The 283,091-nt window shown below is 49.3% G+C and overlaps 10 protein-coding genes across 15 annotated transcripts; 4 read left to right on the top strand and 6 right to left on the bottom strand.

The window, feature by feature from the left end:
- Positions 1 to 10,770: 10,770 nt before the first annotated feature.
- Positions 10,771 to 14,203, bottom strand: KAZALD1 (Kazal type serine peptidase inhibitor domain 1; the record flags this gene model as incomplete). Its single annotated transcript, XM_080621718.1, has 4 exons — positions 10,771 to 10,856; positions 11,058 to 11,205; positions 12,345 to 12,505; positions 13,702 to 14,203. The coding sequence occupies 4 exons, from the start codon at positions 14,201 to 14,203 to the stop codon at positions 10,771 to 10,773; spliced, it is 897 nt and encodes a 298-aa protein (XP_080477844.1).
- An 8,160-nt stretch (positions 14,204 to 22,363) lies between these two features.
- SFXN3 (sideroflexin 3) lies at positions 22,364 to 25,682 on the bottom strand (the record flags this gene model as incomplete). Its single annotated transcript, XM_080621649.1, has 10 exons — positions 22,364 to 22,460; positions 22,766 to 22,813; positions 23,130 to 23,179; positions 23,305 to 23,354; positions 23,457 to 23,584; positions 23,992 to 24,077; positions 24,530 to 24,605; positions 24,860 to 24,958; positions 25,096 to 25,266; positions 25,519 to 25,682. The coding sequence occupies 10 exons, from the start codon at positions 25,680 to 25,682 to the stop codon at positions 22,364 to 22,366; spliced, it is 969 nt and encodes a 322-aa protein (XP_080477775.1).
- A 2,024-nt stretch (positions 25,683 to 27,706) lies between these two features.
- PDZD7 (PDZ domain containing 7) lies at positions 27,707 to 34,224 on the top strand (the record flags this gene model as incomplete). Its single annotated transcript, XM_080621568.1, has 16 exons — positions 27,707 to 27,899; positions 28,064 to 28,204; positions 28,589 to 28,763; positions 29,083 to 29,259; positions 29,477 to 29,624; positions 29,859 to 29,919; positions 30,357 to 30,782; positions 31,201 to 31,404; positions 31,599 to 31,640; positions 31,814 to 31,971; positions 32,148 to 32,239; positions 32,382 to 32,473; positions 32,566 to 32,637; positions 33,127 to 33,615; positions 33,851 to 33,951; positions 34,075 to 34,224. The coding sequence occupies 16 exons, from the start codon at positions 27,707 to 27,709 to the stop codon at positions 34,222 to 34,224; spliced, it is 2,721 nt and encodes a 906-aa protein (XP_080477694.1).
- Positions 34,225 to 35,383: 1,159 nt separating this feature from the next.
- On the bottom strand, positions 35,384 to 40,928 carry LZTS2 (leucine zipper tumor suppressor 2; the record flags this gene model as incomplete). The annotated part of the gene is made up of 6 exons (XM_080621477.1): positions 40,910 to 40,928; positions 39,155 to 39,223; positions 37,711 to 38,178; positions 36,905 to 37,420; positions 36,150 to 36,419; positions 35,384 to 36,064 (listed from the first exon to the last, which is right to left on the bottom strand). The coding sequence occupies exons 3-6, from the start codon at positions 38,137 to 38,139 to the stop codon at positions 35,384 to 35,386; spliced, it is 1,896 nt and encodes a 631-aa protein (XP_080477603.1). The 5' UTR covers positions 38,140 to 38,178; positions 39,155 to 39,223; positions 40,910 to 40,928.
- On the bottom strand, positions 40,778 to 46,799 carry TWNK (twinkle mtDNA helicase; the record flags this gene model as incomplete). The annotated part of the gene is made up of 7 exons (XM_080621137.1): positions 40,778 to 41,116; positions 41,200 to 41,383; positions 42,864 to 43,129; positions 43,738 to 43,879; positions 44,146 to 44,253; positions 44,826 to 45,066; positions 45,548 to 46,799. 7 exons carry the CDS (start codon positions 46,797 to 46,799, stop codon positions 40,778 to 40,780), a joined length of 2,532 nt encoding a protein of 843 aa, XP_080477263.1.
- Positions 46,800 to 46,995: 196 nt separating this feature from the next.
- Positions 46,996 to 48,861, top strand: MRPL43 (mitochondrial ribosomal protein L43). 2 transcript variants are annotated; one of them, XM_080622203.1, is made up of 3 exons: positions 46,996 to 47,152; positions 47,882 to 47,988; positions 48,632 to 48,861. In XM_080622203.1, the coding sequence occupies exons 1-3, from the start codon at positions 47,022 to 47,024 to the stop codon at positions 48,844 to 48,846; spliced, it is 453 nt and encodes a 150-aa protein (XP_080478329.1). In that variant the 5' UTR covers positions 46,996 to 47,021; the 3' UTR covers positions 48,847 to 48,861. The 2 variants fall into 2 exon arrangements, with proteins under 2 accessions (XP_080478329.1, XP_080478330.1); XM_080622204.1 differs by having other exon boundaries at positions 47,844 to 47,988; positions 48,539 to 48,675.
- Positions 48,862 to 50,261: 1,400 nt separating this feature from the next.
- SEMA4G (semaphorin 4G) lies at positions 50,262 to 111,672 on the bottom strand. The gene is made up of 35 exons (XM_080622202.1): positions 111,425 to 111,672; positions 106,817 to 106,860; positions 105,708 to 106,360; positions 104,540 to 104,639; positions 102,630 to 103,379; positions 102,250 to 102,527; positions 99,040 to 99,122; positions 97,879 to 97,995; positions 97,449 to 97,616; positions 95,860 to 95,962; positions 94,169 to 94,244; positions 92,471 to 92,612; positions 91,904 to 92,012; positions 90,601 to 90,777; positions 89,928 to 90,025; positions 89,066 to 89,150; positions 88,458 to 88,580; positions 87,497 to 87,574; positions 85,696 to 85,782; positions 84,315 to 84,383; positions 57,692 to 57,820; positions 57,017 to 57,257; positions 55,877 to 56,025; positions 55,327 to 55,389; positions 55,152 to 55,250; positions 53,888 to 53,981; positions 53,540 to 53,653; positions 53,180 to 53,346; positions 52,885 to 53,054; positions 52,582 to 52,726; positions 52,282 to 52,504; positions 52,082 to 52,197; positions 51,630 to 51,781; positions 51,375 to 51,436; positions 50,262 to 51,292 (listed from the first exon to the last, which is right to left on the bottom strand). The coding sequence occupies exons 1-35, from the start codon at positions 111,517 to 111,519 to the stop codon at positions 50,430 to 50,432; spliced, it is 6,222 nt and encodes a 2,073-aa protein (XP_080478328.1). The 5' UTR covers positions 111,520 to 111,672; the 3' UTR covers positions 50,262 to 50,429.
- A 44,958-nt stretch (positions 111,673 to 156,630) lies between these two features.
- MFSD13A (major facilitator superfamily domain containing 13A) lies at positions 156,631 to 170,358 on the top strand. 2 transcript variants are annotated; one of them, XM_080620763.1, is made up of 9 exons: positions 156,631 to 156,659; positions 162,704 to 162,972; positions 163,431 to 163,510; positions 164,391 to 164,840; positions 165,718 to 165,835; positions 166,756 to 166,852; positions 167,576 to 167,747; positions 168,286 to 168,479; positions 168,667 to 170,358. In XM_080620763.1, the coding sequence occupies exons 2-9, from the start codon at positions 162,808 to 162,810 to the stop codon at positions 168,912 to 168,914; spliced, it is 1,524 nt and encodes a 507-aa protein (XP_080476889.1). In that variant the 5' UTR covers positions 156,631 to 156,659; positions 162,704 to 162,807; the 3' UTR covers positions 168,915 to 170,358. The 2 variants fall into 2 exon arrangements, with proteins under 2 accessions (XP_080476889.1, XP_080476890.1); XM_080620764.1 differs by having other exon boundaries at positions 156,635 to 156,666.
- Positions 168,939 to 185,051, bottom strand: ACTR1A (actin related protein 1A). 2 transcript variants are annotated; one of them, XM_080620767.1, is made up of 11 exons: positions 184,065 to 184,156; positions 179,324 to 179,388; positions 178,393 to 178,468; positions 177,530 to 177,655; positions 176,643 to 176,767; positions 176,115 to 176,331; positions 175,431 to 175,523; positions 174,563 to 174,737; positions 173,682 to 173,743; positions 173,272 to 173,312; positions 168,939 to 172,918 (listed from the first exon to the last, which is right to left on the bottom strand). In XM_080620767.1, the coding sequence occupies exons 3-11, from the start codon at positions 178,438 to 178,440 to the stop codon at positions 172,816 to 172,818; spliced, it is 990 nt and encodes a 329-aa protein (XP_080476893.1). In that variant the 5' UTR covers positions 178,441 to 178,468; positions 179,324 to 179,388; positions 184,065 to 184,156; the 3' UTR covers positions 168,939 to 172,815. The 2 variants fall into 2 exon arrangements, with proteins under 2 accessions (XP_080476893.1, XP_080476892.1); XM_080620766.1 differs by lacking the exon at positions 184,065 to 184,156 and adding an exon at positions 184,910 to 185,051 and having other exon boundaries at positions 172,778 to 172,918.
- A 2,090-nt stretch (positions 185,052 to 187,141) lies between these two features.
- SUFU (SUFU negative regulator of hedgehog signaling) lies at positions 187,142 to 282,784 on the top strand. 3 transcript variants are annotated; one of them, XR_013957198.1, is made up of 13 exons: positions 187,142 to 187,490; positions 192,827 to 192,961; positions 213,682 to 213,818; positions 236,358 to 236,500; positions 239,022 to 239,107; positions 241,170 to 241,242; positions 245,513 to 245,669; positions 247,207 to 247,318; positions 257,928 to 258,062; positions 259,559 to 259,697; positions 270,704 to 270,914; positions 272,656 to 272,724; positions 275,855 to 275,910. XR_013957198.1 is itself a non-coding variant. In XM_080620931.1 (12 exons), the coding sequence occupies exons 1-12, from the start codon at positions 187,315 to 187,317 to the stop codon at positions 275,942 to 275,944; spliced, it is 1,449 nt and encodes a 482-aa protein (XP_080477057.1). In that variant the 5' UTR covers positions 187,142 to 187,314; the 3' UTR covers positions 275,945 to 282,784. The 3 variants fall into 3 exon arrangements, 2 of the variants coding, with proteins under 2 accessions (XP_080477057.1, XP_080477056.1); XM_080620931.1 differs by lacking the exon at positions 270,704 to 270,914 and having other exon boundaries at positions 245,516 to 245,669; positions 275,855 to 282,784; XM_080620930.1 differs by lacking the exon at positions 270,704 to 270,914 and having other exon boundaries at positions 275,855 to 282,784.
- The last annotated feature ends 307 nt before the right edge of the window (positions 282,785 to 283,091 follow it).

Genomic DNA, 283,091 nt, shown 5'->3' with positions numbered 1-283,091 from the left:
AGATATGCAGAAACCTTTCCCCAAACATCAGGGAGAGCATGAGAAGGAGCACGTGGTCAAATGTCTAATGCTCCATGGAGCTCCCATCATTGCAAGCACAAACGTGTATTTGAGCATCTCTCCCTTGAGATTTCATGTAGGAAAATCTGGGATCAGCATCCCAGCTCTGCACCATCACAGGTCTCTGAAGTCCCGTTCCATAAAGCAGCCTCTGGCTGGAACAGCTCTGAATTCTTTTGGGTGGAAGAAGGTTTGGAGGCACTGTTACAAAAAGTTCCCAGCAGACAGACAGCTCTGAGAATCCCTTCTCCATGTGCAGTGACAAGTGACATGTCCTTCACTTTCCTCTCTGGACAGTGGCTTTTGTACAGCATAGTCATTGCCATCAAAACCTTGCTTCCACTGCTGGAGGTGGAAGAGATGACCACAACCTTTCACTCCAGTTCCCAGGACACATCCCTTTCTCCAGAGAGGCTTTCAGATTTGCTGGCCTGTTTTGACCTCCCAGTGACCAGACCTAATGCCCAGGAGGCACCCAGCCCCCTGTCCCCAGCAGGGACAGGACCCAGCTGCCTTCAAAGTAACTTCTCTCCATATTCCAGCCAGATGGAGAAAATCAGTTCCTATGCAGCAGAGAGGAGCGCATTGGGTTCTCCCAGGGAAAACCAGCTGCTTTGCCTCCCAGGCAGTTTTTTAGTAGTTAAGGGATGCTGTGACAGGGGAGCACGTGTCCTGCTGTTGCTGGTTTTCCCCACTGCCCCCCCATAGGAATTCCCCAGGGGCCGGGAGCAGAGGCCGGCTTCTTCCGCCCCAGGAGGGTTTGGAGGGGTTCATCAGGAAGATGGATTCATGCCCCTTCCCCTTGTGCTCCCTGCGATCTGGTTTAGCTCTCACCCGTGTGGAGGGGCTTCCCAAGCAGTGCTCAGCGTCTGGCTTTGGTGGGGGCTGACGGCTGGGAACCACAGTCTTGGGAGTTGTGCTGGCTCCTTGGGGCAGAGCAGCACCTGGGTCTCCATCTCCTGCCTTCTTGCTCACAAGCACAGACACCATGGCCAGCTCAGAGGGTAGAGCTGCACCCAGGCAGGGAAATTACCCACATTCGTATTCCTAAAAGGGTCTGGATTTTTATCCCGTGCCATGAACTGAGGGATGAGAAATGCCAGGATTGGCAGTTTTCTTCCCCAGGGAATGGCTGTCACGATGACCCCAATGGGAAGGTCTGCCTTGAGCCATTCACAAATGGTGCCTTTCTTTTCCAGGCTTTCCTGCTGTTTCAGCCTTGTTTGATGCCATTTAACTGCAGTTGCTGAAGGAAACATCACTTTAAATTAAACCAAAGGGGAGCACTTCAGCTGGACAACTTTGAAGTAGGAGGTTTTGATAAAAGCCTGTATTTCCTCCCCCTCTTCATCTTTTTTTCTTGCCCATCTCCAAATGGTGAGCTTTAGCATGGCTGCTCCCGTGCAGCCAAGGGAAAGGCTGTGACTCCCCCAAGGGGCATCTCCTCTCACTCAGCCAAACAGCCTCTCCTCCAGGGCAATGGGCTTGGTACCAGCATCTGAACCCAAGTTCAGTCTTTGAACGTAATCGGGCAGATTTAAAGCAAAGGCACCAGAAGGCCCTTTATCCCTCCATGTGCACCCTGAAAAGGCCAGCTCTCCTCTACTGGGATGGTGCAGAGCTCAGAAGGTACTTCCAAGGACTTAAGTTCCTAGAGGAGAGGAGCAGCACAATTATCCTAACCCACTGCCAGCCTACCCTGTGGCTTACACGCTGAGGCCGCCCCATTGCAATCAGGGTAGGATAACCTCTTCAGAGCCAGAAGTGTTCTGCCTCATTTATACCATGGGAATAAATGAGAAGATACTTTAAAGCTGCCATTTAGTTACCCCCTGCCTTCCAGACAGCTCCCATGACCCCAGGAGGCTTCTACTTCCCCAGCTGCTTTTCCAGGCCCTTTCAAACCCTAGTGCTCAGCCCGAGGCAGGCTGGGTCATCAGTGCACTGTGCTGGCCAGGGCTCTCTCAACTCTCTGACAAGCTCCCAGTGCTGTTCTTGAATGGAGGCTCATCTTCCACCTCCTCCTCCTCAGCCTTCCCAGAGGGCGGCAGGAGCACCCGAGATGCAGGCAGCACATGTGCCTGCCTGGGAGGATGTATAGGGAAAGCTGAAGAGCTCAGAGCGTGTCCCTCCCTGTGCGACAGCTAAACGAGCCGAGACAATTAAATGTGCCATTTGATGGCTGCCTGGAAGAGCCGGAGCCTCTCTCTCTTTTAATAAAAGGCCTCTTTCCCGAAGTCGCTCAGGCTGTGGTGAGGGCTGCAGCTTGTGAAGTGCAAGTGCCCTTCACATTTAATTAAACAGCCCATCCCAGCCTGCCTCATGTCGGCAGAGCTCACCACGCTGCCGGAGATGCCCTGGCACCTTGCTCACACTGCAGCCCTCACTGGGTGAAACACCCCTTTCTAGACTGCTTGGAAGCCCCCTTCCATCTGCACCCTCAGCACAGGCAGAGCCAAGCCCATGGACTCCACAGTGCCACCCCAAACCAGGCTGCCATGCCTTCAGATATCACTGCCCAGAGGATACTGGTATCAGTGTCATTGATATCAGTTGTAGTATCAGTGCTCAGAGGATACCTTGCAGAGCTGCCATCCCCTGCAATGTGAGCCCTGCTCCCCAGAGGAGCTGAGACCCAGCAGCTCATTACATGCATACTGCAGAAAAGAGGTTCCTCTGGAGGTTACCAGGGTATGAGACAGCCAGGGACGGGGGACCCCCTCACTCGGTCCAGCCCCATAGTGGACCATACCACCCCTCCACATCTGATCTGCAGCTACAGAGGCCACCCCCCAGCCAGGACACCACGGCCATGGCCTCCCTGAGCCCTGTGCACAGCCATCGCCAGCTTCCGCCTATCACAGCTCTGGTCCTTGTCAGGCTGAGGAGGGGAAATGCCCCGCTCTTGCCCAGGGCAGATAAGGGAGATGGATAAGGGTGGTGGCAGAGGGGAGGCCAGCAGTTGGCTGGCTTTTTGGAGAGCACTTGCTTTGCTGAGACCTGCAGATTAACCCTTCCTTTCCCAAGGCCAAGGCAAGCTGACAGTGGGAGAGACCCGGAGCTTGGGATGACTCCTGAGGACACCATCCTAATGTGCTTGGTGGTTTTGACCCTCTCCCCATTGTTTAAAGTGAGCTCTGTTAAACTGGAATCAACAGCACTTCTCTCTGGTTCGTCCATCCTTGGGCAGGACAGGCAGCATCCTCCTTCCCAAAGTGCCTGTGAGGGAGCTGCCACTTGGATCTTGCAGCAGAAGCAACTCAGTGCTGATGGTTTGCTATCTACAGACATAGGGGCTTCAATCCACTGGCTATAGCTGTACCTGCAGGACACACCAGACCAGGGGTCTCAAGTGATCCCCCTTCCTAGCCAAGATGCAACAATAGGGTTGGGGTTTTCCTGTTTTTATCTCCCTACCTGAGCTCTCCTGGCAGGGAAGGTCTGGCTTTAGCAGATGTCCTGGAGAGATGCTGAACTGCTGCCCCAGCCCTGCACTATATACAGCAACATGCAGCTGTGAAGTGGGAATGGTGGATGGGAATGGGAGACATGAGTCTCCCACTGCTTCTGTCTCTCATCTCAGCCGAACTGGAAGAGAGAGGTTATTAAAGGTTATCAGTCTGTGCTTTGGATGTGAACATCCAGCTGGGTGAATTTTTGGGGTTCTCACTAGCAGCATAAAAATGCTCTTCCAAAACCGCTAAGCTCAGGCAGCTGGGGAAGCTGCTGATGGGTTCGAGCACTCCCCAGCCCACTGGGGCTCAGGGGCTGCTCCGCAGAGACCCCATCACTCACACTTTCAGGCCTGCCAAGCCAAAGGCACAGTAATTGCAAGCCAGATACCCCCCCACTTCCGAAACTCTGCGCTCCGGCAGGGACCAGGCACAGGGGCTCCCATTTCCGGCTGCCTCCGGCTGTTACAGAGAGAGAAGTGACAGAGAGCAGCCCTGGGGCAGAAAGGGCTGCGAGGAGAGACAACAACCAGTGCTCCGATAAGGCAGGTCCCTGCTGAGCACCTCCTTGCTTCCGAGATAACACACCCCAGGCGTTCTCTGGAGGGTACCTGTGCTCTCTACAGGTTGTGCCCTGGCACAGGTTATTTGCCTGCTCCAGCTCATCCACCTCTCCCCATGCGGTCAGACCCCAGTCCCACACTTCAGTCCCATGCAGAAGGGAAAGCCCAGCCCAAAGGGAGCAGTGCTGGGCATGAGGAGCAGACCCAGGACATCAGATGCACACAAGACCCGAGGTTCACCAGGACTGTGTCCACACCATCCCTATATACCATCAGGGTCAGGTCTTTTCCTCCAGCAGACCATCGGTGAGGGTCAAAAAGCCACCTGCACTGCAAGTGCATTCTGCAAGTGCACATTTACACACTGCAAGTGCAACTCCATTCCATGTGGAGAGCTGTGGGGGCCCCGCAGCCCTTCTTGGGCTGGTGCCTAATGCATCATGATGGCCCAGCACAGGGATCATCACCTCAAGGGGACAGGCAAGATATCATGCCTCTTCACTGGGTCCAGGTCCAACATCTCACTCACAGCCTCGGTAGTGGACACACATAAAGTCACATTTGCAGCCCTTGGGATTTTAAAGGCAGAGCTAGCGGAGCTTTCAGCAAACACAGCTGAGAAAAAGAGCAGTATCAGGTTAGAGCATTTCACAGACTCCACCACGCACCAGTGCTGGCAGAAGCCAGAGCGTGTTACCCCAGCATCAATCCCAGCATGAACCCTCTGCTGTCAACACCAGCTAAAGAGACCACAAAAGGTGCCCCACACACAGCCCTGCCAGCACTTCAGCCAGGCTGGAGGACCCCAGAGAGCTGCCTGTGTGGCTTTATCTGGCTGGAAAGCCCTCCTTAAGATAGGAGGCTGCTCACTGCTGAAAGGACCTGCAGGTGCCTTGGTGCCCCTGGCTCAGCCCCAAGCTGTCATTTGGCTGGACTGGGACAAAGCCCGTATCTCCCACAGTCTTGGTGCAGAAGGCACTCTCTGATGTCTGATATAATATGAGCAAAGCTTGCATGCGGGGAACTGCCTCTCCTTGAGGCCGCTTCTCCAAGCCAGAGCACAGGGCAGTCATACAAACCCAGTTTCCATTGGGAACCCACATGGGCAGTCCCTGCACCACTTCTCACCTCCCTTACAGCTGCTGTGCAGGTCTCTGCAGGAGTAGGTAGTGGGGTTTGCCAGGACCCATCCCAAACAGAAACGGTGCTGCTAGGATGCAAGACCGAGGAAAGGAGGTCAAAAAGCCACATCCCTGGTGAAAACTTCAGCATTCAAGTACCCAGGGAAGCCTGCAGCAGGGACAGTGGGAAAGCAGTGCCCAGCTCCGCCTAGGTGATGAATGTGAGATGCTGCACCTCCTTCTCCCCTCATCTCTGCACAGAGGTGCCTCCAGAGGTAGCTGGACCAGCTACCTCACAACCAGCTCCATCCCTCAGCTGAGCCACCTCCCTGCATCCTGCTTTTCACCAGGCATTAGGCAGAGCCATGTCTTGAAGCACAGCCATGCATCCCAGTGAGCAGCATGCATGCTTGCTTCAGCACCAGTCACCAGCTCCGGTCCCCCATACCTTACAGCACCTCACCTTGCACAGCCACAGTATCCACAAGAGACTCAGCTGCCCTGTCTGCCTGCTTTTAGAGACAGCCCAGGGGCAGCAAGGGTGGAGCAGGGCAGGGCTTCCCAGATGGAGCTGAGTTAGGATGTGGGTGAGAGAATGTCCTGGGGAAGAAGGACTAAGATAAAGGCTTTAACCTGCCCTTGAAAGCACGCTATGATACTAGAGCTGAGCTCTGTCAAAGCTGCCCTGGGTGGCTGGGCAGCTGTAGGACATGTAGCAAGCAGGGTGCAGGCAGCATTTCATGCCTTACCCCTGTCCATGTGATAATCCCCATTTCCCCTGATCTAGATCACATCTCCATGCCTTGCCTGAGGTCCCTGTGGCCCTAGCTTGGGGGGCAGATGGCAGAACAAACCCAGCTCTGTGTGTCCCTTCAGCAAGCTCAGCCAGCCTCCCCCTCCACAGCTAGCACCCCGCCACTTGCTGTGACTGATACAGAGAACCTGGTGCTTTTATTAAACTGTTTGCTTCCTGTTTTAAGCTTAATAATAAATTGCATGTCACATTATGGCTGTGTTTATTAAAACCCATTGGCGTGGGCTCTGCTCTGCAACAGCATTTGAATTATTGAAAGCAACCCCCCATGGAGACCTATTTGCTGCAAATGCAGGAGGATTTATTTTCATTTTGTTTATCAGATGGCATAAGTGCTGGGTGGAGGAAGGGAAGCAGTCTTGTTTCTTTTATTTTCTCCCTGAGCCGGCACAGCAGGATGAAGATGTGCCATGCAAAGGAAAATATCCCCCAAGCTCAGGATGGGATCAGGTTGGGGGCAAGGTCCTGGGTGCAGCTGACTGCTCTGCCCTGCTTGTGTCTCTGGCTCTGGTTGAATTCCCAATGCCCGGTTGTTCTGTGCCTCAGTTTACCTGTTAGGAGAGTGAGGTTAATGCAAATTTCCATCCAGGTGTGACCAGCATTCATCTCAGGCTGGCCCAGACCCCTGCCAGAAGCCATCAGACTCCCATGGTAGATACCGACAGCACCAGCAGTGTGGCCACTAGGGGTTCTGACTCTTTTGCAACCTCGGTTTAAAGCACACTCCCGAAGGACAGCAGCTGAACATCTCCAAGCTCTGCCCCATCCTAGTTTGCCACAGCCACCCAAAGCTGGTGTCAAGAGGATGCTCTGGCTCCTGTGATCATTCCGAGGGACAGTTTAGCATCCATGTCCCTCGCAACGGCATCGCCCTTTCCAGCAAGGCAGAGCTGTTGCTAGGGGCACGGGAGGGCAGGGAGCAGGCGGGATGAATCTGGGGCAATCGGGGTGCTCCAGGGGTGCCCAGGGCCCCATGTAGCCAACACGGTGGCGGGGCTCGGCGTGGCCGGTGGTCTTGCCAGGAGATGGCACTGTTTAGCGGCTAATCACGCAGGTGGCCCAAATCTGGACTCGGGGGATGGACGCGCAGATGTGGTCCGTGAGCAGGAAAGGACTGGGGACATCGCGGTTTTGCTGCTGGGTCGTATTTACCTGCCAGACCTGGTGGGTTTTCCCTGCAGACCATAAAACCCTGTGGCTTGGCGGCTGCTCGGGGTGCTGGCTGCTCTGGGCAGCACCGGGGGCTGCAAGTATGAGGGGGGCACTGGGGGTGCCAAGTCAGCTATTCAGGGGAGCAGGGCACCTTGGTGTCATTGTTGGGTCAGCCGCTGACCAACTCGGTGGCCTCCTGGCTCACAGTGGTTCCTGGAGTGGTCTGGGGACCAGGATGGTGCAGTCACCATGGGCTTTGGCCACCCCCTTGCGTACTTACAGCTCTGGGTGCTATGGGAGGAATTCAGGTAATACAGCCTTCCTCCGCCCCCCCCGTCCCCAAAACAGCTGCTTTCTGCCCCAAATCTGCTGGTGGGGTCTTGGATCTTCCCATTGCACTTCAGTGATGGGGCACCATCCTGGTGATTGTCCCGCCAGCACCTGAAAGATCCTGCAGGCACCCTAATGGAGCCAAAACCCAGGTTAAAACCCCACCAGACCCCAGTCCCCAGGCGTACACACACAGGGCTGGCACTGCCCTGCCACCATGAGGAGCTTGATGGTGGCAACATCCCCACTTTGTCCCCAGCCTCGTAGTGACCTTTGGTGCTTGGGGAGGTACCTGCACCCTCTTCTCCCCCAGCAGCTGGGGGTGCCGTGGCTGGTGTGTGCCCGTGGCTGGTGATAACATTGATGCTGCACAGTCCAGCTGCCCCCATCCTTGATGTCAACCCAGTATCTGGGCTGAGGGGCTGCTCTGAGCACAGGCAGCTGGGTTGACAGGGTCTGTTTGGCCCCCTCCACCAGCAGAAAGCAACCACCCCAAAGACTGGCTGGCAGAGGGACTTGGTGCTGTATGTCATCAGGGCACTCTGTCCCCACACTGACACCAGGTTTGGCTGGGTCTCGGGAACTTCCATGTGCCTGGAGCTGAGAAGAGCATCTGCAAAGCCTGGGGGGTGCTTTCCTCAGGGCTGGGGCTGTGGGAAGCATCAGAGCAGCCAGCAGCAGAGCTGACCAAACGTTTTTAGAGCCAACAAATAACCTCAATTAAGCTCTGTGGCAGTGACCGATTCCAGCTGTGCAGCAATATTGGCTCCTTTAATTTTTAAGTGGCTGGAAATGGCAAGACTGGGAGCTGGGGTGGAGGAACACCAGCCCCCACCATGACCCTGGGGCCCTTATTCTGCCCCTTGTTTTGGGGGGAGTAAAGTCCCAATACTGGCCAATCTGCAAGCCTGCAACTCAGACAGACCCCTGGTGCACCAGGATCTGAGAAAAGTGGGTGACATAACCCCCAGATTGTTTTGGCCAAAGGCTCTTGCTCAAGCTCCCCACTCTCTCAACAGCCATGTCCCCCCTGCCCTCTCTACAGGGCAGGAGCCAACAGCATCCCCTGCCAGGTACCTGTGGGGTAGCACAGGGACTGTGTGTGGAGCTTAGAGGAGGAGAGGACTGAGACCAAAATGCAGATGCCCACACGTGCCCAGGCAAGGCATCATGTTGCAGAGCACACGAAGAGCCAGGTTTGGGGGTGCAACCCCCCGCAGCCAGCCCAGAACTGCACCCACATCCGTCACAACCTGGCTTCGTGCCGATGCAAGCAGGGTGAGCCTGGCTCTGAGGATGGTTGGCATGGCAGCCCTGGCCGGGGGCCAGCCCTGGGCACCAGCAGGGAGCCCAGCGAAGCTCCCGGACACTCTCAGGTTTCCCCATGGCAGCCTCCTCGTGGCCCAGTTCCACCAGCCCGTTTGTATGCGAAACAGGGAGGGGAATCGGGATGGGTGAAAATGCTCTGGCTCTTCCAAAAGCAGGTTTTGAGCCCCAAAAAAGCACAATAAAAGCCAACAGCACTTTACTGTCGCTGGTCGCTCCTGAACACCCTCTGACATAGCAGCCCAGGAGGATGCTATTACACTGTTAGATGGAAAAAGAAACTGAGGCACTGGTGGCTTGTGCGTTTCCACAGTCAAGAGTGGGTTTGCTCACAAAGAGAACAGGCAGGCAGGGCAGCAGTGCTGCCGGCTGTGCCCCATCAAGCTGCAACACAGGGGCCTGGGCTGGCCCAGCCTCACCGACTGCAGGAATTCTGCTCTGCTGCCAGCTCCAGACAAATCCCTTTTATTTGCTTGTTCAGGTTTTGATGCTGTAATTGCATCGTCTGAGCCAGCTCTCCAGAGAAACAGGAAGAGAAGAAAAGACAAGGGAAGAACAGCCCGGCCCCTGACCTGCCAGCCTCATTGCATCCCGCCTGCTCCTGCCTTGGGGCTGGCCAGCTCCTTCCTCTCAGGGTCTGGCTCCTTGCCACATCTCTGGACCTCCCTGGAGCTGGGACCAGGAGCAGTTTAGTCCACAGGGAAGTTTTGAGTCCCAGAAGTCTTGTAAACACTGCTGGTTTGGGGGGGCAAAGCTCCCCTTGAGTGTGAGCTCAGCCTCAGGATGCGCACGGGAAGGGGACCTGACAGCCCTCTCCAGCATGGAGCATCTCTGGGCTTCCTTCCCACAATGAAAGTTTATTCTAAATCACCAGGCCAGGCACAGAGCTGCTCTGCCCCATCCATACTGTGGCCACCTGGATGGAGGCCTGGTGTCATGGGACACAGGACTCCAAGATGAAGATGGACCAAAGTGGGATGGGATCCAAACTGATGGAGGTGTAATGAGCCAGCTTGATGCATCCCCATGGCACAGGGGATGGATTGCTGGGGATACCCATGTGGGGCAAAAGGGGCAGGACCCACACTGGGACCAGCTGTGAGCATGGGGAAGGGCAGGAGGGCTCCTCAACCCAAGCACCCCCACAACGGACAAGGTAGCATCCACAGTGTTTGCATCATGCCTCAGCTCCAGAATAATCTTTGGGAATGCAGGGGACAGTCAGCTGGTCTGTGCCGGCTTTGACTTACATGTGTATTTAACTAACGTTAACTGAAATAGCAAAATGGAGAGCTATGTGGAAGAGAAAGAACAAAGTTGAAAAAGGCCTGTGTGTTTCTGACCACATGGGCAGCTGGGCTGGAGAAAAGACAGCACTGAAAACCACAAGTGTCTGGTTTCCTCAAATCACTATTTTTTCGGCTAAAAACAAAACAGAAGAGGAGGATGTTTTGGCAGCAGGTTCCCTGGTCCAGGGGAGAAGCCTGGCTGTCCCTGTGCTTGGGGGACATGGGGCTGAAGCACTGGGTGTCCCAGCCAGGTCCCATCCCTCCGCTCTGGTTTCCCCAAAATGCTCCACACAGGGCAGAAATGCCTTGCCCTGGCTTCCCTCTCCCATGGGGGGTGCCTCCACCCCCAGCACCATGTCCTCATCGCACACAGCATGGCTGTCCCCACAGCATCCCACCTGCCACCCTGTCCCCGCTCAGTGCTGGAGGACAGACCCACTACTGGTCCCAGCCCTGCGCCACCAACCAGCCAGTGTCCCCTCCCTGAGCACCCCAGCAAAGGGATGTGTCACCCTGTCCCCACCCTAGCAAAAGATGCTGCTGTGCCAGGACTGTTCAGAGAAGGAGTTTTGGGCTAGATGTGCTTGCTCTGGAGATGTCCCTGACCCTGGGAATGGCCACTGTGGGCAAGGTGATCTCTGCAGCCAGACATCCACCTCCAGACTAGTAATAGTCCTCCTCACTCTCTCCATAATCCTCTGGTGTTGTGTGAGGCTTCGGCAGGGAAAAGCCTGTCAGGTTGAGCTGGTCTGAAACGACAACATGGGACAATGTGACATTGACCCCTGCAGTGCCCATCCCCATTCCCACCAGAACCAAACCCAAACCATGCACAGAAGCCTGCATGCACAGCCCTGTGCTCCAGCAGCTCCCATCACACCAGTGCACCCTGCCCAAACATCCTCTCTCCCATCCCTGTGAGAGCACGGAGACAGGGACATGGTACTCACCCGGCGTGAGGACAGTCAGGCTGGCTAACGCCATCGCCTCCCCGACCCTGTTTCTGGCGAAGCAGCGGTAGGTGCCTTCGTCTGTCTCCCGCACTCCCTGGATCTGGAGCCAGCCTGTCACTTCGTATTTCTGGGGGCCGCCTCTGAACTGCAAAAGAGGGGATTTTGGTCAGTGCTGGTGCCAGGAAAACCCTACATGGGGCTGGGATGGGTGGGAAGGGGGAAGCAAACAAGGGGAAACTCCTAGCCCCACCTCCCGAAGTTCCACTTCAGGGGCAAGCACAGATTCCCTAGATGCAGGTCCCCCCTTTTCTTACTACCCAGGAGAGGTACAGGTAATGGGCATCTTCTTGCCCCCAGGAGGGCCTAGGACCCTGATTTGAGGAGGATTCTGCAGACATGACTGGACTCTCAACTGTCTCCCTGTGGTCCTCAAACAGCAGGAGGATGTCAGCATTGATGCCTGCAGGGTGGCAGAAGTGAGGGGGCATCTGTGCCATGGGCAAAGATAGCTGGAGATGGATCAGAGGAGCCCCAGGTCCCCTGTTCTGGCAGGCAGTGTGGTCCCAGGATTGCTCTGGCACCAACCATGCTATTTTCCATGTCCCCAGCAAGAAATAACCTTCTCCTGACCCAGCTGCTGCTGTGTTTGCAAGCTGCTATTATGCTGCGGTGGCCAGGGGTGGAGGACAGCTGCGTCTCCTCCAGCCATAGAGGGCTGTCCTGCTTGGGGTCCTTGATCAGACCCTGTGACAGTATGAAGGGCAGAAAGATGGAAGGGGACCAGCACATCACCAGCAACAGTGCCAGGTCCCACCTGCTCCCCTGGCTCCCCACATCCATCCCACCACAGTTTCCTCCTCAGTGATGCCTGGCTGCCATGCATGGCCCCTGTGCCTCTGCCCACACCCTCTAATAGCTGGGTACACCAGCTGGACACTATATTTGGATGCTGACCCCCGGTGAGTGGAGCCAGCAGGCAGAGCAAACTGAAGGCAGGGAGGTGGGAAACTGCCTGCCACAAGACTCTGCAGGTCCTAAGAATTACTTGTAAGTTCAAAAACTACTAGAGAAAATTGCAGACAAGAGCTATGCTGATGGCTCCTGTCACCCAGACACTCAGCCAGCCCCTATGGTGTGCAGGCTGCAATCAACCCTTCTCATGCCCAGGCAGTCAGGCTTGGTCGCCCTCAGAGTATGACCACCCTCAGGTCTGCTTGCCCACAAGCTCTGGCAAGGACTGGGTCACCCAGGGACCATGTCTAACACCCTGGGCACACCACTCACCTGGACAGAGATGTGGGGGTCATCTCCAGGCAGCAGCATCTCCGTGCCGTCCTTCCTCCACTCAATGGATGCCATGGGGTAGGCAAAGACCTCACAGCCAAAGATGACATCCTGCCCGGTGATGTTCCACGTGTCATATGGAGGAGAGGTGATCTGTGGTTCTGGGGAGCAGGGACAGGAGAGCAGGGTGGGATCAGAAGAGGTTCCATGGGCTCTCCTGGCCTGGTCCCCTCTGAGGTGGCAGAATTTGGCTCATTCAGAGATGCTGGGACCTTTCCCATGCCCCTCTCTTCTCCCACCCATGGCAGACCCTCACCCTGGGGCTAGGACATGGTCTCTCCTCCAGCCAGGACCGGTGACTCCCTCCCCAGCCCCTCCAGTCCATAGGGGTTACCAACTCTCCTGGCTTCACTTTCCCTGCCTGTGCAGTGACACTCAGAGCTACACAGTAACACTACAAAGCAAAGCTCTCCTGCACATTCAGAGCATGCTCTTGCTGGAGGGAAAAGGCAGAGAAATACACATGATGAGAATGGATGAAGTGGATGACCTTCCAAGCCAGACAAGGTCTCTGTTCTGGCACAGGGCTCGTGCCACTGATCAAGGGAGCCAGCAGGTCCCCGGCTACTGCAGGGAGCTGATACATCCAGGTCCCACATCCCTTTCCTGGAGGGATGGAGTGAGGACTGCGCTTCCTACCCACACCTCTCCAGGATCTGGCCCAAACCACGAGCTGGAGGTTAAGAGAAGGCCTCCACCTCCAAATACACCCAGGGCAAAGCCTCAAGGATGTGATGATCTACAGAACATAAAGTCAACCTTGATATCCCTCAGGTTCAGGTGACAGCCTTGGGTGACGTGCTGGCCTGGGCAGGCTGGGGCATGGCCTCCCCACCACTGCCTGCCCAGCCAGTTGGGTTTCAGATGGCAGATGTAAATCACATAGAGAAGTCAAACCGACCCAGGTTTCCATTTGCAGGAAGCAGCGCATTTCTTGGGAGCACCAGGCCAGCGTGAACCCAGCACTACAGCCAAGAATTTGCTAACAGTTCCCTGGAACTTCCCCATATGCTCCACCAGGATCTGCTGCTTCCCATAAACCCCACTCCCACTTGGCAAGGCTCCTCCCAGACTTCTCCAGGAGCTGGATCTGCAGGGGCTGCCCCAGAGTAGCAGCGTGGGGGAACAGGGTGAGGGATCTGCCACTGTAAGGAGCAGCCCCCAGTGCTAACGTGTCCCTGTGGACACTGTGGGGTTGCTGCCAGATTAAATACTTAAACCAGACCCCCTTGCTTGTCCCTTCCCAAGAAGCACAGCCTCCTTCCTGCTGCTCACACAGCTGCTCCTGGGGCTCTACCTGACTCGCAGGGACCCTCATGGGCCACAGTGAGGTTGGCATCAGGGTGTGCTCGGGTGACCTCCAGGAACCTGCAGATCTGGGCGTAGGTTTTGCCATCGGAGCCACAGAGAGCCATGTGGGAGAGGCAGGCGCACTGGGGCTCAGGCACTTCTCCATGCCGCAGGTCCCCGGCATCCAGTCGGCACTCCAGATGCTCCCCGCACTTGCCGTAGAAGTGGTTGGTGTTGTCCAGGTCACAGATCTGTCCCTCCAGGTTGGCGCACTCCCAGCAGCAGTCGCAGGCATCTCGCACTGTGCCAGCCAGGCACCCGCGCGGTGCCGGGCACTCCTCCGGCTGGCACTCGGCGCAGCCCTCCCCTTCCTCCAGCAGCCGCTGCCAGCCCCGCTGGAGGTAGTCAGAGGTGCTGGGAAAAGCCTGGCCCAGCTGGAGCAAAGCCCAGTGCAAGGAGAGCAAGGAAAGCATGAGGCAAGAGGATATCAGGATCTTAGCTTCAGACATCCTCGCAGCAGCTGCTCTACCCCAGTCCCACTGTCACTTGGACAGGGATCTCCAGCACCGCTCTGGCTTCCCTGGCTAGATCCGAGGAGCCATCATGGCCTGTGAGGAGAGAGGATGGGTGTTACCAGTGCAGGGCACATCTCCCACCCCTCCGGCTCCTGTCTGGCTTGGTTGGTCCCGCCCCCTCTCACCCCCAGTCCTGCAGCCAGATCCTTGCCATGTTGGGGATCCCCAGCCAGCTCCTGCCCCAAGACACCAAGTGTGCTCTGGTGGGACAGGGCAGCTGATCCCAGACCTGCTGGTTGGTTAGAGCCCACCGTGGCCTGGGGGACCACAGGGCTGGCAGGGGGGCAAAGAGGCTGCTCTACATTGTCATGGCTCAACCGGTTTGTACCATGCTTGTCGTCCCCTCTCAGGAAGCTGCTCTCAACCCAGGTGCCCCTTTCCTCTCCCCATCACTTTGCAAGAGTCACGAGCCCTTTTTTCCTCCCTCTTCATCCAAACAAGCGCAGTGGAGTGGCTCATCCTGCAGACAAGAGGCGCTTTCCACGCTGAAAGCAGCCAGCCGAGACGAGCTGAGCCAGTAGGATGCTCCTGCTCTCTCCTGGCTTTTGTCCTTCTCTCCTCCCTGTGCCATAACCCCTCTTTCAAGACACCACCCAGATAAGAAGGGAAAAAAACCACCCCCATGAGGAAGCTCTGTGATCCCTTCAGTTGACACACAGGCAACAGAGGCTGAGCACAGGGAAACTCAGCACTCAAGTGGGCAATCAGTAGACTGGCAGCAGGCCCACTGTTGTCAGGCTGTACCAGCACAGCAGGGTCCCTGTTCCCAGATGCCAAGCCTGCATTACCCCCAATCCTAGGTTTGGGAGGCTGATCTACCTCAGGCTTTCTCTGCTGGGAGGGACACACGGGGGCCCACAGCCTGTCTCCAGAGGGGGTGACAATGAACCAAACCCCTTTGTGAACCCCCTGGCCTCCGGTTACACCCTGGCTGCCTTCCCTGAGGTGAACTGAAATTATGGGCCGCTGCCTCAGGGCCACCCAGCACGAGTGAGAGGGGCTGGGGAGGGGACCCAGGCTGCCCCCTCCCCTCCTGCTGGGAAAAACACCCAAGAGCACCCCACAGCCCCTCCCAGTCTGTGGGACTAACGCAGCTCAGAGCTGGGGTGAGCGCTGGGGACGGCCAGGTCAGCGGGTTATACACACCCGCACCTCCTGATAACAAACTGCGAAGCTTTGACCCGTTTACCGGAGGCCACCAAACCCCAGGGCTGGAAAGGGCGCGGGGTGCCGGAGACCCCACCGCGGGCTGTGCGGAGCAAGGCTCCAGCCCCCGATGGATGCGGGGGAACGCAGGGTGAGTGCAAAGTTGTTCTGTGGCTCTCCGAGTCCGGGTGCAGGCGCTGGGGATCCTGGCTGAGCCCTGGGGAGGGGTCCCCCGGGAGCCACCCCGCCGTAAGCCGCCACTTACCGGAGGTGCGGTGCCGGGGAGTGGCGGTTTCGGGGTGCGCAGCGGCGGTGGCAGCGGGGCTGCTGGTTCCCGTCCCTACGGCACCCGCCGTGATGTCAGCGAAACGTGAATCCCCCCGCCCCTCCCCTCCTCGGGCCCGCGGCCCAGCCCTGGACCGGGACCCGGGCTGGCCGGCACCCCTTCCCTGCCGGGGCTCTGCCACTCCGGCCTCCTGACACCGCGGTTGCCCCAAGCCGTGTGTCGGTCGGGACCTGGGCTAATGCTCAGCTCCATCCATGGGCAGGAGGGGACCAGACTGAGGGGCAGAGACCAGCTTTGCAGGGGTCCGTGGGGTCAAGTGAATGGAAGGGAAAAAGCCAGGGATAAGCGCGACTGGGGAAGTGGGCAAAAACACCTCTCAGCCTGTTTGGCTGGGAATTTCGACGGGTAACAGTCTGAAACACTGAGCTGCTGCTGGAATTAAACAACGGGATAATCCCTGTGAGGTGCCAGTGCTCATCCCACACCTGGAGCCAGCTACAAAGGGGGTATTAAGTGCTAGAAATGGCATTACCTTGGCTGGAGCAGAGCCGTTGGGAGTGGTGGTGGGCCTGCTTCAGTCCAGAGTAGTGGAAAACCTGCTTGCGCAGGGCTGGGGCTCCAGCCTCCCTGGAGCCTCACTGCTCCCTGCCTCAGTTTCCCTGGCTCCAAGAAGCAGGGCACTGGGTGTGCATTTGCATCTTGCTCCTGATGCTGTGCTGGTGGGGATCCCACAGCCCTTTCCCCTCCTCCAGGCAAGGAATTTTTGGGATTTGCTTCCCTGGTGAAGCCCAGGCAAAGCCAAGCCATTGCAGGACCCTTCAGAGGATCTGGTTTCCTTCAGTGCACTGCAAAAGTCTGCTTTTGCTTTCCAGCACCCTCCTGCAAGTTCATTCTGGACTCCAGGGCTTTTGCGTGTTCACGTTGTAAATCCAGCCGTGGTTCGGAAAATGCTCCAGGATTTGGCCTCCCTAAACCAGCCTTTGCTGGCCAAACCCCCCCTCCAGCCATCACTGCAGAGGGGGGTTTCCTGCTGGCTCTGCCTTCAGCCTTGCATCCAGCTCCCCCTCTATGGCCCCCAGCCCCTTGGCTCAGGGCTGCCTCCCTCCTCTGCTCCCCTCACCCAGCCCATTGAGTGCGGTCCCAGTGTGCCGCAGGTTTTTGGGCCCCACATCCATGAGCAGCTGGGAGTGCAACTGCTTTGGGAACAGGAATAAGTCAGGAGGGGCTGAGGTTTTTCTACATGCATCCCCAGAGTTGCATCAAAGCCTGAGCAGAAAGAGCACAAGCTATAAGTGACCCAGCCAGGGGTGCCCTGCTTCCTCACCTTGGGACAAAGTGTTGCCTGCATGTTCGGGCAACCCTGCACCAAGCACACCCTCACCTGCCACTGCCCCACACAACGGGCAATGCAGTGAAGCAAGCCTGGCCCTAGATGCCACCTTCAGCCCACACATCTCCTGGCTGGCACATAAATAGAGCCAGCACTTAAATCCCAGGCACTGCTGAAAAGTGGGGCCAGTGATGGTCCCTTGTTATTTGCTTCTCTTGACAGGGGGAATAAATAGGGACAGGCCCTGATGCTGCTGTCTTCCACATACACGAGGACCCAGATCTGACTCCTTCTCCCATGCACCATGGCCCAAACACCTGGTATGTCCCCATGGGGTTACGGTGGGCTCTGGGTGGCTGGATTCATCCAAGCATTGCTGCAGCATCTGCCACTTGCAAGGTAGGGAGAAGCCACATCTCCAGATGGCCAGAGGTGAAATCCAGCCACAGATCTGATCAGAGAAAGCTCCAGCCATGGTGCAGCACAACTCAGCACCTGGAAGCCATGGGCAGGTCAGCTTAAAAAGACGGAGCTCAAACCTGGCACGTAATTAAACTTCTTGCTTAATTAGACTGTTGAATGTGCTAATAAATAGCAGCAGCTATGGCTCAAGGGTGGAAGATCTAACCTTAACAGGCAGCTGTGCTTAATCACACCTTGATTCAATCAGTGTGACCCACCAGCTGCACCCATGGCTTGCAGCTCCAGTTGCTGGGAACAGATTTAGGGGGAAAAGGGTGGTCGCAGCCCTGCATGGCCTGACACTGGAGTAAATCACTTCCTTTCCCTGCCTGTGCTGACCAGTTTTCCTCTTTTCTCTTTTTTTTTTGCCCTGAGCTCAGTGAAGCTCCTGAAATTTGGCTTTAAAGGGTCAGCAAACCCCAAACACCAAATCCCCCTCTTCTCTCTCCCTGGTGGGCTGTTCTCCATCACCATTTCCCCCATTCCATGCTGATCCCATTGAAGCCAGAAGTCTGTGGATGCTCTGGGTAAACCCACAGTCGTGGCATCCCTCCAGAGCTCTGTCATCAGAATGTGTTCCTGATGGCAGAGCCTAACAGCTGGGTTGGGGTGCCCCCCTACTCCTGGCCCCACTAACCCCACTCTGGGCCCCGGGCTGATCTCCTGGATCACCCCAGGGGGAAGTGGGGTTTATGGCAGATGAGGTGAAGTGAAAAACCCACCCTGGAAAAAAGGTCTGTGCCAAGTGACTTAATGCACTTCGTATCAGGGAGGGCTGGCTGGGACAGGAAGGCAGGTTATGTCATAGCAGAAGCAAATGTCACTGGGAGATGCTGGTGCAGGGGTGCTGCGATCACACTGCCTGGGGCTGTGGGAGTCTCATTCTGGTAATAAACTAAGTCACCTTCCTTTCACCTCAAACACACTGCTGCTCCTCTCTCTTGCTGTTTGGAGCAGCCTCACACAGCTGGGATCCATGAGCCCACCCCAAGCCTGTGCAGCTCTTGAGGGGATCTCAGCCACATCCCGGGAGTCTGCTGAGGGGACAAGGTCCCTCCCAGCTTCGTGCCAGGCGGGACCCGCACTGGGAAACAGCCAGGCTCAGGTTTCTCCAAGCTTTTCCAGAGCAAATTCCTCCCAAGAACAAAGCCGTCAGCAAATTCTTAGGGAAACGGTTGCAGCTGCATGCAGGAGGGATGGGGGGCTCTCAGCCAGCCTCGAGGAGCAGTGGGTGGGTGGCAAAGGATTCTCAGTCCCCAGACTGCCATGGTATTCCCAATCACAGCCTGCTGGGCCCCTTCTCCCGCAGGAGCCGTGGTCTGGCAGGACTGGATGCTTCCCTTCTCCTTCCCTGCTGGGATTTTTCCAGCAGCCTCATCCAAGAGCAGCTCGTATAACCTGGGACCGGGAACCAAACAGGCAGCAGGGGCTGCATTCCCAGGGATGCTCCCTCTCTGCCGGGCCCCCGGCTGACATGGCTATGTTAACTCTGACACATCGGTTCCCACCGTCCTGCGACATGCCGGGCTCCCCTCGCATCCTTGACCCACAGCAAACGGGAGCACCCCCTGAACGTCCCTGCCTGCCCCCCGCACCGCCTGCGGGGCTGACCCTGCAGAGAGGAGAGGGCAGGCGGCGCGGGCAGGATGCGCAGGCATGCGGTGCAGGCAGCAGGCTGCGGGGTCTCTGCTGCCACCTCCAGGGCACTGCTGGCCTCGTCGCTGTCCTCTTGCCGTGACACTGACCCTGGAGCCATGCGCGGCCACCTCAGCCCCCCTTCGTTGTATCTCCCCGCACCCTAAAACAATCCCGCCTCCCCCAATGAACCCATCTTGGGAGCCCCCACCGCAATGTAGTGTCCTGAAGGGATTAGAGGCGCTCTGCTCAGCCTGCCCTTGGTGCATAGGATGCATAGCCCCCCAGGTGGGGTATTTGCTCCAGAGAGTGATGTTTGCTCGATGATACACTGTCCCCTTCGCCACATCCCTTTTCCCATCATCCTCTAGCGTCAGCGGGGCTGGGACACAGCCAGGGAAGGTGACTCACGGCCAGTGCCCCGGCACCGGCTGCCACCGAGGATGGGAGCTGGGGAGGGAGAGCCTGCCTACCTCCCCCGCAAGAGGCTACCCATTTCCAGGCGTCATTAAAGAGCAATTAGCTGGAAATTAAGCTGAGAACAAGTATTGATTAGCTCATTAAGGCTGGGGGAGCCGGCTGTGGCGGGAGGAATTGCTGCCGCTCGCCCTCATTATGGGCAAGGTTAAAGCTTGCGGTCAGGCAGCTCATTAAAAATGCCAGTACCAATCGATGTCCCCAGCACTGCCCAGCACCTCTGGGGACACCCAGCTGCTGCCTTCTGGGGACTGGCCCACGACCTCTGGGATGTGCCAGCTCAGGAAGGGACTGAACATCCATGCTAATGCTGCATCCTGGGCTCCCCCACAGAGGCAGCCATTATTGCCTTTGGGCTTGTCAGCCCCCCAACACTCACTGGCCAGGGGGTCATCTTTCTCTCCCCACCAGAGCTGATTTTGTCAGGTCTCAGCAGTGCCAGATTGCATGGGCTGGGGACAGACCAAATGAGATCCCAGGGATGGGATGAAGCAGCTAGGGACATGGGGACAGGCAAAAGACACCCAGTGGCTCTGTGTGGCTGAATGCTGCCATGCCATCCTGCTGCACACCCCAGTCCCACAATAGTGGGAGCTATTGGGGTGAGCCCAGGCTCTGCCACCCTGAGCCTCTGCATCTCCAGTCCCCTGTCCCCTCCAGAGTCCTTCTCATCCCCATCTCTGCCTCGACCAGGGCCAGCTCCCAGCCAATGCACGTATGGAGGATGTCCCTGCACAGGCTGGTGGTGTGGGGGGAGGCAGGTGTCATCATTATTTTTGTTTTCTCTGCACTGCCCTGGAAATATATTGTATTCTCAGCTAATCCCGTTCAATTACACCACAATAAAACACATAATAAAAACGTAATTCATTTTTCCTGAGCGCTCCATCTCCCTGTGTCTTGGCAAGCTATTAAAAATTTGTCTTCATTTTTCTGGCAAGAGCCTTGTACCTTTTCATCTTTAATTTATGAGAGCAGAATAGCTACTGACAAGCCCTTATTGCATGGCGAGGGGCTGCATTATTTATAAGCCGCCAATGGCTGGCTCAGGGGAGATATTTGCAATATGCTGGGGCTGGCAGGAGGAGGGGGACAGATCCCTGATGTGCTTGTCCCAGTCCTCTCCCTCACCCTGGGTGGGTGCTGGGTGCAGATGTTCTGCTGGGGGAGCACTCACAGCTCCTGCCCATCAGGAAGCTGCTGCACATGGTGGCTCTGGGTTGCTGGTCCCTTATGTCACCCAGCTGCTGCATCTGCCCATCTTGGGCTTTGCAGCAACTCTTCCTCCTCCATCCTTTGGTACAGGGTTCATTGGAGCATGGTTGCCTCCATCCCTCCTCTCCCTGCGTGGACATCCATCGCTCCTGACTACCCTGACCAGGATAGTCAGGACCTGGAAAGCCTGACTCAGGTTTGCCAGGGTGCCACAACAGCAGCAATGTGCTGACAGCCATGCATAGAAAGCTGGATAAAAATAGCCCTGCTGGAGAGACAGGCACAGGCCCGAGGCCAGGGTTGAAGCTGAGTGTTCTGTGATCAGGCTGAAAGAAGGGGCAGGAGCATGGGCAGAGCCAGGGGGATGCTCCGGACTCTCCAAATCAGCAGCATGCAGGGCAGCAGCTTAGCGGAGCCCTCTGCATGGCAGCGAGGTACAAAGCTGACTGTGCTAAAAAAAGCCTTCCTGACAGCTGGATAAGCTTAAGCACACGCCAAGCCTGCCCAAGCCGCTGCAAAAGCAGCGGGGTGGAAAACAGGGAGCAGAGCCCAGCCCCAGGGAGAACAAGGGCACCCTGGGCAGCCCTCCTTCCCTTCCCTCCCACTCCCATCCTCATCCAAACAGCAGCCCCTTTCCACCATATACAAACTGGCAAGCACCATGCTTCTCTTTGCGTTTAGTTTTGTATGAACAACCTGCCTTTATTATTCGGTACATATAGGTATATGATATGTATATAAAAAATAACTAGAGGAAACCACAGTTCACTTAAAGCTATGTGAGAAGGTCCACCTGAAAGCAAAGCACTCCAGGAAGGGGTAGAGCAACCCCCCCAGGGGAGCCCAGCCCTGAACAGAGATGGCATTAAAATGAGAATAAAAAGGGGGACTTTCTGCTGGGATTAAAATGTGCCATTTGTTCCGGGGATGGAAGGAGCAGAAATCCAGATTAAATCCCTGGAGCAGCCAGAAGAGAGCAGAGGGTGAGCTGAGAGCACGAACCAGGGAAGGGAGAGCCCCCCCCGCCCTCGGTTTGAGCCACTGCGTGCACTTGAAATCACTCACCCATGGCTATTCTGGGAATGGGGAGCTTTCCTCCCCAAACACTGCTCTGCCATCCCCAGGCACCACTGCTGAAACGCTGGGCAACGTGGGGTGCCTGCAGAAGGGTTCAATCCCCTATGGCTGTAACTGTCTGCTGCCTCCTAAAGCTGGGGAGCACCTTTTTCTTCCCCACTCCACGTCCCTGCTTACACGGTGCAGCTGCCTATGTTCCCCCATGCACCACACACAGCTATGGGCACACACAGGGTGAGCATGGGAGAAGCACGACGACCAGGAGGTCTCCAAAGCAGCGCTAAGCCTGGGTGTGGGAATGGGGTTCGGTCCAGCACTGTGGGCATCCCAGGAAGCAGGGACCTATGGATACGCAACGGACAAGGGAAAGCAGCTTTGGCCCCAAAGGGATCTGAAGGGTGAAGCTCAGCAATGAGCTGGCCTGGCAGCTCCATGGCACGCATCTTGGGCACCCTGGGACCCCGGTTCAGAGCCCTTTGTTGAAATAGACGGTCTCCAGCTGTGGGTCTTTCTCTCGTATCCGAGCTTGGACTTCAGGCTCCAGGCGACTCACCGGCATCGAGCTGCCGAGAAGACATGGATACAGAGGATTGAGGGGGGATACCCACCAGTGGCCTCAAATTGGGGAACTGCAGCACCCCATGGGGACATTCCCATGGCCCAGCACAGATCTTTGGGTCTGCACCACTGTGTGTGCACAGAGTTTCATTCACAGACATGTGTGCACACAGTTTCAAGCCTCTGACTGCTCAAAGGAGCAAAAACATCTCTTGGGAGTCAGAGAGCACGAGGAGATCACACACCACCTGCCTGCACCCCATGCCCTGCCCCGTGGGAGGCACACACATAGGCAAGGTGCTGACCTTACCTTTTCTGAGGGAAGAGTGCGCAGCACAGCGGGGTCGCGAACACCAAGCTGCAAGAGAAACACACCGAGAAAAGGTGGGCTGTATAAATCACCTGCAAAGCTTGTCCCCATCAGCATGGGAGAACAGCAATGCTGAGCAGAAGCCCATGGCAGGCTTGAGACACACTGAGATGGAATAAAACAGCTCTCAGCCCCAGGACCTCATATCCCATCCCATCTGCCTCGGAAGGCACCACCTTGGCATCTCCCCAAGGAGCTTTGTGGTGGCTCTCACCTCCCCTGCCAAGCAGAGCCCCAGCAGCACTGCCCCCAAAACCATGCTCAGTCTATGGGCAGCAATGCCCATCAGCAGAGGATGACTTACCAGAATCCCACCAGGCCAACCTGCAGCGGAGCGTTCAGGTATGGGTACCGCTGCCGGGGACAGGGAGAGGCTGTGTCAGTGGGGTGGACAGGGTGCCAGCCCCAAGGGTGCCAGCACTGCCACAAGTGAGGGGGTTACCCCCTACCCATCCTCCTGTCCCAGGACCACCAGGTACCTTCAGGAAAGCTCTCTTCTCCAGCACGTTCATGACCACTGGGGGGATGGCTGAGGCAGAGAGGAAGAAGATGAGTGCCAGTGCTCAAAGCCTTCCCATGCTGTCCGGGACTGGCTGCAGCTTCGAGACACAGGTAGAGAGGGGGCACTCACCCATGGCCGGGGCTGCCATGCCGATCCGGGACACCACCACCTGGAAAATGGCCTTCTGGGCTGCAGCCGTGGACTCGCCCAGGCGGTTCCCGTTCTCATCCGTGACTGGGATCCCCAGCTTGAGCTCCCTGCAGGGACAGTGGGAGCGAGTGGAGCCCAGGGCACATGGATGGGGGATCAAGGGACAGGGCAGGGATACAGCACATCTCCAACGAGAGGCTGACATCCTCCTGTATTCCCCATTCACTGCCTGCATAGTAAGTTGGGAGGGCCTCAGCTGATCCCACATTCACACTTGAGGGGTCCTCAACAGGGCTGGATGGGGATGGGGAGTTCACAGCCAGCTCAGCCAATAACCCCTTGTGATGCAACTGAGTGCTTCCACCCTCAAACCCCAAGGTGAGGGATGCCAGCAGGGCCAGGAAGGAAGATGGGGTGTCCCTGCAAGCCCAGGGCACTCCTTCCCACATCCTCCACCAGTGCCTGGTGAATCCCAATGTGAGCCCAAGCACCCCAGCCCAGCCCAGGGGCTCACCTCTGCCTCATCAGTGGGATGTTGATGCAGTTGGCAGCAGCCACAGCTGCAAAAGGCACGTACCGGCCGATGATGGCTGGCAAGTGCTGGGGGGGGCAAGCAGGGAGCATGTCACACAGAGGGTCTGAGGGCAGAGCTGGCTGTCCCCAGGTTTGCCACCATCCCCCTGCAAGACCCTGGGGTGTCCCAGCCCTAGTGGAGAAAACTGTTCCCTCCTCCCCTGCAAGTCCCAGATGGTGAAAGCTGCACGGCTCAGGGGGTCCAGGGTGTCCCATGTCCCCTCCCAGCCCTGGAGGGAAGCCAAGGAATGAAAGAAGCCTGGAGAGACCCAGCTGAGGATGAAGAGGGGTTGGAGGGACAGACCACCTCCAGAGCCATGGCTGGGGAGAGGGGCTGCCTTGTGTGGATGCCCCCAGGAAACCCCTTTCCTCCATATTCTCCCCTGCCCCAGGTGAATCCCTGCTCAGCTGAGAGCTCAGGGAGACACCACAGGAAAGGTCGCAGTGCCCCAGCCAGCTATTGCCAAGGGCCACCTTACCTTGGTGAGAGATTTGAGTCCCAGCGCTGTGACAACTGCCCCCGTGGTCGCACTAACATAGGCTGTCCCCAGCTGGCTGTAAAAGCAGGAGGTGACACTGATAAGCCAGAGTGCCCACATCCCACCTATACTCCCCACACACAGAGGAAGGGACAGCATGCCCTTCAACAGCATCAGTACATCACTAACACTGGCCGCCTCAGTGCTGTCTGTCTCTGGCTGTGCCAGGTCCCCATCATCCCATCTCACAACTCCCCACCATTCAAGAAGCTATTCAAGAAGCTATGCTATTTTGGGGTGCCCTGAGGCACTGCTCAGAGAGATGCTTACCTGGGGGTGATGGGTGCATCCCCGCTGCGGTTGGTGTAATTGACAACAGCGTTGAAGGACTGGTTGACCCACTGCCAGAACAGCACGGCCGGCGTGGTCCTACCAGAGAGAGGAGAGTGCTTTTGGCACTGGAGGATGCCACCCATACTCCTACAGAATGGATGTGCTGTGGGGTACGGGATGTGTGTCCCCATTTCACCCCAGGGCCAGAGGTGGGGGGAACCCCTCCACCCTACCTGTAGAAGGTCAACATGCAGCCAGTAATGGTCATGTTCATGGGGACCTGGGCAGACATGCGTCCCACGAGGAGCATCTTCTCGCCCGTGTCCGGGTGGAAAGCTGAGTCGTAGATGTACTTTGCCTTCCAAAGCTGGTCCTCTGTTAGTCCTGGGGGTATCCTGCCCGCCCTGCCAGGTAAGGGTAGCACCTGTTGGGAGACCCTTTGCCAGCACCCATGTCCTGCCTGCCCTCCCACTGCATGTGGGGCAGCTGGGAGATGCCTTAGGGACCAGTCAGTCAACCTGGGGGGCTGGCTTTGGACAGGGCGGGCCAGCACCACTCCCATTCCCACCCCGAGGAATGGCCGCGGGGCTGTATTCTGTCAGGGAGCCTGGGAGTGGTGTGGGGGGTAAGTGTGGGTCGTAGCCCCCATTTGGTACCTGTAGTCCTCCACCACCCGGCGGGCCTCCTCCAGCACGGCCCCCGAGAGCAGCAGGTTTCGGGGGTCAGTCACCATGAAGAAGTGCTTGGCCCGGCCCTGGAAGGTGCTCTGGTCCCAGCGGGGCTCACGGATGTTGATGGTGGCAGGCAGGGATGGTGGCATCTTCTGGGGTGGGAGGGGCAGCGCTTATGTGGGACGTGGTGCCCATGTGTGTCCCCCCAGTGCATTCCTACCGGAGCTCCGCCAGCCCGCGGGGACACGGGGCAGGGAATGGAGATCCCCTTTGCAGCGGAGCTCAGTGGGAACCGCCCGCAGCACCCGGAGCAGCTCGTTGGTGCGGTGACCCCATCATGCACCACCCTCACCCCGCAACCCGCCAGTGGGGAACCCCACCAGCTCCGCGCACACCACCCAGCCCGGGACTCCCCTGCTCCACCAGGGCCCCCCGGGTAGGGGAGTGGGACCCGCCGCTGCCAGTCGCGGGGGCGCTCTGAAGGGCTCGAGAAGGAGAAATACCCCCGGAAGGCACCGGAACACCGCTCGGCGCCATTTCGACACCCTTCCCCGCAAGAGGGGGGGCTCTGCTCCCACCCCCTGGCTGAGCATCCCTCCCTTCACGCGTACCCCCCTACCACAGACCGACCCGGGCCAGGCAACCCCCCCAACCACTCACGGCTTTCCGGGAGGCGCCCGACGTGCCCGCGCCGCCGCCGCCCCGCTCCCGCCCGGAGCGCTGACGTTCGCACCAGTCACGGGATGGGGAGGGCGGCCCCGCGGCGGGGATCGGCGGGGGTTACACTGGACCGGGGCAGCTGCGGGGGTGGGGGGACCGGTACGTGCCCGGGCACACGCGGCATCTGCCCCCCCGCAACTCCCCAGTGGCGATGTACCCCGGGGGGGGGTGCCGTGGGGCGGGACATGCCGCGGTAGGTTGGAGGGGGGGCTTCCCCCTCCCCGTTCCCCGCCTCCCCTCCTCCTGCCACAGCGCATCACCTGAAACCGCCGCGGTGTCGGGTTCGTGCTGGCGGCGCCCAGCCCGGGTGGGGGGTCACGGGCAGCCCAGGGTGGGGACGATGCGCCCCGGGGAGGGGGACACGGGGGGACACCGGCTCGAGTCGCCGGGGTGAGCAGGAGGGGCGACCCGTTGTGTATGTGTGTCCCCTCCCCGGCCGTGCCTCAGTTTCCTCCGTGTGCCTCGGGATGCAGAGGGGTCTCGGGGGGACACCGCCTCCTGCGCCCCACAGCAGCATCGCGGGTGATGCACCCCCGGACCTCCCCACGTCGTCCCCGCTGGGGGAGACACGCACGGGGCTCCCCCGCCCCGTTGCGAGGCCAGCCCCGCCGCCCTTGATTGACAGCTCCCGCTCCCGATGGCCGCACCGGTCCCACAGGGACAGCCAATCCCCGCGGGCGGGGGGCGGGGGGCGGGAGGCGGTGCTGTCCCCCCCCCGTCCTCTCCGTCCCCCCCGCTGTCAGGTGTCTCTTTCACCGGTGGCACCATGGGGACAGGTGAGGAGGGCACGGGGCGGGGGGACGGGCGGCCGTGGCGGGGTCCTCAGCGCCCCTCCGGGGAGGGTCAGTGCCGGATGGTGCTGGGGAAGGGGGACAGCGGCGGGGTCTCCTTCTGGGGCTGGCAGGTGGCGGGGACACTGACGTATCCTCCTGGCCGGGCCATCACTTATTTATTGAGGTCAGGCTGGGGCGAGCAGGAGAAGGAGCCGGGAGGACGGTGAAGGGGCCGTGGTGGAGTTTCATCCATCCCACGCCTGGAAAATCCGCGCGGGAACAGCATCCCCTTCCCCGCGGCAGCTCCAGGCTGCGGTTCCCCCTCCCCTGCTCCTGCTGCAGTCTCTCCGCAGGGAGGGCCGGTTCTTGCCCGATCGATGGCGGTACCCAGGAGCACTGCAGCAGGGTCCTAGGGCGGGAGCGAACAAGGCTGGAGAGGGGGTCACGAAGCTCCTTGTCTCCCCAGGCTGTGCCGCTGCTCCCGGGACCGGTCCTGCCAGCTCCGGGCACCCACGGCAGCCGTCCCCGCCATCGCGCTGCTAGGAGGGAGCAGTCCCGAGCCCGGGCATGTGCTGCTGGAATATGCCATGTTCCTCCCCGGCCGGCGGGCAGCCCCAGCCCCGTGAGGACACAGCCAGTCCCGAGCCGGACACAGGAACACCGGGGTGCCCAGCGCCGCCATGGCCCAGGGCTGGGATGCGGAACTGTCGGGGATGACGGCAGGCAGCCGGTCATGGAGCTCCAGCAGCGAGGCCAGCCTGGCGCCCCACTGCCTCCTCAGCAAGCAGAGCCGCCTGCTCAATGGGACCAGCCGGGGCAGCCGCACCGCCTCCCCCATGGGCCGTGTCATCCTCATCAACACCCCCATCGAAGGTGAGGGGGGTGTCCCAGCCCTCTGCCCACTGTATGGCCAGAGGGCCTGAACACCTGGGGTTCCTGGGTCTGTGGGCAGGGAGAGGTGACCTGGAACTGAGGACATCCCCAGCAAGAGAAACCCCCTCCTGCTGCTGCTTGGGTGACACATCCTGTCCCCACAGCCAGCAGCAACGAAAGCAACATCATCAATGCCATCACGGTGGAGAAGAGTGCGGACGGCAAGCTCGGCTTCAGCGTCCGGGGTGGCTCCGAGCACGGGCTGGGCATCTTTGTCAGCAAAGTGGAGGAGGGCAGCGCTGCTGGTAAGCAGGACAGGGTGAGGGGCACCAGTGGGGACAGGCATGTGCCAGCAAGACCCATCTAGGGAGCTCCCAGGGACATGGTGCCACAGTGGTGATGCTACCCTTCACAGTGACAAGCAACTGTTTGCCCCTGCTGCCCCTGTCCATGGGATTTTCAGGCTTCCCATGAGAGCATCCCTGTGCTGATGGCTTTGAGCTCCATCCCCAAGCCACAGCAAGGTGATAGCCCCCCATGCCTACCATGGCCTCAGTGCAATTGACAGGCATCCCCAACTCTGTTTTCTTGGAGTCCAGATCAGGTTGAGGACACATTTAGGGAAAGGACACCAAACAGGGGCATCAGTGTGGGGTCAAGTGCCCAGCTGAGCTGTGTGCCCCTCACAGAGCAGGCTGGGCTGTGCGTTGGTGACAAGATCACAGAGGTGAACAGCGTGAGCCTGGAGAACATCACCATGAGCAGCGCCGTCAAGGTCCTTACTGGCAACAACCGCCTCCGTATGGTGGTCCGGCGGATGGGCCGTGTGCCGGGCATCAAGTTCTCCAAAGAGAAGACGGCATGGTGAGCAGGGCATCTCCCATGCTAGCAATCCAAAGCCCAGCCCCATGGAGGGCATCGTGGGGAGGCTTGGTGAGGAATGAGCTGGGGGACCCTCGTGGTGGGAGGGCATTGAGGGTGTCTGACAAAGGTGGAGACAGCCCAGGGTGATGGACAGGATGGGATAGAAAGGTCTGGAGCAGGCAGGGTAGGTGCAAGCCCCATCCTCAACATCCCCCATTCCCATCACTCTCCTCCACTGGGTGACACCAATGAACCCATCTTGCTGGAGGACAAAAGCCTGGCCCCTGAGCTCCCCCACAACACTGTGCCCATGCTCCAGGGTGGACGTGGTGAACAGGCGCCTGGTAGTGGAGAAAAGTGGCTCAACTCCATCGGAGAGCGGCTCTGAGGACGGGCTGCGACGCATCGTCCACCTCTACACCACCTCCGATGACTACTGCCTGGGCTTCAACATCCGTGGTGGCAGGGAGTTCGGCCTCGGCATCTACATCTCTAAGTATGGCCACCCTGGAGGGCACAAGGGGGATGTGGTGCTCTGTTCCCCACTGTACTCATGCTGGGGCTCTGCCCCTCTCCCTGGCTACCATACCCATCCTCACAAGACTGTGGGTATCACCTCCATGGGTGTTGGAGCACGGAGCCTGGAGGTGTGGGACAGGAGCAGGGCTCCGGTGAGGGCTTGGCCCCATCCTGTCCCCCCTTCACTGCCCTAGGGTGGACCCTGGGGGGCTTGCAGAGCAGAATGGCATTCGGGTGGGAGACCAAGTCCTTGCAGCCAATGGAGTCAAGTTTGAAGACATAAGCCATAGCAAGGCAGTGGAGGTGCTCAAGGGGCAGACCCACATCATGCTAACCATCAAGGTACCTGTGCCTGGCCCCATGGGACCCCTGGGTGAGGTGGGGGGGTTGGTGTGTCCCCATGCTGGCACTGCCCCAGCTCGGCCAGGCGCCTGTGGGGCTGGTGTGGCTGCCAGCTGGTTGGGTTTCAGGTGGGTAGGGAGGCAGGGGGATGCATTATTCATGGCTGGCACCGGATCGGGTTTGCCCGGGATGGCTGGTGTGTGCTGACCCCTCGTACTCTCCCCCTGTGCTTAGGAGACAGGCCGATTCCCTGCCTACAAGGAGTTGGTGGCCGAGTACTGCTGGCTCAGTCGCTGTAAGGGCAATGCTGTGCGGGTATTGGCAGGGGTACCGGGCTGGGAGCCCCATACAAGTGGCATCTGGCCACCATGGGGAGGGAAAAGGTCCATATGCCATGGGGTCCCACAGCCTTGGATGAAGCTCCCTGTGGTACGGTTAGCATCCCACACTCCTCATGGGCTTGCAGGGGCCCTGTCCCCTGTCCATGTGGACAGCCATAGGCAGCAACCCCGTGGTCCTGGTGATCTTTCAGGGTCCTATATGTTCCCTATGCCTGAAGCCTGCTGGTTCCCATAACTCTGTGGGATTCCACATGTCCATTGTAGGGGTCACAGGACCAGCAGCCTTGCAGTTCCTGTGGCCCTACAGGTCCCCACATACCCACTGTCCTGGGATGCAGAGCTCCCTGTGACCCACAGCATGTCACCCCATGTCCCCGCTGTGCCTTCGCAGTGACCAACGGGCAGCTGCAGCAGCTCTCTCAGACTTCAGAGACCAGCTCCTCCATCTCCTCCTACTCCTCGGGGCCAGCGCCAGGAGTGGTGAACGGGCTGGGGACAGCCACCCCAGGGTCCCCTGCCCGCACTGTGGACGTGGCCATCTCCACGGAGGACGGCCCGCGGCGGAGCTGGGTGCGGGACCGTGCCGAGCAGGCCATGCAGACCGAGCCGGCTGCCGAGGCGCTGCCAGAGATGCGGCGCACGGTGCGGCCCCCTGAGCTGCTGCGGGACACGGCCATCCGGGGCCAGGGTGCCCGCGAGCCCCCCGGCACCCATCCACGACGGGCTTTTGCCCACTCGCCCAAGACAGCGCTGCTGCTGGCACTGAGCCGGCCCCGGCAGCCCATCACACGCTCACAGAGCGATCTCACCGTCGCTGGTAGGCGCCAGGGCATGGCCCTATCTATGAGTCTTGCCCCTAGCTGGGGTCCCCCTCCAACCCTGCACCCACAGCCCTGGGAGTCCCACAGCTCAGACCCTGTCCCTGCTCGAGCATCCTACAGCCCCTGACACAGCGACATCTGGTTCCTGCTCCTGGGTACTCAATAGCTACCCCAGCCCATATTGATCTCTGGCCACCAGCCCTGGCCATCCTATAGTCCTGAGTAGCCCCATCGCTGCCCCTGGGGCTTGGCAGTCCAGCCCCATAGCCCCTGAAGACCGCCTGCACCCCACAGCAGGACTCTTTTTCCAGTCAGTGCCCCCAGTAGCCCCTCCAAACATCCCCCCCCGAAGTTCCCATTAGGGGTGGCATCTCCTGGCCTCCCTGTTCCAGCCCTCTTCGTCTCTGTTCCCAGAGGAGAAGCGGAAAAAGGAGAAGCCGGAGGGACAAGGGGCCCGGGCAGGGGCCCCGGGGCTGCACCGCTCCAAAACCCTCGTCAACCTCTTCTTCAAGGGGGGGCGTGCCACCAGCCAGAGCTGGGCTCCCCCCAGCCAGGAGCCTCCTGCCTCTGAACGCAGGGCACGCGCCAAGTCCCCAGGGCGCTCCGACGGGGACAGAGGTACCAGACTGGGGGACAGGATGGAAAGGGACCCAACCTTGGACTGGTTCCCCCGTCTGTGGGCACTACGGCCTTACTGTGGCATCCCTGGCACGGAGCGGGGCACAGGGAGGGTGTGTCCATCCATGCAGCTTTGGCAATGGGCAGCGATGCTGCTCCCTCCAGGCACTCACCCCTCTCCGTCTCCCTTGCAGTAGGCGCTGTGCAGAAGTTTGTCATCCGGAGCCTGAAGCGGGGTAACGGGGTGCCTGTGTGCCCAGGGGGTGCTGCGGGGCAGGCTCTGCATGTGCCTGACCCTGTGCTGCATGTGCCTGACTGGTGTGGAGCAAGCCATTGGGGTGGGGGGCTTTGTGGGGTGACCAGGGTGGTCCCTGCCCCGCTGGCCATCCCTCTTTGCTGTGCCCCGTAGAGAAAAGCCGGCGTGCCAGCATCCTAGGCCCCACAGGCATTGCTGCCCTGCAGCCCAACGGCAGTGACCCCGAGGCACGACTCACACACATCCAGGACACTGCTGCACGCCTCCTGAGCCCTGACGAGGTGACGGCCGTGCTCCGCCACTGCTCCAGGGTATGGCACTGTGGGCAGTGTGTGAGCAGGGCAGTGCCAGCATCCCAGGATCATCCCCAGGCAGCTCCTGCATCCTGGGGGCATTGCCATTAGCACTATGTGCCCATGTTAAGCTCTGGGAGGTAAACTGAGGCATGGAGGGCACCTGTCTGCTGACACCCCTCCTGCACCCACAGTACCTGCATGAGGGCAGCGTGGAGGATTTGGTGCGGCCACTGCTGGCTATCCTGGATCGGCCTGAGAAGGTCCTGCTGCTGCGGGATGTGAGGTGGGTGTGCAGGGGGTGTATCCTGGGGTACCCCAGTGCTTCCAGCTGGGTGGACTGACCCAGAGCTTCACATACACTCCAGCCCTGATCGCACCCCATCCAAGAGGTTCCCACAACCTGTCCCCCCTCTTTACCCCGGCAGGAGTGTGGTGGCTCCCACAGACCTGGGCCGGTTTGACAGCATGGTGATGCCCCTGGAGCTGGAAGCCTTCGATGCCCTGAAAAGCCGCTCAGGTACAGCCCAGTCCCCAAGGGACCTTGGCTGGGGTCAGCAGTGACGGGTGGGTACCGCTGGGGGGGTGACCAGTGTCTCTCCTTGAGTGCAGTGCGCTCGCCTGCCTTGCGCCCAGCTCACCACGATGTCCCTCCCAGGAGACACCTCATTACACCAGTGCCTGGTGAGTGCCACCCCATGGGGTCTGCCTGTCCTGTGGTGGGGTTTGCAGGCTGGAGGGGGTACAGGGGCAGTCTGGGGGGAGAGAAAGGGAGCTGGGATGCTTGAGTGCAGGGGGTCACAGGGGAGAGGGCATTTGGTGTCCCTGGATGCTGGGAGGTCCCAGAGCAGCAGGATCTCTGGTTCCTGGGTACCGGGAGGAAGGAGACACAGTCCCTGGAGAGAGATGGGGTGCCCGGGGGCTCCCAGGTGTCAGAGGTCCTAGGGAGGGGAGGTGGGGTGTCTGAATGTCCCTGGAGGAGGAAGATCTGGGGCCCTTTACACCAAGGAGGTCCATAGGTGGCAGAGGTCCCAGGGCTTTGGGGTTCCCAGGGGATGGCAGGGGTCCCAGGAAGTTGGTTTATGGGGTTCAGGGGGGATCTGTGGGTGGCAGAGGTCCCAGAAAGCTGGTCTATGGGGTCTGGGGGACACGTCTGAGCTCCTCTCGTTGCAGACTATCGTGGAGGGTTTCTACTGAAGCCAGCGGGGGCCCCAGATCTGGAGGGAGCCGAGGGGCTACAGGCGAGCCCAGGCCGGCCACGGGCCTCTGCCAGCCCCCGCCGGCTTCACCCATGCACCTACACCCCACTCCCTGATGTGCCAGTGGATGCCTACGCCAGCACCAGCCGCCCCCCGGCCCCCGCCACCCCCCGGCCCCCCAACTGGCTGCTGGCAGAGGCACCCCCGGGCGAGGGACACAGGCATGCACGCAGCTCCCGGCACAAGGAGCCCCCCGGGATGGTGCCTGATGGGGGGCCCGAGGTGCTGGGGAAGGCTCGGAGAGCACGGCCCCCCCTTGCACCTCTCTTTGGGGGGCCAGGGGGGGAAGTGGGAGCTGGGGCAGCCACCAATGGCCCTGGGGATGCTGGCAGAGAGGAAGAGGAGGAAGAGGAGGAGTATCGGCTGCTTACAGCCACTCTTTCCAAGCTGAAGCACTCGCTGGGTAGGTGGCACACGGGTAGGAGCCTAGGGGTGGGACTCTCCTCCTGGTACCAGCATCATTGGGTTGCGGGGCACCCCATTTAGTGGGCAAAGCCCCAAGCCCTCCTCCAAAATAGAAGGTGAGAAGAGGAGGTGCCTCTGCCCCAGCCCTTCATTTGTGCCCAAGGGAGGGTGTCCCATGCCCATGTCCCATGTCACAGCCTACCTGGTGTGAGGGCCTCCTGGCTCCTTTGCAGGGATCAGCATCTCTGGAGGCATCGAGTCACGGGCACAGCCAGTAGTGAAGATTGAGAAGATATTCCCTGGGGGAGCTGCCTTCCTCAGTGGCATCCTCAAGGTATGGGGGAGACTTCAAAGCACCCAAACACCCTCATCCCATGGTGCTGCTGGGTGTTGGCAGTGCCTTGGCACTCCAAAAGCAGCTGCACTTCACTCCACTGCCTTTCCTTATGGGGTCCAGGCTGGTCAGGAGCTGGTGTCAGTGGATGGACAGAGCCTGCAGAACGTCACCCACCAGCGAGCTGTGGACATCATCCGCCAGGCCTACCGCAACAAGGCCAAGGAGCCCATGGAGCTGGTGGTGCGGGTGCCCGGAGGTGCCCTGGAGTGATGCTGTACATATCTCTCTCTTCAAGAAACCATCCTGGGCTCCAGAGGAGCTGGATGGATCATTTCTGCACTGAGCTGGGGCTAGTCTCAGTGCAGCCAGAGCGTGCAGGAGCCAGACCTGCCCCACAGGCACGGAGAAGCTGCTCGCAGCAGGACCTGAGGTGGGGCACAACTGGTGACATGGAAGGATGACAGACAGTCCCTGACCCTGCTCTGGACACACAGACACAGCCCTGGAAAAAACACAGCCAGGGGCTTGTTTTTAATCAGCGTTTCTGGGTGGTACATGGGTGAGCCGGGCTCTGGGAACAGCACACCACTGAAATAAAGTACAAACCCCTCCCCTTGGAGCCGGGGGTGACCAAGCCAGAGCTGGGCACAGCCAGGCTTTTCCTTTGGTTTGACCCTGCTGGGTGCCCAGCTGGGACCCCCACCGCTGCCCACCCTGGCACTGTGCCCCTCTCCCCGGCAGGCTGGGCATCACAGGGGCATGGGCCCAGCTTATTCTGGGGGGAGGAGGAACAGGGGATGCTGGGGGTGAGTGTATGGGAAAGGCACTGAGGGCAAGGTTCCCTGTGGCAGGGGTGAAGGGGGCACAGACAGGTGGGGTGTGAGCTAGGAGAGGGTGATATGTTTTGGTAGGGCCTATAAAAATAGAGTTATTTAAAATGGCACAGAAATGAATCCCCTGACACACACACACGCACACGGGAGGTGAGGGGCAGGCTGGCATGGGCAGGGATGGGGCACACACCATCTTCTCTGGAAGTGGCTGGGTGGCAGTGCCAGTAGGGATAAGAGGGAGGGGACAAGTCAGCCCTCCTTCTGCCCAAGGTGACCCTGGCTGAAGCCAGCGCTGCTAATCCCTGCGCACTAAGAGGATCAGAAGGAACCAGCCCCGGATGGCCCCAGTGCCAGGACTTGGCACCCACCTGGTCCCACATCTCATGGGCACCCCCTCAATGCAGTGGGTGTCAACCCACACTCACCCCAACACCTCCATGTGGGAAGGGGGCAGCTCCTTCAGTCCCCTCTGCCCCCTCCCAGTACCAGCAGTCTCTGCAGAGCCAGAGGGAGAGCAGGGATCACCCAAGCTCCCAAAATCCCAGGAGCTGGAGCCCCCTCACCCCTCCAAGCACGGGGTGAGGGGAGGCAGTGTCTCAAATCTCAGTGGCCGTGATCTCCTCAAAGGGTGGGTCAGGGCCAGGGGGGTCACAGTGCTCAGGCAGGGGTTCCTCACCCTGGAGCCGGAGATGCTGGAGCCGCTGCTCCAGCCGCCGGTTGCGGCGGTACATTTGGATGTAGCTGTACTGCAGCTGCTTCTGGTAGCGAATAACCCGCTCCTTCTCACCCTGCCATGTGCCGCGCTCCTGCTCGAAGGCATCCCGCTGCTCCTGCCCGCGCCTCCGCTCCAGGGCCACCTCTGCACGCAGCCGCTCCAGCTGCTGCCGCAGCCCCACGCTGCCCCAGGGCTCCTCACCAGGCTGGGGACACCCCTCACCGGGTGGTGGGCACCCCTCGCTGGGTGGAGGGCACCTCGCGCGGGCAGTTTCCCGCAGCCCCGCCAGCTCCTGCTCCAGACGCCCGGCTTTGGCGCGGAAGAGGTCGGCCTCGCTCTTGCGGCGCTGCAGTTCGTTAGCGCAGACCTCCAGCTCCAGCGCCTTGAGGCGGGCGGCCTCCTGCAGCCCCTGCGCCCGCTGCTCACCCGTCTGCAGCTGTGCCCGCGCCTCCCGCAGCTGCGCCCGCAGCCCCAGCAGCTCCGTGCCACGCTGCGCCAGCTCTGCCTGTGCCTCCTTCAGCTGCTGCTTCAGCAGGGAGATCTCACCTGACTTCTGGCACACCTGCAGGGGGACAATGGGGCTCAGGTGCTGGCCAGGACCCCCAAGTCTGCACCCCTGACTCACCCTGCACTGTCAGACAGCTCACCTCCCACTTGGTCTCCTCCAGCCGGGGTGCCAGCTCGGTGCGCTCACGCTGGAAGGAGGCACAGCGGCGCTCCAGCAGCTCCCGCTCCTGCAGCAGCTGGGCAAAGTCCTCCTGCAGCTGCTTCTTCTCCTGCTGCAGCTGCAGCACCTGGAGCTGCAGGACCTGCTGTCCCCGCTGCGCTGCCTGGGCTGCCTGCCGCGCCTGGGCCGCACAGCGCTGCCGGAGACCCTCCAGCTCCTGCTCAGAGCGCCGCTGCTTCTCCTCGTACACCTGGGGGGGGACACGGGGGACACACACACACAGACACGTTCACCTTCTGCCTGCTGCAGGATGGGCACCCCCACAGTGCATGCCTCCAAATGGAGGAGGGGTACAGGAAGAGTGCAATGTGGTGCTGCCCTCCACTTTGGGCTCTCCCACATCCCTCTGCATGCTGGCTCCCCCATGTCAGCACCCCTAGAATCTATAGGGCTCCTCCAGCTCCACCAAAAGCACAAAGAAGTTGCAGGTCTCAGGCACATTGAAAAAAAGGGCACCCCAAGATGAGGTGTCCCAGTCTGTACAACTGGTCCCCAACAACCCAGGGACTACATAAGACTACCCACCGTTAGGGAAAAGCCACTGACACACAGAAAAAAGCATCCTCATATAAGTGTCTGGAGAGGGTTCCCAAAGGGCGTCCCTGCCTTCCAACCAGGGGGGATGTCTACCCAAGGGAGGGGAACAGGGAGAACGGGGGGACACCAGAGGCATACCTGGCAGATGGCCAACTCATTCTCATCCAGGCTGTCACGCAGGAGCTGCAGCTCAGCCTCCCTCTCCCGCAGCTTGTCCTCCAGCTCCCGCACCAGCATGGCCTCCTCGCCGGGCAGGGGAGAGCGCCCACAGGAGCCGCTCTCGGAGGAGGGCCGGCCCCGGCCACTCAATGAGCCCGTGCTCTTGCTGGAGGATGAGCGCCCGCTGTCCGAGTTGGAGGGGCGGCAGCCCCCCGGTGGGTCGGGGGGACCATGGGGGGTGGCCGGCAAGGCACCCACCTCGGGGTGCTGGCTGCAGCCTGTGCTGTAGGTGGGCAGGCTGGAGAGGGAGTTGCGCCCCGAGTCCGAGAGGGTGCTGGCGCGGCAGCTTAGGGAGCCGGGCTTTTCGGCACCCAGCAAGTGCGTGAGGCTCACCTGGCTCTCCGAGAGCCCAGGGCGCACCACTGTCTGGGCGCTCCGGAGCTTGGGCACCACCGGCTTGAAGGCCATAGGGCGGATCAGGGTCTTCTCCACGTTCTGCCAAGGAAGAGGGGAAGAGTTGGGGGGGAGGGCTGGGGAGGACCCATCATTCTCCCAAGGGGGTGCCGCAATGCCTTCCCACCCCAGACAAGGGCCAGCTGCTGTCTGCTCCATGCTTCCTTCACGGGGTACCCAAGTGGGCTCCTACTCACACAACCCTTACATGAAAGAAGGAACATCATGGGCATGGGGACCATCACCTGCCCAGGGACAGCCTCAGTGTGGCACAGGGAGCAAAGCCAAGCCCCAGCGCACACTCACCCACCCCGCTGCTCCCCCCTCCCTACCTCCTCCAGCTTGCCAGAGACAGGGACAAGCTTGGGGGGTGGCCCCCGCAGGTGACAACTTGGGGCTTGGTCATCGCGGGGCTCATCCGAATCACTGCAGGGGCTGGTGGGAGATGGCACGTCGAGCCAGTCACCGCAGAAGCCTCCATTGGCATAGGCATGGGTGACACCAGGCATGGCTGGGTGGGACTCCTCGGGAGATGGGGGGTCCCGCTGGGTGGCCCGGAGCAGCCCCTCTGGCTTGCGGAAGGAGGCAGTGGGGGGGTCCCCGTCGCAGGGCTGGCTGGCGTGGTCGTGGCGGGGCCGGCCGGGCAGGAGGCTGCTGACACTGCCCATGGTGGCAGGGGGTGAATGGGCAGCAGCACGGAGCTGTGCAGCCCCCTCAGCGATGGCCTCGAGGGGCACCGGCAGCGTCTGCACGATGGCCATGACGGGGGGAGCCCCGGCAGGCAGGGGCACACGGGCAGCCTGCAGGCAAGGAACAGAGGGCATCAGAGCTGTGGGCACCGCTGGACATGCCCCACTGGCTACCACTGTCCCCAGTCCCATGGCTGCAGGCTGACCCAAGGAGGGGCTGGCAGAAGAAGATGCCAAACGAACCAGAATAAAACGAGGATTAGCCAGGAGGGTGGCAGCAGCACCCCCTAAACTGGGCTCAGTACCCCAGAGGAGCATCCTGGGGCTGGGGGGTGCTGGTGGCACCGTGGCATGTGGTCCTGCCTCCGCCATGCCCTGGCATGACCCTGCTGCAGGAAGTGTGCCAGAGCTGGAGGCAAACCCCAAGAGGCCCACGGAGAGCCAGCTCCTGGGCAGCCTGCCCGCCTGCCCCACAGCACTGCCTGCCTCACAGCACCCGCCAGCACAGCCCCCACAGAGAGTGGGGGGCAGCCACACACACTGGGGACAGCCACTTCCCTGCCCCACAGCCCCCACCTCTCTTCCAGTGACCCCACTGCAGGTGACCCCCACACCCAACCATCCACAGCAGAGTGCAGAAGGGCACTTAAGGGGCAGCTGTCAGGCTGGTGGGTGCTTCAGGATGTGACACAAGGCTTTACCAGTCCCAATGCACAGGTGTCTCCTGTTCCCACTCCACACACTCCCCTCCAGCTGGGGGGGGGGGGGCTCTGCCAGCACCCCCATACCCCAACCCAGGCCATACGCCTGCGTGACGGGCACCAGCCGATGGGCCGGATCCATCCCCTGCTGCCTCATCGCATCTCGCACACGGCTGCGGCTGGCATGGGGTGCAGGCGGGGGGGGCACTGCCCACAGAGCTGTCACCTGAAATCAATCTGCCTGCCAGTGCCCGGGGTGGAGACGACCACAGGAGAGACGTCGGCAAGCCAGAGCCCCCCCCCGGCACCAGCACCCCAACCAGAGCAGCATGCCCATGACACTCCAGGGTGGGAAGATGGGTGACCCCCACCCCGGCTCGGCTCACCTCGCCAGCCGCTGCCCATCCGTCCGGTCCACTCGGGCCCCCACACCACGAACACAGCTCTACCGCCCACTGGAGCGGGAAGGAGAAAGAGGAGGGGATCAGGGTGCTGAAAGGCAGCGGGGGTCCCTGAGCCCCACGCAGCCCCCCAATCGGCAGGAACAGAGGGAGCAGTGCCAGCGTGGCACGGAGGGTGGCAGGGGAGCCTGGCAGTGGGTGCGCTGCTCCAAGCACCCAGGGATTGCTGTGGCCACCCTGGGAGGGGCGGTGGGGACAACAGCCCCCAGCATGGACCTGCCACTGCCGGAGGGGCAGGAGCAGGGATCACGGACACGGAACCCCCAAAAGGACATCTCGGGGCGCCGGAGCCGCAGCCAGCGATGTGCGCAGCACCGCATCCCAGCGGAACTGCCCCGGGACATGCAGGTCAGGGAACCCCTAGGGAGAGCCGGGTCCCCGTATGGACACGCGGGGGGGACACCGCCACCGCCGGGGCCCCGCGCTGGGCGGCGGAGGGAAGGGATCCCGTTTTCTCCTTCCCGCAAGCCCCCCCGGCCCGCAGACAGGGTCCCAGCGCCGCCCGAGAGGGAGGGGGCAAGGGGCCTGGAGGGGGGGGGCAGCTCAGCCGGCAGCGCCTGCAAAACATCCCTCCAGCTACCCAGTAAAACCAGCCAGCAACTGGGGCGGCGTCACAGCCAGCTGCTCCGGCCGGAGCGCCGCGGAGCCGCATCCCACCGTTCCGACCCCGGAACGGCAAGGCGAGACTCGGCCCATGTTCGGCCAGACCCGCACCCTGAGCTGATGGGTGTTCCGGGGGCTCCCGTGCCTCGGTGGCACCTCAGGACGCCCCCAGGGTAGGAAGGCTCGGCCTCTTATCCCTCCCCACACGCACCCGGTACCTGTGGGGTGGACACCCTCCCTATGCTTAGCTGTGCACCCCCACCATCCCGAGGCACCCTGGGTGGTGCTGGCCCCCTTGACCGCCCCATGCCCCCCCCTTGCACTCCCACCCACCCCACACTGCCCCTCATAGCCCCACAACACCCAGCCTGCCCCATAGTGCTTTCACCCTGCCCGGCTCCACAGCACCTATAAGTGCCCCATGACATCCCAGGGCCCCACTGCCCCACAGCTCTCCACAAGTGTCCTACAACATGCCTAAAGTTCACCATGACGTCCCCAAAGTGCCCTACGGAGCCCAGGGGCCTCTACAGCCCCACAATACCACGAAGTACCCCACAACACCCCCAAAGCACCTCACAGACAGCCTAGGTTTCTGCTGCCCCACAGCTCCCTCAAAATCCCCCTAAAACATCTTCAAAGTGTCCCGCAGAGCCCCAGGGCCTCTGTTGCCCCACAGCTCCCTTAAAGTGCCCTTAAAGCACCCCCAAAGTGTTCCAAAACACCCTCAAATTGCCCCACGGCACCCCTGGGCCTGCACTGCCCCGCAGCTTCCCGAGTGTTCCTAAAGCACCCCAAAAGTGCCCCACGACCCCCTAAACTGCCCCATAGAGCCCTGAGCCTCTGCATCCCCAGAGCACCCCCAAAATACCCCTGAAACACCCCAAAGCGCCCCACAGCCGCCGCTGCCCCCAGGACCCCCTTCAAAGCGGCCCCCCCAAGCCCTCAACCCCCGGCAGCTCCTCCAGAGCGCCCCCCAACCCTCTCCTCCGAGGTGTCCCCCGGCACCCCCGCGCTCCGGCCGCCCCTCGCAGCCCCCCGAGACCTCCCCGGCCCAGCCGCTGTTCCCGCACTCACCGCGGCCCCGCTGCCGCCCTCCCGCGCCGCGCCGCGCCCCGCCACCCCGCCCCCGCCACAAGCCCCGCCCCTAGGCGTGACCCCGCCCCCGTCGGGGCCCGCCCCTCCCGCGAAGCCACGCCCCCTCGCAGGAAGGGGAGGAGGCGGGGGGTGGTGTTGGCACGCATGGGTCCCCCCCAGCCCCATCCATTCCGGGTGATTCCTGACCTGGGAGACACACACACACACACACACACACACACACACACACGGGGCTTGCCCCCTTTTTTTACACCAGCCGAGCCCCCCACCTCGGGGGTCTCCACCAGCCCCAAACCTGCGGGATGAAGGTTGCGCCCGATACGGCCCCCCCAGGTTACTCCGGGAGCCCAGCACCCTGCCAAGGTGCAGGAAGGTTCTGCCTCGCCTGACACCCCCCTCATCCCTCCCCGGTGAGATGTGTTACTGCCACCCCTCGGCATTCCGAACCCCAGACTGGTGGGAAAGGGAGACAAAACAACCCATCAGCCCACCTGCAGCCCGGGGAGCTGCGGCTACCCCCCCCGGCACCTCCGCCGGGTCTGCGATCACACAGAGTCCCCCCCCAGGCTCAGCTCCATCACCCCCTCTCAACTCCAGGGAGGGATGGGTGTGAGACGGAGGTCCCAGGGTTTCCCGCTGCCCCAATTCCACCCCACAGCTCCATAACAGTAAAACTCGGGGGAAATGCGGATCAGGGAGCCAGAGGGGACTGAGGGGGTATAGAACATCCAGCCCCGGGGGCCTGGCTCCCACTGCCACCCCCCCTTACCTCTGCTTCCCTGGTATCCTCCTCTGCCATCACCCTCAGCCTGCCCTGGGGGAATGGGGGGGCTCACGCCTGCACCCACAGCACCCACGGGTGCTCTTGGGAGAGCCGGTGCACCCCGGAAACCCGGGGCTGGGTGTGTACCTCCCGCACACCCCGTACCCTCATTATGGCTCAGGTTAAAACTATGCTCAGTGCGCAGGTTGGCAATAACTGTGTGCCAGGGCAGGGGCAGGATGCTCTGCACAGCGGGACAGCCTCTGCGGTGCCCTCCCAGGATCCCCCAGTCACAGGGACAGTGGCACAGAAACAGCAATCACCTTTATGCTTTATTAAAACTAGAAAGGGAAAGAACTGAAAGGGATTAGACCACGATCTGGCCGTGGACTTGTCCTACCACAGGTAGGTCACAGTATCTGCTGCACAGAGCCTGAGGGCATGGGGATGGCCACCCCCTAGCCCAGCAGAGCAAGGCAGGGCTGCTCCCCCTGAAGTTTTACTGCTGGTGATGTCCCTGGAGAACAGAGCTGGTGGAGGCTCTGAGCAAAGGGGGCTGGGCTGTCGGCAGAGCTCTCAGCAGTCAGGAGTGATACCCTGGGGGTCCAGCTCCCACCATGGCCCATGGAGAGCAACAGCCATTCACAACCTCGCACACTTCCATCTATCACCTTCCTCTCGCTGTCTCCAACCCAGCCAGGATCCATCCCATTGACCCCTATCTGTGACAGGGGATTCAGCCATGTGTCCATCTGCAGGCCCCCTGCACCGTCCCCCCCAATCAGTGACAGTCCATGATTTCAGCTCCATTACAGCCACAATTTAACGACCTGTCCCAGGTCTGGAGATCCCCCCTCCACACTGCCTGCGCTGCCTCCACTCCCCACCATGCTCCCAACACTCAGCACCAGTACAGCACTGCCAGCATTTGCCAAAGCACCCTTGCCTGACTGCTCTTCTCTGGGATGAGCCCAACCTTCCTTTCTTGGTGGCCCCACATCTCATGGACACCATGGTGGTGGCCAACAGGCTTGCTCTTGCAGGAGAAAGGGCCACAGCAGTGTGTGGCTGCTGCTCCCTTGGGAGGGGGGCTGGTGTACCCCAGCCCCATGCTCCTAGCACCAGTCCTCATTCTTCTGACAGGCTGAGGAAGAGACCTGATGGGCTCACGGCTTCTTAGAGGCTCCTGAGCTTCCCTCTGGAGCTTTCTTGCTTGAAGGCTCCTTCGCAGCTAAAGGCGCCTTCTCCTCCTTCATCTTCTTCAGCTTGGCCTTGCTTTTGCTGGAGAAGGTGAGCGAGGTCTTGCTGAACTCCAGGGGGAAGACACCCACATCCCCATCGAAGCGGTTCTTGGACACCTGCAGGTAGCGCTTCCCTGGCCCCGACACCAGCTTACGGTCCTGCAGGATGAGGACGTTGTCGGCCTCCTGGCTGGCCTGCGGGAAGGAAAACATCTCCAGGAGGATGCTGGGGATGCAGCCAGAGTCAGGGGCTCCTTCGAGCCCTGGTATGGAGCATCCTAGGCCATGGCAACTCCAGCACTTCCCTAACACCAACCCCTTGTCTCCCCCAGGGACACCTCAGTGACCTGCTGTGCAGACAGGCTTGAGGAGCACAAGGGAGCACTGTGCACATTCACAGAGCACCTCCTGCCCACAGCTGCAGGGTCACTCAGCATCCCAGCAGAGACTGGGACACTTAAGAGCTCATTCCTCCACCCTCCCTGGCTCCTTCTTTAATTACCTCCTCCTACATCCCACTCATATTCAATGAGCATTAATTAACTGCACATAAAGCCCCATCAGCACTTTAACTGGCAAAGGATTTGCTCTCTGCCTGCATCTCCCTGGCCAAATTGGGACTCCACACATCTGCAGCAAGTGACAGGAATCCTGGGGACATCCTGCCCCTCACAGCACTCTGGTTCCCCAGTGATGACCCATGGTGCTGGTGGGAGCAGGGGACAGCTGCCCAATGCATCCCAGCCCCACCTGGGAACACACTGTGCCTGAGGGACAGGAAAGGCCACTCCAGCCCAGCTCACCTTGGCAGAGCCGAAGATGGAAGCTGTCTGCAGCTCCTTCTCATCATCCTCCTTGCGGGGATGGATGACCAGTGTGATGTGACAGGTATTGTCCGTGGCAAACTTGCGGAAGGCACCAACGATGTAGTCCTGTGCGGCGAGCCTGCCATGGCAGTGAGAATGGGGTCAGGGGCTCACTCTCCATGAGGCTCTTGGGCCCATGTGGGAAAAGGGATGGGACATGACCGGGATCGTGGGTAAGTGGCTCATGCTTTCCCCACCTCCTCCTCCTCAGGGCAGTGATTGCCCTTCAAGGACACTGGGCTGCCAGACAGGACTAAAGGGGACAGCCCTGTTGTGGCACACAGCAGGGCCAGCTCCAGCAATGACAGTGGCAGAGGAAGGAGGGGCAGCTTGGAGAAAGGCTACCTGTCCACAGAGAGGTGCTCATATCCCATCATGAACTGGAGGTTGTCGACGACCACGTGGGTGATGTCGTACATGTAGACAGCGTGTTGCATGGTGTCTATCACAGCCCTGGGTAGGGGCAGACTGGGATCAGCCCCGGCAATGAGTGGAGGCAGGCATGGGGATGTGGAGGGGCTGAGCTGGCTCCAGGCACATCCCACCTCCACATTTTCTCCGGCACAGGACAGGCACAAGCCTCATCCCCATCCCTCACCCCACAGGTGAGGGCAGCAGGATCAGGAGAACCCGGACCCTACCCACCACCCTGTGATCCCCCCAGCCCACAGGGGATGTGTGCAGGTGCCACAGCACCTGGTGAATAAAAGCAGCCAGAGGTGCCTGTCTTGCTCCTCAGCAAACAGCAGTGCTGCCAGTGAGCAGGGTGTGTGGGGGACACATCCTGTCACGGGCAGAGGCTGGTTTTACAGCAGCCATCCAGCACAGGAACACGTCCTTTCCCTCCACCCCCACCCCAGAAGAAGGCTGTGAGAGTCCCCACATGCCAGCCCTGGGACTTGAACAGCCACAACATGCCTCCTGCCAGCCCCAAACCTGCAGAGGAAGAGCCCCAACTCCTCAGGGCCCCACAGCACATGCTGTGAGGGATAACTGATACTGGGGATGAAGGTGTGGGAACATACTTGATGTTCTGTTGGCCATGGAAAGTCATGAAGTAGAGTGGGAGGTCCTCAAAGCGATCGGCCCACTCATCATACAGCTCCAGCTTGTCATCCAGGCGCTGGGTGGCAAACTGTGTCAGCATGATCTTGGCCAGGCGGACATTGTTGATCTCAAAGCTGCCCCACAGCGTGCACACCCCCTGCATGCACAGGTCCAGCGCATACTCACTGATAAAGGTTGTCTTCCCACTGCCCGTCGGGCCTGGTGCAAGGACAATGACAGGAGAAATTAGATAGGGGAAATTATCTGACCCATCCTGAATACATTGGGGGGCTGTTCAGAGGTGGAAGTGCCGGGGAGTGGGATAAGAGCAGCCCACCCACAGCACTCCCACCATATACAAGCAGCATCTCCTGCTGGGCTGCATCTTTGGACACACACACATTGCCTTCAGCAGCCAGCAGGTCCCTGTGGAGTGTGGGGAAGGGCTGGCATAGGGAGGGCTCAGAGAAGAGGTGGCAGGTGGAAGCAGGGGTGAGGGACACCCCAGAATTTCCTGTGCTGCCCCAGGCAGGGAGCCCATCACCACACTGGTGCATCAAGCCCCACTGCACCCAGAACAGACTCAGCCGAAGCCAACACAAGCAGAAAGGGACCTGAAAGATTTGCAAGGCATCACCCCCAAGGGTGAAGCACCAAAGAACCTTCTGCTCTCCCCATCCACCAGCAGTCTGCTCATCACCTGTGAAGACAGTGAGCTCCCCTCTGCGGTGCCCTTTGAGGAGCTTGTTGAGCTCGGGGAAACGCACCCACTTGACACCAGCCACCTGCTCGCTGTTGACCAGCTCCCCAAACACCTCCTCACGCAGCTGCCGGAAGGACACGATGGATTTGTGGCTGGCAGGCAGGGCAGCACGCAGGATCTTGGTGAGGTTCAGGCCCTGGTTCAGAGCCTCCAAGGGCCGGGGCTGCAGGTTGCCGGGGCGCACCAGGGAGCAGCGCTTGAGGCTCAGCTTGCGGGCAAAGAGCTTGGCGGCTTCCCAGGAGCGCAGGTCCTCACCCAGCCACAGTGTGATGCGCTTGAACTGCTCCAGGTAGGGGAGGAGGGCGGGGGGCAGGGAGGTGGACCCTCGTGGCAGGGCCAGGCTGGCCACCCCTGTGGCTTGGTGCAGGGCCAGGGCATCCAGCTCCCACCCCGTTAACACCAGCTCTGTGTCTCGGCGGCCGATCAAGGGCAGACCAAAGAGATTGCAATAGGAATCGAAGCGGGGTAAAGTCTCTTCCACGTAAACTATCGTATCCCCCTTCTTCTCCATCCTCAGAAGCTTCAGGCCCTTTAGGGTGGCATCACGGGGACTAAACCAGGGGAAGACAAGGGACTTGGCAGTCCTCAGATAACGCACCCCAAAGCGTTTCAGGGTGGCATCCGTCACCCGGTTGATACCAAACATGGCCTTGGTCTCCTTGGTCTCATCATTATCCAACAGATCACAGAGCGGCAGCGCCCGCTCCCAGATGCAGCGGGCATCCTCACGAGCCCGCCGCATGTCCTCCTCTGCCTCCTCCGAGCTGTCGGGGGGAGCGCCGCGGTGCTGCAGCTCCACGTTGGCCTGGAAGTCCTGCCAGGTGCCCTCGGCCAGGGTGGCCGTGCACAGGAAGCTGCCCGTGGTTTTGTCAATGAAAAGCGTGTAAGGGGCGCTGGCGGCCGTTGGCTGCTCCTCCCGGCCGGCGGTGAAGAGGCTGGGGGTGTGCAGGCAGCTGTACCCGTCGTGGAAGGGGATGCCCTGGGCGCGCAGGTACTGCCGGATCTCGGTGATGGTGACGGAGGGCACGGGCGCCTCGGGGGAAGGCAGCACGTCCTTCTTGTAGCGCCGCTGGGTGAGGCGGCCCGGTACGCCGGGGCTCAGGGAGGCTCCTTTGCTCCTCGCCCCGCAGCACAGCAGCGGCAGGAGGCGGCCGGCGGCTCTGCAGGGCCGCAGGGGCACCACCGCCATCCTGCCAGTCCCGGGCAGCTGCCGATCCGCATCGGCCGCTGCCCCCCGGTCCTCTCCCGGTTTCCCCCGGTCCCGGCGCCGCTCAAGCCTCCCCCCCCACGTGGAGCTCCGCGGTCGCCGCCATCGCCCGCGCCCGCCGCGCTCAGCGCGTCACTTCCAGCAGAGCCGGATGCGGATGTCCTGTGCTCCCGGCGCGGTTCCGGTTCCCGGGGAACAGGCGCCATGACGAGCCGCGGGTCGCCCAGCCGGTTCCTCACGTCCGTCCTGCACAACGGCGTGGGCCGCTACGTGCGGCAGCTCCAGCGCCTCCAGCTCCTCTTCAGCCCCACCGCGGCCGATGCCCGCGGCGCCAGGTACCGCCCCGGGGGCACCGCAGCGCTGCCTCTGAGCGCCGGGGGTGGGGGGGAGGGTAGTGAGGAGGAGAGGAAGAGGAAGAGGGAGCCTCGGTGACCCCTGATCTCTGACCTGGTGGGGAGGGGGTGGTGCCAGCCTGTATGGGTGTGTGTAATGCAGAACTAATGATGGTAATAACAATGATAAGGGAAATAACAAGGGAAGAGAATACAACCGCTCACGACCGATACCCAAAGCCCGACCCCAGCAGCGAGCTAGCCCTTCCGGGTAACTGCCCCCAGTTTATATACTGGGCATGACGTGGTGTGGTATGGAGTAATGTACCACAACTGTCCTTTTGCCTAGTTTGGGTCAGGTGTCCTGTCTCTGCTTCCTCCTGGCCTCCTGTGCCCCTCCTCCCTGGGAGAGCATGAGACTAAAAGTCCTTGGTAGGAATAAACATTACTTAGCAACAGCAAAAAACCATCGGTATTATCAGCACTGTTCTCAGCCTCAAGCCAAACCACAGCACTACACGAGCTACTAAGAAGGAGAAAACCACTGAAAACCACTACAGCTGAACCCAGGGCAATGGGGAAGAGGGAGGGTGCTGCTGAGCTCTGACTCCCAGAGGTGGGCGGCACTGCTGACCCTCAGCACACAGGCAGGCTGGTGGTGATCTCTGCCCTTCACCATGGGTGGCGGCTGCAGTGACCTCAGACCACGCCAGACCCCCTCTGACCCCCCAGGCAGTTCGTGGAGGAGGTGGCACTGGACTTCGCTCGGCAGCACCCTGATGTCGTCCTCTACGTCAGGCCCTGCTCCAACCCGACCCCGGTGCTGGTGGCTGAGTACTGTGAGTGCAGTTGGAAATAAGGGGATGTGGGGCAGGATGATGGGGTCCCTCCCGCCCTGGTGCTCCCCCACCTCTGCCCTGCTGCGGACAGCACTGGGGATGGCTGCTCTGAGGGGCAGGGGAACAGCAGCTGTCCCCCAAGGGGAGTGTTGGGGAGGAAGGAGGGGAATGTGCCTTGGCCTGTTCCAGTGGAGGACCACAAGGATGCTCAGAGGTCTGGAGCATCTCTCTTATGAGGAGAGACTGCAGGAGCTGGGCCTCTTCAGTCTAGAGAAGAGAAGGCTGAGAGGGGATCTCATCAATGCGTATAAATATCTCAAGGCAGGTGCCAAGAGGATAGTGCCAGACTCTTTTCAGTGGTGCCCAGTGACAGGACGAGGAGCTATTGCCATAAACTAGAACACAAGAAGTTTCACCTCAACATGAGGAAGAACTTCTTTACGTTGAGAGTGGCAGAGCACTGAACAGGCTGCCCAGGGTGTTGTAGAGTCTCCCCTTTCTGGAGCCATTCAAAACCTGCCTGGATGTGTTCCTGTGTAACCTGCTCCAGGTGGTCCTGCTGTCGCAGGGGTTTGGACTGGATGATCTCCAGAGGTCCTTTCCAACTCTAATGATTCTGTGCTCCCTCCCTGCTCTGCCGCAGTGAATGGGACAGTGCGGGAGGAGCTCATCACCAGCAAGACAAGCGAGGAGATCCTGCAGCTGGCCACCAAGCTGGCCGGCCAGTCCGGCCTGGACATCATCCGCATCCGCAAGCCCTTCCACACTGACAACCCTAGCATCCAGGGCCAGTGGCATCCCCTCACCAACAAACCCTCCATCCTTACTGTGCGGGGCCCACGGCTCCAGGCCCAATAAAGCCTCAGCCCCATACCCTATGCCTCTGCATCCACCTTTCCTGCCCACAGAGAAAACATCACTTCCAGACAGAGCCGTGTTTATTGCCAGGGGGCACATGGGGCTCTGCATGAGGGGTGCCAGACACGGAGGGTGATGCCTCTCCTTGCAGAGGGTGGGTGCTTGAGGGTGGCTTGGTCCCACCTTGCAGCAAAACCAAGGGTTGGGGCAGGATGGGGGAATGCAGGCGTTTGGCTCTTGCCTTTTCCCACTGCACCTCACCCTGCTGGGGCAGGCGGGCCTGGGCTCCAGCCTGCTGGGGACACCAAGGGCTGCCACCGTGTTCCTGCCCCCTGCTGGGCTGAGCTCCAGGTGATGTCCTGACCCTGGAAGTGCCAGCAAGGAACACAGAAGGGAGGTCATGCACCTCAACAAGTCTCCCCCTTCCCAGCTTCTCCAATGGCACAGATCTGCCCCCACAACGGGACATGCTTTTGTCACTCCAGTTCCTCAGGTGCCCCCAGGAGGTGGCAGGAGAGAGGTAGGTGGGGGGATTTAGGGACAGTGGCTGCCTCTTGAAAGTGCCATGAAGGGCAGGAGGCCCCAGTGGGAGACAGGCCTTGTCCAGGACTCCTTGCTCTGTGAGAATGTTTCTCTTCCCACGTCCCATGGTGGACGGGGCTGTGCCTGAACCCCCGTTCTCCAGCAGCACCACGCGGGAGGGCAGAAACATGGCGCCGCAGGGGCACTGCAGACGCTGTGGGGAATGTTGGTGCTGCACTAAGTCCCCTGCCACACCGCAGGGCGCAGCTGTGGCTGCCAGTCCTGCTGCCAGCGTGTCCTGCTGCTGCATCCTGCTCTTCCTCTGCAGCGCCCTGGGGAGAGAGGGCAGAGCACTGTCAGGGTCAGAGGTCCCAGAGGTGCCACCTCCCCCAGTCACCCAGCCCTGTGTTTTACCTGTATCCTCCTCACAGCAGGCACACATCGCTCCACCAGCTGCTCCAGGACATTCTGGACATCAGCTCCTCACCCAGCTCCAACACTCACTGAACTGTCCTCTTCCTGGAGCCATCCCTGGGGGCAGATGTGGGAGAGCGGGCAGGGGCTGGCAGCCACCAAGGCCACCACCAACAGTGTGACTTGTGTCCACAGCCCCTCTCCTGTGAGCAGAAAGCTGAGGAGCCCCCAGCCCCGCTCCCTGCTCCTCACCCACCTCTCATCAGCCAAGGGACACCCAGCAGGGCAGGCCAAGTCCATGCGTCCACAACAGCATCTCTGCCTCACACCTGGACAGACGGACAGACAGAAACTCTCCCTCCCCCCAGGGTCCGCCTTCAGCCAGGTGCCAGCTCCTGCCTCCAGCTTGTGGCCACCGTCAGTGGGTTTTTATATATAAATAGAGCTCCAAATTTAAATAGATTCTTTTTTTTCTGTATAGCGAGTCTCAAAAGTCAGAGAAAAGCCAAAGGAATGGCCGAGCCCAGGCCTGGCCCGGCTGTGCCATCCAGGAGGTAGTTTTGCCTGAGTCTTGTAACACTGCTGGCAGGGGGTGGGAGAAGGGGCTGGAGGGGAAGAGGGTCCTGCTGGCAGGACCCCCCCAGCCCCTACACGGAGCTCTCGTCCAGCTTCTCCACCAGCTGCGTGTGTTTCCGCTTCTCCAGGATCTTGCTGAGCTCCTCGGTGAAGGATGCGCTGTAGAGCGGCGAGACCAGCGGCTCCTCCTGCTGCTGCAGCAGCATGTAGCTGTTGCCATTCATCTTGCGGAGCACGTTGGGCAGAGTCCCCATGCCGTTGGTGAGCTCGGCCGGCAGTGGCGGCGGCAGCGGGGGCACGGCAGCCGGCAGCTCCTTCACCGGGGATGTAGCAGCCGTGGGTGCCTCACCAGGGATGATCCGCAGGCAGCCATCGGGGTAGGCGAGCTCTTCCTCCTCCTCCTCCTCTTCCCGGTGGCCCTTGCGCAGGCAGTTGGCCGAGACGGTCTGCAGCTCCACAGTGGCTGGCCGCGGATCCCCCAGCACATACTTGCCTTTGCGCTTCTCCAGGCAGGACACATAGAGGAGGACGGTGCTGAGCACGGTGCACAGCACCACCAAGGCGACGATGGCAGAGACATAAGCCACCTTCATGTCGCTGGCTGCCTGGCTGATAGCATGAGGCCGTGAGGCAGCCGTGGGGCTGCGGGGCAGCTCGGGCAGCACGGTGAGGCTGTAGGCAGCCAGCAGCGTCCGGAGGCCCCGCTCCTCGCCGTAGCAGCGGTACTCGCCATTGTGCTGGGGCAGTGTGTCTGTCACCAGCAGCCCGTCCACCCCAATGCGCAGCCGGTCCTGCCCCGTGTCCAGCGCCTCGCTGCCGTTCAGCAGCCAGACAGCTCGTGCCAGGTTGGAGCGCTGGTCGCAGGGCAACAGCACATCGTCCCCCTGCAGAACCGTCCGGTTCTTCCACAGCAGAGAGCCTGTGGGGACAAGCACTGCCTTGCACCATTCCCAGTCACCCTAAGGGATGCCGGACACCAGCATCCCCTGTAGTCCTAAGGGGCTGTACAGACTCACCCCGCCCAGAGCTGCTCCGGCATCCCTCGTTGCCACTCTGAATGTCCTGCACCAGCCCTGCCCTGCAAGACACTGGGGCTTCAGCCATACAGCCCTGACTGAGCCCACCCTTATGGGGTCACAGCCACCTGGGGGATGCCAGACCCTTGAGGTAGCATTGGGGTGACTGTGCCATGGGGTGATGTGCAACAGCATGGGATGGGGCAGGTGGAAGGCTCATGGGGACCTCACTGGGGATGGGCAATCTATCCCTACCTGTCTGTGGTGGCAGTGGCGCGGCAGGACCTGCCATCCCAGGCGCAGTAGGGGTCCCGGGCGAGGATGCAGTCGTAGCAGGTGGTGTACCTACTGCAGGAGGCCAGGGGCACCTGCAGGATCCCAGTGGCTCCCCCCACGTACAGGCTCCTCTGGAGGAAAAGGACTGGCTCAGCACTGACATGGCATGGTGCAACTGGGCTATGGGGTGCTCCATGCTGCCCAGAGATCCAGCTCTCCCTCAGTGCGGTGCATGGGGAAGGGACCCCAGCTCCAGCCAGTGTTGAATGGCTGCAGCTGGAGGCCAGACTGCTCCCTTTCCTTAGGCTCTGGCATGTATCCCGAGCTGGGGTGACCCAGGAGTCATGTCCCCCCCATTCCACAAACAGCCCAAAGGCTGCAGCACAAACATGCCCCATGTGTGGTGTTCCCCCACTTCTTCCACCCCTCACCTGGGCATGGGAGATCACCAGGCTCTCCACAGGCTGCGGGTCCCTAAACACCTGCACCTCCTCCACAATGTGGATGCCAGAGCTCACCACCACAGCCTTGTGGATCCAGCCATCCCCTGGAGAGCAGAGCAGGGGGTCAGGAAGGAGTGTGGGGTGTGCTCCCTGCCTGCAGAGACCCGACGAACTCATCCCGTGCTCACCCGTCCCCATGAAGAGCACATCGTAGGAGCGGCCGTCAAGGGCCTGCACCCTGTCCACGGCCAGCCGGCTGTACACCACGCTCTTCTTCACCAGCAGCGGCTCCCCGCCAGCCGGCTTCACCTCCTCAAACATGAGCGGGTGCAGCTTCACAAAGTCCAGGACACTGTTGGGCAGGTCCTGCGAGGAGTTGTAGCCCTTCCTGCGGGAGCGGTCCGTGATGCACTGCCCAGGGGAGATCGGGGTCAGGAGGGGATGCAGCTGCCCCGTGTCCCCCCATCTCCACACCCGCAAGCACTCACAGAGCCAGGTCGGGGCTCAGGCACTGCACCGTCGTAGCGGGACCACTTGCGAGCCGAGTCCTGGTACTCCATGTAGGGGCCCTCGAAGGCACGCTGCACTGCTGAGATGCTGTAGCGGCACACGGCTGAAGCCTCCATGGTCCTCCTGGGGGATAAAAGCCCACCTGAGCTCAGGCAGACATAAGGGCGCTCCCCACCACTGCACCCCCAGGTGCTCAGCACCTCCCTGCGTGTCCCCTTGAGCATCTCTGGTCTCCCCCCATGACTTTTAACTCCAGCCATTTTGGCTGCTGCCCTGCTCACCACTGTGCTGAAAGCGTGAAGGCAGCATAGAAAACGGTGCTGGCCCAGCTGCCTCCATCCAGGCTGCAGACGCTGCGCAGCACCTCGTAGTAGGGGATGTAGCAGACCAGGCGTGCCTTCATGAAGGATGTCCACTTGCGCTGCAGGATCTTCTTCCCCCCCACGTCGCTCTGGGAGGGTGCAGGGAGCATTTCTGCACAGGCTGGTGGGGGGTGCATGTCCCTCTGCCCATGCCTCACTTCCCCCCAAGCCTCTGTCCCAGTGCTTGGCTCCCCATGGCTGGGGGCATGCCTACCTTGCAGACACGGGCCACCCGGGCTACTCGGGCCACCTGGCTCTTGTCGAAGAAGGATGTGGTCTCCTCACCTGCCCACTCCGTGAAGAAGTAGTAGATTTTGTCATCGTCACCCACAGGGCTGTCCTTGCTCTCCCGGACCAGCACTGAGGCCACGAACTCAGCATCTGGAGAACACAGAGTGAGAGGTGGAGGCTGAGGACCCACTATGGGATGGAGGATTGCTCCCTGCCTCAGTCTCTTTATGGCAAAGCATACAGGACCCCAGGGGTACCCCAACTCCTGGTCCATGCTCCCCAAGGCACTGCACAGCATCCCACAGTCCATGACACTGGCCCCAGGGGACAGTAGTGGTCTCACCATTCAGCCAGTGCAGTGGGGACTCCTCTGTCTTCAGTGGCCGCTGGTGCAGGTTCCTCCGAATATCAGGGAGGCTCCGAAACTCGTAGCGTGTGGCCGTGTACAATCCACCATCTGGGCAGGGCAGGCACCATCAGCATGGTGCTGCTCCCCAGGGATAGCCCCAAAAGCCACCAGCATCCCCATGCCCCAAGTGGAAAAGGAGGAGGAAAACCAAGACCTGGCTTGCTAAGGCCCCTGCATACAGAGCCCACCCAACTGGGGACCCCCCATGGGGGCACTGGGGATTGGGCCAGGGTCGGTGGCATCCCACATGTCCCCATCAGCCCCGGCAAAGGTGCCGCTTACCCACGATGAGGCCAGTGTAGCCACGAGCAGGGTCGTATGGGCACTTCTCCTTGCCCTCCTCAAAGTGTGATGGCAATGTAAATCTGTTGGCATCCTTGAGGGGGACAGGGGACTGGGTTACACAGGAGGCGACAGACCTTCCTCGCCTGCCAGCCCCAAGCTCTCTGCTGCTAGTGGGGACAAAGTCATGCCCATGTCCTTGTATAGGCAAGACAAACCCTCCCTGCACCCTCTAGCTGGTTGGAAACCACATGGACAGCCAGAGCCCACAGCCAAGCGCAGGGCAGAGGGCTCAAAAGGAGCCCCAGCACCCCACTTTAGCATCGTGTGGGCACCAGGCAGGATCCGGCCAGCACAACCCACGTTCCCAGCCTATGCCTGGCCAGCAGACGCTGTCCAGCCAGGCTGGATCCCCCGGGGGATGTCCCTGTCACGGCAGGAGTTATTTTCTTTGGGGTTTGTAGTTCAAAGCACGTCAAATAATGACCGGGCCCTTCCAGCTCAGCGGCTGCTCCGCCTGACTCCCAGGGCGTGCAACAGCCAAACCGGACCGGCAACACGGTTGTGGGAATGGGCACGGCTCCACCGGGATTCCCTGGCCATGCTGTGGACATGGTCCTAGGAGGCCCCTTTGGTCAGGGAGGGAGGTGGGCAAAGGGCGGCCAAGTCAGCGAGGAGCCATCACACAGGGGTGAAAGTCCCACTGCCGGGAACGTGGCTGCCCCTGGCCTCTGATGTGAGTCACGGCCACCCAGGGACCCGTGTCCTGGCCTGGGAATCCCTAAGGATGGGCTGCTGAGTCAGCCCTGCCACGGTCACCCCTCCTGCTATCCCTGCTATCGTTACCCTTCCAGGCATGCTTGCCACTGGCCACCAGCCAGACTGCAGCCTCTGATTTGGGAAGGGACCCTGCAACAGCAGGGGCTGGGGACCAGCTCCAGTGCTGGCACATCACAGCCCACTGGTCTCGCTGGGCCCACATGCACCCCCCCGTTACCGATCCACCCCCAGCCATCTTGCTATGGGGTCTGAGTCCAACCCCAGTGCTGGGGGGGGAACACGACTTTGGATGTCTGCATCACAGTGCTGCATCCCCAAATCTACCCACCCCAGCCTGGGGGTCACTCACCTCTCCCCTGAGCTGGCAGGACAGGGGCAGAAAGGGAGTTAGGCTGTAGGGGGAGATGGTGGGAGAGTGCAGGGGCTGCACCACACCGGGGTGACATGGTGGCAGGGGACAGCCGTAGGGCTGAGCAGTACTCACGATGGCAGCGCAGAGCGGGTGGAAGGCGTAGGTCCCACAGGCATAGAGGTGGGTGCTGTTCAGCCTCTGCAGAAACCGCACGTGGTTGAAGCACTCGGTCTGCAGAGGGGGAGGGCAGGCGTTACAGTCTGGGGAGGCAGCAGCAGCCCCCCCAGCACCCACCCACCAGCTCTACCTTGTTGTTTTTGCCCTTCTGCAGGCAGTCCATCTGCTTCTCTGGGGAGGCTTCCCACTGGATCTGCAATGGAAAGAGGAACTTCCCCCATCACCACATGGTTCTGCCATCACTGCAGGCTCCAGCCTCTGCCAGAGCCTTCAGAGATACTAAAATCCTCCACACGAGATGGCATCCCTGCCCGCATCTCCCGCCCAGGGACAGAGTGGCTCCAGACCCTAACCCACATCATGCGCCTGGAGGAATTTGGGGTATCCTTCCCAGTGGGAGCAAAGGTGTAATGCTTCCCCCCCCCCCTTCTTCCTGACAGGGTGTCCCTGAAGCAGGCAGCTCTGAGCTTGGGGGTACCTCCCACCACTGTCCCCACACTGCCTGGCTAAGGAGAAGGTCCAGATGTCCACAGGGGACCTGGGGACAGCACCTCCAGGCAAGACTTGAGGTGGTGAGAGGGAGGATGAGCAGGGACAGGGTGGCCACAATTCGGGCAGGGAGCTGGCAGAGTGAGACAGGAGAGGACAAGAAGCTAACGGCGAGTAGGGGCCAGGCTCACCGTGCGGTGGGAGCCGTCGGCCACGTCGCTGGAGTTGAGGGCGAAGATGGCTCCCCTGGCCCCCACGTATAGGATGCCGTGGTCATCCTCCAGCAGCAGGGTGCTGTAGTTGAGGGTGCGCGCTCTGAAGCGCCGGACGCCCAACAGCTCTGCAAAGGGAACAGGGGGCTGAGGGGGGACCCTGTGGCAGGCACGGTGTGAGCCACCAGGAAAAGACAGAGAATGGAGCTGGAAGCGGGTGGAAAAGCACCACCCGAGGTTATTGGGCTGATGGTGCTGGGTGCCAGTGGTCCAGCATGGGCCTGCCACACTGTTGGGAGAGCAGTCGGAGGAAGCGAAACCACACCAGCAGTGACCCCAGCTCTGAACCAAACCTAGCCAGCTCAAAAGGATGCACAAAACCTGAACCAAAACTGCTGTGCAAGGGGAGAGCTTCTGCAGCCAGGCTGGATGCTCCCTGCCCACTGAGCCAGAGAAACCATTCAATCTGGGCTGTTGAGAAGTGCCCTGGCCAGAGGAACCCCAAGCCAGGAGGCTCAGACCCTCCTGCCACAGGAGGGGAAAGTCCCATGGGGCTTGGGACCCTGGAGGCAGCTGGGGAGAGAATGGCCTGTAAAAGGAGGCACTGCCTGAAAGGATGAAAGGGCACCCCAGTTGCAAATGAACCACTGTCAACTGCTGAGCTGCGCTTCACTAAAGAGGTCAGTGAAGTCATGTGGCTGCCCAGGGCACAATGACACTATGGGGCTGGCTGAGGCTGGAGGCCAACAGCCTAGTGGCAATTAGAGAAAACCATGGAAGAAAGCTCCCTGCTGACTATTTGGGTGTGATGCCCAGCTCAGGACACTTCAAGGGCAGCTGGGCAAAGCCAGGTTCTGGCCAAGGCTGGATCCCCGCACATCCTTATCCTCCTGAACTGGCTATTGGGGAGATGCCTTGCATCTCCACTGCTCCATCCCTCAGGGCACATCAACTCCAGGCACCCAGCAACAGAAAGCCATGTGGGCTCTGATTGCTGGAGCCCAGGGGACACCCTGTAGCCACCCACCATGCCAAGCTTCCCACTCCAGGGGCCAGAGAAGTCTGAATGCAGTCACAGTGCCAGCAAGATCTGCACCACCAACACTCACACCCCCTTACCCTCAAAGGTGACTGTTGTCCTGGGGGTGGCATCCAGGTCGGTGGCAGAGCGCCGTGACGGGTAGCCTATCACTGCCGTCACCGCCATGAAGAGAGCGGTCAGGAGATGGGCTGTGCCTCTGCTCATCTTCCCGCTGCTCCGCTGAGGGCAGCTGCCCATCACGTGGCTGCTGGGAAGGAACAGCCAATCCTCAGGACACGTTCCCCAGCTCCTTGGGATGGGGATGGCCGCCAAAGCCTCCTGAAACACAGAGCACCAGGTCAGACGCTCCTGCTGCCCCCAGCACCTCACCAGCAATGGGCTTGGGAAGGAGCTGGCTGCACACACGCATGGATGCTTGACTGGGCACGGCCTCAGCCCAGGGACAGCTTCAGGGAAAAGCAAACCCTTGTTTGCCAAAGGGGAAACTGAGGCACGGTGCAAGGCATCGAGCCTGCAGCCAGCACAGGGCAGGGAGCAGAGTCTGAGCAGAGCCCCTGGCTCAGTGTCCACTCCATGGCAGCCACTTCTTGAGTGCTTGACTGAGTTGCTTGAAGGTTCATTTTCCTTCAAGTTTGCTCCAGGCTCTTCCCTCCTTCCCTCCCAGCCATCCTCCCCCTGACTGAAGGATATGCTTCGGCACAGACAGCTGATCCCCCACTGCATTTTCACACCCAAAAAGCAGGCACACTCACCCCCAAAAGCAGAGAGCAGGACTCAGGGCTGAATCCCTCTGAAGGTCTCTTGGCACACTGAGGTACCCCAAGCACTGCTCCTGGCTGCAGCAGGAGGGCTCCTGGGGAGCCCAAAGGCTCTGCTCCTCCCTGGAAGCACAGCTGATGGTAAGCGGGAGAATAAGCAGGGATAGGATGGCCACAATTCGTGGCTCCTGACATGAAAGATACTTGTCCCCCCAGTTTTGCCCCTCCTGAAACGAGATTCCTGACGACAGAAGCAGGGGGAAGGATGCTACAGGCATGCAGCGACGCAAGGTGAAGGAACACCCATACAGGAACCACTTGGCATCTTCATCAAGTCCTTCCAGGTGAGAACAGTTTTTTCTCCCCAGTGTTTATCCATGAGATTTCCGTTCCTCTTTCATCCCAAGCTGCCTTGAAGCTCAGCATCTACCTCAGCTCTCACTTCCATGCGTTCAGTCCCTCCCAAATAACCCTCTGCCTCTCCTGGCTGCATTGAGCAAAGCCACTGGTACATTTTACAGGCACTAAGGAGGAAGAAGATGCCTGACTATCTAGAGCAGGACAGCTCTCCATAAGCAACCAACACCTATACGTTTGCTTAGTTGTTGAGGGCTTTTTACCTATATAAAGCAAATACCTGGCGCTGTAGAGAAGCTGTCCAAACATGCTTGCTGCAGTTTCCCTGAAGCAAATACCTCACCGGGTCTCAGGCAGAGGGGAGATAAAACCAAAGTGAAACGGAAGTGAAAAGGGCTTTGGGGCTCAAAAGGAGAAGCGAGGAGCTGGATGTGGGATCCAGCTGCAGTCCTGGATCCTGTGTTAAATCGTTGTTTCCTCTGGGAGAGTTCAGACACAGATCTCACATCTGTATTGGCTGCTGCCCTGGAGCATCCCAGGAATGGGGCAGAGGCGAGATGACCTCCCTCCTGCTCCCTCCTGCTTCCTGCACCCCAGACACCAGCCCAACACAAAGCATCCATAGAGCACCCAACCCTGGGTGCAGCAGGGTGCTGCCCACAGAGCTGAGCTCCCTGGCAAACAGAGGACGATGATCCAGAGCATCATCCCACCAAGTAACTCCTGTTCCCAGGATAAGCCCTGTCCAGACCAAGGGTTTGCTAGTGAACGATGGGCCTGGCAAGATGATGCAAGATGAGTGAATGGGGACGGAGGTCAAAGAGAAAGTAGTTGCTGTGGTGTCACCATGAGCTAAACCCACCAAGCTATTAGGGCAAAGCAAGTGGTGGAGTAACATGTGGAGCACTAAAGCACCCAAAAGCACTCCAGACAGCCCCATGCTGACACCTCTCCATACTGCCAGTGGGATCAGGGCCACTCTGCCGCAGGGACCTTCCCCAGGCCTCTGTGTGGGGACATGAGCCAGAATCATGTACAAGCCACAAAAGCTGCCATACACCTTTGCTGGGAAAGCAGAGGGGAGGAGAAACCTCCTTACAACAAGGCAAACAACGATCTCTAATAAATGAGTAACAGCCCTGCGAGCTGCCTGCACGCTGCCATGCATCCTCGCCTTATCTCCCCTGAACAAGCACTGAACTTTGCCTGCTGCTTGGCTCCAGACGCGACAGGGATTGGAGGTGGGAGCATGGCCGGGCAGGGAGGCAGGGATGGTGCTTATCACAGGGCAAGCACCACGATGCCAGCCAGCCCTGGCTAACATTTAACCACAGTCAGCACGGAGCCAGCATGAGGGGGGGGAATAAAAATAGTGAATTAAGGTGTGGGGCTGTGCAGGGTTCCCAGGCAGGCAGGGGCCGCGGGGAGCAGCCTCCCCTGCTGCCAGGGCTGGGATTTCTTCCCCTTTTAATAGGGGAGAAGCTACACTAATTTCCAAAGTCTCCTTTGCTTGAGATCAGATGTAACTTTGTCCTACAGGACGTTTAATCAGTTAGCTGTAAGAGCCAGTTAATCTTTTACTTGAAGGGAAGGGCTGCTCTGAGCTTCTCTGCTTGTATTTTTTTATACCTAGGATGGGGGAGAAAGAGCAAGGAGGAACTGAAACCATCCTTGCCACCGCTCAGATCGTCACGCCAGGCTGCTGCTGCACCAAACACCCCCAAACCCATCATTCCCCCTTGGAAGGGTGCAAGTTGAAAGCGAGGGCCAGGGAGGGAGGTAGAGGACGTCTCAGTCCATGGGACCCACTGGTAGGGCTGGGGTCAGCTGGATTGCTCAAGCCCAGCACTCCCATGGGAAACAGGAAAAAGCCAGGAGGAGAAAACACCACAGAGAGTTTTCCCTGTGCAAGGAACACAAACAGGTGGAAAAAAGAGGCTGAAAAGCAGTAGCAGCTCCAATGGAATCCAAGGTTTAAGAGAAAAAACACCCAGGAAAAACCCATCCCACCCCCCGGAGCAAGCTCCCGAGCCCCTTAGCACCTCACCTACTTCCCAGCACAGGGAGGGCCAACATGGGACCTGCAATCCAGCCCCAAATCCTGCCCTGGCCGGCAACACTGAAGGAGAAGGATGGTGGAGGCAGGATCCGGCTGCGGGGCTGACGGCCACCGCGAGGAACCAACCACTCTGATCTCAACGTGCAACATCCATGGAGGCCAAAGGCCCACTCCTACCGCCGGCGATCGGTGCTCCTGCGGGATGCAGCCACAGCTCCCAGCGCTGTCTCCCGCCGGCGGAACGGGTTTGCTGGCCTCCGCGGAGCACGAGGAAAGCAGCGCGGCAGCAGAGGCATGCAGGCGTGCGTGAGCGTGCAGGGGAGCGAGCGAGCGAGCCCCGGTCAGGTCTGACTGGGTTTACTGGGTCACGGCGGAAGCTCTGTGAGCATGACTGTGCCGGCCCCAGCCTCCCACCAGCAGCCAGGCGGCACGGCACGGCACGGCACAGCACACCCAACCGAGCCGGCCCAGGCGGCACCTCCTTAAAATCCCCGCGACCAGCGTCTCTGGAGGCGCAAAAGGCTTTTGATGAGTGAACTTCCCGGCGGCAGGTCCCGGCAACCTGGATCCGGCCAAAGCTGCCGCACCCCTCAGCAGCCGCTGCGCCGGGAGCTTCTGCTGAGCATGGTGGCCCCTTCCTGCTGCCCCACGGTCCTCAAAGCCACAAGGCAGGAAAACCTGGGAGCCAGAGCCACTGCATGCTGCAGTGCAGGGAAGCTGTGCTGTCAGTGGGGCTGGCAAACATGGAGGGACCTCAGCCAGGATCTTACAGGCCTCCCATGGCTGTTTCCTTGGCAGCACAGCCAAAAATGATGCTGGTTGTTTAATTTAAAGGAGAAAAAATGGAAATGCTGGGTGGGAGCTGCCCTTCTCTGGCTCACCCCCAGCATCCACCCTGCATGGCAGAACAGAGATTTGCAGAGCAGGATGGGACGTTTCCCCATCCTGCTACTTCATGGCCAGCTTGTGGTTGCTCCACCAAGCTCTAGTAAAGCCCAAGAAGGCTCCTGGACCCTTCTCCCCTCCTCATAGGTTGCCCCCCTCGGCATCATGCACCCCTACCAGCAAGCACTGCTGGCTTCCCAGTGGGGGAAGGATTTCCAGTGGATCTCCCCTGCGTTACGGGGCTGCAAAACAGCCTCAACAGAACTCCTGGCAGGACTGCACCAGGAGACACAGTTTACACTTATCACAACAGCCCAACCCAAGCACTCCAAATCCTGTGCAGCCAATTCAGCTTTACCCATCAGGACCAAGCCTGGCAGGTGACCTGCCCCAGTCCCTTCGGCTCCCCCACCATGTTCCCACTGGCCCAGCACCATTTTACACCTCCAGGGACCTGTGTGAGTTGCCTTGGGTTCAGCTGAACTCGTTCCTGGTGCAGGGAGAGGGGGAAAGGTGCCTGCCCTGGGGGATGAGGTGGGGAGAGCTCCCAGCTCCCAGGCGTGGGAATGAGCCAAGGAATTACAGGAAATGAGATATCCAGCGAGAGGCGAGCCTGGCCCCTGCATGGCTGCGAGCACAGTGTGCTTCAGGCTCCCCTTCCCAGGAGCCAACAGACCTTGAGTGGGAAATCCTGCGAGATGTGGGAAGAAGTGCCGGGATGGAGGTTGCCAGGCAACTTTAATTCAGTCCTTGATGAACTTCCAGCACTTTGCTTTTGCCGCAGAGCCCAACCAGCAAATGATAAAACATCAGGTCCCCCTGGAGCTCATGGTGTCCATCCACCCATCCATCCATGACTCTATCTATCCCAAGGGCTTGCTCATGGCCACAGGCCCAGGTTGCCTGCAAGGCAATGGGTGCCTCCCCTTTGCCCCCCAGCAGCATCCCCAGAGGCCAGCCCAGGACAAGCCGCCATTCCCAGCAGAGGTTTGCAGGCAGGATCTGACCCATGGGACTGGGCTGGCGCTGCCACATGGATATTTCCCAACCAGCCGGGACTTTTGTCAACAACAGCAAGAAAAAAACCCAAACTTGCTGGAAGCCCTCCGGGCAGAGGGGACCCGCGCTGGGCTTGGGGGCCGGGGAGGGAAGAAGCACAGTGACCTCCTGGGAGCCCCTCACCGAGTTTATTTTAGTTGCTCTTTTTAAACAAAACCATGCTTGACCCTGGGGCACTTCAGCAGACACGCACAAGAGCTTCAGCGATTCGGGAAGCAGATATAGCCCTCTTTTACCCAAATTTGGGATTCAAGCACAAAGGAGGAGAGGGGGAGCAGCAACATTGCCTCCTCCCAAGGAGCATCCTGCCCTGTTCCTGCCGCAAAGCCCCTGCTCGCAGCACAGCCACTGTGGAGCCAGGCAGGCCATGGGAATGGGCTCTTATTCTCCCCGGCATGACACAGCCCCATCCACCATCAGCAGAGCCCTGCACATCCAGCACAAGAGAGCACCCAGCCCTAATCCCACAAAGGTCATGGCGGGGAGGAGATGCATGATGGAGCAAAGTGATGGATGGCAGAGCAACAGGAGCCAGTTATGGATGTATGCTGATTTAAGGGGCACCAGTGCTGTCAGGAGCCAGACATCTAAACATCCCGAAAATAAAAAAAAAAAAAGCAATGAAACTAACAACAGCTCAATTTCCGATAGATTCACCCTGCTGGCCCCCACTGCCATGCCTTTATCTCCATCTCCCAACAGCATCCCTGGGGAATGCCACCTGCCCAGCAAGAGGCAGGGACCAGCCAGGGTGTCCCCCTGCATAGCCGCAGGGATTGGGGTGTTTTAGCCTCTCCCCAGCTTCCTGTTTTCACTGATCTTACAAGAACTCGTTCCTCTGCTCCATCTGGTCAGGTCTGATGTGGAGCAGGAGGTTCAAAGGGGCTATCAGGCAGCAATGGAGCTCACTGCCAAGTCCCAGTGAGAGCTCTGCTGCCATTCCCATCCAAACCCACCCGAAAAACCCCAATTGGGAAAATAAGGAAAGCTGCTCTGGCCTGTGCCATGGGCAGCCATCACCTGCCTGCAGCCAACTGTCAGGCACAAGGATGGCTCTGCTCCAGCAGCCCCCGGCATGCCACAAGCAGACGGCGAGAGCATGGTGCCAAGGATGGCAGGACAGAGCACTCCTCTGCTCCCCATGTGTATGGAAAACCCACCACCGCCAGCTGATGAATGAAACAGTTCCTCGTCTGGCTCCATAGCCCCAAAAGCCTTGCTCAGAGCTGGCCCCAGGAGGGAAGAGTGCAAGGAGGGGAGGCTGAAGGTGTCCCATGATAGGACCAAGAGCTCTAAGGGATGTGTCAGACAGCCCAGACCTGGCACCCACAGGCAACACAGCAAATCTCCCCTCGCAGAACTAATTCCCTATGTGCCAGGAGCCATTTGGCTTTTCCCTCCCATGCAGCACATCTACCCCTGCAGAAACCCCACCAGAGCAGCCCCAGGCTGACCCTGCAGCCTGGGAGCACTGGAGAGCCCAGCCAGGAGCCACACAGGAACCGGGAAGTGGAACTAGATGATGCTGAGACTCTGACCTGACTCTGACTTCACCTATCACCAGCCCCAGGCCACTGGAGAGGCAGCGCGCAGCCACCAAGCCCCAGGATGCGGGGTGCAGACCCCAGGGCTCCCACCTCCTCAATTGCATGGAAGAAGCATGCTTGGTGCTAGCAACATCATCCCCAAACCGCAACCTTTTCCATCCCTTCCATTTGCGGCATGCCAAGCTTTGCTGCTTGCCTACAGCCCCTTGGTGGCTGGATGGATAGATAGAGAGCTGGACAGACTGCCCTCCACATCACAACAAATTTTCCCAGCCAAGGGGGTGTTCACATCCAAGTAGCTCAGTGCTGGATGGGCTCTGCAATTCAGCCTTCAAAGGCTTTGTGGCTGAAGCACATTGTCTTCTCAGCAGAAGCAGGAAAATAATTGTAGAATTAAATTCCCAGGAACAATTAGAAGGAAAATGAGAAAAAAAAAAAATCCCAACCCTACATGTAAAGGGATACTTCAGAGCCAGCAGATTTTGAGACTTTTTGATGCATTTGAATCCATTTGCTCGTCCTCGTGGTTGCACCGTGTTTCATTTCACTGGGCTCATACAATGCAAGACAAGGCATTAACTCGGGTGTTTGTTCAGAGCCGGTTTGTCTTCCACTTCTTTTTCCAAAGCCAGGTTTGAGTTTCAAAGACGTTTCCTGGCAATGCCTGGAGTTCCCACCATCGCCATGGCGCGGGACTTCCCCAAGGGGAAACTGAGGCTCAGAAACCATGCAAGACCTCCTCTTGGAAGCAGGGGCAAGAGCTGCAGCACAACCCAGCTTGCCTGGTGCGAACGTGGGGCTTCCTGCCGCAAGCCTGTCCCTCTGCCTTTTATTTATTCCAAAGATAAACTGTTTTCTTTTGCAAAGTCCAGCAAACCCAGATGACGGGAGCAGCTTTTATGGCTTCCAGCTTTAACAACCTCCTGTTTCCTTTGCTTTCCCTCTGACAAAGCTTCAAATTTGGGGTCAAACCCGATTTCATGTTCAACTTCGCGTTCAAACCTGCACAGCGCCAGGAGCAGCACCTGGCTTTTCCCACAGTCGTTTGCATACCACCAGCTTTGCTGCCCCAAAATCAGCTCCCTGCCTTATTTGCATGGGCTGGGCTTTGCAACAGGCAAACGAGAGTCCTCCGTCAGGTAACGGGAGGTGGGGTTGTTGCTCCGGGGAGCTTTTAAGCAACAAGAAAAGCAGAACCCAGAGCGCATCCTGAATGGCCAAGCTGCCTCCTGGCCCCTGGTCAGTAACAGTGCCTGGAATCCTCATCTTCCTTCGTCTCCAAACAGTGGAGCTTGTGCCCCAGGAGGAAGGAGGGGTGGGTTTAGTGATGACCTTGGTACAGCAAAGCCCTCGTGCTTGTAAATCACCAGGAGCTGGGCAAGGAGGGACACGACAGCGTTTCCTCCTGAAGCGCCAGAGGGGCAGGGAGCTCTCACCTTTGATCGAGAACAGTCACCAGCTCAGCAGCCAACCACTGCCTTTCACAGGGGAACATCAGAAACTGTGGGGGCAACATTCCCTCACTCCCTGAGAGCCAGTGGATCCCCGGGACCGGTTTCCCCCCACCAAACCACCCATCACATGAGCCGCTTCCCAACAAGTCCCATCAAGATGCCAAGTGGAGCCAGCAGGCAAGCATAGGGAGGGAAATTCCCCGCACACAGCCAGGCGAGGCTGGCACCACGTCTCCATTGCACCCACTGCTGCCCAATGCACAGGGTGCCCGCAGACCCCCCTCGCCAGCCCTGCTGAGCACACCTGGATGCTTTATCCCAGCACACAACCTGCCAGATTTGCTGAATAACCCTCCCGGCTCTAGCAAACCCACTGCATTCCTGGCGGGGAAAGTGGTGAAAGGTTCAAATGGATGTTGGAAAGGGCAGGGGGGAGAAACAAGCCTATGACACAAAGCCCTCATCTGCAGGAACCGAAAGGGTTGTTGGGGTTTTGGTTTTTCTTTCCCCTCCGGTTGCAACACAAAAACAAAGCCAAGATAGGGATCTCAGCGTGCTGGGGGGGCAGCTCCCTGCCCTTGTCCCTCCAGGCAGAGTGAGCCTGGCCAAACCCAGATGAAGCAGAGACGTGTCCTGCAGGACACGCACACAGCATCACCACAGCTGTTCCACATGGGTTTGGGGTTCAGATCGGGGGTCTCAGCCTGTGCCCACCACAGAGGGAGGCAAAGCAGCCGGAGCCCGCAGTGGTAGGCCAGCTAGCACAAAAATGCCATCGCTGTTATTAATAATTTCCCTGCCTCTGGGGGAATCTGCACTCATCCATTTTGGGCAGTCTCTTTGTCTTTGGAGACTGCTTTTCTTGGCACCTGAAGAGCCCTTTCGTGGTTCTCCCCCACACATCATGCTCTTGGTTTTAAAGGCCAGGCACAAGGCACTGGCTCACCTGGGCACTGATGGGGAGGGCAGAGACCCCCGAATCTCAGTGCTGCCTGGCTGCACACAGGTCCCTTCTACCCTTGGATCAGGAGGGAGGTGCAGCTCGACCCCAGATGCAGACAAGCCCCCAGCACAAGCCGGTTCCCTCTGCCCAGGGGCATCCAGAGCTCCCACAACAACGCATCCCAAGGAGATGAGCCCCAAAGAGCCAGGGCTCAGACAAGCCACATCCCACGTGCCCCTGCCTCCCGAGAGGATGGGGGCAGGCAGGGATTCCATTGCACCACCTGCATCGGTTTAGTGTCTCGTCCCAGCCAGCTGAAACACCAGCTGAAACCCAGGTAACACTCAGCCTCCCCATATACCACCAGAAGCCTTCATCCCCACAGCCCCCAGAGCTCCCCCATCCACAGGGGAAGGGAGGGGCTGAATGTAAAACGCCCCCCCCCCCCCCCCCCAAGAAGCTGCTGCCCTGTCTGGCTGCAGTTCCCACCATCATCTTCTCACATACCCTCTGCATGTCCCCACGTCACTCCTGCCCAGCTTCCCCAGCCCCACCTCACCACACACCCCAAAGAAAAGCGACCTGCACTGCCTTCAGATCCTGCATATCCCAACCTCCTCTCCTGCATGTCACCCCAAATCCATGTCTGGATCACACCTCCCCTGGTCTCCTCTCCATCCTGTCCCCACGACCCTGCCCCCGTTTCCCCAAGGCACCATTCCCTGTATTTCCATCCCAGCAGTTCAGACCCCTGCTCCTCCTCCGGTGGACCCTGCCCGTGCACCCACCACCTCAGATCCTGCCTGGGGACCCAGCACTCCAAGCCCCTCCTGCAGACTCAGACCTAAACTCAGACTAAGCACCTCAGGCCCTACCACGGGACTCAACACCCAATCCAGCACCCCAGACACTGCCTTGGGGACTCGGCATCCAGACCCAGCACCCCCAATCCTGCCTGTGGACACAGACTGAGGCCCACCACCCCCGACCCTGCCTCCGAATTCAGCATTCAGACTCAGCATCCAGCACCCGGATCCCGCAAACACATCCAGCTTTCAGGATCCTGCGAGCAGACGCAGCCCCAGCCCTGCCGGACCCGCACCCCGGACCCGGCCGGCGGCTGTCCCCACTCTCGTGTCCCCGGCACTTGCCTGATGCGATGCGGCTCTGCTCTGCTCGGCGGCGCAGCAGGTGCGGGCGGCGCGGCTCGGCTCGGCGCAGACCCGGCGCTCGCAGCCCTGCCGTGCGTGGCCCTGCCGCACCGAACCGTACCGAGCCGCGCCGCCCGCACCGCGCGGCCCCGCATCGCACCGCCCCCTGGCGGCCGCCGCCGTGCGCGGAGGCGGAGGCCGAGGCCGCGGTGCCCGGTCCCGGCCTGGAGCCCGTTGGCCGCCCGCAGTGGAGCCCGCGGAGGGCGGGAGGCGGGGCTGCCCCTGCAGCACGTAGGGGGGCAGGAGGCAGCATTCCCCTGTGCAGAGCTGCGGAGGGTAGAGATGCTGCAGAGCGAAGCCCAGGGACACTCAGCCTGTGCTGAGAGACCCCATGTATCACCCCATGTTTGGGTTATACAGCCCCAAAATGACCTCTGGTAGAGTAGCCTGTGTTCAAGCCCTTTGCAAGGCCAGGGAGGTGAAATGCTGCTAACTTGGGCTTGTAACGATAAAAAAGCGTCACCGAGCTCAATAGGCATCATCCAGCTCTGCCAGCGCAGCACACGCGGTGCCACCACACCACAGCAGGTGCCGCAGTGCCCACCAAGGCTCCTCGCTCCCCATACCCACCCTGGCTCCTTACATCCCACACTGCACACCTGAGCTGGGCACAGTGCCCCATCTTCTCCCTCTGTTAGCACGTGCCTCCCCACTGAGCCTGCCTTCACTCGTGGTGGAAGCTTGTTTGGAAACACAACAGGTAGTGGTTTCTCTAGGACCCTGTGTGTGGAGCCTTTTTGTCCTGGGTGGCTTCTGCGGCTCCTCCCCACAGGCAGCAGCTGCCAGGTTCAGGCCTGTGTTTGCTTTCCTTTCGCAAGCTTCCAGCTCCTGGCCAACCCTCCCTACTCACCCGTCACGGCACAGGCCTCCCAGAGCAAAACCCCGAGTGCTGTGTGTAATCAGCAGGTTGGATCTAGGGCATCTGGAAATCAGCTGGAGCGGGAGGTGGGGAGATGCTGTACCTGCACATGCCGGATTACAGCTCCTGAAGCTGGGTGCTGCCAGCCCGTGGTTACAAATCCCTGTGGTGCCCAGCACCAGCAGCCTCAATGTCTCATCCCCTCCACTCCACACCAACCTCCATGAGGGGTGAGGCCTTCAGGAAGGGGACAAGGGACACTCTGACCCCACACCCTGCAGACTTGGAGCCAAACCCACGGCAGGCCTTAGTGTTGAGCAGGTTGTTGCTGCACATCACCTGGGGATGAAGGTCAGCCGCGGCTGAGCTCTCATCACCACCTGGACCTTTTAGGGTCAAGGGTGGCAGGGACAGGGTGCTCCCATGGGGAGCTTAGCTAATATGACAACCTTAAGGCCTCTGCCAGGTTCCTGCCTCCTAAAAACACCATGGATGGGAGGGAGAGCAGCAGAAGCCTGAATCCCCCCAGCCCTCATGCACTGATGAGTCTCAGCTAAGGAGGGACCCATCTGAGTGCCCCTGTGGACGGGATGGCTCCTGTCACCCTCGCACACACCAAGCAGCCACCATCCGCTTGCATGAGGTGCTGGGACCCACTCTCTATGCCCACTCTCAGGGGACCCCAGCAGGGACACTACCCACCTCCTCCAGCGCTCCCTGTCCTCCTGCCCTCTCGTCCTGTATGCTCCAGTGCCTGATTACCATTTCCTCTTGTCCTTGAGCAAAGCCGCAGTGCCTCCTCCACGCCTCGCCGCGCCTCTCCACCCACCCTGCGGAAGTGGGATGCCCACACACCGGGAGCCAAGCAGCAGGAGGGTAGGCAGAGCAGCAGGCACTGCCTGCGAGGCAGGGATGCTTTTGGCCAGCCTGTCTTGCCCGGGAATGGGGGGTTCAGGTGCTGGGAGGTGGATATTCCCCCTCATCCACTCCAAACCCCATCCCCTGCCTTGCTGGAGGGGTTGGTTATGAGAAGAACTGGTCCATGAGCACTGGGGAAGGGGGTGTGAGGCTGAGACAGCACTGCCCAAGGCTCCCTCCCTCCATCTCCAGGGCTCTGGGTATGTCCAGTCCTGCAGCAACACTCCCTGCCCGCGCAGGCAGCACGGGCAGGCGTCCTCCCATGTGGCTGCTGGCCCAACCAGCACACAGTGGAGCTGCGTTAGCTCCTGGCCTCGCGGTGGGGTAATTAGTGCATGAGCAACGAGCGAGCAGAGCCTGGCACGGCGTAGTTACAGGCCTGAGCTTGCGAGGCTTTAATTAATGAACACGAGTCATCAGCAGCTGGAAGCAGATCTGTGCTCAGAGCCTTCACCTGCTCTGCTGCCCCTGTGAGATTAAACTGGAGGAATTTAGGGCCCCACAAGGTTGAAGGCCAGGGCCTTGCTGTTATTTGCGCTGCTTCCCCAACACCCAGAGTGGGATGCAGGCAGCAGCAGGCAGAACCAGACCTGTCCTGCTCCTGCATCCATCTGCCCCACAGAGTGGTGCTATGGAATGGGGAGGTCTGGCTTGTGCTCCAGCCTCAGTCCAGAGCCTGCAAGGTGTTGGAAGGGGAATTTCCCACTGGAGCAGCCCTGCAGCCCCCATCCCAGACCAGGCCGCAGCCTCAGGAAACCACCCTTCCCTAAGAAGATTTTATCCCTAATGCTCTTTCCCCATTAATCCAAACAGCCTTTAGGAAAGAGAAATGCTTTAGTGCCCTGATCACCAGCCCAGGGGCTAGTTACTCTTTAATTTCTCCTTGTCACTTAAACACGGTGCCACAGGGAGAGAGGACTGGGCAGAGCTTGTCCCATGTCACAGCAGGGCCAGCTGCCCTTTGCCTGTGCTGGCAGCTGCCCATCGCAGCACAGCCCCACCACTCGGCACACGGCAAAGCCAGGCAGATGCCATGCTCAGCCGGCATGTTCGGGTTCACCCCTCTCTGCCAGATACCCGTACCCATGGCAATGGGTAGAAATGCCCACAGCCAGCCCCTTTCACCCCTCCGACACCCAAGAAGTCATGGCGAAGCTGGCATGTTTCACTTGGCACCGCAACACCGTCCCAGCCGGCACACCAGATGATGTGAGGAATTATAACAGGGCCACAGCACCGTGAAATATTGATGGGATTAGCACGGATCAGCTCTCCCAGCACATGTGCTGCGCTCGCCCTGGGCCCGTGAGCTCAAGACCTGCGTGCGCTCATGTTGCAGCTCAGTGCCTGGGGCAGCAGTGCTGCTGGATGCTCCCTGACAGAGACACGTCTCCAGCCACCACCACCCTGCTGCCTTCCGGAGGGACATGTGGGACCTTATTGCAGCACAAGACATGCATCAAGTTGCTTAATGCATGGCACGGCTCTGCTGGATGAAGAGTTGTCTGGTTTGGTTGTAGCTCTGCACTCACTGCAACCCTGCGCCCCAAGGCACGCCCACCCTGCAGCCCTGAAACATGCCAGCCCCCAGGCTCCATCTCCTCCAACCCCATCTCAGGTTCATCCTGCATGGAGCATAGGGGATGCCCCATGCACACGTGTATCCTGGATCACTGGCAGAAGACCCTCACCCTCCTGACCATTGTGTGTCCCTGCTCCCACTGTGAGAACAAGGTTTGGCCAGGAAAAGGGTTTCATTATGGATCACAGCAACATAAATACAACTTAGCAGGACCAAATATCAGCCAGCATTAAATTGGAAATACGCTGGGAGGGGTGCATACCATGGCAGCAGCATGTCACAAAGCACCATTTTAGGATTGCACTGCTGACGGTGTGTTGGTGACTGTAACACCCATGGGGCTGACCAGGATCTGAAGCCTTTGGTAGGAAACTGCTTCCTGGAGCAGCTCTGGCTCCTCCTCAACAGTGCCTGCAGCCTGCCTTTCCATTGCCCACAGCAAGAGCAGTGAGATAAAACCCCAGCATGTGGGATTTGATTTGCCAGCCTCTGCACTCTGAGGGGCAGCGGCAGTGACTGTTTCAAGCTGCTCTGCAGACTGGCCACCTTGGAGTTACAAAATCACAGCACTCCAGCAGCTGGGGATTTATGAAACCCACAGAGGAGTTGTGAAACACATGCTGAAGCTGTGCCAGCCCACACCATGCCAAGGGGCATGTTATAATATCAGAACCACCAGTGGAAAAATGGGTACCTTTCCCTTTTGACATGAGAAAGCAACAACAAGCAAACCAGCCTTTCCCTGGGCACCTCAATCCCTCAGTTATGTTAGAGACCGGCATTGTTGGTTCGCCTGCCTCCATGGAAGAAAAACCCAATGGGAAGCACACCAGTCCCACACCATGGGGTTGGTTTCACTGCTCCAGCATTCATGTGGTCCTCTCTGCCCATCCTAGGACCAGCAGCGCTGCATGAAGCAGAGGAGCAGAAAAGTACCCAGTGGTGATGCCTGGAGCCTGGCAATGGCACTCACAGCTTCCCGGCAGCTAAGCGCATGCTTTCCAGGCTTGGCTTTGTTTCTTGAGAGCGTCATGGACTCATCAAATCAAGCATGATGCTCTGCAGATTAGCCCCAGGAAAAAACATCTTCCAGTGGGCACAGAGCATGAAAGGCTTGGGAGCCTCTTCCCTTGGAGTCACTGAGCAAGCTTTCCAAACCACTGTTTCTTCGGGCTGGGAGCCAGAAGGGAAAATTACAATTGCAGAAAAATTTGTCTGAGAAAGTTGTAAAGAGCTGGAAAAAGGCAGGGGCAGGCCAGAAGGCAGCTGAACAGCCAACCCATGCTGCAGCCACTCTACCCCGGGGGTTGGTTTTGGGTAGGGACAGAATTTTACCCCCCGCTCAGTACAGCAGCGGAGTTGCTGCCCTGACTTCCCACAAGATCAGATGCTGGTTGCTCCCCTCTAAGTGTTTGGCAGTGGAAATTGGGGTGTTTTGCCCAGGGCCATTTGTCGATGAAGGCTGCCAGCCCCAGCCGCAGAGCCGAGCGTGGTGCCAGGGTGGATTTTCTCAGGGGAGAAGCTGCTGAGTCAGAGCAGCCTCCGATGTGTTCCCACAAGCCTGGCTGCGAGATGTATGGGAGTTCATGGAGGATAGGAGCTCAATCGAGGAGCCGCCGGGGTTCGGGCTGCTCATCTGCAAACCGATCTGAGCCAGTGGAAAGCATCGCCCTGGCTCGGGATCTGTCAGCACTGCACCTGCGGGGAAGGGTTTGTAGACTGCAGGAGGGCAGGCTCCTGGCCTGCCTTTCAACCAGGCAGGGCTGCTTCAGGATGCTCCTGCAGCAGGGGGGGGCAAACACCAGCAGGCATTGGGAATCCTATGGGAGAGGCAAGAGTGACGTTTCCAGGCTTAACGCAAGGTCTCATCCTGGCTCTGGGGCAGAAGCAGGACCAAGGTGGCTGCAAGCAGGGAAAGGGCAGACTCACAGAATCATAGGAGACCAGGTTGGAAGGGACCTTAAGGATCATGTGGCCTGACAAAGCAAAGCATGACCTAGACTAGATGTACCAACACGCTGTCCAGACGAATCTTAACAATGTTCAGCATTGGGGAATCCACCGCTTCCCTGGGGAGATCATTCCAGTGGCTGATTGCTCTCATTGTGAGAATTTTTCTCTTGTGTCCAGCTGGAATGTCCCTGGGAATAACTCGTGCCCATTACCTTTTGTCTTTTCCATGTGACATCTTGTGAAAAGGGAATCCCCATCTTCTTCATAATCACTCTTTAAATACTGGAACATGGTGATGAGGTCTCCCCTGAGCCTTCTTTTCTCTAGGCTGAACAAGCCCAGCTCTCTCAGCCTTTCCTTCTCTGGCCAGGTCCCTGCCACACACTGCAGAGAGCAGCTACACACATCCCTGGGGTTGCACAGGGGCTGAGGCAACACCAGTGGCTTTTAAGGGCTTCTCTTTTGTGTGACCTAACCTGCACACCCCAGAGCTAAAGCCAGGAGGTGCAACAGCCCCCAGCATCCACCCCCTGAGCCAAGCCTCCAGCCAGGATCCACATCCCCATGGCTTCACCTTCACCATCTGAGCCCTGAATGCTCAAGTGACCTCTCCCAGCCCTGCCTGCTCCAGCCCAAAGCTGGGCTGACCCATGGGCAGCTTGCCTCTGCTTCCCAGGCTCCGAACCCCGATGCTGCCACCGAAGAAGGAACAACCAGAGCAGCGCAGTAAATAACGCCCCGCACACAGGCAGAGCACTGGCAGAGCAGAGCCAGGCGCATCCATCACTCTCACAGTTTTTCTTCAGCTCTGACACTTTGATAGGGACGAGGGGGTGGGGGAAGGAAAGGAGCTTCCAAAATTTATGAGCTTGGATTTAAAAATACATCTCCTGGAAGCGCTGCAAAACCCGGAGATGGTGAAGGCGAATGGCTTAAAAGCTGCCTTCGGGAATGAATGTGAAAGCTGTGCCTGCCTCGGGAAGAGGGATCTGGGAGACCTGCGTGGATAATGGCGCAAACCGTGTCCCCACTGGGATCATTTGGCGAGCCACAGCTCTCCGTGCCGTGCATTACAAGTGAAATGAAAGGCAGAGGTAACAAATGACAGGTTAAAATCCCTCCAGCCCTAAGGTAATGTCAACCTTAGTGCACATAGGATTTGGACTGGCACCTTCAATCTCCCAGAGTTTCTCCTCTGCATCCATGACCTCCCAGTGCTCCACACATAAGCAGCCTCTCAGCTCCATTTAGAAACAGATCCCCTTATCCAAAGAAAAGAGCTCGTAGCTGTGAATTTAGCTGAGAACATCTCTACCACAGGGAATCACACATCAAATAATAAAGCCAAATGAGTGTCAGGAAGAATAACCATGATATCAGAGTCCTGGGTCTTTACAGATGGACTGTCCCCCAGCAGGGTACCGCAGAATGAACAGCTGAAAAATGTTACCCGGTCATTAAAAACAGCTAAAAGTAATTTAGAATGAGTGACAATGATGCCCAAAGCAAATTATTTGTCTGCTGAGATAAAAGGAGCTATTCCGAGCTTGCCTTTTGTTGTAGTTTTCTTTTAAAGTCAGAAAGGACTGAAAAACGCTGAGCCAACAGCCTGGCTGGCAGAGCCCTGGTTCTGCTGCAGCAGCATGGTGCAGGGAGCATCCCTGCGAGCTGATCCCTTCTGCCATCATGCTCCAACCTTCCCTGAAAGGATGCTCGGAATGGACTGGGAAGACGGTCCCCAGGGCCACCGCCACGTCTCTGCTGAGTTACAGTGCCATTTAGGATCATGGTTTTGCCATGGAAACATCTCCCTCCTAACAACAGATCTATCAGCACGTGTCCTAAAAGCAGCCTGGCATTCATTACATGGTAATTTTTGCTTCCCTGTGACAGAGGCCAGACTCTGATCCTTTCCATGCTTTAATTAAAAAAACCCAAACCCAAACTTCTGGGTTAACCCATCAAAAGCATGACACAAGGGTCCTCAAAAATCCCCTCTGAAGCAGACTTTTGGTGGGCTCTTTAGATACACGAAGCATTTCAAATGCCCAGTGTTAAATATTTCAGGTGAAACATAACTCTGCTAAGTGCAGCCAACCTCGCTTTGAAGCTCTAAGTCAGTGCAATTTCTCCGCAGCTTTCGGGAATGGATTTGCTTCTTGCTGGTGCCTTCTCCCTGTACAGTTCAACCGAGTTAATGTATTCCAAAACTGGATTTTATTTTTTCTCCCCCTACATAATCAGATTTTGGGAAGCTGCAGTGCGATGCCTTACAAGCAGTTTCTGTCCTTAGGTGCTTTCTGAGCAGGCTGCATCCATCACGACCTGGTGCTTTAGCACACCGCTGTACAAATGGTACCTTCGAGAGTCAGCTGAATTCCTCTGATTCATGTTCCTGCATATCCATACAGGTAATTTACCTTTATTAAAAATAAAACAGAAGATGGAGCTATTAAGAAGGACAGTGTCAAGGCCAGCAGAGCGAGTGCTGGAGGGCCAGGTTAATGAGCTGCCCTGCTGCCCAAGCACCCAGGCTGGCTGGAGCCAGGAGCTGCTGTCCCAGCAGGGCTGACTCAGTCCTTCATCAGGCAGGAACAACATCCCACATCCTTCTTTTGGGTAGTTCCTGCTCCCAGGGGTCTGTGGTTAAACCTACTCGCTCCAGCCTCCTCCACCAGTGTTTTCCCTGGGGGTTCCTGTGTGCATTCGGCTTGGTCCAACCCCAGTACCCAGCCCCAGCTGCATCCCTGTGCTTCAGGGAGAAGGTGAACCAGGAATATAGACAGATCAATCTGCCCTCACATCTCACACTGGATAAACCCATTGGTTCCTCCTCTGCCTGCATCAGCAACATCACTGAGCTGCTCCCTGGCAAGGACACTTCCAAGGTGAGGGAGCGGAGATTTGTAAGACGTCATGATAGTTTATTCTTGTCATTTCTGACCCTCAGGGTAAGAAGAACATCAGAGCACTGCAGGCACGAAACAACAAGCTTTGTAGGTCATATCAGTGTGTAAAGTACCATTAGGAACAACAGCACGAAGCATGAATAATACCTCCTTTATTCCACTGTATACCTCAACGCCCTTTAAATAAATGCAAATGGTTATTTATGGACAGGGTTTGTATGAGACACCTGCTCAGGAACACGAGGCTAAAATGGAGCTGGAGCAGTAAGTTTGCTCTCTTGCCTATGTACAAGTCAGAGCAACCACAGCACTGACTGATAGGCTTAGTGATAGGCCAAGGGATCCCAGGCAAAAGAATCATAGAATGGTTTGGGTTGTAAAGGACCTTAAAGCTCATCCAGTTCCAACTCCCTGCCATGGCCAGGGATACCTTCCACTAGACCAGGTTTCTCACAGCCCCATCCAATATAGCCTAAAGAGCAGGGACACCACTGTAAATCTCCCTCAGACAGATTTGTGCTCTATCCATTAAACCAGAGTTGCAGAGCACATGTCCTTCCATGCCACCCACCTCTCTGCGAAGGACAGCAGGGCAAGAAAAGCTTTGAAGGACCCGGAGGCTGGAAAGGGACCTTCAAGAACCAATCCCATCATTTCTGAAAAGCCTTGAACAGTCAACCTCGAGGGCCTTCCCTAAATCCTTTCAGCAAATAATGACCTCGATTGCCAAGAGGGATCTGCTAATGCAAAGGCAGGGGGAGATGTGCAGTGAGTCATCCTCTCCAAGCATGTTGAACTCCGTTTTAGCAGTGGCAGGAGCCATGCTCCCAGCTGGAGCAGGGTGAGGTTGCCCCCAAGAGGCAAATCTGACAAACTAGAGAGGGAAAATGCTGAATTCTGCTCTGAAGGGACCGCATAGGACGGGTTTTTATTTTTAAGTCTCCTCATATACTCTTATTTTTAGTTCTCCCTAGTTTAAAACATCTATGGATGGGGTGCGAGCAGAGAGTAAGAGCTTTGGTGTGTGGTTGAGTGTTCCTGTGTTCTGCCGGAGCTCCTGAACAACACGACTTGTTTTCCTAGTCTCACTTGCAGCGTCATTAGAAAGATCAAAAAGAAGTCACTGGGCTTTCTTCAGCCACATGAGACATTTCATAGAATCACAGAATGGTTTGGGTTGGAAGGGACCTTAAGGATCATCCAGTTCCAGCCTCCTGCCATGGGCAGGGACATCTCCCACTAGACCAGGTTGCTCAGATTGATGACTTGATGCCATACACCTCACTAGGCTCCTTCAGAACAAGGGCTGGCAGCACCTTCAACAGCATCTCCTGTCTCAGGAGTGGAAGGAGAGACGCAATCACGGACACAACAGACAGTTTGGAAACCGATTGATGACAGGCCATGAAACCCCTCAGCCATTCACATCCAGCACAGAGGCAGCACACACACTGAACCAAAATCCTAGCATCTTGCCAGGGGAACAGGAGCAGGATGGACACCAGGGCTACCTCCCCAGCACACGCTCCACGGATCAGCAGCATGAAGCTTTCGCAGCCACGGATGGTTTCACAGACCCTGATGGATTTTTCTGCTGCAAAATGCTCTTTGAACCTCTAAGCTTTTAGCATCCACAACATCCCGAGGCAAGCAGATCCCCAGCTCCTGTCTCCTTTTGTTTGCTTTGAGCCTTCCTGCTAATAAAAGAACTAGAGAGTCTGAAGCAGAATTAGACAGCATCATTGAATAACTTCTCTCTATTTACCTCTTTTTAGGCCATTTGATTGTCAAGCTCATCATCTTCCTTTCCAACACTACAACTATTTCCGAGCTGGAGAGACGCAGCCGGCTTAGGGCCACTGCAATTTATTCCTGTCCTGTACACACACATGCAGATTCCCTCCCAAAGGGCTAAACCTGTGAAGTAACCTGAAATTTCACATGCCTGGAGCTGCTTTTCAAGAGGACAGAGTTAAAACACCCAGCTGAGATGTACCCAGGGTACTCACTGCTCCTACGCCAGGCTCCTTGTGGGTCTCCCTGCCCCGTTCAGCCGGAGAACATCCCTGCGTCCCCAGCGCCGAGCCCTTGCTGCAGCACCCCGGCTCCCTGTCAGCTCCAAACTGGAGGCGTCATCTCCAAAATGACTGTTGCGTTGGCTCCTGCCAGACTCTTAATTATGAGGAAGGCTGACACAGATTCTCAGCAAACGGCGTTCGCATACTGCAGGGGAAAACAGAATGAGGGCAAGAGGAAAAATTGGCTAATAAGAGAAAATCAACTGGAGGGAAGAAGCCACGTTGTGCTGTGCAAACCTGACACAGCGACAATGCTGGAGCCCAAAATACTGGGAAAAAATAGGTTAGTGCACAGGGGAAGCAGGCAGTGCTCCACAAATGTGGAGGAGAGATGATGTGCAGCACAGCATCTCGGCACCCTCACCTGGAGGTCTCTCTCCCCAGCTTGGGTCAGGGCAAAGGGGACAGGTTCAGATTCAGAACCATTCTATGGTTCTGATTCCAGCACACAGACCAATGTGTCTGAGAGCCCAAATGGTGCTGTCTGAAGAGCCCACAGACACCTTGCATGATTTACGCTGCCTTTATAAAAGCCTGAAGTGTGAATAAAGTATGAAACTTTACGCCCAGCCATCCTCTCCCCGCAGCTGAGCCTGGCAGCTTTAAGCTATTATTATTCCAGCTGCAGCCTGGTGGTCAGCCTGGAAAGGAAGGGGACTCCCTGCTCCTGCCTGTGCTGTGACAGCCAGGGCTTTCACCTGCAAACAGGCTTTAGGAGAAGAGAGCCTCAGACCCAGAGGTAAAGCCATGGAGCCCGCAAGCCCAGTTCACAGCACTCACTGCCCTAGTGAAGGACGCGCCTGGTAGCACAAACGCAGCAAAAAATAATCTATTTACCCTTTCTGCCTTGCTCTGCGAGAGGGAAGGAGCATCACTCGCCTGGCTTCAGGGAGCTGCAGCAGTGAGTGCAAACCCAAAGCGAACGCTGGGAGAAGGGGCAGGAGCCCTCCCCTACACACCACACAGGCCAAACCTGCCTTGAAAAGCTTCGGGTCTCCCCTCAGGCTGATGGCAAAGACGCCTTGATGACAACAAGGGGAACAATCCTGGAGTTTCCATCTCCTCCCCTGTGACCTCCCTACAGAAACAGGGAGACAACCTGAAGGAGATGAAACATCAGCAGCAACTCACCACACAACAACAGGGGAGGCATTCAGAGAAGTTCAACATATCTGAATGCCACTTGAAAGTCACCTGAAAATACATCTTAACCAGCAGCCTCAAGTATGGGGATCAGCTTTCAGCATCCACACGGAAATATCAAGACAGGAAGATGTGAGTGTTTTTCTTCCCTCACCACTCAGCCCTACTTCAGATACCAGATAAAATATTCCCTTTCAAATTCCTTACTGCAAAGGCAAGGAAGCGCTTGCTGAAAAAGCAGCAGCCAGGCAAAACTAAAAGCACCTCCGCAAGGAGAAGCCCTCTGAGGAATTTACTTTCTCCAGGATCCTCCCCATCAGCAGCCCACACCACCTTCCCGGCACTGAAAGCCCTTTTCAACACTAGATAAGAAGGGGCCCCACCAGTAAAGCTGGAAAACATCCACAAGGCAGAACATCAAGATATTTCACAGCCCGAGGGGAAGATGCGAAAATGGCAATTTGAACATCATTACGAACATTCTGATAACTTAAACCACAAGGAATGAGCTAAATCCATTAATGATTGTCTGCCCTCTCCGGGCAGCTCCTTCGGAAGATCCCACAGCAGCTGCCTTGGCTCCCGTGAGCTCACTGAGCCTCTTCTTTGCCCCACATCAGCCAGTCCTGGGAGCCTTTTCTCTTCATCAGGATGCAGAAACAAGCACTAATATGTCAGTGCCAACAGCTGCCCCTCTGGCACAGTGGGCTGTTTCCTATGGGGGAACTCTGACAAGAAGTTGTTCAAGAGCTCATAAGACCAAGGACTGAGCCCTCGGAATTAGGAGGCTCATCTCCAGCAGCACCCTTTCTCATTTGCAGTGGAACACAAAGTCACACAATCAGTAGAAGAAAACCAGAGATACAAACCCAAGCCAGGGATGTTATGCTATACATAGGGTTCTCCTGGGAAAGAAAACCAAACACACAAGACCACCATTAATAACTGTGGCTTGAAGTACTCCTGCTACTGACAAGGTCAGCAGAATCCTCTTTGTATCCCAACCACCCAGAAGTGCTTGCTTGAATCCCCCCCAGACATAGTACTCCTGCTGTCCTCCCTTGGGACAGGCCAGCTCCCAGGCCCAGAGCCAGCTGCCAGACAATGCTACCCAGGCACAGGCACCTTTGATGCAGACAGACCTGCCTTGCCTGCACTCAGGACATTAACACTGCAGTACCCATGCCTCATCATTAAAAGAGGCATTTTTCCACATTGAAATGCTACCTCTAAAATCCCATCACACAGCAATCTCACCAGCTGGTCCCCCAGCAATAATGGTGCGGTTCACCTACTTGTTCCAGTCATCTGCTTTTCCCAACGATATTCTCAACTAAATTATCAACTCTGGGGACTTCAGAGAGTTCCTGCAGCCACTGCATCAATGGAGCGTACCCGTCCTACTGACCTTCAGCCAGACCTACCTGCAAGTCATTAATCACTTCTGAAATCCCCATCCATTACCAAGTTTCACAACAGGAACAGTGAGAATACGAGAAGTGCAAACAGTTTTACTGGCAGGTTTCTTCAATTTAAAGCCAGAAGTTGTTGAGTGCATTTGGGGTTTTTTAAGCCATGCAGAACCTTGCAAGGACAACGGCGGGGGGGGAAAAAGGCAAAAGAGCCACAAATGTACATTTTATAGTCAGCCTTTAATTTTTTGCCTGTGATGACTGCAATAAAGTGCACCTAATTTCACATGAAATGAGATAACATGGCTCTTAATACAGCCAACATAACATCAAAAGATAAACCTCAGTGCAAAATGCTTATCTGAAGACAACCAAAGCAGTTAAGACATTTACTGTGCAAACAGCCTCTTCAAACACATGTAACTTCTGGCTGGGGGCCAGTAAATGAGTCGGCAAAACACAACGGGCAGCCGGTTTGCCATTTCGCTTCCTGATGTCCTGAAGCAGGTCTCAGCTCAGCAGTCCCTTGTAAAGGCTCTGCAGCAATGCTTTGGGATCATCTCTGCAAGGCTACCATGAGCTCCAATTTAACCCATGTCTAGACTTAAACAACTGGGGAATTACTACAGCTACAAAACAGATGGAGGAGAAGTCCCGACAAAGCAGGAGGGGCAGACAGGGAAAATATCAGAATGTATACACAGGCATTAAGCATGAAAACACAGGACTGGCTGAGCCAAGAACGATTTCAAGACTTTCTCCATTTATAGTAAGCTAATCAGCTGTGAACTTAAGAATTACAACGTGTGCCGTAAGACCAAAATAGGCCCTGCAGCCACTTCTTGTGAAACAGAGCTGAGGCGTGCCCATTGTATCCAGGGACACATAACTAGAAAAGCATGTCTGGTTCTTTATGTTATTGTGTTAAATAAAAGTAAATATCAAAGTGGTTAATTTATCTGGAAAAAGACCTCAGCAGTTTCAATGTGCTTTGAACTGCAATACAAAAGCTGTTAATCTAAACCCCTCCCCTTTCCTTCTCCAAAATATACAAGACAGCAACGTCAACTTTACAGGGTAAGAAAATATATACACACTACATACAGTAAACTTACTCTGCAATTTATACAACATTAGTGAGAAAAACAATATAAACATTAAGAAAATTACATACAATATATTAAACAGAGTAAGCAATTGCTATCAGAGGGAAGGCTGACACACTTATCAAAGACAGGCAGAGCAAAGGATGATGTTGCTATTCCTATACAACACCGAGTAATTCTGTTTAGCCTAAAGCAGTTCTACTGCCAAACAAAGACACCCTTTGAGGTAGATTCTTCCAATTCTTAAATAACATGTTGAGATTTAAAAAAAGGGATTTTCTTCCTCTCCACTCCCTCCCAACAATGCCACGATCGTAACTTCTGTTTGAACAAAGCTAAGCTGATTATCCTGTGAAGGGCACACAGAAGCTGCAGTCTTAGGCTAACTCTCTAACACTTGAAATGAAAGACAAAACATTTAGCATGAATTCGCAACTAAAACACCTTCCCGCAAGATGTGTTTCCATTCTATAGCAGTTCCTTTACAGGTAATATACATACTTAAATGTGAAGGTTGGTGGTGTTTTGGGGAGTTTTTTAGCCTTATTATACATTCTAATTTTGGAAAGTTGTAGGGGATTTATGATACAAGACAGAACAATCTACAAAACTTAAAAGGAAACAGTATTATAAAATGCACATGTTGATATTGTTAAAAATCTCACTTGAGGGAATCTCAGTTGGTGCTTCTACCCAATACCTTAACTTTGTCTTCATACATACTCAGATCCTACAAACCACAGCCTAAGATTTAAGCGATGGCATTTGCACAGAGAGCACAAAAGGAGATCCCCACCTGACTACTTCACAAACAGCTCTTGGAGCTCTGTGCACACACTGTGTGTGCAGCAGGACTTCACACAAAGGAATTCAGACCTCCTGTGGCTTGCACAGTTTTCACATAGGTGGACCAAATGCTCATCTCCCCAAATCTCCACCAAGCTGAGACTGTAGGATTAGTATGTTCTCCATTTAGGACAGTGCTGAACCCAGATAAAAATATGCGTGTTTGTATGTAAGAAACAAACATACTCTTTTATAAAGAGCAGTACTATACTACTGGTGTAATAAGATCTCACCTATAACTTGGTCTTACAGAAACACTTCCCTTGCAGTCACATTCACTGCATAAATAAATTAATACCTGAAGATGAGAAAGTTAAATTAATGCATCACTAACATAACAAATTCCATTTTGTTATTTGATAAAACACAACCACAGAGCAAAGAAGCATCCACTTAACCTGTTTGGGCATAACCACTCTTAAGGTCTGCTTCCACCGTCAAGTGAATACAAGAGCAGTCACTTGTTCACATGCAACTGCTGTATTTTGTAGTTTTTTAGAAGCACTGAAGGCTCATACCAATTCCGCTTTGCAGATTAACATGTGCAGGCCAGGCTGTTTATCCAGCCCAGTTCTGAACCACTTCCTCACCTGCTCACAACAGGGGAGGTCTAACACTGTTTCTGAACTCGCATTCCATGTCATGGGGCAATTCTTTCCCAGCCATCTTAAACAGATGTTTGATGGTGTGTGCTGGCAAGAAAACTAAGTCATACAGCTTCCAATATGTCTTGTGATTGACAACAGAAATGAGAAAATTTTCCTCAGCTTTAAATAGGATAAAATATATCTGGCTAATTCAGACAGGGCTACAGAAAGAGCTGGTTGGGTTTGTTGTTTGGGGTTGGGTGGGGGGTTTTATCTATAAAAAACAAACAAACAAAACCAAAACCAACCCCAAAAAACCCAACAAATAACTAATTTTTAATTTCAGTTTACCCACTTCAATTTTTCAGAAATAGTGTATTTGTAGGAAAAGCAACGTTAATCAAATCAGATCCTTTTGTTTCTAATATTTGCCTGCATCAAGCTCACGTTCCAACTCAGGTGACTGATTTCTTCTGTTCTGATCAAGGTGAAGCTCCATTCATTCTGTATCTTCCTTGTTTTAAGAGTTTTTCTGTTATTTTTCCCTGAACTAGGCAAGATTTCATGAATCTGGCTCCCAGAAATCATGCAGTTTTCCCTAAAGAGCAAAAGCAAAATAGTAAACAAGTCAAAAAACCAATGACAGTAGTGTAAAGTAGGCAAGTGTTTAGCCAGAGATCACCACGATATGTTGCAAGTGCCTAGAATTTTATTCAGAAATACTTGCCAGTTTTCACATATGTGAATCAACCCCACGTATCTCTGAAAGAGCTGCATCGTTATCAACTTACATCAGTTAGTAAGCTGCAAGTTGCTTCTGCAGCCATGTGTTACTAATTTCCTTCCCCCTCTAGAACAAGAAATGTCACACACACAACTACGTCATCTCTATTGCACATTGCTGGTAGTCACTAATAGTTTTTACAGACAAATGGTCAATGACACAATTTTTAACTGAAATCAATACTAAGTATATATGTATAATTTTACTTTTATGTAAGTGCATCACTACGTTACTATAAAGTTAATGTTTTTCCAAGACAGGACTCAATCAAATGGCCTGATCACATTAGAAAAGAAATCTTACAACCCTAGAGTGGAAGAAACAGCTCTGAACTCTGGGTATCAGTAGAAATTATCCACCTATTCCACCAAAGACAGCTAGGCATCATGAAGGCAAATATTCATGAGAGACTAATCAGCACATGTGCTTTCATAGAGCACAAAAGGCTTTTCCTAGTCACTATATAAAATTCAACACATTTGAAGGGGAAGGAGTTATCAAGGGCTGTTAAACATATGATAGAGCCCTGGACTCAAGTAGCCTCCAAGTCACATGCTGCCAGACCACAGCAGGAAGTGCACCATTGCATTCCTGCCTCAATGTCCTTCTCAAAGTGTCTGCTAATAACTATAATCAGACACAGGCCCTGTGACTTGACTCAGTACTAACATTTTAGTGTATTATACAAGCCCTTTACAAAAGTAGCACTTTTAAGGATAAAGATGAAATCTTGCTTTTATTGAAGCCAACAAAGTAATAATTTAAATTAAACTCTATTCTAATACATTTAATTGCATGCCACAGCCATGCCATTTATGAAGAAAAAAAATACTCTTTAAAAGAATACGCTGTTTTCAAATGCTAAAATCATGAGTTAAATGCACCCTGCAATATGAAAAAAGAGAAGAAAGTTTCATTACAGTACCTGAGTAGGCCGAGTGGTTTGTATCACATCTTGCCATTTGCCATATATCCTGGCAACCAAGTCTTTCACCTGCAAGTTCAGACAGATTAGTTTAGCCACTTATGCTAAAAAAGCCAAAATCATACCCCCATCTCACCCCAAACCCCAGAGAAACCCAACACCCGAGGTCTACTGGGACCAATTTTATAGTCAGCCCAAAGTATCACCACCTCAACTCCAACCAGACCCCTGTAATTTGGGACTCTTAATTCAAAGTAATGTACTCCACACAAACACATTACAGGCACATGACTCCCCATGTTAAGTGTTTGGAACCAGCATGCAAGCCTCTGGCTTCCAAACACCCACCTCATCCTTCGGGTGAGTTCACTTTGTTACACAAGTCTGACTGTATCTAGAAAAGGTGCCTGCAACTGCAATCACAAAAGCAATTCAAGCGCTGCCTGCTTCCAAAATTAACTCCTTATACATAAAACTGTGCTTTTTCACAACCAATCACAAACAGGTGTTTAATCCAAGCCATTCAGAACTGAGATTTGCTTCATATGCTGTGTTAAAACCCATCACGGTGGAGTCCTCTAGAAGTTACTGTATGATTACACAAATGAAGTGATGGGAAAAAACAGAGGAAGATTTTCCCTTCTCGGTGCAAGGGCAATAAAAACTAAAGTGAATGTGACCCCAGACACAAAAATCAAGGCAAGAACATTTAACTTGGTAAAAGGATCCATGCTCTACTCATCTGGCTGAATAAAACAGAACAATCTTGAGAGATAAGGATGCACACAACTGCAAATGTTTGATTTAAAGCTGAAGAAGCCAAGGCTTTCCAAAGCTGAGGCTGGTCACTTATCACTGCTCTGATCTGGCCTGCCACAACAGCACGCAAAGCATGAAAGTCATAAAATTACAATTTCATCAGTAAATCCCACACCACAAAGCAAATGAAAGTCAATTATCCAAGCTTGATGCTACATCACATACACCTTTGGCTTACATCCACAACAGTTTTACCTAATTTGAAAATAAACCAGAGACACATGCAAGACAGGCTAGTATTCCGGTCTTCCGTATCCTGCCCTGTAGCCTCTGCTCTTAGGAGCCAGCTACCAATGACTGCCAGGAAAAGAAACAGAGCAGCTCTGCAGGTCTAAAAGTTGAGATGCCTGGTTAAAAGGAACACAAGCTAACGTTTTGCAGTTGTTAATAGTCCTGTTGTTAGCAAAAAGAGCATTTTCAGTGAATGAAAATGGGCATATATTTATGTACATGCAAAGACAGGATGCAGACAAGAGAAAACAGGGCTGAGATAAGGGAACACCACACATTAAGAACACTAGAAAGCATCCCAAAACACCCCCTCCCAACTTTCTTGTCTTACCTTAGTTCGATAAAACAGCCTTGCATCTTCCCTAATATCACATTTTATGTGCTTATCTAAGGCACCACAAAGCTTCAGTAAGTGTTGCTAAATAAAGACAAAAAGTATACAGCTCTTTAAATCCTTCATGTCAAAACTAAAAGCTTCCTTCAGACATTATTGCAATTTAAAAACAATACGCATCAATTTGATTTTTTCCTCAGAAATATACAGTAAGGAAGGAAGAAAAGAATGAAAGGAAACAAGACCATAAGATCCTCTATCAGTTGCTGGCATGGCCCTGGTACAGCAGATCTAAGAGCTTTAAAAGAGTTTAAAAGTGTAAAATTTGTGATGTCTAGCCCTGCTAAAGCTCCTACCAGCTAATTTGTAAGTCCTGTCTGATCCCAAGGCAGCAAGTGCAGTGCCATTTATCAGCAAAAAAAGTTCAGAAGTTGCAATAGCTGAAAAATAACCTTTCCAGTAATGACTCCGGTCATTTTCTTTTGTAGGAATTAGCTAAGCAGGTAAAACATGCCATGGTTTCTGCACTGATCTTTGATTTATCTCAGAAATTCTGATTACTTGATAAAGCAGCTTTGTAACTTCATAATCTCTTGCTAATGGGCTCCCAAGATCTTTCCCATTCTGTGAATTCCTTTATAAAATTCCTGTTTCCAATCTCTCACTGAAGAGCTGCTAATAGGCTCTGCTCAGCAGGTGAGACATCCCGAAACTCTAAATACAAACATTTGCCGGTGTCTCAAGACCATGAAAATTTACCTCATCCCACTGGAAGAGGACCAGAAATGAAAGAGTTACATTGATTTTACACAAAGCCCAGCCTGCACAGTATTCAGCCATACCCCTCTTGCCACCTGATGGTGAACAGGTCAGTGAATAATACTCTTTCCTCATTAAGAAATACAGAAACATTAAAAATTATATTAAAAAAGATCAAGTTCTCCACAATCTTCAGGAAGGCAATGTAAAAAAACCAACCAAACAAAAAACCCCAAACAAAGAAACCAACCCAACCCCAAATCTCAAAACACCATTACAATATAATTCTTTTCTTTACCAAATTGTTTCAGATTACACTCTGTGATTATCTTTTTGCTTTGAGCAGTAAATTGAGACACTTAAGCCCCAAAAGTTAACCAAACATTACTGCTTTACCTCTCTCAAACAGTTCATTTGACAGATTTCTTAAAAGCCAACAGTGATTCCATGGGACAGAGGAGGTATATAGACACCCTGCAGCAAGCAACTAGAGCAAGTGATCACAGAAATCTGAACAGGATTACTGTAAGTCTAAGCAGAAGGTATCACTTAACAGACACCTATATGGCATCACATGGCACAGAGGAACTATCACCACAGAGAACAGAAGAGATACAGTCCTAGTTTTCACTTGCTGCATGGCTGCACTCCAACATGAAAACCATGAGGTGTTTGAACATATTTTACTGGATACTTTCAAAGGGGTTTTCTTTCAGACTGAAATATTTCAACCGTACTGCAAGAGTTCACAGGATCATTGGGTTTCTTAGAATTTCCGTTGAGTTAAATTTCCGGTTACTTTCTGAGAAAGATTAACAAAATAATCATCTGCTGATCCACAGCTTTATGTTTTGAGGTTGCTCCATGTGCATAAAAGCAGAAGAGGTTTATTTCTCTGCAAAAAGCGCAGAGAAAGCTCTTCCGCATTTACTTTGCCCCAGAACAAGTTTCCCCCAGTGATATCTTCCACTGGTGATCTATCAGATGACAGCTACTGATAAAAACCTGAAGATTTTTAGGAGTTACTTAAGTTACTTACCCTTTGATTAGAATTTACACGATCAAAGATACTAGCTTCACTGACTAGATGAAGGAGGATGTAGATTAGGTAGTATGCCTGGAGAGAAATCAAAAGAACTTAAGCAGTCAAAACACAGTCATAACTCTTCACATCCAGATCCAGCACAATTTTTGCTTTTTGGAGTAATTCCTCCAATAGCCATATCAATGGACAAGTATGTCTACACATTTGCTTATCTAATTTGAAATAGTACATTCATGTATCAAAAACATTTTTAACCACTATTACACTGGTTTAAGTTACTTAAGTAACTTACAAAATTTTCTGTAGTTTTAATTACCAAAAATTAAATTCAGCCATTGGCTTTATTTTCCCACCATCTACATCTAGATCTAAATACTTGCTAAGAGATTCCATGATAGACAGAAATAACCAAACCAATATTCAATTTCTGGATGGATGGAAATACTGAATCTGAGGAGATTTAACTCAATTTTCTGATAGTTTCTCCATAACTGTTTATGAGAATAGATTCACAAAAGATTCATAAATCTCTTTCAGAAGTCTGCAGATGAAGGTCTGGTTCAGCATCAAACAGTTCCCACTGATTACATGAGAAGGGAGAAAGAACAGTCCTCTGATTACAGAAGACGGACTCAAGACATCCATGTGACTGAGCCATTCAGAAAATCTGACCATTTCCCTGTTTGTTAAACAGCCTAATACAGCTTCCTCCATCACATACTACTTTCCTTCCTCCATGACTGATCAAAATAGAATATAAATTTTAATTATGCAGATGAATGCAGCAACAAAATAGTGTATGTACAGTTCCATGTACGGAACTGTCCTCAGTTAACAGAAATTAAAAGAAGCATTCTCAAAATTGTAGAAGATGCAATTATATAATAATACTAATTAAATATTTATATAAAAATATATAAAAGACAAATGCAAAACCCCACTATCAGCTCTGTACCTCCTGTTCTAGTTCTGCATGACAGTGGTCTCCATCAGCATCCTGCTGCTCCAGTCTTTCCCTCATCGTCTTTAGTAGATTAGAAGGTCTCATGTACACAAGAAACTGATGCAGAAGAGACATCTACAGACACAAATGTTAACAAATTGCACTAGTTTACTGGCAGTTGGTTTGGAAACCAAATGCTACTACTATATATTTGTCCCCCAAGAACAGGACATAAAAGGGATTTTTAATTAAAATGGAAGTTTTCATGCTTTGGGTAATTTTTGACTATTCACAGAAAAAATGTTTGTATGTTGCCTCAATAAAAGATCAACACTACAGAAACAAAGAGCGACTCTACATGAACACAAAAGGAAGACTGAAAGTGTAGACCTCTTTCCAACATCCAAAATGAGTGTTTAGGCACATGAACAATACTGAACCTTCAAATGCAGAACATGCGGGTTACACACAGGTGCAAATATACTTCTAATACTAAACTAGAAATTAGTAATGGCAACTTTGCAAGGTTCTTGAAAATAGGCTTACAGTATTAAAACATAAACCAGTAATATTCATGTTTTCTAAACTTTCAACTTAGACACACCACATACATGCAGTACCTGCTTGTCACTGTCCTCAGGTATTTCTACATCCTTTTTGAGCAGCTTTGAAATTATCACCAGGCTAAGACGTCTTCTTAATTCCCTGAAACACAATTCAAAGACCTTTCTTTCTCAGAGAATTTCTTAAATTCAAACTGTTTCTACAAAGTATATGAGGCTATAGATGGTTTCCCTAGACATAAACTAACCTACAACTATTAAATTGGATTTTCTGAATATAAGTGCTATTAGACTAGTAAAGAGGCTAGTGAAATATTAAGTACCCTTATCTCACTGCAGCTTTTCTTCTGCACAAATAAACACTACAAGATGCTTGCATCCAAGCCTAAAACCGAGGGCGAAATTCATTCTCCTTGCTCAGATACATTATAATGTATTCATTTCAAAGACACAGAACTCATAACAGATTGACACTTAGAATTCAGATATGAATCACTCCTGAAACAATTTAATTTTTGATCATTCAGGTGAGAATTAGAGTAGGTGATGGATGTCAGAACCTGAAGTTAAGTCTATCTTTGCTGTAAGGCACCAGGAAGTTTGCAGCCCAGAAAACTACATATAAAATGTAAAAGAACTTCCACAGCAGAGGTGATCAAAAAGCTATATACACACACACACACTACTGACTGCATATACCTCTGTAACATAGGAGAAAACCCATGTACATTTTTTAAAGCAGCATGTAATACCTATTGCATTTACCAGACTTTGAACTTATACAGATAAATCAGCTGTTAACAATACTACATATAATGTATATATACTACATATAATGTTACATATAATGTTACATATAATGTAACTAATACTACATATTAGTACAACATAACTACATATGCTGTTACAGTGTCATTACCGTCCACGTGTTACCCAGCTAGGCACCAGTTGAACCAGCCACAGGAGATTATGGCGATGATTGGAGAGTTCACTCAGAGCCACGCAGAGCTCAGGCATCTTTAAAAGAACAACAAAAATCCCCATACTGAAGAATGGATATGGTGGGCACTTGTTTTATTTGTAAAGAAGCACTCATCTACTCCCTAGAAACATATGCAGCATGAATGTTAAAAGGAATTGATCTAACAAGAGATGATGTGCATAAAGATATTTCTGCATTGCACCTATAGTTAAGTCTGCTAAACACTATTTTGAAAAAGGTTAGTTGAGATCAGCTTTTCATTATGTTTTGTTAGCTTAATGCAATCATTTCGTCATTCTTTCAGAGAGCCATTTTAAGCATAATCTTATATTTGCTAAAATAGCAGGAAGTTCAATACAAACAGTCCCCTTGCAGAAGAGGACAGGCAATGTCAGGCAACAAACCCAATTCAGTATACCCTCCTTCCTCCTAAACCTCACACAAATCCAAAGCTCCCAATTTGTTCATCTTAGATTTTCAAGCAGCATTCTTTTGATATGTCAAAAAAAAAAAAAAAAAAAAAAAAAAAGAAAACTTCAAAGCAGAAGTTTCTTGAAAATTAAACTGCAGTTTCATAAACCTAGTAGAAGAAAATTATTTAGGAAGTTACCTTTGTATCCCAGTCTTCTATTCTTATCAGAAGCTTTAGGAAAAGGCACTGAAAATCTATCAAAGGAATATGCTTTAACTGTTTCTCCAAGCTTATTTTAAATAGCAATAGAAGCAGCAGCATTATTTCTTGATCAGTATATCCACCTTGAATTACTGTTGTACAGAAACCTAGAAACTTTAGAAGAAAAAAAGCATTAAAATCTGAAATCAGTTTAGTTTATTTTAAAGTACAAAGACTACTTAAGTCTTCCACCCTCACATTAAAGTGTACCTCAAATTGCAACACTTGTGTACTAACATCTCCCCATCTCCCAGTAACTGCGCTCTGTGGTATTTTTTTATACCTGCTGGAGGCTCACGTTTTGAACAATGTCAATATTTCCTGGATATTAAAGGGATAGGAATGATTTTTCTCCACTGCAGGTAGTTCTTGTCTAACTGAATGAAAGACTGACATATTAGTATATTGCATATACTAAATATGCAATACTGAAAACATATATAAAGAGATTTTCCCCCACCCAAGTATTATCACATGGGTTACTTACAATCTGGGACATGTGCATAAATGAGAATAAAAATTACTCAAGAATGTGTATACTGTCTCTAGTAAGAGATGCTTCAAGTGCCTCCCCATGAACTAAGTGATTTTATGGTTAAAAATTTCCAGAAAAAATTATTTTAGGATGGTTCAAATACTTCCACAAGGAACTGGAATCAGTTACTAAGGCAGTATTTTTACCATACAACCTTTAATCAGAGAACTAGCCTGTGAAGTGTGACCAGCACTCATTCAGCCTATGGTTCCACAGGACTTAATGCATGGATCCAAGAGCTCACTTCCACAGAAGAGCGAGTCACAGTCCCACTTGCCCTGCAGGAGCTCCCACTTCATTCACACTGTCCTGCACATGGATTGATCACATATCTCCATGAGCTGCACTAACACAACGAGGTTGAATAAATAGCACAAACATCAACTCCCCTTCCCATTTTCACTGAAACACAGAAATGCACTTTTACATGAGGGAGCAAAGACTTCTGATAAAGGTGCCACAGCTGGAAAAGGGAGGCAGCAGAACTGGGCAGTTGTGAGTGAAGCCAAGGAAGTCAGGAAGCTCTGAAGTCTGCAACAAGCCTGCAATAATCTCTGCTGAACGTGAAGCTGAAACCCCAGGATAGCATCTACTCACCAAACATGCCCAGAACTAGATTAAGACATCAGGGGTTTTGCTAAAAAAACAAAGCAAAGCCATCCCCCAAAAGCCAAACCCCTTCCACATTAACTGGAGCTTTCTCACCTTAATCACATTGATTAAATTGTTCTCTGGTAGACTGGAAAAGGCTGGACTGGCAGAGGTTAGCTCTCCTCCTGGCTTGTGTCTACTCATTGTTTCTTGCACCTGACTTCTAAGAAAAGAGACACTAACTGAGCAGTAAAACAACAATTTAGAAGTCCACAAAGGCTTATCTGCATCAAACTGAAGGGAAAAAAAACAACCCCTACATGTTTCAAAATGCCTTCAAATCAAACCACTCCCAAGTTACAGAGCACACACATCTATCCCAGCTTGTAACCAATTAATTGTAATTCTGCTCAGCTATTTAGCAACAATTCTTGTAAACCTCCATTAGAAAGATGCAGGACAAAGGACAATGCTGTGGGGTTTGCTGAATCCTTACCTAGAAGGCACTGTTTGAAGTTCTGGCTTATTTACTCTTAATAAAACCTGAGCTGAGAATTTAAAGAAGAGTATGGCTTGGTGGAAGGGAGGGGAAATAAAGAAGAACCTTCTAATTCTACATTCCAAGCACAAGGCTTGCTTTCACAGGATCCAAGCAATAAATATCAAAAGGAAGATACTTACAAAATATCATACTCGTTAAAGTTGGGCTGAAGCTGCTGCAACGGAAAGAGAGATCTAAACGCAACACCCATATTGACAAAAACAGCTGACACATCGGCTAGTGAAGGAATCCATGGTTTAGACTGTTCATCACTGATGGAAGCTACAAGCAAAAGACATGGAATGGATTAGTTTTGAATTTAGCTCTTAGCATAAGTTCCTCTTAAGGGAAACAAATAAGCTCAGCAGACTACATCAATTCTACCAGCTCTCATCTCAGAGGAGCTGGTACACTGAACAATATGTTTATTTTCAGTATGATAGGGGGGAAAAAAAAAAGAGTAGTCTAACGCAGTATTTTACGCTGGAGAAACATCTTGCCTACGGAGCAAGCAAATGAGTTTAAAGTTCCACCCATTTTCCATCACAGCTCCCTCATCACGAACAGCAGAATAAGCAAGGCGGCAATATTTAGTTTTAAGGAAATATATAAATTACCGTTCTGTGTAGGTACAGGTAAGATAGTGTTATCACAGTGGGACTGGAAATGGAGCTCAATCAGGTTTGAAAACAGGCAAGTTTTCTAGAACAGAAGTGCTCTATAAGGATTCTCTATAGGACACTAAACTAGCAAGTAACAGCAAACTAGATGCAGTGTCTTCCAAACAATTACAGAATTATTGGATCATTTTTGTGTCTTAGAGATGAGTTTGTAAGAAAACAACAAATATAAAGGAACATAACACACAAGACACTGCAGGTTCATATCTCAATGCTTAATTTAGTAAAAACAGCAACAATGAAGATGCTTCCTCAGTTAAGCACTGGAACAGAATGTCTCAGAAAGGTTAAAAGATTACACAGATGACAATTTGCCCTAAGCCTCTGAATGCGCATACATCAGTTTGAACTGTTCATTCAGAACCAAGCTTAATGCCAGTAAAGCACAAAATAAAGGAAGCTACATTTCCTCCTCTAGCAGCTCACGGTCTGATTTCAAGCAAAATTCAAAATATGGGGTGCAATTTGGACAGACCTGAGCAAGTATTTCAAGAGAACCCATTACTTTACTAATGTTAACTGGCAGGCTTAAATGAACTGGTGACTTTTGATGGATCTGAATAAAGTGAAGACATAAGGAACATATAAAAGAACTTGTATTGAGAAGTATTTAAGAGTACAGATGAAGGAAAGCAAAATGCACGAGACATGAGCAGCAGTGTGGGCTGAAGCTGATCCTTGAAAGTGTTTTTTTGCAGGCGTATGATTCTTTTCACTTTTGCCATTTATCTGGGCAGTAAACTATGCAGTGCTGTATACGGGGCTTGACTATGTGAAAAATACCCTGTAGTCCTTAAACTATGAAATTAAGGTCTGGATTTTCCAAAGTAAAACATGGAAAGGGGAGTAAACTCCTGAGCAGACTGGGCTCATTTTCAAGTCACCTTTATTTGTGAAATAACAGAAGTGAGTTTAAAAGGCTCTGTACCAGATGCACTGCTTTGCAAATACATGCCAGCACCACATCCTGTGGTACCAGCTTGTGCACACTCTGTGAAAACCAACTTCTAGCATTTGTGCATAACATACAGAAGAGCCTAAATTCATGCCAGAATCACAGAGACAGAGCCTTTTACTTCCTCCCCAATACCCTTCTATACTTAACAGAAGGGAAATGCCTTCATTCCAGTGGTCAGTTTCAATTCTTCAAGCACTCACCATTTTTTAGTGTTATCTCCATCAATCTGTCTAAAATCTGGGTGGAAACACAATAGTCAGGATGAACAGACATCACCTGTGGAGAGAAAAAAATGCTGCATGTCAAACATCAAGCTGCACGATGGCATCAGTTTTTGCCTTTAAATAAATCAAAAGAAAGCCAAAAACAAACAAAAAGGAAAAAAACCCATCCACAAACCAAACAACTATTCGGTGAAATAAGAGACAGTAACAGAAGGGAGGAAAGAAAACCCGAACAAAACAACAAACCCCCACCCCAAAAAGAGCCCCAACAACCAAAACCCCAACCCATAGTGCAAAGATGCTCTGAATACATTAAAACTGAATATTTGCAGTATGGGAATGCTGTAACTCCAGGTTGAGCCTGTTGTTTCATAAGAAGGTACTAAGAGTTACGAGAATGGAAAGTACCATATGTCCCTTTGCAACCCATTTGCATTCGTGATCTAACTGAACTCCTCAATCAAACTTGGGGGCAATGGAGTGAACTATAACCTTTTCCAGTCACGAGCAAGTTGAACAACACTAAACCCAAACAATGAATTCTCAGTTTTTCATAGAACTCTTAACTACAAAAACATGGCTATGAAGCAGAGCTCAAGTTTCCTGAAACACTTCACTAGCCCAGCAAAACACTCTTCTTTATCTCCCCCAAGTGCTGGATAGTTTCCTGCTCTGTAAGTGAGTTGAATTGGTTCACACTTCCTCCTCATGAGAGGAACACCAGGGCTCACAGAAGGAGTGGAAGGCAACCTTTCACTGGCTGGAGGGAAGTACACAGAGGAGCAAAGCATTTCCCTTTTGGCAAAAGCAGAAAGCCAGTCAGACCCAGGCTGCAGTTTCACAAGTGGTTCAGCTTTATTTTTTGTTTCAGGCACAGTAAGAATGTGGTAAATAATCATAGAATGGTTTGGGTTGGAAAGGACCTTAAGATCATTTAGTTCCAACGCCCTGCAATGAGCAGGGACACCTCACATTAGACTACATCACCCAAGACTCTGTCCAACCTGGCCTTGAACACATAATAATAGAATGCAGATTGGAGAGGGGCATTTTTGTGAGTAATAGAACAACGTAAATTCCTAAGGATTTAGACACCTAGAAAGACATCTAGAAAGCAGACAGACACATTTCCTTTGGCAACAGCTCCAGTCTTTCTCCTAAGCTACCTTTTCCAAATGAAAATTACCTGATAATGCAGTTACCTTTGATGATTTAGAAGGCGAGAGATGTAGAAATGGTACTTCTGCATTTTTGTATACTGCAGTATGTACCTTCTGGCTTTGGTTTTTTTTTTTTAAGGATGGAAGGAAGCAAGATTAACATTTGCTTATGATTTGTCCCACCCTATTAAATCCTGAAGTCCCTTCTCACCCAGCACGTACTATGCCCTTTTTAAATGCAGTAACACATATGAAGATGGACTGGGATGTGCAGCTTTGCAGTCACTTGGAAGCATGGAGAAAAAAACATCCCTAGCATTTTACCCCTACTGACAAAGTATTTCAGACTGGAGAACAAATCAGAAAGAAAAAACTTCTTTATATAAAAGAGTTGTTAATATAATGCAACAAATTCACTAACTTGTTCTGATTATTCCTGCTACTACTGCTTCCAGGAAGAATATTATACCTGAACAGAGTATAACTGCACAAACAGTATAGTCTTACCTGGAAAAGCCACTTCAGAATTGGTATGGGACACAAGATACAACTGTAAGCAGAACTTAGAAAACCATTAATAGCTAAAGAAAGTTGCTGTGTTACACTGGAACTGTAAGACAAAGATGGGAGTGGGGAAAGAGAAGAAAAAAATCAGTTAGTGGTTGACTCAGCATTTCCCCACCCCTCAGATCATCAACAGCAAGCAAGGATCTTTAGAGATTTTTAACTTCAATGACCTTTACCAACACTTTTAGAAGAAAAGAGAAAAAAAAACCTCTGCTTGAAGCTTTTAAAATAACTTTTCAAATAAAAAGTCTGAAGGCAAACTAAAGCAAAACAATCCAAACTGACTGTGCAAGTCTGTGAGGTGCAAAAAGTAGCTGTCGGAAGAACAGAAAATACATCACTTTTATTACTGAATTATTTTAGCTTTAGCCTTCTTTAGAGAGTCAGATATGCCATAAGCAGCTGAATTACTGATATCCAGGTTCCCACATACCCTTTAGTTTCCTCTGTTCTCAGTATCTACTAAACCAGGTAGCTCTGTTGATAGATTTGTGTCCTAATTTCCCCCATCTCCTTGACCTGTCTGTCTGAGCAAGTGGCTAGGAAGACATCCATGTGCCAACTGGGCAGAATGCAAAAGCAATTAAACCATAATTGCCTTCTGCAAGGGATTATTCTTTTAGTTCTCATTTCTCCAGTCACAAGATGCTTTTGAAGCTTACACCTTTGTGATCTTCAAAACATGTTAATAAAGAAGCCTGAAGCCAAAGGAGTATATCACCAACATCATTTTCTCAAGAGATCAGAAGCCATCCTCTTCCTCTTCACACCCACAGTAGCACATACATATGTACGTAAAATCTTTTAAGAGTAAATGAATTCTCTCTGTTCCACTGATGCAAGTTTGGAATAAAATGCCAAGCAAAATAACTGGATTTTTTTTCAGGATTTACACTTGTGGCATTAGGCAAGAATTTGTCCAGCTACTTGGAGCCTGACAGCCTTGTAAACACGGAATACAAATCCCTATGAGTTATAGAACAGTTGTTTCTATACACACAGATACACTGCTAGCTCAGTGACTAAATCTAACAGATGTCAGGAACCATGACCTCCTGCAGCCCTCATAAGGTGGTGGAGGACGCCTGAAGTCCTAAGCCCATTCAGAAGAAAAACATCTGAGTTTTTCAGTAGACATAATGCAACATTAGTAGGTCACAAATCAGTTTACCACCGTCTTGCAACAGCTAAGCTTTTGTGCATTTAACATTTCACTTCGACAAACTCGTCAGGTTATCAATGACAGCCCAACACAGTAGAAATATAGAAGAGGGGAGAACACCTTTTTTTCTTATGTCTCACTTAAGATGTTTCTCAAGAATTCCAGAGGAGGAAAGAAGGAAGCTTCAAGTAACAATTCACTGTTCTGCAAAGCCAACCTGGAAAGGAGACTTCCAGGAAAAGGGAGTCAATCCTACCTACTTAATAAGACAGAGCTTATTTGCTTTCAGAGATAATATTTTATCTTAAAAGCTGCTAACACTGAAAAAAACATGCAAGGAAACACAACAGAGTGAAGATATTCTTACTTAAGAAGTAGCTTTTCTATAGGATTTTGAGGGATGAAGTGAAAATTCCTGAAGTCCAGGTCATGATGACTGAAGATCTTCCCAGAGGTTGATAAATCAAATATATCTTCTCCAGGGTGGTAGTCAGGTATGGCATGAGTTACTACTGAAAACCTCTTTATGAATGCCCTGTAAAATTCAAAATTGCTTTTATGAATTTAAACATCCAGAGGCTATTTGCAAGTTGAGACAGTTATTTTCAGATGATGAACACATCGGCCTTATGTGAAAGCTGAATTGTTAAGACAGCACTGTCCAAGAAAACCCACCCAACCCCAGAAGACAATAAAAACGGTTCACATTAAACATATTAAGAACTGATGGAGGGAATTAGACAAAAAGGCTAGAAAAGTGAAGGACTAGATTTAATTGGTTTAGGAGCTGGAAGGACCTGTGTTCTTCTGAGAGATCTTCATCTCCAGTGGCATTCTCCTCATCTTCTCCATCTGAAGAATCAGCTTCCTTTCCTTGTATGTCTTCCTGCAACTGCTTTTCTAGTTCATCTATCCTGAAATAACAGTAGCAGCAGAACTTATCATCATCATTTAGTATTTACAACAGAAATCAACAAAATTGAAGCTCTGAATGTGAATCCAGGAGCCAGTAGCCCATTAGATATGGCAAAAGCATGTGAGACATTGTATCTGTATAAAAGCTAAGTATCTTGCTATTCCAAGATACATACTGGATGTTTCCCAAACCCTAACAAATTTCCAACAGCACAATTAATCACTAGTTTGTCAAAGACAAACACACTCAACCAACTTCTGATAGAATTTGCTGTAATTGCACAAAACTTTCAAACTTCTCAGTTGTTTGTTTTGGTTTTTTTTAATTTTGGGGGGTTATTTTGTTTGGGTTTTGTTGTGGGTTTTTTGTTTGTTTTTTTTTTTTTTTTTTTTTCCCCAACATCATACTAGTATTTTATTTGTTAAATAGTATCAGTTATAGTAGTATTCGCTACACCATAGTCAGTCAGCCCATAGTTATTAGGCTCAGATTCTTTAATGAAAACAGTTAATCACACACATATATACTCACCACCACCTGCCATTAGTGGTATTAGGCACATTACACATTACACTTTCTACCCAAAAGATCTCTTGCAGGAACACTCATTAGGTCCGTTCACCGAACTGCATAGCTACTCAAGATACCAAGAGTCAATACAACTTTGGAAAATACAACTAAATTACAAATGCCTTTGAAGAAATTAGTACAGTCAGTCTACATAAAATCCTTCTATTTCATGCCTTTGCAGCAGCTGCTAGCTGGCTCAGTGACCTACAATGAAGGCATCAGTAAATTTAGTCTGGCTCTTGAGGGGTAGGCAGATGTATAACAAATCACTCGTTATTGCTTGGAAGGAGCATGTCATTCAGCTTTTACAGTTAAGCCATACTTGTAGGTCCCATCAGACTTATACTGGTGGTATCAGCAGGCAAAGCTTAGCTTGCTGCTACAAAAACCCCATCAGTTTTGGGGAGGTAAGGTAATTCTGAGCTTCTACAACTCTGGCCCAAATTTTTCAAAGCAGCTTTAAGAAACAAACCTTTTTGATTCTTCTTTCTCCTTCAAGAGGTATTCTAGGCTGTTCACATATGACACTTGGCTAACAACAGGAGGCTGAGACAACTGTAAATGAGATAAAGAAATTTAGAAAGTACCGCAAGGTATCAATTCGTTCTGTGTTAGACAATAAACATGATCAAACCAGAAATCTCCAATTTTAATGACATCTTACTTGAAGATAAAAACTCAAAGAAGTTTTTCAGGAGATCCTGAAAACAGCAGAATTAACAAGTTAGGTTTCTCGGTCCCTTGACTATTATCAAGTCTCTCTCAGTGATTAAACTGTGTTTCACAATGTAACAGAAAAGCAAGCCTCTGCCTCTCTTCTTGTGGCTGACCTTCAGCTAACCTTTACAAAGAATACCAGCATCAGAAACCTTTCACCTCACTGCTTTATTATTACAATTCATCAAGACGCTGAGAATCCCCATTCTTGTGAATGAGACAAAAAACTCCAAAAATGATTCAGTACCTTTGTTACTTTCAGAAGTCCCTAGAGAGCAAAGCACCAGTGTTGGCTAAATCATCTCCAAAAATCATCAGACAAAACAAAGCTTCCTAAACCCTAATACAAACCCAAAGCAAGCAGCTAGTAAATAGAATTAAAAAACAAAACAACACACAAAGAAAGTCTTAACCACTAACAAAATTAGTATGGTTTTCAGTAGCCAGTGTTTTATTCAGTAGCAGACAATACAGACTTTAAGTCTTTTATGGCCATGATTTGGTTCTTTGGACAACCCTTCTGACAACACCTTCTTAAATTGGCAGCCTTTTATCAGGGACAAAGCTTCTTCCTATGGGCTCATTCATTTTAGGAGAACACAATTCAATAACAGCATTCCCTCTCAGTTGGGGATTTTCTATTACTCGAAGGCAACAAAAGCTAGTTGTCACCTGCTAATAAAAAAAAGCCACTTAATACAGCACCTACTTTGGTATTTGAAAATAGCTTTCATACATAACAAGCAGCATGTCTTTGTGTGGGAAATCTTGTGGGAAAGCTAAAGTCACAGTATCACAGTATCACAGTATGTGAGAGATTGGAAGGGACCTCAAAAGATCATCTAGTCCAATCCCCCTGCCGGACCAGGACCTCTAACCTTACTTTCTATCTGGTTAATACGTCTAAAATGACTGGTGAACAACTGAGAAATCAAGATTTTATGCCAATGTGCACATGTGCCCCTTTTTACAAGGCAAGGGAAGAATGCTAGTATATGCCAAAGCCATGGTCATGGAAATTTTGGGACAGTTCTTAACTGTGCTGTCTTACTTGGCCATTAATTATGCAGAAACAGGATACGCCAACTGCTGTGGTCACATATATGCTTCACAAACATTTGACTAGTCTACATCTGTTTATCAGTCTTATCAACCAACATGTCCACATAATTAATGGTTATGATGGAATACGCATGTAGCCACAGAATTCTATGACATGCTTGCTTAATGAATTATAAGGCCAGTTAAAATAATTATAGCTGTTCAACATCTGCCTACAGGAACAGTAACTAGTAAACAATGATATAATCATAGAATAGTTAGGGTTGGAAAGGACCTTAAGATCATCTAGCTCCAATCCCTCTGCCATGGGCAAGGGCACCTCCCACTGGACCAGATTGCTCAAGGCTCTGTCCAACCTAGCCTTGAACACTGCTGTGGATGGGGCAGCCACAACTTCTTTGGGAAGCCACAGGTTCCTCAGGCAGCCTGTTCCGATGCCTCACCACTATCACAGTAAAGAATTTCTTTCTTATATCCAATCTAAATCTCTCTCCATGTTTAAATTTTAAATAAACCACTTCAGAATTTTAAAAACAGGAGAGGAAGACAATATTTATACAGATATTCTGCTGTTTGTTTTCTACTCTAGAAAATAGTGGTTGGCTGACCCCAGCCAGTAGCTCAGCACCACACAGCTTGTTCCTTTCCTCACCCAGTGGTGCAGGAGAATGAGTAAGAGCAAAAGCAAGAAAACTCCTGGGTTGGGATAAAGTTTAATAAGCGAAGAGAAAGAGGATAAGCAGGGAAAGGAAAACAAAGCAAAGGCAATCACTCAGCACCTCCCACAAGCAGAAGGATGCCCAGCTCTGAGTAATGGCTATGTGCCAGACCAGCTCTTCCTGGTTTGTTTTTATTGCTAAGCATGACACTGTGGGGCATGGAATACATACATCCCTTTGCTCAGCTCTCTGGGCTCTGTCCCCTCCCAGCTCTTCGACCACTCCAGCCTACTCACTGCAGACGCAGAGTGGGAAAAAGAGAAAGCCTTTATGCTGCTCAAGTACTGCTCCACAGCAGTCAGAACACTGGTTTCTCATCAACACCATTTTTGTCCAAAACACACAGCACCATACAGCTGTTCTGAACAAAATTAACTCCAACCCTGCCATATTCAGTACTAAATCTTTTATTTAAACACAGCCATTCCCACCTGTACCAACTTTGTCAGGAATGCCACACAAAGTCCTACTGCAGTACCTTCCTAATTAAAACATTATTTTACAGTAAAACTCCAAAACCACTATTTGACAAGGTGTTACTGAATAAATAGGCTAAGTCTTAAAAACACAGATCAATTCATCAGCATAATATCCTGTAAGCTGCGAATCACTGGTCCTTGTGAGCAGAAGTCATTCGGCTTTTTGAAATACTAAAATACTTCCAATACCCATGAAATTCAACCTCGAAGAAAACATCACACTTGCAGATCAACAACTTGTACATAGAGCTCTGACAATCACAGACTGTGTCAAGGATATAGGACTGGAGTCTAGCACACAGGTCTCTCAATATTTAAATCAATTTCCTCTAGTTAACCTCAACTCAAAAATCCACACATCTTCTAAATGTAGCCTCCTGCCTTTTTCTTTAGAGAGAAAAAAGCAAAAACAGAACTCCTAAAAACCACTGGAAGGCATATAGGTAATGTAACCTGGCTGCACAAACCATCTTTCAGCCATTCCAAGGACATACATAGTAACAAGTTCTCCCTTTCTCTGACTACATTGCACTGCACCATAGGACCCTTCAGCTGAGTAACCAGTTTTACAGGCAAGTAACTCCAATTTTCCATGCATTATGAATAAAGGAGAAAAAAAAACCCCAATCACTAAAAAATACAACAGAACAAATCTGATGCAATGCTTTCTTGGGGATTTGTTTGGGGTTTTTTTTAGCCACTTACATGAAGCTTCAGTAATGGACTTGTATTGACCGGAGAAAAACTGTCAGAACATTCTTCCAGGTTACCTGCCTGTGGCTTGGAACTTGAAAAGAGGATTTCTTGCAGTGGCACAAGTACTTCATCATCATCGTCATCTAGATTGAGTTCCAAACTGTCATCTTCACTGTCAAAGCTGCTTTTTGATTTTCCATTCAGCTTGGACTGGGACGTACAGGTGCTTTCAACTTTTAAATCCCTTGAGGGTTGTGAAGACCTACAGCCACTGTCCATGCGCCCTTCTTTAAAAGACAATGAATGGGGAACACTTTTACCAGTACCTTTGGAGAGTGTCAGTTTCCCAGATCCTTCCACTGAATCAGAAGGACTTTCGGAAGTCTCACCTTTTGTTTGTGAAAACTTGTTGCTGCACTGAATACTGTAAGCACATCTTTCTGTTCTTTTCCCATCTTGCTCTTTCTTAGCATCCAATACCTGAGATAAGCCAGTGTTCTGGGGATGAGATTTCACCCCTTTTGTATGTGTTAAGTGATGGAGAGAAGGCAACACAGCACTTTTTTCCTGAGAAAAAGGAGGGGACTTTTCCAAGAAAAAGCATGAGTTAGCCACCTGTAATTGATTCTCTTTGGTATCCACAACTGAAATGTGGTTATTCTTACCAGGACTGTGTGCAGAATACGAAGACGACAAACCAACAGAGGAGCAGTTATTTTTCTCATTTTCATGGCTTGAGTTGAGGTATTCCTCTGGGAGAGGAGAATCATGTCTAGGTAGAGCAGCAGCTTCCATCAGTTGCAGAACACCACCACAAGTAGACTTTAAAAGGATATTTTTTACAAAGTGAGACTTCCTATTTTTGCATTTTGCAGGTGATCTACTAAAAGCAGGCTCATTCAAACTTGATACTTCAGATCGATTTGAACTGTCTGCATCCACACTCATGGCAGCACGTTTTCTTTTCCCAGGAAAGTCTATTTGTTTTGATCGCCCAGAAGACGTCTTAGTTCTAAGGCAGCATGAAGGAACAGACTGGGTCTTCTGCACACCAGCAGCCATCTCAGATGTTCTCAGTGTATTTGAAGAAGATGCCTCATGTTTGTAAACCCGCTTTGGCTTTGGTTGAGATGCGTCATCTAAAAAGTGTTTTAAGAAGGTAAATCACTGTTGTCACGTTTAAAAAATAATTAAAACCTCCAAAACAACATCTTACCCTTAAAAAAATAACTGGTTTTAAATCAACTATGACTGAATTTTTTTATCAGAAACAATACTTCCATTCTGCTTGAACACAGTGGACCACAATTAAGATTTAGCTGATACTGTACTGTTACATTATTGTACGTTATTATTACGTTATTGTAACTAACTTGGAAAAGAAATTAAATCCTTTTATTTTAAAGCAGCTGAGTAGCCACCGTACGACACTTTTCCTATATACTAGAATCAGTCAAGTCTTTGTAAACAGACAATAGCCTCGTTGAGGTATGCGACTGGAAGAAAATGTCTGTAATTATGTATTATGTTTATAAGGAATGAACAGTACAAAAAGTATTTTGGGATAATTTTAACAGCAGTCATAAAAAAGGCATTCAGAAAACAAAGAAATCTGTTTTGAGGCTATTGTTCTATGGCACCAGAGCCCACCACCTTCATCATGTCTTAAGCTGGCATTAGCCCCTGGCCACTTCATGCCAAGCTACTTCACGGAGCTGATGTGGCTTAGAACTTCCCAACTCAATTTTCAGCCAGATCACCTCCTCCCACTGCTGGCAAAGTCCCAGTGGCAGTATAGGTGGAAACTGAAGCAGAGCAGCATCGCTCCCCTCCACCTTTTTAAAATCCTCCTGCTGACCAAGCCCAAGTTTCTGTTCATGTGAGCTTTTTATATTCAGTTGTACCTACTGTAGAATAAAATTACATGGTTAAAAAACAGACAACAAGCAACAAGAATATCAGCTAAATTTTAGTGCTTGGTTCAACAAGAATGTTCCTCCTGGATTAAGCTGAAATTTGTTAACCACTACAGGTAATATGGACTTTCCAAAATGCAAAAGAAACTATAAGAATAGTCAGGTACTAAGCACTTAAGACAAAGAAATATCATGACTTCTAATTAAGTTAGAAATAATCTGTTTTCACTAAAACCCCAAGTTAACACCTTTTCAGACTTGCCATGTATTGGAAATAATCTTGACAATACAACAGCATTTTATTAATTTTTTTAAGAGAGAGAAAACAGAAAAACATAACTCCAAGAAAAAATGCCAATAAACACAGACACTAAGTGATGAACCTGATTGTTTCATTAAGTCCATATTATCAACACTGCTTCTACCTGAGGCAATCTTCCTTGAACCAGAATGTGGTATTTTTCTTAAAGGAAATCCATTTCCCTAAAAATAAAGATGGAGAAAATAAAAAAGTTAACTGCGTACTTTTTAAAACCAGAATGTTGACATCTTGAGCCAAGTGTTAAATCTAGCACAGCCTTAGTTTCACACACTCCCAGAAACATGGCAATGTACTTCATTTCAAAACTTAAAACACAGTCAAATATCAACACAACGACTCTCCACAACTCAAATTTTGTATCTTTTCCTTCAGATTGGCCTATGGTTCTATGCCTCTCCACTTTTAGGGCCATCAGCAAGCCTGGGTTATATGGCAACATACCCTACTTGGCTTTCCTCTAACAAGTCATTAGGAACTTGAAAACCAAACCGACAGAAAGCACAGACAAGCAAATACAGAGGAAGGGGTGCTAAGGAGAAAATGAAACACAAACTAAATCTTTCTTTCTGTTCCATTCATATTGCATTATAGAATCATAGATGATAGAATCACTGAATAGTTTGGGTTGGAAAGGATCATCTAGTTCCAACCCCCTGCCACAGCCAGGGACAGCTCACACTAGACTATGTCGCCCAAGGATCTGTTCAACCTGGCCTTGAACACTGCCAGGGATGGAGCATTCACCATTTCTTTGGGCAGCCTGTTCCTTATATCTAACCTGAGCTTCCTCTGTTTAAGTTTAAATCCATTACCCCTTGTCCTATCACTACAGTCCCTGATGAAGAGTCCCTCTCCAGCATCCTTGTAGGCCCCCTTCAGATACTGGAAGGCAGCTATGAGGTCTCCAAATGTGTTTTCTACACAACACTGTTAGAAAACATAAGGTTGTAAGACATTTAAGATAAAGACATTTTTTCTACAAAATACAATTTAAAGTTTCAATTTCCATGCTCACATCTAATCCAGAATATCTCCCCTGCTTTTAAACCAGGATTTCTCATTTATTGTAAAATAGTTAAGAACCAGCTTACCCAAGCATGACCTAAAGTTCACAAAGGAACAGAGAAGAGCATAAACTTTTTCACAGCTGAAAAAGGCAGTACTAGGAACCCTATCCTGATAAGATAAAAATCACTGATTTCCACTTTTAATGACCCTTTTAAACACACCTGATGTGATACGCTTGTTCCTGAGAATGACTTCCTTTCTATGCAGAGAGCTCCCAGTGACATAGTGAATTCAGAGTCAGTTGGTGCGCAGGGCAGTTTCCTGGGAAGCCCTGGGGCTTGGCGCAGAGCTCTGTTGTTCACAGTGCCATTGTTTCTATCACAGGCTTGAGTATCAGCTTCTGGTGATGAAACCCGTTTGTCAGAGTCTGAACTTGTGTCTTCTAGATCCATACAGTCAGTTTTCTGTTCCCAACAATTTCCACAAGACAATGGTGCTCTTGTTACTCCTAGACGCTTTTCATTTCTTCCCTGATCTGACTTGACAGTTTTATCCTTTTTTACCAAGAAATGGCTGTTTTGAGACCCTGGATTAACAAGGAGTTTTTTAATCACTACTTTTGGGTACAACGAACCCAGTGCCTTGCATGCTCTGCCATTCTCTAAAACGTTTGCACTGTCTTTTTTCTCTTCAATTCTTCTCCGAAAGGCATCTAACACAGGACTTGTGTTTCGTGTTCGGTCTGGCATCTTTTTTCTTCTGACCTTCTTTGGAGAAGACACTTTCTTTTCAAAACGCTCAGCACACAAAGCTGCATCTTTTACATTTCCACTGTCCGGTGAGCACAATACAGTTCTGTCTTTATGGCCAAGGTCTAAGAGAGAAAAGGCAAGACAAATTATTCACAATCACAATACTGGGGGGGAGGAAGTCTTACTGGACTGTATTACTTGCTATTTTATCTCTCTCACACATGCAATTCAAAATTAATTTACTTAATCATTTAGTTTTGCTAGTGCCATGAAATTTATTTCATATCAAAGAACTGCATGATCTATGTCACATCTTCAGTTGTTAGAAACAGTCTAGCTCAAGCCTGAGACAGTAACTTGAATAATTACATCATTAAATAAATTCATTTTATTAGGAAATAAATTGGTTTAAAATACATTATTAGAAAAAAATTCAACGTGCACACATTGACATACCTGGTAAGCTATACTCCTTACATTGCTGCTCCAATTTGGAATGAGATTAAACTATACTTCTGCACACTTAGATAACCAAACCTCACACAATAGCCTCTGTTTTAAAAAAAAAACATACTTACCTTGGTTTAAAACTGGTTTGAAGAACTCTGTAATGGTCTGGTTTCTGAAGAGAAAACATAACTTTATCATTTTAAAAGAACAAAATCTAAACACCCTTACAGTGAATACTGACAAAATTAAAACGCTGTAATTTATTTCTACAGATCTGGTTTTAATGCCAGCAGCTCCTGCTCTGGATAGATCACAGAAAGCATCAGCATCCTCATCACCTTCTAGCTGCCTTCTGCTTGGCTAATGAAGCCAACCTGTCAGTTTCCTCATTCAAACAGTTTCCTTTATCATCCTAGTAAGTCATAACCACCCCTCCAGCTTAAATTAAGCTTTCTTTAATGGGACTGACCTCCTTTATATCCAGTATGTCAGATGAAACCTCAACAGTCACTTGTGTGATGTTTTAACAGCCTCCCCATCTCCACTGTCAACACTTCAAGCTGCTAACTCCTACTGGTTGGTTCTCAAGGTGTAATAGCGGTAAGCAGCCTTATCAATACCATCAGTGACCAAACCCTCTTTAACGCATTATTAGTTGTCATCAAGTCTAACCACATAGTTCTACCTGCAAGCTATACCTTGTTGTCCAAAAGCCTTTGTGGCTTTTTTCCACACATCTGGTGCCAGGCTGGGATAGAAATCCCTACCTGCAGTATTACCAGACTCCTCAGCAAGAACTTGTACCAGCACTGCCCCTTAACAAAGTAGATGTTAGCAACCTCCCTCTCAGCACACACATTAAGGGCACCTTCTGACTTCCAACAGAAACAACAGTCTATAACCATCTTACTTTTACACATACACAACACAAGTAATAGCTTTAAATTAGAGGTATTTTCTCTGGCAAGAGGTAAGTGGGATGTGAGAACATGAGGGCATTTCTCTGTGAGAGAATGCACTTCTAAAAATGGGCATTGTATGTTACTGGGAAACCTGACCATTAAAATCCAGCACAAACTCTGCAGTTGCTAACTTTATCTTCTCCCATATAGCAAGGAAGTTTATTAACGACTGCAAGGTTATACTTAAGACTGTTCTGGAAGTGTCTTTTCAAGTTAAAGATATGATAAATCAAGAACAATACAGATTTAAGACCTTTTTTCCATCTTTTGTAATATTTCTGTGTCTTCCAAAACAAAGCTCTATCGCTACTGTGTAACAGTGACTACAAAAGCAAAACTTATTTATGCCAGATTCTAAACACCCCTAAGTGACTGCTTTCACAGAACCAATAACCATTTTTGATGTTCAGACCAGAAGAACCCACTGCTCAACTGTTCAAACTAAACTTGGATTTCATTTTCAATCTTTCCCTAAGCTTGTTACTTTCACTTTCACATTTCCTAACATGGCTTCTGCATTTTTAGCACCTGCACAAAAACAAAAAGCTGTTCATGATGCATTGATACTTCTTTAATCAGGCTACTGGCAAGCAGTGATCTTGAGAATACTGTAACTCAATGAAAAAAACATCTGTACTTGGAACGTGTATCTCTTCGTCTTACCAAAGAGAACAGAAAAACCACTTGTCTCCAATCTGCCCCAGCTTAATCTGATGCCTGTTCTTCCCATATGCTGAAGCACCAGGGTCCCCAAATTTCAGTTCAACAGAAGAATCAAAAGGCTGAATTGCAGGTTTATTCGCTATTATTGCTGTTGCTGACTGATTAGTCTCCCTGTCACTGACCACCTCCCACTCTGACATCCTGACCTCACCTTCTCACAGCAAGGCTCTCTCAGTCTTGCATTCCTCAAGACACTCCTCCAATGCTTGCTTGTGACTGCTCTCACACCTATAAAACCATGCCATGCCACAGCTTTCCACATTGCACATGTTTCCAAAACTCTTCCATTTTCCTAATTAAGCAACTGTACTTCTCCGTTCTAGGTTAAAGCCCCATCTGCAATACCAAACACTACTGGCAGTCCAAATCTCATCTTCAGTTACCTCTCAGATTCCTCTCTGAAGAAGAGGAATCTTCTTCTTCTTTTGGTTTCTCTTGAAGAAAAACCAAAACCAAAGCTTTCAGCTACCTTCTTCCTTCTTTGGACAGCCACTGATTTTGAAGGACTGCTTATGTCCCTCCCACATCCACTACCTCATTGTTGTCTGGCATTCTAATGCAAGAGCTTTCTAACAAAATTAACATTTGTTCCATAATTATACAAAGCCTTATATAACGTAACCGAGAGGATGGAGGCACTGATACTAAAAGAAAAGGGGTTTTTTTTTGTACCCTCCCTGGGATAGGTTAAACTTGACTGAAGAGTGATTTGTCATAGATTATTTGTTTTAAAGTGCTTATCTATTGACATTTTATATTTTGCGTTTGTAATTCTGCTTCTGGGAAGTGCGAGGGATAGGAACTACCCAGCTAAAGCAAAATAATAATTTCTTGAGTGCTGTACTGAATCTCAGACAAGGAAGTGGACTAGAAAAATCAAACAAAGAAAAAAGCAAGCAAGCATGTAATACAATACAAGAAGGAACATGAGAGTAATGGGCTTTCCAACCTGTTCTTCGTATATATGACAGTACAAACAGAACTGTGATTTTCACATGAACAGGACCATAACTGTTCACAAACTATTCATGAAAGAATTTCCACTCTTGTTTTAACAAAAGGTCAAATTATCAGCCCTAAAAGAATGAAGAACTGCTGAAGCAACAACAATTACCAGGTTTCACTCTTTTTAATCAGACATGAAAGTTACAGTTGTTTCATATATCTCTGTCAACAACTACATAGCTCTGGTTAGCACTTTTCAGCAAAATAAATAAATTCAGCCAAAGATATTCATCCCCACTAAAACCTGACCCACTGTTTTTTTGTGAAATCTCATTTTCAGTGAGACACCAGGGAAACACTGAAAAAACACAGAGAAGCAAAGGCAAAACCCATAAATATGATCTCACTTGAGTTAAAAAAAAAAAAAAAAAGCTACCCAGCTGGGAGATGGCAGGATCCTTCCAGGTCTTTCAAAATTGAGGGCACAACCTGCATGAAAGAGGGAGGGAAGAAATTTTTCCACTTGTGTAAAAAGAGAAACCCCTGAGTATAAAAATCATAGAATGGTTAGACTTGAAAAGGACCTTAAGATCATCAAGTTCCAACCCCCCTGCCATGGGTAGGGGCACATCGCACTAAACCATGTCACCCATGGCTCTGTCCAACCTGGCATGGCACACTGCCAGGGATGGAGCATTCACAGCTTCCTTGGGCAACCCATTCCAGTGCTTCACCACTCTCACAGTAAAGAACTTCCTTGTATCTAACCTGAACTTGCCCTGCTTTAGTTTGAACCCATCACCCCTTGTCCTATTGCTACAGTCCCTAATGAAGAGTCCCTCTCCAGCATCCTTGTGTACTCTAATAGTAATTAGTATTTACAGCCATATCAGTGATTTTATCTGCTTGGATAAAACCTGGACTTCTAAAATATGTGCTAGAAACACTAGAAATAGCTCAGAGAAAGCAAAGCCAAGCAACATAGAAATGAACTACTAAATGTTGCTACATCTTTGATGAAATGGAGCATCTTGAAAAGCATCACAGAATTAAAAACCAACCAACCAAAATAACCAAACAAAAACAACAAAACAACTCAGAACAGAAAGTCACACACAAAACCGCAGTCTTTCAGACCACAAGTGTCTTTTAGACAATCACAGCAAAACCAAAGAGTAGTTCCACTTCCTTGGGCAAGAAGCAACACAGAAGAGGAGCTGAACTTCCACCTTCTCCCTTTCCTTCAAATGTCAGTGATAACAAAAAAGAGCATCAGATGAAATGAATAAAACACTGCTAACGGCATAAGAAAATTATGACATTGCCTTCCACTGACTTCACTGGCAACCTTGTCCTCTACCATTGTTATCAGTACAGTTCACAGCTGGAACCAGCTTGAAATCTGAATCAGTGACAACTTAAGTTCCCTCTTTAAAGCAGAACTGCTGAAGCTTGCTGAGCTCCACAGGCAGACTGCTAACAAACACTGACAAGATAGGAGGATGTATAGTACACGTATTTTGAACCATGTGCTGAAGATGTCTGTCAGTACTCAGCCAGAGAGGGATTTTTTTCAGTTTCTTTGCATGCTGCAGGTTGCCTGGCTATCAGACCCCTTTCACCTTGGCCAGCAAACTACCACCACCACCACCTAAAAACAAGTACAAGCGCCTCAGGGCTGAACTGCCAGCGGCACACTAACGAATGACGAGGGCACCAGCCAACCCCCGCGGCTGGCACACCACCGTGCTCCCTGACAGTCTTACACCCCACCTGCCAGGCTTGGCTGTGACTGGAAGGCCGAAACAGAGAACAGCGCCGGGGGCTCCTTCACCGCCCACCACCCGCTGCCCTTCCCTGGGCCCCAACCACGACACCCCCCCGACTCCGCGGTGCACGCCGGGAGCCCCCCGGGAGGGGCGCCCCCTGCTGGAGGAGCGGTGCACGCCGGGAGCTCCCCTCGCGCCCCGGCCGGCGCGGTGCACGCCGGGAGCCCAGCGGCACCCCGCTGGGCGGGCACGTTACCTATCTGCGGCCGCGGTACCTGACGGTGGCCGCCACCGCCTCCAGCCGCCCGCCCGCCCCTCAGCCGCTCCCCGCCGCTACCTTAATTCTTGAGACGTCTCTCTGGCCGCGGCCTCTGGCGTAAAATGGCGTCGGGACTTGATGACGGGCACGCCCACACCGAGCGGCCAGGTCATGGCGCGGGTCGCCCAGCTGGCCCCGCGGAGCGGAATGGAACGCCGGGACCGACGGCTTCCAGCACCATAGCAAAGCCCGGCGGCCGAAGTGACCCTCACCTCCAGGGGCTGCGGCGGGAGGCGGCCGCTATGGCCGTTTTTTGCGGTGGCTTTTTTTCCTCCCCCGAGCTCCGTCGCTGATTGGCTGAAAGGCTGAAGGAGTCGAGCCTCCCATTGGTTCTTTGGCCGCCGGGGGCGGGACGGGTAGACGGGGCGCGGCCGTGATTGGTCTCGAGGAGAGCGGGAGGTGGGAGCGTCCTTCCGCAGCCGGTAGAGCAACGGTTGTTTGGCGCCTTGGTCTTGTGCCGCTCGCCCCCTCCCACCCCATTCGCGCTCTCTGATTGGTGAGTACTGGGCGGGCCCCACCCCGCGCCCGGCCGTGAGGCACCGCCTGGCTCTCTTACGGGCGCGGCTGAGCTGTTTCACTGGGGTCAACGGCCCGTTCGCGCCCCGGGCGGTCTCGCGTCAGGGAAGGCATTCCTCCACGAGCAGAGATGTCCTGTGAGGAGAGTGGCGAGGGACAGGCAGCGGACTTCAGGCTGTGGAGCTTGTGGTACATGTGTGAGAAAATCCAGAGCGTGCATCCATCACCATGGCCGCTTGATAAAGTTGCAGCTTTGCAAAGTTAAGGAAGGAGTACCTTGTCTGAGATCAGCCACATTGCCACCAAAACAGCATGCAGACCTGTGCCTTCCCACTCAGTCTGCTGCACAAACTGTGTACCTTAGGTTAACCCCCCCACAAAACACATCTTTTGTGCAATTGCTCTGTGTGCTCCACTGTTGTGCCTCAAACATTGTGTTCCAGGGTGAAAAACTTGGACTAGACAACCTGAAGAACCAGATCTGCAAGTTTAGAGCACCCCAGTACTGCTGCCTGCATACTTGAGTAATTAGTGCATACTTGAGTAATTAGTCTCTCTAAAACTTAGTGGTATCAGAATGTCTCCACAGTAGCTGCTTTAACAGTTAAAAGCAGACTCTACACAAATACAAACTACATCCTGCCCTTGGTCTGCAGAAATAAGAGATAACACAACAGTGCTCTGAAAGTTACCTGGGACAGCTTATGCTGCAATAGGTTTTGTTGGGGTTTGGCAAGGATTTTGTTTGAGGTTTTGCTTAGGACTTTGCCTAAGACCAAGGCCACTCTTCTGATGTTTTTCCTGGACCCAGAAACACCAGGAGGCAATGCACTCAAATGGAAAGGAGTCATCCATCTGGTGTCTCTCTCTGTGCCATACTGGTGGTAAGCTGGCCTAGGGAAAGTCTGCAAAGCGGAAGTGACAGCAATACAAAACTGAAAGCACAAGTGAAAATAGGAAAGTGCTATTTTAGCACATGAAGTGCCCAAGTCTGATGTACTGTGCACTGCAAACCACCTCCTTTCATCCTGCCCGATTCCTCAGTCTGTTTTTCAAAAGCTGTCATCTGTGTAGTTTGTGATATCTTAAACCCAACCTCAAGAGTAAAACATCGCCTGCCATCACATCATGTACCTTGCGCCTTTCTTGCTTTAACCCATCTTACACACATTCTGTCCTCAGCTGCAAGCTCTCTGCCCCAGGGACAATCTCTGACCCTTAGGTTTGTAAGAAACCTGCCAGGAGAGGATCTCACTGCTTGACAACACACTTCAAAACGCACCATCCACCAAGCATAAACATGGATAGCAGTTGTGTAACTTCCTTGAACAACAATGAAGAACAGTTGGACTTGCTGACATACAGATTTGCTTGAAAAGACACTAGTGTGCAGTTGAATTACTGTAAGTGTTAAAGCAAAGTTTCATGCCCAGGGTCAGCCAGGAATTCCAGACATTGTTATGTCACATTGAAGGAGCACATGAAATGTAAGTAATAGAAACACGTGCTGTACCTTTCAGTTAAGGCTTTAACACTTCAATTACAATAGACCTAGAGGCATTTTTACAGTTACGTGACCTGGAGATGTAAACAGGTACAAAGGACAACAAAAGAGTCAGATACAGAATGCATTGGTAAGTTTGCAGGAAATGCAGACCCCAAGCAGCTTCAACAGAAACTCTAATTCCAGCACTGTTGATGGCAAGATGAAGTAGTTGGAGCAGACAGCAAGAGTACAAAAAGCAGTAATTACCTAAGTAATAATTTGGTTGTAATAACCTGCTTATTGTAAGTGACTGAAATACATCACTGCAGAAGGTAAGGTATTGTGGCACTGAGGTCTGTGGGGGAAGTAAGAAAAAGGTGCAACAACTGTAATGGTATCATCTTGTTTGTGGTTTGATTTCTCCCACCCCTCCACCCCCCAGCAGGATTGTTGTGTGCACATATTACTGTTTAAACTAACGCATGCCCTACAGCAGGCCCTAATTACAAATAAATAGGCAACAGGAATCATTAGGCACAGAAGTATAAGTATCAGTAAGTAATCATATCTCTCAAACTACTTTTTGAACTGATTTTAATTAGAACAACTCCTATCACCACAGATACCAATTATGCCCAAGAAAGAGGAAATCTTACTTTCCCTGGCAATTTGGAAGCACTCCACTGCTTATTATCCCCTTCGTTGAAATGAAGCCAAAGTTAGAAGACACTTACCTCATGCTTTGCTTCAAAGAGGTTGGAAAATCATTTGCCTCCTGCTCAGTCATATGCTATTGATTTTGTCGTACCAGTCTTTCCCATTGCGCAGTCTGAACTCCCACAAATAACCGGAAACTTTGAAAAAAATACAAATCTGGGAAACTGGCTATGGTTTTCCAAGTAGATCTGGAATTATGCTTGGGATTTTATGCAAGTCATTCTTCGCTATTTATTTCATGTCTTCGTTAATTGCCTCCCAAAATGACTCATGCTTTCACTTTCAAGCAAAAGCAGGAAGCATCCCAGATTGCGGAGGTTTTAAGCAGTATCCACTGGGAAATGCGTTGCCCACAGCGCAGCTACAGCATGATGAAGAGCTGTCATTTGGCCATAGCCCATCTGAAACTTATCAGTCACCACCATGTGATCTTTATTATAATATTTAATGTAAATGTTCAAAATAGAGTTAAAAGCCCCAAATCTGAAAGGACATACAGGCTTTCGTCAAAGAAAGAAAGGAAGCAAAATCAAAGCACCATTTTCTAAGAAATTGTCTTTAGGCTTTTGAAAGCACAGATGGACTTCAGGATTGTCCAGTTTTCATTTAAATACATCACAACTTTCAGCTTTTCTTCTAGAAGACCACTATCACAGCAGAATTACTGTACTTTAGAAGCAAAGGATTTCTGAAGTCTTGAAATGGCAGCTGAAATCATACTGGAAAAAAACCCCAACAAACAAAAAACCCAACACATCAGTGAATGGTTCCTGAACCATTTTGATTTGCTTTCAATTTCGGGAGCCAGAGAGATAGTAAATACCTCAGATTTGATTGTAGGAGAGGAAGAAGGTTGTTCCTTCCCCCTGTAGATCCCTCACCCAAGGGGTTCTGTGGAGATAAATACCTGCTCTTCTGGCAGAAATGGCCTTTTTAGACACACACTCCAGCTTCCAACCCTCCCAGCAACACAACCACACCAGTCTTTTCTGCACTGGTGCAAAGGAACAACCAGAGTGGCTGTGCACGACTGATGCATAAAACACCAGCAGATCAGTCATAGAGAAGTACGCTTAGGTATACGGGACATCAGACACTCACAGCTATGGGATCACCCTCAGCTGTCAGAAGAGGCTATAACCTGTGTTCAACCATTAACTCAAACTTCCTCTTCAAACAAGTTGTGATAAGAATACAGTTTTCCATTTAGTGATTTGTAGCCCTGGCCTAAACAAAGGAGTCACACAGCATATGACACATAGGACATTGCACATGGATGGCCATCATAAGCCATGAACCTCCATCCACCTTATAACGTGACAGTTGCTAAGCTCCAGATCAAACACCTTGACCACATTTTTTTAAGTTCTAGGGACCTCCTATCTCATAACGTCTGTTCATTTCCACCTTATTTTAATATGCCTGACCTTACCAAAGGCACAGCAAAGTGTAAGCCATTCAAAATCATTGACCTTGTGCTACCTGAAGGGAATCAGAGTGAAAAGAGAAGATAGTTTTTTGAAGTGGCAGAGGACTGTGAAACTCCCCTAGAACCTTAAGTACAAGAACAGAAGCAAACACACGTAAATGAGGCTGCAAAAGGAAGATTTGTCTAAGGAATCACAGGAAGTGACAGGTAAGGGCAAAGACAGGTATTATAAGTTTTCTCCCCTTGGAGTTTAAGTGTTGTAAATTGCCCTTTCCCTGATACAGGATCAAGTTTGTGGAGAAACACATCAGCCAGTATTTATTTAGCATTCATTTTATTAAGCTGTTTTAGTAGACTTATTAATAGCAGATCACTCTCCAGACAGTAAATTTAATTATTCTTCATGATTCACACCCATCATTACCCAGAAGGGAAGGAGAAGCTGACCAGAAAGGTTTTCTCAGATACAGAGGCTCATACTGAATGAGCCAGGGTCAATGCTCGGAAAGTCCATCTGTTTCTGCAGATGCACATGTAATCCTGTAATCATTGTCAGCATCTAACCATCACCATCTTCTTGGATGTGCCCCAGTTACAAAACCATTGTTGATGGCATGTGTGCTGGTGGCCTTGTAGAAATTCATCTGACTCTGTCCTAGGATCATCAGTTCCTGTGGATTCAGCAGGATCTCCGAGCTCTGGAGCTTACCACTTATGCACATTGGGACACTTTTTTGGGACACTTTTGCACACTACCTCTCAGCATGTATTTTTCCTCTTTCCAGCTTCTTGCTTTCTGATAACTATTTCTCCATCCATATGCATCTAGATGTACCTGTAGAGCCTGTTTCAATTCACAAGGGGGGTTTGAGACACAAATGCTCCAGGTACACTGTAGGCTGTTCCTCCCATGCACAGCACAGGCAGCTTTCTCCCACCAACTGCTGTGAACACAGATGGCCACAATTTGCAGCACAGATTCCCAAATCCATCTCCAAACCTAGATCTTCCAGAACACTGCTTACCTACAAAGCTCAGCAGGCCACCACTCTGCCCATGCATGTCTTATTTCAGTAGCAGGAATCACTATGTGCTATGCTGGCAATAAAATAATACACGCTGTAAGGAACCTCAACTCCTCAGCACCCAAATGATTCTCATCCATCATTTTGTTTTATAGACATCTAAACAATTCCTTCCACATTGCATGGTGCATTTTCCTGCTTGTGATCATCTACTACCAAACATTTTTCCACCAATTATTTTCATTACACATGCTTTAATCATGCTTTCAAGCTATACCTAATGCTTAGCTACTAACAGTTCATGCTGTATATCCCGGGCACTATCATACGCTACTACAGGTATTGTACAGGTGTACAACATGTTGTACAGGTGATGTTTGATGGCTAAGGATACCTGCATGATAGTCTTACCTAGGTGTTTATTAATCATGCTTTCAAGCTTCACCTTATTTCAGCTAAACAGCTATAATGAGTTTTTCTGTCCTTCACAGCATTGCTTTGCTTTACCCATGCAATAGCAGAGAGAGGGAAGCGCAGGAAGCAAAGACTGGCTTTGTCTCAGAATCCATTTATATATCATTTTATGTGACAGATAAAAGGAAAGCTAGGAAGTAACAGAAAACAGATGACATGTGAATGTGTATATGGCAAGGAACGGATAGAGACAGGAAGCATTTGAAAGTTTTTCCATTGGTTTTCCTGGGAGAACATAGATACTGCAAAAAGTTGTGGAGCTGGTGGAAGGGATAAAACCCACAGATGTGGAAGTGTTCTGATATAGGCAGCCATTACTTTTTGCACTGCAAATGTAAAGGGGACTACACTGGGTGCTACACAGTTTGTTTTTTAAGTAGAAAACCACTCATTCATGAAAACAGAATAAGAATGTTTTCTTTAGACTTAGGCTGGCTTCCTCTGACTGAGCTGTATACCTAAGCATATAGCTAGAAGCACTATTACAGCTCACACAAGCATGTCTGAGCTAAGCCTGTGTAAACTCATCAAGTTGATGTACTACTTTTCCACGCACCTCCACACCCAGCTTCCTTGCTCTGCTTGCCTCCACTGCTCTTTGTTTCCTTCACTACCAATTTGCTGTGTGGTTTCAGCACAGCCACAAATTACAGTACAGTTCAGATACAGACAATCCCTGGCATTCCCAGTTTCCTTTTCTTCCATCTTTCTGGAGAACCTCCCACCTTCCTACTAATTCCCAGGTGTTATCAGATCAGATGCTCAGCAAAATCCCTACTGAGCATTCCAGGAACTAATTTACACCTCGTTTACGAAGCAGACGCTGATATCTTGTCATGCAGCTCACGGAGGAGTAGACTGCATTTTCATTTAGGTGAACATCTGGAGAGAACATTTATGGTACCTGTTTCAACTGCAATTATAGTTTCATCAGTGGAGGGGTTTCGCATCTCAAGACTGGGAAGTATCTGCTCTTTTTTCAAAGCCTGTTTCACGCAGGGAATTGGCATGCCTAGCCCGGAGCTCAACTAACACACTAGCTCCCTCTTTTGACTGGACAAAAAGCTGGCAGCATTGAACTGATGTGTCAAGGGGACATGTGTAGAAGGTATCATCTGTCAGGGCTTTGTGTACCACAATATTTCTACTAAATTATACACATTCAATAATCACTACATAGTTTGCTCGCACCTTTAACACACACTCATAATTATCCTGACATAAATACCCATTCCTACAATCATTTTCAAAGAAAACTTTGAATCAATGTAGGTCAGTTAAGTTTCCCTTATTCTACTTCTTCTATACTCTACCGTTTCATTATTCAAGCCTTTCAGAATTGTGAGTGCCAAGACTCTCAAACTGCATAGACAAGAGCCATATAACCACACACACAGAATTCCTCTGTCACCACCACTAGAAGTAGCCTGGTTTACATCTTAAGCAAATTAAAAATGGAAATGGCCTTCACCTGTGGCTTCTTCAGCAGACATCTATCATGTTAACATTCACCAAAGCAGATTCCTGTCCTTGCTGATCCCTTTCTGTGGAGGCTGTCTCTTGGAGAAGAGCAGTGCTATAGTCTTGTAAACATCCTGTTAATCACTGATTGTTTCTGCAAAGATTAATCACACAAAGTCAAACAAAACTAAATAACATTGAGGGGCAGTCCTCAACTGCCAGCAGTCAAAGGAAAGATGTTTTCTTCAGCAGCTTATCAATGTTTCTCTGGCTTTTTTTCCACAACATGAACACATAGTTTTCAGTATAACATGCATAGAAATTTCAGTTGGTAAGTCCAGTTAGCTAATCAAGTTGCCAGACCGCTCTGCCCTTCGTCCACTCAATGTTATGCTGTGACCAAACTCTTAAAAAAGTCTTTTCCAAAGGCTGAGGGAATCCCTGCATCAGCCTCAAATATTATTTTTCTCTTGCAATCAGAGATCAGATGAAGCTGGGGGTTGTTCAGCCTTCAAAGTAATTAATTGGGAAATGCCTGCTGGGACAGGACAACTGAGAGCCACAGCCTCCATCAAAAGTAAGCAGAGACAGGACATTTGATGTCTGGCCAAAATGAGCAAACACTGTTATATTTCAAAATCAAGGCATGCACTCAGTCAGTGAAACCCCTTAAACTGACTTGCTGCTATTTTTATCGAAGTTCCATGTCTGTGAGTGAACAAATGGAAGGCCAGTATATCAAAAGTGGCAAGTACTAGCAAATCTCTTTTAAAGGAATTTTTCTTTAGTAACCAGCAGTGTCTGCAGAACCAAGCATTTGACCTAGAAGAAGAGTACTGCACAGTTGTCACTTCAGTGAGGAAAAAGCCTTGTGGATGGCATCATCATGGCTTCGTACGAGAGGGACAGGCTTTGGGAAAGCAGGAAAGAGTTAGATGTCAACAGAAAAAGAGGTTAGGCCAACAAGCTGGGCTCTGAGATCTATGCAGGTATCAAGCCTTGGTTTGGTTTTTATTTCTGTTGCTATCACAAATAGGGCTAGGATACCAGCTGGTTTTCAGAAAACAGACATAATTACCCTAGTAGAACAATTAGTTAGGGACACTTAAACTGGAAAAGCCAACACTTGCTTAGCGTTTAGAGGTTGCATTTCTGTTAATTCAGAGTCTGTCAGTGTTCCGAGCCTGAGCAAGCTTTGTGGACAGCCTGTGAAGGGACTGCTTCCTCCTACACCAGTTCTAAGAGTCATTTCTCACCTACAAAATGCTACATCACAGTCCACCACGTTCAGCTACCTCTTCCAAAGAAGGCTGACATTCAGATAGAAATGCAGAGATTCTTAGCAGAAATACTAATGCCGATATGAAGGAAAGCACCAGCAAAAGTTGTTAATCAAGCAAGGGCTGGAAGGGTGTCTTGTACTGACAACCAAGAACATGATTAACAGCGATCAAACTGAAACACTGATGGATGAGATGTTTACATCATGAAGCCTGTGCTCTGATATAGCCACAGCAGAAAAAACTTATCAAGAGACCTGTGCTCCAATAACAGAAAGATGGTGACAAGGTTGTGTCACTGCTTTCTGCTGTCCTAACAGGAAGGCAAACTCACCATAAGGATACTCAAAATGAGACAGAGACGATGGGCAGCTGTCTTGTCTAAGGCTTATGGAGAAAGCAGCAAGATTCTTAAGGGGAAAAAATTCACAGTAATAACTTTCTGGCTTCTTAAGGAAGTATAAGACCTTCACAAATTGGTTCAAACTACCTCAAAAAGTAGATCTAGCATGATCAAGAGGAACGTAAAAGGTGGAGCAAGGATTTGAGAGCCAACATCTCATCCTTTGTGTGTCACACAAGTGACTCTTGTAAGCTTTGACATATGTCTTGGAGCCCATGAGTGTGTGGGTGTGAAAATGTGAATTAAATGTGTGTCAATGAGTGAGTGAAATAAGTTTTCTTTAAACCAAACTTCCCATTTCATACAGATTCCCACTAAATCTCATTACATTAATTTTTTTACAGGCATAGGGCAGTGAGTGCAGCTTATGTCTCATCTTCCTGGAGTACGTTTTTCTACACCCCCCTAGTCTAGCACTCCAGCAAGCTCCTGCACACTCGCCTGTATCAGATAGCTGACTCATAAGCCTTTTCTTGGATCTGAAGCCAAATCCCCGCTAGAAACGCACAAAACTGGGCAGCACACAGGGTTGGCTAGAGCAATTTCCACCTAAAAAAGATCAGTTATTGCTACAGCACACCACTAATTGCTCTCCTCTGAATTCCCTCAAGTGATTCACAGCTTTCCTGAAGAGCAAAGTGCAAACCTGTGCGCAATACTCCCACATTGACCCCATGTATCTATCCCCACACCTGGAGGATAAACTGCCCCTCATACAGGAGGGGGGAATTCCCACCCCACATCCCTCTCTTCCCTCCCTCCCTCCAGTAGTGGTTTGCTATAACCTGCAGATCACTTCTGGCAGAGCTGTTGCTGAATAGTAGTTCTCTAACTGACAGTCTGGCAGCTCATTCCTTTAACTCACTGTAATTCTCTGTACCATTCCTTATTCCATTCCCGAGACTTTCTCAAGATTACTTTTAACTCCAGCCCTGTTCTCCAGTGCTCACCATCCCTCCCAAATTCACAGTAGTTTAACAAACATACTTCACAAAGTATACCTTTTATACCATTAAATAGACTGAATGAAAACACTGAATCCCCTCAGACGTTGGACAGGGTCCTGTAAAACTTAGCCAATAAAGCCTTCTTTCCTTGCAACAAGCCCTTAGAAACCCACCTGAGTACAAGTAAGCACAGTATTGATACTGATGGCCAGGGACTGGTGAAATTTATGCAAAACCCCTCATGTCAGTTTTGCAGACCACATGTCAAGGCAGACAGGTACCTAAACGTACATGGTACAGGCTCAGATAGGCAAATATACCTTGTCAGATTCTGTTTTGCAGGGCTACATTGGTAGGGATTTCTCAGCTGGGTAGTTTGTGGTTTCAGGTATACTTGTGCTCATTGGAGGCACCCATTATAGCAATTATACATAAATATACTCCTAGTATACTGTCCTGGGTTCAGCAGCAGTCATTTTTTCTCCTTCTTAGTAGCTGGTGCAGCGCTGTGTTTTTGACTTTCGGCCTGGGAACAGAGCTGATAACAGTGATGTTTAGACTGATCAAGGACTTTGTGAGCCTCATGCTCTGCCAGGGAGGAGGAGAAGCTGGGAGGAAGCAGAGACAGGACACCTGACCCAAACTAGCCAAAGAGGTATTCCATACCACAGCACGTCATGCCCAGGATGTAGAACTGGGGGCCCGGAAGGGCTGGATGGTGGCAGGGTGGGGGTGAGGTACTGGTTGGTGAGCGGTTGTATTCTCTTGCTTGTTTTTTCCTTTATCATTATTATTATTGGTGGTAGCAGTAGTGATTTGTGTTATACCTTAGTTATTAAACTGTTCTTATCTCAACCCGTGGGAGCTGCATTCTTTTGATTCTCCTCCCCGTCCCTCCAGAAGCGGAGGGAAGAAAGGTGGGGGGGGGGAAAGTGGACTTCGCGGTTCTGATTTACGGCCTGGGCTTAAACCACGACAGGGTAATCAGGCACCTAAATGCAACACATCATTCAAAAAAATCAACCTGCTTTTCTCAAGTCTTAGGTACCTTTCAGACATAGTGGAAACCTGAGTTACATTAGGAAGCCAAACAGTGAAGAATAGGTGCACACTTAAATCTTGAGATGCTTAGAGGCAGGACTTGGAATAAACATGGAGGCAGCTGCCTCCATCCAGACACCTTGCAAACAGAATATAGGCCCAGAACTGCTTTTAGAAATTTACAATTCTGCACTCCTAGAAATTTAGTATTCTGTAGGTGATAAAAAAATACCCTAAAGCTCTGATACAAGCCAAGTATGCCCTGAGCAGCTGAAGTAATGAAGCCTCACTTCCTTTATGATTGTAATTATTGTCTTTAACTCCTTCATAACTTCTTTATCTCTTCTGTTTCACTCTCCCATTGGGCAGGATGCAGCCAAATGCATGCTGATGAGCAAGTGCAGACATGGTTGCAGCTGAATATACATACAGCCTTAAGGGAAGTGGAGCACTGTGACAGGAGTACTTAGACTGATAAATCATACCAATTTTAAGCTTTAAAATAACTTCATTACATTAGCATTCATTGAGGACAATCTTCATGCGAATAATTCTCATAATATTGAACATCATCACTACATATTAGTTCTTAAACATAGAATGGATTGTAAGGGACATTTGAAGATCATCTTGTCCAAACCCCCTTGATGATCCATGTGAGTATCATGTATTCAAATCAGCCAGCTCTTTATTCTGAATCAGCTGTGAGCATTCAGTACACTGTACAGTCAGTACTGGCAAATAGGACCTGTGATGGTCCAAGGCATATATGTTTTTAGGCCCCAGAGCTTTTCCACAAGGACAGTCAAAACTGAAGCAGGCTCTTCTTTCATCCACAGCCCAAACTGGAGATCTCATCCTGCTAAGCCTGTTGAAGTTCTCACTAGTGGCCAGCCCTTGGTGTCTGTCTCTGAAGAGAGTGCTGCAAGGCTCCTAGGGAAGGAAGGTTACTTTCCCAGACTCTGGCACATGCTTTTATCACATCCCTACCTGCGTTTGTTCCCTCTCCCTTTGCTAAGCAGCTTCTTCCTTCCCTGAGGCAAAAACAGTCTTTTCCCAGCTCTCAAGGCTACACTTTTTCAGTCATAAGTTGTTTATGATTCTGTCTTCTCTGCTTTCAACCCATGACTGTATTTTCAAAGCCTTTGCTACTATCTCACACTTTAACTGGGAATCATAACAAACGACACCTGGTCCCAGGTGCTCCACACAGTCAGTTCTCATAGCAAGCTGATAACTAGCCTGACAAGCCAGGACCAAGGCATTGTACCATTTTCTCTCTGGGTTGAAAACAAACCAATATTGAAGTTTTAGTATGTTTCTCTTAAGGGTGCAGCAAGCATCCACATTGGCTGCAGCAGCAGCAGTTGGGTAGCTCGCTGCAGTTCTGCCTCCTGGCACTCTAGGACCTAGATAGGGAAGAATTGTCAATGGTCTTGCAAGAAGCCATTTCTCCACAAGGATCTTCCAGTATATTGTCAGGAAATTAAAAAAAAAAATTAAATAAATCAATTCTTGGATTATTCCTTACCTGCTTCTTTTTACTGTTCAATTCCTACAGTCAGTATCTCCAGCTTGGCTAAAGAGAAGAGATACCTGATGAGGCGATGTGTCACCTCCCCACCATGCTCTACTTCATGTTTTCATCACAACAGGCTCCCTCCACTACGGCATCCTGCTTCCAGTCACACCTGGTTCTACCTGGTTTCAGAGTTACACTGGGAACCCACCCTGGGACACCCACAGGTATTTTCCTCAGTAGCTTATCTGCCACTTAACAATGAGCTGTTGTCTCTGGCATCTACATATACAGTCAGTGCTGACCCACAGTCAAACCCTGAGCTAAGACAAACTGATATGGTTTCAAAATAAACCTTGGGAAATAGGAGTGACCTTCTAAACCCCCCACTGACATTTTAAACCAATATTTCAAGCTGCAAGGTTAGTATTTTCAACAGTCTAGCTGAGTTTGGTTATCTGGATCTCCTCTCTTGTAATAATTAGCATTTTAATAATCTTGTTTATATAGGATTCAGAAGCACTTTAAAGCGTTTGTTTTGCTACAATAGTCTTGAAAAAAAATGTACTTTTTTTAATATACAAAACATGATACAGGATGAACTCACCTAGAAAACATTTCTTATATTGAAACTAGGAGATGGGGAGTCATACAAAGCATGAAACATTTACAGCTTCATTAAATCGGATACAGTAATGTAAGAAATGGTTATAACTTAGTATGTATTCAGCTGGTCCAAAGAAATTCTCTTTAATTCCTTCTTAGGGAAGAGTTTAACTTGTAAGGATAAGACTCTAATCAATCCAATCATTTTCATCCATGTTCCTTATCAGCCACAACTGTGCAAGACAGTTCATTGCTCTCTGCCCTCTGCTAAAGGCTGCCACTACCCCAGCTCTCCTATAAGCTCACCTTCACCCATTTCCATCAAAGCAGCTTTTCCTGGCTTTTTAATAAGCCTTTTTGCTAACCCAGATTGTTTTGACTAAAATGAGTGTGTGTGTGTAGAAACAAAGACCTTCCTGTATTTTCCCACCAATAGTTCAAGCCCATCTGTGCTTTAATTTAACAGAGTTCCTGTAAGTTAATTTACCTTTGCCTCAGTTGGGTTGGTCTTGGCAGAAATATTTATCTCAGACAGTTTCTCCCCATCAGCCAAGCCCTTCAAGAGGGACAGGGTGTACATTTGCACTATGCACTTGCTCTTCCTATATTTCTGCCCTCAGAGCAAGCAGCTGTGGACTTTTAAAGGCAAGGAAGCAAAACCATTTTCTTGTCAGGCAAGGAAGGCATTTTTCACTCTCACACACTCAAGAAGGCTTGATTGCTTCATTTTTATTGATAACTTGTTATTGCTTCGTATGTAGCGCTAGACAAGACTGGTTGTGTTAGACACTGCAGCCTTCTTGCTTTTCTTTTGAGGACTGGAAAAGCATCCCTCAGCAGAAGGCTTCGATGGCAGCTTGATCCCTAATAAGGGACTCTGCTGCAACATCATCCCACCTGGAACACTTCCAGCCTTCTCCTCACCATAGCACCAGACATCCATACAGCCCTATGGTGAGCAGACTGCAAACTGATAGTAACCCAGGGGCAATAGGAAGAAAGTTTATATATTTCAACAGAACCAGCTCCCTGCCCCGCTGCATTACAGCAATACAAATTGAAGAGATTTAATTACCATACCAGGTATGGTATGGTAAGCATGTAACTTATGAAAGCAGGTAACCTATGAAAGCAGGTACTGTTCTAGAGGGCATTTTGATTTACTCGCAATATCTATAACAGGAACTAATGTTTAGGATCAGAAACCAGACAGACTGAAATGAGTAATAAACAGGAAAAGAGTGCCAGTGGTTAACTAGTAGAACAAATTATCAGGGGAAATGTTGAGTTTTCTCATTTCCTGATGTCTTCAGATCTGTCTTTTTGGAAAAAAAAATACGTACTTTAGTTTACCATAAATCAGTGGGGTAATGTCAAGAGAAACATGAAGAAATTGCAGGGCCTGTGAAAGATGGGAGGTCAGTCTATGGGGTCTAGTGGTCTCTGCCTGTTCTGCAGAGTTGAACTCCAGAGGGAGAAATAAAGAGTGTCTTTCGCATCCACATGCACACACATCCTGTGCCCACAGAGCAGAGTATCCACAGGCAGCTGGTATTTAGTCCCACATGGGATGCTACACTGCTGACCCCCTCATCCACACACAACAGTCTGCTGCATGTTCAAAGCCACATGCCAGCTCGTTTCACATCCAATTCCCAGCCCTTCTGCTTTTCTCATTCCAGGATAAGAAATAAATCCAGGTTCTTCTCCCTCCTGCTCTGCATGAGCAATCATCCTGGAGAAGACAGATCCCGAGTGTCCTACATATCCCATTATCCCTTTTACAATTGTAAGAGTTTTCTGTAGTTTGACAGTCAGATTAGACAAGGAATCTGCAAACACTTGTCACTTTCTGGAGTCTCAGTTAAACCACCACACAAAACCAAGAATGTTTCCGTTAGCAGAAAAATACTAACTTCACCTCTTAGTTCTTACTAATACCAGTAAGAAGCTCTTACAAAGCAAATCCTCTCTACCAGTTTTTCCCCCACTCTTCTCTGATCACTCAGCTGGTGGCACAAGGTAACCAGCAGGCAGCAGGAACAGGCAATTTGGGAAAAGCCAGAACAGCTTTTTGACAAAAGTGGTTTTTTTCTGAACACCATCATGCCTAACATACATATTCCTTTACAGGCCCACACAGCAACCTTCCCAGAAGTACCTTTGGGTACCCTATTCCAGCCATTAAGCCTCAGTCATACACTCCTCATTACTACTGTTCACAGCCTCTTTTGGATCTCAGTGATCTTCCAAGCTGTCTTACCAGAATATTCATCACAGATGTTGTTAGAACTCCATCCACATCAATTATTGCTCACAAATTTAGGCAGTAAAACCAAGCTTTTACCTAGCAACATCAAATGCTTTCTGTATGAAAGAATAGTCACATTTCATACTGTTCTCATTTCTATTGTATCAGCTAGCCCGTTTCCCAAGCAGTTTAGCTTTGGGAGTGTAAAGAGATTCCTTTCTGCCCACCAGCAACTGAAGCTATCACACCTGCAGTGACCCACCAACATTTGTGTGGGGCTCAGAATCTTCTCTTGCACTTTCAACCATCACTCCACTTTTCATGAAGTCCATAAAGGATGGGTTTATTTTCATCAGAAGATGGATACAAGTTAAACACTGTTCAGAGGAAACAATTAAGCTCAGAAGAGCCTTTGCAAACATAGCAACACACAGCATTTATTTTCATGTGAGAAGAAAGTGATGGTAGTTGTAAGGAATCAATGTACAATCAAAGTGGTTTCTAAAGTGACAGGCCTGCTTTTCCCATGTACCATTTACTGAAGCATAGATCACTGATGGCAAGCCCTTAATCTGGACTGAAACTGAAAGCTTCAAGCTTTTCAAAGAGGCAATAAATATGATTATCAAGGCTGATATGATATCATGCAAGCCTGATTCAGGATTCCTTGTGCACTCATCAATGAGTCTATGCTGACAGTACAATGAAATTGAAAATATTCATTTATTGAAGGAACATAAGCACTCACTAGCGCTGCTAAAACCGTAGGGTTTAACTCACAGAAGTATTGATGCATCCTCCCAACGACATCATAAGCCTAGCACAGGCAGGTTGATTTTTACCTAATCTCCCAAGTAACTGTTGGCTTTTTCTTCCCTCACCTTTATGCTCTATCAGCACCCTGAGCACTATCTGCAGACATTCCCTCATCCCCAGCTATTCCTGCAGTTCTTTCCCCACACTCCATTTGTATCAAGCTTCTGGGGACAAAACCATTGATTTCCCTTCTTATTCCCCTTGGCCAACCAGGTAATTACAAGGTAGGACAAGGCAGGACTCAAAGCCTGATGAGCTCATATGGAGACCATCTCTGACAAATGCCTTCCTTCCATGCTGCTGACACCTTTGAGGACAGTTTTACTTCATCCTGCCCCTCCAGGGTACAAACATGTGCAGAGTACATCAGTTCACGCTGTCACTGCTGTATACTTGAGGGTAGCCCATGTCTCTCATAAGGGACTGGAAGATTTATCCATGTGCTATGTGAAAGAAGCCAGCCACACTCCCAAAGCAGCGTTTGTAGAGAGGGGTCTGGTCAGAAAGGCAGTGCTGTTCTCCCTGCGTTTGGTGCCTCCAGCAGGTCTCACAAGTGCTTTACAGCACAGACCTCAGCTCCAAAATGAGCCAGTTCACGACGGCAAGGCAAACGGAAGCAAGAAGAGCAGAGTAAGTCTGCTGCTGTTATTGCCATATGATACAGTACCCTATCCAGGAGAACTCAATGGGAAGCCCTTGAACAGCCCTAATTAAAGGAGAAAGGCTGTGGGATGCTTTCAGTACTTATCACATAGCTGAGGGCAAGAGCAGGCACCAAGGTGAGCATTTTCACCCTCTGCTCTCAGCAGTGCAGACCCAGAGACAGTGTGCACCCAGCTTACAGCAAAGATCTCTCATACCTTGAGGTGCAATAATGAAAACACCTGGATTGCCATGGTCTGCTCCTGAGCAGGGATGGCACTTGACAGGGGCACAAGTCTCCACTGAAGATGGCACAAGGCTGTGTGGTCTTAAAGCTTGCCAGTGTGGTCTTTCATATAGGATCTGAGATGGCTTCTCACAGGCTGCTCAAACTGCAGCCAAGCTTCCATCTTGCATAGAAGACACTCAGGATGCCAGGGCAGGTTCACATACAAGAGCGTGGGCACGCTGAAAGGTTTTTGAGAGCAAAACACGGAACTGCATCTAGGTGGGAGCTCCTGGAAGGTCTCAGCATAGCAAACAACATGAGAGCTTGCATGTGGGATATAGGGGGCTACAGCTGCCCTCAAAGCAGTAGGGACTTCTTGCAGGGGAACAGAAAGCCCAAAAAACAGGTAAAAAAATAAAGCAGTGCACATAAGTGGTCAACATTGCTCCAAAATTACTTAAGATGGGTGTCTTAAAAGTAAGCATGCCTTTGTTTTCCACCTTTTCTGTGCTGCCAGATTCCCTAGAAATCCATGTTATAAGGGAACCCAATGGATGAATTGGACCTGAGGCAGGATCAGCTATCCCCAGCCACTGCTTACCTATGATGAGGAGGCCACTGCTTCTGCTAGGGACACAGCTTTCCTGGGAGCAAGTGCTTTGCTGGAACTGCTTCTAAGGGAGCTGGGCAAGCTCAGCACACACACCTCAACATCAAGCCCACGCATAACTTGCTTCTTTCCACCTTGTAAGTTTGCCTAGGCAGCAGAGCCTAGAAATGAAGAGAAACCCCTACCTTGGTCATGTAGCGGGCAATTGCTATTTCCAGGCTATTCGCTACTCCGTCAGGTGACCGAGCGATGAAGTTCATCATCGTCTCTGAATCAGGCTCCTGACAGCAACAGTGTGAGTGTGCAGCCCTCTAGTGCCCACTCCCAGCCATGTTTCGGCATGACCACGTTACTAACATCAACGTCCACCTTCCTGCAGAGCTACCTCAGCTTTCTGCCATGAGAAGGACTCCTGACGGGCAGCAGGCCACTGGCTTTGTACCCTGAGGGACATAGCGCCTTTTGTGTTCATTCTAGCCATGTGGCTTTCAGCTGCACCCTTCATGTGCAGGATCAGTCCAAGAGCTCTCTTCTGCACTGTCTGCTGTTCCAGCTCCATCCATTCACAAACCTTCCCTCAGCATGCAGGGCTGATACACCTGCATTTGTACTGCAGGATAACATCCCCATAGACCCACAACTTTTTCTGATTCTTCTAACTCTGCCATGAGCTTGCTCATGTCCCCTTTGCCTGGGGCATCAACCCTGGCTTAGGATGTAGAGAAGCCCACGCTTCCTCATGATCTCTGCCCCAGCTTTGCTGCTGTTGCACTTCAACACTATGCGTGATCCAGTTGCTCCTCACCTCTCTGGCAGTAACCCCAAAGAGGCCCAAAGTTGGGTTAGCAGTGAGGATGGCACCCAGGCTGCAGCCCCTCTGCCAGGTCAACCCTTTGCCACTCACCAGGCAGTCATTCCTTCTGCCCAGGCTCCCAAATAGCTTTTAGGGGTCTTCTTCCCTCATATCCCCAACTTACCTGCACCCTCTGCTCCTGGCAACTTGCTGAAGACCCCAAAGCACACCTCTAGGAGACAGACAGCTTACCCCAAAGCACACCTCTAGGAGACAGACAGCTTACCCCAGAGCCACACCAGGGATACAGCAGCAAGCTGCCAGATTTGACCTTTATTTGCTGACCACAGGTGCCTGCAGTCTGCACTTCCCATCTCCCATTGCTGGAGCCTAACGAGGCCCAGACCCCATACAAAACATTCTCCAGGTGCTAAATGAGTTCAGCATCGCCTTCCCCTTCTGCTGCAGCCCTGGGGGCACAGCACACAGGTCTCAGCACTGGGCAGCTTGATTTAAGGCTACATCTGTAAAGAGAGTGGTTGCTCTGGCTGCTGCAGCTCTTTGCAGGTGCAAAAGCCTTTCCTCATCTGATATTTACTGCAGATGGAAGTAATCTTTTCTCATGTGAGGGCTCAGTTTAGCTGCCTGAGCATCTGCCTAGATCCAGAGTGCACCTGAGACAGCCCAGAAGGCTGGCAGAGATGTCAGAGGGCCCTAGAAGACCGGTGCCCTTCTGAAGACCAGGTGGAGTGCCCCAGGCTGTTTCCAAGGGCTCTGCACCCCTGTGCTGTGGCAGCTGTAGCAGTTGGTCCTTGCTATAGCAAACTCATATCCTACTCCCATTTCTAGAGAACAGTGCTTCTGCCCAAGCGTCACCTCTTCCCTGCCACCAGGATATCTGTCTGGCAAAACACACTTTGTGAGTCCCCCTGGGCTGGCTGTGGGGAGCAGAGCGCTGCTGCTGCCAGCTGTGGTGGGTTTAACCACCCATATGTACTGGGTTGATGTAGAAATGGGTGCCCTGTCCCAGGATGCAGATCCCTGCATGCAGAGCCAGCCCTTGCACCCATCCCCAAGGCATCAGGGCTCCTGAGCCAGGTCTGCTCCCAGTCAGGTGCTCTCTTGGCATCTTTCCCTTGCCAGGAAAGCTTAAAAAGGCCCACGTTCGGTGTGTTTTCCTTCCCCACACAGATGATTCACTGCACTTTCCTGTGTAAACAGTGGGTGGATCCCAGCTGGATTTCCGAGAGCAACAGAGCACCAATTCCCGGCTTGGGGAGCCATGGCTCTGGGCCTCCTTTTCCACATCCTCCCAACCTGTTCTGCAGCAAGGCACAAGTGCAGGAGCAAGCCTGTGATCCACACACACCTGCACGATCCTTATGGGGTGCAGAGAAAGCCTGAGCATGCCCTGAGCCCAGTCTCTGGATGCGGGCGAGCTGCTGTGCATTGTGCACCCCTCACTGCCATGCACTCTTCGCTGCCCACTCAGTCTCTGCAGGCCCTTTCTCCCACAGCACAAGAGCATTCCCCTGAGAAGGAGCCTGGCATCACAGCTCCTCATCACATGCACCTCACGCTGTCTGTGAATAGCTTGATGCCAGCTAAGAGCTGACCTGGCTCTCGCCTCCCACTGTGCCCTAGTTACAGGATGAGGGCACCGTTTGCAAAGAGAAGGGCTGGCTGAGCCCAACATCCCTGTATTTTTTCCAAGGGACTAATTGCAAGGCTAGCTGAATGGAATTACTTGGAGTTGAGCTGACATTTCCCTTGGTGTTCCTCATCAGGCATTTTGGGCATGGAGCAGTGTGGGAACCAGCATGATGACTGCCCTACACCAGGCTAAAGCTTCCCATCTTGTGTAACATGGTCCCTAATCCAAAATCCCTCAGTAAGGTTCCATCTCCTCCCAGATGAGGCCTGGGGCAGGCAGGGACTGGGGTCACCCACCCAATGTTGAAGTGTGGAGGCAGTCGGGGGTGTCCCCTGTACCCCCATGTCCCAGCTTCAGCCCTGGGTGATGCTGGGGGTCAGTGGGAGCCCCAGGCAATCCAGGATTTTATCCACTAGAAAGAGGATCAGCAGGTTGGATGCCATAGAGATGGTGCACAGAGCTCTGTGTAGCAGGTCTCAGATCTGGACATGGGCACTGATCTCATCCTGAGATGCCTGAGCCCAACCCTGACCCAGGACCCATTCCAAGACCCATCCTGCTCCAGCTATGCCAAGCACCTAACCCTGGCAAGGCTCTTTTCAAGCAGGAACATGGCTTTCCCATTGGAGGATTTAATCCCTGGGGAAATGTCAGCCCTGGGCACAGAGCTAGGGAGAAGCCCCCCAGGGCATTTCTGAGGGAGAATATACCCCAAGCCTGTAGATACGCTTTTGCAGTGCTTTCATTCCTGGAAAAGCTGTTTCCACCCTGATGGCTCCAGCTCCAGCCCTCATGCCTTTCCTGCAACCCCTGTGCCATCCCTGCTGAAAACGAGCTTTTTTGGCATCTGCAGATGCTGGGGCAGTGTTTAAGGTTCTCCAAGCCCTGTATCCTCCTCATAAACTGCCCCTCTGCTAGCCTAAATCTCTGGAGCAGCATCCACTTGGGCTAGGACCATCACCCCAAATCCTGCCTGTTTGCTAATACACAGCTTGAAGGGGGGAACCACCCCCAAAAGCTTGCCCGCTTCTGGGAGATGCTGGAAGGCAGTGCTTCGCTTCGCTGCTTCTGGTAAGAGCTCAGCTTCCCCGCAGCCACGCTTGCCTTCGCTCTCACTTCTGCTTCATCAGCTCCGCTTTCCCCACTGGGAAGCCTTCCGATGGAAACCAGCTGATGCTGCCCAGCCGCTGGCCAAGGGGAGGCTCCGAAGTGGGGGAAAGGATGCGGCCCTTCCTGTAAGCCGCCCGTGGCGCCCCGTGCCGAGGTAGCAGGAGGGGGGCTCGGCTGGAACTTGCTCAGATGCGAATGCCTTCGGAGGAGTGACTCAGCCCTGCGGTTTTCCTCCCTTCCTCACCAGCAGATTTGGCTCCCAAAGAGCTCCATGGCTGCTGGCAGCAGGGCGAGGGGGCACCCCTGCCTCCCTGTGCCCCCCTCTCCTCAGCCCTCCTCCATCCCACAGGCTCCTTCAGCCCCAACCGTTTTGCTCCCTCTGCAAAGCTATGTGGGGATGGGGAAAGCTGCCAGTATCCATGGACCAGGGCTGGAGGGGAAACAGGAACCTTGAGGGGAAAAACAACCCAAGAAACTCCCTTCCCCCCCCTCACCAGACATGCTTCCTCTGGGGCTGCCAGCTCAAAGGGGACTGGCTTGTGCTGCTGGAACATGTTTAGTGGGGAGCTGCGTGGGGTATGTGCTGCCTTCAGCATCTCTTTGGTGGCAGGAGTTGCTCCAGAGGGGTAAATGCCATGTGGTGGTTGAACTCCAATGCACGTCCCTCCTTCATTTCCACTTCTCCCTGTCCTGGTGACTTACAAAGTCTTGCCCGGTTTCTATCCATGTGAGCAGAGGGCAGAAGGTCTCAAAGGATGTGAAAATATGGCACAGGAAAACAACAGCCAGGCAGATGGAGAGGATGCCTGAGCTCACACAGACACAGGCTGAGCAAAACCCTGGCTGTGCTCAGAAAGCTCTGCAGCGGAGAAAGGCAGAGCCAAGTCCCTGTGGCAGGAAGATACCTGCTGCTGGCCATGCCTTTGCAGAGGGAGGGCTATTGTGACACTCGCTGATTGGTGTAACCATGGTTGAGCTCCTCTGGCAGCCAAGCAGCCCGTCCTACCACCCTGGCCCTGAGGCCACTGGTGTGGCCCCTTGAACTCAGATGAGCCAAAGCTACTCAGCAATGTCAGGGAGGGCATCTCTGGGCTCGTGCTGTCCTGGTTTCACAGTGGGAAAAGCACCTGCTGAGCCCAAACTGCCCCAAACACTCCCATCTTTCATCCCAAGGGCAAAGCTGAAAGATGTGGTTTCCTCCACGTATTACATTTCTCAGCAGAGGAACAGGGGCTTAGTGGAGAGGGAAAAGGAAAGAGGTACAGGAGCCAGACACTGAATCATACAAAGCCCAACGTTTGAAGGGATAGGTCTGGAGATGGGCTGAGCCTCAGCTAAAGCTGAAGTGTGGGATTTGCTCTGTATTAGACACCTGAGGACAACCTTCACTTGAGGAGGGGCTGTTGGTGCTGGCTGGGCACAGGCCTGGATCTGGGCTCCCTTTTGTGCTTCTCTAGTGTCTACTGAAGGGCTGAGCATCCGCCAGCCACAGCCTCCCTGCTGTGCACATCCCAGAGCAGCCCCCTGGGATTCCATCTCAATCAGTGCTGGAGCTGAGGAAGCCCTCAGCCCCTTCCAGCCCCAGAGGCCACTGGGACAGTCCCGCACTGGTCCCTGTTCCAGGGGCAGCTCCATCAGCTTCCATCCAAAACCCCACAGCACTGAGGGGCTCAAGCACTTGGGAAGTACACGTCAGCCCTTCCCTAAGGCCCCTGGCTGCTTCCAGCAGTAACACTGCACAGTGGTTTAATTGCTGGCTATTTTCTGATCCCTAAATGCACCTTGGTCCTGCGGGCTGGCTTTGTCCACAGCTGCAGGAGCCTGAAGATACAGCAGGGGAATCGCGCTGCCATCTCCTCCTGAGCTGGACGTGGATTGTCTTCCCTGGAGTGAAGCCCCAGCGCTGTCGTGGGCTGTCCCCTCACCTCCCCTCCCACAGGACTCCCGAGGGACCCACGCTCCCGGACCAGCGAGGCTGCAGGAAACTCCCGTTTCCCCCTGATAAAGGCCAAGCCACCGCGCTTCCGCCGGGAGCTGGGCCAGGCCTGGCTGCTCCTCGGACAAGGGGAAAACGGGGCAAAACTGGAGAAACAGGGACTAGGGATGGTGTCGAGTCTCAGCTCAATGTCACAGGGAAGGAATGGGTCCTGCTGCAGGGTTGAGGCCCTAGGTCACCTGCTCACCCACCTCTGCCCAGGAGACCCACAAAAACTGGAGTCTGAGTGGGCACCTCAACTGCAAGCACACTGCTCCTCCTCTTCCTCCCGTTTCTCTTCCTCTCTCAACCTGCATTGTGGGAGCTGGCAAAGCTGTGCACTCCCTTCCTCCCACCTGTGCAGAGTTAGGGATGCCCTGCTTGCCTTCATCATAGCCCATCCCCTTGGCAGCAGGCCTGCAGTTGTTTCTCTGTTTGCCCCACTTGTGCCTCTCTCATGCCTGTTTCACCCCCTGTTCCCCAGTGGTTTTCCAGCTCTGGAATGCACCAGACCCTTCCCAGCAGGCAGAGGTATATGGAACCCAGCCAGCCCGGACGTGTGTGTGGATGGGGAACCCACATGCCAATGGGAATGCTGGGAAGCAGTGGGGGTGCCAGAGTGGTACTGGGAAGGTAAATATCCTTCTGGAGGCAAGCCTAATCCTGGGGAAGGCATCAGGAGCAGCAGTGAGGGATGTCTGAGGTTGCTAATGTGCATCCAACCCCATCAAGGATGAGTAATGCAGCAGCAATGGGGACCTCAGGTACTGCCGTGACATTGCAGTGCTGCTCTGGGAAGGGCTGGGGCAGCAGCTAGCGAGGAAGGAGTGAGGAAGGAGCATGGAGACACCTGGGACCAGAAGTGATGGCTGATGGCTGTGGGGAGGGTGCTGTGTCACGCCCGGCTGGGACCAGGGCAGCCCTGCCTTGAGAAACAGGAGGTATTTCAGCTCACTGATTCACATGTCAAAGTCCCATCCAACCCCGCCGTGAAGGAGATGCGGAGCAGAGTGCAGCAGCCATGCAGAGCTGGGGCGCACAGCCAAGCACACGCCTGGCCACCCAAAAACACACCTGAGCCGCTGAATTGGGGATGCCCAGCTGGTCTGAGGGGCTGGCAGGGATAAATCTGTGGCTCCAGCTCAGCACCTCTGCGGAGCAGCCTTCCAGGTGCTTCCTGCCCCAGAAATTCATGTCAGTCCCCCACAAAGCCACTCTATGAATGTCACCTAAACCCGTGGGGGGCAGCTGTTGAGCCCAGCAGCGCTGGTGCAGGCAGACAGGGGTGCCAAGGCATCTCGCCATCCCTATTAATTCATTTGCCAATTCATCGATTGATCTGTGTAGGAGGAGCCGTGGTGCTTGCCTGCCATCAGCTCAGTGCTGCAGCCTGTGCCAGGGCCCCAGACTCTGGTTTCCAAACCACCGTGGAGGGGAACCCCAGGGACCTGATGTCATTTCTGAGCAAAAACAATGGTTGGGCATTCTCCGTGTCTCTTTGGGGAAAGGACGGGAAGAGGATGCTGGTGAATGGGACCTTGGGGAAAAGGAGTCCCTCTTGGACACATGCGCTCACCCCAGCTGGCAAGTGGGTTACCTGCCTGGCCATGATGTCCCAGGGCAACCAGCCCCTTGGCACACTGCTGGGTTGAACACTGGCTGGCATGCTGCCTGGGCCAATAGTGCCTGCTGCCGGCAGGGCTCTGCAGGCTGAGGACAGACAGCACTCATCACACGTGTCAATGATCCGGAGATCACCCCAGCCCTGGCAGTGGCACCACATGCAGAAGGACTACATTAAAGGAGGAGGTGGATGAGCTTTGGCAGGGTGAGGCCAGGATGTGTCTGAGTCCCGAGGGGAGGATTTTCACTCCCAGAGCAGGAGGCTGAGCCACCCTTGGGCTTGTGCCAAGGAGGCAGCATTCAGCACCCCCTCCGCTCAGCTCAGGAGGGGCACTGGGTGCTGAGCAGCCCAGCACGAGCACGGGGTGCTCCAGGCCGTGCCACAGCTTCCTGGGAAAGCAGCTCCCTCTCCAGCATCCACCCCTTCCCGGGAAGCAGAGGCTGCTGGGGGCCGCAGCCCTGGCACGGGGATGCCGGTTGCTCCCTCCCACAGCTTCCCCTTTTCTCAGAAAGCCTGGAAACCAAAGGTGAAAGAAGTGGGTGGAAACTCCGCACGCTGCCGTCCAGGAAGAGCAGTGAGTAAGTCAGCTGCGATATTTAACAGTGCCTCCGGCCCCGCTGCTCGCACTCGCCCCGATGGAGCCGGAGCTGACGGGTGAGTGCCGGGGTCACTCTGCTGCCATGAGGGGTCTGCGCCGGGGGGGGGGACCGGTGCGGTTGCATTGTGATTGCTTTGCTGCTGGTGTCCCCAGGGAGCCACAGCCCCGGCGCTGCCGAGGGCAGCTCTTCCCGCATCGAGCAGCGGGACCACAGCTCCTGGCTGTGGGAAGAGGAGACGATGTGCCAGACCCCACGCGTGGGGCACGGGCATCTTCACTTCTACCCCTGGCTTTTGTGGTTATCTGCAAAGCTGGACCCGTTCTGCTGATACGTTAAAGGGCAGGGGACGGGAGGCATGGGATTATTCCTGCAACCTTCCTTCCCGGGAAGGCAAAGTGAAACCCTCCGCATTAACAGCCCAGCCACCATGCCAGTGTGGCGCCGGTGCCTGGGCAGCACCCACTCAACTCCACTGCTTGGCCCTGGGCATGTCCTGGCTAATCAGTAACTCCTGGGCGCTGCTGCCTTTTAAAGCAGTGAATGGTTAACCACTGAGTGGTGGTGGGACCGGGGGGGTCCTGGCAAGGAAACCACATCACTTCCCGGAGCAGCCACTCCTGCTTCATCTCCCCAGGGAGCAAGGGAGAGGGGAGCACTACTGCCTGCCCTGCCGGCCCCATGGGAGGGAGTGAAGGAGAAAGCTAGAAAGTACTAAATGGGACCTCAGATGTGCTGCTGTCCGGATGGTGGGGTTGCCTACGCGTGAACATCTGCTTTCCCACGTCCTCCCGTCACCTGCAGTCTGGCTTGCCATGGGGCAGTGCATTGGTGTGGCCATCTGATGTGCTTCCAGGGCAGGGCCAGGCTGCTCTGCTGGGCTATTTTGTCTTTGCTGATAGTATTTCCCCTACTTGTGGAGAAGGGCAACGGGGGTTTTGCAGGGATGACAATGTACCTCATCACACAGCCTCTTGGAGAGGGGGTTGTTAGATATGGGGCTAGAGGAGTGCCTCCCTAGGGTGGCACCTCCCTGGGGTGGCTCCTGCAGCAGCAAAATGTGCCTGTGAGTGCTGTCTGGGTTCCCTTCTGCTCACTGCTGGCCATTTCAATTCACTGTTGCCATGGGGCCTCGGAGCCTCCTGCCCCAGGAGCAGTGGCTGTGAGGGGCTGCAGGTTACACAATGCGGCACAGAAAACCCCTCAGCAGCAGCAGCAGCGGCAGCATCCTGCTGGTACCTGCTTGCCTGGGGTGCCTCTTGACTCACCAGCATTTTTGGGCTGAGGTCAAGAGCCCTAAGGAGCTCCCAACTTTTTGGCTCCTGTGCCCATCTTTTTCCTGGTACCTGCTCCTGGGCATGTGTGTCAGCTCCAACAAGCCAGCACCTGGCTGCTGGGGTCAGCACCAGGATCTTAAATCCAGACCTGTCCCAGTGGCAAGACCAGCCTAGTACAGGCAGCCACAGAAAGGGATGTGTACCAGAACCAGCGTGGGCACCTCGCATGCTCCAAGCAAGGCAGAGAGGAGGGTATCAGCAGTGCAGGGTGCTAAGGGGAGGCTACGAAACCCCCACCTGCACAGCAGCAGTTGGGCTGATGCAATCCTCCCCGGCGCTGCGCTGGGGCAGCAGGCTCGCCCCATGGTCAACCCATCTATGAGCGCTGCATCCCGACACCTCCTCAGACAACAGGGGGTTGAGCCAGGTCTGAGCATCTCCCCACCAACAAAACAGCCAGCACCCAGATGGGTTCCATCTCCATTCACCCTGGTGTTACCCAGCACCCTGCTCCAGTGCAGAACAGGGCTAGGGATACCCCCAGAGACACAGGGACAAATCCAGCGCCGGCCCTTCCTGGCTGCAGGAACGTGGGGGAAAGCTGGAGATGGGAACACCAAAGAGAGAAGGCAGAGCTCAGAAGCGTGCCTGGCACACGCAATGCATAGGAACATACACGAGCATCCCAAAGCCACTGGAAGCAGAAGGTTTGGTAGAGCTGTCCCTTTCCCACTGAGTAGCAGCAGGACCCCAGCACCCCTGGATGGGGGTGGCAGCCTCCTGCACCCCATGGCTGCCTGTGGTGCTGTGCCCTAGGGACATCCCACATTGCTCCCCATGCCTGGGGCCCCTTGGTCATGGGGGTGCTGTGGATGCTATGTGGTAGGGACATCGCTTATAAGAACAGCCAGGAGTGAAAGGAAAGAGCTGGAGCTTGTCTGAATTTGCGTTTCAACCCCTTCTTTCCCAGCTTGGTCCCTGTGGGCTTCCCATTGCACCCGGGTCAAGCAGTCTTTTGGCAATGGGGTGCCCCAGCACCCACAGGCAGGATGCCAACAGCAGCTGCTGGAGCTGTCCCTGCCCTGTCTTGAGGAGGGCAGGGGCACTGAGCATGGTGGGACACAATGCAAGGCAGCCACTGAGCTGTCCCACAGTGCCCCAGTATCCACATCATCTCCCTGGGGCCACAGAGGAAAGGGATGACTCCTGAAACACCACCAGGAGGGCTTCTCAGGGTTGCCCCCCATCCTGATCCTGCTCACCCACCTGTCTGCTTGAAACCCTTCCCCTTTATTTGCAAATCAGCCTATGGAGGAAGATGGGGAGGAAGGCTTTTCCCTCCCCTTCACCTTTTGGCTCCTGGAAGCTAAGGGCTGAAGGCACGTGGCTGGCACTTTGAACAGCAGCAATCCTTCAACCCTTTAGTGGTAAATGACTCAGAGAGGAGTTTTACAGCTTAAAACTTGAAGCACAAAGACTTCCCATGTGTTTAAACACATAACAACTGCAGGGCGACCACCCCATGGCCAAGGAGCAGCCCAAAGCATCCCATTCCCTACCACCCATCACAGGCTGTTCCCAACCATCTGTAGCACCTCCGGCAGGCTCCTGCCCTGCTTCCTTGCACTGGTGCCTGCCTGCAGAGCAGGGTGGAAGGGGGAGCTCAGAGCTATTGAAACCCCTCTGCCACACCACTGAGAAACAGCACAGTGCACAGCTAGCCCCTGAGCTGCCTCTCTGACCCCAACCACCGGCTTGCAGGGTGGGGGGACCCTGGTGTCAGGCTCTGCTTCAGCCCATCTCCCTTCACTGCTGCTGCATGTGGTCCCCAGGGTGTGCTGGGACCTGCAACCTGGGACCCCCCAGCTTCTGCAATGGGGTTTGGCTCCCTGGGACATTTGTCGGGATGGTGAGTTCACGCTGCCCCGGCTGAACTCGGATTCCCTGCAGACGGATTAAAATAGAGCCCCAGGCCAGCAGTTGAGCAATCCTGGAGCAAGCTCCTCACACCGACTGTTGCTCGGTGCTTCCCCCATCGCAATTTCTGCCTGTGCTCCAGTGTGTCATTTCCCGTCTCTTCTGCTGATCCATGACACCCAAGGGCTCCCCTCCTGCACTGCCAGCGTGAAGGCAAAGGGCTGTAACCCTCTCCCAGCAGTTACTCCTGCCCAAGGCATCCTGAGCCACTGCAGTCACAACTGTGGTCAAACCATTGCCAAGCCAAAAAAAAGCCTCTCCCTGCCTTCCAGCTATCAGCTCCATCCCTGGGGGAATGGCTTTAAGCTGATGGAAGGGAGATTCGGATTAGACACTGGGAAAAAATTCCTCACTGTGAGGGTGCTGAGGCGCTGGCACTGCATGCCTGGAGAAGCTGTGGCTGCCCCATCCCTGGCAGTGTTCAAGGCCAAGCTGGACGGGGCTTGAAGCAGCCTTGTTCAGTTGAAGGTGTCCCTGCCCGTGGCAGGGGGCTGGAACTGGATGAGCTTTAATGTCCCTTCCAGTCCAAACCAGTCTGGGATTCTATGGAAATGAACATCTGCTGAGGATTGAGGCCGCTCAAATCTGCCACAGCACCTCTGTGGCTGCTCATGGGGGTTCCTGTGCGTCCCCTGAGTCAGCCCCTCCATGCACGTGAGCATTGCAGCCCAAACCAGTGTGTGGGGGCAGCAGCCAGCAAAGGGCACATGCATAGTTGTGGGGTACACCAGCATGTCCCAGACTGAGACTGATCCCTCCCTGGATCCATTCCCTGAGCTGCCTGGAAAAGGCCTTTCACTGCTTCATTTTAAGCAGCAGAATTAGCCTCTGTCCTTTCCCAGACCCACACAGAGAGGCTCCAGTGCACCTGGTACCATGGGCTGCACAAACCACTTCCATCCATCAGCTGCTACCTCCCAGTTCAAGGGGCTCCTAGGAGCGTTGGTTTCAGCATGAATGGAGTAGAGGGACAGCGCCTGGAAGCACTGGGATGCTCCCACAGGGCTGAGCATCCCCCCCCGTACAGCTGCACCCCTGTCTCAGATACACACGTGGAGGAAGAGGAGTTTAGGCTGAGGAACATTTTACTGCAGTGCACAGAGCAAATCTGTAGATGGGATTCCCAATGCCTCAATGAATACCAGCCCAAACTGAAAGAAATGGTATTTCTCTTCCAGCTCCAGCAGGTTTACAGAGCTCAGGGCTGACCTGAAGCTTTGCAGCAGCTCCCAGTGATAGGATGCTACGTGGAAGCAGTGGAAAAACTAGCAGCCAACTTGAGCAAAGTTTCCAAGGAAAGCCGTGGCTGCGTGAGCCGCTCCTGGAGCGGAGTAAGAGGTGCCAGAGCCCTCTCCTTGCAGCGCCTCCCAGCTGTAAAAGCCTGCGTCAGCACAACGCCTGCACCCTGTCACAGACATGATGAGCTCTTCGCTACTTTTTCCCCCCTGACAGATGGAGAACGCAGCCGGCCGGGGCCAGGGGAAGCTGACTCGCACTGGCTGCTTGGCTCTGAGAACTGAATTCCATAGGCGTTAAACCTTCCCAAAATGCCCTATGGATTCAGTTCTGCAGCTGGGCAGCAAATGAGCCTCAATCCTCCAGGAAGAGAATGGGACTGAGAGTTGCTCCTGCAATGAATGTACCTTGCTCCTGCACAGAGACCAGAGTATGGATGGAGGTGAGTTATGGCCACCATGGGAAAACCATTCAAGGCAGTGGCAGTTTGTATCAGGCTTTCTCTCAACCCCAACTACAAAATGCTTTCTTCCATCTGGAAGTGAAATGGCACTTGAGAAAAAAAATGTGTTGCTACCTCCTGATGTACTGCATGCGATTGTAAGCCTCTGCTAAAAATACACATGGTCAGAGCAACAGCCTGGGTGTGCCCAGCCGTCTCCTGTTCGGAGTTCGGGCAGCAAAACCAAACAAAGCTATGGAGAAGATAAACAGGACAGGATGGGTAAAGCTAAGGGTTGTGCCTGCTCTCTACCCACAGGCTCCAGAGACGTCCAGTGTAACACAGTGCAAAGCTGCACAGGAATTTATTGGCTGGAGGAGTGGCTTTTAGGCTAGAGTATGCAGGTCCTGGTAAGTTACATAGCACCTGCTCATCACCATAGGGTAGATCCCATGCTCCCCCTCACCTCACTTGGAAGAGCTGGTTTGCATCTGCTCCAGGATCCCAGCTAAAGCAGCCCTTCCCAACACCCTTCTCATAGCAGGCAGCATCCAGCTCTGACAGCCCAAGCTGTGCCCTGAACCAGATATAGAGATATATAGGGGAAAAGCTGCTTCCAGCACCCCAGCAGAGCACTGCACTGCCTGCACGAGGATCTGATGCACAAACTACTAATGCAACACTACTGCCTGTAGGAGCAGTTGCTGCTGCTAGAAGGACAGAGGGTGCAACACCCTGCAATGCTATGCTGCAGCAATACAGCTGCAGACCAGGATAGAGGACATCTAACTGCACATCTCCACCTCAGCAAGATGCTCTGCTTTGCCAAAGGAGATAAAGAGACAGGAATTGCTGCTTTTTTCCCTCTGCTGGATAACTAAAGGTGTAGCTGATCAGCCACTAGTCATTAGTGGAGGCCTTTTCCGGCCCATTCAAGTCTTGCAGCCACTCTTGCAACATAGCTAAACAGCTTTGGTTTGGTCTGAGGTTTCTGCAGCAGTTTTTCTGGTTCAGCCCTCTTGCAGATTTATCTGGCAGCAGAATTAACCCATTTCCAAGAAGCTGATGGGGGAAGGGGAAATTCAGATAGTTAATGAGACAAATTGTTGCATTAATTTTTAGAAAATCCACTTGCTTTGACTTTATAGCAACTCAGGCCCTCCAAGAGCTAAGTTCACCCTCACAGGCTCTCTCCTTTGCTTTGCAGACCAGGAGCACACAGTTCCATCCTGCATTATTAGGCCCTTCTCCCATATGGCATGTCAGGGGGAGGTTACAAGGGGACAGAGCAGACCCCCTATTTCTCCTGTACACTCTAGAAAGTCCCTACTGGTCCCCAAAGATGAAACTGTCAGGCAACAACTGAGGCAAGGCAGGGTACTGCCAAGCAAAGCAAGCAAAATAACCCATCATAGCTGAGTAAGAGCCATGTCAGATCCATCCCTAACTCTGTGAAAGGGTGTCAGACCAATTTACAGGTTGTTCACAGGAGAGATCGCTGTCAGGCAGCTAAAAACCAGGAATATAAACATCTGCTTTTGAGATTTTTATTACTTATAATCATTTAAAAGGTACAGAAGTTTACAAGTCAGACCCAGCCCCTCACAGCCCTCCAGGTTTCAAGCACAACTCTGAAGTCCACGCTTCCAAGAGACCAAGCTGTGGAAGTGCTGTGGTTCACAACTCCAGTAATCTCACTGGAGAGCCAGCACCTCTAACCAGAGCTGAGTGAGACCCAGAAGAGGGTCTCAGCAGTGACTTCAACAAGGACATGTGGCCAGGAGAACCAAGCACCAGGTTACCAAATGCAAGAGGATGGGAACACCAGGATCTTCCGCCAGCATGTAAGGAAATGCTGCATACAGGCATTACACAGTGATTAAGTACAATGGAATGGTCATAAACATCAGTGACAAGACATGCAAATATTTGCTCTTTACAGTGTTCAAGAACCCCTTTTTCCTCTGAGACCTGCACTGCCCCCAGCCTGGAAGAAATCCCACTTGATCTTATTGAGTGCCAGGAAAGGAGCCAGCTTCCAGCACATTCCCTTGCATGGGGTAGGAAGAGGCTAAAGTTTTCTAATGAAGGGCTGCTGCCTGGAGATCCCCCCACCAGACTGTGACCACACAACCAACCAGTGGAAATCAAACACTCATTTCAAAGCCAGAACCAAAGAGCTGATCTGACAGACAAGTGCCACGTGGTTTCTTCACAGGGCAGGCACTGTGCAAACAGGGTAAAGTTGCCATAAGCTTGTGAAGGATGGGGAGCAGTTAAAAGCCAACAGGGGTGGTGGCATTCATTGCTTGTGCTACTTGCCAGCTGCACCAAGAACAGCTGCCAACTGGTTTCCACAAGGGCTCTGAAGCATTGGGTGTTGGACTACATCAATGTCTCAGTTTCTTCTTCTTCTTACTGTTCCGATCCTCACTGCTGTCATCTGCCTCACTGGCACTGGGGGTCACAGCCTGCTGGATAACTTTCTTTTCCACTGCATATTCCTGCTCTCCTACCTTGGGGTCCCCCTTCACCAAGAACTCCCCTTTCCTGTAGGTTATGGAGACACTGGTACGTGGGTAGGTGCCATAAACCCTCCGGAGATCATCCTTCACAAATGCTGGGAGATCTTTCCTTGGTCCAAACACCTTTCCAAGCTTCCCCCATTGAAGTTCTCCTCTCATTGTGAAGCCTTCTGGCCACATGTCACGATACTGATCTGACCTCTGGTAGGCAGCATAGGGATTGTAGTTTGCATAGGGATGGTAGAGAGGGATAGGGACCACAGGAGGGAAGTGCCAGGTGTAGTATGGATAGAAGTAGGGACGGGAGGCACCATAGAGATGGTGATACTCCACCTGACCTCCCTCATAGTCAGGGTGGCTGTTCCGGTCCACCACAAAGGTGATGGGTCGGCTGTAGAAGTTGTGCATGTGGATGGGAGGGAACATCACAGGGCTGGTCATGTCTTCTGCTCTCCCAGTCCGCAGTGGTGGGTAGGCATAGGCAGAAGGTGGGGTCATGGCTGGGTAATACTCCCGTGGCACAAAGCCAGACTGGTACATGGTACAGGAGCTGGGGTTTTACACAGGGGATGTTTCTTCAGAACAGTTGCTGAGTCTCAAAAGCTGTGAGGGGAAGAGAAACAATTTACATTGGTTATATACACTCCAGAACCAGGCTGAATAAGGAGATACGCTTAGCTGCACTGTAAGGATAACAACTAATAAAAAGATGCTCCCTGCATCTGCAGCTTGCAGGGCAGTAACATGTCAAGAACAAGCAGAGCCTTATTGCCAGTGACTGCCTGATAGCTGCTCAGCAGGACTCCTCATTTAACCCACCCAGATCTCACAGTTAAAAGAATGGGAACCAGCTGGCATAGAAACCACTGTGGGCAGAAGAGATGGCCTCACATCCATCCTTGTGACACATCTGCACTGCTGGAAAGACAGCAAGACAGGCTGCAAGAAGCTGGAGACCCTTGAGCAGGCATACAAATGGGGAGGGCAAGCACCAGGGAAAGATGCTTTCTTTGTTTTTCAGCTAAGAGGAAAGAGGACGCAGCCCAGCCCTGCTGCAATAACTTCATGTCCTTGCCCAGACAGCGAGATCTTCAATTAAAAAAAAGCAAGCTTCAACTGTCCTTGACTCTCTCCCCATCCTCCCAAAGCACTTCTACTACGATCAGCAAACAAGAGCTGTGCCTACTTTGTTTCTAGAGCAAAATCCAGCTGCATCTACATTTCCTCTGACGAAGTTCCCACATAAAAGCATCTCACTGCAGTCCCACTACTTACCATTCACATTTAAGTGTGCATTTACCTTGAGAAACTCTGACCCACAGCTGAATTTGTTCCTGGCCTGCCCTCACAAGACAATCCAAGCATCCTCCAGGGCATTAAGCAATGTCCTCCCATGACTCATTATCCTCTCCCCAAGGGCAGGAAGGAAAGCTGTACATAGCATTGGGTTTTCTAAAGAAACTTTGCTACCAGAGGCAGGAAAAGTCCATGCACAGAACTAAACCAGCAAGTTTTTGTCCCCATTATCCCTCAAACCCCCAGTTTAGATCCTTTAGGCTCTTTTTGCTTCAACCTTAACTGCAGACTTGCCTCTCACAAGTGTTGAGCAAGATGGTGAAACTCATCCCTCAGCTCTGTGCTTTGCCCCAGCCTAACAGGAAATTTGGCAGTCCCCTAATAACCTGCCTGCCACAAGCAACGCTGGGTACTACACAGTGGAGGTTGTTCCTGTCCCTTGAAGTTCATAATCTACACTAGCTCAAGCCTGCTTTTGCCATGGGTACAGAGCTCCAAGTCTATCCTGCACAAGGAAACAGCACTAGAGTGTTTAGACAAGACCAGGCAGTACCCTTAAACCAGACTTGTAGCCTAGGAGCCAAGGCCTATCATAACCATCACCTCCTCAAACAGGAGGAAAGGATAAATTTACAACCTACTTCATTTAGAGTGACTACAAAAAAATAGAGGCTGAAATGGCTTCCAGGCAGATCAAGCAAACATGAATAGGTTTGACTGAGGTCTCCCCAGCTCACTAGCAGGTTGGGAAGGAGGAGAGCAGGCACTGTGATATTTCCTGCATTTAACCCAGCTTACAACAGAGCATAGCAAAGGCACTCACCAGGCAAGGACAGGGCTGGGCTCTTCTCTATGCTTGATGGCCCCTAAACATCTCTTCTCAAATTTGCCTGACTGCTCAGAAAAGGTTTAGAGCTGAGCCTCCTGCAGCTCCACTGCACCCTGTTTGAGCACACCTCATTATACCTTTATTGAGAGGACACCATTAGCTAGCTCCCTAACATCTTGCCTGCCTAACTTGCTCAGAGCCACCACAGAAATCCAGGGGGCTATTGTATGTCAGTGGCAGCATGAGGTGGGTAAATGGAATAAAACGATCTTTTCTTAAAAACCAGTCTCAGTGCCTCTTTTAATCCAGTTCAGCCCTGCATCCCTACTGAGAGCCACAGGATCACTTCCATGGACCCTTGTGTTTCAAAGCAAGTGGTCTGTACAGAGCACATAGCTATTGCAGCCATTGAGGGGAAACAACGCAAGCCCAACTTGCCCCTCCTGCTTCATGCCTGTTTAGAACAGCCTTGGAGAAGCTGTTATCTCATTTAGTCGATCACCAGCTCTTGCTCCAAAGCTACAGATGGTCCATCTGCCATCTGCTGTTGCACCCTGCATCAGTGCTCACAGGTCTCCCCTGCAGTTGCAGAAGGGTGACAGGCCATCTCAATCACTCAGGTTCCAGCACCAGGGCAGCCCAAGCACTACTATTAATTGCTTTGATTTTGCACTGGGAAAAGATAAGGGGAACAAGCTGATGGCTCAGCCAGGCAGGATGGCCCACAAGAGGAAGCAAACTGAAGAGGTAAGAGGAGGAATGAGATGAGGATTAGCCAGGGCTGGGAGTGCTCCAGGGCAGCAGTCACATGCCTGACCACAGAAGTGCAGACATGTCCCTGGAAGCAGATCACCCCAGAGGAGAGTGTTGACAGCAGACATAGTGTAGACAGCACTTCACAGCCCCAGAGGGAGAGTGCAAACTCATCAGGGCAAGCCTTGGCTCTGTGCTGGGGCTCTGGCTGCCTGATGCTGCCCAGTCCCTGCTGCTCCCCAGCACTGAGCTCTCCCCTGTGCCCAAGCACCAGAGGTCTCAGGATTGCCCCAAGAGAGGCTTACCTTCACAAGCACAAGGGGACAAATCCCAGCTCCTGGCTTGCAGGGCACAGCACTGCTCTGAAGCATTAGGTGTGTTACAACAAGGTTTCGGTATGCAGGAGGCACAAGGCTCCTGCCCTGCCCCTCCAGAGCTGCAGCCTAGTGCGCTCAGAGGCTGACGACATTGTTTACCCCACCATTACACCAGTGCCTATCATTCATAATTAACCTTCAGGCTTGCTTCAGCTCCCAAGGCAGGTTTTGGGAGACCACAGGTGGAGCAAAGCCCTGCTAGAGAATGCAGGGTTGAACTGCAGTATGACAAATACATGCATACAGGGGTAGAGGGTTTTGAGAGCACCAGTACCAGCTTGCCTGGTCCTGTCAAATGCTCACTGGGAAGTGAGAGCAGGAAGTGCTTCAGGGAAAACAGGGTTTGCCAGGAAGGTGATCTTCTGTAGGGCCATCTGATGGTACCAAAAGCCCCAGAAAGCAAAACAAGCCCCAGACACTAACATTACCTGGTGGTACCCCTTAAGGAAAGGGCTCAAATCCCAGTCTCTCCTCCCTCTTTACCTGCTCCTGTTTCTCCAGTGCCAGCAGCCAGAGGCTGCCCTGGCTCTGGAAGCAAGCATCCAACAGCCTCAATCCCCCCAGCTCTTCAGGAGTAACTGTAGGGCCAGAGAGGAGATCCTGGCTGACTTGTCTTTGCAGGCTACCATCCGCTTTCTACCCTTGCTCCAATTTCAAGCTCTGCTATGCCTTCTGAAGCATCACCATATCCACTGCCTGGCACCTGAGCAGGAAAGGGCAGAACAGTCCTTAAAGCTTTAGCTCTGCTAAATGCCTCCCTGGTCCCAGAGCCACAGCCAGCCATCACTATACACCAGCTCCTTGGTGGCACAGACTGAAAGGGTGGCTGGGCAGGCAGCACACTGTGCCTGGGAACCAAGCCTCACCAGCCTGGGCACTGGAGCTGTGGTTGCCAGCAGGGAGTAACAACAGACCAACCCAATAAGAGACAAGGCAGCCTCTGCCTTCAAGCCTTTCCAGCAGTTTTAACCTTGCTGGAAAAGGGCTCAATCCCACTTGGCCGGAGCTGAATGAGAAGCCAAGCACTAAATAGAGGAGAGAAAACTCACAAGAGGGTCACAGCCAGCTGAAATGAAATCCTCATCTCTGCTTGGTGAGAACATGATACTTCAGACTCTTCCCAGGCTTGCCAGAGCAATTCCCTCACCCATGCCCAGCCATCTGGCAGGGCCTCTCCCTCCTCACACATCTTGGTGCAGGTCAAAGAGGTTGACACCACAGCTCCCAAAATACTTGATCTGCCCAGAAAAGTGTGCTTCAGAGCCAGCTGACCCAGACAGAGTTGCTATGGAGCAGTCAAGCAATGTTTGCAATACAAAACCAGCCAGTACACTTGATAGCTCAAGTAGAGAGAGGATTTTGTTTCACAACTCAATTACACAGTTACTACAGGTGATGAATCCACCACTAGTTAATGCGTAATACTGTTATGGCTTTTCTAGTATCTAAAGCAGCAGAAATTACTTGGTAGCATTAGAAAAACATGGTTGTTCTGGACATGTCTCAGGGCAGTAAAGCTCTACTGTCACCCAAGCTAGCCTCAAATCCAGGGAGCTTTCTGCTTACCTGGTCATGAAGCACAAAGCCTGCTGTGAGCTACAGAAAACAGGAAAGTGTAAATACTTGAGTACATGTCAGACTGCACATTCTCTGGGAGAGAGATTAAAGTGATCCTGACTACAGGACAGTACACACCAACATACACAGTGTGCCACAGTATCCAAGTGTGAAACTTCATACAAGTATCTCATGTCTGGAGACATTGTTCACCAAGGCCAACAGTTCAGAAGTGTCACCAAGTCTTCTGTCCACCTGAAGCAGCAACCCAAGTTAGCTGTGTCCTCAGGTCAGGCTGGCAGCTTGGAAGGGTTTGGATGCTTCCTTGGGAAGCTTACTGAAAGCCAACACAACTGTGGGGCCACAGGAGAGGACATGCCCACTTATTTCACTCAAAGAATCAACCAAGACTATTCTTGCCTCATGCCATTGCCCTGTGATCAGCTGCTAAACAGGGAGATCCCATTAAATCACCTCTTCCTCTACACTGTTCCAGCACCGAAACTTTCAGACTCTTCTTTCTAGCTTTCCTTCTGCCCTGCTCTCCCCATCCCACAAAAACCACAGATCTGTTGCCATTGCTCTGTAGCAACTCCCAAGGGTACAGGGACAAGTACTGAAAAAGCAACATTTCCCCTAACCAAGGGGATGGAGAAATGATGAATTATTTCCAGTTAATCTCCCCATTTTGAGCAGACTCTGCATAACTGTTGCCATCTGACAAAGTCCTCCCGTGGAAAAAACAAAGCTTCCAGGACTGCTTTGGAAGGGAGAGGGTAAAACTGAACATACTCATCGAGCTAAGGTTTGTCTTCCACAGCTCCAATGCCAGAGTCAGACACACTCATCCAGCATCCAAGTAGCTGGAGATAGCACATGGCAGCAGATCACAAGGAGGTTTCCCATTTTTCCTTATCACTTCCATTCCCACTATTCCCAACATAAAGTCAGGCTCTGTTTGAGGTCTTCAAGAAAAAGTCACCCAGGAGAAGATTCCCAAGTACTTCTTGGAGAGGTGGGAGAATGGCACAGAAAGCCATGCAGTACAATACAATCGCTTCAATCCTCCCCAGCCAGTAAAGATCCTTAGGACAGAGGCACTGGCTGCCTTCCTAAAAGGGATGCTTTCCCTCAGCCAGACATGCCTGGCAGCAACACAGGAATTCAAGGAAAGTGCAATAGCTGGGTCATTTCAGGACTTTATCTTTACATATGGGAGCAGCTTCCCACACCAGTGCCACTTAATCACAAGAGCATTTTGGATCCCTCAAGGTAAAGCAGCACCACAGGTTTTTGCTGCTATCTCCAAGAGAAAAGCAAACCCACAATGTCCCAGCAAAGCACTCCAAAGAGTTAAATACTTCCACAAGAGATTACTACATCATACCTAGTACAACAGGGTGTCACAAGGCAGTAGCCAATTACGGACAGTAGCAACCAAGGCTGTAGAGAACAGGTCTTGACTTATTAAAGTCTGCCACAAACCAAGGGGAGGGTTGACCTCTTGGAAGAAACAAGGTCTCGTAGCATCAAGAAAGGGAGAGAGATGCCGCATGGTGGCCTGAGATGAAGTTTCTGCCCCACTCCTGCTCACACACTGCACCCCTGCAGCCTCTCCAGTGGCCCAGAGCACAGCCTGGACCAGCACAGCAGCCTGCCAGCTTCCACACTGGGATAGCACAGCAGGAGAGCAGGAGGAACAATCTGCTTCACATTTAAACCTCAAGTGCTGCCACGGTCACAGGTTTCTGTGTACAATTCATGTCACAGTGCACATAGCAATAACCTGCTTCCTGCAGGCAGAGCTGGCACTGCATACCAGGAGCTGGTTACGCACCAGTGTCTCCTTACACTGATCCTGTTAGATATTTGTAGATGGAAAGTTTGGCAAGGCAGGAGAACACAGCCTCTGCTTCTCAGAAAAAGGGGTGAGGCTATTTGCCATCCCTTGTACTGTCTAGTGGTAACATGTAAAGGAAGATAACTAATACTGAAAGCAGCTTGAAAACACCCCACAAGAAAGAAAAGGGCTTTGCAGACAAGGGCAGGAACTTCAAATGAAAGCAATGACTTCACAAAGAGCAGCAAAGCTGCAAGGTGGAAAGGTTTTGAGAGAGATTAAAAGCAGAGATTACTAGAAACAGGAGAAGCCCACCAATCCACCCAGGTTTGTGTTTTTACTAAAAGGGAAAATACAAAAGCTATTTTGGTGGGATCAAAGCAGCAGATGGAGATGGCTGTGGGGCCTCCCACTTGTCCCCAGGGTGAGAAGCTGGACAAGAACAGCAGCTGAGGGGTGACACCTCACCTTGGCAGCAAGACAAACAGCCCAGGTTTCCAGAGCAGACCAATTCCTTCACCCATTCATCTCTGAAGCTAGCAGAAGATTAAGCTTTGAGCACAGCTGAGGAGCCAGGAACAGCCCAAGCTGCAGGGCACCAGTATGCAGGCTTTGTAGAGTGCAAAAATAATGCTGGTCTACAAGACTTTTCAGTCAGGAAGCAGCATGTTTGCTCTTCTGAGTGGTACAACTGGCACAGAAAGCAGCCTGCAAGCAGCCTCATCCCCTCCGCACACCATTCACACAGTCTGAGGAATTCCCTAGCAACACTGGGGATCTGACCCTACCTCCCCCCACACCACAGGGGGGACCTTTTCATCAGGAACTACTTGAGTGTCCAGATTCTTACAGCTGCCCAAATCAACTGGAAAGATACCATGAGCACAGCTGTTACCAGAGCTCTTTTTGGGATGGACAGCCTAGAAGACCACAGACACACCAACTCCCTCTCCAAGAGGTGGGCTCAGGACTACTCCCAGCTCTTGTACTATGAACACCCCTTCAGCTCAGCCAAGAGGAAGGATTTAACTTCTTCAGCCAGAAGACTCCAGTCCTCACCCTGCTTTTACTAGTGCACCACAAAGAAAAGAGCTCCAACTGGCACTGTAAACTGCAGAAATAGCAGTTAATGCTTATTACAGTCAGTCACCCCTTATATAGGCACTTTGAAGAGGGAGTGGATCTGTTTCAGCTATTCAAAGCAGCATTCCCAGAAAGCACTGAAATCTGGTTTGGGTCTGGCATCTTTTTCTGAGGTCTGTGAAAAGCCCAGACTCTGTATGAGGTCAAAACACAAGGAAAAGCCCTAGTCATCACAGAGCAAGTCTTCACTTGACTATCTAAAAACCACCCCCTGCATAACTCTGCTCAAATAGCAGTCAAAACGCAACTCAGTGGTGACAGAGAGGTTTGGAGCAGCCACTCCTCTCACTGCAGCTGCTGAATAACACAGTAGGTCTGAAACAGCTGCACTGCCAAGAATAAGACATGGTGAGTGTTACCACAGGGTGACTGCATCAGCAGGCAGGGCACTGGAAACCACCCTGCCTGACATCATCACCCCTTCAGCCTCTCCCTGGGCACAGATGGCTGCTGCACCAAGGTCTAGATTTTGGACACACTCCAAGCTTTCTCCTTTCTTGACTTGTTCTGCTTTCAGCACAGCCCAACTTCTGTGTCATTATAGCTCCCACCACCAGTCTCATCTTCCTAGTAACCACTGCAGGCACCCTTTGCATCAGAGGTCTTCCTCACCCAAGGTTTGAATCTCAGTGCCCTGTGTCTCAGGATCCAAAAAGGCATCACCTTTTTCCTCATCTAAACCCCTTTCCAGACACAGCTCTGTATCAGATACTACTCTCTTTAACTGAGCATATTTTAATCTGTACTTTATAGCATTCAGTCCCAGTAATCCCTTCCATGTTGAAACACAGCCTGCACAGAGACCCACTCTCTCACTCCCATATCCATCATCCCCATTCACACAGTCTCTTCTTCAAAGAGATCTCAGTATCAATTAACCCAAATCAGGAGCTCCTGGATCCCAACTAGCAGTTCTGCCCAGCTCATCCCCTTCAGATGGCAGTCAGGGGACTAACTTCTACAAGACACTCACACAATTACATCAGCCAAGCAATCAACAACTTCATTAACACACCACTAGTACCTCATGGTTATTTACATCACTTTGCATACAACTACCAAGCTACTAATCAACTCCTACAAAACACACAAGTGCTATTGAGTTACAGGAATGCCACCCTTCCCTCCCACACCACTTATTACCTAAGTGCAAGTCTGCCCCTCTTTGCTCTGCCCTCCCACAGCAAATCTTTGCAACAGACCTGATGGAGAGTCCAGTAGCTTATCCAAGGAGCATCACTCCAGCATCCCAATCTTCAGACTTCACTACCATGCACAGATGTTTGTGCTCCCGCAGTCAGCTGTTCCCACCTTCAATTTTTTCATCCCAGGTTCCACCTTTTTGCCATGTTCTTGCCTCCCTTCCACTAGTCTCCTCCTAAATTGGCAATCCACCCCAATTACTCTTTCCCTATTGGTCTTAGTTTTGCTACATCTGTAACAGAGTCTGGCATTTCTGATATTGTTACCTAGGCAGTCTCAGCCTTACATAGTATTACCGATACAGTGCAGGTGGCCTTGCAAGGTTCTACCCTGCAAGAGTTGGTTCAGTCTCCCCCATGATCTCTAGTTCCTCCTGTTTACATATTTACTTTACACACTCCAAGACAAGCCATTCTACTTTGGCTTTGATTCCTCTGCCTAGCTCCAGTTACCTACAGGTGCTGTCTTATCTCACACAGAGACAGTTTCAACAGCAGAGCAGTATGTTTTACACAGTTTTTGTGCTATCACAGCATCCCATTCCCTCAGCTGCTAGATTACAGGGCTTTGCCCTTGAAGTGCTCTTGGTGTCCTAAAAAGGCCTTAACTGCTTACACAGCCTGGCTCTCCACAGTGGGTTTCCTCTGTGAACAGACCAGCATCCAGTGCCACAAACCATTTGCTTCTTAACTACTTGCCTTTCAAATACACTTGAACCCACATTCCTGTGCATCCAGCATTGAGAATGTGTGTTTAGAAGTGAGAAAGGCATAGCTTTTTATGCAGTTGTACTACATCTTCCCATGGGATCAACACCCCAAACAGTAGGATAGGGCAGGAAACAGATTATCCAGATTTTAGGGTTGTGTTACATATCATCCCTTCAGTGTATAAAAATGCCTTCTTTTACAACAGCAATACACCCTATTTCTAGCTCAAGTTCAAGCTAGTATTACCCATGAGAATACTGCTCTTACTGCATCCCCCAAGGCAAACAGCTGCAGCATCTGCTGATCTACAACTCTAATACATTTGTTTTGTTAAAAAAATATCCAACTACCTTCTGTTATGGTCTTCAGACAATACAGAACATAGCTCGCAAGTAACATCATTGATTTTTTAATGGGAATCAAAAGGCAATCTTCTGCTTCCAAAGCAGCAATCACTCAGAGAAGCCCTTCTATGTCATCTTTTCAAAACTAAAGTGTTTAAAGCCTACCACCAGCCAACAATAACAATTTACATTAGTATCTTTCTAGATAAGTTACAGGCTAGAGCACTGGCATGAATCAATGCTCAGCCAAGTTATGCTACTCTACTTGCATCTACTAGTTACAACAGCAGATGTGCTGGGGTGAAAGGCATCACCTCCAGAGGGATTTAAGCACTTCTGTTTACAAAAACCCAAGTAAAGTGTAGAATACATCAGTTGCACACTGCTACTACTGCAGACATTTAAGCTAGCACTAGTCCTGTTTTGGCATTTTAACTGGTAAAACATTGCAACATAGGCCAGTCTTTAATCATAAGCACAGAAAACAGAGAGAGGCATGTATTTGGTGTGTGTGTACTCACATCCTGAGAAAAACCAACCAAGATGATGCCTTCACTTAACTGAGGAGCAAAAAACAGCAGCACACAGAAGGCAGCTTGCTTTCTACAGTCTCCTTTCACTGACATACCTTAATAACACATACAGAGCTAGGAGATGCACCAAGATACCACATCACACCTTGCAGAAGTTTTCCTGTAGTAACCAGGGTTGCAATACTTGCCTAAACATGCCCTTGTACCTAAAGAAAGCAACACAAAGCTCATTCCTTCTGCAATTACATTATGTGCTCAGATAAGGAGCTTTAACCCTAGCTGCCTGTAAAGGACTAGTAAAACTAACACAAGGTACATGTTTCAGCTAGCTAGATACCTTAGGGAATAAACAAAACAAAGCCCTTGAACAGAAAAGCTCAGGCATAACAAGCATAAGAGAATACAGATAAAGGAACAACTGAAGTCAGCACATGAAGCCAGACTGGAAAAAGCTCAAAAACACTCACCAAAACTTCAGGTTCTTTCCCAAAGCAGTAAAACACCATCAGCAACAAAGCTGCAAATATTGAAGTTGCAGTCTGAATAGCATAGAAAAGAGCCCACCACTAAACACTGCAGTGATGAGCCCTCCTTCTTCTCTGTTTTACCCCCACACTCTTTGCTCATGCTCAACTACAAGCCCCTATACTGGAGGTGTTTGTACTCACTGCTCATTCAGTAGGTTGTAATTAAGCAAGAAGCCATACAAATGGCTCCCATCAGCACTATTGTAAGCACCTGTGCTGTCGTGGGCACTCTCAGTACAAATCCCCATACAGGTTTGAAAAGGGGGACTGGGGCTGCAGGGTCAGTGCATCACCACCCAGCACAACTGCTGCATGGAGCACACTCCCTGAGGATGCTTAATGCCATGCTCTGCTGCAGGTGATCTCAGTAGCTAAATACCTACAAATCACTCCTTAATCACAAACCCTGTTGACTGCAGTTATTTGCTTGGCTTCTATTTATAAAAATTACCTGTTCAGGAAGCCAACGGTGAGTCTAATACATACAATCATTAGGAAGCAGTAGGATGCAATGATACCTTTCTGAATACAGCAGTTGGCTTTTGCATTCATTTTCTCTGGTGAAGTATGTGAATAGTTGGGTGGGAGCAGGTGTTGCAGTGTGAGTATGCGGTGATGTGGATGCTGAAAGCAGCAACAACCACGTCGATGAGGCCCTTAGTGACATGGTTTAGTGGTGATCTTGGCAGTCCTGGGGTAATGGTTGAACTTGATACCCTTAGAGATCTTTTCCAACCCAGCTGATTTTGTAATTCTATGATTCTAACAGGAGTTGCTTGAACAAAAGGTCCAAAGAGAGATCTTTAAGTAATAAAGGATAACTACAGTCTCTGTGTTCTGAACAACATGGGATGTAATATGAGTCTTTGGAGAAAAGAATAAGTATCTGGTAGCTAAGGCCAGAGACAAGTATTTGATGATTACGGGAAGGCCCCCAGCCGCCGAGCATCCACGTTCATTGTTTTGTCCCCACTCTTGAGGCTGTCTGGGAGCAGTACGAGGTGTTCCAGATGGAAACACACGAGTTCCACCGCCTCCACCAGCAGGCACCGTGAGCTTCCCAGGTGGTGGAAGGCTCCGGGGCACCCCGGGGACGAGGCCTGGGGCCACGTTGCCTTCGCCTCCCCATTGGCACCGGTGGCCGCGGCCTGGCCGAGAAGCCGGGTCCCCGGGTCCGGCACCGTTTCCATGACGACCGCGCCCCGCCGGCAGGATGGGTCATAGAGTAGCCGGCCTGCTCCGGCTAGGCAGACCCCACGGAGCGCTCGCTCGCTGAGGGTGGGGCTAATGCAAATGAGGTAGCCACTTCCCCGCGCCGTGCCCTCACACAAGATGGCGGCCAGTAGCGGGCGGCTTCATTTGCCAGGACACAAGATGGCGCCGGGCCGAGGCCTTTCCGGGGGTGGGGTGCCGTGCCGCGCATGCGCGGATGTGTTGCCTGTCGGCAAAACGGCGGGGGCAGCGCCGGTAGCGGACGCAGGTAGGAGGTGCGGATGCGGTGCCCCCTCCTTGCTCCAGTGTCGCCCTGTCGGAGCGGGGTGGGGGACATCTCCCTTAATGCAGTAGGGCAGTCCGGCTGGGGTGGGGATTTCCTCTCTGTAGTGAGGCTGCCTGTGTGGGGTGAGGGGTTCCCCCCGTCACTGCATTGGTAGAGCCTTGGTGTGTACATCCCCCCGTTAGTCTGGACGGTACCATGTGGGCCAGGGGTGTCTTCTCGCTCCCAGCTGTCAGTGCCTGTGTGCAGCGCCCTCAGGCGTTCTGTCCCCGCTGTGGAGCCGGCCGGGGTCTGGCTCCCCCGTGGCCTCTCCTCGCAGAGTCCCTTCAAGAAGTGTCTCTGCCTCACTGTATCTGTCCCTGCCATCACAACCCCACACGGGCCCTCCGCCGCCATGGAGCATAAGCGGGAGCCCACCAACAACAGTGGCTGTGCCCTGCTAGACCTCCCCTCAGCATGGGGACCCTGCGGATGGGGTGCTGCGGTGCCACCACTGCTTGGGCTTATCCTCTCAGTTGCCAAAGAAATGGCATCCCTATCTGTATGGCATTGCCTGGCTCCCTGTATTCCTTTCCTGCTCATGGGATGTCAGCTCCTTTAGGTGGGGACCTGTTGCTGTGGGTTTTCGGCCTAAATGCCACGGAGATGTCTGGTGGCCTCTGCAGCTGGGCTTTCCTCAGCTCTTTGATTAGTGGCATGTGGCCTTGTGGCTGCAGCTGAGGCACTGGAGGAGACTGTGGCTTTGGAAGGTTTGCAGAAGTGACTGGTTTCCCTGATGAGGTGATGGAGATGCGTAATAGAAACTCCTGGTTGCTGCACTTGGGCACAGTGGTAAAAAGTTCTTGTCACCTGGTGCTTCCTATTGAGTCTTAAGAACAGGTAGTATCTGTGCAGTAATCCTGTCTTCCAGCTTCTGTGATTCCAGTCTTGGAGGTTGATTTCAATCAGGGTTTCATATTTACTTCCAAATTCATAATTTGAGGCTGGAGTTACCTGGCATTGATTCCTGTACCCGTTCTGTGAAGTCTGCTACAGGATTAGAGCTTGTAATGACAGTAATATCATGGGGAAACAGTTTTTAATACATCCAACACACTTTCCTTACACTGTAAAACAATGAATTGTTCAAAAAAGGGATGCAATATGTTGCTAAGTTAAATGCCGGACCAAGTTCCAGGACTAGGAGATCTACACATTTACCTCTATTAATGAACGTTATAATCTCATTAGGGAATGAGATCAGATTTAATGAGATTGCTCTGCTGGAACACAGCTTGCACAAACTACCAGCTGGCTTAAGATGTTAAGTGTCATTTGTGTGGCAGGTCAGTTTACGTGTATGAGCTCTGCAGGAGTGGTGGAAGAACCTGATGGAAACACATGATTGCCTGGAACAAGAAGGGTGTTACCAAACCTCTCACGATACGGAGGCATCTGTGATTGTTGAATTGGTAAACAGTACTGGGAAACACCCTCATGGCCTCTTCAAAGTGGTCTGTTTCCTTGTCTCATCCTGGTGGTATCAGGTTTTCAAAGGCTTCATAGCCTTGTGTTTCAGATACCAGTCTGCTGTTGGGGAGTTTGTTAATGTTTCATGTGGGACGTGTGTTTGGTGTTCCCTCAAGGGTCTCTAGTGGATTATTTGAGGAAATGTGATGTTAGGTTTTCAGAAGTAGTACATGGAGAAACTGGGAGTCTTGGAAATATATTTGTCTCTAAGAGGGTGCACAGGATCAAAGTTTGGGCAGAGGAGCTTAAATTTTGTGCAGTATGTGTTTAGGTAGAAGCTTTCCTGGGAAAGGAATAGGATTTTGAGACATTGGTTTTGGTCCAAATGGAGGGACCATTTGAAGGAACCAATGTGGGAATGAAACTTTCAGTTTCATTACGAAATAGCTCTGTGGAGGGATGTGCCTTCTTACTGAAAGCCATCCTGCCAGAGTCTAAGTAGCTCTGTGGGGTGAGGTGTCTGTGCTTTGGAGGTACCATGTGCAGGCTGGGAAGGAGTGTGCTGAACCCTGTCTGTGCTAACAAAACTTGTCACTGCTGGATAAGCCTGACCAGATGAAGACATTTTTGACTGTTTCCTCTGGCTGAAAATGTCACTGACACAATCTGGGAGGAATTGATGTGCCCAGCATCAGGCACTGTGCTGGAACAGGTCACAGTACCAGCTCTTCCATGGGTGCAGCTCCAGCCCAGCTTGCCTGTGCATGGGGCTGAAGTGTCAGCACCTCAGTCGTGTCAGGCCATGCTGACTGTCTGGAAATAGTGTCACTTCTTGGGTTGCTTATCCAGCTGGTGGATTTATTGTGTTGCAGATGCAGAGACACAGAGCTGGTATATTTATCTGGCTCTCTGCTTCAGCTAGTGAGCCACACAAAATCCAGAATATGCAGCTGAGGCAGTGTACTGACGGCTGGAGCAAGCACAGACGTATCATGAAGTATTACTTGGGATATTCCAGCCTGCATTACCCACATAGTGGGGAATGAATGGGAGGGTCATCCTGTTACTGCGGTCAGGTTTGCAGATGACTATATCAGGTTCCTGAGTGGCAACTTCAGCATATAGGAGTCACCTGGCCCTGCTTAAAACAGGCTTGGGCCAAGATTCACATACAAAGCTCTGCTGCTAACTCAGTACAGCTGACTTCAGCTGTGGAAGGCTGGAGCTCAGCCTTGTTTCAAGGCCAAAGGGTTGCCGAATTGCCATGGGATGCAATGACTTGTGAATCCAGCTGTGAGCTGGCGAGGAAGTTAAAGCAGATGTTCGAGCCCCAAACGGTGGTGTGTTTCCAGCCACCATATGCCAGCACTCAAACAAACCGGCTCTTTCCTGGTAGCTCGTATTCAAACATCCTTCTCAAAAAGATAACATCTGCAAACGTCACTGGCAGGAGCCAGATGTCAGATGTGGAGGTGGAATGTTCTCAAATAAAGGCTGGTTGCTTTCTAATTTACAAGCTTGCTGCTTTATGACTGTGCCTTAGAAGTTCAGTGTGAATGAATGATAGCTATTCCCTCCTGCCGCTCCTTTGCCCATTACTACTTAAAAGCCTAATGTTGAAAAGTTCTGACATACTCCATGAGTAATTCTCCGTCCAAAGGAAAAGGTTATGAAAATACCAGTGTGGCAAGCTTAAATAACACAGTGCCTTGGATGTAGAAGAAAAATCATACTTTTTACAGACAACTATAATTTGTTTCGTTTCGTCTGCACATTTGCAGATGAGGAGGGGGGGGAAATATATATAAAATGACTTAACAGCTATCCCAGCAAAGTGAAATCACTTACAAATGTCAGCTGGCTGGAGGGGTTGCACATCTGTGAGGGAGTGACGAGGGAGAAGAAGGAGAGGAAGTGCAACTTCACATTCTTTAAACATTCGAAATGAGGTGTTTCTGTAAAGTTCAGCAGCTGTGGTTTGTGCAACATGTGCTTAGTGAAGCATCATTTGGGTGGGTACAGTGTGAAGTGCAGCCCTAAGGACCAAGCCTTAAGCAGGCTTTGCTTCCAAACAGGATTTGGGGAGCGGAGTCAGGTTAAGAATTGGCCTTGTGGATCAGACCATTGGTCTATCTCACCCCATGTTCTGCCCCACGATGACAGCAGGAGATGCTGTTTATTAGGAGAGCATGTGAGCTTGGCCATTGCCTGTGACCTTTCCACTTGTCTGCCCCTAGTTTGTGTAGCCCTCGGATTCAGGATGCTGGAGGAGCTTTCCCTGCCTGTTCCCTTTAGTAGCTGTCAGTGTACAGCTGTTTTCCATTAAAATGTCCAATCCTTTGAACTTGCTTTGGCAGCAAATGTCAGATGTTTGCTACCTGCCAGGTAAAGAAGTATTTTTGTGTGCTTTAAACTGATTTTCTGTTGGTTACAATGTGTGCTCCTAGTTCTTGTGTCCTGGCATGCAGCGCTTCCACCTTCACCATATCCACTGCACATGGGACATAAACCTTGGTCATGTCCCCTTTCAGCCTTTCCTGTCCACCTGAAGAGTCCCAGCTGCTTAGTCTTTCCTCAGCAGGTAGCTGCCTCAGTCCCTTAATCACTTCAGTTGCTCTTCTTTGTTCTCCCTCATCTGTATGCTCAGGAAATTTGTATTGAGGTTGGATATACACGGCAAGGTTTGGATACACTGCAGTTTCATATTGTGCAGATTGATGCTGTCTGCTTGTTCTCCATCCCATTCCTGATTTGCCCAGCACTGGTGGCTTCATCTGCCATTGAGCCAGTTGTCTGCAGAAGGTCCTTGGTGAGAGACAGAGGACTCATCGATGGGTCAGTTGGCTTTGCTCTCCCTTCTTTATCTTTACACATCACAGATTCTTGATTCCTGTGCAATTCATGACCATATAAAATGCAATTTCCCCTTGAGGCTTGTATGTCTTTAATTACACGTATAAAAGTTCATTGTCTGGCTGAATTCCCCTCCAAGCAGTGTCTTCCTTTTATCTGGCCGTGGGTTTTGGCATGGCGGGGATGCAGAACGGTGGCTTAGCTCCACGAGGGCTTTGCAGTTGGATCCAGTTGAGGTCTAGTGCTTTGGCTGTGAGTGGAGTCGATGTACAGTTTCAATCTAGTGACGCAATTGATTGGAACAAATGTTGTTCCTAATCCTTCTGAGCTAGTTATGAGGAATTCCTTGGGCTAGGCAGAGCAGATGGTTATTTTTGCTTTTCTGATCTTGCCTAGAAGTGGTCAGACTCATGGCTTCTGGGAAGTGCTGAATGGGACTGGTGTTTCATCAGGTTTCATACCCAGCTGCTTATCCTTCCCCTCGATCTTCTCCTTGGACTTGATGCAGCTGATGTTGCAAGCCCAAGAAGGCTGACTTGGTGCAGAGTTTCCCATTCTTGAAGTGCTCATTCTTATCCTGTGTGGTGAAGTCCCCATAATGTATCTGAGTTGGGTGAATGCAGACCCTGGAGGGCTGAAATAGGAGTAACTTCCAGCCCTTTACCTTGCTTTTGACAGTGTTAAGATAGCGACCTTGTTGTCACCTGTCGTGCGTATGCTGTGAACAGGGCTCCTTATGATGGCACCGGCTGGAGAAGGCGACTTACACTGATTTAAGAACCCTTAACACCTCACCAGATACACTAGTGCCTCTGGAGAGGTGCCTGTGTTCTGCCTTTGGTCTGCAGCAACTTGAGTGTGAGAGGGGGCTCAGTCTGAAAAGCGTGGGAGTACATGGTAGAAGAACGATGGAGCCATCTCCTGGCTCTGAGCTCCAGTCACTGCCAGCCTGAGGAGTCCCCTTATACCTCAGCCCTCTGTGAACATACAGGGACTTGTGCTTTTCCACTTGTTTTATTTCCATATATATTTCTGTCCAGCCAAAGCATCTTTATTTCAAACACTTATCCTAAAATTCATGCTACTCTAAGATGAGCTGGACAGCTGCTAAACAACTTCTGGTTGCCTTTATCGCATGATGGTAGCATGTCTGCTGCATGCCATCATGTTCTGGTTGTGTCTCTTCATGTCACAAAGCAGCAACACCGCTTGCCATAAATATCTCCTGTCTGAGCCAGCCCATTTGCAGTCAGCTGTGACTGCCTGGGGAAAGCAGCATGTGCGTGAGGTTATGTCATAGCTGTTGGCATTTTTATGTGGCTAAAAATGTACACTGGTACCTAAAACTGTCAGTGACGAGGTGTGTTTTCTGAAGGCTGCTTTGTTGTTTGCAGCTCTGGAGCTTGATTCCTCCTGTGAAGAGCTGGAAAGAGCTAGCTGGCTACTTGTGAGATGAGGAAGAACATCACAGGGTAAAGGACAGGGCAGCCTGGTCGTGAGGAGACACTTGTACCTCTGGGAGCCCACAGCCTGGCCTCTGCTTAGTGAAACAGCTTTAGTGCAGCAGACAGCTTTTAGTTTCTTAAATCTCGTCCAATCCACTTTTGAACAGCTCCTCAAAGCAATATGAATTCTGATCTCTGCAGACAAAGACTGACCAATTAATTTGATTCAACTGCTAATTCATTTAAAGAAATTGAACCTGGTTTAATTTTATTTTCCTGTAGGAAAAACAATGGATTGGCCCCAACAAAGATGTCGCAAGTGCTGGGATAAGACATCCCATCTGAAATGGAGGTGATCCAGGGAGCTGAATGCTGACTGCACCGACATGGGGTTGCGACTCGTGGCTTGTATTTTCCATTTGCCCACTGCAGTGATCTACGGGTCCCTGTCGCTGTTTGTTTCCATTTTGCACAATGTGTTCCTCCTGTACTACGTGGACACTTTTGTCTCTGTTTACAAGATTGATAAACTGTCCTTTTGGATTGGAGAGGTTAGTGTTTTCCACAGGCTTCTGCCTTCTTAAGTAAGAAATTGTGAAACCAAACCTGCTTCTCACTTAGAAGTGTGAACAGCATTAGCGGCAATAACAGTGTTCCCCTTTGGAGAGGGAGCAAGGAAGCCTTCCAAGTGCTTAGACTCTTCAGGGTTTCCCAGTCATATAAAGATAGGACAGGCTGGGATAGAAAACCCAGAGACTTTGTTCTTAAGACTGCCTTTCCTCTGGGGACATTGGGGTGTTTCGCAAGCAGTGAAAACCACTGGCCCTGCTGTGTTAAATGTGGCAGTTGCCCCAGACAGCAGAATCATCCTGTGGCGTGAGGCAGACAAGGTGTGCTGGGATGGTTCTTGCTGGTTTTTCACTGTGCCAGCTCAACCCTGCTTGCTTCAGTAACAGAACTGACAGGAGCTGTCCTGTGCTTTGTTTCACTGTCCTGTTTTCTTTCCTAGACAGTGTTTCTGATCTGGAACAGCCTTAATGACCCTCTGTTCGGCTGGCTGAGCGACCGAGTGTTCCTTAGCACACAGCAGTAAGTTAACTCCCTCTTCCAGCAGAGGCTGGGGAGTTGTTTAGTCTTTGAGGGAGATGATGTGAAATTGGAAGCTTTAAAATGATGGTGTGGGAATAGTTTCTAAGGCATGGAGCTCTTAAATACCTCCTTTTCCTGGCATCTCTGATGTTCAGTACTCTTTGCATGTTATTTCAGGACCTGGCTGTCACACACTTATGTGGTAAATGTGACCCTAACCCTTAACAATCATATGAGTGGTACAGAGCTTAAAATATGGGTGTCTGAAATATCAAGCCCCTGCTTTATAAGCAAACCTCTTAGTGGGGTGTTGAGGAGTGTCTGTAGATGGTTTGGGAGACACAGGGTGAAAGGACACTTATTTCCACCTGGAATGCCTGAGGCTAGTTATTCCCAGACTCCCTGTATCATGGATCACTGTTGGCCATTAGCATTTCTCATGTATTTGCAGCAAGCTTTTAATGATAATCATGGTGTAGCTTCCTGGAAATAGTGAAAACTTCAAGTGCTCATTGAAATTATTTACATGGTGCAAAGCACAGGAAGTGCAGCACTATCAGGGATCAAAAACATCCCTTCATGCTTTTTGACTTTCTTAAACCCATATTTTCAGTGTGTTCATGTTAGCTGAGAAGGTATCTGATGTGGGTGTTTGTTATATAAGCAAACGCTTATGCCACTTATACCACTCCCTCAGAGAGGAAGAATCTGTGGCCAGGTTGGATGAGGCCTTGGGTGACATGGTTTAGTGTGGGGTGTCCCTGCCCATGGCATCGGGGTTGGAACTAGATGATCTCAAGGTCCTTTCCAACCCTAACTATTCTATGATTCTATGCAGGGTTTTGTCCAGGTGTCTAAAGTTTTTTGTCTTCTGTTGCAGGTCAGGAGCAGAGATTTCCTCCCCCGAAGTAGTTCTGAAGAGACTCAAAGCACTAAGCCACAATGGCCCCCTCTTTGCCATCTCTTTCCTGGCTTTCTGGGTTGCCTGGGCTCATCCTGGTTTGCAGTTCCTTCTTTGCCTTTGCATGTATGACAGCTTCCTCACCATGGTCGACCTCCATCACAATGCCTTGCTTGCAGACCTGGCTGTTTCAGCAAAAGACAGGACAAGCCTCAACTTCTACTGCTCCCTCTTTAGTGCCATAGGCTCCCTCTCTGTCTTCACGTCCTATGCAGTGTGGAACAAAGAGGACTTCTTTTCCTTTCGCATATTTTGCGTCCTGCTGGCCCTCTGCTCCATCGTTGGCTTCACCCTGTCCACGCAGTTGCTCCGCCAGCGCTTTGAGTCTGGTGGGAAAGCAAAATGGAACCAGGAATCAACCCTAAAAGAGTAAGTGTCACCAGTTCTGCAGCAGGGACCAAGGCCTGGCATAGATCTGTAGAGTTGTTATGCAGTACAGCAAACTAAATCTGTGGGAAGATCCATGACGAGGCAAACTTCTGTTAATCCTCTGTGGTTCTTGTCTGTTGATACGGTTTTCAGAATCACCTCTGTCACACTGACTCCTAAGTAGGACAAAACTATCCCATGACACCCCTGGCCCAAAGTGGAGTCAGAGCCCTGACCTGCCATATGGCCATCCAGTGTTTGGAATATGAAATGAGCACCCAGTGAGGCCTGTGAGTGGCAAAATATCAGAAGCAGCTTATCATGACAGCATTGCTGCTTGAACATGAGGCCACCTGGATGCCCATTCCCTCTGGAGTGGAATAAGCAAATGTCTCTTACCCTTTTGCTCACTTTAGCTACCTGATAGTGGCTGGGCTGTTGGAAGGCCACGATGCAGCTGGTTTGCCATGTTCAGCTCTCTTGCTTTTCTTTGGGCTGCCTCAGTTGTCATCTCCTGTTATGAGCTGCCAGCATTATGCTGCAGTAACACAGCAGATCTTGATGAGATGTGCCAGGTGAACTAACCACAGGGATCTGGCATATATGTAGTGGAATGGCTAATAAAAGGAGGATGCTTCTATAGACAGATACCTGAATTTTGAGTTTGGAAGACAAATGCTGAGAGACCTGTTGCCTGTAGCTCTTGCTAGCAATAAGCAAACTTTAGTGTAGACTCTGCTGTTTCGATCTGGCTCAGGGAGAGGGATGTTTGGGATGGGAGCTGAGAGACAGCTCTGCATTTACAAAGGGAGAGCTTGTGGACTCTCCCCTGTTTGGTGCGAGGGATTTATGATTGCTTTTTTTCCTCTCCCTCTAGGCTGTACATTGAGAAACCATCCGTCCCTCTGGAGAAGAGGATCACCCTGGCAGAGTATCTGCAGCAGCTCTCCCGGCATCGCAACTTCCTCTGGTTTGTCGGCATGAACCTCATCCAGGTGGGCGCAGCAGTGATGTGTGTGATTCAGAGGCTGAGTGTTGCCTCTGCCTGTTTGAGGTGGTGATTCAGCCGTGTATGAGTTCCCCCAGAGGGGTTTCCAGTGCCCACTTGCTCTTGGAGCCTCCTGCACATGCCAGCTTATTCACCAGCTGGTAGCCACTCTCCCTGTTATGACCCAAGGATACTTCCTGAGCAAGCTGTGGGGTGCTGCTTCCTCTCTCTGCAGCATAAGCTGGATTTCAGGGGCTGGCTGAGCTCACCACAGCCCATCTGGGGTGCAGAAGCACAACGCCTGGCTCGTGGTGGGGATGAGTTCAGGAGTGCAGTTTGCTGGCGTGGCTGTCAGCAGTCTCCTTCTCCTTTCCCGAGGCTCCCATCACTGTTCTCACTGTCCAGCTGGATCCACCCCCCAGCTGGCTTTTGCCATTTCTGTTCTTCATCCTCTCACTGATTACTACCAAATGCCGGCAGCCTGCCCAGCTTTGTGCTGCACTCACAGCTCCCTGTCTCCCTGGGGATCCCTCACTTCCCCTCAGGCAGGCTTTTGATGCTGGTCTGTATCTTTGCATTCAACTCTGTTCCTGACAGCTGCCTCCTCTCTCCTGCTGTGCCACTGTCTTCCCCAAACCCTTGTGGTCACCACTGCTGCCTCCTTGCCCTGCCTTCCCCAGCAGCTGGGAAGCAACGCTGATCAAACAGTGGGCATGGCTGGTGGTGCTGCAGCTTTGCAGTCTCAGCTTTGCAGTCTCAGCCTGCAGTCACAGCCAAGCTTTTGCTCTGCTGAAGTACTACAGGCCCACCGTGCATGGTCTCTTGGCACAGGGCTCCCAGGATAACAGAGCCCAGAAGGCTGTTAGCTTTTTCTGCTCTCTAACTGCTGCTCCTGCTAACCAGCTCATCTGCATGCTGCCTTCACAGGTTTTTCACTGCCACTTTAACAGCAACTTCTTCCCTCTGTTCCTGGAGCACCTGCTGTCAGACCAGATCTCTGTCTCTACGGGATCCTTCCTGCTTGGTGAGTCTCAGGTGGGACTGGAGGGAGCAGCCAGGTTAGGACTTGGCTCGAGTCTGGGTTTGCTCTTCCCAAACTCACATGAAGTTCTCTGGGCTGTAAGACTCACACATGCACATGTCCCACATGCTTCCCTCAGACCTCTGAGTTGTCCTTCATGATCACAGAAGTAACCTGGAGCCTTTTCTAGTGATGAGGAGCCCAGCGTGCTGGACTCTGACCTAAACTCCACAAAGGAGGTGTTCTGAGCATTAGTGGCTGCAGAGGGTGTCCCAGGGATGCAGCAGGGAACACAGCCCTAGATCTAATCCCTTTAGCTCTGTGGCCTGGACCATTTCCAGGCTGCCACAGATACGTGGGCATTGGTCCTAGAGTTACCAGGGGTACCATGGGAGGGTTCTGTGTGAGTCAGGACTGGTCACAGTGTCCTGTGCCTCTCATTTCTGCTCCCAGCCCCTGTGTGACACTGGGCAAGTCTTCTCTTCCTTCTTGCCCAGGCAGTTACTGGAAGAAGGCTTCCCTCTGTAGGAAGTGTTATGTGTGTTGTGCCACAGAGCCACTGTGTAAATCTGCTGCAGCCTTCTGTATATGCCTGGGGGTTATTGTGTACCATGTGTCCTACAACACTGCTGCTGACAGCAGCCCTGTTCTCTTCCAGTATCGGTCCTGGGGGCATGGTAAATACTGAAACTCCCTCAAGCTATTTGTGCCTCTGTCTCTGCTCAGGTGTTTCCTACATTGCCCCCCACCTCAACAACCTCTACTTCCTGTCCCTCTGCCGCCGCTATGGGGTTTACGCTGTGGTGCGAGGACTCTTCTTCCTGAAGCTGGCTCTCAGCATTGTCATGCTCCTGGCGGGACCAGATCAGGTGTATCTGCTCTGCATCTTCATTGCCAGGTAGGCAGCACTCCCTTCCCCTGCCCTCTGCCACCTGGGGAGGAAAATGACTTGTCCCTGTCTTGGGGAGAGGAGTGGGAGGCAGGGAACTGTAGCCAGGGTCACACAGAAGCCACGTGGCTCCCAGTTCTGACAGCACCCAAGTGTGGGATGGGTCACTGCAGAGCCCTCTTGCTGTGTCTGCAGCAGGGTGGGGGAGGACAGAGACCCAGCAGGGGTGGGGGCAGCGTGCAGCAGCCTTTCCCAGCTGCTGAGCTGAGCTCCTCTCCTCTGCAGCCTCCCTGCAATGATAGCCCTGAGCTTGTCCCCAGCGTGTCCCATTCCCGGGCCTGTCTGTGTGACAGGTCAGGACTGATCCAGAGCATCGCTGCAGGGTACACAAGGCTTATTATTAGCAGTGTTCCCCTCCTCTAACCAGGGCTTCTGAAATTCTTAAGCGTGGGGGAACCTTTCTCATTCTCTTTCTGTTTCCTCTGATCTCACCTGCTCCCATAATTCCTTGGTGTCCCTGTTCAGTGCTTTGTCTGTTGTTCTGCAGCAACCGGGTGTTCACAGAAGGGACCTGTAAGTTGCTCAACCTGGTGGTCACCGACTTGGTGGATGAAGATCTAGTCCTGAACCGCAGGAAGCAGGCAGCCTCAGCACTGCTCTTTGGGATGGTGGCTCTGGTCACCAAGCCCGGCCAGACCTTTGCCCCTCTGATTGGCACCTGGCTGCTCTCCACATACACAGGTAAGGGTGCTCCCAGAGAAGGCAGTGGGGCAGAAAAGGGCAGACCTGTGAGTTCAGTGTCCTCCATTATGTCCTGTGTGGGTGCAGAGGGCTGTGTCTGGTCTCTGCATCTCCAAGGCCAGTCACTTGGGGTGACAAAGGTCCATCCCCACCCATCCCAGTCTCACAAACTCTACTCTGACACCAGGTTATGACATCTTCCAGCGCAACCCCTTGAGTAACGTGGTGAGTGCCCAGCCGAAGCTGGAGTCTCCTGCATTCCTGGAGCCAACGCTTCGCCAGGGCTGCTTTTACCTCCTTGTCTTCGTACCCATCACATGTGCACTGCTGCAGCTCCTCAGCTGGTCTCAGTTCAGCTTACATGGGAAGCGCCTGCAGATGGTGAAGGCTCAGCGCCAGAACCTGACTCAAGCACCAGAGGTCAAAACGATCTAGGGGTGCCTAAGCCTGCAGGATGTGCCTGGATGCAGGCTGGTGGGCTGAGACTGCCCAATGTTTACAGCTCCACTGTGAAATGCTGTAATGCCAATCTTTCTCCATTCCAAGAGGTGGCCACTGGGGAAGGCAGAGAAGTTCAGCATGAGGGGCCTGGGGTAAATCACTTGGCCACAGTAGCAAGAGCATTTTATCCTGACCTGTCGTAGGAAGCTGGAGGTGCTGGGTTGCAGCGTGTGCTAGAGACAGACAGAATCACAGGGAACCACAGCCTCTGGCAGAGCAAGAGAACTGCGCAGGGAGTCCTCCCTTGCTAGAGCCCTGCAACTTTGCAGAGTGGAGCAGGAGGCTCCTGAGGGACCAAGCGACTGAGGGGGTGACAGCAGGAGCAGGGATGAGAGGACCCTGAAGGCCTTTCCCAGTAGATGCTACAACCTCTCCCACATACAGTGCTGCAGTTCTTGGACCAAATCCACTAAGGTATTTCTTGTTCCCAGAACAATATCCTGCACAGCCAGGGGCTGCCGGCTGCGCTTGTTTTATGCTGAGTTGCCTCCTGCAAGTAGCCTTGCAGAGGGAGTTGTTGCAGGCTGGGAAAGGCACTGGGCTTGGAGCCTTGAGCTGTAACATGGCATTTGGCGTCCTGCCGCCTGTGTTTATCCCTCCTCTCCCCTTTGCAGCCCTGTCTTAGCACAGTGTCACACAGCTGAGAGCCTGCTCCCACTCTGGCAGGGGCTGTGGGGCTGAGGTCACAGAACCAGCCCCTAATAAAGCCATGGAAGTGCCTCCCTGCCCAGGGCCCTCCCAGGTGACAGTGAGGCAGGCTGGCACCTTCCTCTCTTGCAGGGGGAGAGCACAGCCTGGAGGAGACACCAGGACTTGCTTTTGTGCCTTTGATTCCTCTTTGGAGCCTTTCTGAGAACACTGGCCTGGCACAGGGCTGGGATTCTACCCCTGTGGGGAGAGACAAGACATCTCAGATGGTCTCCACTTGAAATGGTGCCCCAAAGTGTGACCAGATCGGTGGCTGCCAGGCCATGCACCCGAGGGGAGCAGGTGGTTTTGGCTGGGGGAAGATAGTCACCAAAGGGATCCCTGAGGTCAGGGAGTGTCTCTCCAGTCTCTGCATTGCATTTGGGGGTGGGCAGAAGTGATGTGCCAAAGCAGAGCTCTGCCCTGTGTGCACCTGCAGCAGGAGGGGCGTGCAGGCAGTGTCTGAAAGTGTATGCATAGGGATGTGCTGGTTAGTGCCAGGTTCCCTCTGGGGTCACCCACAAACCTGCCATCCTGCCTCAGGATATGGCTGCCTTCTGTCTTGGACCAAGATGTTCCTACTGTGAGGCTTCTGTAGCTCTTGGTGTTCCAATCATTAAGTTATGTGCAGCTTACCACAAGGTTTGGGAATGATTCTTCATCTCAGAAATTAAAGATAATCTTTTCTGTACTGCTTGGTGGTTTTTTCCCAGCAGGTGGATGGCACCTGGCTAGGGTTGTGTGGGAGAAGAGGGGCATGACTGCACCAGGCCTTGACCTCTCCACAGTGAAAAACTGAGGTCTTGGGGATAATGGCTGCTGGGGAGTAGAGCAGCTTTGGACATCACCAGTGCACACCACAGCTGAAGCCCAGGCCCCTCCTCCCTGCAGCCCAAAAGCCAGGCCAGGAATGTGATTCCAGACAAGAAATGGTGTCTTCTGGCTGAGATCAGCCAGCAGCAAACCTGCAGTGAAGAGAAGAACACAGGTTACCTCCTTAACACTGCACATGTAGGAAGATGAGGCCAGGAGGCTTGAGGGTTGTATATGAACAACTTTATTTAAGTATGCTGGGCACCACCAGGCAACATGGTTTGGACAGTGTGCGAGGGAACAGTCAGGCAGATCAAACAAATGCTGCATCAGAGACAGCACCTTTCTGTCTGGTCACTGCAGGTTACAAAGTGGAGCACTGCTGCTTCTGCAAGGGCAGCAGTGGGGCAGGGAGCAGGAGGAGATCACTGGCACTGCCTGGGACGTGCTGACGGAACTGAGAGGGGGGATGCTGCTTCTCCACATGCTGCAGTAAATCAGCGAGAGGAACTGGTTTTCCAGCAGAAGGCTGAGCACTGATGGTTCTTTTCTACCTGATGGGTTCTTGCTTAAAACAGTCTGCTCTGAGGGGTAAGTGAACAAGCAGCTTGGCCTCAGCTGGGAGGAGACTGCCACTCCTGCCTGCCTACAGCCTCTGGAGCCCAGTGGTGGGCCCTGGGACTGTGGTGCCCACAGGGGGAACATGCTGCTGCTCCCATTCACCTGGGCTGGAACAAGGCACCCGCTTTCCAACTCCTCTGCAGCAGCCCTCCAGCTCCTACCCCAGCTCTGCGCTTGAGAGCGAGTGACCCCAAGGTGATGCATGGCAATGAATAGGATGGAGGGGAACAGGGAGGAACCGCCACTGAGCAACTCCAGCTCCACTGCTACTGCCATGTACTGCAGAAAACAGAAACAAAAGAGCACCAAATAATGCAGAAGACAAACCTGAAGGGGAAGCAGTGGCACACCCCAACGCAAGCAGGTCCATAGCCCTGCCCTTGCCTGTAGAGCAGTAGAAGCAAAGCAGCTACCAGCTGAGCAAAGGCACACAGCCAGCATGACAAGGTCCTGCTCACAAACCTGCTGCTCGCACCAATGTCCTGGTAGGGTTTATTGTCCTCTCCTTCAGTGCACTCATAGAGAACAGCGGTTACCGGGTGGCATCACAGGGCTGGCTGCTGCGCTAAGCAAGTGTGCTGTACACAATGTTAACATCGAGCAAGGGACAGCTGGCATCAGGTGTTCAAAGAAGACCCAGAGCGTAATTCCCAGGTGCTGTGGTCAGTTATTTGAGATATCCTCAGACATTTCAATAAATAAAACAATTTTTACATTACAATGCACCTTTCCAATTATTGTTTTTGCCCCAGAATGGATGAAGTACACAGGAGTTATGCCTGGCTGTGAATACATGCTCCCTTTTGCCCTGACGTGGCAGGAAGGAGGGAAACAGCCTCGACTTTTACAAAGAACACAAGAACTCAGTACTGTAAATCTTGGCAGGTTGAGGGGGAACACACAAGTGCCTTCACCCCCATTCTGGGGGACTTGCTTCCAGAGAAGTAAAGGTACTTAAAACAAGGTACGAGAGAATAACCGTCTAGTACAATGACAGCTGATTAGGTTTGCTTTGTTCTACTCCATGCAATACAAACTAAGTCCTATCACCAACTTCTCCAGCTGCGGTGCAGACCCACGCATCAGGCTAAGAAGTTATACAGGCATACATGCACTCACACACCCAAAACAGTGGGGGCAAATGGGTTTAACTGTTGAGAATGTGCTTTCTCTTAATAAAAAAAATAATATATATATATTAAAACCAACTTCGAAAACCTACTGATGGTGAAGCCGCTGCTGAAGAAGGAAGTAGCTATGGGGCCTTGGTTGTGTTTCCAGACAATCCAGGCATTGCAGTCGGGCTGACTAAAGCAGTGGTTGGCTCCCTTCTGGCTTGCCAGGCAGTTTCTATAAGCTGTTCCCTTTGTTTTTGCTTGCTTCTTTGTTTGTTTTACAGTGACAAATGTGATTGCGATACAGAAATTAAGGGACTGAAATGAAAAAGGAATGGGCCATTCTGGAGACATTTGGATTGGTATTTTCCCCTTTCCAATAATAAAAAAAACCAACAACAAAACCAACAAAAGTAAAATAAAAAAATAAGAAGTTAGTAGTACTAATACAACCCTCCTGCTGCTGTTGTCTTTGCTCAGTGACATCGGGGCATGCTGGCGCACACACACACACAGGCAGCTCTCAGACACTCGGACTCAGAAAAGCGAGTTTAGAACTGAAGTGAGTCTTCGGAGGAGACTGAGGACAGGTCCCAGGGCTAGAAGGTTTTTCGGTGGATGGCACGAGCTCCGTCTTCTTCATATTCTTTTTTCGAAACCCACATTTTCTTAAAGGTGTCCAGTGAGGCCAGGATAGAGCCACTGGGGAGAGACAGTATGGGTTAAAAGACAATGTTGGCAGCACTCTCGTCGTATCTGAGCAGAGATGAGCTCTTTCTCTTGCACGATGCTTCCCCACATCAGAAAGTTGCTAAGGGTCCCAGTTATCTACAGCTGAAACACGCTCTGGACAGTCACTACCTCTCCTGTTGGCCTCAGATGTGCCAGCACTACAGCCTGGCAGCAGCTCCCCCTCCCAAACAACCTGCTGGTTGCTGACCATCGTACAGCTGAACAACAAACCCTCCTGACACAGAAGGAACAATGATGCAAGTGTGTCAGGCTGCACCTCCCTAGCCCCCATCCCACAGCAAGATGTGTCATGTACTACGTACCCAATCCATGTCGAATACAATCTCTCCTGAGGAGCTGATATCTGAGAGAAAGAGAGAATCAGTCAACACCTTCCCAAGCTCCAGACTGCTCCTCCTGGCATGCTGCCCCCATTCCACTATGGCTAACAGCTGACAAACACAGGTATGATCTCTCCCACCAGCGGGACACCTAACAACACCCCTTAAAACAGCCACTGTGGTCCAGAATCCCGGACAGGGGCCACACTGTCAGAGGAGCCACCTTCTCAGTGGTGAAAACAGTTTTTCATCACAACAGCAAATATTGCTGGGCTGTCTCAGGAAAGTCATTTTTGGTTTGAAGCAAATGGCAGCTGCCCTCTCAGCACAGCTCTTTAAAGGCAACAGAACACTACATGCAGGAAGTGTAAACACAAAGAGATTGCTCCTACCCTTATTTTGACGTCCTTCGGAGCTAGTTTCTTCACTTCACTCAACAGCCTGTCACCAAAGCCTGCACAAGACAAAGTGTGTAGTGTTAGCCCCTCGGCCAAATCCCAGGTTTCATCTGCTAACAATGTGGACATGTCCTATGCAGTCCTACTCAAATTGTCCACTCCAGATCTCACAGACAGACCAGTTTGGAAAGGCACAGAACACAGCCAGCAACATAACGTGATCTGGTCTCATTCAGACCCATTTCAAACACAGCACACTGGGTTCTATCCCTCAGCAGCAGCTTGTGACGAGCAAATAGGATTTTCAGCCAGGACCTCCTTGCTCCCTGTGCGTTCCTCATGTGTTCAGCCCATGTGTACAGGGGAGCAGGGTTTAAATGGGAAGACCAGGAGTTCTGGCAGGGGACATCTTTAAGTCAATGGGGACTACCTGAGCACCAAGGGGAGGGATAGAAAGCTTTCTGCACACATGTAGCTGGCACACATGTATGCAGCACCAGGACTGTTGGACTCTTGCAAACGCAAAAGACCTAATGGAACCTCAGGAGATTCAAGGGCCTTTTAGGTACCTGGTCTCAAATATCCTGAACTACAGCAGCAGGAAAAGAAATACTTAGTGCTGACTCAGGAGGAAAACAGTAAAAGCTCTGCAAGCCCAGGAGGTGACATGCAAGGGCAGTGGTGTGCTGCATACCCAGAAGGGTATGATTAGGGCTCATAAAGTTAGACAGTAACCCCCCTGAGAGAGGAGAGTTCCCACAGCCCTCACCCCCCAGGGCAAGTTGGATGATCTAGGTTATCTCTGCAGTTTCACATGAGAAGGAAGCAAGAGATCAGTTATGTCACAGCCCACTGAAAGAGAAGAGAACAGGAACCTTTGAAGAGTGTGGAGCCTCCAGACAGCACGATGTTGGAGAACAGCGTTCGCCTCAGGTCCATGTCTGATTTCTGAATGGCAAAAACAAGCACCTCATGGAGTCCTTCACATTCCTCCCCTATTAGGTCTGGCCGGAACAGGAGCTCTGGGGCTCGAAAACGGGCAGCGCCGATCTGCAAGCAGAGAAGTTAACGCAGAGGGGAAGAGACAGCAGTGAGGCTCTGTGCATCATCTACAGTTTGGGCCTGCCTTTCTGAAGTGACACTTGAGAGCAATGAAGCATCCTGGGCACTGACGCTGCATCACTAGTTCCCAAGTGAACACCAGTCTGGTCTACTTCTAGAAAGAGCACTATTTCCATTTTGCAGATCAAAGAGATGAAGAAACTTGCTCAGCTCCATATAGCAGGTCACTGGCAGAAAAGGGAGTGGATGCACCTCTGGTGCTGGAGGTAAGACCTGTATTTCCTCTCCTTCAACCATTCTATAGTGGGCTCGGTCTTTAAGGAATATTCCTAACTCACTCTTCAAAGGAATTGTTTGTGCTCCTCTAGGCAAGATGAAAGCCACATACTCACACTCCATACCCAATCTGCATAAAGATTTGCTAGATCAGAGCCTGCCCTCAGTCCCCATGGCTGCACTGCATCCTTACCCAGGACTTCCAGTAGGAGTTGTGAAGTTTCTAACAATGTTTGCTTCCCCTAGGAATTCTAGTGCCCAGTCAATAGCCTGGGATGGGTTCTGGTCTTTTAAAACTATCCCCTCCCACCTAACACTGCATTAAGTTTCCCATCACTAGGCAGAAGGCTATTCTGGAAACCCTGCGCTTCACATTATGATCCTCTGAGGGTAATCCTTACAAACCTCAATAGTGCTTCCATCTGGCAGGTAGTACTGAGCCTTCTCAGTCTCCAGAGTCTCATCCTTCTGGGGGTTTATTGACAGGTAGCAGGCACGCTGGAGAGGAAACAGAGTCACAGAGGAGGAGATGAGAAGGGTAAACCCAAATGCCTCTGATTAAATACTTTTCTCACTAACAATCAAAATCTGTATATCCCTTTGGGGAGACCAATGTCAACAATATTTTGTGCTGGGGAAAAGACCTTTTGGGCTCACATCAGGTAAAATACCTGTAATATCCCACTTGTGATCCCTACCTGCCATGGGTTTTACAGACCCTTGCCCCGAAGGGTAAAAAAACACTAGTCAAAGGTATCATCAGCCCCTGAGAAACTGCAGCACACATAAATGCAAAACAGATTCTGAATCACCAGCCTGTCTCAATCTCCATGTTAACAGCCCCTCAATAGTGATTAGATGCAACCTTGACTGTAAGTCTCCAGAATACAGCATAACTGATGTTGCAAGGGACCTCTGGAGGTCATCTTGTCCACCAGCCCTTGTTCAAGCAGTGTCTCCCTCTGACAGACAAAGGAATGAGGTGTGGAGCTAGGTAGGCTGGCACTTCCAAACAGACTTCCCCAAGTCACGACTGCCCTTGGGCAGAAGTCCCTTCTTGGATAAAGCCAGAAACAGACAGTGCATCACCTCCTTGATGGTCTTGACAATCTCAAACTCAGAGGTTGTGTGGAAGTCGTAGCCCTCCTTCCGGAGATAGAGACGCAGGAAGCGGGAGACATCACGGCCAGCGATGTCAATCCGCATGATGGAGTGAGGCATGGCAAAGCCTTCATAGATGGGAACCGCATGGGTAACACCATCCCCAGAGTCCAGCACCACTCCTGTAGTCCTCCCAGTGGCGTAGCTAGCAAAGGGGCAAACAATCAAGTCAGAACAAGCAATTCAGAGTGACCCCAAGCATGCAGCACATCCAGGCTCAGCGAGCAGAGGTTTCACATGAACAAGGGCTAACCTCTTCCTCCCCAAAATAGTTCTCATCATAGTTCAGCAAATTCCTGTAAACTCTTTATTACAGAAACTAAAAGATTCAGTTCTCGCCTGACAAGGGGCTAAGTCAGCCATCGGTGTGGTCTTCCACAGGTGGGGCTTTTTTGTTTAAAAGTAGATTTCATGGCAACATTTCACAAGCACAGATCAAAGACAAGAAACACTTACAGGCTAAGCACAGCTTGCATGGAGATGAATAGTGCCGGCACATTGAAGGTCTCAAAAAACACCTCAGCAGCACGCTCTCTGTTCTTGCGCGGGTTTAGGGGTGCTTCTGTCAGCAGCACAGGATGCTGGTAAAGAAAAGACGGAGCTGTGCTGCAGTAACCAGGAGCATGTGTTCCTGAAAATTTCTGCTTATTTGTTCACTTGTGCAAGAGAACAGGTAGAAAGGAGTAACTTCAGCTACTGGGCTGTATTAGTCTGTGAATAACCTCTATTAAGCTGGAAGACCAGCAGGGTTCTGGTCTAGATATGAAGAAGTGTTAAGAAATCTACTCTGTGAGCAACCCTGCTCCATGAAGGATGAACAAGATGACTGACAGTGCCAGAAGTCAGCCAAGTTAGCCAAAATATACACACTCTTCTAAGGGTGAAGGCATACGGTCTTACCACGAGCAGGCAGAAATATTCCTGCTCCACTTATACAACCTATCGCTCTCAGTCATTTAATAGTTTTTTGGTCAGCTCTTTCCAGACCACAGGATTGTGGTTTTCTCCATCCTCACTTCAAATGTCACAGCTGAGTGGATATGCCTGATGTGCAGGCAGAACAGGAAAAGTTAGAAGCACTTGGCCTAAAGCAGAATCATAAGAGAGAGCGTGAATAACAAATGCTGAAAGTCAGATTTTCCATCATGCCAGAACATTAGATCTGGGGAGGAATTCTGCTTGGATACTTCTTGTACAGGATCTCCTGAGAGGTGAAAGAATGCAGTTTAACAGACACATTTAGAAAGAAGAGAAAAGTCCCATATCTTTCCTGGAGTTCCAAGGGTCCTGGTGTTACACACACACTGAACGACATCCGTGCCATTCATAATGAGGTATCTTACCTCCTCTGAGAATGTCTGAAGCTGGTCTTTTGAATACACATACTGCCAAATGCGCTCCATGTCATTCCAGTCCTTCACTATGCCATGCTCCATAGGGTAACGGATCGAGAGGAGACCTCTGTGCTCCTGAGCAAACACAAGAGTGATTGTTTGAGTCTTGACAGGTATGCACATTTCTGATCACTATGACTAACTCACTTTTTATTCCACTAAAAGACAACTTATCTCTAGCATATAGGGCAAAACTCAAACATCGATCACAAACTTCTCTCCCAAAGCAGCATTCACAAGATTAAACAAGGCCTTTTTATACCAAGTCTGGCATCTGTAAAGCACATTCCATTTTAACACTTTTCAAGCTAACATACAGACACCTATCAAATGGTATTTTTGTTCTACCAGCTCAGTTATGATATAAAACATAACAGGGTGGTATTGGGGAATGCAGTTTGGAGGGCTCACAAGAAATGTAAGACCATATGACTTCGATGCTGACAAAGAAGGACTACAGAAAGCAAGCTTCTTGCCCACGTCAGGGAAATAAAAGGCAACCAAATAGGGTCCATTTCTAAAGTTCCCCATCAAAAAGATGGGGATGTAACCATACAGACCTAGAAGTAGCCTAGGGAAAAAGAAGAGAGAGAAGGACTTGGGAGAAAGGTCTGTGATCAGCAGGTTGGCATGAGAATTTCATGGAGCCTTCCACTCCATCTTGGACATACTTAAAAGTGACAATCCATTCTGTTCTTCAGATCTACACATGATACCAAGGAACCACAGCCCTTTCAAGCACAACTGCTACAGCCCCTCCTTACTACAGCATACTGGGATGTATGGAGAAATGCAGTATATAAGTTTCTTACCTCTGCTTTTGGACCAATGAAAATGTCCCCTTCTAAAGCACCAGCCATAACACGAACATGCTTTGGTCTGCCCACACTGGAACAGAGGCAAGAGTATAAACACTTCTACAGAGTGAGCTCAGATGCACCCAAGGATTAACTACTTTGTGTTCCTCTGTCCTAATCAGTACTTTTAAAGCAATAGGTGAGTGCAGAGGCACTGGAGGGTGCAGACAGACCCAGGTTTACTCTGTGCTAATCTAAGAATCAGAGGTGAAGGGAACAGATTGTAGACAGTTCTGAATTGGCAGAACACACTGCTGAGTCTGCTCACACTCTCCCTGGTGATTCAGGACTTCTTTATTCAGCAGTGCCTGTGGTGAGCATGGCTACACTGAGCAATGGTCTGAACCCATAGATCCACATGGTGTTGCCCAGCCCAGGTAGGCTTCTCAGATAAGACCCTCATAGTCCCATACCCACCTCATTGTACAGAACACAATTATACTCATTAAAAACCCACTCCAGTGACTATCAGTGTTCCTGATCCAGCAGTCCTCCTTCTATTAAAACTCTCAGAAAACTTCCAAGTGTGGCAGGAATCAAGGCATCAGATCACACACCAGAGATGTACAGAGGTCTTCATACCTCTTGTCCCAACTTCATCTTTTTGACGGTTCTTTTCCTCATGTCTCAAGTCTAAAAAAAATCCTACAGCTCTGGTTGGGTGTTGAGCCTGACAAAGTGGTAAGTCATCTTTTATGGTGTGTTCCCCCTGGAAAAATCTCAAAGTGCTTAGTAGCAGAGTAGCATTTCCCTGATGCTTCTGTGCAGCAGGCAGAAATAGAATAATTCATTTCTCCAGTGACAAAATTGGACCATTCTTCCCCTCTATGTATCAGACAATTGGTACAAGGCACTAAGAAACTAACAAGACCAGCAGAATACTTACTAGTTTGGAAAGCAGTATTTCGGTATTTGATCGCCTGCAAAACCTGCTTTAATCACACCCGAACCCTGTGGGAGCAACAGATAAGTAAGTTTGTCATTCATTCAGTCATCTTCACAAGTTTTAAAGGAGCAGCAAAGTACATAATCACTGACAGACCTTCTCATTTTTACTAGGAATAAAGCTCCCCACGCACTGATTCTCCAGGCAGGACTGGGCATGGGAAGGTGCCGGCATGGCCACAAAAGGGAAGTAACTGGCACCTTCCCTGGCAGTGACACATCACACATGGGCAAACACCCAGGAGCATCCTGGTCCTGCTTTAGGTCCTGCACACCTAAATGCTGCTCTGTACAAAGTGTTTTTCTACCCAGTGCCGTTGCTAGGGAGGCAAGAGGCTAACCCTGCTAAAAGAGGGAGGATGAAGGCTGTAGGCCTCTCAGAAGAAGATTAGAAAGGATGGAGGGAGGGCGGATAAAGTCAGAGGAGGGGTAGGAAAGGACTGTGTGAAACAGTTTGGAGTTGAGACTAGGGAAAAGAAGATCAGGTGGTTGATAAACTAGCTAACACTAAGGAGGCAGGTCACAGAAATGTGGTCAGAAAAGACACTGGAAACAAACCCACACTGGGATGTGGGAAGAACAAAGGTGCCAGTCAGGCTCCTAGAGGAAAGGCTGGAGGCAGGAAGAGCGGCTGACAGGATAGGGCTTATTTAGAAGGGACAAGGAAGAAGAGATTGAGTATGGCAGTCAGAACGGCACCGATCCAAAAAGCCTTCTGCAACACTGAAAAGAGCAAACACAGAGTGGACAAAACCAGCCACAGGGAGGCCCTGGCAGGGAGTCAGTGCCAGGCATCTGGCCCTGCAGCTCCCATCCCATCAGTGTCATCCGGAAGCATCCTGGGAACTCCATCATCAACTTGGATCTGTGCTGACTCCTTCCCCTCCTCCATTTCCTCTCCCTGTATAAGAAATGACATCTTGAAACAATGAGCAGCTTGCAGGAATACCCAAGTTTGCCAAGGAATGGATTTTCATAGCATCTCCTTGCATAAGCCACACTGGTAATCCTAGATTAGTATGGGAGCAAACTCTCTGCAGAAAGAGGAGCAGTTCCACTTTATCACATACTGGGAGCAAAGCATGGGAGCCTGCATTGAAACCCATGACCTGTGAAGTGACTGTTCACTCTCAAGGGCTCTACAGCAGAAATGCTCTGGTTTTGAGGCCAAAAAGATGTTCTGGCTGCCCCAGAGCATTTCAAAATTAGTAACAATGCAGCTCCTCCATTGCTTTCTTCTTCCCACCACTTCTGCATAGGCCAGCATCACAGCTTTCTCTTGGAGGCTGAAGCAAATGAGTTGCTTGGGCTGCCAGAGGTTACCAGCCAGAGCAGGCTCAGCAGAAAGGAATGAAGGGCAGCCCCAGCCTCTCCAGTTCACAGCCCAGTGCCTTATTCCCAAGCTATATTGCCCAGGGAGGCTGTGAATGCTCCATCCCTGGCGGTGTACAAGGCCAGGTTGGACGAAGCCTTGGGTGGCATGGTTTAGGGTGAGGTGTCCCTGCCCATGGCAGGGGGGTTGGAACTAGATGATCTTAAGATCCTTTCCAACCCTAACTATTCTGTGATTCTATTTTATCAGCAATTTCAAACAGGGTGCCAGGCTTTGCACAAAGGATTGTGGTCTGTTACCAGGGCACTCCTGCCTTAAACCTGCCAGTATCAGATTTGCAAGGATGCATCCATAGGAGATGAGATCAGGAACATCCTGCAAACCAAACCTAGCTAGTTATAAAACATACAAAAGGTAGATTTCTTGAATCCTTGTCTCCTGACCAACACCTGCAGCCAGGCTGGCTCAAGGAACACACCCAAGCTGGCACCTGGGCAGGACTATTACCTCTAGGCAAGGACTTCAGTTTCATCTCGAGGTCTGCACTGTGACAAAGTGGGCTGTGAAGTGTTTAAAAGACTTCCCTTAAGACAGACTCTTCTGGCTACTCACTTCAAAGCAAAGCAAAGAACAAATCCACTATTTTTATTTTCCTTATAAACAACTCTATACCTGGGAAATAATACCATCCTTTGTCAAGTCTTGTAGAAAAAAAGTTGAATCAAAAGCAGTACCATAACCACATCAGAATATTGTGCTTATTGACTATTTTATTCAAGATAATGACTGCTCCTGCTGCCAGCACAGTCTGCTGCTGAGAAATGGTTTCAGGAGAACAGTGATGCTCCTGTTTTAACGCAGAGACTGAAACTTCCTTATACCAGGCTGAAAATCACCCACTGTGTCCTGGTGAGATTCCCAGCAAGTTCTGCATTTTAAGGTTTACATATCGAAGTTCAAAGTTAACCAAATATGTGGGTAGTTCAGAACTTCTAGCTGGAGTCAAAGAGGAATGACTGTTTTGAATGTGCTGTAGGATGAGACTTCAACAGAGCTGTGCTTCCAAGTGCCTGGGAACACACCAAGCACAGCTGTTTGCTATCTCCGCAATACAAAGACCTGACAGCACTTTCTGACCTATTCCATTTTTCTTGAAAACATTTTACTTCTTTGAAGCTATGTGTGCACTGCGTAAATCTGTTTATTATAGACCACTCAGATTCCTGTGCAATGAAAGAAAAAGGTTTAAATTTCTAAGTAACCCTGGCTCATTCAGGTGGTTTAAAGTAAAAACTTGGAGATTTTAATCTTTGTTTCAAATAAGCAAAAAACCCATGCATCCTCTCTTCTGCTACAACCTCTGATTTACTAAAACCTTTTAAAAACCATAAAGAATAACATCCTTCCACCAATAACCATCCTGGCTTGGCTTTCATTCCATTCTGTTTGGAATAGAAGAAAGAAAAACTACATGTCAAATGTAAAGGTCAAGGAAGATAATCTCATGAAAAAGTCCCCCGAGTACCTTGAAGTAACTGTACATGCCTCTTCCACTAGCTCTGTGGCTAGTCACTTATTGACTCATTCATCTTGGTGCATTTAGGACCCAAATATAAATGGAAACCACCAAGAGTCAATCTGCTTTGTAGCACTTGTTATGGAGACTGTATGTTTCATACTGTTGTAAAACTGTTTTATTAGATACATATTTTATAAGATCAAGAACAAACTAAAGACAACAGCCCTTACTGACAGCTCAGCTGTTTAAAATGCCACCACATAGACTACAAAGCCAGATTTTATCCTCTTTTATGTGAACAGAGACAACTCCATGGAAGTCAAGGAATTTGGACTTGCTTAGGACACAGCTGAACCATACTGACTACTTATATGTGCATTATGTTCATCACGGCTCCCAGACCATTTATTTCAGAAAATGCTTGATGCAGTGCAAGACGGGAACACAACTCTTAGAAATTACTTATTAGACAATGAAGAGTATTGAGGTTGTGCTGAGGCACAGCTCCAACCTCTCACTGTATGTTACAGAACTCTCCCTGCTGAAAACATGCAGCTGAGCATACTGTTTGGTAAGAAGAAAAAACCCTTCTTGTTGAGTTTTTAGCTTTATACTTTAACATCCTTTTGGAACACACTGAGATGCTAGAGCAGGGCTCAGACTGGGGGATTCTGGTTCATCCACCAGCTCAGTATCTCAATTCCCCCTTCACAACCTCTCATACATGAGATGGGAAAACATTCAGCCCTGTGAAAGTGCCTGCAACTCTCTGAGGTAAAGCAGCAATGAGGCAGCAGGAACAGCGGTACCTGCTCTGTGCAGCTCCACTTCCCACTCTGCCTGAACTCCGGAGAGTACCAAAAATGCAGCGTCACCACAAGGCTCCTAGCTGACAGCCTGCCAGTACCCAAGGCAGATGTCAAAACAACTGCTTCATTCTGCTTCTTGTACAGGGAGGGGAAGGGGGGAAACTCATTTATCAGACAGGCAAGAAGAATTAGCTTTCATAAGACAAGCTGATAAAATGAGAGAAGAAACAGAGTCAGTTGCTGGCACAAGAGCCTTTCTTCAGGTTTGAAGCAGGGGTGCAACTGCTGTGCTAAATAACAGAAGGACATGCTAAAATTGGATATAGGCTGCTATAATATGAATGCAGCACAACAAACTTATCCTTACAGTACCAGGGTGCCTGGAAGTAACTTTAATGGTTAGCTAATCACTTGACATCGCAGCAGGGTCATTCCAGCACTATTCCAGTCATCTCTAGAAGCAATCAACTTATTCTTTAACATCTCCAATGAAGAAGATAACATGTTTATCTACATGTGGTCAATTCTACTGCTTAATCTCCTTCTCCATTAGATATTTTCTTTCAATGTCTAACTAAATCTCTCTGCTGTAGTTCCAGGGGAGAAAAACAAAACCAAAACTGTGTCAGAGAACTCAAACATGTAGAGAAGCAACTGAGATCAATAACAAAGAAGGGGTCAGAAAAAATAATTGGCTCAATCTGAGAAGACCTAGAATTATTCAGCCTATGGGGAATAAAGGGAATAGGTTGAGAAGTGCTAGGCTAGCAAGTCCACATCTTGTATGGCAAAAAGATTCAGCAGAAATTAAGATTACAGACAAAGAAGTGAGCACAGCACTGACTCTTCGAGACAACAAAATCTTGAATCACTGGCAGCAGAAGTCAGAAGGGAGGAGCATCAATCTGTGACTCACTATATGGAGGGAGGGTCCAAGATATGCCCTCCCACCCCTTCCTGGATGGTCCTTTCTCGAGACCCCAGCATGGATGTAGCTACTCAGAACTGGACCCAGAAGTACCTCACCAAGACATGCAATAACTCTTGTTCCTCTCCAGCCGAGCCATTACCCACACAAGTGGAAGGTTTGCTTTGAGCTCATGAGAAGCATTATCAGTTCGGAGCAGCCATTTGCAACGCCACACCCCACTGTCAGATTACAGCTGATGCAACCCATGCTGGGAGCAACTCCTTCTGGAGCTCTGCTCCTGCAGGATTCGGGGCGGGATCCACGCCATGGGTGCCAGCACTCTCTTGCTGTGACCAACGCCGGGGGGAAATGGCTCGTGCTGGGGTCACTGGGCCGTGACGGGGCGCTGGCTGCAGGGCATCGCCTCCAGCCCGGTCCCTCAGGGAGGAAGCGGGCAGCGCGGCCTAAACCGAGCCCACCAGCCCCCATTGTCCCCCGCCACAAGGCGGGGCCGCCCGGCCGGGATGCAGCCGCGCCTGACGGGCAGCCCGGGCTGCCAATGAGCACAGGTACCGGGCAGGTAACACCGGGCTGCCCCCCCCGCTGACTGACAGCGCCACAGCCAATTGGGCCGCCGCGCCCCGCCAACACACACCTCGGCGGGGGCTGCTCCCCAACGGCGAGGGGCAGCGGCCCTCCAGTGGGTGACAGACACGCACCTCAGCCAATCGCTGTGCGCCGAGCCCCGGCGCCCCGCCCCGGCGGCGACCTGCGAGAACGCAGCGTACGGCGCTGTACAAGGGCCTGAGGCGGCGGCCAGGCCGGCGGGAGGGGGGGGGGGGGGTAATGATGGTGGCGGCGGGCGGGGCGCGGCCATCCCCCATGACAAAGGGATTGCGCCCCGTGGGCCCTTCCCGCCCTCCCCGCTCCCGGGGCGCCTGGCCGCCCGCACTCACGTTGTCTATCACGACGGGCTGGTTCGCTATCACGTCGTAGGATTCCATGGCGAGGACCCGCCGCAGCCACCCGTCAGGGAGCAACAGCCCAGCCCTCGGCGGCGCACGCGCGGAACGGCGACGCGAGGCCGCCTGGGCGATGTATTCCTGCTGCGGCGGTGCCGCTGGGAAGTGTAGTCCGGGACCCGCGCGGCGCCCGACGGGAAGGAGCGGGAATGCCGGGAGGTGTAGTGCGGGACGACGGGGAGAGGAATGGGGTTTTCGGCGTGAGGCCCGAGCGCTGTGTGCAGGGGGAGCCGTGCACCTCTACCAAATCCTGCTGCGTTCCAGATGCATGATTTACAGCTTAATGGATTGGGATTTCCCCTAGTTTTTGTAATGGGAATTGAGAGAAACCGATCCCATCACCTTCCGTAGAGGGATCCTATTGCTAATGGGAGCACTTTGCTGTCCCATCATTTCATGGGGTTATCTCTACAAACTGCTAGTCATGACACATCTGTTCCCCCCGAGCATCTCCTGGTTTCTCTGTCCTTTCTGAGGCATGGCAACCAGAAACGAAGCAACAGCACACCACCACACACAAGAGGCATTGTGGTACCAAATAACGCGTTACCTGTTGGTTTCCATTTGCTATACGTAAAAGCAGCAACGGGAAGCTGTCTGGGTGACTTGCCCAGAGAAGCTGTGGCTGCCCCATCCCTGGCAGTGTTCAAGGCCAGGTTGGACGGGGCTTGGAGCAACCTAGTCTAGTGGAAGATGTCCCTGCCTGTGGCAGGGGGTTGGAACTCCATGAGCTTTAATGTCCCTTCCAACCCAAACCTATGTTCTAAAAGCACTTTGAATAATCAGTGACTGACAAAGGCACTCAAATGACATATTCACTCAAAACTCTGAACAAGACACTGGGTCTTGAAGCCAGTTGAAGTGAATGTCAGCACTGTAAGTGCATGTGGAAGCCGATCCAGAACCCATCTCTCTCTTCCTGTATCTTTCCTATGGACACCGAGGCTTTTCTTCTATAGTTTCTGCTTTAGCCCAAGCAGACAATCTCATCTCAGGTATTTGTCTTTGTGATTCCCACATAGTGTAAAAGGCTTTTTATAGATAGCCAGGATGGAGGGGTTTAAATTAGTTCAAGACTAGCATTGTATCACCTCAGTAAATGCCAGGAGAAATTCATTATGTACTTATTAAGCCCACACAGCATTTCACACATAATTCTGTTTTACTTACTTTCTCAGTTGACCGTAATTGACTTCTCAGGCAGATGTCACAAAAAGTAGTATCACAGTAATGGGATAAGTGAAATACTGTTCACTGTGGGAAGCAGTGATTCACAAGGATATCAGCTGCTTACCTCCTTTCTTAGCAGGCAGTCATTTGTCTGCTTGCCACCTTCTTGACTGTATGCGATCCCCTAAAAGGTACATTGTGAATATTAGAATAAACTCTCAGCTATTTAAATGAGAAATGCAACAAAGCAGGAGCACTCTTCCTATCATCTCAGCACTCCGTGGCTCATTTTTCTCTATGCTGATTAAAAAGCAGGGTGCTGCTCTAGCAAAGATGTGGACTACTGAGCACATGTTGGCTCACACATACATACAAGGCTTTGCAGGACCACAGACGTAGCTGCAACTCAGGCATGCGCCAGATCTTCAGTGCTAGTACACCAGACAAGATCCTTGATCAGACAGCCCTTGACAGCTGCCTCCGAGGTACCTGCAGATGCAGAAGGGTACACGGAGAGAAAAAGGCACTGTGAGGACTGGAGGTGTAACGGTAGCCGTAACAAAAGCTGTAAGAGGAGCAGTAAATAAGACTATTAGCTGGCCACGTCTTGGAGCTCAGCCCTGGTCCCATACCCCACAGAGAGCAGTGCCAAGCTTCATGCCAGCTCTGTCCCGGGCCATGCTGCAGAGAGAGATGGAGTCCAGCAGAAGCAGCTCCTGAACCGCTGCAATTCACACCCTCACTTTGTCAGGTAATACTGGCGCAGGCTGCACGCCGAGGACCCGGTGGCTGCAGCCGAGGGACTGCCCTGATGAAACCCGGGCCGAGACAGGGCCGGGACCCCTCGCTCCGCTCCACGCGGTGTACACGGCCGCCGCTAGAGGGCGCGCTGGCGGCGTGGCGTGGAGGGAGGGGGAAGAGGCGCGGCCGACCTCCGCGCCGAGCTCCGCCATTGGTGGAGCCGCCCAGTCACTCACCGTCGCCCGGGCAGGGGGTCCCGCCCCCTCCTCCCGCAGCGTCGCGCCGTGCAGCTCCGCTTGGGCCGGGCCGGGTGTGAGTCGAGCTGGGAGCGGAGCGGGTTTGAGCTGAGCTGAGCAGAGCCGAGTTGAACCGAGCAGAGCCGAGCAGGCCGTGACCAGCCGCTGCCGCCGCTGCGCCGTCCCCGGGACATGGAGGGCGTGCGGCCTGGCGGGGGTCCCCCCGCGGGCGGCCCGGGTTCAGGCTCGGGGTCCGGTTCCTTCCCGTCGCTGTTCCCGCCGGGGCTGCACGGTATCTACGGCGAGTGCCGCCGCCTTTACCCCGACCAGCCCAACCCGCTCCAGGTCACCGCCATCCTCAAGTACTGGTGAGGCGGCCGGAGCTGCGGCCTGGAGGGGGCCAGGGGCCTTGTCTGGGGCTGTGGGGGGAAACAGGGGGGCTTGAGGCCTTGTATGGGTCTCTGGGGAGCGGTGGGCCCGGGGTTCTTGTGGGAAGCAGTGAGGCTGAGTCCTTGTGTGGGGTTGGAGAGGGTTTGGGGGAGCGAAGGAGGAGAAGGAGATCGGCAGAGGTATGGGGGGAACCGTGGGGCTAGGGACGCTGCATGCGGTGGAGGGGGGTGAGGCGGAGGGCCTGGGGAGGGTTGCAGCAAGGGGAGAGAGACTAGAGGTTATGTGATGAGTACTGGGTGTGATGCAGGAGGTTTGGAGCTGTGCAATGGATCTGGGAGAGGAGGCACTGGGGATACAGTTGGCTGCCTGGGAGGTGTATTTGAGGGGGCATCCTGGGGAGGATGCATTGGCAGTAGGAGGAAGGGTCTAGGGAAGGGTGCACTGAAGACAGCAGGATGCGTTGGGCTTTTTGGGATGATTTGTAGTTTTGCTGAGAGATGGCTGATGAGGGCCTTGGCTGGGGCAGGTCATGGGAAAAGGGAGTGTGTGTTACTCTAGTGGAAGGGTTCCCACAGAGAGCATGGGGCTGGAGTTTATCCGCCGGACAGGAGATATGAGTTCTGTCTTCTGGCCCCGTGCTTGGAGTTCGAGTATGGCCAGTGCTGACCAGAAGTGAACATGTGTTCCAGTCTCAAAGCCAGATGCGTGCTGTGCATGTACCCATAAAACCCATGGGGCAGAGCCAGCTTCTCTTGCCCTTGCGCAGCCATGTGTTATCGCAGACTGTGAATCTGCTGCTCACCATCTCTGCTGACACAGTGTCTGACACCAGTAACAGCAGTTGTTTATGTGGGAGAGTGGCATGAAGTACTTGGATGTTTAGCTATCGAGATAAGTGTCTGGCGTCTAGTCCTGTGCAAAGAGGAGTTTCTTTTGCTTTCTGCCATTGCCGTGCTGCCCAGCTGCCTCTTCTGGGCCTGAGGAACATGATCAGATCACCCGTGAGTGTTTGCTGTGCCTGACATTGGCCAGTCCCTACTCCAGCAGTTTGAAAAAGTTTAGTAAATGCTCGCTTCTTTATTTACAGTTCACTTCAACCTGTATGTCTCTATCTGAGCAACAGCAGAATAACATCAAACAATAGAATAAGTCAAGCTAGTGCTGTTGTCTTCCAAAGAAGTGTGTTTTATGTGATTCTGGCAAGAAATATGTCTGTTAGCCCTTACTACTTACGTTTTTTTTGGACTTTAACAGTGGGATGAGATAAGATGTTGTAAATCTGAGACCTCAAAATATGGCTCTGTGGGTCAGTACTGCAGTACTTTGGTGGTGGGGATCCTATTGCTCTGGTTTTGCACCTGTTTCTAATCCTAGATATTCAAGCTTGATGAGTTTCCATTTCTAGATTGGGAAGTCACCTCTTCTTTTCTGTCAACTGCTTGGAATAATACTGACTAGATTGATGTGAGGTTTGTGTGGCATGGAAGGAGATTTAGGTCTTTAACAAAGAATGCCAGAGACCTTGGTTTGGGAAGAAACCTTGCTGCTTGTTTGCTTAAGAGGTTGATTAGGGCTTCATTGCACTTAGATCTCAAACACTAACAAAACTGCTGTTGGCAGTGATGGGCAGCTGCAAGGAAGAAGCAGTGTGGAGGCTGTTTATCCTGGCATTTTCCACTTAGCAGTTCTTCCGACTGGCAGCTCAGCTGGCAGCTAGAGCTGAGAGCTTCACTTGTAGAAGTCAGAGGTGAGCTTCTTCCTGCTGTACTGTGCAGGAAATTCTTGTGAGAGGTGGAGCATTACATGGACACTGCAGGTACTCTCTCCCCCTTTGTTAGGTGAAAACTTGGAGCTTGGTTTTGTTAAGTGTGGTGAAAAGGCTTCTGCCACCGCTTGCTCTCTGTGAGCCTGTTTTCCTCTGCCTGGGCTGCTGGCTATTAGTTGGTTTAGGTTAGAAGAGGAAATTGCTGAGCAAAATTCTCTGCCTTAGAAGAAATATTGTAACACTAATCAGCTTTTAATTATACGTATCAGTTTCGCTATAGTTAACAGCAGTTCTTTTTGTTCAGGGAGCTGAAGTTCTATTCTTCAGCTTGCACAGCAGAGCAAATCCTCACTTCGTAACAGTGGAGGATCTGCAGAAGCACATACCTGTTAAATGAAGGGGTTTAGCTGTGTTGGTTATTTCATGGAACTACTCTTTTTCTAAATGCTATTTGCATATCTTGGGAGAGAGTTTGTGATTGCAATCAGAACTTCTTGGAAGAGTTCCTGGCTGCATTTCTAAAGGTCGTGCACAGAGGAGGAGTTCCTCTCTGTTGATATCCAATACCTACTTTTATTTTTAAAACATGGTTGAGTATCTCTAAGTGAAATACTTTGATGTGTAGCATTGCTGGTGAAAAACCCCAAATCTGTACTTTGCTTTGTGATAGGTTTTCAGATAGGCAGAATTTGGGCTGGACTGTTGTTTTTTCATCAGCTGTCCTGTATTTAGGCCATGTACTCAAAAGCCAGTGCATTGACCTGTGGTCTGCAGCCACTTGGGGGTCACAGACTACTTCTGAAGGGTTGTCAAAAGGTAGCTTTGAAAAGCAGTCCTGTTGTCAACTGCTGGGAAGCAACTACAAACAATCCACCAAGGACTTTCCAGGGTGAATGGATTGGGAATTTTCCATTTTTTTGCCCATTGTGGAGCTGTTTCCTCTTTGCTCACTTCGGGTTTCTCCTTCCACCAAAACTTCGGAGTGCTCTTCACAAGAGTCAAAAGAAGACTCTTGGTGCAGATGCAAATACCAGTTTCCCCTGAGGCTGCTCTTCTTGCTCCTGAATGAGCTCCGTGAATAGAAGTGTAACAAATTTGTACTGTACCTCTGGCTTTGAAGTTGGGTTCTTCCTAATAAAATCCTCCAACGCTTCCAGCTCTTTGTGTGAGCGCATGTACTGATATGTAGATTGTGATACAAGGTCGAACCCTACAACAGTGGCTGTGGGTGGGAGGATGTACCGCAGAGGCATTAGCGCTGCTCTACTAGTTAGCTTAGCTAACTAACCTGCCACTGGGACAGGGTAAAGATACCAGTCCCTCTCCTGAAAAAGGGCAGTATAAGGGTTTGTCTTGTGTGTTGTCAGTATCCAAGCACCTGCGTCAGCAGTGTTCCAGTGTGAATTGTTTGATATCTAAGATATTATTAAACCCAGTTTGGAAGCAGGTTTAATGTGCGTAGGAGATGCTTGTTGCTCAGCACATGGAGGTGTTTTCATTGCAAATCCTACCCATCTGCTCTGACCACTTGCTAATCCTTCACATTGATGTGCTAGTCAGTGTACTAACCTTCCTTGTTCTTGAGTCTTCCCAGTCAGATAAGAATTGTGTGTGGCTGCTACTTTTCACTGCCACTCCTTGGGGGTAAGTGACTATCCTGGCTGGAGTTGCTGGGGTATTGGCTGGAATTCCCCTTGGCTGCTTCTATCATGGATCAGGGAGTTACTCCCATGGGGAGCCTGAATGCTGGCCAGGGTGTTGGTGCCACGTTCTGAATGTAGCCACCTGAATGGGTATCTGTGGCAGAGATCTCAGCCTCCAGTGTGACGTGATGCCAGAGGAGGACATGCTTTTTTCCTTAGTGTTTAAAGCTGTTGCTAGACTTTCAGAACAGGTTTTCCCAGGCTGCCATTGAGGATCGAACTCTGCTGCATCCCAGAGTCTAATTCCCTATGCTTGCTCACTGGTTTGCCTTTTACACCATAAAGATACTACTTGTCATGTGAGAAGGTTGCACAGTCTGACTTAACCCTTGCCAATGGACCTCTGTGCCGTTACTGGGGATGGGATGCTCACTGACTCTGGGCTGCATCCTTGACTGACCCACTGGGAAGCTGGAGCTGGCCTGAAGCCACCCTGGTGACCTTATGTGACTTCACAGAAGCTGTCCTGGAGGAAGTCACTCATGTTAGAAAATGCTGCTCTGCTTTTCTTTTTTCCCTGCAGCAGTAGGAGGGAGGCAGCACAGCACAGTTATGGAAAAAACCCACAAACCTTTTGATACAAGCTGATGCATTACTTTGTACAGGATTGATAAAGTTGGGCAGCAGAAGGTGGGCAGAGAATATCTAATAGTTTACCACTGTCACAAGAAATCCATGTAGAGTATGTAGGCACTTTCTGGAAGCAACAGGAAGGTTGTTCTCATGGCCCTTCCTGGCACCATCTTCCCAGCAGGCGATAAACTCAGCGTGTTTCCTTGTGCGTTAACTTTCCCCAGAGCTCGCCCTGGAAAGCATCTTCTTGCAGGTGCTCTACAACGTCAGCTTAAGCTGGTGCTGGCTGGCCTCTTGCTGGACCATTGAGCAAGGGCTTGTAGTAGGTGTTCTATGATTGACAGGGCGAACAGTGAGCAAAACAGTCAAGCATGTCCCATCCTTTGGTGGGGAGTTGACACACCATTGCATTGGTAGATGTGAAGAGGAGCATGTTGTGCTCTCTGCTAGCACACCAGCCTTGTTTCCTTGTCATGGGAAGGGTGGCTGCAGGTGATTGCTGCTTAACTCAGTCTAGCTGTGTTATGTTGACTTTTAAGTAATGTTTTTCTAAGGAACCTATTGTAATGTTGAAGCAGAGGGTGCAGTGATGCTTTTTACTTGTTCTTGATTAATGCAGCTAGTGTGTTTTACAAGTTCTGGTACTAATTTTTCTGAATCAGTGTTTTTCTCCTCCACTTTTCACTGTCATGTCTGTGTTCAGAAGTATGGATTACTCTTCTCAAAACCTAGATATTTCAAATTCTGCTTTGAAGAATAACATCACTGTTGGGTTTTTTTATTTGAGGTATGTGTCTCTGGACTGAATTAGGAGCTTGCAATGCAGATACAGCTATTGCTCTTTTACTAGTATAATTTTCCAATTTTCTTTGTGTTTTGCAGAAGCTTTAATATGATTTTCCAGAGGTTTTTATGCTTTAACATTAAAAACATTGTAGTATGTTGCACACATGCGCTTTGCCTTCCTGTGCTTGAAGCTTTCTGAACTTAACCCAACTTTTCTCCTCAATTTTGTTGTTTTAGAGGTAACTTGAACATACTAATTTCATTTTTGTCACTAGCTATGCTTTAAAGCGGGTCTTTGTACAGCCCTTTGTAGCACCTGTGGAGACTTCCCATTTGTCTTGAATTAACTTAAAGAATCATAGGATCAGCTAGATTGGAAAAGACCTTTAAAATCATCAAGTCCAACCATTACCACAGGACTGCGAGGGCCACCACTAAACCATGTCACGGAGGGCCTCACTTAAAAGTCTTTCTGCTCTTAATGCAGGCTGGGAGGACCTGACCCTCTGGACTATGTTAGCATGTACAGAAACCTGGGAAACCCAGCGCTGAATGTTCCTGAGCACTGGCACTACGTCAGCTTCGGGTTAAGTGACTTGTATGGAGACAACAGAGTACATGAGTAAGTGTCATTTAAGTTCTGTTACTGTGTGTCGTTTTTTGTGTTGCATTTTGGGGGGGATATAGATAAAACCCTGTCCTGCTGTTCACATTATTTGAACAGCTGGGTTTCTGCTTGAGAATATCCTTGCCCTGGTCTTGTAAAGGGTGATGTATGCCCTCTCTTGGATGCAGAAGAATTACTGTGCTCCCTTCTGCAGGCTTTGAATGCAGTGTATTTCCTTGTCAGTGTTAAGCTGAGTGTGTGTGTTTGTTTTTAAATTTCCTTTAGCTGGTTGGGATTTTTTTTTTAACTGACTGTCTTCTGTTTTTCACTCCTGGTAGTCTGCTATGGTCATATGCTTAAATCCTGACCCCTCCCTGTGCATGTTAAATGCCTTCCTCTGGAAAACTGCTGTAAGGGCATTTTTCCTCTTGCTGGCACAGCAGTGTTACTGTCCCTGGACTACCACCCCAGTGGCTGCTGTGTAAAGTGCCAATTTGTGTTCAGAAGCATAAAATTCTGATTGTTTGGCTGTCTTTTCTCCAGTAATTAAATTATTTTCTTAGCTTGTTGATGTGGATGGTCTTTAGCAGGCGCTTACCAGGCAAGCAGCATGATCTAACCTTATTCTTGTTTTTCTTTTACTGACCTTGCTCTTTAACTGCAGTTAAAGTGAGTAGCAATGGCCAAGCTGTCATGATCTTGGGGCTGTGAACATGGCCTTTTAAACCAGCCAGAAATGGCAGAAGGTTTCTGCTGTTACTGCTTAGTGAAACTGTCTTTATGCTGTTTCATAGCTGCAGAGAAAATGTGCTCGATGAATGGTGCAGCAAAGGTCCTAGTTTGTTCACCCACACTTTGCTGCTTTTGTTTGTCTTGGTTAAAATTCAGCCACCACTGGTTTTCACCTAGGTGCTTCTCTTGCAACAGCAGCAGTCAGGGAGTTTCTTTAACCTTCCCCATGTTCTCAAGGCAGTTTGTTTTGTTTTTTCTCCTCATGTTTGTGGTTACAGAACTGTTTTTCAGAAGCAAGTCTTTTAAAACTGACTTTATACAGGACCCTAGTGACACAGAGATCTAGCTGGAGCATGTAACCAACACATCTGCTAACAACAAACCCCAGTCAGTAGTTCCTGGGGCAGTGGTAAGGTAGGGCAAGTGAAAGAAATGAAGTTAAATATTCCTTCCCTTGCTTCCACAAAAGACCCTACCATGGACATTTGTTCTCAGATTGTGGTATTTCAACTTTTCAACTAAAAATCTGGGGTTGCCAATACTAGGTGACCTGTGTTTGCCCACTTGTTTTAATGTGACTTTGGACGGAGTAAGTTCTGTGCTGTCTTCTCTTTGGTGACTTGGCAGGCCGAGCTTTTCCCATGATGAGACTCTTCTCTTTGCTTAGACTCTTTCCCGATGTTTTTTTTTGGTGAGAGCAGGGACTGGATATGAATGTTTCAGCTGAAGACATGAAGGGTGACGTGTGTTTATGACTGAAGAAGCAAAATATGTAAGGACACAGCCTCCTTAGCCCTGGTACATGCTTTGGCTTCTCACTTTCAAAACCTGTCTGCTAAATAAAAACCTGTTATTCTTCTGTAGTGAAAGCTTGGGGGTGGAGGAGTGAAAGTATCACTCAGGTGGAATGTCACAACTTTAAATAACTTCCTGTCATGAGAACTCCTAATTCTTCATATTGGCATATGGTTTGGTGTGGAAATTTGGATTGAGATAGTGGAACATGCGCATGCCTTTTGCTGGTTGCAGAGCACAGGAATTAACCCCACCAACTCAGACACAGGCTGCAGGTGATTTCCAAGGACTGCTGAGTGAAGCAGGAGCAAAGTCTGCACCATGCTCTGGGAGGTCTGCAGTCCCTGAATGCCCTGCGTGTACATGAGCCTGGGAGGAGGCTTAGAGAGAGAGCTGATGTGCCTTGGCTGGACATTGTAAGCAGATAGTGAACCCACACTGCTGTGCTACTTTGTGGATGTTGGCTGCAGACCTCTTGAGCACAGGCCTGCTTGATCCATCAAAGTGATCTCTATGCCCTGAGTACCTATGTATGTTTCCCTTCTCTCTGTAGCTGGAACTGTGTCCCCGGCTCCACAGTGGGGTGTCCCTATGTCACTCACCCTGAGGTGTTCAGCTGTCTGCAGTCTGTCACCTTTATTTTGGCCTCAGTCTTGGAGCTACAAAACTTAATATTACATGTGCTGTCAAGAAAGCTGACTCTGTCTTTACGGTAAAAAGTCTTAATACACGATTATGCATGTGGTAAAGCTGTCAAAACCTACACATCCCTTAAACACAGAACCTGAAGTTATCACCTGGTAGGTGAGCACTGTAGACAGGCAGAGAGAAGATTTTTCAAAGGAGCTGAGAACTCACCAGCAATTCTTGCACTGAACAGCAGCTGCTGTTTGCTAACTACTCTTGAAACACCACTGCCATGTGAACTGCACATCACCAGACCAGCACTGGCTGCACACTGCAGGAACATAGTGGTTTTCCTATGTGTTGAAAGACTCATGTTCTGCAGCACGGAATTTAATAAAGCCTTTGTTTAAGAAAATGGGTATCGGTCTCTGTTGCCTAAAGGACTTCGTGATTCTTCTGTCCCAGGTAAAGCATGCTGTGGGATGGTTGGCAGGAGCACAGGGTGACAGGGGAGTTGCTTAAATCTTTGGAAGATTTCTTTTGAAGCTGGTGTGGCACTGAACTCTGCCCAACTGCCCCTAGCCTCTGAACACAGAAGTTAATTTGTGGTTTTTTGGTTTCCCAGCTCTCTCTGCAAAGAGTAAAGAGCTGGATCTGGTTGTGACGGTCAGCAAGGTTCCTACAACAGGGATATGCTTCTGTGACCTTGCTTTAGAAAGGTAAAGGTAGTACATTGCCAAAGGACTTTTTAATTTCCCAGCTTGACTTTGGTTAATTTGTTGGGGACCTTTTCCAGTAACAGTATGATCTAGACCAATTACAATGCAGTATTAAATGAAAAGTACTTTTTGATTCTTTTTTGAGCAAACTAACACTGAATTGGAGGCCCCTGTATTTTTATTTATAATGGAATAGCAAACAGATGTAGCAAGTAACGTGAAAATGTTGCCTTTAATTTATATTTTTTAATAAGAACCTGAAAAGTCTGAAGCGGGGCTCTCCCTGTGCCTCCTTGTTGACAGATTTATTTTCAGTTAAAGCAGCACTATTTCCTGCTCTGCTTAAATATCAGCCATGCTCTGCTTACAGAACTGCTCTGGCTTTAAGAGTCCACAGAATAAGATGGAAGAAATCTAAGAATTTCAAATGGGGGAAACCTTTTTCATTTAAAACCACTCAGTGTTTCATGGTATAATGGCAACCATGACACCAGCTGTGCTGGGCTGATGGCGCTAAACATCCTGATCCATGACGTCATGACAGTGTTAGGGAACCACAGGCCTTTCAGTGGGATTTCATGCCAAGCTGCTTGCATGGAAATAAGTCTCTCCAGTTGAGTATGTTGCACAACTTCAGTGGCAGCAGAAATCCTTCTGAGGCATTTCTGCAAGCTATGCTCCATTTTTAACTTCTTCTGTCTCCTTTAAAATCAAAATCAATGTGTAACTCTTGAATCTGTTCAGCACGGTTGGAGTAGAACAATTTGTTTTCACTGTTCTTGCTTTCTGAAGAGATTCTGCGCTGCAGTGGTGAGTGCATGTGTAGCATGTGAGCACGCTGGCTGGTGTGGTTGGTGCAGATGTAGGAGAGGAGACAGGTCCTACACCTTTCTTCAGCCCTTGTTGGCAGCTACTGCCCCACAGCAATGTCAGCAGCAAGGAACATGTCCCATGTGTCTGCACAGAGCACGGTGCCTCAACTGGCAATCGCAGATCCATGCTCCAGTGCCACACCATTGGGAGGACTAAGGCACAGGCACCTGATCCTTCCTGCAGTTTCCAGGCATGATGGTGACTTCTGTCTACATGCAGAATGGGTGCCTGAGGAATGCAGCATCAGCAAGCGTAGGCTGAACTCTGATTCCATCAGTGGTGATGCCAGCTTCAGCTATTGCAGTGCCACAGTGTGCTGCAACCCTGGATTTTGCTGGCTCAGGTCTTTGTAGGGCTGTCCAAGGAGCAAGGAAGTGGTATGTGTTTTCATCAGACTGACTTCAATCATTTGCTGTAAGGCCAAGGCTGAATTCCAATCAACTGTTCCTGTAATTTGAGTGCTCACTCTTTCTGTTAACAGTTTTAAAAGTGTGTGGAAATGAGAACCACAATGTGATAAAGTTCCTGAAAACCTTGATGGTCTTATTTATATTCAAATTGCAAGGTTGTAATTCACAGCCACAATAGAAAGCAAAGCTTAAATTATGGCTAGGTTGAGAGATAAGATTTGTATTTGTGGCCTTCCCACATCCTGAGAAGAAACGTGCCAACTGTGTTTTGATGTTTAGCTTTTCATGCAAATTCCAATAATTGGGTTCCCTGATCTACACAAACTTCATATTGACAAGAGGGGTGGGTTTTGTTTTTCCTTTTTTACCCTGGCAGCTAGCCAGGAGCTGGAGGAGCAGCATCTCATTTGCATAAACCCAAAGAGATTACAGCTGCCTTCATCTCTAATACAGATGCAGGGTACCACCCGCGGAGACAACAGGTTCCAACTTGCAGTGGTTCTTTTGATTTGCGCTACTTTCCATTGGGATCAGGAGGGAGCGGTGCATGCCGGGATAATGTGTTGTCTCTGTGGGTGGTGCTTCCCTATTAAAGGTGAGGGTAAACATGAGCTTTTCAAGATCTCCAGTCCAGCTTGTGTTCTGCTTGCTTGTATAGATCCTCTGAATGACCTTAACTTGTAAAAGGGCAAGGATGCTTGTTAGAGCTGGGAGGAAGAAAAAGGAGCGCAGAACTGGATCAGGTAACAAATGCAAGGCTTGCAGAGGGGTGGATGTTTTCTGGAAGGCTTTTTCCGAGTATGAAAAGAGTTTGAAAAGGGTATTTAGAAAATAGCCTGAAAGTTGGAACGAGTGCTCTCTTTTAAGTGCGTGCTGGCTTCTTTGAGTGTGCATGAATGTAGGACGGTGTGGTGCTGACAGCTGTCACTTCAGTGGCCTCTTAGTTCTGTAGCCTTTCATAAATTTAAAAGCTCACTGCCCTGAGCATGCCAGCCTTTAGCCTTAAATTTGGTATTTAATGGGTCCCTAAGTGCTTTATAAACCAGATGCCTAAAGCACCATTGAAATATTACGCCAAACTCCAAAGTGACAGTGAACACTTCTCAAATGGTGGAGACGCATTCTGCCCCTCTTTGTTTTCACAAAAATGCTATAAAATAAGGGGCCCTTGGGAAGAACCCTTTGATTAGAAAGGGGTGGTGGTGGTTGTGGATCTGTATTTCAGGTAAGATTTTGTAGAGTTCAGCATATCTGCACTGGAGAGAAGAAACATCAAATCAATTTAGCCTGCGAGTTGAGCCTGCAAGGAAAATTATTTAAGCCCCAAGCTTTTCTTCCACCTTTCGTGGTGCCCAGTTTCTTTCAAGTGTGGTGTAGAAGCATACTTTCACACAGAGGAGCCTGAGGACTTTCTTAAAAAATGGCACAGATGTGTAAACTCTTCCTTCTTCATCCTAATCTAATTTCACTAAGTTGTTAGCTCTGAAGTTAAAGGACACCTGCCATGTCAGGGCTGGCTGAGTGGTAGCTACTTCATGGAATAGGGAAGTGAGGTTGAGTTTTGAGGGCATATGCTAAAGCTGAGGATCAGGAAATAGTGGTTCTGCTCCTGGGTCAGACTTCTGTGAAGTGTGACTGTGTTGGGTTGGTTGTGGGGAACAGCCATGAAATTCTGTCATTTACAGTTACTCTTCTGTGACTGTAAAATGTAAGGAGATTCTTCCAGGTCTCCGTAACTTCCTCCTTTGTGTTACTATTGCTTCACCTGTGGGAACTGAACTTTAGACAGTGCACTGAAGAAAAGCTTCTGTATGCGGTGGCTGGAGATGGAGAACCTGCCTCAGCTAAGGAAATGACATGGAAGAGAACATCGATAAGTATCAGTTTAGGAAAGAGTGTACAAGAGCTGGGACTTGGAGGAGAGGAGCCCAAGGTGAGCACCATACTCTGGACTTCCTTTTTCTTCCTAGGTCTTTTGTTTGTCTGTCAAAGAATGACCCCAGATTTAATGCTTATTTTTCCAGTTGGCAGAGGGGAGAGGAAGGTTCATGGCAGAGTGGTAAGGGAGAGGCCATGGAATTAGGGAGTTCCGTCACAGAAAAGGTATTTCCTTTTAATGATAGCTTATTTGAGAATCCATCAGAGTTGAAATGAGTAATTTAGCTGTGGGGAAGCAATAAGATCTGTTTTTTAATGGATTTGTGTTGTGGTAGGGTGGGTTTTGTGTCTATAAAGACATGAGTTAGACTGAGCTTTTCCCAAAATCAGGGGAAACAGATCTTACCTGTGTGGGTTCTTTGGTGTTTAGAAATACAATTGTGCTTCTACTGACACTTGCTTACTGGAGTGCCTGTAGATTCTTCTGTTCTGTCTTGCTGTTTGTTTCTGCCTTCATAGAAATGTGGTATTTAGGGAAAAACTCTTCCTTTGAAGGACTTGATTGAATTTGACCAATGAGTTAGAACACTGGGGGGACATTTTAAAGAAGCACATGCAGAAGTGTTCATCTAAGGTTCATTTCCCTCTTTCCCAGGCAAAAAAACCCAGTTAAGCCAAGTGTCATGCCTATTTATGTGCCCTGTTGAGATAAGTGTCTCTCCAAGGACCAAGGCAATGTACCAGGACTGACGAAGGTTTGTGTTTCTCTGCTGGAGGCAGACCTCCCTTGAAGCTATGGTCACCACGGGGAAATCTTTTTTCCCTCCTCCCAGGCAGACTGCACTTGCTTCCAAATGTCATTTGTTGGAGGTAGTTAGCACCGTTAATAATATGAAAGATGTAGGCCACCTACAGAGAGAAGTCCGCTTTGTGCTGTGGTCTGTCTGTGTCTGTATGTGGAAGCTGTGGGACAAGAGTACACTTGAACTGTGCTAGATTTGGATCTTTTGTTTTGAAGCATTGAAGGAAATTCATGTAACGCTACAGCACAGTAGTTGAATTTACAAGAAGGACTGTTTTCAATCAAAAAAAAGGGGAAAAGATTTGAAGTAGGTTTATAGGTGAGTGTTACTGAAGGCAAACCTCGCTTCCCGCTCAGTAGCAGGGTCTGCATGTGCATCTCGATAAGATGAGCCTCATGCTGCCATGCAGGGGAAAGAGCAAAGTGTTCAAACTGTGAACTCGTCAAACTCATGATTTCTTTTTGTCAGCAGAACTTCGACAGTTACGATCTTGGCATACGGGAGTGGAGCTGGCCCACAACTGGGCTTCCTTACTCTCATCTCCCAGCTGGGTTAGCGCTGTATGACATGGGAGAGCTCGCAGGCTCTGCTGTCCCAGTGAGTTCAGCCTGCCAGGAAGAGGAGCAACTGGGGCTCAGAGCTGAGTCTTCCAGTGAAAGATTGCTTTATGTGATAAAGGTCTATTTAGGATGTTCTAAAAAGCAAGAATTAAAAGATAGTGAGCTCTCTTTTTTTCGGTGGGCCATGAAGGTAAAAGCATTTTTTGAGCTGTGTGGCCATTCCAGCTGTGAGATCAAAGAGGAGTTGACTTTTTTTATCCCTTTGCTGCCTGGAATAATGATACTAACAAAATGAATGTTTGAAGAGATGAATGCCCTTATTATACTTAATCCCCTTTTTCTCTTCAACACAGATTTAGCATTGGGAACATGCCTTCTTGACTAGGACTAGAATAAGTCTGTGTTTCTTGATGGAGCAGTGGTTACAATTGGTAACCACAAATCGCCACTGGAGACAAAATTACCAATTTCATTTGAAATTTTGAGCTATTGGGATTTCTGTCTCCTAAGCTGGAAACTCCACCGCGATTACCTAACTTGGCTGCCTCTCTACTGTCATCTCAATTTTGAATTGAGGCCCAATAGGCAGTGACACCAGGCTAACAAAAGAGGGCTGTAGATCTTTGGTGGTCTCCCATTCAGATGGTATTCCCTTCCTTGCACAAAGGGGTGGCTAAGGGCTCTTCAGTGCCACTCTGCCTCCAGGGATGGTAAACAAGGAATGGATCATCTGGTGGGAGGCATTTTTTGATCACTTGACAAAGCTGGGTAGATGTGATACCACCTGACAAAGGGCTGAGGTTTAAAGGAAGATTTTGCAAGGGCTCTGAAGAACAAAAAGCATCAAATTGAGGGGGCAAAAAAAGAGGCCAGAAAACTGTGGTGTTCTTCAGGATGTAAACAGGGTGGAGGTGAAGGGGGACTCAGCCATTTTTGGGGAGCTCTGATTTAAACCCAGAAGATAGAGACAAGGAAAGGAGGGGATGGGCACACAGAGGCCTCATTGTTTTGTGTAGCTCAGCATTCTTGCACTGCCGAAGTGAAGGGCAATTGTTTTAAAATCCCTTTTGCAAAGAATGCTGTTTGCTTTTCAGCTGTCGCTGGTCCCTGAGATGCAAACTGTAAACCAGAGGGGCTAGTCTTTAACACCCGCTTGTGTTGGAGGGTCAGTGCCCTGTCCAAGGGGCACAGGACAGTTCCTGGGCTCTGAGGCATCACTCCTGTGAGGGAATGGAGGAGAGAGTGTGCCTGGAAAATACACTGCATTAGCCTGGGAGAAGGTGACAACAAATGGATGCACGTGGAGGGGTGATGTAGGGCAGTGTCTCGCCTGGGGAAACTTCACCAAAGCTAAGAAATGTGGCCTAAAACTGGCACATACCTCACCTGCAACAATATCCGATGTACAGCATAGTTTTCTTACATCATTATTTTTGGTAGCAAATAACTTGTTAGTATAGAGAAATGTTACTATTTCTATACTGTTATTCTTTCAACCACTCCAGTTGCACTGGCATAGCTGCCTCCCCTCCTCCCCTGTGAATTGTTCTGGCCTTTCTGGAGCAGGGGCCTTTTTTGGCATAGTCGACAAAAATAAACCATAAAGGCAGCTGTTGTTATGAATAAGGCTCAACAGGGGAATTTTACCAGTAGAACTACAGCAATATAATTATACTGGTAGACTAGTTACAGTAAATTTCCTCATGAAGACAAGCCTTAAGTTGACATTTCCTAGCTAAGTTGGATCCATATGTATAACTTTATTACGCAAAAATAATACATCTCTGAGCTTTGAATTCTTTTTTACCCAGAAGAGTAACATTAAGCAGAAAAGCAAAGAATTTAGTGTTCAGAGATGGATGGGAGATTTGCTATAGCAGAGTTGCTGTGATGAGCTGTACTCTGAACTCTGTTTTACTGGGTCGGCTATTCTTCCTAAAGTGATAGGAACGTGAGGAGCATGTTTGTACTTAAGCACATTTCGGTACTGCTTACTTTCTGGTGCAGTGAGTTGACATCTCTCCCAACTTTTACTCCTGTTTGTACGAGGAGCTGAGCCATTTTGCAGTTTCCATGACCAAAATGGTTTGGCTGAAAGGCAAAACTATTTTGCCACTATTAAAATCCTTAGGGTTAAGCATGGACCCACTGAAAGGAAGTGGGGAAGGATGCTTCCTTTCCTCCTTTGTTTGATTTAAGGAGGCTAAGATTGATTTTATCCTATTGGATCTTGTCTTACAGCGATGGAGCCTGTGTAACATTCACAAGCCAGGTGTTTATTTCTATAGATCAAAAATATCAGTCTATGATTCCTACTTCTGGAAGTTTGCAGTGCTTCAAAGGAACGACAGTCTTGCAGGAGAAGCTTAACACTTAAAGGCAGATTAAAAAATATATAGTATACTTCTCATTGCAGCTGTCTCATGTTTCCCTTTCAGGAGTCTTTCACAAGCAGCCTGGTGCTTTCTTTTCCCTGGAATTACAGCTTAAGCTCCCAGGGCCTTTCTCTGCCTGTTTAATTGATGAAGATCTCTTATGGTGCTCATTGGTATGTTTTTGAGTGTGCCCTTTACAATTAAATGAGACTATGTAACAGCTCTGCAAGTAAGGAAGTATTGTCCTGATTTCTACAGCTAATGAAGTGAAAGATCAGGGATTGAATCCCAGATCCAGCAGGATACTTGGGTGCATAAACCCTGCTTGAAATCTGCTGGATTTGGATAAGGCTTCTAAAAGCTCCAAAATACCTTTTATGCCTCAAGCTCACTTATTGTACAGCTAAGAACTTAATTGTATGAATTGTATATTCTAAATGTGCTTGAGGGTGTGCTGAAGATTTCTTGCATTTTCTTTTAGCATATTTTCTTTTAGCATATGTTCTTTAGCCAGCAGGAAAGTAATGGGAGACACCAGTGTTTATATTCTGTGTAACATGTTGGAGCTCTGATCCTCGCTTGAGGATTCTAGGCAATGCTGTAAAAAACTAACTGTAGCTGTCAGTGTAGCCTCTGGCTTTGGGTTTTTCTCGTATTCTTTCCACCCTCCCATACTGCTTTTGAAAGCTGCTTTTGTTATGCGAATGGGTTCCTCCCAGCAGCTGCAGAACTTTCCACAGCAGGAGCTAGGAAGGAGCCAGCAGGCACTGCAAGGAAACTTGGTGCCCTGATCCCAGATGCTCACCAACACAGCAATACTGTCCTTCCATGCTGGCTCAAACTGGCCCTTTGCTTATGTTCTGTTGGCTGGTGAGGTTGCAGCTGAGCCCTTTGGTGAAGTTTGGGGGTGTGTTATCATTCCCTGCTGGCTACACAAAAAGCAGCGTATGAGAGCTAAGGATTCTGTCCCATTGTGAAGTGGGGTCTGTGTGCTGATGGAAGGTTGTCGTCTTCACTGGTGCACTGTATAGCACAGTGACTGTGTGCTTCATTTGTGGAGTCACCTCCAGCTCAGGCCAAATGAGAGCACTGTTGTACTGGACCTTGTAGAAATGAAAGATAAGTAGTTCTGAAGTGCAGCATAAATAGACAGCTTAGGTAAAATGTTGAAGTACAAATCTTGATAAGTTGTGGGATTTTTCACTAGTTCCCTGCCCCTTGTTCTGTGAGTGCAATAACAAATCCTTATTGTACTCCTAGCTATTCTTTCCAGATCCTTTCAGTGGGTATTAAGATGATGCAGCTGTGCTCCAGCTTCCCCAGGCCGTCGCAGTGAGACTGCTTGCCCTTTCCCTGAGGAGCCATGAAGCGCAGCCTCACTTGCAGTGGTGGCTATGCTTGCAGCCTGCTGCCAGGTGCTTTCAGAGTGAGATGGGTTCTGCTGTCTGTGAGATGGGAAGCCTGGGTGACTCCATGGAGAACTGTGTGAGCCCTTGAGCTGAAAATCATGGCCAGTCCTCTGTCACTTGATTTCAGGTAGTTTGTTTAATTTTTAAGTATGTGTTTTGGGAATCATGAAGATGAAATGGTTTGGTCCTGTCAGTTTATTTATGACTGTAGTGGGAGATCAAACCATCACCTACTGGTATAGCTGTATCCATGCACCATAAAACAGAGAAAATTAAACGTAAACTGCCCTCATGTGGACATCTTTTGCTGGGGTGGAGAGTGACACATCCCATGTAACCTCCTGTTTCATAGTTTGTTGTTTCAGTCATTTCCCGTGCGCAATATTTGTCCATGCTGTGCCGAATGTGGAGTTCATTTCCCAGCTTTTGTGACCTTGATAGTTGGAGTATATCAGCATTTCCTATATATGATGAGTGTGTCACATTACTCTTTGAAGCAGGAAAATGTCTTTAATTTACATATGGGAATCAAATTCTGAAGTAACTTGTTGAGGAGGATGGGAAGATTATAGCAGACAAGAGATTCAAACTTAGGTCACCCAGATGCTGGGTTAGGATTTTAAGTCTCCTAAAGTTTAGTGACTTAATAATGAAGCAGATAGATGCCTTTGGCACCAACAGGGCCATTACAGCCTTTTGCCTTTAATCAGTGTGCACTATTCTTATATGTATGACTATGCTGGCACTCTCCATAATAAGACAATAATGCTCCCAAGCCTCTAGAGCTCAAAGTGATTAACCTCCAGCAGCTAAGTGGGATCCTATACTTCTTCCAGATGGTACTGCTTTCATGGCATGGACAGCTGAACCTCAAAGAATCAACCGTTAGATTGCCTTAATTTGCAGCCCAGCACATTAAAATGTCCTGAAAACTGATGGTAGTTGACTTTTACATTCTAGGCTGGAGGAGCATAGTTCAGGAGCTGTTTCCCCATGTGGCTGGGCCAGAGCTGAGTATAGTAACTGCTTCTGTCAAAATGAATTTAACTCATGTGTTCCTAAAATTATCAGCTGTGGGTCCTGCCAACTTGGTTTTGGACACAGGGTACCAGTAGTAAAAGTTTATCTCTTGTCTGTGATGCTTCATCACTTGAGTTTGAAGGGACCTCTGAGAGTTTCTAGTTGATGCCTGCTCGGAGGGCCAACTTCTGCAGCCTCCCTGATCCTGTTCCAGAGTTTGATCATCTGAAAAAGATTTCCAGATACATGTAACTGGAATCGTTCATTGCCATTTTGCTGTGCGTCTCTGAGAAAGGTCTGTCTCTGTCTTCCCTTTGCCTTCCCAATAGGTTATTAAGCAATAAGATCCCCCCTTCCTATTAGCCTTCTTTTATTGAGGCTCAGCAAACCAGCACCCAGCCTTTCCTCATGTGATGGAGGCAGCTGTGTACCAAGTGCTTCTCACGTGTCTGACTGATTTGGGTGTCTAAAAAGTGGTCAATCTGTCAGGTTTACAAATACATACAACAATTCCCATGCAGTTCTTGTGTAGTTCAAGTGACACTATCTCTCACAAGACAGTTGTGTCTGCAGAGTAAGGAGTAAGGTTAATGACTCTGTAGTCCGAAGGTTTAGAGGAAAAATCAGTTCATCTGTTGTATCAATGTTCATTATTTCATAGAATCATAGAACAGCAGGTTTATAGAAACCTTTTTAAAAAACAAAACCTGAACTGTGACTTTCTGGGCTTCAGGGGCAGGATTGTCCTAGCTGAGTTTTGAAGAAGCTGAATAGTAACATGTGTGAAATTGGTGTTGTGTATGTGTGAGTGAAACTTAAACTGAAGTCTGCTCTTTCCCCCTGTGCCCCATAACAGCACTTTACTTGCTGGATGGTAGCTCAGTGAAGAACATCTCTGTTTTTTATACTGGCAGCACAAATTGACTTGCAACAGATCTATTTCAGTGCAAGTTTTTTAAGCTTATCCTACATGAGTATTTTGGAAAGCTGACATACTGCCTGAGACTGAGTGCCTCTGCATCTGTTTGGGCTTAGATGTTGGAATAATTCTCTAAAAAACAACTTAAGTTGCTGTTTATAGAAAGGTTTTCCATTTGGTTGACGGCTTAGACATTTGATATGATGTACTGCAAGAGCAAGCTCCAAGCAACAGCTTTGGGCATAGTCATAGACCAATGTCTCAAGCATCATGTGTCGCTCACTTTCTGGTCTTGATTTTACACGAACAGAAATCTCTGAGCGTGTGTTCTTTTTACATTTGTATTGCCCTGTTTATGCATGAAGCTCTTCCTTAAATCAAGCTAGGAAGGAGTCCACTAAGATCTTGTGTGCAGGTTTGGGATGGTGAAAGCTCATGGAATTTCCTGTCGAGCGCTCTGAAGAGGTAACCATCTGACAACCAGATAACCACCCCCTGCTTCTCTCAGATGTTTTAATGCATTTTTCTTTAAAGTTGATGCTTTTGTTCAGTGCCAGGAGACAATCCAGGAGAATATGTGAGTGAGCAGGTGGGTTTTGGCTGAAATAACTTTTCTGGATCCTTTTTAAGCCTTTAATGTAGGGTGGGTTTTGTGCCTATTACGAAATTGTTTCACAGGAGCGTCCCAGCATGCCATCAGGGCTCTCAGATGAGACTTTCATATTGTTTGACCGCTGCACTAAAAACAACCATTTCCTGTTAGGCAAGATGCTCGAAGAACCAGATAGGGTCACTTTTTTTCTTTTTCTTTTCTTCTGAAGCTCTAGAATCTGAGTCCTTTGGTTATAGTGGGAAGGCATAGAATAATGGACCAGGAGCTTGAATTCGCAAGACTGATTCTCAGCATAGTCTGGTTTGGGGCACATCAGCTCTTGCATGATGTCTTTCTCGGGTAATGGAGGCACCAAGGTGTTCAACTCAATGGCTGTGACAGCTTGCTGAAGTCTTCTCTTTTGGGTTTTAGAAGGCTTCTCTCTGGGTTTTAGACAAGAGCTCACCCTTTGTGTTGCTTGTTTGTAAGCAGATGTGGGCAGTGGAATGATATGTGTCCTGATTTTTCTCAGGAAGGACCTGTGAAGTCAGCTTTTTGTTAAACACATCATCTAGGTTGCTGATAGTAATATCTTTGTTAGCTAATAGGAAAATCTGGGATGGTTACTAGCTATGCAGTCTTAAAACACTCTTGAGAGTTGGGCCTTGAAGTACTTTGGTCTCATCAAGCAGAGTGATGGGCACTGCCCATTAGCTTGGTTTAACCACCTTCTCGAACTTCTCAAACACCCTGATAGCCTGATCTGGAGGTACTGAAAGCTATGGATTGACAGGGGTTTTTTTGAGGGGTGGGGTGCACCAAGCGGTCCAGCCCTCAATTCCATGCCTCTCCAGTTAGAAACAAGGATGTGCGGGACAGTGTCACATGCCTTGCACAAGTCCTGGCAGATGGTATCAGGTTGTGATAACTGTATTTCTGCAGCCTTCAGAACAGTGTCAGAGTAGCTCACCAGTGGCAGAGCAGGAAGCTTTGTCCTTGTAGGAGATGTGGGGAAATGCAATTAGGGAGTTGGATCAAAAGGCACATGAAGTGGCTTTGCTAAAGCCGTGGCAATGAGGCTGGAAACTGAAGCTGGGGCAAGTGGGTTCAGAGTACTGTGAGATTCCCAGGAGAGACCTGGTTTATCTCCCTGGAGCTGCTGGGAGTGGAGCTGTGGCTTCTGAAAGGGCAGTCCCAACTATCCCAAAATACCCTGAAAGAGCTTTCTTCTTGTTCCCTGGCTGAAATAATCGTAATGAAGGGCCTGTGTTTCCCTACATAAACTCCCATTTTCAGGGGTGGTTCACCTAATATATTTATACATATACTTTAAAACTCTCTCTCTCAAAAAAAAAAGCACCTAGCACACTCTGCTCCTTGTCTAGCACTGTGTTGCTTTCAAAAGCACAATTTCAGAAACACAGCCATTCTGCACTGCAGTGGAGCAAATCTCTCATTCCTTGCAAAAGTGAGAATGAAAATGCTTTGGCAAACAGCTTTGATTTAAACTGAAAAGCCTCTGGTTTTCAGAGCTGCTTTTAAAGCAAAGGGCTATTTTGGCTTTTGATCCTCTTAAGCTGGGTTATTTGATGTGAAAAATGCCCTGGGTACTCTGCTGCAGAGAGCAGCTTTTCAGTTCTCTGTGTGTGGTTTCAGGAGAGAGCCTGGCAGAGCACAGGGTGGTGGGGAGCTCAGGGGGCCTGGGCCGCATGGCTCTGTAAATAAAGGGGCCTCTATTTCTTTGGATTCTTTTGCTGGAACTAAATATCATGATCAGTGAAACTCTTACCTCATTAAGGAGCAAGCTAGGCTCCTTCAGCATATGTGCATTGCTGAGATGTGGTCTCTTCTGCTGAGCTGATTTGCTATACAGATAAAGGGAGTTTTAACCCAAAGAATGGCATGTGATACATGACCTTGGCTTTCAAAAGGTTTATTTTTGTTCATGCGACAAAATAAGGTTTTAATATTAAATATAGAGTTGGATTTGACTTGGCAGATACCAGAGCCTTCCATTACTGCTGTGGTCATAATATAAAACTATCTGATGTGTGGGCATGCAGCAAGCCAAGAATTTCTCCATCAGTGTTTGTTTTTTGTGAAAACTTACCCAGCTGCTTTGCAGTTGGCTTGGCTATAAAGGTGATGTGCCCTTGTGTTGGAGGGGGCAAAGCAGTGGCAGGCACAATACTGTCCATGCTGTCTTTTTATAGTTAGTATCTTCAGTTTAGGGGCAAAACATAAATGTATTTGTTTTCCTTCTTAGTATTTTAGGGGTGTTTAAAAGAAACTTTCACTCCAAACTGTAGGGTTCAGCGAAAGCAAGGCATATGTGAAATACTTGGGTCTGTCAGTAAAGAAACTTACTGCTGTGTTGCAGCACTTAAGTTTATGTTCCTGACGCTATGCACAGATACAGAATACTGACTTTGAGGTTTCCTTCCTGTATACACTCCATTCTCTGATCATTGTCTTACTGTAAAGCTGAGGCTCTTTTGGATTACTGGATTGTAATTGTTTTGCTGAAGAAATGACCTGTAAAGCACGTCAGTGTTGAGATGCTGAACTGAGCTCCAAAGCCTTTGTTCTGTATTGGCTATAGTCTGAATTGGTCACCTTCAGATTTAAAAAAAGCCAAACAAAACAACACCAAAGCGAACAACTAAACCTCAGCCAAAAAACCCCACCACCGCAGTCGCCACCTCCCTTGCTTACAGAGAAACCTACTTCTAATAATTGTGCCAGAATCTGGCTTCTGTAAAACAAAAAGTGTACAATAAAAGCGTTACTTCTGCAGTTGACAAGAGTCAGGGTCAGGGTAACCTGCTGCAGAGGCTTTGCTGCCCAGTTGAAAGGAGCAAGTTAGTTCAGGTAGTGGATCATGAGCAAACCTTGTCTCTGTGTGCTTTAGCAGGATTTCTTCCACCTCTGGGTTATCCTCATACCTTCACAGAGTTTTCTGCGGAAATGAGGTTTGTTCCATCTGTCTCTTCCAGAACTATAGGAGTTTTTAATGTGTTGGTTGACAGGGATTGGATTTTCTGAAAGTTTTCTGGAAGTTCAGTGAAAATTGGGAACATTTGGGAAGGAGAGTGAGTTTGAACATCAACAAGCCTGCAAGGTGTGATACTTTTTTGTCCAGTTCCTTGGCATCCTCCTAAGATAACAATTAAGCAGTGGGGACGTACCCTACAAGGAGGCGGCTGCCATGGGAATTCAGTGTGTCCATATTGAAGCAATGGATCATCTTGGTGTAAATTAACTTGTTTATGGGGAGTCTCATTTTATTAGTTCCCTGATTATGGGTGGATTTCTTGATTATGATAGGTGCATATTTTGTCTTGTTGGTAAAACCTTGAAAAAAATGAGCACAGATTATCTGGGGGAATGATCCTCCCAAATTTTGGAGTCCAGGGCAGTGTAAGCACTTACTCCCTACTGAAAAGACTTCTGTAGGAGAAGGCAAGCTGTATAACTCAGTACTGGATTCTTCTCTGTGATTTCTGTTAGACCAAGGGTCAGAAGCATGTGGCATGGTTATAGTTTGTTTAGTTCTGAAAGTGCACATCTACCTCCATTCTCGTGTACATTGGATTATGGTCTGTTGTTCATTGAAAGAAATTTTATGGCACCTATTGACACTTCATTCAACTTATTTTCTAATTCAAGACTTCTTAAGAATAAAAGCAAAATCTTTGGCAAAAATGCTAAGTGAAAATATCTAATTAGACTCTGAATATTAGCATTTCTTCTTATGAAGAACTTGCCTGAATTAAATATAAAGGATTTCTAAAATAATCACAGGCTTTTAAAGCCACATGTGTCACAATTTCTTCAAAACCAAATTGCCAACCTAAAATTAAACAGATCAGACTTTTACTTTATAGACTGTTACCTTGGAACAGCTGCACAATGCAGGTGAATTGCATGTATAATTTTCACTGTGACAAAGCTGTGTGTTTTCAGCAACCTGGGACCATTAACTATTAGAAAACCCATTTGAAATCTAATCTTTAATTACAAATGTCTTACATGCAGATAGGACTTTTCTTAAATTTAACTTTTAATTAAAGAATTTGAGAGTTTAAGCATTGTGTGTTGCGGTTTTTAGCGGTTTTAGAAGATGTGTTTAGATTCTTGAGTGGTGGGGGATTTTTTAAGTCTTTCAAGGGAGGTAACTTCTCTTTACCTTTAATTCTATTTATTTTCTAGTAGATCTTCTCTGTATTAGAGTCTCTTTTATTACCATATAAAAAAAAATCATGTAAGAAACATTGCCTCTCAGTTTTACTGCTTTGCGACTACTGATATGTTGTTGACCAATGTTCTCCTAAATGCTCACCTTGCTTTACATTTTACGGATAATCACCTGAACACTTCTGTTACCCTCTAACTTGTGTGTGAATCAATATAAAGCATGTATTGTGTTTTCTTTAACAGTTATTTCTGGGAAGTGGAGGGATCTGTGGAGTTCAGAAAACCCCCACTAAACTCTAGTTTAATGCATATTAGAAGTAAAACTATGTTATTTCAGAATGGGCCTTGAAAGGAGGAAATTCAATAGGGAGCCATCTTACTTTCCAAAATTTAAACTGTGAAAGATCAGCTCGAAGGCTTTTTGTTAACTTTGATCTTTCTTAAAATTGACCCGTTCATAATGTGTTTCAGTTTCTGCTGTATGCTTTTTCCTGGAATCAGTCCTTGAAAACTACCCACTTTGAAGCGTTTTTGTTTCTCCCTTTAAGAAATATTTCTGGTTTTCCTTTGCTAACTGATATGTGAAACTAATAAAACGCTACAGGGGTGCTGAATGTGCAAAGTACAACTTTGCATTTGTGAGGCTATCACCATCCTGTGTCAGTCTTTTCGGTAGACCTGCATAGAATCATAGAATAGTTAGGGTTGGAAAGGACCTTAAGATCATCCAGTTCCAACCCCACTGCCATGAACAGGGACACCTCACGCTAAACCATGTCACCCAAGGCTCTGTCCAGCCTGGCAGGGCATGTGTGATTGTAGAATGTGGGTTTCACTGCATATCCAGATTCCACTCCCTGGCTGGCTGGTTATTTAGTAAGCACTTGCTTTAAGAACCAAGTGTAATTATTTGGCTTGTTGCTTAAAGCTGCACTTCTTTCCCAACAGAGGTTTTATGTGTACTGTTTGACCATTCTGCTCTGTTCATGGAGAGTTTGATTCAATAGTATGTAATTCTCAAATTCTTTGCTGAGCAGAATGTGGAGATAAACAAAAATGGACATTGAATTTATACTAATGAAATAAAGACTTTATTTGCTATATTGCTTATTACCTTTTCTTGCAGATGTCTGTCTGACTTTCAATATGTACTCCCTTGGTTTCAGTCAGAGACTTTTATTCTTTTCAGTATTTTAGTGGCGTTTAAAAGAAACTTTCACTCAAAATTGCAGGGTTCAGCATTGTATTCAGTACTGTAATTGCTGTTATCTCTCTGGACTGTCTCATAGTCTAGCTCTGTCCTTGGGTACATTTCTTAACTACTTTCATAACATCAAACTTTCTTTGAAAAATCCTCAAATGAAGTTACATTGCATGATGATGGAGTGGTATCAATGCTTAAGTCTGATCAGTTTTAACACGTCATTAGGTAGAGTCACCATAAAGCATTTCTGTTTCAAAGTCTTTTGGAACTATTGGAACAACCCTTCCAGCACTTGGAGCCGGTCACTACATTGCTGCTGAGCTTTGCTTTTCCAATGGAAAATGCTGTCATTACTATCCCTACTGCTCTGTTTCACTGGTTTAAGACACAGTACAATGTTAAGGCTTTGTGCATTGTGACTTTCATATGTGCCAGCAAGGTACCAGCATCCAAGACATTCGCAAAGTTTCTCCAGAGAATTTGCCAATGGCTGCAGGTGTTGGAGATTTGAACTGGCAAAATGATACTGGTTTGTGAAAGCTTCTGTGAGATGTCTTTATGCTCAGAGTAAATCCTTCTTTCTTTCCTCTGCCTTTGTGGAATATCCACAGCAAACAAGCAAGGTATGTGATAGCAGGGGCAAAAAAGGCACAGATATCCCCAACTTGCTTTCAGTTTCTCAAGCTATGAGGTTGCTCATTTTCCACAGGCAAATGTGGCAATTTGAGTTGTTGGAGACTTGGAACAGGAAATTTCCCTTTTGTGTGTGTATATGTGTTTATATAAAAGGATTTTGGAGGACTAATTTTGTTGAAGTAAAGAGTATTTTGGGGTATCCTCTATTTACTCTATTGTGCTATAGCCTTGATACTTTGATTATGCCTTTACGCTCTTGGGTAGACACTATCTGACCAAACCAAATAAACTGGCACCTATTTATGTCAAATGGGGAAATGGCCAAACTACTGCTTCTTGAAGAGTAGTTGTCCTATTCAATGCTTTTTGTTCTCTTCTATAGACAAGGAGAATGTATGCAGGCACGTATTGGAACAAAATAAGAATTACTGCATTGTATGAGACATTAATAACTTTCTGCCTGTATCCTCTTGTTTTCTTCTCCCTTGCTGACCATCTGCAACACAGAAATGTGTTATACATCAAAATACTCAGGTGTTTCAACCCAGAAACTTACTATGTAATACTTCAGTTGCATCTCACTTCTCAATGTATAGAAAATTGAATTCACAAGGGTGGAGTAACATTATTTTCTGTTACACACTTTCTTTGCTGTTCCCATTTAGCTATCAGTGCAAAACTTACAATGAAGTTTTAAAAACAAATTCGGGGGTGCTGCAAATCCCACGCGTCCGAGGAAAGAAGTCATGTTTCCGAGGCTCCATTATTTTGACTGAAAACACTACAATGATAGTTATCTTTGAAATTGTATTACATCAGCTAACCTAACGATGTTTTGCCATTCGGGCCAGAGTAGACTGAAATAAGAGAATTACGAAACTTATCTTTTCTATGAGAACACTCATCATTTTTCCATGGTCCTAATCTTGAAGCCTGCTCTGGTTACAAGGAATATGTCGTGACTTTCTGTTTTTCATTCCCTCCAGGTTTACAGGAACAGATGGACCAAGTGGTTTTGGATTTGAGCTGACATTTCGCCTAAAGAGAGAAACGGGAGAGTCAGCACCACCTACTTGGCCAGCCGAGTTAATGCAAGGCTTAGCCAGATACGTCTTCCAGTCAGGTACTGCAGGGTTAAGTATGCTGCCTCGCTTTTTTCCTGCCCTTGTTCTGAAGGGCAACATCTGTTACATGGTGCAACACTTGTCTCATCAGCGCTCTGTCAAATCTTGGGCATTATCTTTGTCTGAGAACCCAAAAGAGTGTGTTCCTTCTATCAGCCCAGCTTGCTGGGGACAAAACCCAACTGCTGTTCGGGTAACACCAAATCCGTAGCACTGAAAAGCTGAAGATACACAACAGTTAGTAACCATAGGAAGCCTGCCCAGTGACTGTTGCTCTTCTGTGTTGTGGATTTCACCTTCTCTCAGTAAGGAAATGTTATAGTGAAATGGCTGAGGAGCACCTGTCTTGATAAGGTGTCACTTCTCAGCCTAATGGCTGAGAATAACTTCAGAAAAAGTTGCAGTTCATTCACAAGCAAATGTGTTCCTATGGTCTCTGCAGTTGAGCAGCAGCGTGTGTAAACAAGAAGTTGCTGGGATGAGAAAATGGGATAAGGGATGCCAAGGCTGGGAGGGCTAGGGAATTAACAATTGGGAATCATTAATGCTGATGGAGACATGCCAGAAAACTGGGAACCAGGGAACCTACAAAACATCCTCTTGCAACTACCCTTTGTGGGTTTCGTTCATACCAGTAGATTGAATATTAGTTCTGGTCTGAGCACGTGAAGACCCAGAGAATGGTTGAGTGCATTGGAAAGCACTCTCCAGAATCACAAGATATGAATGAAAATATTTGAAGAACGTTTTTTTAACCTAGTTTGAGGTCCTTTACAAGTAAAGTACCTTCCAAATCAATGATTATTGAATTTGTAACATTTGGTGCTTGTTCTATCGTTTGGTGCTTGTTCTAGTAGTTAATAAGTTGGTCAGTAACTCCTGATTCTGTTGCTGGTTAAAACCAGGATTGCTCTGCTAACCTCAGTGACAAATCTCTGAGGCAGTGGTGACTCTTGTGGGTTTGTTTTGTTTTGTTTTGTTTTCCTAGATATTGACTGATAGAGACAAATTCCAGCACAGGTTATTGCTTCTCGTCATCTTGGGGGTTTCTCTTCTTGCAGTTTAAAACAACCCAAGCATATTTTTTATAACCTTTGCTGTGTAGCTGTCTTCCCTGGTTGACATCCAGATTTGGGCTCACCTTTCTATCTTGATATTTTGCTGCTCTTAAGCGTCTGAATCCAAGTAAATGTAATATTTTTTGCTGTTGTTTGAGGTTCCCATCCTGCCTAAATTGTATTGTGCGGTAGCTTTTTGATACTGACCATGCAGTAATGAATTCATGCTCACATTTTCTATGTATTAACTGCAAGGTCTGATGAAAAAAATCTGAATCTAAAGCCTCCCTTTTATATATTAGATACTTACATACTTATTAGGTGTTTAGATACTTATCTTACATATTACACCCCTTTTTAAATTTTCTGCTCCAATGTAGATTCTCATAACGGTCTTTTAATAGAGTAGTTTCACTGCCTTCTATTTGCACATTAAGCAGCCTCTCTTGCTTGTTTTTCTTGCCCTTTTCGTGGGTGAGAGGAAGTCTGCAGAGTGAAGTGGGATTTGGTAGGCTACTTTAGGACAAACTTCTCTGTGACTAAGCTGGCACTCAGGGCAGAGACTTTCCTTGTTTGGTTCCTGCACTAATGCAGTCTTGTGTTTCTGAACTCAAAGCCAATGAACTGTTTTTAGATTGGAGAGAGTGGTTGTGCCCATGCATCAGTCTGACATGAACTTTTAAGGGCCTCCAGTATTATCCATGCTGGTTTTGACTTTCTATGTACCATGACTCTTTAAAGGCACTGCTCAAATATATGTTAATGGATTCTAGCCTCTGGGTGTTTAGCTCTCAATTTACATTGTTTAAAAACCCAGTGTATGAACCATAAATTGACTTCTTTCTTTGAATATGAAATTGAGGACAAGCCAACTGTACGCTCATCATGCAATAGGCAACCCATGTGCTGGGTTATCTTAGGAAGAGCATGACCAGAAGATTGAGGGAAGTTATAACCTCTTTGGCATTACACTGGGGATGCTACACTTAAAACACTACGTCTTGGTTTAAGCCTTCTGGCTTAAGAGATGCTGAAAAACTGGAGAGTGTCCAGGGTAGTCAGGGTCCTAGGGCATGTGAGCTATGAAGAGAGCTGAGGGAGCAGGGCAGGGTTAGCCTGTGAAGAGAGGGTGCTGGGTGATCTGACAAGAGCGTACAACTATTGAGAGGTTAGTTGCAAGACTGGGGTCAAGCCCTACATAATACAACAAGGGGCTACAGCTCTGAATTGTGGTGTGAGAGGTTCTGGAAGGGCTTCAGGAAAAATTTGCTCACAAGGAGGGTGGCAAAGGACAGGTAACAATTTCTGAGAGGTGGTGGATCTCAATCTCTTAAAAGGCTCAGGACTTAGCTCCTGAAAGCTACAACAGCCCTGATCATCACTGGTGATGGCTCCACTTAAATAGGAGGCTGGACGAGAGACTTCCAGAGGCCCCTTAGATGTTACAGAAGAGTTGGATTTTTTTGTTTTGTTTTTTTCTCCATATAGCTTCATGCCCTTCAGCAAACAGCTGTGTGCTGTTACTGTTACCAACCATTCCTTGCCCTGTATAGAAGGAAACCATATGATGTTGCAGCAAGTGAACAAGTTCTAGTTTTATTTTAGTACAAATTTGTTTATTGCTTGTCTCGTTTGAATAAGAACTTTCTCAGGCTAAGATCTTCTGGCTAATCATAGACACCAGGTTAATCCCAAGAAGATGATGTAAGTAAGCCTTACTTACAAGAAGATGATGTAAAAATAAGCCTTGTAATGGGACAGACTATCATGTTTCTTGATCTCTCAGGGCAATACCTGTTCACAATACCTAGATGCAGGCATTTTCTATTTAGTGTGAGCTCTCTCACTCCATTGCTTTGCACAGTCCCCAGTCCTCCTACATCTGATGTGTCTCACTGCTTTGCTTTACTCATGTCAGCTGCCGCCTCCCAGGCTGGCAGTCCCCAGAGCAATTCCCATGTTCTTCTTTGCATCACCCCTGAGTAATCAGACACCCACTGCTTTGCACTGTTGGGGTTTTTCTGCCTAACAGGATTTCCCTCAGTCTAATGTGCTCCCTCTGCAAAGCCAAGTGTCTTTTTTCCTTGGTCTTTTACAGGACTTTTCTGGTCAGATGTTAAAACTTTAAAACTGGGAAGTATCTGAAGGGGTGGTTTTTCTGAAGCCCATTGGGTAGTAGGCAGGCTGGGGTGCAACAGCGTTGTTTTACATGATGAGAGGTTTCTTTTTGCTCAAGTTCTTTCTGTCTGTGCCACTTGGAGCATTTATCGGATACAGCTATGGTGGTGTTTGACTCTGGTGTATGTACCTGAAAGTTGTCCTCTTCTTTCTTTTTGTGGGTTTTTTTTTTTTTTTGTTTTCTTTAAACCCAACTTTTTAGTCTCTTTAATACTCCAAAGTAGCCTCAAAAACATATGATGAACCGAACCAACTTAAGTAATGCCTATGAATCCTCTCTGAACAAGAGGCAAGAAAAAATAAAACTGGCAGGAGCTTTTTGGGTAGGCTCCAAGCACTTTCACATGTCAAAAGATAGTCTACTTCGAAAGCTATGCTAAGAGCTAAATTCTTATCTCTTGGATAACCAGCCAACATTTTCGTTATCATAGATGTGCTTTGTTGGGTCAGGTTGAAGTTAGGGGAGAGTAAGGTGTAGTTACAGTCCTGCTGAACCTGAGCATTTTCAGGTGGTGATGACTGAGTTGAAGATTCATCTAGCAGCTACTGCTGTCCTAAATATTATTCCTTTGTATTGCAGTTGCAAAGCATGTCTCATTGCGGTTGATGTATTTTTGTAACAAACACTTCTAGGCAAATGAATGTTGTGTTCCTTTGTTCCTGTCTCTCCTGCACTGTAGCTGTGATTTAGAAAAGCAGCCTTCTGCATTGAATTTCAGCCCTCTTTGAGCCTTGGCTTCCCTGTTCACTGTTACAAACACTTGGTGCTTTGTGCTTTTGATTAAATGGCACTACTCCTTCAACAAAACCAAGCTTGAGAATCTCAAAAATTTTATTTGTGGCTTTATCTGTTCTTTATTTTATCACTGTTTGACCATGACCACGCATTCCAGCTCTGTTATTTTTAGTTTTAAAAACCCCCAAACCTACAAACCTTGAATCAGTGACCTTAGCTTATCATGGTTCATGGGTATACTGGGAATATCTCATGGTAGAACAAATTTATACTTCAAACAAAGAGGAAGAAATGCTCTTCCTACAAAAAGCTTATCTTGGGCTTATTGCAACTGTTAACTCTTTAGGTGCTGCAATATTACAACACTTAATCAGTATAGAGAGGCTGTGATTTGTGTTTTCCTGAAATCAAAATCTGCATTGTTTCTAAGTTATTTTTACAGGCGTATCTGATATATAAGGGCAATATATTAATGTAGTATGGAAACAAATAAGTGCATGAGTTCTTGCTGCTTCTGTGTTTCTTGCCCTGAAAGAAAACAGCTGCAGCTGAAAGGTACAGGTTTGGAGAAACTGTCAGGAAAAACTATCATGTTAATGGTATAGCATATGTCATGGTTATAATCTCTGCAATGCATGATTGTAGTGGGGAGCTAGTTAGTGAAACTATATTCAGAAGTACTAAGATGTCCCTGAATTAGAGGTATACAGGTTGGCTGAGCTTGGTAACATTTATCCCGGAACATGTCTGCCTGAGCAGTTTGAGCCCTGCCATTACAGGGGGAGCTTTACAGGAGGCTGGAAAATGGCAAATGCTGTTCCTCACTTTCAGCCCCACAAAAAAATGCCAGACAAACAGCAAAACCAAAACAAACCCCAAAAATGCAAAACCCTGAGGTTTCTAATTGGTCTGTCAGACTTCAGATCTTAAGAAACAGTTAGGAAAAACAAACCATCTAGAAGGCATTCAGGGCATAGCGGATGTTCCAGCATGGACTTATCAAGAATAAATCGGAAGAGACTAATTGTGGTGAAGTTACAGGCACCATGGGAAGCAGCGAATGTTGGTTACTTTGATCCTAGTGAGACTTTTGACATTGCCTCTTCCAACAAGTATGTGAGTGAGCTGAGGAAGTGCGGTCCTGATGAAAACTAAAGAGGGATGCAATACTGGTTGGGTATTTGGACTCTGAGTACTTCTCAATGTGTAGCTGTCAACAACAAAAGATGCATAGAGTTTGGATTCCTCTAAAATCTGTCCTAGAGCTCATGCAATTTTGTACTGATCAAGATGATGAAATGCAGAGTATCCTGATGAAATCTGCAGACACAGCAAAGCACTTCTGGTGCAGAGGGCTTGAATTCAGACAACCTCTGCAAATAGTGGAAATTATCTGAAGTACCAATGTGCAGTAAGGTCAGGGATGTGCAACAGCTGTGAGGTCCTGTGCTTACACAGGTTAATCCAATGCAGAGTTCTGAAAGAAGAAAATGATTCAAAAATAAAGTCATCAATGAACTATACCTAAAGCCACATGCTGAGAGAAATGAAATTACTCTAATGTAGAAATAGAAGTGTTCTCTGTATTGCATATGATAGCATCCTATACTGCTGGAAACACCTTGAAGGGAAAAGGGTGTATCTCATTTTGGGTAAAAGACTTCAAGTCAGATGCTTCCCAGCTGGGGAGAATCTGGAGGAGAGCAATAGGAATGACCCAAAGGTCCAGAAAATAGGACCTGTGGAGGAATGATAGAGTTACGTTTGTTTGGTGTAAGGAAGAGAAGATGTGAGAACAGTCTTCAAGTATGCAAAAGGTTGCTGTAGGGAATAAAGTAATAAATTTTTTGTGTGCCTGCTCAGGATATGAGAGGTCTGTCACTACTAAAAATTCTGTAAGGTAGACTTAGGATTTGTCATTAGGAAATCTTTTGGATAAGTATGGTGAAATACTGGAATAGTTGAAGATTTTCCATTGCTGCATACCTTTAAGACCAAGTCAAACTATTCTTTATTGATATTTGTCAGGAAGAGTTGATCCCAGATGAGGGCAGAGTAGGAGCCTTCTTAGCCTCCTTTGTACTATAAATATGTCTTCACTGATTAGGTGTCCTCTTCAGGTTTTCTAAATGCAATTTTGGGTGTTTCCATAAATACATAATTTATCTTTTTTTCATAGTCTCCTGATTACTGGTGTGCTAAAAGCTATTTAAATGTGTGAGCTTGAAGCGTCAGCTAATTTGAAAGTTGAATTTTAATATTAAACCTTTGACTAGACAGTAGTAAGAAGCTGTCTGGGGGACTGCAAAACAGTAACAGCAAAATGTATGAGCAAAGGAAGTAAGCATGCAAAGTGCAATTTGCATAGATTTCAGCTGATTACTTCAGGAGAAACTTACTTGTATGAGGTATTCCTTAGAAAACCTATTACACTTTTGTAAAGTGTGTTGGACAGAACTAATTCCAGCAGGTACATCCGAGTTCTGCGTGTTGGTAACAGCATGTTAAAACACTGACTGAACAGCTGATGTGTTGGGCTCTTTTCTGAAGAAATGAGGGAGCCTGGTATCCGTGAGCTTCTGTCCTCTGTCATGATTCAAGTCAGTGGGACAATTTCCCAAAGTTACTGGAAGGGAGGATGGTTCTGAGTGATGCATGCAAGTGCCCAAGGCAGCACAACTACACAAGCCTTTGTCAGCCAGGCTGAAAAGAAAGCCCAAAATGAGGTATGTGTAGCCTGCCTTAGTTACTTTTGACATGTCGTACTTCAGGTAGAAATTATTGTCTGATGGTTTGTCCATAGTTTGAGGAATCACATACACTCTTCCTGCCTATGTGCTTATTGGGTCATTGCATCAGTTTGGGGCCATTGTGCCAGCTCTGTGTGCTGCAGATTCCCTCTTTTTTAAGCCAGGGTGATTACAGGAGTTGTAAGGACTGCAGATAGAGATGTAGTTTTCATCTGATCAAAGTTAGTTTAAGTCTGAGCCACAGAGGCACTTTGCGTTTGACAGGCAGTATAACTTTTACACTGAAAATGGGACTCGGTGGGATTAAGTGATTTGACTGGGGTCACAGCCCTGCAGCCATTCAGCCAGCAGATACCTTGACACCTGCTGCCCTGCTGTAAGTGCTACACCTCATCTTCACCTCTTCTGGAGTCCAGAAAGCTCCAGTGTGGTAGCCTCGCTGACTCTTACCTTGCCAACATGTTTTCAAACATTCTTGACACAGGCCAATTTTGTGTGTAAAAAGGAAATAAAAAACCCCAACCAAACCCAAAACAAACTCCTTGCTTCCTTGAATACAAATGAGGCCTGTCTAGCTTGTTTGCAAAAGTGTTTATTTCTTCCCAATATGATGACTAAAGCCACATACAATCTCCCAGTAATTCATATATATTTTTCCCTGACTGTGCCTTTATATATATTTTTTTCATCCCCAGGCTGATTTATTGTTCTCTTCTGGCTGCTATGGCTCTGTAAAATGTATGTATTTTTTCTATCATCTGTTTATAATATTGACCAGTTTCCAGCATAGAGCTGGCCTGGCTCCTCTGTAGTATTCCAGGATTTTAGATTAAAAATGGGGGGGATTAACTATGTTTTTTAGCTCTACAAAGAAGTATAAATCAACATCAATTTCATTTCAGCAGAGCCTGTTACATAGTGAACTCTGCTGTGCAAACACTGAAAATGTACCACAGTAAATTGCCGTAGGTGAACGGGACTCAACCAAGTGCGCAGGCTGCGTGCCTTTATCCTGCAAAGGGGTATGGAAACATTCAGTCACTGGTTCCAATTTAACCCAAGTTTGTCATGGCCAAAAGCTCTCATCATCTGATAGTTATTCAGTGGTCCATGAGAAATTGGTTGGGTTTTAGCCTAATTCCCCTTAGATGTTTCCCATAAAACAAGCTATTCTGTGAGCAGCAGCACAGATCAAGCGTGGTCCTTTACGTCTTTGTGCGCTAGCTCCTCTACATCCCACACTGCAGCAATAAATCCACTTCTCCCCATAGTGCTGCCTATGAGCTCACCTCCCAGTATTTCCCATCCCTACCCCCCATCTCCTAAGCCAGTCTTGTCATATCCCCTAGATTCCAGCTGGGATGTACGTGCTGTGGCTGGTACCAAACAACGTGCTGGCTGATAAACTGGTTGCTTGTGTTCAGAGCGGTTGGCTGATGTGCCAGGCATGACAGACAGCTATTGAGCTTGTGTTTCAGTCTCTAACCTGTTGCCGGCTTTCCCCGTGGCTGGCTGAAGGCTCTTAAGTTGCTGGGGAGGGAATTGCCAAATGCAACTCTTGTAAATTGCCCTGATAGGTGCTGCGGCGAAGTGCAGGTTGCAGATGGATCTGGCCCTTTTTATTTCGCCTTATAGCTCACAAATAAAGCTTATGCAGCACTGCTAGTAATCTAGAGAGAAGCATCTGTCTGCAGAGCTATCAGTCAGACAACACTGAAGAGACCTCATGGAAAGTGTTTTTGTCTACAGAAGAGGTGATTCTAAGAGGAGGCATTTTATTCGTATGTAAATGCATCTTCTCTTGAAATGCTGCCCCATGATTGCACAGAGAAGATACTGAAGCTGGGACCGAGTTTAGTCTTAGTGTCGTCTTGTTACTGCTTGGAATGCTTGGAACTTACCTAGTGGCACTATCTGATCACCCTGTCCTGCCCGATGCTGGATGCCTGCTGCATGTCCCACAGATGAGGCTTGTCCTGCTATAGCAGCTCTGCTCACTTTATGTGTGTGAGCCCATTAGCTAACACACGAGGCGATGCCAGTTGCAGGAAACCTTTCCTTCTGCAGCAGCAGAGATGACAGCTTGCCATATGCTGGCCTCAGCCTATGCGTGCAGTTGTAACTTACACAAACTTAATTGCGTGTCTGAGCTATCAAAGGAGAGATGTCAGTGTTGCAGTATGGCTTTGTGTGGTTTTTCTTTGAATGTGCTTGAAGGATGGGGCAGCTAGACACCTATCTGCTTTCCTGCTATAGCTGCTCTCAGGCAAGTCTTAAGGAGCTTTCTAGTTGTTTAGTTTTTGGCATCAAACTTTCTCTCTAATCCTTTTGTTGTTTTTTTTTTTTTTTCTTCCTGTGACTGTTCTGGGTTTGGTCCAGCACTGCTCATTGAAAGGCATTATTATAGCTCTTCTTTTCCCCCTAAAGAAACTGTAAACTTCCAGCGCCTGCTTTTAATGTGAAGATGGTCTTGCCAACCCCTAGCAGAGGTCTGTGGAGGAATATGCATAAGCAGTATTGACTGTCTATAACAGCCAGGTGGAGGGAGCCTTTCGCTTGGAAAGGAGATAGAGGACAAATCTTGGCACTGGTGACAAGTTTGGGACTTGTTAGGCCATTGTGCAACACCAAAGAATCTCTTCTCCACGCAATTCCTCTTGCTGCCATGATAGAAGACACCTTGCAACCCTCAGCCGGGTTTAAAAAGTGCTGGATGATTTCTCAGGAACTTGAGAGGAGGGAACCAGCACCACTGCAGTGTGACATTGACTTTTGCTTTGTCAGCACTGGTGATTTGAACATAGACTGGGCACAAGGTTCTCCCAGGCTTCCTCCCAGTCTGCAGTTCAGCAGTAGAAATGCATGACTGGGAAACCAGGAGCTTCCAAGGACACAGGTACTCACTTTCAACTTGGCGGGGGAAAAGGCTGTGGCTTACATTGTCTGTGAGCTAGCTATGTAATACAACTTAAAGCCTTTACTTCTCTACCTACCTAATGTTGTGAAGTTTGGGCTTTTCTTGCTCTCCTGTAGTCTGTCTTATGGGTCAGGCTGGGTACTTCCTGTGCCTTGCCGTGGAAGCCTGACTGTCTCTCTGACTTCTAGCTCTCCTCTGAGAACAGGTTTTAGACCTTCTCTGGCCCCAAAGGGTATGTTGACACTAAAGCATGGAGACACTGTGCCAGCAGCCAGAGGTACAGAAAGTCTTTGTTCCTTATAAAAGACTTTGTTGAAATAGAAGGAAAGCTGTCTTCCCCAGACTGCTTTACTGATTGCATAGTATTTCTAGGCAGTAAGCGAGGGATCTCAGCACTGCGTGAAAGAGAAGGCTTGTGTTTAGCTGCTGCTGCAATTTAGATAAAGTAGGTTTAGGCCCAGTTTGAGTTGGCTGGATTTCAACTGATGTTGTCCCTTTTAATTCTGTCAACTCATGTCCTGTTCCTGCCTGGGAACTGAACTTGGCTCGTTGCTTTTCAGCTGTTCAGTACAGTTCATTCAGTTCATTTATTTAGAAAAAGGAAAGAAAAAAGAGGGGCGGGATCTATTTTTTTCTTGGTGCTTTGCATCAGTCCATGTGCCCTGAGGCTGCTCCCAAATGTCAGGGATGGGCAGAGAAGCAACACTTGTAAATCTGATATGTGGTTGCATTTATAAATGCACAAGTTGCTTTAGGCTTCATATAGGCTGCCACTGAGAGAGGAGGGAAATAAACACGCACAGAGACCTGGAGGAAGCTGTGTGATGCATCTCTGTGCAAGGCTGCTGCAGCAGTTGAAGTGGTAGGAGGGCAGCCAGCAGGCCCTGCACCCTGGGATGCTTGGATGCTGGCCCCTCACAGTGTCTATCTTGAGTGGCAGCAGTTTCAAGATCAGAACTGATCTTGCTAATGTTTTCTGCCCAAAGTGGAGAGGAGTCGAGCTCTCTGCAGGAAGCTTTTTCTCCATCATACCCGTAGCTTCCCTGCTGCAGGAGGGTGAGGAAAAGCCGATGTGCTGGGGATCAGCAGGCCGTGATAAGAAGAGCTTCAGTAACTTCTGGGATAAGAAAGTGGGGGAGAAGCTGCACATGGTCAGCCCAGCCTCGGACAAAGGCTCTGTCCCGTGTACTGAAGGAGGAATGCAAGACAAAGGCAACAGCTCAGAGAAGGCATAAAACTCCCCCTCCTGCTGGTGTGAGGTCCTTTGGCGTGTTATATAGGAGGTCTTTGTCCCACCCTGCCTTTCCTGGGAAACGGAAGCAGCCGCTTTAATAGTTAAAAGCTTCTGCCCAGAGCAGTGTTGCCTCCTACTATCGAGGAGCTGAAAGCCACAACACAGAGGGATTGTTCTGTAGTTGCAGGAGCATCCTCTCTTGCTGCCTGTGTGCAATTGTTTCGGATGCACAGAGGAGAGTTTGAAGGTTACATGTACTGAGTAGCCTTGTGAAAAGGACTGTTTTTTCCCTAGTCAGCTGCCAAGCCCATGTTAGATGAAACTGCAGAGAAGAGTGGACTGAGCTGGAAGTTGGTTTCACTGTTACATATCTACCTTATGCTTTCTATTGAAAATCTGTGCAGCAAGTGGTGTTCAAGCTGTGCTGACTAACTCTTCCTATGAAAGTGGCAGTACGTGGAGCTCATTACAGACCATCTTCTGACAGCCTCAGACGCAAAGATCCTTAGCAGCAGCCTGCTCAGCCAGGAGGCAGCAAATGGGCACAGCAGGGGAAGCATTTTGTTCCTGGTGGGGAAGAGAAACTGGGAAAGTGTATTCAGAGGCTACAGGCAGCCTACAGCCTGTGGAAAATGGACTCTCGTGCTTTCTGGTTTAAAATCATGAGCTTAAAGGAGTTATCTTGGAACACTTGGGGTGATATTTCAAAAGGTGCTCCATAAACAGGCTGGCCATTTTGGATCTCAGCCATAAATACAGCTCTTGGATTAGGTTTGCATGTTTTCCTGCCCTACTGTAATGGGTTGGTAGAGCTCAATGTGTAACTAACATTTTACACAAATATGTGTGAATACAAAGTTCCTCTGTTTCCTGCCCTTCAGCCTCCTGCTTTGCCGAAGTAAAACAAAAGTTTGGCCTGTGCAAGCTTTAAATTCCTGAAAATTTAAGAGAAAATAATCAACCACTGAGAAAAAGGCTACAGTGCTCTCTCTTAAAGGCCCCTGCCCTTCGTGTCCATTGTAAGCCCCAGAACCTAAAGCCCAGGTAACTAGAACTCTTTTTCTGAAGAGATTACAATGCAATAACTCCATGAGTCTTTTCTCGCAGACAATTTTGCATTTATTGCCCTTTCTTGAGCATTTTTTTGCTAAAAGGGATACCTCAGTGCAGTCTAGCAGTCTTCCCGTTAGACATCTGTGCTGTGAAGGCTATTAAAAGAAGCTGCTTCCATCTTCTTTGGATCCTTCACAGGAGAATACTGCCTTCCCTTTCAAGCTCCCTGAAAGCTCTTCAACATAAACTTCTATAGATACCCAGGGGAGGATCACAAGTGACTGTGCAGTCTTATGGTGCTCCCACGTCCATCTGAGCATCCATCATTCTCAGTGGCTTGCACATGCGCAATTATGTAGGAGGTTCAACAGAAAGAAGTGCTTTTGTTTTTCTCTCCTGCTGTAGTTCTCTTGCTGAAGACAATAAAAGTTGCTAAATGCTGTGGGTACAAGTCTTTATTCTAGTTGCATCTGGCTGGGAGGCATTCAGGTAACCATAAAACATTCTGGCTTTCATGTGCCAGAACACAGGATAGGGTTTTTAAATGAAAGGCAGGTATCTCTTCAAATTAGCCACGTGGGATCACATAATCTGTAAATAAACTGTCATTAAATACCTATTTTGAGCTGAGTCCTTATCTGACAGGGATCCTGCTGTATAACATCCTTTCTTGCTTGTGGGCCTCCACCCCATCCTGAGGCTATTCAGTTTCTGAAACTGCTGAAGACATAAATACCATCCTTTGAAGGGGAGCTATAAAATTGTGTCTTGTTCAGGTGAAGGATGTAGGAAGCTGGTGGCAGCACAGCTGGACAGAAGTCCCTCTCCTGGCCTGGAGCTCAGGATTAGGCAAGTGTGTCATTCCTGCTCCCTTACTGTTGTTGGACTGGGTGATGAAGAGGGTGAAGAGAAGGTTGTCCCACTTGCCTATTGGAGGAGTTGAAAGCAGCCCAGCCCTCCAGCATCCAAGGGCAGTGGGTCTGAGTGATGGGGTGTAGAGGAATAAGAACTTGGAGTGGATGAGTTTTGTGGGGCTGTGAAGGAGCAACTTGTATTTGTTTTCTTTCTCTGCCATACTCGTCAACACCAGGTGAGTCCTTTGATACTCCTTTGCCTTCCTCGAGCCTTCCCTCCCTGTGGGAGGGAACCATGCAGATAAATCTATAGATAGGTGAGAACTTGTTGCAAAAGCAATGCAGGAGATGCGTCCTGCCCCAGGCGTTGCTTATGCTGAGGGAATGCCAAGCATGATGGATGTGCCAGCTCCTGCCTCTGCTGACTGAAAGGGCTGGAGAAGGCTGAAAGGAGATGTGGTAGAGCTGAATGAAGCTGTGGGAAGGAGAGGAAGTGTAGGAGGAGGTGGCTGAGGGAGCAGGCGGTATGGAGTCAGGGAGAGGACAGGGGCCCCACTGCTCACAGAGGGTGGGAGCGTGCCCTGGGCACCGGAGTCACTCGCTGGGAGCCTGCATGAGAAATTCTGAGAGGCTGCAGTCATGGAAATTGTATACGTGCTTAGAGATGGGCAGGGAGAAGGAGCCAGCCAGGCACACAGATGTGTAAGGCATGGGAAGAAACATCCTGGAAAACAGAAGGGGTAGAGGAGGCCTAGAACCAGACTGGTTATTGCATGATAGCATTTTAGCATTTGTTTTTCGGCTAAAATACTTCACTCTAATGTTACAGAAGGTGTCTGGGTGCCTGGGACCTACTCTGTGATAAGGAAAGCAGAGTTTGCAACTCCATCAGCAGAAGCTGCAGTGCAGTGAGACACGTTTTCCACCATCCCACTGCCAGCAGGGGTGAGTGCTGGCTCTGAGCGGGGCATGGAGGAGTGAGGAGTTAGTGTTGTCCTGCTGGTGATGTAACCTGGGAAGGCATGGGAGGCCCTTCACGGGGCTTTCAGTCCAGGAGACTTGAATGAGCAAGTAAGTTTATATATGCTTGCATGAACTGATGTGACTTTTGAGAGGCTTGTTAGTTTTGCAGGCTTCCAGCCTGGAGCTGTGCAGTCATCAGCTCTGTATTTTCAACCAGCTGATCAAGTTTTAAAAGTCTGCATCACACTTCTCACACTGTCTTCAACCCTTAGAGGTTGAGCAGCGCTTACAGTACCAGTTACAAAGTACAGTACCTTACAAAGCCAGTTTTGGGTTTTTCACACTTTAAAAGAACCTCTTGCCTAGGCGTGTTGTTTCTAAAAGCTCCATCTGAATCCCTGCAGTGGAGCTATCATTTAATTGTACTCCAGCACTTTAGTACTTCCTAAAGCACCTTGTCTATGCTGCATGTGTGCAGCAGGCAGCAGCGCCGTGTGTATTTGCCCCTCTTTGGAGTGCCTGGGCTGGGGCAGTTCCCGTTTCCCGGACAGGAGATAAGGGGCAGCAAAACAACTCAAAAAAGAAAAACAGGGAGGAAAAGCATTTTTTTAACATAGGACAAATATACCATGGCCAGATTCTACTAATTCCTTGTATATTCTTAAAACACATCCAGCTTGACTTGAAAATGAAATTATAAACTATCTGTCAGCAGATCCCACAGAAGATACTGCAGTCATTTCTCCCGTCTATGTGTGCAGTTCTTTGTAGGTTAGGAAACTAAGCAGATGGGCTGAATTTAGCATTAATTTGATTATCCTTAGATTATCTCAGTGTGGCTGGCAAATGAGTCTGAATAAAGCCTTACTTCATCTCTGTAATGAGTTGCAATAGCAGGATTATTTTCAGGTTTTTAGACACAATTTTCAGTTTTAGCTTTTATATCTGTTTATTATAGCTACGTCTTTGCATGCTTATATCCATTATTGAGCTAGTTAGAAACATATTAAGTAGTTCTAGCGAAAAGTGTATCTGATACATTCAGTGCTGGCCTCTGCGTTTGCCCTTGGTCTCAATTCTAGCTGTTCAGTCTGCAAAATGGTACTGAAAAACAGCATCACATCTTACCGGTGACAGATTGCCAGATTACCTTTTATTTTTAACAAAGCCAGGCTGAATATTAAAAGCGTGTTGGAGAAAATACATTTATATAATAAATTATACAGACCATGCATGGGGTAATCATGGGGCAATAAATTACATTGTTTCTGTAAGTACTGGACAAGCTGAATTCAATTTAAACGTCTGGCTGCATCACTGTCGTGCTGGTCAGGAACTCACTGGGGCCTTTTTAACATTCTTGCACCCATAAGTCATGGAGCTGAAATCCTGCTTTGCTTTGCTGTCAAATACAGAACTGCTCTGAGTTATGCAGACTGACGTCTATGTCTCGCTGCCTGCACTTTAGCTGAGATCTCACAGTAGAAAACAAAAATGCAGGTTTGTACCCCTGAGAGCAGTGAGTTTTCAAGCTGCCATGTGATGCAGATAACATAGGTCTGGCTCCTGTGAGGGATGTGGTCATCTTGTTGGTGTGCCAGCATCGCGGGTGCCACATGCTGTTGCAGATTTATTTGGTGTTACATTTTAGACCAAGCTATCAGAGAAGTGGCAAGCCTTGTGCTCGCATAGCTAAGCAACATTACTGGCTCAAGGGGATAATCCGAGTAGCTGCTGCTTTATCAGGGGAACAAGCAGGATTGTTTTTCAGCATCAACTTGTGCATATCCCAGAAGAAAGTGACCATGTAATGATGGCCTGGCTTTCTGCAGAAACAAGAGAACACAGAAACTTGCTTTTGAAGGATAGGAGTGCAGTAGGGGCGGTTGTTTTCCTCAAACCAAGCATACTTAGTAGGTAATGTACTTAGGGCATCTTCTACTCTGTGCAGTATCAGCTCATAGCCTGTAACTCCAGATGGATTTATCCAGCTGATAAATCAGAACAGTTTAACCCATCTGTTGCAGACTTTAGCTGGCAATTCGAAGGAAGAGGTATCTTAGAAAAGATACACAGGTACGGTCAGGCTACAAATCTATTCTTCTAAATTGAAAATCTATCTAAAGCATTGCATGGCATGACTGTGTCAAGAGGTGGAAGCTTCTGGCCTTTGTATGAACCAGAGTGGTGCAGTCTGAACTGGAGTCGGATTCAGGCTGGGGACTGTATGCCAGGCTGTGCATGGGCAAGAGCATGCTTCAAGTTCCTTTGCTGTCTCCTTGCTGGTGGAACAGCATCAGCTCCTTGCTTTCCTCCATACAGTTCCCTATGCACATGCCAGAGAAGACACTTGACTCACAGATGCCCAAATAGCTGTTTTCCATCTGCTCTGCATGCAGGTAGCAAGCTCACTGGGACTGCTCCCTAACCCAGACTAAGCCTGGGGCCACTTTTTGCATGGAGCTGTCTTAGCTCCTAGTACTTTTCCCTGTTTGCTATCCTTTTCAATTTATAACCTGTGGCTATTCAAGGGAACAAGGACTCCTTGCAGGATCCCACAGCAAACTGGCAGGTTAAAAAAAAAAATTGAAAATACAGTGGGAATTAATCTGTGTTTCTCTCTAGAGGTAGGTAACACCTCTTGATCATAGACTGCATGCATTACACTGTTTATGAAACATCTTGAGGCAGAGAATATGGCTTGGTTTTATTTCTTTAGGCATCAGCTATATTTAGTCAAATTAAAGGGGCTGGGAATGCACGCCAAGGAAATACATGAGCAATGTTACACAAAGAAAATTTACAAGTCTGCAGTGGAATGGTTCCCTCTGAGTTATTTCCTCAGTTCTCATTATAGAGCAGTTGGATAGTAAAGTTAGAAGACATTGCACAGCTGAATTACAACCATTGCTGCATGAAGGAACCTCACCTGCTTTAAGTGGGCTGTAAAAGAAAATGGATAATGACATTTTAAAGACTTCAAAAATATGGGAAGCTTAACAGAGTGGCCTGGTATAACTGTCTTAGAGATGCTGCTCTGACATAATAAAATGGTACAAGAGCTGGTTTGTGGAAAATTTAGAGACTTCTCATTTTTGTAGAGTTAAAGAGGGGCTTCAGATTTGCTATTATAAATTATGAAACAAAATAGTAAGCTTGAAATGAAATGTTTTAATGATTTCCTTGCTGAGTTTTGGTGAAATCAATACCTCCCTATGAAGCACTTCGATTTCATAGAATCAGCATTCCTAACAGAAAGAAAAATCACTAGTTTTTGTTAAAACACAAACTTGGAGAAAAAGAACCAGTGTCAGATCTGCTAGGATGGGTCACCTGGCTGTGTTAGATTTAAGTCCTGTTAGTGCGCCTTCTGAGCAGGAAGTTTGCAAGTGTCCAGAAGGTTGCTGTAAGCAGCCTGTGTATTTACAACACATCCAGCACTCCCATGGTAACTGCTGAAGGATATGTGTTTATCCTGAGGCACGTCAGGAGCTTAGCTCTTCTTTCCGTGGAGGGAACATGTCACCACCTCAAGTTTACTGTGAGGCAGAAGTATTCAACAGCAGTCCCTTGGGAATCAGCTTGTATGCAATAAATCATTGCCTTTGTGTACTCCTGAGGTTTTGTGGATTTATCCATACACCAAAATAATTTTGATTTTTTTTTTCACATATTTTCTTTCATTTCCTTTGCTATTTAATTCCTCCTGTTAATGGTTAGATCTTTTCTTGCCATCTGTCCGACGGATTTGACAATTCCATTGTGAGGTGCTGGTAACTTTTTCTGGTGACTGTTGTTTTTGCTGTGGTCATGTAAGGAAACAAGGCTGTTTCGTTCATAGTAGCTGACTGTGCTACCCAGATGGTGTTTGAACCTGTTGGCCAGTGTCAAACAGGCTTAACAGAGTAGTAGGGCTCTTGGAGAAACTTGGGTTTTAAAGGATTGTAAAAACAAGCAGATGAGTAACAATGCTAACAGCGCCTCCTGTGGTGGTGAAGAGTGGTGGTGTGTCACACTCAACCTTAGACACGAGTGAGCCTAGATAGGGTCTTCCTGTGTGTGCCGTAGCTGCAGTAAAAGCTTTAGTCAAGAGCTACCTCCTCCTTAGGCGATGAGGAGTCCATCCACAATGTGCACACCCGCAGAGAAGAGAGCGTCTGTAGTTCCCCTGTTCCTAGAAGTCTTCTCCAAGCTTATTCCTGCGCATGGGAACATACAAACTGGTTCGAGGCTTGCTATTTACACAAGAATACATCGAAGTTCTCCCATTATATAAAATTATTTCCCTGGACACATCACATCTCTTGTTGACTTTGCTGTGCAGTCAGGTAGCATGGGAGTTCAGAGGCAGAAGTCTTTGCAGTAGCAAAAGACACCTGAGTCCTGGCATTTGCTGCTCCCAGGCTGATTATTGCCCTCTTGTAGTGGTAGAGAAGGTGCTTGTCCAGTCGAAGCCCATGATTCTGCTCAAAGCCAGTTAGAAGTTTTCCCACAGGTGCTAATCTGCACACAATTACAACATGCCAAAAGGGTTGCCATTCCAGAGCTTGTTAAGAGGGGAAAGTTTTGGATCAAAAGTTGCTGTTAATCACCTTGTATAAAGCAGAAGTAGTTCCCAAATCTACAAGGGCTGGAACAGTATCAGTGTTGTGATATGATCCTTGCAGAACCTGCTTTGTTGCTGAGGCTCTAAACTTTCAGCCTTACTAAACTGAGGTAATTTGTAAAGTAGTGTTCTGTACTTATCTGAAAGGGGGGTTATGTTTTGGCTTAAAACTACAAATTGTTCTGAGATGTTTGTAGTGATGAGTCCTGTCAGACTAGGTCAGTGCTCCGCGGACAAACTTCTTTCTGTAATCTTTTGGTTTTCATACAGTATTTCCTTTACAGGTTTATTAATACCTATCTTCATGTCTGTGTTTTCATTTTGTATATAAGTAACTTCCAGCTGTGAGTGTAGGTGTCTCATTTGATACCTGCAGTAGGCATCAAAATGTGTACTTCTCAGTATGGCTATAAAACTGTGAGTGCTGTTGAGAGACCCATATTGGCATCATTATCTCCGAAGGTACTAGTCCTGTCCTTGGTTCATAGCAATGCAAAACAGATCTCAGAAATTAGTTTGGAGATGACAGGCTGCTTCTTTGATTAGTCTGCATGGTGTGCGAGATACAGGGTTGCATTTTTGGGAACAAAAAGAGCTGACTTTGCACCAGCCTGAGTAGCCCGCTGGATGGGACACTGGACTGTGACTCTAGAGAAGAGCCTGCACCAGCTGTGCTATGTGATTTGCAGTAATTCACTTAATAATACCTACATGTTGTAGCAAGTTTTCAGAACAGAAACTCTTTACTGTATCCCAATGCTTAGCGCAATAGAACTTCATTCTGTGTGTCCTGTGCCTACTCATCTCTTGGGTTTATGGAAATACATACGTACATGTAGGAGATACTAGAGCATTTTACCTATTTGTGGATGAAAGGCAGGTTGTGAAAAGTGAATTATCACCAGCACTGCAAATGATAGGTGCAAAAGCCACAGGAGACTTTTCACATCTGTCCATGCTGTGATGACTTTGAGGATTTATCGGGATGTTTTGTATTCTATTCAACATAAATTAAATTCAAAGCCACAAGTTTAGATATAAATTTACTTTGGAGGAATCATTTACGAAAGCTTTAGGATTTTCTGGCTAAAACATTGTTTAAAACTTAGAATCATAGAATAGTTAGAGTTGGAAAGAACCTTAAGATCATCTAGTTCCAGCTCTCCTGCCATGATCACGGACACCTCACACTAAACCATGCCACCCAAGGCTTCATCCAACCTGGCCTTGTACACTGCCAGGTATGGAGCATTCACAGCTTCCCTGGCAACTTTCCAAGCAACTTAAATGCTTGGAAAGACTTTGATTGTCTTGTTTTGAAAATATGAGTGTGAAAGGTGGGAAAGGAGGATGCTCATCTTCCTTTCCAGCATTAGGCAAAATAAAGTGGTTATCAGGTCCTTTCTTTCTGTAATTTCTTTGTTTCTGTGGCTACAAGTGCTGCAATTAAAGCTGTCCTCAGTGCAGTGGACTCTGTAGAAGAGCATGTATCTCATATTCCACATTGGTTACAATGCACCAAGTGAAAAGCTGAGTTTTAGGCTGTAATTCTGAATTGCTTGCACTCCTTTAGGTTTTAATTCAGCTTCATGTTATGTGCAGTATTTCTGTGTGTGATTTAATTGAGTAGTCAGTGTGAATTTTGTGGTGTTCGTGTGCATGCAAGGCGGAGGGAGATTTTTCTAAGTGCTCAATGTTCACATGGACATAAACAGGTGGGTTTCCAGCAGAGACATTTGCATTTGAAAACCTGCTCTAAACGGGCTGGGCTTTCCCAGGAGAAGCAGCACCAGCAGTGAAACGCAGCGATCCGTCAGCATAGAATTGTGTGAGCATTTGATGGGCAAAGTGTTGTGGTGTAAAGACAGGGTCCAAGAATAAGCGCTTTGTGGCTTTGTTTCGTTCCTAAAAACTGTGACTGAGAGGCTTTTATCATTTAAACCAAAAATGCAATCAGCCACATTTTGGCTAACCTGGAAAATATCACAAGATCCTTTGCAACATTCTAAGTGGTTTCTTTAGTCCAATCTTGATCCTAAAGAAAAACAACCTGTAAATCATGTTTTTCACTTTTATATGCTTATGTTTTCCCAACTTTAAAACTAAAGTAATATCTGAGCCGCTCCTTTCAGTTGCAGAGCTGAAAGTGTGTATTTAGGGTACCTCAGGATAAACTCAAGCAGCTTGCATTCTCTATGTTTTCTTTCTTTCCTAATTTTAACTAAGGAAAACATTCCCTTACTTATCACAACACTTCTGGTACATGCCTCGATTTTCTGGCCAAGTTCCTTATGGTATTTGGAGTTTATTTTAATTCTCAATGGAAAAAGCAGTCCAAGACATTCATGTGAAAACTCCGTAATGATGAATGTTGAAACACGCACCAATGGGGACACCTGGTGGAGAAACTACGAGTTGCCCGGGACGCCCTGCATGAAATCCTTGACCGACTGAGCATGAGTTAGCTCATCGCTGAGACTGTTGGTGTTTTTAACCACAGCAGCTGCAAGATAACTCTCATTACCTGCTGATGGCTCCCTCAAAGCATCCTGCCCTTGCTGCTGGCCAAGAGTACATGCACACAGTCGTGGTGGTGTGGGTGCATAGTGACTGGTGTGCAAGGACCCAGTTCCTCAGTGTCTGTTTTCTAATGTGACTGGGGACAAAGCTACAATTACTGGCAAATGCTGTTTCTCTTTTGTCACTGCAGAAGCTGCCGTGTTCAAGGATTTTCAGATATGCCCTATAGATAGTTAAGAGAAGTCCTATTGACATGTATTTGGAAGGTGATGTGGGAAGGTTAGGTGAAGATCCAGGGCTACATCTGGTCATAGCTGCGCTCTGCTGAATCATATGAGATTCTCTGGGGTCCTGCTCTGCATCATATGAGATGCTCCGGTCTTGACAAACAGCAATTCAAGTAACCACTAACATGTTCCTGTCTGCTGTGGAAGTCCTAGTCCTCATCCAGTAAAGGAGGGCAAAGCTTCTCCTGTAAGCATGGCCTTGGGAGAGACCATGGTGAGAACAGCAGCCTTCATCAGTGAGACTGCCTTCATCAGTGAGCTTGGTCAGGCAGAGGAGTGCTGTGCTTGGCACTGGCTTTAGTAGCAGGCAGGCAGTACTTGCTTCTTCCCTGGGGCACTACACCTCTGTCAGAGAGCAGAATGTGTATTCCAGGCTGTTTACTTGTGTGTGCTATAAAAGCTCTATCTGGAGTGAGACAAGCACAAGACCCGAGGACAAGGCAGTCAGCTAGGCAGCATTATGTCACACATCCTCTAGGAACTGTGTGCAATTGGGCCAGCTATAATTGGTGTGAAATGTTCATGGTTGGTTGTTTTACTTCTAGCTTACTCAGAAAGCAAGTATTAGCCTTTCCTATGATGGGGCAGCAACATACAGATGGGTGCTGGTGGGCTTTCTAGCATGCACCAGCTGTGGAACATGGGATTATCTGGGGCTTTGTCTTTCTAAGTAGGAGAGGAAGAAAAGAAAGGAATGCTTGCAGTCATGAAGAAGGAAGGATAATTTCTGTCTCTTTGTTTTGATGCACTTTATTCTGACATAGAGGGAAATTTATAGGCTAATGGTTTTCTCATTGTTTGGGAAGGAAGGAACATATTAATTAAAATTCTGCACCAGAGCCACCAGACAACTGGGAGAGAAAGCGGCTTTGACTGAGACCATCACAAGCTGGGCAGCAGACTGTGGATTTTTATTAGACATAGCAAAATGTTATTTGTGTTTAAGTCACATTTCAGCATCTTTTCTCTGTGGCAAATCAGAGCTGCAAATTAAGTATGAATTGATGTCACATCGGCATCCAGCATGGCGTGCTGACTCTGCACCTTCTTACAAAACGAGACTAATAGTAAATGAGAGAAAAGCTAATCTTATTTGTTGGGTTTGGGATTAATATCAAAGCAGGACACCATTTTTTGCCACAGGACTCAAGAGTGAGCAATTTTAAAGTCAGTTCTTGAATTCAGATGGCTCAGTGAGGTTCTTTTGCTGCTTCACATGCTTCAGCTGACACGGAGACTCAGCGGAGCTGGCTGGAGGTAGTCGCTGTGAATAGCCACCAGTGACTGTCCTGAAACAGAGAGGGGTCAGGAGCAGATGCTAAGAGAAGGAATATTCTGGCAGACTTTACAGACTCAATATTTCATGCTTCTCATTCTTGCAGAAAACACCTTCTGCAGTGGTGACCATGTATCGTGGCACAGCCCTTTGGACAACAGTGAATCCAGAATCCAGCATATGTTGCTGACAGAAGACCCTCAGATGCAGCCGGTGCAGACTCCTTTTGGGGTTGTCACTTTCCTACAGGTATGACCCAGCCATAGTGGCTCTGACTGTCACCTCCCTGGTGTGGAATGCAGCTAACATTACATTTAATTTAGCTCTGATAAGTCAGATGATTATTATCCAGTCTTCCACCTTTCTTCCTTACTTGATTACCATGGATTTGATCTTCGAGTTGTTACTCTGGAGGTATTCAGTAAGCATTTTACAAGGATTGAGCAATGGCATGCTCAGCTCTCAAGATAGAGGTCTATCTGATGAAGAGAAGTTTTACACCCTGCAACAGATCTGGAGTTGAATATTACATTACTGCTCTGAAATTCCAAACATGAACATAGGGAAAAAAGCTGAGAGAAACACTTTTAAAAGGGAATGTAGAGCTAAATTCAAATTAATTCTACAGTAAGTGATTCACTGGTTTGAGTTCCAGGAAAAGAAAGAGTTTGGAGCAGAACTCAAAGTTGCTTTAGCATTATTTAATGGCAGAAATGTAGCTTGAAGCATTGACACAAAGACTCTTCGGGAGCTAAGTGAGCTTTCCTATATTGATGTACTGTTTAAGAAAGGTTCAGGTTTGCTTTGCAAAAGAAACACTTAAAAATTCCCTTGTGACTGAACCTGACTGTTAGCAAGGGGAGCTTCCTTGGCCAAACAGGTTTGCATGCTTTCCCAGAGTCCTTCTTCTTAGTGGTGTCTCTTAGATATGGGCTGCTTTGGATATTTTTAAATTGCATATTGGAGTTAATAGCCTTAGTAGAAAAGTTGGCATAGTTTACGCCAACTGCTTGTTTCTTCCTGCTCTATGGAAAAGCTTCCATCCTGTGGGGAAAATGCAAGTGTCTGTATTTTACAATATAAGCTTCAAGTTGTTCTCATTTGTCCTTGGCCGTAGTTGCAGCATGTTAAGCGGAAGCTCCATTTCCATAGACCTACACAAGGTAACTGCTGTGCAAGGGCAAAGGCCTTCCTGAATATTCTGAGGTGCCCAAAAGTCTGTGTTTTATCAACAAGAAAGGGATGGGTGTGGGTTTAATCAGTGAAAGGTGAGTTGTGAGACCTGGAAGGAGAGAAGATGCCAAGATAAGCAGGGTGATTCCTGGCTGATTCCCCAGTTAGTGCTGCATGAGTCCTCATCTCTTCTTTAGTGCCCAGCTGTGCTGGATCAAAGGGCAGTCAACTTGTTGCATCCTGAGGCTCTTGGCCTCTCATCTTCCGCAACACATATGGTTGACTTAGTTTTCCCCTTTGTTTGATGCTTGTTGTTATGGATTTATTTTGACCCATGAGGATAAACGATTGCAAAAAGAAAAGAATGAATACAAATTAATTTCCTGTTTAGAGTCTTGCTGTTTGTGTGTAATTAGTGAGTGAAGGCCCAGGGAGGGGTGTCCTGAAGCAAGGGTGATTCAAGCTGTTACTGGAGGAAGCCTGGGACATGGGTGGGGATGAAGTGTGTCTCCAAGGGCTGGGTCCTGAGAAAGTGACGTCTGCAAGGGGCAGGGAAAGTAGGGTGTGCAGAGCTGGCTATGTGCTGACGTTGATGATTTTCCACACAGATCTCTATCAGTGCAGATTCATGCTTGTGGCGAAGGTACATCATGCACTTCTGCTTGCTGCTCTTCAGAACTTAGTTTTCAGTTTTTCTCTTTTCTGATAAAACATCAGTTCAACAAATTTCGGCCAAAAATTCAGTGTCATTGGAAAAGACTTAGAGTATTGAGGAAGAAAATAGAAAGGCATGGCTAAAATAACTTTTCATCCCAAAGAGCGAATCATTATGCTCAAAGCCACAAGCCAGCAGATGATGGATCAGGAATAAACTGCCTTCCTCTATCAGCTGAAGGGTGTTTCACCCCTCCATCTGAAGCAGCAATCTCAGCTGCTGTGAGAGAGACATCTGGTATTGCTCAGTGTGGCAGCCTGTCTCCTAAAAAGCAAACACATCCTGCCTTATACAGGAAGGCAGAAGTCTGCAATTGCCTGCAGTGACGAGTGGATTATGTGATGTGTAAGCAGCTTTACTTTATGGTGCTAGGTAAGATGTAACCAGTCAGCAAACCGAGTTGGTCAAGGATTTATGAGCACTGAAGCACTCCCTTGTGGCAGCAAGTCTCTTGCCTGACTGAAATTGCTGGTGCAGTATTGCATTTGCCCCTAGCAGTTGGCTGACAGAGCAGTGTTTTGCATGTGCTCAGACCCTAACCTGTCCTGTCTTGTGCGGACTAGATTGAAAAGTGAGAACAGATTAGTGGATCTTCAGTAAACCCTGATTTATCACCAGGCTCTCCTCATAGTTACGCATGCTGTGCACGATTAAATGTTACATGACCAGGGCACTTCCCATGATAAGTGTAGTGAGAGGGCATAAGGAATTGCAGAATCCCTGTATTGTCTCAGGCTCAATTTATCCTTGGTCACCTACTTTAAAGATTGGTGCTTCTCCTCTGTACCTGCACTGTTTGATCCAGTACCACGTGGTACATTTTCTTTACAGTTCTTCCACGGTTCCCATCCAGTTTAGTATCCCTCTTTTTATTTATTCCAGATTGTTGGGGTTTGCACTGAGGAACTGCATGCGGCTCAGCAGTGGAATGGGCAAGGGATATTGGAGCTGCTTCGGACTGTCCCAGTGTAAGTGCTCATATAGCCCATATAGGGGAGCATTCCCGTGGAGAGCGACTTGGTTGTTTATTTTTATTACCAATCTTTAACTTGTTGATGGAACTTACTTAATCCTGTGCTGTAGCAAGAGATGGGAATTCATTGCAAATCTGTTCTCACGCAGAGACACTTAGATGACAGATTAATGCATGTAGAAGTCCACATGTTCATGGTGAAACAGAATGAGGTCTTGAAAGCTTAATTTCTTTCCTTTTATGCCTGCAGTATTTTCTCATTGGCTCTTTCTGATAGAGCTGGGATAACTTACTGGTGACCTCTCTGTGTAGTTCAAAAGGAAGGAAGAAGGTCTGATTCACAATGCCTAGCAAAGCTTGGGGACTGAAAGTGAGAAAGTCATTCTCAAACTGGCCCCACTCTTGGTGAGCCAATTTGGAACAGGAGGAGTGTTCATGCAAGTGAAGTTCATTGTTATTTCTCCCACAGCAAAACAAAGATGTCACTGGGTTAAGAAGGAGATCACTTTTAAATGTTAAATGATATGTTGATGCTTTATTTGCTGCCCGGTTGCAGTTAAACTTTTTTTGGCTTGCAAGTGTTTTGTTTAAATATTTTCTCTTCTATTTAGTGGAAGTTACTGCTATGTGATTGTAGCGCAAAAGATCACTTTTTTTATTTAAAACAAAGTAGTTCTGCATATGTGTTCCTGGGCACAATGGTATACTCTCTGGTGTCACGATGGCCTTTGATTATTTGGAAGAGCCTTTGCTGCTGGACTTTTTAAACTTCAACCTTTCCCTTCTAGGCACTACTATCTCAAGTAGAGTGAATTTGTCTAGCTGCAAGCTTTGTTTCTGGTACCCCAAGACAATAAATGCTGCTTGCAGCTCTGTTTGCTCCTCTAAATTAATAGAGATATAGCATCCCTCTCACTCTGTTCTCATGTTGGGTTTGGGTGTTTGTGGTGTGGTAAAAGCACCTTTCCAAGGACAAAATGGGACCCAAATGTGTATGATTCAAAGGCAAAACTGCAAACTACTAGGCTGCTGATGTGGAGTCAGGGTAAAAGTCCCTTGCTATCCCAGTAAGGAACTGAAGCAGGTCACACCCCTGCAGGTAATAATTCTCAGCTTCCAAAGTGATGTGAAAACAGTGGCTATCAATGCCTCTGAAAAACTAGAAAATACTAACTTTTATTGCTCCCATTTTAGGAGTGCTTTAGGAGACTGTAACACAGACAAGGCCAGCGGAGGGGGCTTTTGACTGCAATAATAAAGTGTCTCATGAAAATCATGAAAGTTTTTATGGCAATTCCAAAAGACTTCAGTTTTTATTTCAAATGAAAAGCACCATCTGAGGCTGACTTCTGCAGTCTGCCTGCACTGTGACCCAAAGAAAAGTTTCTGAGTAGTTCATCTTCACAGTAATCTGTTTTCTATCACCTTTGTTGAGAAACATCTTGACCCTTCTGACTTTTAATGTGAATGAAAACAAAGCTTTCCCTGAACCATCCTGAGTACTTGGCCATGAAGTACCAACTAGGTATAATGTCTATTGTGAGGCTGTTTATCAGAGCAGGAAGCTTTTTAGTGACTGCTGATCTTTTCAAAAAGTGCAGTCCCACTGGGACCCTGCTGCATCTTTAGATATGTAGCAGAGGTATAAATCTTGACCCAATGCTTTGCCCATCTTCCTTAGACCCAGGCTACATTGGACTTCCAGTCCAAATTCAGTTACCTGTAAGATTAAAACTCATACTTACTTGTATGAGTAAGTGGATCCACACAGAGGACAGGGGGATAGCCTGTGTGAATCCTGATGGCTTTGCAAGACTTGGTGGTGCCAGACACTAGGCAAGGAATAGCTATGTCATGGAGGGCTTTTATTATGCGTTTGGGAAATGTAAAGGACAAATGCATGTTATGAGTTGTATGCACAGCATAGAGGGGCTTCTAGGCTTCTCTTAAACTCTGTCTTGTGCTTCCTTCCAGTACAAGTCCACTCTGAGGGCTCTGTTGGGGAGTATGAGCTAAAGTGCTTGTTTGGTTTATTGACTTCCTTTCTTTCTTTGTAGAGCTGGAGGCCCCTGGCTGATAACAGATATGCGAAGAGGAGAGACAATATTTGAGATTGACCCACATCTACAAGTATGTCTTTAGTTTATAAAATGTCATGTCTTTTGTAGTAGCCAGGGGGAGAATTGGTTTAATGGTATAAACCGTTCTATTATTTTCTATAAAGGTGCTGTTATCTTCTCAATGTTTGCTATAGTGCTGGAAAAGTATTAGAGACTCCCTTTGCTCTCTCAAAGGTGGTTCAGGACTGCACATATCCAGTCCCAGGTGGATGGCAGCTCTAGGAAGAAAGTTAGAGAAGGGGGACCAGGAAAACAGAATCTCATTGTTGAAACAAATTGGTAAGATTTGGGCTGCATGTTTTAGAAAGGAGGAAAACAGAAGAAGATAAAAGAACACAGAACAATACAAGATTTAGAGATTATTAGGAAAGTAATCCTTTGTTTTGTATGCAAGCATAAGGAGATGTAACATGCAGAAAACTCAAAACCAAGTAAGTAATATTTTTTCATGGCAAATGTGATAGTGTAGCTCATTCCTGTAGGATGTCACTTGAGGCCAAGCAGTTAGTGTGGTCTGAGAAATAATAGGAAGCCAAAAGTATCTCATGCAGTTATTACTAATCCATGCAGGAAGACATATTGTTCTTTAGAGTTTAAGTTAATTTCTAACGTTTAAAGATCAGCATAGGACCTCTATGGAGGGGATTACAGTCCCATGGACTACTGCTGATCCATTCATTTAGGAGGCAGTTCTGCATCCCTTCAGCAGAGTCATGGTACTGGGGCACATGTCTCCCAGGCAAATCCAGTGTGTTGCTGGCCTTGTTTCAGTGCATCACTGTGTATTTGCCTTTAACAGAGAACTTATGGCTTAGCCTGGTAGGGCACGTGCATATATGCACGTTTTGTACAAGCCATTGCATTTGCTTATGGTCTGCGTGTCTGCATCTGATTACCCTCAGTTGCCTCACAGCATTTCTTGTTTTGAAAGCTTACAAAGAAAACCAAATTCTACTTTTACTGTTTTTAAGGTTTTATTCATCTAAAATAACCCCAGTCTGAGACACACACACAAAAATGTTCCACAAATGTCCCACAATGTGGGAACTAATACCACGACAAGTCCTATAAAGTTTTTAGGCTCTTCAGAATGTTGCCCTCTTACCTCCTGGAAGCGTTTCTGTTCTCTGCACACTGGTGATTCCTAATGATAACAGGGTTTTCTTCAATTTACTGTAAATGAAAAGTAGCTCAGCTTACTGGAATCTGAGTCAGACAAGGCAAGTTAAGGCAAATAGAGTACCTCTGCCTCACCAGTGTGTCCTGCCTCTGAAAGCTGCTATGTCTGTGGTCCTTCCGGACTTCCTCACGTTGAAGACATTCCTGTTTCTGTTCTCTCTTGCCCGTGCAGTAGTGTGTGTGCACAGATGCGTGTGTGAACCTCCTTCCTGCTCTGCTGCTGCAGCCCCTGGGGATTCACAGGGTGAAACCTGCTCCTGCAGTGCTGAGTCCCACAAAGAGCCTTTGCTGAGCGCGGGGAGCTGGACTGGGTTCAGCCATGCTGTGCACCTCCTGCTCTAATTACAGGGGAAAAGATAAAGTGTCATTCACTTGGCATTTTCTTGGTGGTGGTACAGGGTGTGTGAGAGCTGAAAGGCAGCACTGGGAGATAGGTGGAGAGGAAGGAGGGAGCCGGCAGGGAATACGGACAACTTTCCCGGGAGCGGACAGGCATGGTGCCTGCCTGGGAAGCGGGCAGAGCTTGTTTTGAGGCTGCATTGTGTCTGTGGGAATTGGTTGAGGCCTAAACCCAGCCCTGGCAGCAGCAGCTGTACTTTCTGTTCGGAGTTGCTGAGAATGGATCCCAACTAAGATGTCATCCCAGGATGTCGGCAATTAACGCTGTGGCAACGCTGGCTGTTTTCTGTTCAGCCAGGCTTCCCTGTAGGCCATTCAGATTTCCCTGGCAGCACTGTCAAGCAATCCTTGCTGGTCCCCAGCTCTGTGCTGATTCTCAGTGCTTCGCTTCTGTTTTAGCAGATATGTCAGGAGAGAATAAAGCTGATTTGAATTTCCTGAGTTGTGGTTGCTGCTCTGCGGGTCACACTGCAGTGCTCTGGCTCATGCAGAAAGGGATCAATGACTTACAAGAGCCTCAGAGCATCCCTCCCACATGCTGAGAGGAAAATGGGACAGAAACATCCTTTCTTTGAGGAAAGAAAAAGCTGAACCTCCTTTGCCCTGGGCTACTCCAAGCTCCTGCTCTGACTGCCCTTTCAAGGGAGGAAGAAGAGCTTCTCAGTCCAGGCACATCTCTGCTGACTAAAGATGGACTAAAGTTGTGCACTGCCCCAGCTACTGGTTCGTTTTTTTGGGGTTCCCTCCCCAACTTCAGTACTTGCAAACGTTGTAAAACAGGCATGCAAATTTGGCTGCCTTAGGCCAGATCGTTTCCATCAGCCCCCCTTGATCCACAGGGGATGCCAGCAGAGCTGTGCTTCTTCCCCTGAGGAAGTGCTCTGCAAACCAGCTGAGATGCAGATGACAAGTCCCCTTCCCCCTCCGCAAGGCTCTGTGCACTGTCCGGGGGCCCCGACTGTGTCTGTGAGTGGTGGCCCTGACTGTGGGGATGGAGAAGCACATCCCCCAGGATTGTACTGATGGGAGTCCTCAGGGCCCTTTGGGCTCTTCTGTTCCCTGCTGAAGGGCAAGTTTGGTGGTCTTCCCATGCTTCCCCAATCTCTGGAACAAAAAACAACCATGCTGACAAGGCTGATGTGGGTCCTCACAGAGCACTGCAGAGGGCTCCCAAAGGAGCCACGTGCTAAATCTCACTCGGAGCATTGTTTTGCATGTGTAGGATCGGATGTGTTTTTACTTCTTTTTCCACAACTTCTATTTCTGGGTAAAACAACTAATTTTATGTTTAGGATATAACAAAAGAAAATCCCAGCAGATATGTTATTTCTCAGATTTTCCTATGACGTTTTCATAGAAGCCAGATTCTCCTTGACGCCAGAGGAAGATCCCAATAAGGAGTACAGGGAGAGAGGCAGAAGGAAAGCAGTCTCTTGAATACTTAAATCTAAGTTAGGACTGCTCTGATCCTGTCCTCAGCCACAGGCTTGGGCCAAAGAGCCAGTTTAGGGAGGTGATCCAGCTGAAAGAAAGCGTTGGCTCAAGGGAAGGGGTAGGAGCACATGGAGGAGGGTGGGACTGCAGCCGCTAGAATTACATCAGTTTACACTGCTGTGCAGCCACACCCTGAGCGCTTGTGCTTATCTTGGAGCTGCTCAAATCCTCTCTTGAATGGTCACAAGAACAGGCAATGCTCTTTCTAGGGCGCAGCTGGGCAAGGAGGAACTCAACGTAAGCGGGTTTGGGAAGAGGTGGCAGCGGTTAAGAGCAGCCCTTCCTCGGTGTAGCTCAGCCCCGAGTTTGTTCAGCTCAACATTACCCCCTTGTGGGGCAGAGGTGGAAATTCAGACTAATGCCAGTTTCCCCAGCAGGTAGGTGTCCTGTGGAAGTGTTGGCTGTAGCTTAGGGCAGTCTTGCTGGCTACAGATGCACATGTCCTGGACAAAATGCATGGTGTCTGGGAGCATCCAGCTGCTTGTGGGTCGTGTATGACACCTTATGAGGCCAAAATGGTGGTTGCATGCTTGGAAAGTCCAACTTGCAAGGCAGGAAATTTGTGTGTTTTGCTGATAAAGCTATGCAAAAGCTTTGACATTGTGAACAGACCTGTGTCTCCTTGCACATTTGTCCTTTGCTGAACACCCCAGCACACTGAAAAGCGCAGTGGTTGTCTGGTTTGCCAGTGATGAACTCTTGTGAATGATGAGTCTCTCTTTGAGCGCTTTTCATTGTGGGATTCCTTGGTAATCTTGGAAAGAGAACAAGTCTATTCAGGAGTTTGTTATCACTGACATATACTAGGTAGACTGCCAAGCTGTGCTTCGTAGAGGAGTGTATAATGTACTTTGAGTTGGTGTAAAATCAGAGCTAACACTGAAAGTAGCAACACTGCATATCCCAAACCATCCTACCACCTCTCTCTTTCCCTGCCTTATGCCTGCTAGGGCTGTGTAGTGAAGCAGTGGGAAAGGAGTAGGACTTCAGGCCAACCTGCTATGGAAAAGGTTTGTTCCAGTTCAGACCAGCTCCCTAATTTCGCTCAATGTGCAGTATCTGTTAGCTGATACATCAACATATGGAGGGCAGAGAGTGGAAACTGGCCACAAAAGAGGGTCATGTGAAGGTTGGGTTGAACCAGAGTGGGTTCCAGCTGGGGTTCAAGCAACACCCAAAACCATCTTGGGGTTTTGGATCTTTTCAAGCAGGAGAGAGTGGACAAAGGGATTGAGACAGATGGCTCAAACCTGAGTGGAGTGAGTGCCAAATGTGCCTGGGACGATCTCAGCCGGCCCCCAGAAGATGATGAAGACAGCAGGAGCATTTGCATTGGGACCCAGCCGCGGCGGCTCTCTGGAAAAGGTGAGAGGTCCTGAACTGAGACACTGTCAGAGCCTTTCGGCTTGTTTTCTGATGGATCGGGGCAGTGGGCTGCGTCATGCAGCATCTTGGGGTTCAGAACAAACACTACAGTTGCTGGAAGGCTCAGTATGTCACAGGAGAGGGAAAGGAATTCTGGTGTGGCCTCTCTGTGTAAGGCAGGGGAGAAGAAAAGAGATCTTTGTGTTGTTTTGTCTAAATGCTTCCTTCAAGGTTTAGGCTATTTCTAATCTAAATCTGCACAGCTAAACTGAGCACTGGGTGAGAGAAATCAGGACTGTAAACACCTGCAAGGCAAAGCAACTGCATTTTTTGAGGATGTGCTCCTTTATTAACATTGTCACTTCTTGGGTGGCAAGTTAGACTGATCCTGCACATTTCTGTAGCTGAACTCAAGTGCTCTTGCAAATGCGGAACTCTGGAAAGAAGAAATAAATTACAGTGGAGTTCCCCTTTGCAGTGAGATGCCATCTCAGGGTACAGATGTCATCACCATTGCACGTGCTTGAAATTACACGTGTTACCTTTCAAGTGGGTGAAACACTGTAAAATTGGAGGGCTTGTTTTCCTGGAATTAATAATGGTTTCCACAGGAATGGTATCTTACTTGGTTTTAAGTCCATGGTAAAATAAAAAGCATTTAAATACATATAGGGTTCCTTCTGGCTCCTGTGCAAATATTTTGAGCTGCATTGAATCTAAAAAGGCTGTTTTCCCATAGCTCTGCGAATGGAGAGCCCAAGGCTGGTAAACGTGATGATATTTGTATAGCCTTCAAAAGATGTTTAAATCATTTGGATATTTTTTTGTCTACCCAATTCCCACATTTCTCAAAAAAAGATGAGGAAACTTCTAAGAAAGGAAAGCAAGGATCCTATTGAAGTCCTTGGCCATTAGACATTATAGGAAGATGAGAAAGTAAGAAGACTGCATCTGAACTGCATAATTTGCAGTTTATTTTCAAATGTGAGCTTCAGGCTAAAGTTTGCCCTGCGTGAAATTCCCTTCTTTTGTGAATCTTGTCATTCATTAATCAACAGATTTGCAAAGCCAATTGCAAAAGCTTGGGAACGTCCTTGCACTCATTTGGTAAAGGAACAAATTCCTGTTACACCTAACGGGAAAAGTGGCTTCCAGCTCAAAGGCTGGAAGTGTCATGAGGTTCTGTGGGAGCTGCAGAAATAGCAAACACCTCATTTATGAAAGGATACGAAACTACTCAGAATATCCTCATGAGGAGGGCTCAGTACAAAAGGTTCCCGCTCTCCTTGCCTGACATAACGTGGCAGCCCAAACCAAGAAAATTCAGTCTGACTTTACAAAGTGAAATGACTCCTGAGGTGCAGAAAGAGCTGATAAGAATTAACGCTTAGAGATCTTCATTTCTTTCTGAAGGGGAAGAGTTTAGATGAAACACACCATAGAAACAGGCCTTAAAAAAAGTCAACCAACTGACATTTCCTTGTGTCTGTGATATTTCTGAGGACTCTAAATCATGTTTAAAAAATTCTCTTTGCAGATACAGAGCAGATCAGGGAGACTTTGCGGAGAGGGCTTGAGATTAACAGCAAACCTGTTCTACCTCCAATAAATTCACAAAGACAGAACGGGTTGAACCACGACCGAGCACCGTAAGTTTCACCCTGCACACTCCACGCTCAGATGGGGGGCACGAGGAGGCTAAAGAGTTCAGTGTGGGAAACAAAGTTAAAGCTGGGTGGGAAAAAGCTTGGCAAGGGGAAAGGAAGGCAAGCAGCAAATACTTGCACAGCACAAGGACAGAGGGAGAAGAGTTGTTCAGGTTGGGTTAATGGGCTGATACTCAGGAGGGCAGATTTTGAGGGGGGTTTTGAACAAACCTTGCTAATGCAGAGCAGCTCTGACTGTGTTCTGTAGAACCTGCTGTTTGTGATGTACAGTGATTGGAATCAGACTGGACTGAGCCCTATAAAATGTACTGATACCTATAAAATGTATGGTATCCAAAGAGGTGGCATAGATGAGTGTTTGCTGATGTTTTTGCCTAAGCATTTCGATTTCAGGCCCATAATTACGAACCTTTTGCTTAAAATGTTGGGTTTATTCCCCCTTTTATTTTTAAGTGACTTTGATCTTACCTTGCTTAAGCATGCATGTACTGGTAGTAATTACATACCAGTACCACCCTCCTCTCTAATAGTCTGTAGACTTAACAGGTGATTTAAATAGGACCTGGTGGGCCTCATTTGTAACTTGACTTTGTGAATCTATAGGAAATTACCTGTGGTTTCAAGCCATCTCCAGTATCTGTACTTAGGTCTTTCGGAGTTTCTCCCCTTCCTCACTTCAGCTTATTTCAGTTGCTAGTTAAATATCTTCCCACCAATCTTTATGTTTTCATCTAAATGATACAGAGACGCATGCATCTTTGCTGTGCTCTTTCATCTTGGTATTTCCTTTGGTTTCCTACTCTCCAATGAACATTTGTGCTTTCTTGTTCCAAGAGTAAAGATCATCATGAAATCAGCTCCTTCCTGTAGTGCCAGGCAGGGACAGCATCCTGCTCTGTTTCAGTTCTTGTTTCTTTCTTGATTCAAGCATTTAATGAGAAAAATATTCCTCATCCTTTGTTAGGACCCTGATGTCCTTTCTTGTTCCATTTTGTGGCTGACTTCCGATTTGCCTTGTATATGAATATTTCCGAGTTGGCTAATCCTTTTGGGGGAAGTATTATGTCAGTTGCTGATGCTGTGTACTAATAAGTAATATGAGATATTGGTGCTTATTAAAGAAAAATCTCAAGTGGCTTTATTATTGCTTTAGAAATAATCTTACTTTTGCTATATAGTAATTCTGTGGAGCCAGATTCTGACCTGACTCTGATTTTGAGAAGTATTTCTGTGCCTAAAGGTTGGTCCTGTTGCCCCACTGAAAAACAAAATAATTTGCACAAGTCACACTCAACCTTGGAAGGCTCAAAAGTATTGAGCAGCATTTCTCACGGATGCTGGGCTCCTGCATGAATCTGCATGCCCAGTAAAAACTCTTGAGTTCACAGTGGTTGGGGATGACCAGAGACATTTGGGGTGCACATCAGGTAAGGGAGGCAGCTGATGGGTAAGCCTTAATGCTGGGAGACAGTTGTTGCTTAGATAACAAAGTTTTATGTTATTCAGGATAAGATAAACAGAGATGCACTCAAGACAAGGTGGTGAAAGGTTAGCAGAGGTCTAAGATGAAGCACACAAATATTTACCTGGGGTTTCAACTGTTCTGAGGCACAGAGAGGAAGGCAGGTCAAATTCAGAGCCTCACAGCCATGACAGTGCTCTTTGTTGCAAACTTCTCTTAGCTATAGAAGCTGCGCACCCGCCCTATCTGAAGCCTCAGTGATAGGAATGGCTGGTTCCCAGTGTTTGCCTCCTAGAGATCAATACATTTCTCTGAGGCCTGTGGTTACCACTATGGAAACTGATATCTAGCCTGTTTCTCCGCAACAGCGATTGATTTAAGGAAATAGAGCTATCAGCTGTGTGTCTTGCCAACGGATGATCTGGTGATAGTACCAACGGATAGGTCTCCTCAGTGCAAGTGCGTCATAGTACTTTCTTCCTCCATCTTACTGACTACTTTGAGAGGAATTTGGAAAAGGTCTTCTTCTACTTGTGTAGTGGCTTGTCTTCTACAATTCATGTACCAGATAAAATGGGATTTGTTCAGTGCATTGGGCATACTGAGAGGGGTGGTTTGTACTGGAAAGCAGTGTTAACTCACAAACTAACTGGTACTTAAATCAGGCCTGATGATTATCCTTACTGGCTGAAACTTAGCAGTCACCACATTTTCCAGCACAGTGTGGTACAGATAAAGCAGAAGAGGAAGATCTTACTAGGTCTCAGCCTTTCTTAATACACTGTCACAGCACGTCTTATGTGTTTCAGCAAAGTTGCTCAACATGCTATAGACATAAAGTACATGAGCATGATCTGGAGACTTTTGTCTCCAGCAGCTACAGAGGGATGTAACTTAAAGAGTTTAGCTTTTGCATGTACTAATATATCTACATCATATTCACTACAGGTACCTGCAGTGGCAAAGGATGAGACACAAAAGCACAAAACCAGTTCAGATACAGTAATTTCATAAGACTTACAAGCACTTGAGATGAAGGACAGCTCTGCACATAGATCTAGTCCTTCTGGTGCAATCCTTGCTTGGGCCTGGTAGGGCTACAACTCAGTTCCATCCTTCAGTGTAAATCTTCTGTAATCAAAGGCAAGTCATTTAGCTATTGAGCTTCAGTTCTGAATCTATAAAATGGGACTAATAACAATGTCATCTTCTTGAGGCACCACAAGGATAAATATGTTAACGATTATAAGGTGGTGGCTGATGAGAAGCAGGCTTGTGTGTAATCATATCCTGCACTGTACACACCAGACCATAAAATATCAAACCCATGGTTCATTGCAAGGGTCCTGTGAATAACTAGTGCATTAGAGGCTCCTTGGGAACTTGACAGCAACGCTGTTGGGGCATAGCACATTGTTTCAAATCCCAAATCTACTTTCCATAGGGAAGGTTCTGCAGAACCCCAGGCTGTCAAATTTGCACCCAAATGACATTAGGATCTTAAAGTCTGATACAGACTCTAATGGAATCGCGCAGAAGAGGAATGTGCTGTTTATTTATTGTAGATTTGCAACCACCAACTGCTTTCCTAGTAGCTTTCTTCCCTTTCTTTTATCCTAACCCTACCACCCACACACAATAATCTATCAGAGCTTAAAGCCAACAACCTGTTCTGCATTCAGTGTCACAAAATTGTATCAGAAGCACTCAAACTCTCAAATATTTATTTGTATAAAATGCGGAGGATCGGAATTCCATACAGATTTCACTGCCTTTGTGTAGTTACAGTTTTCAGCACTTATGCAAAAGCCTCCCATTGTTTGGGTGCAGACAGGACTTGATTCAGTGTTCTGGCCCCTGCAAAGCACATACTTACATGTAAAGCATGCATACTACCAGTTGTTCACTGTTCCAGAGCCCTAAAAAAAAAGTTCCTTTGAGAAAAAAACTGGTTTCTGTCAGAACCCTGTTGGGCAGCTGTGGTACTTTGATTCATTAGTGTTATTACTGTAGACTGTGTAGCCCTTTTTCTCCTATGGATATGAATAAAAGCACTCTTAATGCTTAAAACTGCATCAGACATCTGTTTCTCAAAATGACTGTTAGCTCAGTTCATAAGCAGCCATTAAATCAGTTCGTACACATTAAACAAAAGAACATGTAAATTAATCTTTGGAAACATGACTAATCATTTCGACCATAGGTAACATAATACTCTCGATTACTGCTTGGAAAAATGAGGTGTGTGTGAATATAAATGTACTTTACGGTGGCGCATTATTTATTTCTTAGGACCCCTTAGCACCTTAGTAGGTGCTGCTCAGACAGACAGAAAGGCAAAGCTTCCAGTTGCCTGAACCATACAGATTCACTCTTGGGTATAGCGAGCTCTTACCCATAGGGAACATTCAGATGTTAGGCTAAGCGCTGCTGCTGCTAAGACCTTGGTGGGCAGGAAGCTCCAGATGTCAGAGTTAAGTGACGCTTGTGGAGTCTTGCTTCATTCAGTATTTAATTTCTTCATGTAATAAGTTGTGGAGCCGAGTCTTTAGTTGTCCTTGGTAATTATCTCTGTGCTTTCCTGTGAGGTAGGCAAATAGTATCTCCGCTTTGTAGAGGAAGATAGAGGAGTTAATTTGCCACAGTTGCAGTGAGAGCCAGGGCTGGGATAGGGGAATTCATGACCTTTTCCACCCCTCAAGGGTCCCCTTGATCACGCAATGTTGCTGAAAGTGATGTTTTTCTGCCCCTTGGCTGACTCAGACCGTTCTACAGCTCCTGTGAGCTGAGGCATGGAGTAGAAACCTAGAGCTAGCACGCTGCATTGCTGCACATGCTGAGGCTAAAATTATCAGTAATTGCTACATTTCATTGTACCAGGAGTCAAGTAATGGCCGTGTGCATCCTAGTATCTGAAGGTGAGGCTTGAGTATTTGAAAAAGGTCTCCCAAGGCTGCGTTAATTTGATGAGGCTTTTCCAGCATATGTCTGCTGTTTATCACTTTCCCCCTTCTCAAGAAGCATAAGGTGGTGTGGTTCAACATACCTGATTCCCCTATTTCTGTTTGGGATTCCCAGATAACTGTATGGGCACTGGTCCTCCCCATGAGTTGCAGTGGTTCATCTAGGGACCCACACTGAATGCCCCAGAGACCTCAGATCCCATCTGCATTCAATTTCCAGTCAGAAAGACAGGTTGAGTCTAGGGGAACCTGAACATACAGTAGCTCTGTGACCATCTGCTAATGCCATCCAGCCCTGAACAGTTTCCAGCTGTGTGCAGAAATGAAGGCAGGTTCCTGGCAAAGGGAGCAGGGAACAACCCTCCGGCAGGTGGGGCTGGCACAGCTGTCCTGGCTGTGACCTTCTGGTGCCCTTCACCCTGAGCACCTCAGGATGTTGCCATTCCCTTGTGGGAAGAAGGAGTTGTGTCACTCCAGGAGTCCTCCCGGGAAAACCCCAGACTGTCACACCGTGTGCCTGGTTTGGAGAGCATGAGTAACAGAGGCACCACTTCCAGAAATGGAGTCCACTGCCCATGCAGTTTCTCTGACTTGGTAAATAGGGCATGCTGATGTCTCCTTTCAGTGAGTAGCACTGGGTTAATGCACATTAACAAGCTCCATCTGAGCAGCACTTCTGAGGAAGCTCTGACAGTAATACCAAGATGTAGGATTTGCTTCAAGGCCAGTCTGCACTTTGCTTCTCCGAGTTGCACTGGATTTTGTTTGCTGCTTTACTTGGGTGGAGGGGAGCTGTTGTCTGTGTGGCTGGTTTCCTGTCTTCAGTTCTTGGAGGCAAACTTTTACATAGAGGGGAACATTTCAGCATTCTCTAAGCTATCTAGTTCTGGCTAGACTTTCTGATTCTGCAGCCACTAAGCTGTAAGTTTCCAATCCAGTCCTGCTTATTTAGGCATGCTCTCTCATCGAGACGCAATTCAGTGGTGTCTTGCTTAAGTAAGGAATGCTAAATGGGGGGAGGCAATATACTTTAGGGAGTGTCTCCTAGCATGAGGCTGAGTGCTGGGTGACAAGCCTGCAAACTAGTAAAGTAAATGTCTGGAAAACCAGTGTCAGAAGAAGTGCAGAACGGACACCATGCAGTAATTTGCATGTCTGCATAGCTTTCCCCATCTAAGAATCCAAAAGTGCTTTGCAAACATTGACTTAATCCTTGCAACATCTCTACGTGGAAAAACGTCTCAGTTTTACAGGCGGGGAACCTGAAACATAAAAGACTTAACTTTGCTCATGAGTCTGCAGGGTGCCAGTGGCACAGCCTAAATCTCTCAATCCCTGTTCAGTTGCAGCCCTGAAACAGTCTTGGCCCCCTGCAAGCACTGACAGTAGTTGCTATGCAGCTTTCCAAAGGGATGTGTGAGTGGCAAGATGCTGCTGGCATTGTCCTTGGAGCCCTTCCATGCCAGGAAATGCACACAGAACGTCTTCACTGTCTGGTTTAACCAGAGTGACGAGCACTCAGGTCTGAACAGTCCAGCTAGCCTTGTCTCAGTGTGACCACAGCAGGAGCTGTGTAACCATGTCCTCCCCATTCCTGCACTTGCCTCTGTGTATCTGTGACGTGTGCCGTAACTCTGTTTGCCAAGATGCTTAGGGCTCTTTCCCACAACTCCTGGTTTGCCCTTCAGGGGAGACTGTGGGAAAGACATTGGAAGATTGCCTGCACTAAAGTGATCTTTGACTGTATCTTCGTTAGGGAGTGAAGAGGTTGGGAAAGGAAAAAAGGCGGGGGGGGTGGGGGAAGTGGTTCAACCTTTCTCTCCCAGCTGTGTAAGCTTGCACTGATGGTTTGCGTTTGCTGGGGTCTGTAGTGAGAAAGCAAGGAGCAGTGACTCTAACTCAGGTTAGTGGTGCAGTAGGCACCCACTCCTACAAAGAGCCCTTGCCATAGCCAGCTTCCAACAGTAAGTCCTTTGGTATCTGAGAGGGTAACTTGGAAATACAGTGAAATTATGCTCCATGTCAGTGTCAGAGCTTGGAAGGGAGCTGAGACCTCCTTCTGTGACAGATCCATGAGATCAAACACTGATCATAAAGCAAAACACAAATGCAAGAATAAGTAAACCTTTCTTAATCCAATCAGCCTGGATATTCTTGAATCCCATACAAGTACTGCCAGTGGTTGCTTGAGAAGAGGTTGCTATAAACATGGCTTCGAAGGAGGGGACATCCAAACTTTGTGCAACTCAGTGATTGCATTGGTGGTTTTCCAGGAGCCCCATGGGCTGCTGCTAATTGCCATCAACTTAAGGAGGTTGCAGTCACCCTCATCTTTAATACAAAGACAGGGCCCCCGGGAGGCTGCAGGTTCTAGCGTGTGGCTCACATTGAGAAGGAGCACAGCACGCTGGGACATGTAGTCTCCTCAGGCCCTTTGTCCCTGTTGACAGAGGTCTGGGAAAGCTGCAGGCCACATTGGACACCTTTGCAAAGGTTTGACAACCCCTGTCTTGAAAGAGGGGGGAAGAATTAGATTTGGCTTTGTTTAAGTTCATGCGCTGTTAATCAGCATTCATGAGATTTAAAAATAAATAACAAACCCCAGCAAACCTCCTTTCCTCCCTCTCTCTCCTCTGCCCAGAAGCAGACTACTGGTAGAAACCTAAGCTGGAAAAAATAGTTGAAAGTCAGCTAAAGTCACCTTGGTAACTGCAGCAATACACTTGCCCAGAACAGGAGACATCAAACCCAACTACAAACAGCTTTAAAGAAACAAAAAGAATGTAATCATCTAAAGAATTAATCTGACAACTGCCCACGTTTACACCTCCCACCAGCTCCCAATCAGAGGGAAATGCGCTTTAATCTCCTTCAACTCCCCTCCAGTTTCACAAAACACAAGATGTGCAGTCCTTAAACTGGGGCATTTCCGGCATGCTGCTTCCATTTAAATCTACAGCCTTTCCTAATGCAGCAGCCTGGCTTTTCCAGACTTGTTTTTTCTGGACACTGAGAAACATGAATTTTTTTGTGTGGGTTGGATGAAGTATTAAATCTGGAATAGACAAAGTTTGCAGCGTTTTACATGATAGTCAGCTAGATCTTAGTCAGAACAAGTAAAACTCCACTGGCTTTTGCTGATGATTTATTTGGTGATGGGGTGGAGGAAGCAAAGGCTTACGGGTAACTGACAATTGTAAAACCAGGGATGTTAGTGTTAGAAAGCAAACTTTTTCTACATTTTCTTCTGAGGCTGAAAATTACAAGCTGTGGATGGCAATGTGTGTTGTGACATGAACATTTCATTAATAACAACCTCGAAGTCCTGCTGACCCTTCATCTGGGCCATCGCCCTTTGGAAGGATTTCCATTCCCCAAAAGAGAATTTTAAGGGGTCATGCCAAGTCCCTGTGTCATGCAACATATTCCAGAGTCTGCAAGTAATTGCACTGTGGCCTTTTGGATGTGTTATACGCAGTCTACTACACACAACTCTTGTATAGAAAGGTTTAGCTTAGATAGAGTGTTACTTGGTTTCTGCTATTGGAGCTTCACCCTTAACTTTAAATAGCTGAAATTGTGTGAGAAACACAGAGACCGTGACTATTTTGGGAAGGTTTTGCGGAAAGGATTAATACTTTCGTGTCATTCAAAATATTAAGTGCTATTTTGCTTCACTCCTTCACCTTTTTGACAGAAGGGCTGGTTACTTATTAATGTGAAGTCATAATTATTGACAGCCTTAAAGTCATGACAGTTCCGTTTGATAGTTACACATTAGTCAACATCTTCTCTTGAGCATGTAATGACAAACAGCATTTGCTGGTTTTAATAAGACTTAGAAAGCTTTGCCCCTTGCCTCTAGAATATTGTCATCATTCCTATTATTGCATTAGCAACCGGAGGCTGTTTCCCCTCCGGACTGCAGCCACATTGTGCTGGCAGCTGTACTGAATAGCATGGTGGGAACCTAAAATCCCACCTTCAGCTCAGGGAGGTTTGGAGCCCAGGGACATGGGGAACTGTCCTGTGACTGTCCTGCAGCATAAACCTACCTACAGCAGCAGTTGCCTGAGAGGTTGTAAGAGGACGTGCCCAGCACTTTTAGGCAGTCCAGGTGACAAGGGCACAGTCTCTTGTCTATAGCCACAATATTGCTGTAAAGCTCCTGATCTGCTCCAGGGTGCATAAACTTCGGAGCTGCATTTGAAGAGTGCAAGCATATGGCCTGCTTGAAAATCATGCGTTGCTAATGGGTGACCCTTTTGGTAGGGGTTGATAAATGAATGATTGGAAGCTGTAGACCACAGGCTGACTTTCCCACAGCTCACTGTGTATATAAGATCTGATAAGGAAGTTGAGGCAGAGCTTAGCTTAAGGTCAACTGATCATTAATCAGCTGTAACTGCACTTCTCTGGTAATCAGCCTGTAAAATGCTGGCCCACTCCACTCTTTGAAGACCCCACCTACAAAGAGCTGTAAAATGTTTGCTGAAGTAGATTAAACACGGCTTTAAGTGCCACCTATAGACTACAAAGCATGTTGTGTCTTTGCTTCAGGGTTAAGCCACCAAACTTGACGCTTTTGCTGATTGTCAGTCCATCAGCCCACCCTGCGTATAAGCTGTGTCCTGACTTACTGTGTCCTTGCTGAGCCCACATTGCTTTTGTGTGTTGCCAAGGCAGAACCTGGGACATGTTTTAGTTTTTTGTCTTGCAGGCAGCTGAGCTGCTCTGGTTTATTTTTTTCTCCTCGTGTTTCTGACCTGGCCATGCAGAGTATTTGCAGGAAAGCACTGTGAGATATCAGAGTTTAGCTTGTATCCTCATTTCAGAGTGGGCAGCTCAGCAGTCTGGGTGAAAGGCTTACCTAGGTCTGGATGACCTGGCGAAGCAACAGGCTGATCTGCTTTGGAAGCCACACTGAACTATATTACTGTGAGAGTGGTGGATGGGAGTTATTTTGGGACAGCACCCAAATGTAAAATCAAGTAAAGGTGTGATTTAAGTCAGCTTGTGAGGGTCAAGCTGCTTCTTTATGACCATTTCCAGATGTACATTATAGTGGTTCCTCTTGAGTGGAGGAAGGACCACGTTTACCAATGTTCCCAGATGGAGCCACAGCCTGATAGCCTTGTTTGGCTTTTTGTCTGTCTGACACGATGAAAACACATTGCAGTGTGGCATCTCCCAGTCCCCTTCTGCTTTCCCTGTCCTCCTCCAGTGATTCTGTGCTACAAAAACTATCTTAACAAAGTCTGACCTCTGTTAAGTTCACGTGGAACGCCAGGTGGCAAAAATACATCGCATGTCAGACACATCACAGCAGTCTGTCATCTGCAAAAATTGTAAACCCCCTCTTTTCTTTGTTCTGGACTATCAAGTAGGGAATCACGCTGATGCTCTTTGGACATATAAAGTGTTTATGGTCAAGTATTTAGAGATATACCGTTGGATTATCTAGAGGATTCTTACTGGCAAAGTTCCTAATTATGTAACAGCATGACCTTTAGTCCCAGCTTCACAATGTGCTGGTCTCGCAGAAATGAACGAATAAGAAAGCAACGCTGTATTGTCTTAAAGCAGCTCTGCTTACAACGGAAAACAGTCTTCAGATGTCTGACTTGTCACATGTAGAGTCCATCTTTTGGCTGTTACACTTGATGCTGGTGGAAGAGGAGGGTTCTCAAAACCTTTTGGTTGAACTGTGCAAAGAAATGACTTAGGGATGCCTCAGACCTCAAAAATATTCAAACAAAGGCACCAGGGACTGGACAACTCTGTCCTGCAGGCCACTGCCTTAAAGTCCTGCAGATAAAGCAAAAGCAGGAGGGAGGGCACACCTGGTAATTCTTCCAAGCCATTTTAAGGGGTTTTGGAGAATGTAGGTTTGCTCCAGTTCTTTCCAGAAATTTTAGTTCTTGTATGCTGGGAAGGGATGCACCATGTGTGTGCGCCAATTCAGATCCTGGGTCGTCAAATCAAAGTGAAGAGCTGCATGCTGGGTCTGAGGGAGGCTGTGTCTCTGTAGGAGTGATGAAAACTCAGATGTGCCTATGTACATTTTGCTCCTGTGTCCTTCAGCATTCACACAATCGCTCTGAAACACAGCAGAAAGCACACAGCACTGGGATCCTAAATATGTGCATTTTGTCTCTTCCCTTAGAAGCCGTAAGGACAGTTTAGAGAGTGAGAGCTCAGCAGCTATCATTCCTCATGAGCTAATCCGCACAAGACAGCTGGAGAGTGTACACCTGAAATTTAACCAGGAGTCCGGAGCACTCATTCCCCTCTGCCTAAGGTGAGCAAAGCTGTCCTCCTCCTCAGCTTGTGCTAACATGCTGCTTTTGCCTTGTAGTGTTGTTTCACCATACAGACATGCATGCAATGGGTCTTTAAAGGCCAGAGCTGAGATATTTTGCCAAAACACATTAGAAACAGATGATTCTTTGTATGTGTGTTCATCAGAGTAAGATTGTTTCTCATTCTTTTTATGTCCTCCAGTGTATTTTGAGTGCTGAAACAGGACAGGGTTAGTATGGGGGGGGTTATTAATGTAACGCTGGCAACTCTGTGATAAAGAAGGGATGTCTTAACATACTCTGTCAAAGAAATCCCTTAAGTTGTTAATTCTGGCTTATGGGCTCAGACACAAGTGGTTGTGCAAAGTCTGTTTGCAGTCAGTTCATGCGTGCAAGTGTGTTTTTCAGACAAATTATGTCACATACATGACAGAAGAAGCAAAAACATTGCGTGTGTACTCTGCACATTGTCTTGTGAAGGTTCAGGCCCCGCATACCACTGCAAGTGACTTCTCTGAGTTTCCAGAGTCTAGTCAGCAGTATTTTTAAAAATACCTGTGGCAAATATCATAGTCCTTAACATAAAGATGAACTGTGGGGTTGAGACAAACGATTGTAGGTGACTGAGTTACTTTAGCTTAATGAGTAACACATCTGTAGTATCAAAGTTATCAGCAGCTGGTGCACACTTGCCTGTGCCTGTTGAGAAACCAGTGGGATAGTTAACATGAATATATTTTATTTTACATCACAACTGTGTGAATGGTCTGTCTTATCAGTTACCACATCTCAGCTGACCAGCAGTAACTCATCAAGCAACTGGGATCTGTTAGGCACAATATATCTTACCTGAAGTTTTCCCCCTTGCATGTTGGAAGCCATGCATGCGTGTTACACGTGCTCTGAGCCTAAATACCAGAACCGTGATTTTCCCTGTGGAAAGCACTGGCAGAAAAAATAGGGAAGTGATACTTTAGATGGTCAGGTATGCATGTTTTCTAGGTATTTGCTTAATGCAAGTTACGTTTATAAAGCACCAGGGCAATGGACTAGTAGGTATTGTCACAGTAGGTAAGTTTAGCCCCACCGATAAGCCTGCTTAGAAATTCATCTTCAGATTCCCACATGATATGGAGTCTGGATTCCCTTCTCCAGTTTCCATCTTACTGAAACTGGTACAGGGACTGGTAGCCCCCTGCCCTTACCTACATCAGCACCTCATCATGGCAATAGGCATGCAGTGGGCTTTAGATGTATTCTAGCTCTGTAACAAGGCCCTGAGATTAAGGGGGTAGATAAAGGGGAGCTCCCAGCTTCAGCAGGAGGCTTGTGACCTGCTTTGTAGAGCAAATCATACATATATATTGCAGAAAAATTAATAGCTGCTGCCTTAAGAAAGGCTCCCCATGCTGATGGCAGAAGTTACAGATCTTCATCATTCTGTTGTTTGCTGCTCACACCCTCTCAATTCACACACGTATGTTTTATTCCCCAGGGGAAGGCTCTTACATGGACGGCACTTTACATATAAAAGTATTACAGGGGATACAGCAATCACGTTTGTATCAACGGGAGTAGAAGGAGCCTTTGCTACAGAAGAGCACCCCTATGCAGCACATGGACCTTGGTTACAAGTGAGAGAGCCTCTTTCCTTTTTCTCCCCCTTCCTCCTTTAGTGTGTCCTAAAACTGATTTGCTAAGGGCTTCTGTGGTTTAAAAGTGTAACAAACCTGTGTTTTCTGCTGCACCGTCTCTCATAGCTCTTGCATAATATTTTCAGTAATTATGGACTCAAAAAATAATGGTGAACTGTTAACTATTAATGGAACTCAAATTGACGAGCAGTGGCTGGAAAGTTAAAAAATCATCTCTGAATGCAAGTGTCCATTTTGTGGAGTCAGCGAACACTTTACAGGCAGTATTTACTCTTGATTTCTTCCAGAAAGGAATTTGGGGAGGCAGAGTGGAATGACCTAAACAAGAATGGAGCCAGGGCAGAAGAGCTAGAAAGCTGTGGGACTGTGATCCTGCAGAGCCAAGATCTCGGTTTTACATCATCACTAACAGGGGAGCAGCACAGAGAGCACTGCTTCTTTCAGTTTTAGCTGTTTCCGATGGATTCTTTGACAAAAGCTCATAGTTGTGAAAGCACCCACACATTTTCTGCACCCAGCTTTTCTGTATCACAGATTTTTCCTTGGAAGCTCCCCATCTGCTTAATGTTGAGGGTCAGCCCTATGGAGCAGTGATGCACTAATGATACGATGGTGTATCACTAGTCTGACCTTGAATTTCTTCATGGTTATGAACATATTGCAAAAATAAAAAAGTTTTGAGGAATGTGTTTATGCTGAAAAGCCCATCTCTGCGGGACTATATGCGTGCACTAAGTCTCTGCCTTCATTGTTATTGTGGCATTCCTGCCTCCACTTCTGTTTTGAAGGCAGGGATTTGTTTTAGCATTGCAGTGTTGCAGTTAACCTTCCAGTGACTTGTTTTCAAGGCATTCCACTGCCCGTGTTCATATGTCTGGAGGACATCATACCTTGAAATCTATATGACTTGTAAAGGAGCTGATCTTGGCTAGAATCATGTTGTGTGTAGGGATTTTCAAAGAGCTTGCGTGCTTTGATTGTACTGACTGGAAACTGCAACACTCCTCTAATGATTAACAGCAAAGGGTCAGGTTTAAGGGTGGGTCATTTGCTGTTGGTCCCTGTGCTTGCCAACACATGATACACAGGATCTTGTGACTGTGTTAACTCCAAACATAAGTGTTTGTTTGCATTTACATCACATCTTGAAATGTATTGATGTATAGAGTAGTCAGGTAACCTCTAAATTGTAAATAACGGCAATGATCAGGTCACCATTCAGACATGTTAACCCTTATGAGCCTGGTTGCTTCCATGTTTGTTTCTTTGGTGGAAAATTCTGGAAGATTTTTGGAGTAGGTTTGTGGGAAAGGTGGAAAATTGCTGGCTTCTGAGCAGCAACGAGAAGCAGCTTCCCTCGCTTGTCTCCTACGCAAGGTCAATGTATTGGATCTCATCTGATGTGACTGGCTCCACTGCTGGCTCCTGCCCTGTCCTGTGATGAGCATGAAGGAGGACAGACTGGGTAGGGGAGGAAGGGAAGCTAAAAGCAGCACAGGACAACTGGAGGAGCACCCAGTTGTGCAAGATACATGTGGGAGTGTCTGAGGCTCTTGGCTTAATATGCAATGGGAGGCTTCATCTGTGCTCAGTAGTCCCTTGTGGTGTTGTGAGCAGAGGAGGGAGGTTCATGTGGCTTTGCTTCAGAAGTAAAAGAAGTTGTGGTGCATAAAATTTCTAAGGAGACGAGCTGTGTTTGGTTTAGTCCCTTGCAGCCTGGGCTGGCCGAGCTGGCAAGCCCTGCAAAGCTTTCACAGAAAGGCCCAGAGAGGATTTTCCTTCTCCCCTGCTTGAGATCCCAGGTGCAGTGATGAGCTCCAAGGAGAGCTGGTGGCTGAAAGCAGATCACTGCAACACAGGGGCTTGTTGCAAAGACAAGTAAATGGAGGGACCATAGAGAGAAAGAGAGATAGCAAGCATCTCCTCCTGTGGACTTTTCCCCTATCTTAGGGGAGAAATAAGAGCCTGAAAGATCCTGACCTTGGCTTTGCAGCAGCCAGCAACTGCCTTCTCTTGAGGCTGAGCTTTGGTGCAGTGAAAGCCCAAACCTGCAGACTAAACACAGTACCTCCTGTTTACATGCCGTGGGCTGGAGTGGAGCATGTCCAAGGTGGGACAGGCCATAGAGCTGCTGCAGTCAGCCCCCGCTCCCAGGCTGAGCAATGAGCTGAAAGTCGCTGTGCTGCAGTGGAGGGCTAGCGGATGACAGGAGTTTGGCAGGTCCCAGCGCCATTCCCACCGGACAGGTGTCTGTATCCCCACCATAGCTGGCACTTGGCTGTTTTAGCTGTCTCAGCAGAAAAGGCCAGGAGTCATTAGACCACGGAGATTGTATGCCCCGTTTCTATCAACAGCCTTTCCAGGTCACGTTCGAGGCATGTTAGTAAGGGAAGCCTGTCCTGCTGCTGCCCATGCTCTGGGGATGATTAGACTAATTCTCCAGAGCTGTCAAATTGGCACCTTTCCCAAGTACTTGGCTTTTTTTTCTTTTTTTTCTTTTTTTTTTTTTTTTTTTCTTTTAAGTAACATTTAATTACTTCTAAGAAGCCAAATTATATTAAAGGTCTAAGCATGTCGGGCTGGTTTATTTCTGAACTTCCACTGTGTCATGTATTGTTGAGTAGGGAAATTGCTTTGACTCAGAAACGTACAAACATATTCAAGAAGTCCTCCTTGTTAACACTAGGCTCCTGTTTATATGCTAGTTACCCTGGCAAAGTCTCTGATGTGTAACACTTGCATTAACATTACACATGATCAAAGGCTTCCGTGGTTCTTTCTTCCACTCCCCCTTCCCCAAGTGCTGTGACAGCAGAGCCCCCACACTGCCTTCCTAAGCACCTCTCCTCTCCTTTCCAAGGGGTGGATGTTCCAGATGCACAGCAAAAGGCCACATGTTGGAGGGTTAGGGATGCTGATCATGCAGACACTCTGACATTAACTACCTCTTGGTGACATTCATATTCCTGGTGGAGCATCCAAGGTTCTTGGTCCAGTGTCTGAGTTGAGCCAAGCATGCAGTTATCTCACAGATCAGCCTCGTTTGTCTCTAAAACCTACCCAAAGCAAGGTGAGGTTGTTCATATGTTCTTCCTCCCTCCCTTACTTATGTTCCGGCAGATGATAAAGGTCTGTTGAAATGTGTTTCTGATCAAGCCCATCCCAATAAAGTTGCCTGAGCCTTTAATACATATTAATATTATCCTGGGGTAGTTTGTGTCAAAGCCTGTCAGCATGCATCATCCTTTGGGAATTACCATCATTAAGTCTCCAGTGGTGGGAGTAAGGACATGCTTCTGCAAAGCTCCTGTGCTTTTATGTGGAGCTCTCTGCCTGCCTGGCACAAAGCAGACTGTTCTCCCCTCCTACCTTGCTCACCTGGACTGCTTACTCTCCCCAGAGGGGAGAAGGAGGTTTGTTTAACCCTACCTTTAGATAACTTCTGCTCCTGCTGCTTTAGGCAGTCATTGTTCCAGGGAAGAAGATGACACTCAAGTCTTTGATCATGTGCAACGTACATGTTACGCATCAGATACTGCTGCAGACTCTGCCATACGAGCCAATACAGCGCAGTAAAAACAAACCTAGGGTTAGACTCCTTGTTAACTGCAAAATCTAACGCACAGAATGTAAGAAATGTCTCTGCACTTCAGCCTTGCCTCTGTTGCGTGTGTATTTCAATGCTGTATATAACTGAAGGATCGATCATACCTATTTTCACAAAGCGTGTCTGCCTCATTCAGTGCACAGAGATGCAGCATGTTTGGGACATGAATCAGGAGTGTGGAATAAGGTATACTCTTGCCTATAGGACTTCCTCTTTGTTTGTTTGTCAAAATTAAAAGGTGTGTGGTAAATGAGGCAGGTAATTGCAGAAAAATCACAATAGTTTTATGGCTAAGTCTTTAAATGTTGCCCTGGAGAACTGGATCCTGTTCTGCCTCTACTACTCTGTTCCTCTCAATGCTTTTCCAGAGTCTTGAGCTCAAATGTACTCGCATGGCAGCTGAGTTTGTATTTGGCGTTTTCTGGGTGCTCAGCTCAAGACCTGAGGTCTGACCTGTGTTCCCAGCAGCAGAAGGAGGCCAGGAGGAATTCCTCTGTGGATACCCCTGTGCCCTGCAGGGATGAGTGGGAAAACAGAAACCTGCAAGTCCTGAGACAGGCACCCACAAGGAGTAGACATTCAGATCCAATTTTCTCTTCGCTTATTTCCCTATGTCTGTTCAGGAAAACTTTCTTCCAGTCATCCTGCGAAGATTAATTCGGTGCTTGCCAAGCATTCCAGCTCCACAGATGAGCACCAGAAACAATTTCAGGAAGAGATTAAAATTTGTTCTTGCAGGTCAGGAGAAGGGATCTCTCTGGGGCAGCGGGTCAGCCTAGGAGTCGAAGAGCCATGTCTGGCTCCCTGCTCTTGCAGATTTTCTCTGTGACTTTGTTAAGGCTCTTTGCTTCTTCCAGCCTCCCTCCCCCATCTGCTGCATGGAGAGGAGTGCTTCCCTGCCTCGCTGAAATGTAAGGCTGAGCACGTCAGAGGCTGTGAGAGTGGTAAGGACAGTAAGATTAGGTACTTCCAGTGTAATCCATACTGGCAGTAGTTGTTGGATGGAGCATACTAAATAAAGGGGAAGAGAGTAGGAGGGAACAGGGAAGCAACTTGAATGATAATGAAAAGAAATGATGACTAATGCTGCATTCAGTGAGCAGAACCATCCTGAGGACTGAGCAGGGCACAGGTCTTGTGGGAGAAAAACTGCAGGTGATCCTGTGATTACAGATTTGTTTTGTGAGGCAGACGTACGCTGGAGCCAAATTAGCATGGCACAGGCACTCTCTGGGCAGCCATTTCCAAAGTTTTGTATGCCCAATGTCACTGGTCTCTGAGTCTAGAGGGGCTTTTTTTCCAGGTAACTTACTCGGTTTCAGGATGATTCAGCAGATGGAGGCTATGGTTCATTTGCAGTTGGCACCCTTCAATTTTCAGCACAAGGTCTGTGTCTCCATGTGAACTGAGCAGCTCGCAGCAATGGTGGGTATATCCTCTGGCACCAGCCACTGCTGGAGGACACACTTTGCTCACCTCCCATGCCATTAGGTTTGCGACATCCAGCAGACAGCATGTGGATGCTGAGGCTGTGGAAATGGGGTTCTCCTCCAGTTTCCTTGCCCTTTGTGTTGCCTCCAGCCTTGGCCTCTGATCTGCTCTCTATCCTGCTTTCAGTGTGTCTCTGTCTTCCCCCCATCCTGGCCCATCTCTGCTTTCCTCTCCTCCCCTTCATTCATAGTTGGCAAATTCCTTCTCCTCCTCCTCCTCCACACAGCCTGACTTCCATCAGAAATGCTGAGAGGGCTGGAGTGTTTTCCTGCCTTTAGTCCTGATGTGCTTGGTGCCATAGCAATCCCTCACCACTCAGAGGAATCCCTCACACAGAGAAATGATCAGAGGCAAAACTACTCCTTAGCTACCTCTTCTCTGTGTTTGGGGCAGACCTGCCTTGGGTTTGGACATGCTCAATGAAGAAGGACTCTTTCTGCTTTTCTCTGAAAGGCTATGGACCAACAGTGTCTTTCAGAGGCTTCTGACTTGGCAAAACATTTCCACGATCAGGAGGAAGACTTTCTCTTGACCTCCAGAGTACTTTTTGGCTAATCTTGTAAGGGGTAGTTCTCTTGTTTTGCAAGAGAATGATCATACACATTTGTTACTACTGTCACAAAATACTTTTTCCAAAATACCTCTCTGAGATCACTTGAGTCCTTTTCCCCTAAAAGCCTTTAAAAAAAAAAATGGAAAGGCATCCAGCATGGAAAAATAAGTTGATGCTTAGGACAGCAAGGTCAAACTTCTCATAGGAAATGTTAAATGTGCCTGTAGGCAGGATAGGTGTATGGAGGCTGTGGGAAGCATCCAGCATTCAGGAGCTATCAACATGCACTATCTGTGCTGTCTTGGCGGTGGGGGGGGTGGGATTAGTGTGAGCAGGGTCATGGGGGACAATCCATTATTTTGGTTTGGCAACCTAACTGAAAAATCTGGGGAAGAAGATCAGCCTGAGCCCAATCTTTGAATATTTTCAGTTTTTCTTGCTGAAACAAAAGCCTTAAAGAGACCAAAAGCTGAAAAAAAAAATCCTTTTGTGTTGAATGAAACCAGAAATAGAAGGTTTTCTTCAATAAAAACAGCAAAAAAAATCTAGCTTTGCAGAACAGAGCTGGAGTTGCTAGAAGTTTTGCCTTCTCTAATCAATATTTGAGGGATAAAACACTTGCATAGGATATGAGAAACTCATATTTTATTCCTTTCCTTTTATTTGAACCCGCATTTCTACTTCTTGGCTTTATGGATACCACAACTACAGGGTATTTGGGTTCTTCCTCAGCTCGTCCAATTGGAGTTGTTCCACATCATATAAAACACTGAATTAGTCACAGAGACAGAGAGCACGAGAGAATGACTCTGTTCCGATAGAGTTAGGACATTCCCCTGGAAATGAGCACATCTGGTTCTTCTCTCTGCTATACCACATGTTAAATCGTTTATGCACATTGGCATAATGGCAGCAGCAGAGGTTCTAAGCAGTGTTTGAAAGAACTACTCTGGTGCTTGAGGTGCTCGCTTGTAAGTTGGAGTTGAGTCAACTCTTCTCTTGAAGAGATAGGGATTGATTTTTGGACTTCCCAAACTATAATAGATGTATTATGCCTAGTGTGGTGAGTTTACGGACAACACTCACAAACTGGTTTAAGTCTTGTGTAACTACATCCTGCTGTTCCCCAAAGCAGTTTGATGCTTCTACCCAAAGAAAGGCTTTTTTCAGAATCTCTTCAGTGGCTTCCCCCAAATTCTGCAGCAGTTCTAGGAAATCTAAGCCAGCACTCTTCCATTCAGTTTATCATCTTCCCCAGAACCTCACTGCATTATCCCTTTGTGTTCTTCATCACTGCTGAATGAGACACTGGGAGAAACTTATACTAGGGTACAAATGTCCCGTTAGGTCATCATGATCCTCCCTGTATCAGCTCTCCTGCAGCGTGTTCTCTAGTGCTTTGTCCAGGCTAGTTTTGGGTGAGTCAAGTTCTTTCATCCTTCTTAAGCCGACTGACTACCCTGCCACCTAATGCCCCTCCCTTGCTACTCAAACTACATTTTGGCAAGTTTGTGTAGGTTTTCTTCCACCCACTTGGAGCATTCCATGAAATGCCTGTTCTTCCTTTGCTTTTTCACTCTGAAAGAATTAGTATTGCCTGTAGCCTTGGCTCCTTTGTCAGTGCTTTCCCCATCTGAGCCAAACTTTATGTGTTCACTCAAAGCAGCCCTGTCTGAAAGACGTATCTCAGACAGGCTAGGCTCTGAGGGGGCCAGGTCCTTGCAATCAGCCTCATAGTTGGGAATGTCATGGAGAGATCCCACAAGGTCAAAATCTTTCAGCATCATCATATACTTCCTCTTCATGGATTGTAACATTGTGGTGTGAAGCAACAGGGTCCCTGAGGCATCTGTGAGTGGATGTTTTTTCTTTACAAGAAGGGTTGTGAATCTGCTGGAAGAGCAACAGTGGAATTCCCCATCAAAGGTGTTTGTTACAATACTGGTACCTTTGAGGCTGTAATGAGAGCTGTGGTGGATTCAGGCAGCAAGGTGGCCTCTCCAGGTAGTGTCAGGGCTGGGTGTGACATGGAAGGGTGATGTGACAAGACCTCTGCCCTGAACACTTGCAGTCAAAGCAAAGCAGTGCGAAGAAAGAAGGGAAGAGCAGAGGGATGGGCTGGGGGATGCACAAAGTGTGATTCATCAGGGGGGTTTCTTGGTAATGTTTAATTTCGTTGGAAAATGCTGACGCATTTTAGCTTTGCTTTTTACTGTGCTGTTGAAACATTTTCAGGGCAGAGGGCTCCTAAAAGCTGCTAGATACTTCCAGCTCTAACACCCTGTGGCTTAGGGTACAACTGCTCCACCCATTCCAGACATAGTGCCTGGATGGATGAACAGTTTCTTTGGAAGGGTTGGCATTGCTTATATAGGGGTTTATTGCAATGTGTCCCCACCTTACCTGGTTGAGCCATATAAGCCAGCTCTGTACTAAGTCCAGAACTAATAAAATGTGGTTTCTTTGCTTTGACAAACCTGCTAGAAAAGCAAGCGGCAGTGTTTAGTGCAAACAAAGTGCTAGGGCAAAGTGTGGGATTGTTTGGTTTGTTTCTAGGTAGGCAAGAAAATGGGGTATTATCAGTAAAAGCACCGCTGCTTAATTGTCCCTGGGCTGATCACTTGTTTTTTGCCCTGAACAAAGCATATTTCCTGAAGTTGGAAAGAGCTGCAGCTTGATTCCTAGCTCAGCTTCTGAGAGTCCTCCTTGACCAAAGCTGTGCCAGGCTTTCAACATGAGTGTGACCTGTGGCCTCAGCCAGCCTTTCTTGAGCTGAGAACTTCAAGCCCTCATAACAGTGTTGAACCCTTATATGAGATGGGGTGTTAACTGTGGGGTGGTACCTGTAAGCTGACTGTGGAGTCTCTAATGTTTCACTAAGCACCACTTGCTTTCAAAGTGAGCCCTGGAGCCCCATGACCTTGTGTACGTTTTCAGATCTCACCTGTTTTCATACACTTGCAGCTGCATACCTGTAACAAGTCACGATACAGGTTTCTCAACTATCCGCGGGTATGAAAAGCTTCAACACAAGCTCCTTCAGTTGACCCGTAGGTAAGCCCTGTAGGTAAGAAGCAAGCTCAGGTGAGTCTTGCCACGAGAGGGAGACATCATGCACGTAGCCCATGTGTTCCCCGAACACATCCACCTGAATAGGACAGCCTAGCCTGGTATTTTGTAGCGTGTCTGGGCACATGCAATTGTTAGTGAAGAGTGAGAACCTAAACTTCGGGCCTCAGTTATGCAGTAGGTACCTGTGATAGAAAACAGGGACTTATCTATTGGCTAGTCATCATCTTCCAAGCATCCGTAGCATGACTAACAGCCACAAAGCACACAGAAAATGGAATCTTGATCTGCTAGCAATGGGATAGCACGTGTCTGGGCCTCTCTGGTTCAGGTCAGGGACATCCTGGTGTAAGCAGGACCGTGCAGCACCGAAGGAGATGTTTCAGATACCTGCAGCTGGCTGACGAGGCCGTTCCCTGTTCATATTGCAAACAGCCATTACAGAGGCTGAGCTACACCCTGTAACCAGCTCCAGCAGGCTGGGCTGGCAGGAGTGTTTGCACAGAGCTGTGAAAACACAGCGCTGCGAGCTCTGCAGCACCCAGGGTGCCCGCTGCCACTCGGGAGAGTGCCTCTGCTTCCTCAGCACCAGCCAGGAGATTTCATGGGAGAGGAGGCCTGTTCAGCGTGCATGGGATGGCTCCATTTCCCCTCCAGATTGCACTGCATTTTCCCATGGCTGCAGCACAGCAGTGAGGCTCTGTTTTCCTTTGGGAAGGGAATAAGCTGCTTCATCATTGTGATCTCTGTGCAGTGTCCTGTTGATAAGCTCAGTTAACAGCATCGAAGGAAAACTCTAGATTCAGGTCTGAAATATAAAGTGAACAGGGCCTATTTGTTTAATTTGAGCTTCTAAGGTTTAAATCCCAGAGGAAATTAAATTAGGTGCCTAGAGCAATGGCAGTCTGTCATGTTTATTTGCTGGGAATGTCACCTTTAATATCATGCACATATAACGTGTGTGTGTTAATGTAATGGGGTATCATACTGTGCAGGAGCAGGCATGCTACAAGAGCTGGAAACGTGAAATATTGTGAGTGAGGGAAGCTGAGATGGGATTGGATTTATTCTCATCCTTCTCCGTAGGAGCAAAGACACACCAGCATGAAGGTGGCTTTGCTGATTGCAGGTGGGGATGGCAGCCTGATCTATGAGCACAGGTCTTAATGCTCCTGGGCCATTTTGATTGGGCTACTTCTAAGAGGAGAAGTCTTGTCTAGACGTGAAGGCAGGATGACAATACCTCTTGCTTCAAAGCCCTCTTCAGCAGTTGGTGTGCTGCAGACACATGCCTTCCCCCTGCATCCTCAGGAGAGCCAGTTTCCTGAGCTGAGGGACATGGCTGCTTGTACATTCGGTTTTAACCATGCCTCAGAGACTCCCTTCCCTCTCTTCTTCAGGAAGGAGAGCTCTACCCAGCAACGTGGGGCTGTAGGGTTTGGGGTGGTTTTTTCCCTGTCTCCTGTTGTTAAGGACAGGCTCTGAGTGACACACTGAATGTCACTGCAGCAGTTTGTCATTGCAGCCTGTGACGCTTGCCCTCCACCAAAGTTAACTGTCTATGCAGGCTTGCAGAACAGCTCTGCAATCTTTTCCCATTGCTTTGATCTCATAAACACAATCCACGAGACAGTTGAGCTGTGGACTTCAGTCCCACTGCACTTGTCAGACCCTTCAGGGAGCCAGTTCAGATCACTGCATCAGTGGAATTTGGTTGTTTGGGGCTTATCTTTTCAGCTGGATTACTAAAACTCACTGAGAGGGGACAGTGAGCTGCAGATGGCCTCAGCCATCTCAGGGGGTTGCACCCCAGGTCAGTGCTAGCTATAGTGCTCCACCTAGGTTTGTCCTTACTCTGGGAGTCTGTGGTTTACCCTGGACTGACCTATCCCCCCCTTCACTCTTTCCAGCCTTTGCTGTTTACTGCCGCGTACCCTGTCTTGTTTTGCCTCCAGCCTCGGAGCAGCTGGCTGCCTTGCACACGTGGTTCCCATTTCTCTCCTGCCTCTGGCACCTCGGGAGCGCCCAGGGGTCTTCCTGCTGCGCTTGTCTTCTCGCCCCGCTGCCAAAGCCACAGCTCCTCATTGCTGCTCTCTCACCCATCCCAACCTCTGGCATTTTTGCTCATCCGTGAATGGCTGAATATTCATTTCCTCCTTGCTGCTTTCCTTGATTGCTGCGAATACCAATTCCTCCTCCTTTTTCCGGCTGTTCTGTAGATTTTGATGTCTGCCAAATTGTTTTCATTCCCTCACCCCATTGCAGGCTGCACCTCCGCAGAAAGCGATCTGCTCCGCACAGAGCCCCGGCTCCCCACCCAACTCTTCCTTCTGAGCTGAGCGATCAGGTTGCCCTCCTGCCTCCAACACAGACAGACAGCTTCCTCCTCCTGCAAACAGTCAACAAACGGGTGTCTCCAGTTCAACAGGCAGAATGGTTACAGGCTCCTGCAAGGAGACTGCAGCAGTTTGCGGTGGTACTGTGTGTTTTAGTGCAGTGTTCCTCAGCTTGCCAGTCTGCAGATTGGTGCCAGGTTGCAGAGTCCTGTCCAAAGCAGCAGGCTCCTGGCTCCTAGCTAAAGCAGTTTTTTTTCAGGCTTGAGGTGTGATCAGAAAGGCCTGATGGAGGTGCCTGCATCCATGCTGAGCAGCTCAGTTATAAGCCCTGGCCTGGAGCCTGCTTGAAGCTAGGCAAAGAAAAGAATGGAGTGGAAAGGGGAGGTGCAGTTCCCTCATCCCTTGGGAAATCTGTGAGCAGTGGCAGCAGGGTGGCAAGGTTGAAGAGTATGGAACTGCAGACACCTGATAGCTCTCGGATCTGTATTCGGTGTTTTCGGATCTCTTGCCAACAAAGAAAGGGAGACCTGAGTCTTGCCTTTCTCTTTCTGTCCAATAGTCCTGCTAGTGTGTGACCGAATGGAACCCAGAGGCTTCCACTTGCCAAACAGCCCATGGCATCCTGGCGATCACCTGCTCCTTACTGGTGTTACTGGTACCACGGAGCTGGTGGGCATGGGAGGTGGGGCTCTGTGGTGGCTGCCGCTCTTCCAGATGTGAGCTGGAGGGGAAAGCAGAGAGAAGTGGGGCTGGGCACATAGCTCCATCAGTGTTTGGTGCTGGAGTGGTTCCTTCTATGGGAAGGAGCACAAAGTTCATTGCTGGAGAGAACAGAGAAAAGGAAGAGTAAGAAAAGGGGCACGGGGGAGGTGGTTGCTACAGGATGGAAAGCAATGCCAGAGACAGAGGAAAGGGTGGAGTGAAGAAAGGAAAGGAGGAGCAGCAAGGGAGAAACAAACCTGTAGGCTGAAATGAGAATAATCCGCTGGATACTGCTGCAACCTAACTCCCAGGAATGCCACTGCAAGGCCCCCTCACCGCGTGGGGATGTTTGCCTGGTCCTGCACTGCTGTCTCTGCTCCTGTGCCAAGCCAGCTGGCCTGCCTGAAGCTCTGGCCTTTATGGCTGTTGTGAAGAGAGGCAGGACGTGTTTGCTTTTGGCTATCACATGCTTTTGTAAGAGGGTGGGAGTTCCTCCCCTTGAATTCCTGGGACTGGTTTTCCCCCCGATGTCTCTGGTTTATGTGACCTGAGGAGCTCCATGGGGCCAGGGTCATAGCCCTCAGCTGCTTTCCTGGGCTGCTTTGTGCATCCCAGCCTGGCCTTGGGATGAGCCAAAAGCTTTCCCAGCACAGGCACGTGTGATACAACGTGGAGGTGCCTGGAGTAGGCACCTCTGGGACCACCTCCCGTACCCAGCATCTGGTTCATCTGAATGATGTGCTGCACTCGGGTCAGAGCCCTCCCTGTGCCCAGAGCACCAGCTCTGTATGGGTCCCTGTGCTGCTGTTTCTTGATTAAACTGAGCTTAACTTCAATGGATCAGATGAAAGTGGCTGTCTCTCCAGCAGTTGTTATCCTGACCCCTTTTCCTTCTTCCCCACTCCCTATGTCTAAAGCTGAGCCTCTAATTTTAGGCTGAAGAAGATAATTGAGGGTCAAAGAAAGACTGCTGTATAATTTTAACTTTTTTTCTTTCAGTGGTTGGGGTGGGAAGCAAAGTTAGGAGCTCCTTGCCCTCAAACCCTTGTATTGCGGGAAAGAAGGACATAGAGGAAGGAGTGAGCTGGTACAGTCTGCTCTCTGCAGAAGTCGTTCAATTTCTTGGCTATTAGCTAAAACTAGGAGTGTAAAGGCGTAACTACTCTATTTCCTTTGCAGATCCTATTGACCGAAGAGTTTGTAGAGAGAATGCTGGAAGATTTAGAAGATCTGAATTCTCCAGAGGAAGTAAGGCTGCGTCATTCACATATCTCCCATGTACTGTTCCAGAGAGCTTAGCCTGTCCTGCAGCTTGCCTTTGATCCTCCCCTCTGCTCGCAGGCTGTAGCCTGCATCGTAGACATGAGGCTTTGCTAAACCTTCACATCTGCTGTGACCTAAGGCACTGAGAGAAGGGGTTGCAAGAAATACAGGGCTAGGATGGGTATTAAGGGAGACTCTGCATTTCCTTTCCACCAGCATCTTTTCCAATGTGGTATGTGAGCACCCCAAATCAAGGTGGTGGAGCCCCTGAGCCAGGTGGAGGGGTTTCCTTCATGCCATGCATAGTGTCTTCCATGGGAGCGTCAGGCACATCACTCTCCCTGCTTTGAGAAAGGCTGAAAGTGGTGGCAGCACTTTTACTGCTGAGCAACCTGTGGTAGGGGCCTCCTTTCTGGGGCTTGGGGAGCAGGGAGGGGGGTTTTCACATCTGCTGCTTGGCCTTCACTTGCCAAGTGAAGAAGAAGACCATCACCAGCCTGGAAGCCTCATAGCAGCAGCCAGGGGAGCTTTACAAAGCTTTGCCGTGTGGTACTAAACTTCCCTCTGCCATGTGATCTCTTCCTGGGGAACATTTAACACCCTGTCTCCCATGCATGCCATATAAATACTCTGCTTAACTTCAAAGAGCAGTGGCAGAAATGACATGTAATATTTTTAATCCCATTTTTTACAGCTCCCTGCAGACTCTAAAGAAACTTTGCTTGGTTTGTAGAGCAGCCCTTCCATCCCTCACCCTGCTCCCTTCCCCCCATGAAAATCTCAGGGCTCTTAATTGTTTAATCCAAAGTTGATTTAATGCCAGGGTATTCTTCACTGTGTGAGTGAGGGGAGCATGCTGCTGGCTGTGCAGTGACTTTCAGGCCAGCTTTTATCCAGTTAAACCTAATCCAAAGCTCATTTTTGCTAGTGACATAGAAGCCCAGAAGCACTTTGGTTTGAAGGCCCTTTAGTTAAGGCTTTGGACTGCTCTTGTTCCTTCGCTCTCCACTGAGAAGCAGAGGCAATGAGCATGGCAGCTCCTGGCACAGCAGCCAGGCATTTGATTCTGAGTTACTGTGACTTTACTGTATTAAAAAGTGGAAAACAAACAAACGCAAAGGATGACTTCTCCAAGAGGATTGCTTTGGAACCACTCCTGTTTATAAAAAGGAAAATACTTGAGATGAAATGTGAGCTTTCACCATCCAGATTCCTCCAAGGATTTGTAACTCACTGGACCCTGGGTTGGGCCAACCGAAGGCGTTCCTCAGCAGCCCTTGCTGTTGCTGATGATGTTCCTGTGGTAGAATGAAGCACTGCAATGAGAATCTTTCCTTTGCTGCCTAAAGAGCCACCTGTGTTAAGTGAAATTAAGTTAAATGATCTGAGTATCTTTAGCATGTTTTTCACATACCCTAGAACTGAACCGGGAAGAATCCCCTCAGTATGTCAGGCTTGAGTTTAAAAATAACCAGCCCTAAGTGGGTCTTGGGCTGTTTATGTTTCCTAGAAGAGAAAGAGTGGAAGTTTATAGTAGCCGCTATCGTGAAGGACCCTTCTGCCATGCCCCCAGATCATGGCTCTGATGCTGAACCACCAGCCTGGCTTACTCAGGTCGGTAGGTACCAACTGAAGGTCATCCTTATACACAGCTGCAAATAGAGCAAGGTTGGGAGCAAATTCATGTTAGAGCCACCCTTGCTGTGGAGCAGGCAGCTGGAGGGGATTTCCTTTAGCAGGAACTTGCCACTGGGTATGTGTTAATGTCCTTCAGAAACTGGGCGCTTATGGGAAGAAAGACAAGTAATTAGGTAAGGGTAAATGATTCCTAGGTCAGTGTCCCCTTGCACCAACTCTCATTCACGTAGGCCCTGGGAAGCTTATGGCATGGATGGCCTTGGTCTGAGGACTTTCCTAGGAGAGGACCACTGTATCTGTAACTGTTCTGGATAAGCTGCCTCCTGGTCAGGTTGTTACCTGGTGATGTGGGATCCCAGTAAGATTCATTCCTGGGAGTTCTCCCAGGTGTCAGGGACTATCGTGGTGTCAGTGGGTATAGCAGATACTGCAGACTGGCTTCCAGAGCTGTCCCCCACATGTTTTGGACCCTCAGGCTGGACGCTGGGATTGCATGAAATGCCTGTGCAGAGCTGGTTGCCATCCAGCTCTGGATGGGGCAGATTTGTAGCTTAGGAGATTCCACCCCCATCTCCCACAGAGCTGTTTTTGAGGTCTCTGAGTGCAGGGGGCCTGGTCAGATGCAGCTGTGAGAAGGGTTGGTGGTAAGGCCCCTTGGAGCTCTGTCCCCACCTTGTTGTGTTTGGGGTCAGAGATGCTGGGGTGACTTCCCAGCCTAAGGCAGGATGCCCTGGAGCGATATCAGGATGGGACCAGTGCACTTGCCTTGTTTGGGAAACATTGGCCAGAGACAGTGCTGTGCAAACCAGACTGGGGCAAAAAAATCTCCGTTCCAAGTGCTTCAATCAATGTTTGCAAAACAGCCTGAGCAGCTGAGTGCCTGTGTGAATATGAGGCATTGTACAGCACCCTGCAAAGCCTTTGTACCAGAGGTGGGTAGGGCTGGAGCAGAAATGCTGTTCAGGCACTCTGGCTCTCCCCAGCCAGGGTTTGCCCACCCAGAGGTGATGGCCATTTGCAAGCCTGTCACCCAGCAAAGCCATGCTAGCTCATATCCCACCCTGTACCAACAAGAGTTTGAAAGCTGCCATAAGTCTCCCTTTAAAGCAGATGGGGGCTGGTGTAGGTGCAAGGAAAGGGATATGGTTAGGTAGGAGGGGAGATAGTTCTGCTATGACTTTTCAGAGAGGTTGGGAGGGGAAAGGGTGATGGGAGCAGAAACCCTCCAGAATCCGTCTGATGAAATAAACAGTGCTTGGGCTGAAAGCTCAGAGCTTTACTTTGGCAGCTGCGGCAGAGGCTGCATTATCTAATGTCCACTGCTGTCCAAAACACACTGATGGGGAAATGTTTTCTTAGTGGCCTCTTGTTTTAAAAAATAATAATAACATGGGGCTGCCTGCCTTTGCACTAGGTTGGTTTGTTCTGTGCAGGTTGCAGTGATGTGCATTGACTGGTTCTCTTTACTGTCTTGCAGTTTAAACTTCCAAAGGAGTACAGCTGGCCTGAAAAGAAACTGAAAGTTTCCATCTTGCCAGATGCCGTGTTCGACAACCCGCTGCATTAGAGCTGAATTACACCCTTCTAACAACTGGGAGAGCCAAGTTACTGTCCATTGCCCAGTGACTCACAGGATAATTAATGCAGTAAAAACTCTGCCTGCAAATAAAAGAGTTTGCTGCACAACCACTGCAAACAGAAGAGGAGCTACTCAGCACCAGCCCAGACCGAACTGAGCCCTTTCCTTTATCCTTCCCAAGGCTGAGCTTTCTGGGAACAGCCTGCGTATGTGTGAGTGCGAGTGAGAAATATTTAACTATGAAAATTAGTAGTAAGAATCCTTTTTCTCTCTTCTAGCTACAGAACGCCCCTCTGCCTTAGCTCAGGGTGTAGATGCTCTGCACGCCTGTATTTACACATGCGTTTCTGCCAGGTGCGAGCCTATAATCCATGGATTAAATGTTCTTTACGTGACTCTGGAGTCCTTTTGTTAGCCAAACTTTTACTGACTGCAGAACTGTTCTTCCATGTGCTATTTTTTTTCCCTTTTCAGAAACGGAATGGTATTTCCCCTGTTTAAAGGAGGCCAAAAGCTCACATGCTTGAAGCTGAACAGATTTAAAGATGAACTTTCTAGTTCACTCAAGAAAAACAAACCCAGATCCTCCCTGCCCTCAAATTAGGCATGTTTTAAGTGTTGGTCTTGGTGCTATTAGCTATGGTATCACTGCAAACAGAGGCAACTTTATTCTCACGCATCCTGTCCTTGTGCCTGAACCCCAGGGAGGGTCGCAACCCCTGGTTTTGCACAAGCAGGAGGAAGAAAGCTACCGGGGCGGGGGAGATCTCCTGTTTACAGTGTGTTTATCTTTAAAGAGATACTGTCAAGTATTTTTTCCTTGCTATTGTACAGAATTTGAGAAGCTAGAAAGGACCATTTGTTCACAGGGACAACTTCAGCAGCTCTGCAGGATCCAGAGGGCTGCTTGAAACAGAGATCTCCACTGCCCTGGCGCAGCAGAGAGGAGACAGCCTCAATAAAGCCAACTGTTCTCCCTGTTCCAGCGGGGTTGTACCTTAGTACAGCTCCATTTTCCCCTCTAGCCTCACTGTGATGACTCTTCTTGTTATTGTTGATGTCCTTCCTTTCAGATAGATTTGAGCTGTAAAGCATCAAAATCAGCTTGAAAAGACCCTCCCTGTAGATCCCCATGGCGTCCTCCTTGGAGCAAAATGTGGTGTGCAGAGGAGACAGTCTCTGCAGGGTCAGGTTGTTTCTCTGCATGGAAATGCTGGCCCCTGTGGATATGCTGCAGCAAACCACTGCAGGCTTTACCCCCTGCTGCTGTTGCAAGTTGTTTCTCATGCATATTCCCCACCCTTCTTCTGCCCATTGTCTTTAGGTGACAACTCTTCACTCCTTGTCAGGGGTGGTGCAGCTTCCCTTCCACCCCTTTTTGCCTACAGGAGAACTTAGTGATTTGCTCACAGTTGCTGTGTGATCGCAATACAAGTATAACAGAAGCTTTTAACAGTCAAGTCCCCTGATCAAACAGCAAAGTCTAGGAGGCCTCACGGTACCCCAGGCTTGGTTTTCTGTTTGTTTTCTGATTTAATTTCTTCCTGGCATGTTCAGCTTTGATGGTTTTTGCATATATTTGGGGCTGGTTAACATTGGTCAAGAAGCAGAGCTAGGAGCCACAAAGCTTTCTTTGGACTTGCTGCAGAATTCTGCTGTGGCCTCAGGCAAGTCACTCAATGTCTCTCTGTGCAGAGGGTGATTATTGACTAGAGGGCTGTAGGACCTACCGAAGCATGCCAGGGTTTGCAGGGGAGGGCGTGCTTTGTGTACAAAGTAGTATTTGTATTATTATAATTGTTGTTATATTATAATTTAAGACAGGCCAAATGCAGGGTCCAACACTGCTCGGCAGAGCCTTCCTTTCTGCAAAGCTACGGAAGCAATTTACATGTAAATGAGTTTGTAATTTTGTCGGAACTCACAGGATCATCTTAAAATCCTTCTGCAAAAGAACAAACTTTCAGATACCTGCATGTGCCAGCCAGGGTGGTTTCTGTACTGTGGCAGACTGCAGTCATCCATGGGATCTCTTGGCCAGTTTTCACTGTCCTGGTTAGCACGAAGCATCCCTTCTGCACTGGAGATGTATATGCAGGGGACGGCGTGGATGAGAAAATGGCATGAAGATGTACCAGTCCAGCTTCAGAAATTACATGCCCAAATGTCCCATCACCAGATAATGAACAAACAGATGATTGTGGCAATCAAGGGAAAAAGGCAAGGGCAGCAACTATGATTTTGTCCCTAAGCCATCTGCCAGCAGTAGCCCATGGGCTGCTCTTGTACGATGCTTGCTAGGGGTGCCTGCAGCAGAGCTAGGCCATCGCCACAGTGCTGGCTGCTCTTCCTTGTTTCCAGATGCTAGCTCTCATTAAAAGGAGCTTAAAATCCACGTCTTATTGAAGAAGGGACATTTGGAAGGTCAATTGTTGCTGTTCCTGCAGAGATCAGCACGGGGCAGAGAGAAGTCCATCAGACCCTCTTTGGGCTCTGACACGCATCTGGAAAGCTTAGGACCTCCTGCCCTATGAACATCTTGAGCCTTCGCAGTGGGGATGCAGTGCTTTACGCAGGGAATGCACCTCCTCCAGGCTGGCTTGTGCTCCAGTTCTGCCTTTCTTATGTGTATGTTTTCCTTGCATATTTACTCTCATGAGATGCACTGGGTTAGGTTTTCATTGACTTCAGAAGGAGCACGCTGAATGCATTTGAAAATTCACCCAGTATCTTTGTGTGTGTGTGCGTGTGTGTATTTTTGTTCCATGTCATGTATTTATATATAGTTCTGTGTATTTGAGTTATGAACAGGTGGCATGCCAGAAATCACTATTTCTGAGACACTTTCTCACAGATCCTTGCTGGTAGCCAGATAACAATTGAGGGGAAAGTTTAAAGGCAAGGAAATGAAATCTTTCTATTTAGTTAAGGGGGGAAATATTAGACAAGTGCTAAAATAGAAATCTCTGTCTCGTACAGTAGGTGTAACAATGAGAGAAAGTGGTGAAAGTCAGCCTTTAAGCTACAAGGTCGTGTCGCTGCCTCTCAACAGTTGTCTAAGAATAAGAACGTTGCATGTTCCTCAGTATCGTGAATTGCTGCGCACCCACAGGACCTCCCCTCCCCTGACTCACATCAGGTTTGCAACCATGCCAAAGGCTTACTCATTGGCAACTAAATGAGATCTCAAGCTTGGATATTTTCATCCTGGGACAAGAAGACATGCCTGTGTGTGAAGGAAATGGAAAAGAAACCGTTGTATTTTAGTGAGCATTTTCCCTCGAAGAAGGGAAACACATCAGTGTTAATAACACCATGGTGTTTGTCTAGCCCAAACCTGCTGAGATGGTAGGTCCCTGGTGCTGAGTTTTTCTAGATTGTGTGGAAGGTGTGAAGGATTGTCTGAAAACAAAACCTGTGAGGCTTGTGTTAGCTAAAGATAACCTTCTGGATGGAAATGAACGTGGTTCAGAAGCAGCGAGTACAGGTTTTCTCCCTCCTGGAGAAGAAACCTTGCAATGCAGGTCGATAGGGATATTGCCAGAGATGAAGAGCCTCATGGCAGACCCACAATGCCTTGAAAATCCAACATGTGACAGCAATTCTGAAATGAGAGAAGTCCCAAAAGCCAGGACTACTCTCCCTCTTGACTTGTGATTAAGAACAGAAGGAATGTATAGTTTCACTCCTGAAGTATGTGGGCCATGATCTGAGCAGAGCTTGTAGCTGGTGTGACCTACAGTGATATTTTCAGTGGCTCAGATAGGTGGTGCCTGCTGTGTATCGTGTCTTTGAGGATGGTGATATATTGCTCTTACTGCACAGAGATTTGCCAACAGTGATTTGAAATTATATTCTGAAGGTCTTCAAATACTCAGTTACTCTTGGATGACTTTTGAAATTACACCAAGTCATCAAGTGGTCTTTGAAGAAGTGGGAGTTGTGTTGTTTTTCATCTGTGACCAGTAGAAATATTTAGGGGGTGTAGCTTTTAAAAAGAAAACAGTTGAAAGAGATGCTTGCCTTGGAGGGGGCAGATTGCTGGGGAGAGGTTGCATGGTGGGGGAGCAGCCTCCTCCTGCACCCACAGCTCAGGCTCATTCAAGGCAGTGCAGCCCTTATGCATCTCAGGCGCGGCAAGAGGAGCTAATGTGGATGAAAGGAAGCTAGAAACCAAAGTGAGAATCATCAGGGCCTCAGCACAGCATGGAGCTCTGCAGGCAAGTCCTCATTTCCATGCCAGGACACACTGAGGTCCTGCACAGGCACAGTGCACATCCCACTGTGTGTTCACGCTCTGGCCTGTGCCCATCACTGATGGCAGAGACTGCAAATGGCTGCATCTGAGGTTGAGTCAAAGATAGGGAGTGGCAACGTGGCTGCTGCTGTGGGCTCATTTGTTATTCTAATCAGCGTGGGGTGGGGAGCGGAGCTCCTGCTCTGCTGCCCCTCGTGAGAACCTCCAGGCTGGTCACCGAGTGAGCATTATTGTTCACCCACCATCCCTTCCCTTCAGCACACGGCCCCCAGCTCCCCACGGAGTCCTTTCTCTGGTGCTTCACTGGAAGGTGCTTGGCTGGCTGCCTGCATCACAGGACACTGGGTTAGATGACACCTGGGATCATGGCTGCTTGGCTGTTTGTCTGTCCTCCTTCCTCCTGGGTGGGCATCTGGAGTCCATGACCTGCTTTGCCAGCTTGTATCTGGCCAGGGCAAGTCAACGTTGTGTCAGGTGGGAGATCCGCAGGCCTTCAGGCCAGAGGAAACCCTTAGACCTCTGTATCCAATTTTCCTTGCTCCCTGTGGCTCTGCTGTACCCAGTCCTGGGCTCCAGCCCAGGTGAGGAGGGGGTCCAGCACCATGAGAGCCCTTCCACTACCCGGGGACTTGGTCCTCTATGTGACTGCCCTCCATTTAAAGCATATATTGTGCCTTAATTCTCCCCGTGAGTGAAGCTGCAAGGGCACATGAACTGTCGAGCAACTAGGAATCCCTTTCAGTGCATCTGTCCCTATCGACTAATGCCATCCTGCGCAGCAGCCAAACTGTATCCAAAACAATCTTGAAATGCGTGTTTGCCAGTGGGGTTCACCTCCAAAGGTTTTGAAGCTGGATTTAGGTCTCTTGGACCATGGCAGTTTTTAATGAGCTCTGTAGCAGCCTCCTGTTTTGATAATGTCTTTTCTGTTGTGTAGTTCTCTTTTCAAAAGAAAACCCTCGTGTTTGACGTTAGTCCAGAATTTCAAATGGAGAATAAGCCTGAGGTTGCAAATGTGTTTAAAACCCAGCCTCGCATCAACCTGTCTTTCTCAGGCAGTGAACCTGTCGTGTATCGTGCTTCACCACCTCTTCATTTCTACCATGATTCTGTTTCCCCTAAAGCCGCTGACAGACCATAAAATCATCATAAGCGGCACATCAGTTCAGAAACATGATTTCTGGTCTGCCGTGGAGGTAGTCCCTTCCCTTTCCCTTGCTGGAAGACCACGGCATCGCTCACCGTTTGCCTCGCAGGGCCTCGGGAGCAGGAGAGGAACATCAGCCCAGAAAGGGCTGCACATGGCTGGGGCCGGCGCTTGGTTGTTTTTAACTGTCCTGACGCTGCCTCTTCCCTTCTTTAAAAAGAGGAACAGAAAGGGGAAAAAGCCCCAAACCTCGAAAACCTGGGGGGAAGCTTCCTGCCGGCTGTTGTGCATTGCACACACTGGCCTTTTCTCTCACCCTCTCCCTCCGCTCCTGGCAAGGCTGGAGATGAAAATGGCTCCTTTGTTCCTTTCCCTGGGGCCCAACTGCAGCGAAAGTGCGGCTCCGGAAACCCTCCGCTGTGCGAGCGGCGAGGGTGGGAGGGACCGAGCTGTCGCCGTGTGTGGTAGGTCCTACATAAACACGGCATGTGTTGACAATGCCGCGGGCAGGATGGGCGCAGGAGGACTTTGTGGTGCTGGCGACGAAGCTGTTGCGCTGCGTGGCAGCGAGCAGGCAGTGAGGCCCATGGAAGGCAGAGGAAGGGGTGGGAGTGGCTGTGTCCTCCCGGCAGTGACTGGTCACGGGCTGGGGGCTCCAGGCCCTTTTGATCTCCGCTTTTGGCTGTTCCCTTGTGGAAGCAGATGGCATCCTGCTGGGGGCTTGCACCGATGCCTTGGACCCCCCTCCGGGATGCTCCTTGCACCCATCCAGCCCTGGCATCCCAGTGCTCCGAGTCTGGCCATACTCATACCCCAAAACCCAAGTCATTGAAAACGCTTCTCTCACCCAGCCTGGGGTGAACACACCAGCTTTTCCCTGTCTTTAAAGGGCTGGAGGTTTGGCTGTGCGCTAGGGACACTATTTTGCATAACCTAGAGCAAGGGCAAGCTTCCCAGGGTGAGGGACACGTGGATGACCGGGACCACAGCAAACCCTGACTGCTGGTGCTGCCCTTGCAGCCCAGAGATGAACCTTTCTGTAGTTCAGCGTGTGCCTCTGTGTGTGTGTGTGTGCTTGGTCTGTGTGCGCAGGGCTGGATGGAGCGAGGAGCCCAAGGATGCTACCGATGGGGCCGGAAGGAGCCCGTGTGCCTGCAGGCGGTGTGTCAGTACCTTGTAGAAGGCCTTGCTTCCCCTGCCCCTTCCTTTTTTTTTATAAAAGACAAAGAAAAAAAAAAGCAAAGCTAAACTAGCAGAGGTTTTTAAATATTTTATATTAGTTTCTAATGTAAATTCCTACCTTGTCATTGCAGTGCTGGGGGGGGGTTCGCCTGCACGTGACCTTTTGTAATATTTTTGTGACTCACTAAACGTTTCTGTTTCCCTCCCGTGTATTCTACGTGCATTAAAGGTATTTGCAGAACTGTCGGTGTCCTTCTCTGCGGGCGAACCAGCGGGACCGCCCCCCCTCCTCCTGGTCAGCACCTTCTCATTGATGCCTTCTCCTCACCAGCCCCTGGGGAGCAGGGTCTTGACTGCAGAGGGAGGGGTCCTTCCAGTATCTGAAGGGGGCCTACAAGGATGCTGGGGAGGGACTCTTCATCAGGGACTGTAGTGACAGGACAAGGGGTAACGGGTTCAAACTTAAACAGGGGAAGTTTAGATTGGATCTAAGGAAGAAATTCTTTACTGAGAGGGTGGTGAGGCACTGGAATGGGTTGCCCGGGGAA

Source organism: Psittacula echo (assembly GCF_963264785.1).
Source record: "Psittacula echo genome assembly, chromosome: 6".
Taxonomy (NCBI): Eukaryota; Metazoa; Chordata; class Aves; order Psittaciformes; family Psittacidae; genus Psittacula; species Psittacula echo.
The sequence above is the reverse complement of the archived record's forward strand: the minus strand, read 5'-3'. Positions and strand labels throughout refer to the sequence as shown.

Coding starts and splice junctions, on each gene's coding strand:
- MFSD13A (XM_080620763.1), top strand. CDS start 162,808: ATGGGGTTGCGACTCGTGGCTTGTATTTTCCATTTGCCCACTGCAGTG. Junction 164,841..165,717: donor CAGGAATCAACCCTAAAAGA/GTAAGTGTCACC, acceptor CTCTCCCTCTAG/GCTGTACATTGAGAAACCAT. Junction 165,836..166,755: donor TCGGCATGAACCTCATCCAG/GTGGGCGCAGCA, acceptor CTGCCTTCACAG/GTTTTTCACTGCCACTTTAA.
- MRPL43 (XM_080622203.1), top strand. CDS start 47,022: ATGACGAGCCGCGGGTCGCCCAGCCGGTTCCTCACGTCCGTCCTGCAC. Junction 47,153..47,881: donor GCCGATGCCCGCGGCGCCAG/GTACCGCCCCGG, acceptor CTGACCCCCCAG/GCAGTTCGTGGAGGAGGTGG. Junction 47,989..48,631: donor GGTGCTGGTGGCTGAGTACT/GTGAGTGCAGTT, acceptor GCTCTGCCGCAG/TGAATGGGACAGTGCGGGAG.
- SEMA4G (XM_080622202.1), bottom strand. CDS start 111,519: ATGACCTGGCCGCTCGGTGTGGGCGTGCCCGTCATCAAGTCCCGACGC. Junction 90,026..90,600: donor TAGAAGACTGGGATACAAAG/GTAACTTCCTAA, acceptor GTTCTTTTAAAG/ATGCCTGAGCTCTGCGTGGC. Junction 85,783..87,496: donor GTGTAAATTCTAATCAAAGG/GTAAGTAACTTA, acceptor GTCTTTATTTAG/CAACACTTACTGAAGCTTTG.
- SUFU (XM_080620930.1), top strand. CDS start 187,315: ATGGAGGGCGTGCGGCCTGGCGGGGGTCCCCCCGCGGGCGGCCCGGGT. Junction 213,819..236,357: donor CAGATACGTCTTCCAGTCAG/GTACTGCAGGGT, acceptor TCATTCTTGCAG/AAAACACCTTCTGCAGTGGT. Junction 236,501..239,021: donor GGGTTGTCACTTTCCTACAG/GTATGACCCAGC, acceptor TATTTATTCCAG/ATTGTTGGGGTTTGCACTGA.
- ACTR1A (XM_080620766.1), bottom strand. CDS start 184,957: ATGGAATCCTACGACGTGATAGCGAACCAGCCCGTCGTGATAGACAAC. Junction 177,656..178,392: donor TCATTGGTCCAAAAGCAGAG/GTAAGAAACTTA, acceptor GTGTTTGCTCAG/GAGCACAGAGGTCTCCTCTC. Junction 176,768..177,529: donor TTCAGACATTCTCAGAGGAG/GTAAGATACCTC, acceptor TTTCTTTACCAG/CATCCTGTGCTGCTGACAGA.